At 40.2% G+C, this 288,358-nt stretch overlaps 2 protein-coding genes across 3 annotated transcripts; one reads left to right on the forward strand and one right to left on the reverse strand.

The window, feature by feature from the left end:
• Positions 1 to 6,546: 6,546 nt before the first annotated feature.
• On the forward strand, positions 6,547 to 8,361 carry LOC118640764 (protein starmaker-like). Its single transcript, XM_036277772.1, has 2 exons — positions 6,547 to 7,185; positions 7,237 to 8,361. Exons 1-2 carry the CDS (start codon positions 6,547 to 6,549, stop codon positions 8,359 to 8,361), a joined length of 1,764 nt encoding a protein of 587 aa, XP_036133665.1.
• Positions 8,362 to 16,277: 7,916 nt separating this feature from the next.
• Positions 16,278 to 213,301, reverse strand: BRINP3 (BMP/retinoic acid inducible neural specific 3). Of its 2 annotated transcripts, XM_036277543.1 has the most exons (8): positions 212,877 to 213,301; positions 195,509 to 195,793; positions 122,199 to 122,389; positions 111,677 to 111,867; positions 91,686 to 91,791; positions 90,073 to 90,309; positions 60,537 to 60,759; positions 16,278 to 17,759 (listed from the first exon to the last, which is right to left on the reverse strand). In XM_036277543.1, exons 2-8 carry the CDS (start codon positions 195,742 to 195,744, stop codon positions 16,643 to 16,645), a joined length of 2,301 nt encoding a protein of 766 aa, XP_036133436.1. In that variant the 5' UTR covers positions 195,745 to 195,793; positions 212,877 to 213,301; the 3' UTR covers positions 16,278 to 16,642. The 2 variants fall into 2 exon arrangements, with proteins under 2 accessions (XP_036133436.1, XP_036133438.1); XM_036277545.1 differs by lacking the exons at positions 122,199 to 122,389; positions 212,877 to 213,301 and having other exon boundaries at positions 16,286 to 17,759; positions 195,509 to 195,796.
• Positions 213,302 to 288,358: the final 75,057 nt, after the last annotated feature.

The following is a 288,358-nucleotide window of genomic DNA, read 5'->3' on the forward strand; positions in this document are numbered from 1 at the left end:
CCTGCAAGCCAGAGACTCTTCATAGCAAGACGTTCATTCATCCCGGACTGGAAGGCAAGGAGGTGTCTCTGCAGGTAGGAGGGAGGAGAAGGGGGAGAGGTTGAGTTGCGGGTTCAAAAGCCATTGCCCAGGGTCTCCGTCTACTCAGCTTGTTCCAAGAATGGCTGCGACATTCTCCTGAGACCATAAATCCCCTCCTCCGATTTAGTCCTGGCTGAATCCTGAGGAGTCAGTGCAAGTGGGGAGAGAGGGCAGAGACAGAAAGCCCTTAGAATAGTCGCCGGGTCCTCTCCGCGACCAGTGTGTATTTTCCGTGAGAGACGGGGTGGTGGCAAGGGCCAAGGAGAAGGCCTGGTCAGTAAACAGCTGCGTTAAAGGAACATTGAGACTCGGAAAAAGAAAACAAAATGAGGACACATTCTTTAAACTAAAAATACTTTTACAACAAATATGAGTATTGTGAGAAGTTTAGATCAGAAACAACACTACCGGGAAAAGCACTGTGATATAAAAATATATAATTAACACCTAGAATTTAGAGGGGAAAAAGGTAAAGAGAAAAAAAAGCAACAGAAAAAACCAGGGAGATCACAGAAACAGGTGTGATAGATGGTGATGCAACAAACCATTATTCTGCAAACCATTGATTACAAAAAAAAAAAGACCAAGGAAAATGGCATTGAAGAGGTTTAAATAGAAAAAGAATCCTGAGCCCAGAAATACCATAGTGCATGAATTTAAATACGCTGTTGTCCACCAAGATAAATTAGGAAATAATCCAACACACACACACACACACACACACACACACAACCAAAAGATTTTGTTGTGTGAACGCTGACAGTTAAACTTTCTTTTTTTTTTAATATTATTTTTTTAATCCTCACCCGAAGATATTTTTTATTTATCTTCAGATAGAGTGGGAGAGGGAGAGAGAGAGAAACATCCAAGTCAGAGGGACACATCACACGACCCCGACCAGAGCTGGGGATGAACCGCAACCAAGGTACGTGCCCTTGACCACAATTGAACCTGCGACTCTTTGGTCCACAGGCTGATGCTCTAACCACTGAGCAAACCTGCCTGAGCATGCTTTCTTATCTGTAATGCAAAAGCTTGGGGTGCTGAGACATTCACCTCACAGGTGACCACCTCAAATATAAACACAACGACAGCCACACAGGACTAGACACAAAGCGGGGCCACCCCACCCTCACTGACCATTTGGACAGCTTCTTTTTTCTCTTCCCATACATTCAATTCCTGCTGTTAGGTTTAAATTCACCAACAGACATCCAGCACCTGCAACCCACCCTCCGCACCCGGAAAAGCAGAACTCCTCCACCCGGCGCCTCTCTCTACCTGAGACCTCTCTCTACCTGGCCCCAGGGTGCTTTGAGATCTCCAGGATTCGTACACAATAAATGTGGTCTCCGTCAAAGCTTCTGAGTGCTGAGGTGTGTCTTGCAATCAGAGGACCACGAGGGCCCGCCCAGCCACAGCGGTGGTTGTTGATAGGCTGAGAGCAGCATAAAACAGACATGTTTACGTTTCGTGGGCAGCCCTGCCTAAGCCCCAAATATCAGGTTTACTCTCAGATGATGCAGTTGCTCAGTGTGGAGCAGCCCGAGATGGCTGGCTTGGGGGTTCTCCTGTTGGTTAAGAAGGATGTACGCACACCTCCAAAATTCATCTGTTACACCCCCTATCACACCCCCAGCTAACTTAATAAAGCGTTGAATGACGTCACGCTTCTATCTACAAAAGACAGTTTTCTCAGACAAGAGGGAGCACACGCTGAATTAAGGGACCAGTTTACATCAGAGAAGAAAGAAGGGTAGAGAATCATGGTCCCGACACGTCACAAAGCAGTCATGTGTTCAGTGAGCTTGTAAATGTACCCAACCCTGTGAAATACAACACAAATGCATTTCTGTGTATCTCTACACACACCACCCCTGTTCTAGTACAGAGTAGCCTTCTCCTTATTAAAAGGGGAAACGCTACAGAGTTTTGACAGGTAAACTTCAATTTCTTTCTAACTATTCATTGTGATAAATGTATGTTCTGTTCACATCTTGCCCCATAGAACTTTTTCCTTTTTTTTTCTTTTTTTTTACGTGTAGCTGTGGTACGATCTTTATTATCTTCTGTTTCGCATTTTATCTTATTTTATTTTTCTTGACTGATTTTAAACAGAGAGGAAGGGAGAGGGAGAGAGGGATAGAAACATCGATGAGAGAGAACATAGATTGGCCGCCTCCTGCATGCCCCCCACTGGGGATCAGGCCCACAACCTGGGCATGTGCCCTGACCGGAAATCGAACCGGTGACCTCTTGATGCAGGGTCAATGCTCAACCACTGAGCCACACTGGCTGGGCTGTTTTGCATTTTAAAGGGCTTCATTAGGTTTGAAGCTTTTCATTAAGTTGTATTATTTGAGGACACATACAAGCTGGAGGCAGAGGAGACAGCGATGTTTCTAGGAGGGAGAATTACAGGCAGCCCCCAACCGCCGGGAAGGACAAGGAATAGAGTCTTCAAGACCCTCTGCAGGGCACCGGAGCCTGCCCGCCCCGATTCTGATTCCTCCTTCTGGCCCCGTGAAGTGCGAGCAAATACTTGCAAACCGCTTCCCACGCCGAATGGTGGGAATTGGTCACAGCGGCGGGAAGTGATCGTCGCTAACTCATGTGCATCGAGGCTGTGCTCTGAGCGCCACCGAAAGTCACGGAATGAATGAACAGACGGAGGAAAGGAGCCGGGAAGGCGGACATTAGGAACTAAGGACCCAAGTGACACGGTTAGTATCTCAGAGAGTAATTTAGTTGCAGTGTTAAGGATGTACTAGTTCACATGTGGTGAAAGAAGAATTAATTCCCAGGGTGTGTTTTTTTTTTGGTTAATCCTCACCTGAGGATATTTTTCCATTGATTTTTAGAGAGCATGGAAGGGAGGGAGGGAGGGAGAGAGAGAGAGAAACACCGATGTCAGAGACACATTCATCGGTGCCCCCCCCATGACCCCCCCTGGGCCGGGAATCAAACCTGCTGCGCGTGGGCATCTCAGGCCACAGGGCATTTGCTTCACCTGGAATGTCCTCTCATGCCCCTGCATGAGGCGCCTACTCAGATTTTAAAGCTCAGCTAGAGGCTTTAAAATCCCCTCTAAAATTAGGCAGCCACTCTGCCCCAAAGAAGGTTCTGTCCTTAGAATCAGTCTGCAGGTGACGTCACAGAAATGTTAACGCCGAGAGAGAAGGTAAAAGGAAGGTAGGCACATGTTTACCTGGGGGGGACTTGGGTTCCAGAGGATTTCAGTGATTTACTCATTTCAACAAGGTGCTGGGCACACAAAAAAAATAAAATAAAATAGATTTTCTGACTGCAATGTATCATTAAAATAGTCTTTTTTTCTGTAGTGTGTGTTTGCACGGTTGGGAGCGTTAGAGGTCCATGGGAATCAGTCAAGTGCCAGCAGAAACGTCTGTGGTCCTGCTAGAAGACGAGGCCTTAGCTTCCCACATGATACTTCAGTGTGATTTCAACCACAATCGAAATCGGTTTGATTTGTATTGATAATAGGGGTTTCAGTCAGAGGGAAACATCTTGTTTAAAAATGAACATAAACTAGAATAAAGTACCACATTGAAACTTTTTCTTTCCCATGTGTTCTTGCATTGTATTGATATCTATTTACCTGTCTGCCACTTACACAGGTAACCAACCATCCATCTATCTGCAGCTGACCCTTCAACAACTCAGGGGTTCGAGGCACCCACCCCTACAGTTGAAAATCTGCAAATAACTCTTGACTACCCCAAAAGTTAGTCATCCTTAGTACCTGTGGAGGATTGGATCCATTACCCGCACAAATATCAAACTCTGTGGGTGCTCAATTTCCTGTATAAGACGGGGTAGATCAATGCGTACAGTGGGCCCTCCGCACCCCAAGTGCAGATCAAAAAGAGTCCAGGTGTGTATTGAAAAAAATCCAGGTGTAAGAGGTCAAACCTGTGTAGTTCAAGGGTCAACTGTATACGAAATAGAGGCAAATAAAGATAATATTCCCCATCATGTGATTTTTTTTTTATCCTCACCCGAGGACATTTTTGCATTTTTCTTCAGATAGAGCAGAAGAGAGAGGGAGGGAGAGAGAGAGAAACATTGATGCGAGACAGACACCTCGACTGGTCGCCACCCACACGACCCCAACCGGGCCGGGTATGAACCACAACCCAGGGAACCAAACCCGGGACTCTCTGGTCCTGGGCTGACGCTCTAACCGCTGAGCCAAACCGGCCAGGGCTCGTCACATGATTTTGACGTCACTGCCCTCAAAGGGGCTGGCAATGCTTTCTGTCACCCACCAGCCACCCGCCTGGGTGTCACACTGCCCGGAACAGACGAGGTGACCGGCACAGTTTCCGACACTGGCTAACGAGAGTGGCGAAGTCAGCTGACGAGGCAAGAGCATGTAACATGTATATGTGTCCACAGTCTGACATAACTGACGTCAATCTCGATTAATGAAATTAATGATTCATTACTTCAGATACCAGAGAAACGTGTCTCTGTGAAGCAGGTGCAAGGCGCCCGGCTCATGCCTACTAAAGGGAGTTGAGGAGCGCTTCCATCGGTAACTTCCGCTCAGTCTCCCTCTTCCGCTGCCATTCCTATCCCCAGAAATCAAACATGATGATAATGAAAACTCAACCACGTGTGTATTGAAATAATATATTTTTATTCTGTTAAGGCAAATTTACAAGGTGGCCTTTCATAACGGAGAAAGAGGTCATTAGGCCAGGGATCCGGGGTCGCTGTCTCATTCCAATCACATGGCTGTTATCTCTGGATCGAGGGCTCTTCCAGGTCCTGAGATAATTGTCTTTGTCAGCCCAGCAAGTGAGGAAGGAAGAAAAGGACAAGCAAGGACAAGCTGCCGTGTCCCTCATAAGAACAGGCAGGGTCGCCCTGGCTGGTTTGGCTCAACGGTTGGAGCGTTGGCCTGCAGACCAGAGAGTCCCGGGTTTGGTTGCCACCAGGGGAATTTTCCAAAAAAAAAAAAAAAAAAAAAGGACAGGCAAGTTCAGCTTCATGAATGTGCCACCTCGGACGATTCTGAGGACCCCACACAGCAAAGGACTCATGCCTGGTTTAAAGTGCTACTGTCACCATCTGGAAATTCTTAACAAGGTCGGACATGTACATTTTCATTTTGCATTGAACCCTGCAAATCATGGGGTTGGCTCTGAGAAAATGGGCCACGCACACATCCCTTCTTCTTGCCTCCTGGTTGCCAGAATTTGGGCGGATGACTGCAACGGGTCACAAGACATGCTAAGGGATCAGCTATCTTTTGTCGTTGTTGTTAATCCTCACCCAAGGATATTTTCCCATTGATTTTTAGATAGAGTGGAAGGGAGAGAGAGATAGACAGACAGACATCGATGGGTTGCCTCCTGCACCCTTACTGGAGGCTGGAATTGAACTGGGGACCCTTTGGTCCTCCAGCCAATGATCTAACCATTGAACTAATCGACCAATGCAAGGTGCACTATCATTAAGGTAGAGAGTGCCAGCTAACACTCGGGGGTTCTAATAATGAAAGAGGTAAAGAGTCAATACGTATTATCCATATCAAATAAACTCAGCCACCCTGTGCTCATTTTCCATTGTTTTATCCTTGGAACCTAAGGCAACAGGCACATGTTTAGGGCTTGGTATGTTTTTTATGGAATAAATAAATATATGGTTCAATCACTGTATCAACAGAGCAAAAACAAAGTTAAGTCTTTTGATTTTCGGTAGATTCATATCCTGAAGGCAATGAAGAACATGAGACTGGCCCAATCTAGAAATAGTCAATATTCGCTACACGCTTTTCAGATCATTGGCCCACCATAAACAAAAGTGAGTCCTGTGGAGGTCTATTTTCATAACTCTAAATCCTGTTGGACCAAACTAGACGTTACAGAGGTGCACGAGCTCAGATCACTGCTGGGTGAAGTAGTCTCAATTGAGACACAGCTGGGTACCTTAACTTCCTTTCCATACCCACCTTAACCAAGAGCGATATATTCAAAAACCAAACAGCCTGACCAGTGTGGTTCAGTGGTTGAGCGTTGACACTGCACCAAGAGGTCACCAGTTCAATTCCCAGTCAGGGCACATGCCCAAGTTGTGGGCCCGATCACCAGTGGGGGCATGCAGGAGGCGGCCAATCGATGTTCTCTCTCATCGATGTTTCTTTCTCCCTCACCCTTCTTTTCTCTCTAAATTCAATAAAGAAAAAAATAAATAATAACAAAACAAAACAAAAAAACCTGTTAGAACAACTGTACGTAAGGCATAGACCCAAACGATAGGCTGCCACGTGTGAAAGTGGTGTAAACATCAGAATTATAGCAACACGGAGCCATCTAGTATTCAGGAAAGAAACTGCTGTCCCGAGAGAAGGACCATGTAGAGAAGAACCATGTAGGGAAGGACCATGTAGAGAAGAACCATGTAGAGAAGGACCATGTAGAGAAGAACCATGTAGAGATGGACCATGTAGAGAAGGACCATGCAGAGAAGGACCATGCAGAGAAGGACCATGCAGGGAAGGACCATGTAGAGAAGAACCATGTAGAGAAGGACCAGGCAGAGAAGGACCATGTAGAGAAGGACCATGTAGAGAAGGACCATGTAGGGAAGGACCATGTAGAGAAGGACCCTGTAGAGAAGGACCATGTAGGGAAGGACCATGTAGGGAAGGACCATGTAGAGAAGGACCATGTAGGGAAGGACCATGCAGAGAAGGACCGTGTAGGGAAGGACCATGTAGAGAAGGACCGTGTAGGGAAGGACCATGTAGAGAAGGACCGTGTAGAGAAGGACCGTGTAGAAAAGGACCGTGTAGAAAAGGACCGTGTAGAAAAGGACCATGTAGAGAAGGACCATGTAGAGAAGGACCATGTAGAGAAGGACCATGTAGGGAAGGACCATGCAGAGAAGGACCATGCAGAGAAGGACCATGTAGGGAAGGACCATGTAGAGAAGGACCATGTAGAAAAGGACCATGTAGAGAAGGACCGTGTAGAAAAGGACCATGTAGAGAAGGACCGTGTAGAAAAGGACCATGTAGAGAAGGACCATGTAGGGAAGGACCATGTAGAGAAGGACCATGTAGAGAAGAACCATGTAGAGAAGGACCATGTAGAGAAGAACCATGTAGAGATGGACCATGTATAGAAGGACCATGCAGAGAAGGACCATGCAGGGAAGGACCATGTAGAGAAGAACCATGTAGAGAAGGACCATGTAGAGAAGGACCATGTAGAGAAGGACCATGTAGGGAAGGACCATGTAGGGAAGGACCATGTAGGGAAGGACCATGTAGAGAAGGACCCTGTAGAGAAGGACCATGTAGGGAAGGACCATGTAGAGAAGGACCATGTAGGGAAGGACCATGCAGAGAAGGACCGTGTAGGGAAGGACCATGTAGAGAAGGACCGTGTAGGGAAGGACCATGTAGAGAAGGACCATGTAGAAAAGGACCGTGTAGAGAAGGACCATGTAGAAAAGGACCATGTAGGGAAGGACCGTGTAGAAAAGGACCATGTAGAGAAGGACCATGTAGAGAAGGACCATGTAGGGAAGGACCATGCAGAGAAGGACCATGCAGAGAAGGACCATGTAGGGAAGGACCATGTAGAGAAGGACCATGTAGAAAAGGACCATGTAGAGAAGGACCGTGCAGAGAAGGACCATGTAGGGAAGGACCATGTAGGGAACGACCATGTAGGGAAGGACCATGCAGAGAAGGACCATGTAGAGAAGGACCATGTAGGGAAGGACCATGCAGAGAAGGACCATGTAGGGAAGGACCATGTAGGGAAGGACCATGCAGAGAAGGACCATGTAGAGAAGGACCATGTAGGGAAGGACCATGCAGAGAAGGACCATGTAGGGAAGGACCATGTAGGGAAGGACCATGCAGAGAAGGACCATGCAGAGAAGGACCATGCAGAGAAGGACCATGCAGAGAAGGACCATGTAGGGAAGGACCATGTAGAGAAGGACCATGTAGGGAAGGACCATATAGAAAAGGACCATGTAGAGAAGGACCATGCAGAGAAGGACCATGTAGAGAAGGACCATGTAGAGAAGGACCATGTAGGGAAGGACCATGTTGGGAAGGACCATGCAGGGAAGGACCATGCAGAGAAGGACCATGTAGAGAAGGACCATGTAGAGAAGGACCATGTAGGGAAGGACCATGTTGGGAAGGACCATGTAGAGAAGGACCATGTAGAGAAGGACCATGCCTGGTACGTTATTGCAAGGGCATTGGGCCACACGGGGTCATTGTGCTGACCTCAGGCGTTTGTATGTGAAATTTCCAAAAGGTTCATCAACAGCATGTTACCCAAAACAGATTTAGGCCATAAAAGGGGTATAAGATTTCTATTTCTGGATAATATTCTTAAGAAAAAAAAGTTTAGTTCCTGCTAAGTTACTGAAGACATGTAGCGTTGCTGTGTTTTCTAAATTGTCGACATCCCATCCCTACAAAAGTGCATTAGCGGAGCCACGTGCGCGATCCGAGGTGGCCCTGCAGAGACACCTGCAGAGGCTGTGTTACTATCACAGATGAACCAGCATCTCAAAGGCCGTGAAATGCCAGGGCTGGAAGAGAGGTCCGTTTGTTTCTCTTGTACAACGTGCAGGATGGGTGTGTGGGAGCTGCTCAGAGTCTTCACTTCAGGAATAGCCTGGGCTCCTCCACCCTTGACACGCGATTTTCTGGGTGGCTCCTCTCGTGGCCGTTCACAGACAGGGCAGCAGGTGGGTGGTGGGAATTTAGACCCAGAGCCACACTTACCTCCAAGCGGGGGAAGGAAAAGTGATTTATCTGGGAAGCTTTGTACCTAGGGAGAAGGAGAACATGGACTTGAGGGAGTAAACAGGAAAATGTAACAGTTTTTCCCTGGATACATTTTGTAAAAGTTGAGCTGTTTGCTTGAAAGGATTTGTGCCTATGGAACTTCTAGTGATACACTGGGTATCCTAGGAATTATGAATTCTAAAACAGCTTTTATGGAGCTTGGATTTACATTTACAGAAAAATTATAAAGATAGGAAAGGGTTTCTATACCCCCTCCCAGTTTTTCTTGTTATTAACATCTCATATCATTGTGGTACCTTTGTCACAATTAATAAATACTGTAACATTATTATTAACTGAAATCTCAATCCAAATTCCTTAGTGTTTACCTATTGACTTTATTTTTTTCTAAATAATGTTTTTAAATTAATTTTTGCAGAGAGAGAAAAGGAGAGGGACAGAGAGAGGTAGAAACATCTGAGAAAGATACATCGATCGGCTGCCTCCCACATGCCCCCTACAGGGGGTAAAACCAGCAACCCCGGCAAGGGTCCTGACCGAAATCAAACCCATGACTTCTTGGTGCAGGGGCGACACACAATCCACTGAGCCACAGTGGCCACACCTAATGACTTTGCTTTATTGCTGGTGGTACTAAGGCAAATTGAATAGTAGAAACCTGTTGAATGTTTTTTCCAAAAAAATCCAATCTAATGTTCAATAATAACAAACACACAAAGCAATGTTTGAATTCATTTACTGGGGCGTCACTCTGCAATCCACTTCTTGCTATTCTTCTGCTTCATGTATGTTCATTTCCTGGTCAGACAATGTATTTGTGAGTTAGTATGTCCCATCTAGACTGTCGCTGTTTCCAAAGAAAGTATTGACTATGCTAATGAATGAGAACATGTTTATTAGAAAGAGGCATTTATTAAACTGTTTATGATTTCAGCATAAATGATAACAGACTACCTGGCAAAAAGTTTTGGGAGACAAAGAACATAAAATGAATTATTGAATGATAGACATTATGTCATGAATTATAAATTTTCAGCAATACAGTAGACTCACCAATTTGAAAACAAAACCAAAACCAAACCCTCCCCTTAGTAGCAAACTTTTGGAGACCATTCACGATTGTTTTATGCCCATAATAATGCAGGTTAGAGGGAGAAGCAAGTTAGAAATCTGGGGTGAGGTCACCATTTTACCTTGTAGCCCTACTGCATAGATATTTAATTTATCAAGCATTAGGTAGTATAGTTATTATGTGACAGTCACATTGTATAACCATAGAATGAAATAGTACTTTGGCCATAAAATGGTTACTTTGATTGCCAGAACACGAGATCATTTTAAATGTGGAATTTCTGCTTCAGATTGAATTGCATTTATATGTGCTAATTTATCTCATGTCCTCAGTATCAAATAATTTGACATGGATATTCTAATTCATAAGCCGTTCATCGTTCATTGAAATAGCTGATGTTGCCTTCATGTGTAAGAAATGGCGATGTAAGAATTTCCAGCTGTTATGCATTTACCAAATATTGAAATACTAAGTGGATTGATTATAGTTTATGTTTCTATCTCTAGAAGCCTGGAGGAGAGAAAAGTTGAATGTCAGCAGTAGAAGAGTAGACAGTAAGCAGGCAAAGTATCAACTCCCAGGTTTTAAAAATGCAGTCAATTGTACTATTATTGCCAAAGAATACCACACGCTTCACATCTGTGCCCCTGTGACTACCAGTTGTAAACGCTGTGCCTACGGCCAGAGGGCAGTGCAATTTTGCTAAAATATTATTCTGATTAAATGATCCAGGCACCGAATCAGGATGAGGTTGTTATCACAGTTTCTCCAAGCTTGATTTATTTAATGTTCTTTTCAATGGTCACATTGATTTGGGAGACCTATCCGTACCTTCTTAAAATAGCAAGACAAGTCTATTATTTAAAGTTGCATATTCTACTAGGTTTCCAGAATTCTCAACTTTCTTTCCAGTTGCATTTCTATTTTCCATAACTCCCACTTTAGCAAATGTATGTATAGTTTTATTTTGATTTCAAATTGTTTCAAATGTTTTTTTTTTTCTTGAAATGAATACATGTTTGGTCTGTTCAAACTGAAGGGACCTTCAATGTCCTTTATAAGAAAAGAAAAGGGGTCATTTACAAAAACAGACAAAAAAATCCTATATGGCTAGAGAGCAATATATGGTCTTGGTTCCTTCCAAAATATTTCTTCAATGTTGACAAGAATTAAAAAAATAATAACTTTTTTGCATTGTTTAAATGCAGTTAAAAAAGACCACCAGCTGTTGGGAAATTGGACAGATATATGCAAAAACAAAAACAAAAAAACTAGACCACCTTCTTACACCATATACAAGAATAAACTCAAAATGCATTAAAGACTTGAAGACTCAAAACTCTAAAACTCCTCAAAGAAAACTTAGGCAGTAAAATACATTTGTTTTAACAATATTCTTTTTCTGACATATCTAATTTAGACAATAGAAAAAATAAACAAACAGAACTACATCAAACTGAAAACGTTTTGTACAGCAAAGGAAATCATTAATAACATGAAAAGATAACCTACTGAATGAGGGAAAATATTCACTAATTATACACCCTCTAAGGGGTTAATATCCAAAATGTATAAAGAACTCAGACAACTCAACACCCCCCCACACACACAAAAAACACACACAAAAAAAATCAAATTCAGAAGTGGACAGAGGACCTGAATAGACACTCCTCCAAACAGGACATACAAATGACATATGAAAAAATGCTCAACATCACTAATCATCAGAGAAATGCAAATTAAAACAACAATGAAGTATCACTTCACATCTGTCAGAATGGCCGCCATCAACAAATCATCGACAACAAGTGTTGGCGAGGGTGTGGAGAAAAGGGGACTCTAGTGCATTGCTGGTGGGAATGCAGACTGGTGCAGCCACTATGGAAAACAATATGGTGCTACCTCAAAAAATTAAAAATTAAATTGCCATTTGACCCAGGGATCCCCCTTCTAGGAATATACCCTAAGAACCTTGAAACACCAATCAGAAAGAATATATGTACCCCTATGTTCATAGCAGCACTATTTACAATAGCTAAGATCTGGAAACAGCCCAAGTGTCCATCAGTACATGAATGGATAAAAAAGGTGTGGTATGCCCTGGCCAGTTTGGCTCAGCGGTTAGAGCACTGACCTGCCGTCCATAGAGACCTGGGTTCGGTTCCCGCTAAGGGCATGTACCTCGGTTGCAGTTTATCCCCGGCCCTGGTTGGTGGTGTGGGTGGCAGCCACTGGATGTGTCCTTTTCACGTCAATGTTTCTCTCTCTCTCTCTTCCTCTCTCTCCCTCCCACTCTGCCTAAATAAAGAATGGAAAAAAAGTCCTCCGTTGAGGACAGGAAAAAAAAAAAGCTGTGGTACATACACACAATGGAGTACTATGCAGCTGTAAGAAAGAAAGATCTCTTATCCTTTGAGACGACATGGAGGGACTTGGAGAGTATTATCCTAAGCGAAACAAGCCAAACAGAGAAAGACAAATATCACATTATCTCACTTATTTGTGGAATATAATGAACATAACAGTCTGAGGAACAGGATAGACCCAGAGACATGGAAGTGGGGTACAGACTGACAACCCTCAGAAGAGGGGAAGAAGGGGAGGGAAGAGATAAACCACAGAACTTATATGCATATAGGCATAACTGATGGACACGGACAACAAAGCTGGGAATGAGATGGGAGGATGGGGAGGAGGGTGTCAATGAGGAAAAAGGGGAAACATCTGTAACAAAAATAATTTTTAAAGAAGAATTTGAGGGAAAACAAATTTAAAAAATTAAAAATAAAAGTTTATTTCCCTCGCCAAAAAAAAAAAAAAAAAAAATCCTCAATGAGATATCACCTCACAACTGTCAGAATGGCCATCATCAATAAATCAACAAACAACCAGTGTGAGTGAGGATGTGGAGAAAAGGGCACCCTTGTGCACTGTCGGTGGGCTTGCAGGTTCCCACCAACAGTATCGAATTTCAGTAGAAAACAGTATGCAAGTCAACAGAAAACAGTATGGAGTTTCCACAAAAAACAAAAATGGAACTGCCTTGTGACCCAGTGATTCCACTTCTAGGTATATATCCAAAGAAACCTGAAACACTAATTCAAAAAAGGATATGCCCCCCTATGTTCATTGCAGCATTATATCCAATAGCCAAGGTTTGGAAGCAACCCAAGTGCCTATCAAAAGACTAATGGATGAACAAGTAGTGGTACATACATACAAAATAAAATACTACTCAACCATGAAAAAGAAAAGAAATCTTACCATTTGTAATATCATGGATGGACCTAGAGAATATTATGCTAAGTGAAATAAATCAGGGAAAGAAAAACATACCATATGATTTCACTTATATGTGGAATCTAAAAGGCAAAGCAAATGAACAACAGAAAAATAGAAACGGACTCATAGATGCAAGGAACTGACCAACAGTCGCTAGAGGGGAAGGGGTTGAGGGGCCAAGTGAAAAGGTAAAGGGGTTAAGAAGTACTAGTTGGCCCCTGGCTGGTTTGGCTCAGCGGTTAGAGCATTGGCCTAAGGGCCAATTGGACTGAAGGGTCTCAGGTTTGATTCCGGTCAAGGGCACATACCTGGGTTGCATGTTTGATTCCTGGCTCTGGTCAGGGCCCTTTGAGAGGCAACCAGTCAATGTGTCCTGCTCACATCAATGTTTCTATTTCTCTCCCTCCTTTCCACTCTATCTAAAAAAAAATTTAAAAAAAAATTCAATGGAAAAATATCCTCAAGTGAGGATTAACAAAAACTTTAAAAATAAACTTTAAAAAAGAAGTACTAATTGGTAGTTAAGAAATAGTCACGGGAATATACAGTACAACATAGGGGATATCATCAGCAATGTTGCAATAGCTAGGTTTGGTGCCAGGTGGGTACTGGAAATCACTGTATAAAGTGTATGATTGTCTAACATCTAAGCTGAACACCTGAAATTAATATAAAGGAGTGTTGACTGTAAACTGTAATTGACAAATAAAGTAAAATTAAAACAAGACCAACAGCTATTTCAACATTTTCTCTTGAGCTGACAGTGATCATTTGAATACCGCTTTAACTTGCTAAAAATCTACTTGAGATTCTGGTGGTAGGAAGTAAAGTCAGGATAACCATCAAAACAGCTAAAGCAGGATGAAAATGTCCTTGGAGAAAAGGTTTCCTAAATATATTCTTTATTTTCAGAATTCCAAGTTTCACTGAATGTATTAATTCCAATCAATTCCAAATTAATGACCTAACTGAGGACTATCAGAAAAAAAAACTCAAATGCCCTGTCTTTTAAATTTTGATTTTACAAATGCATCTCTCAATCTTTGGCTCTAAATCAGATTTTCACAGTAAAGTTGTTTTTATTAATAAAGATCAAATTCCGAAAGCAAGAATGAACAAAATGTTTGCATATAGCCCAACTAAGGAAAAACGAAATGCTTTTCCCCCATACATCAGCAAACATATGTTGTATTGGGTAAGATTATACTGTCTGTTGCTCAGTGGATGCTATTTCATGCCTGGTCATATACGAGAAACAAATATAAAAATATGTGTTGATCATTTACCCTTTAAGCCTGTATAGCACTTTAGAATTTGCTTAGTATGTTGACATACACTGGATTCATTCAGAGAAAAGCACTCATAATACTTCTCTGTTTCAAGGGGAAAGTAAAGGCAGATATAAAAGTTACAATGACACTGTTAACAGGACAGTTGAGCCTGAGATAATCTGATCCTGTCCAATGGCACCTCTGTGCCAACACGTGCCAGGCACAAGAAGTCCCGGGATACAAGCCTAGTTAAGTAATTTCTTACCTGCAGCCGAAGGGTCTTCTCTCCCTAAGCCAGGCTGGACAGAGGGAGCTGCGCATTGCTGACAATTTTCTCGAGTTCCAGGGAGTGACTGCCCGTCAGTGTCCATTGGTGACGATGCCTGTTTCTGGGCCTCAAAGGCTCTGGTCACAAGGCCTCCAAGACTCTTCTGGAAAGAGTCCTAGTGGAAATTCAGACTTTTCCAGAAAAACCTGCATTGCAATCTTGTTCTTGCAACTTCTTGAATTGTGATCTCTGGGAATTTGACAAACCACTCTGAACCTGTTTGTCTTTCTCCAAGACAATGGGAATAATAATCCATAACCTAGTGAACCTAGTGTTGCTCTTAGAATTAAATGAGGAGAGTATCTGACATAACACCAGAAAGATGGTGTGTACTATTGTGTATATTTTCTGTTGAATTACCTACAAGCTACCCCAATCAATGGGAGAACAGTGCTTTGCTTAAGGTAGGTTGAATAAGTATTTGTTGTCGGAATGTCTACTTGTTAAAATGCCTTGGAAATAAAAACAAACATCTCAAGAATCCAGCATGCCTGTGTAATGTCTTTGTCATCAGTCTTATTATTTTCATTTATTCATGGATTCCTTTCTCCGTGCCCTGAAAAATGACCTGATGACTTCAGCAGGAAGGCTGGGCCGGTCGGTGCATTTGTTTAAATAGCAAGAAATGCTTATAAAGTATTTAGACAAGAGCTGAGTGATAAATATCATAACTACATGTGACAGATACATCCATACAGCTAAACAAAAATGTATCTTAAATCCACAGGAACAAAGTACTAATGATGTATCTAATATTAAAGAATGGGTAAGATGGGAACTCAATTTAAATTTCAAAGCAAAAGTTCATAGTAAAATTAGTTTCATATTGAAAGAGGTTTCTTTTCAAAATATATTTGAGTAATAGTTCCTTCAAGAGAAAAAAAAGTGTAACATTTATTTACATGTTATTTGATTATTTATTTTATACCAACACATTACTGTTGTGAGTTCTAGATGTTAAGTAATTGACATTGATAAAATGCTGGAATAACTAGGTTTTCAGTACATGAAAGAAAAATGATTGTGGAGTGTACTGATTATTATTAGAACTTAGAAAGTGAATGACTAAGCAAGTTGCTGACAAAAAAATTAAGGGTTTGCTTTTTCTATGACATGCTTATAATCACATTTTTTTTTTTTTTTTGGTATGTTTCCTAAATGGTTCTGATATTTAGTTGGGAAGCAGTTTACCTGCTTATTATAATAATGATGGTGTCTCTTAGACTGGTTTGGAAGTATGGGTAATACCGTACCAACTGCTTACTGAGCATTGTACCTAGTTGGGTTTTCCCGAAAGACTACTGCAAGGGACCTTCAAATATTTCCATTTAAAAAAATCTTGGTTAATTTTCCCCAGGTTCTAACAAGCAATGTATCAAAATAGAACTCATTTCATGAAAAAAAAAAAGAAAAAAAAGAATCCCACAGTACTTCTTTTTAATAACTGTTCAGCTACAAAATTTTATTGGTATCTTTTTTTATGTTCCCTCTAGAGGATGTAATAATGCACAAAAGCATCGCCACGGAACATATAAAATTACAAATGAAATTTATTGTAAAAAGTAGAATGTCTTCTAGACGGGTGTCAGTATTTATTCCATTCACCAACCAATACTGCAGGATAATATATTCATTGTCAGCAAGTTCACCTGTGTAAGTTGCCAGCCAGCGTTATTGACGGATATGAGACAGAGACTGAAAAGACAATTGTAATGTACTCTTCCAAACAGAAACTGGTCCACAAAAGCACTGTAAAAACTCCTTCAGGATTGTGGGTTTGTGCTTGACATTAATGGTTAACTACATAATTTGGTCGTGTCGTAATCCACGGTGTTCGGCAGTTTGGCGTTGAAGGCCTGGAGGGCGGACTGGATCCTCAGCACCTCGCTGGTGGACAGCTTGAGCCTGTGGCGGAGCAGACAGGAGAAAAGTTCCAGGCGGCGCTGCCCGGGCGGGGAGAGCTTATTCACACGGTCTCTGATCTCCAGAAGCTGCAACAGGGCCGAGTCCTGAGATCCCTGAGTGTAGGGGTAGTCCAGCTGCAGGATCAGGTCCCGGATGGCCTCGGGGTCGAAGTGCATGCTGTAGCCAAACACTTGGATGTGGTTGATCTTCATGTAGCCCAGGTTCCGGGAGGGGTCGATGAACTCCAGGGGTTCGTAGTAAATGCTCTCGTTGCCGTTGGGCCCGTTGGACTTGATGCGGCTCCGCAGGTAGATGTGAACGGTCTCGAAAAACGTCTTCCACTTGTTGCCCAGCGTCAGGGACCAGTTGTAGCACTGCAGGGGCAGGTCCAGCCTAGTCCGCTCCCAGTCGGGGAAGCTGTTCTCACTCACGGGCATGAACCAGCTCTCCGAGTGGCTGCCTCCGAACGGGTTCACGTACACCGCCAGCACCGGCTCCAGCGTGCTGTTCTTCGTCAGACAGATCTGCAGCGACAGCCCCAAGATCATGTGCACCAGGCTGGACTTGTACTTGTTGCTCTTCAAGGTGAGAAGCATCCGCTTGCGCCAGGACGGGTCGAACCAGCTGTTGAGGCGCATGTCGTTGCTGATGAAGATGGCGTGGACTTCGATCCGCCTGTCGGTCTTCTGCAGCAGGTACCGCAGCTCCAGGTCTTGCAGGTCGGTCTCGAAGCCGATGTAGTGGTCCGTGGACTCGGCCACCTCCGGCTTGCAGAGCCCCTGGCTCAGCATGTAGCCCGTGTTGCAGGTGCCGCAGCGGGTGCGGTTGTCGGGCGCGCAGGACAGGCAGGCGGCCGCGTCGCCCACCGTGCAGGGCAGGGGCGCGGTGCACGCCACCTGGTCGTTGGGGCACGTGCAGGAGTGCGTCTCCTCCGAGAAGCTGCCCAGCAGTCCGTTCTCGTTGCAGTACAGGAAGGACTGGATGCGGGTGAGCCAGTAGGTGGAGGTTCTAGAAAGACAGAACAGAGGGGGTCTCGATCAATACAGACACGCTGTGGGTCCCGCGACCAAGCGACACTCTGCTCTGGAAACCTGGCTGGCATTTCTGCAGGTCGTGTCCAGCCCGTCACTTAACTGCGACAGATCCATGGCGTTCATCACCGAGAAAATATCAGTGTAGAGTTGTATAATAGACTTGTTACAAGTTATACAACATATACAATGTATAAATAGACAGCATGCATCAGTATATAATTATGTTACACAGTATATATTTTATAATATATGACATGTAGTATGTACTATGTATTTAGTATATAGTTCTCTTTCATCCCAGCACAAGCTCAGCTGTAGTACTTCCTTCTGACGAGGTGAGGTGTGTCCCTAGAAAACGTGGAAACTGACTGTGATATATTGGGTCACTTATTGTATGGAAAGATATCCAACAAGAGAAAATAAAAGTGGTTTTGGCCCTGGCCAGTCAGGCTCAGTGGTTAGAGCGTCGCCCTGCGGACCAGAGAGTCCCCTGTTCCGTTCCCACTAAGGGCATGTACCTCGGTTGCAGTTTGTCCCCGGTCCCGGTTGGGGTCCTGTGGGTGGCAGCCACTCGATGTGTCTCTCTCACATCGATGTTTCTCTCTCTCTCCCTCCCTCTCTACCTGAAGATAAATGCAAAAATGTCCCCTAGTGAGGATAATAAATAAATAAATAAAAGTGGTTTTATCTAAAGGAGAATTAGATCATATAAATGATTACTGTTCATTCACCCCTAGCTCCCCTCAGGTTCCAGAAAGCCCTAAATAGAAAATGAAAGAAAAGCAAAAGAAAAATAAACAACTCAGAACTGTCAATCGATGGATGTAAATCCTAGGGTTTTTATTAACATGGAAAGAACAAGTACCTACTGAGAGGAAAAATATTATTAAAACATGTTTGATTTTATACTTACAGGGTGCTCAAGGAAATTGTTGAAAATATCTCGTTAAAACCAACTACAAGTTCTTTTAATAAGGGTTAAGTGTGTTAGTTTAATGTGATTGATTTGAATCATTAACAGTTTTTTTTTTCTTATTTCTTCCCAGAAATCAGGCTAATCCTGATGCAAATTTAAGAAGTTATTTTCCTGTTTCCCCATATTATCCAGACTCTCTTGGTGTGCTCACAACCCCAGTAAAATAACGAAGGGACGTGTGCGGCTGTGGATTCAGAGAATTCTTTGTTTTCCTCATGATGTTTTCTCATACTAGCTGTACAGGTGTGCAAAAGTAGGACAGGTTCTGTAACCCACTTTCTCTCATGTGAAAAATGGGACTAGTAATATCTCCTGTACTGTGTTCTTGGGAGCGTCATTCGGTCGACTCTAGGCATGGCTGAGAATACTGCCACACGTATGCCTCAGACACAAAATCCTATCTACTTTCGGTGTTCTTACGTCTTTTCAGTGTTCCTTGTGTAGTACATAGGATATTTTCTGCAAAATGTACTCAATATTGGACTCAATCTTTTGGACATGACACTGCTACCATTTTAAAGGATTTGTATATACTGAATACTGGTAGAATAGAGGTCTTAATCTGTGTCAGTAATCAATAAAAACCATTTAATATATATGCATATGCATATATATATACACACACACACACACACACACACACACAACCCTTTAGTTCCAGTTCATCCATCCCTTGCAACATTAGCACTTTTTTTTTAAGTAAGCTCTTCTCTGTTTCTCCAAATTAAATAAATTGAACAAGTCCTTTATTCCTGCTGATACATTTACTTACTTTACTTCATAGTGCCTTTTTCCGCTTACAGTTTTATATTGTTGTGTACTTCCTTGTATACACTCCATTTATCCCATTAAATAGAACATACAGCTTGTCAGACCCAGTAAGTTTTGTGTACGGCTATAGATCCAGTGCCGAGTAGGATGTCCAGAGATTGCTGCCCTTCAGTATTTACTGAGTATTGAATCAAGTGCATAGATGAATTAAAGGACCATATAATCAATATGTATATTTTTAAGTGAAATTTACAGCCTAATATACACATTTAATACGGTTGTGAAGACCTAGCTCCCAAGTTCCTTCCTTCCTTCCTTCCTTCCTTCCTTCCTTCCTTCCTTCCTTCCTTCCTTCCTCCCTCCCTCCCTCCCTCCCTCCCTTCCTCCCTCTCTCCCTTCCTTCCCCTACACCCTCCTTTCCCTCTTTCTTTCTCCAGTTCTATTTATGTCCACCTAATAGAAAGACTATAAAATATACATCCTGTCTGGATGGAAAATTGTATTTTCTTCTCTGAAACCAAAGCATACATTTCTGAGCCAATGCATCCCTCACTGTAAGCTCTAATCATGAGGACAAACAAACAATGGAATAAACAGACCTGGGAAGAAAGGCTGAGCTCACAAACTAGGGCGCCACAGAAAGGGAGAGCACTTTGGACACTGTTCGGAAAAGCAGTGGCTTCTCCAGCTCTGTCTCCCCCTCCCTTGCAGGGCCTTGCAGATGCCTCCCTGGAGGGATGCGTTTCGGCCTCGTGCACCTGGGCTTGTCCCTTGTGAACGCTGAGGACCCTGTGCTGTCTCGTCCCCGGACCTCCGACGCGGGAAGCCAGCCTGCGGATTTCCTTCCCTGCTGCCTCTTGTTTTTGACTATTTTGCTGTCTTTCACAAGGAGGGAACAGATTTTTTCAAGGAACAAGAAATACAATACACAGTCTTAACTCCTTGTAAAAATTGCATCCAAAATAGAAGACGGAGCAGATGTCGAGATGCCATGTAGATTTCTCATGTACCCAAAAGATCACGAAGTCATTTTCTTTTCCATGAAAGTAAAATTTAGCTTTTTCTAAATTTTAAAACAGCAAGACATGTTCAGAGAAATAGCTTCGAAATTAAAAGAGAACTAACTTCCAAACTGAAGAGAAATAGCTTCAAAATTAAGTTGTATCTAGTATTGGCCTGGGGGTGGGTGGGAATGGGGTGAAGGGGGTCAGAGAGAGGAAATGGGGGGACATCTGTAATACTTTCAAAATAAAGATACATTTTTCAGAAATGTTTCCTTTTATACCTAAATAAAATACTACACTTTTCTTCTCATTTACAAATTTTATTGACACAAACAAATGATAAAAAGTTGGGGCTCCTGGGTGACAACGGTGGGCATGGCTCCCTTTTGGGAAGCCAAACCATCCACTTTGAATCTGGTTTCACTTGCCTCATTATGTAAAACAGAAATTAAATATAGGTTGTTGTAAGAATTAAAGCACAGTTGGAGGAAAAAACATTGAAAAGAGTCCCCATGCACAGACTAAACATGAAATAAATGTAAAGACTTCTTATTACCACCATTACTAATACTGTTATCTTTGAAAGGGATATCACGGTATGCAGTTTCGTGACGACAAATGCTTTTTCTCTGTCTACAAAATGGAAAATTTCTCTTTAGAAATTCACAGTCTATATTTAAAACTCCATGCATGGCCTCTTTGTGATAACCTTGAAAGTCAAAAATCTGCAAAATAAAAAAAAAATTGCTCAAGTTCAGGACATGTATTCTGACATGTAATGGTTTGCACTGGGGTATGTTGATACAAAAACAATGACTTCTTCTGCTGGTTAAATCCTCTCTGAGCACAAATAATCTGATTTTAAAGGCCTCTTATTCCAACTCTCTCATCTTTTATTGTTCTCCGAAGCTGTGCAAGGTGTATCTCAATTGTAAAACCTAAACAATATAATTTTAATATCTTTAAAAAAATTAAATACTATTCTTTTTGGGCACAGCATTTCATGTCAGCCTTTGTAGATTTCCTCTTCTCAGACCCTAATACTTTAAATAAATATGAATTTGAGATTAAGCACCCACAGTCATTTTAAAGAAAAAGCTGATCATTAGCTCAGTCACAGACGGATGATACCAAATACTATTCTATTCCTCCCCCCGTTCCGACTGTGTGGTTCTGGCCATCTCAGCCTGGACAGTGTGGCCTGGGCTCGTGGTGACCGTCCTGATACACAGCAGCCTCACGACTGGAAATAACTTTACACCCTGAGAAAAAGAATGTCATTGTCAGATGTCACTTGACAGTAAGTCTCCCAAAGAAGTGTATATATATATGTGATATATATATATGTATATATATGTGTGTATATATATATATATATATATATATATATATATATATATCACATGTGCTTGGAGATACATAGCTACAGACCTACAGACACACACACACACACACACACACACAGTTTCATCCATCACCCCACACTCAAGTGTCTACTAATTATTGGAACTTATAGAAGGACAATGGGAACATGAGTGAAGCTGTTGAAGATGCAGGTGATATTTTAGAGATAACAAACATTAGCTGATGAGAACATTCTCTGGGGTTTTATCATGCTCATGGTCCTTTTCTTTAAAATATATTTTATTGATTTTTCTTAGAGAGAGAGGAAGAGAGAGAGAGAGAGAGAGAGAGAGAGAGAGATTGGAGAATGTTCCTTGAGGTATTATCATGCTCATAGTACTTTTCTTTAAAATATATTTTATAGATTTTTTTTTTTTTTTAGAGTGAGAGATAGAAACATTGATGTGAGAGGAAAACATCGATTGGCTGCCTCCTGCATGACCCCACTGGAGATCAAACCCACAACTGGGCATGTGCCCTGACTGGGAGTCGAACTGGGACCTTTCAGTCCATGGGGTGATGCTCAATTCACTGAGCCACACCAGCCAGGCTGTTAGTACTTTTATGAGCAATCTATCATTAGTCTTCACAATTCTAACTACTCCCCGAGTAAGGACGCTTGTTACTCCAATTTGTAGGTAAGGGCATGAGTTGTAAAAAAGTTAAGTAACTTTAACTTTTTGAAGGTCAAACAGCTGGTAAATGATAGAATAAAAAGTTCCCCCTGGTCTTTCTTACTATCAGCAATTTTTTAGATATGACAGCAAACACACAAGGAAAAAAAGCAAAAAATGAGTAAGTGGGACCACATCAAACTTAAAAGCTTGTTATGGTCCAATCAATTAACACTTTATTTGGTTTGAGTGGTGGATGCAGAAAAACCTATTTTTGAAATATCGTGTCCATATCTGTACTGCATTTGTATCATGGTTCAAGAAAAATCAATGTATCCTTCTTCTATATATGACACAAATTATGAAGAGAAACAGGTCAACATTCAGGGTGTGAAATGTGAGACACACGAAAATGACCACCATTACTTTACTGGGAGCAAAAAGAAGATACATTTTTTAAAAATTCCCAACTAGAGTCCACATGTATTTTTTTTTTTTTTAATCCTCACCTGAGGACATTTTTTCCATTTTTTGTTCAGATAGAGTGGGAGGGAGAGAGAGAGAGAGAGAAACATCGACGTGAAAGGGACACATCGAGTGGCTGCCACCCACATGACCAACCAGAGCCGGGGACAAACTGCGACCGAGGTACATGCCCTTAGCAGGAACCGAACCCAGGTCTCTCTGGACCACAGGCCGATGCTCTAACAGCTGAGCCAAACTGGCCAGGGCCACGTGTATTTTTATTTATTTATTTTTCATATATGTATTCATTATTAATTTAGAGAGAGGAAGGGAAAGGAAAAGAGAGATAGAAACATGAATGAGAGAGAAACATCAACGTCAATCAGCTGCCTCCTGCACGCCCCCTGTTGGGGATGGAGCCTGCAACCCGGGCATGTGCCCTGACCAAAAATCAAACCAGTAACCTCTTGGTGCCTGGGTCGATGCTCAACTACTGAGCAACACCGCCTGGTGAGAGTCCACATTTAATTTCCCTCTAAAGATGAACAAAAGTTGAAATATTTTGCCCCTTAAATCACATTAACTATTGAATTAAATAGTAGGCACGTGTGTGAGTGCTAAGTGGTTAGTGTAATTCGTGAATATTGACACAAATGTAAGTATTTGCAAATATGGGTGAATTCTGCCTGTCCTATGTGCTTCCGTGATGTCCTGGTTTCCACCCACGTGCATTCAGTACACCAAGTCGTTACTGCTCAATCATCTGAATCTCTCATTCATTATGCATGCAGTGAGGAAAAGATACATTTCTTTCCTTCGCCATTTTATTATCATAACTTACCTGAATTTTTTTTACCGTGCTTATGCTTAAATTCCCCCATTAAAACCTTCTAAGCCTTTATTGATCTTAAAATCTGTGCATTATGGATCCAATTTTGAAAACTAAATGATATAATTTAGAATTAAAAAAAAATAAAATATTTACTGGGACCATTTCGTTTCATCCTTCACAGATCTAGTTACCTCTGGCCCTATTATTTCAAACGAAGTACAAATTAGACATGAACTAGTATATTAATTAAAAACAAAGAAAATAAGCTGAAAAAGCAAATTCAAGACTAAACTGGAAATGCCCCCCGCCCTTTTTCCTTTTCTTTTTCTGGAAACCAACTATGTGCCTTTCTCCCCAATCCCTGCAAACAAAATTGCTAAATCAAAATCGAAGTATGGACTTATGTTCATGGAAAACTGTCAGAGGCAATACTCTTAAAAACTACTCAACACAAAGTGCTGAATAATTCCAGCAATAAAATTTTTAAAAACTTACTCAGAGGCCGAACTTGGTGCACATGAATGTATCGGATATCAAAAGGCAACGCTCATGGGAAAGAATGCCAATCAATGAAAACGCTATTACTCCTATTTAATGATAAGAATTTGGATTCACATAAAAGTATCCTACAGAAGCAAATCTAACTGACCAAATTCGATAAGTATTATATAGGTCAGGCAATAGCTAAGTCACCCAATAACCACATGACATTCTGGGCTGGATGTTATTTTTTAGGAATATGGTTCCCTGGACTGTAGTCCCCAAACTGGTCGTTTTTGAGGTGCTAACGTAATGGAGATCCTGAAGCCTTATAGTTGTTAGAAACTGGACTATTGTGGGTGGGGGGTGGGGTGGGGAACACCAAGAAAGACCACCCTGCAGGAGTCCTGCTTAGGTGACCTTCATTCATAAAAACAGCCTCTGAAGTCACATGCTCAATGCAATGACTTTCTATGACTATTACCTAGTGTTGGGGATAGAGTCTCATATTCTTCATCATAAATGTGGATAGTGTTTATGTCATGAAATCACCCGAAAAGAATGGGTGCTCCAAGCCCTCAAAAATGTCACCTTTTATGGGAATAATCAAAATACTGTGTGCGTGTGTGTTAAATGTTGCAAAATGTGTACAACGGTTGAAGGAATAACAAGTCACCCCTTTAAACGTTGCCCGACTAGGCGTGCTGATACAGTAGTGACGTGTGGCCCTATTTCACACGACTTTGCTCATGAGGATGAAGAAGAACACAAATATTGCCACAGACTGAGTGTTTGTATCCACTTAACTTTCATGTTGCAATTCTGCTTCCCAGTGTGACAGAGTTAGGAGCTCAGGCCTCTGGGAAGTCACTGGGAATGAGGGTGGAGCCCTCATGGATGGGATTAGTGCCCTTATAATAAGCAAAGCACCCCCTTTCCATCATGTGAGGACACTGGGAAGGTGGCCATCTATGAACCACTCCAGACACCAAATCTTTGGGTGCCGTGACCTGTCTTCCAGCCCCCAGAACTGTGAGAACTAAACCTTTGTTGTTTGAACGCCCCTTTCTATGGCACCTTTGTTAGAGCGGACTGGATTCACTAAGGTAGCTGTTATCTCCTCATCTTCCTACCGATCCAATACGACATTCAAGTCTGTGAGGAATAAAATGAGAATGTTCCCAATGACTGTGTAGAACACAGAAGCAATCCGCCTTCTCTGGCCTCCGTATGTTCCCGGTGAGGTGACAGACACTGATGAATTAGCTTTGGTGGCTGTTTCACATCCGCTCTGGAAACCAACAGGGGAGCCAGCACTTCGGTCCTTGGTTCTCAGCAGACGTACGTAGTGAACATCTTACTTCTCAGCGCACAAGGCTTTCCATGAACCAAAATATCATCTGAGTGGGGGAAAAATGAGTCACTCTGGATGACATCAGCAGTGACAGAAATCCAGTGGGTATTCAAAATGTCCAGCTACTTTTCCCTCGCTGTGCAAACCCGCCAAAACCAATGAGGGTTTCTTAGCAGTTGGCAGGAAGATAGAAAAACGTGTGTCACTTCGAGAACTCGATCGTCTGTTGGCAAGGGGGACATTCCCCAAGTTTGCCCACAGTGTCGCCAGCTTAGACCTAATTTTCAAATCATTGTATAAGCAGGTATTATGGTTTTTGGCTTACAAATGTACTTGAAGTTGTATCTGTTTTTAATTCATGTATTATCTTTGCGTTTATTACCTTGTTATAATAAGGTAATTTCATGTAGGATAAAAGGAAAAGATACATTATTTGCAAATAACCACTGAAACAAGGATATGAAAAGATTAGATGATTCATTTCTTTCATGTGTATCATATGTAAAATATGATAATACCTGGAGTAAGAATTCTAATACAAACAAAGTTTGACCTTAGAAAATCTTAGGTAATTTGCAAGCCAAGGGTTAACAGAGGTCATTCAGGAGCGAATTCATCAGATCCACAGGATGTATCTACTTGAGGTCAAAACCACATTCTCTCTCGTCCTCAGAGCCGCCGAAATAATCACACACCCCTCACATGCACCATTAATAATCACAAACACGCAAAGAACAGTTCCTATGCCCAGGAAATATTAAAATGTTTTACATATATGAACACCTACTTAGTCCCCTCACCAGTAAATGGGGATAATGTTGCAAGGACTAAGTTTCACAGGGTGCCCCTGATGTGGTAACACAGATGGTCCATAAAAACGAGCCATGGCTTACATTCTTCACCATGGCCACTATATATCGGTGATGCTGCTGGCCCAAGAGAGACACAGAAAATTTCAAAAAAAAAATGTAAAGAAAAGACATTTTCCTAGGTGATTATAATTTCAGTCTACCTTCTAAGGTGACAGTGACCTGAAATGTTTTGGCAGCTCGGATACATTGCAGGGAAAAAAAAAAAATGTGAGCTACTAAACTGTTTCTGGATGATCCAATACCACATGACACGAGGGTGGAACTCAGACAGGCATCTTAATAGCATGATGACATTTAATAATCTCTACAGTTTCAGCGCAGGACACGCTACCCATGTTTCATAAATTAGGTGACAGTCAGGTGGCTTGTATAAGTGGGATTCTGAAGTGACTTCCATTAGGCCATTTTAATTTATTTCGGTGAAGAAAGAGTGGACCCAATTCTTCTATGTCTGGAACCATAGTAGATTTTTAGGTCACTTGTGTTATCCATGAACGTGTGAAAATTAGTAAACAGAAACCTCATTTAAAACGGAGTTGGAAGGCTAGAAGAGAGAACTCTCATGCCCCCAGCACTCAATGCACACTACTGCCCCCACCAGGAAGAGACGTGCCTTGCATCTCCAATAGGAGGCAATACCCCATGAGACCTCAGCAGCAGGAAAAAAAAGACGACTCCTTGCACAGTAACAGCCCAGCCAATGGGAGACTGTCACTTAGCCAATGAAAAGTCACTATGCCTCACACTTTTCAATGCTTGTTTAAAATAAAACCCAGAGGCATGTTTTGTTTTGTTTTCTAAAAGCCTTTTAAAAAATTAATATACACGTTTTTAAGCCCCGGTTGGCCATATGCCATTAACGCAATTGTTTTTGAAATTATGTTAAATTAATGTTGAGAGTATATGCTATTTTCTTGGGTCACGAGGATGTCTTTGAATTTCAAATAATAATAGGTCATTAACTGAGCTGATACTGAAATCGCTGAGTATTAGCGTATTATGAATTCCTTAACTGTCAGATCACACCAACTAGAACAGCCTATATATTTCACAATGCCTTTTGTTTTTGCACTGAAAAGTTTAGAGAATCCATTTGCGAAAAGTCAGACAACCAACAAATACACACTGAATTTTTAATCTGATGCCTGCTTTCCCGCTGCCAATGAATTGAAAGTCTCTTTTTTCAGTGTCTTCTAACAGTATTTGGACTTTTATAAGAAATGTCATTTCTCACTTCAGTTTATTCCCACATCTATCACTCCTGCAAATGGTCTGGAGCACAGCCTCTTTGTATTCCTGTAAATTGAAAATATGTCAATGCCTTATTTTTGGTGAGAATTATGCTGATGGACGCATTGCCTTGTGCAAGGAAGGCCCAAGGATACAATCAAACCCACAGCTTTCGTTTCAGAATTCAAAGCATAGTTTTTCATGTTAAAAGAAAACAACATAGTATGTTTTCTTCATAAAAGTAGTCTAAAAAAATGATGACAAATCCTTCTATTTCTCCCAGTCTAGTCATCATTTCATTCCCTCATCTTTTTTTTTTTTTTCCTTAAACCATCTCTGAATACATAGGCAAAGTGCTTGAGGTTATACTGTTCTTACTTAGGGATCATATAGGCTGAGTTGGCACAGAGTGTGTGTAGGAATATTAGGTTCCCCAACAACCAATTCTTTCCATTGCCGAACAGCCGGTCCGTTTAAATTATATGTAGAAAAGAAAGAAAATAAGGCCAATCTCTCGCCCAGAACTGTGTTCATTAATTAAATCAACAAAAGAGTCTTACTTTTAAGGACTCACATTTAGTAAGTTTTGCTAGAGAAATGGATGATCAGACATCTGGAATGCCAGCAAAACATTCTTCCCCTTTGCTCTGAACCCTAGGTTCTGTGCTTCGATGATCAGAAATGCCAATCGGTTTTCTTTTACAAGCCTGGGATATTTGAAATAAAAACACCGCTTGGGAGCTGTTGTAGAATCAAGCAAAGGGCAAAGAGAAGGGCCGGTTTTTTATTATATTTATCACCTATCACTTGACAAATGTTTCTAGATCCCTGCTTCTCAGAACATGCTCTGGATAGCACCCACAGCCTCGCCCCTGAAAAGTGCCCGAGTGTTCCTTTCTCCCACCCAATACTGAAAAATCTCGTTCAGTCATCAGTATCTGAGTTCATCATTCTCCAGTCCCTTATAAAATAGGAAGACATGTGAAAGCAATTTCTATGCTTCTGCATGATGTGAGCAGTAGAAATCGAGGTTGAACTCTTCAAACAAGAATAACGTAGGAGCCCCACATGCCGTGCTCAGTGCCTTCTGGACAGAGTAATGGGCTCTGGGACCGAGAGGGGCATCCCACCGGTCTCAACAGCCAGCCACCAACAGATGTCTTCTTGTAGCTCTGCTGTATCATTTAAGAATATTTTGAGAAGGAGAGAAAGAGAAATGATAAACAGTTCTGTTTCCTGTCTCTACACATCAAATACAGTCGATGAAATGGAACATCTTCCATGGAGTTTTCTATTCAGCCTCCTTCCACATGCACAGCAGAATGAGATTGGACGAACCGTCTGGGAAACAAAGCAGCTGTGTTACCTCAAAAAGCCGAGACAGTGAGGGAGTCGTGTGATGCTTTTTTGTGGCTGTTGCATTCACTCTGTCCTTACCCTGTTCAATGCATGCCGGTAAGGAAACCCAGAAGTCATGCCCTCCCGTATGCTGTGAGGTCAGTGGGAAAATGAAGTTGTCCCTAAAACTGCATACATGGTTGCCTACACGTGCTCATTTTCACCTACGTGCTACCTTAAATTTCTGGCAGCCTTCAACTTCTCTTCTGAGTAAAGGTCATGTTGCTCCCGAAAAAAAAAAAAAAATCTAATTAAAAGTATCCGCCTTTCAACGCAGTAGGTAAAAGCTAGCGTTAATAGCTGAAAATCGATTGGAGTGGACAGCGTCTGCTTTCAGGACGAAAGGCCCCCACAAGCAACGTGTTCTCCAAGCAAATGGAAATACGCACACTTCAGCTCTGCTGTGGCATGTCACACACACAAGAAAATTAGCTCTCAAAGCGCTGTGTCAACATTCATTTTCATAGTTGTGTAACACCTCTAATCATAACCAATGGGGTTAGACAAAAACACCTGCTGTCTCTTCGGTAATTTGTGTGACCAATTAAAGGTAGCAGGACAGCCATATAACTGGATACCTACCCTGGGGTAAGTCTCATCAAGCCTTCCTGTAATGTCAGCTGTCAGAGCACACGCAACCTTCTAAAGGGACGAGGCACAATTTCAAATGAACACATTTCCATTACCATCCTTAATAGATTTTCTGATTCAAATATTGAGTGAGATAAATATGAGTTTGCATTTATAGAGTAGTGACCTGAAGAGACATTGAAGGGGTGAGTTGCAGCTACTTAAAGTCTGTGGTTCTTTGCACAAGTAATGTCTGGGATTCCATCATGTTCAATGAATGTGCATGTGTGTTTCCTGAACACACAAATTTTTCTGCACACAAATTTTTCTACGGGACTGTAAAACACAAGGCTTTGGGTATCGGAACACCATCATCCTCAGTAAGTCTCCAACTTTAAAAGGTTATTACTTTTTGCTTGGGATGAATAAAATAGACCCAGAGACAAAAATAAATAAATAAAAAGTACTGTTCAGACTGACAGAACTCAGAGAGGGGGGATGGGGGAGGATGGATGAAATAAACCAAAGAACTTATGTGCATGTAAGCATAACCAATGGACACAGACAACAATGCTGGGGGTGGGGGGATGGGGAGAAAGGTGTTTATGAAGGGAAAAGGAGAAACATTTGTAACAAAAATAAATTAATAAAAATTGGAAAAAAAAAGGTTACTACATTTTTAAATCAAGTTGTAGTTGGCAAAAAGCGAGTTATTGCCACTACTAGGAGTATTTAAACGCCTACTCTATGCAAGATGTACTTGAGATTCTCAACCTAATTCCTGTACAGCACCGAAAGGTTTAAATTTTTTTGTAATCTGATTATGAGAAAAAAACTGTCTCCTTGTTTTCGGGGCAAACTAATCTGAGAAGAAACATCTTGCTAGGGATTTTATAGTTGCAGTATCAACCTTTAATTATTTACATTTTACAAATTTCTACCAAGAATCTCATGGTACTGAAACTAAAACTCACATATAACCATATATGTGATTAAATACGTGTGAATGAACTTCCTACTCTATAAATAATTGTTTAAAGACATAGTAGCTAACCTTAGAGAGCTTACATTCAATTTTTTACTAATTTGTAATGTTTGTGACATTTTCAAATGCCACCTGAAGTCTCAGATATTCCTTAGCCAGCCTCAACTCAGATCGCTTGTACACATGTCTATATGCATCTCAAACATTAAAATGTGAGAAGGACATTAACTTACATGATCACAAGAGCCATGATCACATAATGAAATTAACTATAATCTATTGACAGCGATAGACTCCCAGGCCAATTTACCTGAAAATCTTAAAATAATTCTTTTTAATTTTTAAAATTCAAAATCCAAAGACAGTCTACTGATTGCATTGGGTAGTTATGTCTCTGAAGTCTTTTTCAGCCTTTTCTTCTTGGCTTATTCCATGCTGTTGACTTTTTTTAGAAAATGAGACCCGTTTTGTAAAATATCCCGCTCTCTGGATTTGACTGACGGAGTCCTTATGGTGTCATTTGACTTGCTCAGCTCTTCCTCATTAACTACCCAGAGATAGAAGTTGACGTCAAAGGTCAAAGGTAGGATTAGATCCAGGTGTGTTGTGTTTGGGAGAAGACAGTTCTGAGAAAACACTAGAAGTTGACGTCAAAGGTGGGATTAGATCCAGGTGTGTTGTGTTTGGTTCTGAGAAAACACTAGAAGTTGACGTCAAAGGTGGGATTAGATCCAGGTGTGTTGTGTTTGGTTCTGAGAAAACACTAGAAGTTGACGTCAAAGGTGGGATTAGATCCAGGTGTGTTGTGTTTGGAAGAAGACGGTTCTGAGAAAACACTAGAAGTTGACGTCAAAGGTGGGATTAGATCCAGGTGTGTTGTGTTTGGAAGAAGACGGTTCTGAGAAAACACTAGAAGTTGACGTCAAAGGTGGGATTAGATCCAGGTGTGTTGTGTTTGGGAGAAGACGGTTCTGAGAAAACACCAGAAGTTGACGTCAAAGGTGGGATTAGATGCGGGGCATTGTGTTTTATAGAAGAAGATGCAGAGAAAGCTCACAAGTGATTCCAAAACATTACTACTTTTTATATTTAAGTTCATCACCTGACCTCAAATCATAAAAACACACACAATCACAGTTTATAAGGAACTCTGATTTCAGACCACAGTCTATGACTGCCTAAAAAATATTCATAAAAACATAGTCTGCACAGTGCAATTAAGCCAGATACCAGGCCGGTCTGTCTATCTAAACCTACACTTCTGTTTCCTCCTGTGCAAATAGGAAATAAAAGGGAAGAACAGAACGGAAACCAGGTTAGGAGAGGGGTGTGGTGTGACACCCAGACCCGCACCCAGGCCCCAGGGGAGCCGAGAAATATAGTAACAGCTATTCCACAGCTATTTTAGGCCCTTTACCTAACGCAGTCATTGAATTCTCACTTCTCCAAGGTGAATACTATTAATACCGTTTTTTTCCCCTACAGAGCAGATCGCTGAGACTCAGGGAGTTTGGGTCACTCTCCTGAGGTCATGTAGATAATGGGTAAGTGGCGACTTAGGGATGAGAGCCAAGAATTTTCTACTCCTGAAGCTTAACCTTGGAAGTAGATCCATGAGCACAATTATAGAAAACACCCCAGCCCCAATGGCTGCTTCCTGCTTATAATCTTCCCATTATAAAACAAAGTCCCTCGCATCCAGAAAGAAATAGTCTGTGCTTCAAATGAGGTAGTTATTTAAAAATATGGTACCAAGACTGCCTGTTATAATTGAAAGTGTTTGGTTATATTACCAGCCTGACTACAAACTAATGCTCAGTTTTCCTTTAATTTGAGCCTTACAGTAATTACTTTGTGTAGAAACAAGGATGCTTATTTATTTATTAACTGGTGTTTATATTTTAATTTTGTAATAGAGAAATATCTTTATGAGAACTTAATTTTATCATAGCAGCCAAAATTGATGATGTTTTAGGTATTTTCTAAATACCTCCCTTTTATTAAGTCATTTAAGGCTTAACATGAACCCGAGACAGGTACTAATATCTTCACCATTTTGCAGATGAGTAAGTGAATTGCAGCGTAGAGTGATTTTGAACATGAACCCTGGAATGGATGAACTGGGATTTAAATTGGCAGTATGATATTCTGATGTGCTTCTTAATACTGCATTCCCATAAAACTAGCTGCTTTTTAAAGGCACAATAAAGGGTAATGGTATTTCCTCCAGGTAATTAAAACTCCAGTCGTTTCCGAAAGACCCATTTGTACAAAAAAGTGCCAAGAACGTGTGTCAGTACCAAGAGGAGATGGAGAGAAAAACAGAATTTAATAGGGAGATCGACAAACCTTAAATGATCCGTTCATTTGTCCATTCAGAAAATACTTCCTGAGCGGAGAGTTTTAAATTTTATTTCTGTCCTATTAATCACTTCGGTTTCTAAATTTCTAAGGTATCACAGTAGACTAAACGTGTGTTGGTCCTTCCCTTGATCGTTTTAAGAAGCATCGACTAACCACGAAGTTGACTCACACTGAATGCAGATGTCTACATTTTAGCGAACTTTCTTGTGTTTTCTTAAGACATGTTCCTGGACAAAATTATGGGAAGTGCGGGAGAGTGTCCGTGGCAAGATTTAGCTATACTTTATTTTGATGGAGTAACTTATCAGATCTTCTAGATGGAAGGAAGCCCAGGACATGGGATTAGTCAGCAGCATTGGAGATGGAGAACCATGTGCTGCTCGCGGACCACTCAGCGGGGCCCCCTGCAGGCCACTCCGGGGTATTGCTGTGATCAAGACGACGCCCTTACACTGGTGTCCACTGGGCCTCACAGGGCAGCTGTTTGCTGGCCTCATCACTTTGCACTAAACTCGTGAGTGAGTGTGCGACTCCATCAAATCTAGTGAGTCAACATCTCACCGCTGCATGTCCTTCTCTTTGCCCTTCAAACTGCTAGATCGGAGTTATTTTTCATTTACTTTTCTCTGGCCATTACAAAAGGTATACTAAAAAACAAACCAACCCAGAGGCTAGTGATAAGACGCTAGGGAGTCTGAATTCTGACAACACAGAAAGCTGGAAAGGACTTTCTCCTCAGCCCTTTCTCAGCATTATCTTCCCTCCACTGCAACGTTGCTTCATTGCAGTCAACGCCAGATGAAGTATTTGGTGATACGATGTCACCATTCCATGAAAACGGACAAGAAAATAACTTGTTGTATGGGACACATGCATTAGAAAACACAACATATGAAAAAGAAGACATTTAGCACATTCTTTGACTAAATATTGATTTTCTTTTCTTTTTTTTTTTTTTTTTTAATCCTCAACCGAGGACACTTTTCCATTTTTTGTACAGATAGAGTGGGAGGGAGAGAGAGGAAGAGAGAGAGAGAGAGAAACATCGATGTGAAAGGGACACATCGAGTGGCTGCCACCCGCACGACCAACCAGGGCCGGGGACAAACTGCAACCGAAGTACGTGCCCTTAGCTGGAACTGAACCTGGGTCTCTCCGGACAGCAGACCGACGCTTTAACCGCTGAGCCAAACTGGCCAGGGCTAAATATTGATTTTCTAATTGATGGCAAGCATTTCCATACAATTTCCCAAACCTTGTGCAGAATTTGCCTAAAACTGATTGTATTAAAAAGATTGTAGCTTTTAAAAATAGCATTTGAATTAAGTACATACAGTATTCACAATAATGCATCTCTTGGTGTGTAAATTCCCCCCTCTCCCCCAAAAAAGCATAACACTGTGACATTTCACCCAGGGTTGAAATTAAACTAGGAAAATGCAAACAAGAGACCATTTAATACAGCACACCATGTTGTCCACCAAGGTGAAAATGCCTTGAAATGAAATTAAATATGGAATGACGACTAGATCAGATGAATTTGCAGAGTTGAAAAAAAAAAGTCTTGAAAGATGACCTCCTTCCTCCTGGCTCGGACACACACTGTGTTGGGTTGGAATTATCCTTTGCTTGGTTAAGGTCTGACTGTGCCTGTCATAACCTCCAAGAACACAGCCAAATCAGTTTCACTGTTTGAGGATAAGATGATGAAAATGGTCTATGAATATTAAAGATAAAACAAAAATGGTAAAAATCAAAGCCAATGGATAGCCACTGTTGTTTAAAAGCTATTTGCACAGAAAATGCTACTGAAATATGTCTTTTCATACACTTATTTCTAAAAACCAAGAATATTTCTATAAATAAATGCTAAAAATGTTACTACCTTATCCCCCTACTTTGAAATATGTTAAAATTCAGACAAAAGAAAACCCGAATGAGTCTACTCATGGGAAGCTTGCATCAGCATGAATATGAAAAGTGTAGTCAGTAAATACTTATTAAGTTCTAATTATACATCTAGCATGATTTTAGATAATATGATGTGAGGAGAGTGGGAAAGTGAGGATTAAAGAAACAGGAAGTTTTCTTTGTGAATTCCAAGTGCATGACACTAGAAATGCATAAATATATGTAATAAACATATAATCTAAAGGAAAAGTAAATTATAGATATGCTGGCATACATTGATGTAGGAGGAATTTTAAATTACAAGGGTAGAAAGAGTTTTAAAAATACAAATCATAGCCCAGCTGGTATGGCTCAGTGGTTGAGCATCGACCCCTGCACCAAGAGGTCGCCAGTTTGATTCCTGGTCAGGCACATGCCCAGATTGTGGGCTAAATCCCCAGTGGGGGGCATGCAGGAGGCAGCCAATCAATGTTCTCTCTCATTGATGTTTCTCTCTCTCTATCCCTCTCCATTCCTCTCTCTCTCTAAAATCAATAAAGAAAAATAAATAGAGAAATAAATAAAAATACAAATCATAGGAGTAGACTAAGCACAAAGAGATGGTACCCGAGTGGAGGCTGGCTCAGTGGATATAGTATGGGTTAAGTGGAGGGGAACAGACATGAGGGTGACGTTATGAGGAGAGTGGTGTGTGACAAGGATGAGTACACCATGGTATGGCTACACTCACGTTTTGTCCAGCTGCCTGGGGGCCCTCTCTACCGTAAGCCCCATTATCAAGCTAGTTTGAATTCTCCTGTTTTTTTTTTTTTTTTTTTTAATATTTAATATTTTTCTGTCATTGGATCCATTGTTCATCCAATGACATGGTCTTGAATCCCTTCAGTTGTTCATTGGCTCAATCCTGGGTTGATTCACTTGTATATTCACTGACTAGAGATAGATGTAGGTGTTCAACAGTGTCCCCAAAATTCCACCTGGAACTTCAGGGTGTGACCTTATTTGGAAACAGGGTCTTTGCAAGGCTGGATAAGGGTGGCCTCTAAATCCAAACACTGGCGTCCTCAGAAGAAGAGGAAATGACACAGAGACCGTCCAGTCCAGGGAAGAAGGTCCTGTGACAATGGGGACAGAGATTGGAGGGATGCAGCTCCCAGCCAGGGGATGCCGAGAAATGTAGGCAACCCCCAGACGCTAGCAAGAGCAAGAAGGGGTTCTTCCCTGGAGCCTACAGAGGGAGTAAGGTCCTCTTCACACCTTGATTTTGCAGCTCTAGCTTCCTCAACACTGAGAGAATAAATGTGTTTTTTTTTTTTTTTTAAGCCACCCTGAGAAAACTCAGAGAGATATAGATATACACAGAGATAACGATAGATCATGCTTAGTCTGGACAGGCCACTGAGATTTTAAATATGGTTTTATAAATTTTTTTAGAGAGAGGAACATCGATGTGAAAGAGAAATATTGATCAGCTGCCTCCTGCACGCCCCCTACTGGGGATCGAGCCGGCAGCCCGGGCATGTGCCCTGACATGGAATCGAACCGGGACCTCTCAGTCCATGGGACGATGCTCCACCCACTGAGCCACACTGGCCAGGCAGCCTTGAGAGTTTAAAGATGATGGAGTCTGAGGCCGTGCTCTTTGGAGGCTGTCCAGTTTGGAAAATCTGGGCATCGGCTTGGAATTCTCCTTCTGTGAGGACGGTCACCATGGATCTTCGACTTGATGGCACACTCTTGCCGAGTGAGGCAGATGGCAAGGCTGCTCTGTCTCCAGACACTGGGCAGTTCCTGTCGCTGGTCACATAGGCGGCTAAGTAGGTCAAGGCTATGCCGGCCTGATGGTGACTACTGTGGTCACCCCCAGGGGGCGTGGCTTGTTTACTGACTGTCACAACGCTTGTTGTTTTTGCTCCACAGTGTCGGACATTTGGTGCTGGGTTTCGCTGCTCTGATGGAAACCTACCACCTGGAGGCCTCCAGCGGCCCTGACATTGTCCCCGTTGTGCTCAGGAAGCAACAGGACCCGATGCTGATGTTGACACGGCTGTGCTGCCCCTGAGCGGTGACTCTTCGTCTCTGACTCAGGAGTCTCGTGCCTTCTGTCAACCTCCATGCAAGGCGACAGGCTAACATAGTTGTCTGCAGGTAGGGTCAAGTCTCAGAACCCCGCAGCACTGCGACCCTTCCTCCCTGTGCAATCTCCTGAACTACATCGTTTCACCATTTTAACTGTCGCTCAGCCCTCCCCACACCGTCACCAAATCTATTCTGTGGTTTATGAAAAAAAAAAATATTGAAAAATTCGTTTCTAAATGAACATCCACCTCATTCAACAGGCAGGGGAAAATGAGTCCCCATTGCAATGCGCCACTCCAGGTCCTTATTGGCTGACGCCAGGGAGGACCTGCAATGAGTATTTTACTGCCCATCTTGAGCATTCTCTTCAAACCGGGCCGGTTTGGCTCAGCAGTTGGAGCATCGGCCTGCAAACCAGTGAGTCCTGGGTTTGGTTCCTGCTAGGGACACATACAACAAACAAACAAACAAACAAAGTGTTAGCTAAATGCACTCACTCCTACCTCTTTGTTTAAGTAGTTTCTCTCGTTTACATAGCTGCGTCCAACCTTGCCTAAGTCCTGCTCTTATATTTATGGACAAACCCGGGAGAGATTTTTCCAAATCATCTTCAGCTCCCCTACCCCCTCGTGATCTGAAGTCATCTAAAGTAGCTCTATATCGTATATGCCCTTGCTAAGCCCCTACAGGATCCTAAGCTGGTGAAGACTGGCTGACGTCTGATGTTTTCATTCTTGGAGTCCAGCAAAACGGGCAACATGTAGAAGCTGCTCAATAAATACTTACCTGCGGTTTAAAGAAGAAGGGGATACGCGAAAAGGATACCTGACGCTATTTAAAGAAATCCTTTTGATTTAAACAGCTTGCAAACTATTCTAGAAAGCTCGCGTGTTTGTACTCTGTATTTAAGAAACAGCTCTGAACACGAAGCATTGTGGGGATTAAAATGAATTCGACACCCTTACATGGCTTCTCAGGAGGGAGAGACGTTCCCCATCGACGTAGGAAGAACAAGAGGGACAGGGGTGTCCCGTGCAGTCAGTGTACGTGATCATAAAGTCGTCTGTGTGCCTTTCAGGAAGCCCAACTACGGTGTACACGTAACTGAAATCTTTGCAGCCACACGAGTCCTCTTCTTGAAATTCATGGAATTCACGTATTCCGTTGAGTCTTTGTGAAGGTGACGAAGAAAATTAATTAGACCAGCATTCACAATGTACCCTGAGTAAGAGGATCCTGGATATTAGAGTGGAGGGGCGCCTTGGAGATCACCTTGTCCAACACCTTCGTTTGGCAGATGAGGAGATTGAAACTCGATGGGTAAGGATAATTTCCCAAGGTCGCGCAGATAATTAGTAGCGGAACAAGGTCTTGAACAGAACCACTCAAGCTCCTAACGAGGGCCCTTCCCTCTGAATAAAGGTCACGCTGTTCCAGAGCATTACAAAGTGAGACAGAATCAAGGGATTCCCTATCAAGCACATTCTAATGAAGTAAAAGTGAATATAGGTAATTATATAAGAAACATACGAAACGCAGAGATGTGCAAAATATTATAGATAGATATGTAGACAGACACATATATCTTTGCTCTCTGCAAAAAATTCCTTAAAGTCTATCTTAGTTCTTTTAGATACGGTGTTGGACATCTCACATGAATAACCCTTAACATAAGGCCCTTGTTGATAATGATAAAGACATAAGCCGGGAGAAAGAGAGAGCTAGTCAGAATACGTAATCGCTTTTCTGCACAGTTCATCTGATTATATTTTATGGAAGTTGCTCCATTTCCAAAAATGAATCTAACACTTGAAAATTAAAATCGCGATGGGACGGGATGGCAGACACTCCCCCTTGTTTCTTAATATTTAGTCGTCCTTCCTTTGCATAGTTCATCACTCTTCGGCTGAGCCGTAGCCTCTCCGTCCAAGGCTGCGTTTCCTAAGCTTCCTTGCGGCAAAACCGACCTAAGAAGAACTTCTGGCCACTGGGTTGTAACTGGGATGATGGAGTCGATGTTCTGGCTGTGGCTTCAAAGGGAGGAAGTGTGCACTCTGTTATATTTCGCCCTCATAGCTGCTGGAATGGAGTTACCATGGTGATGGCTCAACCATAGCAACCCCTGGTACCCTAAGACGAAAGCATGTGTAAGGAACATGGCCAGGCCACAGCTAGAAAGAACCTAGCTCCCTGACACGATGAAGCCATCAAACCAGCCCTAAGAGCCCTACCCAGTTATTTGAACAGAGAGAAAGACACACGCAGACTACATCAACTAGCGTCTGGGTCTTCGTCCTCACAGCAGCTGACCACCGACACCCTGCCTACTACGAAGGAGACCGATTTGGCTGGGGGATTTAAGAGTTTACATTCATAGACAACTTAATGTGCAGACAAAATAGGACAAAAACAACAAAAAAAGGTCTTTTGCTTGACTAAATACTGAGAGTAATTCTTCCAACCTAACAATTTGAAAACCTAATCACATTAAATGACTCATTGCACTGAAACATTGATTGTTTTTCAAACAAATGAATTATTCTGTTAGAGTGTATTTCTATACTTTCCATGTGCTCGCCTTGGATGGACACGTCTGGCTGCTGTGTTGGGGAGAAGTCAAACCCCCCCCCCCCGCGCTCCCCTACGGCCCTGGTGATACATCTCCTCTGTGGGACTTACCAGCTGGTATGATACTTGATCATGTACTTGCCTTTACTTTCCATTAAAGGTAGCATGCCTCAGTCTTACATGTTTTAATTCCCAGCTTACAGATGATGAGCCCTTTCTTTTGTTATTATTATTATTATTTTTAATCCAGATCTACATACCCAAGCTCTCACTCATCCTTCATGTCTTGGCTCAAATCACACATCATCAGGGAGACTCTCCTATGTAAAATGGTACTCACCTGCCCTCTCTATCATAATCATATCCACCTGTCCATTTTCTTCAACAATGTAAAAAAAATTTTTAATTGATTTTAGAGAGAGAGGAAGGGAGAGAGAGATCGAAACATCGATGAGAGAGGACATCGACTGGCCACCTGCATGCCCCCACTGGGGATCGGGCCCACAACCTGGGCATGTGCCCTGACCGGGAATTGAACCAGTGACCTCTTGGTGCATGGGTTGACACTCAACCACTGAACTACACCGGCCGGACTCCTCAAAGATTTTAATCTTATCTAAATTATCTTATGTCTTTAATTGTTGATGGTTTATCACCTGTGCTCACTTTGCTGTCTGTTAGAATGAGCATTACGTAAGGAAGGGATTCAGCAAACTCGAACCTGGACACTTTTCTGTCATTGCTGGAGTTACAGCACAGTGAAGAAAGTAAATGTTTAATAAATCATTACTAAAGAAATCACAAAGAGGGCCAGGTGGGTCTTATAAAAACACAGTATTGAATTCAGTCAGAATTAGCTCTCATCCATCTCTTAAAAGTTTAAGTCATAAGCTCATTGAATCTCAGCATCATGCATAATATGGAATAAAACTGAGAATATTCATAAATCAGTAACTTCCAGTATGATGAGTTTTTTCTAATAAACTATAACTTAAATGGATACATTCCATATCTTTTTATATGAATGTATTTTTATTTCTCAACTAATCTATTTGAATAGCTATTCCAAATCTTGCTCTTGAAACTAGACTACAATTAATTCATTTTATGTGTATCTATTTAAGTAAAGAATACCTAATGAAAATACATATGTGCTCAATAATTTAATTCTAAACATTAAAGTATTTTAAAATATTTTTATGCACTCATATAAAATGCAAAAGTTTGAGCTATTTAAAACGTTTTGTAAAATAAGATCAGTCCTTCTCTAGGTTAATAGTCGAATGGCAGGTCTACCCACATGCATTTTCTTTTTGAAGTATCTTCTTTTCTTTTACACAGATGTCCTAACGATGATACAACGGTGTTTTTGCTGCTCTGCAATTGTTTGATGGAATAACTAGATGCTGTAACAGAGCCAGGCTGATGTAAAACCGTCCATCTCGGGGGCCAAGTGAATTCCCTTATCCATGAATTAAACATAAAGGTGACGGGTGTCACTCCGGAAAGGCCTAAACACCAGCGCATGGCTTTGTTTTATCTTCTGCCCGAGCAATCGTGGAAGCTTGTTTTGGGAAGCGTGGCTGTCCACCTGGGGACCCGAGTAAGCTCGAGGACAGAGCCCCCGCTGACTCCTTGTTCAAGTAGCATGAGGAACACTCCGATGTTCTATCATGGACATTTAGGGTTTATTTCTTACAGCAGCATAACCTAGCCGATCATCCCAACAGAAGGAATGGAAGCAGTAACTAGCGCTCTACACCCTTAACCAACAGCTGGATCTCGGCCGTTCTCTCTTTTTTTAATGTTTTTTTCTTTCTTTCTTTTTAGAGAGAGGAAGGGAAAGAAAGAGATAGAAACATCAATGAGAGAGAACATGGATGAGAGAGAACATCAATTGGCTGCCTCCTGCATACCCCCCACTGGGGATTGAGCCCATGACCTGGGCATGTGCCCTGACCGGGAATTGAACTGGCGACCTCTTGGTGCAGGGTCGACACTCAACCACTGAACCACACCGGCCGGGCTGGCCAATCACTCTTGTTCCTATTACTGGCTGCATGTACATGTCTAGTTAACCTTGGAAGTCACTGATTGAAAAAGCAAAGCCCCTCAAATCAGGACCCCTGAGCGCCTGTGTGGGGCAAAGGCAAAGCTCCCCCAGCATGAAATCCTGCTCCAAGTCTGCTGCCAAACTAGAACCAACCTGGGTTCTTCTAATGAGGGGGAAAGATCCCCACTGTGTTTGTTTATTATACATTATGATACAAAGAGGTCGTCCTATCAGGGAACTGAGACCTCCTTCCCATGCACATGTCAGTGACATTCTGGGAGTATCGCCTCTAGCCCAGCCAAGCCTTTGGATGACTACAACCTACCCGTCAACTTCATGAGTGACTCTGATTAAAAAGAACAAACACCCAACTCAACACTCCCCAAATCCAGACTCACAGAAATTATGCTATAATACATATTAATTGTTCAAATGACTAAATTGTAGAATAGCTTGCTATGCAGCCACTGATGAACTCTATCGGACAGTCTATAGTAAGACTCCAAGCTTATATCCTCCAAGAACTTGTGATATTTTGTGTATGGGGGATTTATACTTATAACAAAAATATACTGTAAAATCGTTTATTATATAATGCTAAAATAATGAATTCTATAAATATGTATTAAACAACTGTTAGGTCTAATTGAATAGTATGTATATGTATTGTGGCTTCGGAATTCTCCTCCTGAGTGTGTGCGTGTGTGTGTGTGTGTAACAAAGGAATTTGTCACACAGATCAGAGGCTGAACATGGACCTGTATGCTCACATATATGGTGGTGGTGCGGGGGGGAGGGGTGTTAGAGAGAGTTTGGGTGCCAATCACTAAGGAATGCATGGCAACTATGGTGGATGCAAATTAGAATACATGCTGCAACAATTAGAACCCACAAAAAAGTAAGGAAGAAAACAATGCAATTAATGCAAATGAAATATGATATTTGCACATCATTACTGCACGTTTTATAATGGCACGTCCACATTTAAAGACGTCTACCAAGCCCCATAGAGTGGGCACCCATCAGAACGGGCATGGGGGTAAAGAACCAAGAAGTCTGCAATTCATGCACACAGACACTGAGATAAGAAAGAAATTAGCACCGAAAGAAAATTATATCTATGAGCTTTATGTATGCTTAGCTCACGTCTTTATACCTAAGGTCTCATAAAAACCAAATCCAACAAAAACAAAATACATTTTTTGAAAGAAAAACACCCACCCACGCTGTGGTTTTTGTTTTTCAGGTTTTTTTTTTCTCTTTGTATTTTGGGATTAAGACTAAAACAGTAAAAAAGAGGCACCGTCCGAGTGTGGCTTGAATCCGCAATGAGCATGTGAAACAGTAAGCAGACAGGAAGTGTTAACCATGCAGAAGAGCTATAGACAAGACGGAGCTCAAATGTGATGGGGAACAATGCCCGGGGGCCGGGGCAGCTGCTCCCGGAGGCCGCTTTGAACCGAGAGCCAAGGGGGTAGCATCTGCTGTCTTTGCTGAGTGGGGCAAAGCCGCCAGCAGAAGCTTGGCGATGGCCTGAGAGACCAAGAGCAGTGTGGCTGCCGCCCCATGCATTTGGGGACAGTGACACCGCAGGGCCAGCTCCAGCAGGGTTCTGTCAGCCCCAGGACGCAGGCGTGCACTCTAGACTTCGTGTGATGGAAAGCAAGGAAGAGGAACAAACAGGGGTTACCAGAGGCGCACCCCGTCTGCTGTGGGAGGCTGCAGAGGGCAGGGCGGAGTGGAATGACGGAGAGGTTGGCATGCGACAGCTTCACTATCATCTCGGGAGCCTGGAATGTAGTGTAGGCCGTGGAGTGCCCTGAGAAAGACCCAGGACCACGGATGATGGATACTTAGATGCAAAGCGAACAGGGCTTGTTGCTGGATGACGATGTACGACGACGGAGAGGGAGAAGGCAAGGGCGACTCGTGTTTCCTATTTGAGCAACGAGGCGGATGGAGATGCTGCTGTGTGGTGGGTGATATTATGTTACGTACGGTTTGGTTTAAACAATCTGCTGAGTATTCAATCACTTATCTTTTTTAAAATTTTTTTTCCCTTTATTGATTTTAGAGAGAAGAAGCGAGAGAGAAAGAGATAGAAACATGGATGAGAGAGAACATCGATTGGCCGCCTCCTGCATGCCCCTCACTGGGGATCTGGCCCACAATCTGGGCATGTTTCCTGACTGGGAATCGAACCAGCAATCTCTTGGTGCAGGGGTCAATGCTCAACCACTGAGCCACACCAGCCGGGCCCATTGGTATTTTGATAGGGGCTGCACCGAATCTGTAGGTTGCTTTGGGAAGTACGGACATTTTAACAATATTAATTCTTCCTTGAGCATAGTGAATTCTTCCATCTACTTGTATCTTCTTCAGTTTTTCTGTAGCGTCTTAGAGTTTCCAGAATACAGTTCTTTCACCTCCTCAGTTAAATTTATCCTGGGGTGGTCTGTTCTCTTTGATTCAATTTAAATGGGATTTTCTTAGTTGATTTGTACTCTAAAGTGTATTTGTATTTATTAGTCTAAAGATAAAGATTCTTATGTGAAGATACAAAAATCTATTTTTACGTGTGATACTGTTGTCAATATTATATGTCTGTTGTTGGCAAAAGAGGTCATCTGCCTTGAATAAGTAATTTTCACTACACTACATGAATAAAAATGTGCCACACACAGGACTCAGCTTATGCATATAATGGATTATTAACTACTAATCCTATTGCAAAACCTAAACATTAGTTTTAGATTAAACGAGGGATTCGTTTTATCTACTCCAACTTGAAACTGCAGGATGCAGATGTAACTTAATTTTGGTATCTTTCTCAACCTCACAGCACTCCCTCTGCGAAATTAAAATTCCAAAATGTTCAAGCCAAAGGGCATGCTTTCAAACTCGGGGCGATGAAGCGCACTGTATTTCTAAGCAACCAGGGACGAGGGCGCGCCTTCTATGAGTCCATTCATCAGAAGGGACTCGCTGCCTGGTTCCCCCTTACTCTAAAGCTGTTCCGAAATCCCAGGAGGCTGAAGGTCGCCAAGATTCACAGGTGTCTCCGCACAGAAAGCTGTCACAGTCTGCCCCTGCCCCTCGAAAGAGAAAACTCTCTATTCACGAGGGAGAGAAACTTACCAACAGAGAGGCCTTTTTTTTTTTTTTTCAAAATCTTTGAAGCCAATTCAACGTGGAGCTTGAGCAGTGGGACCCCCTCTTAACAGGTGCACAGCGATACACTGGCACCCTTAGAAACATCTTTGAAAGAACCTCTTCGCTTCAGCATTTTAATGCCCTGGCTCTGTACATGAGGCCACTCTTCATGGGACGCCTCATTCACATGCATCAGCAACTCCAAACTGTCCGCGCTTCTCATTGACTTTCCCAATGGAAACATAAAAGGCCAATTGGTTCGTGTCTCGTGCAAATTTTGGCATTAAGATGTATTTATAGATCTGACGTGTTCATTTATAGGTTATATAGATATTTATAGATTTGCTATTTCTTACATTTAAAACATCCCGTTTCTTTATCTATGCTAATTTTGATTTCTAGTGATGCTATTCTGCTATCATCATTCTTCTTTAACAGATTATTTACTACTTTAGCTTGCTTGCTTTTTTTCTAGGATAAGTTTCAGTTAATGTTGCATTAAATTGGGTAATACGAATTAGAGGGAAAATAATGTCTTTTTAAGGTATTTTCCAGTCAGAATCCTGGCTTAAGTCTTCATTTATTCAAAATTTCTCTTAATTTCCTAGATAGTTTTGTTTTGGCTTATTTCCTCACTTATATTATATATTTTGACATTCTTGTGAATATTGACTTCTTTTCTATTCTATTTCCTTACTGGTTTTTACTCATTTGTTATCATGTTGTTACTAGTTATTTTAAAACCAATAACTTCACTCATTTGTTTAAGTATTTTTTTAGGTTGTTTTCTGTTCTCTATTCCAGTTAATTCTCTGGATCCTTTTCAGCTAAATAAGCAAGGCATGCAACTAATAATCACAATAATATTTAAACTTTTAAATATATTAATTCCATATTAATAATTCCATAGTCCAGTTTTATTTTACCAGTGGAAGTTCCTAAGCAAGAATAAATAAAGAACCAGCGAGTTTCTTCTCTTGGTCCTACATCTGGTTAGAATAGTTTTTTTTTTTTTTTTCATCTCAAGAAAACATTTATATACCTTCTTAAATTACTTATTTTATTACCCTCTTGATGGAATAAGTCATATTGCAGAAGGACTAATAGAGATGATAACCTCCAAGGCCCTCTGTGTAAGAACGTCCTGAGGTCTTCCCTTCTCGTGGAAATCACCTGAACTGTGCACACAATTCTTGACTCACTAATTTTCCTCTCAAAGCACTGTTAATTGATGGGCCAAACGTTAGAGTATTTTTTTTTTACTTTTTTTTTTTATCATCACCTGAGGACATTTTTGCATTTATTGTCAGATAGAGCAGGAGGGACAGAGGGAGGAAGAGAGAGAGAAAAACATCAATGTGAGAGAAACACATCGAGAGGTCGTCACCCACACAACCACACAACCCCAGCCGGGGCCAGGGACAAACTGCAATCGAGGTACGTGCCCTGAGCGGGAACCGAACCCAGGACTCTCCGGTCTGTGGGCCGACGCTCTAACCACTGAGCCAAACCGGCCAGGGCACATTATAGTATTTAGCGTTGTACATCAATGTCTGTTTTCATGGTTACATTTGGTTACATTTCACTTGGTTACATTTCCGTTGAGTGGGGGTGGGGAGACGCTCTCACCGTCACCGTCTGGGAAAGTGAGACCTCCCTCCCCGGTCCCCGATGGCATGGCTGCATGTGGCCTCGTACCTGTGTGCTGCGTGTGCCCTGTCCAGCTGCTCGTTCCTCGGGGTCTCCCCAGGGGAACACAGGTAGGAAGTCAAGGAGCCACGCTGTGGTCCAGAAGAGCCACCGTGTCTGTCCCCGTTACCCCAGCCAGAGATGATGCCGCCTGGATCTATGATGGACGCATGTCCTCATCGTCAACCTTGGGGCTAGGCATGTGAGATGCCACAGGGCCCACTTTTCGCCTTTTCCTGTGTCCACGCACACAACACGTTGGCTTTTCAGATGTCCCAAATTGTTCACCTCTCTGGTGAACTAGAAAAAATACTGGAATGGTTCCTTCAACTCAGAAACCACCTGATGAGACAATCCTTCAGCGGATTGGTTTTGAGTGCGCTCCATCTCTTTCCATGTGGATTCGAGATTTACAGGTTTTCTCTCTCCCATTGATTGTCTCAGTCAAACATCAGCCTGCTCTTGGGGAAACTCCATTAGCACCCCCCCGCCTTTCACCCTTCCACGGGTGTCTCTATCCCCGCCTCCCCTAAGTGACACCTCCCCATTCTTGACTAATGATACTTGAATTATTCTTAAGCTTTTCTTCAAATAAACCAGTTTTCTCTAACAGTCCACTGCCTATATTTCAGTTTTAAAATTTAGTGATCATATTCTTAATCTTCCCAGACCTTTCTTGTTTGCTGGTTATTCCATCTCAGGACTTCACACTTTGTCTTGGTTCAAGTTCTCATGACATTCCGTGGGGTCGAGGGCTGAGCGGCAGCTGGGATCCCTATTCTATTTTTTTTTTTCCTAATTATTATTTTTTCTTTTATTGATTTTAGAGAGAGAAGAAGTGACAGGGAGAGAAAGAGAAACATCAATGAGAGAAAACATTGACTGGCCAGCTCTTGCACGCCCCCCACTGGGGATCGGGCCCACAACCCAGGCATGTGTCCTGACCGGGAATCGAACCAATGACCTCCTGGTGCAGGGTCGACGCTCAACCACTGAGCCACACCGCCCGGACCGGGATCCCCATTCTTAACAAACACATCAAACCTGGGAAGCACTGTGGGGGAGTGGTTGAGCACCCAAGCTCTGCCTAAGGACTTGAGTTCGGATCTTAGCTCTGCCGCCACTTGTTGGGGAATCTTAGGGGAAAAACACCAACTACCTTGTAACACTATATTTAGGGAGCAAACACAGGTACGTAATTAAAGGAGTCTGACTATAGTGTGTGCTTAATACATGTTAGCTAGTAACTAGGTAACTATGGATGGTTCTCATTAGCAAGTCAGCCCCAGGGCCATCATCCTTTATTGTGGTGTCTGCAGCTCAGAATGAAGGCTGTTGGTGGGTCCCCCTGGAGGGCTCTTCTGTTGGCTGTGCAGGTGACTATTTCATGTGGGTGTGGTCAAGGGGGGGTTGGTCAGCTGGGTCCTCTTTCCTGTTTGTTTCCTGCACCAACTCTTTCCAAAAATCTCCCCACATTCCCGCACGTGGATCAAACAATTTTATAACATTTGGTCATGATATAATTTATTTCATTTCAAGAGGAATTTAGATGAGGTTATGAAACAAAGAAAAATATCTGTGTTGATCATAATCATGCCTTGTCCTCCGTATGTTTCTGACTCATAGTTGAAGGTGTGTGTTTGTGTGTGTGTGTGTGTGTGTACTCAGGATAATATTAAGGACGTTATTTTATAACTAAAAATCTACCCTATCATTAGTAGGCTTTCCTTATATCCTTAATACTTTGTGTTTAGATTGTTTATGGCGAACTTCCCTGCTTGTCTGAATTAATTTTATTGCAGCTCAATAAAAGGTACTGTCTGCGACTTGACCTGTTGAGTCTCCTTTGAGAAACCTACATGGAGGCTTCCTGCTGGTTTAATAAAACTAGAACAGCACACTGACCTTCATTTTCCCCTGTCCCTTCGTCATATCGACGGCCTTTTGCTCAGTTCTGGTCGCCGCTGCCTGAAATACGTCGAGATTGTGAGAAAGGGGATTTTGATTTCAATTGGCATTGATTCTTGAAATGCATTCACTGACTTTATCACTTGTAGTGGTTGCCTCAAATGAACTCCTTCAAAGTTGTTGTTGTTTCAGTAGTATAGAGATTTGAGCTGGCACCTGTCTTGGTAACCTTTAGTTTTTCCCTTCTTGATTTATAAAGCCAATTGGTTTTAGGAAATGTTATCTTTGTTTAACGCTCAAGAAGAAAAACTCTGGATTTCAGCCATGCACCATTTTTAATGACTTGGTGCACATGAGATACCTTCCATGTGTTTACATACACACAACACATACAATAAATGTGAGCAAGGCATGGAAGGAAAAAATAATTTTGAAAGGAGGTGAAAGAGGTTTTTTATTTGTCCTCAGCATGAAAAATATTATACATACTATGAAGATTAAAGATTTCACATTATCTTTACATGGTGCTATCAAATTAAGCATTCGATGCAATGCATCATGAAACAGCCCTAAGGAGAGTTCCCCCCACCGAATGGAGAAGAATTAGTTGGATAAAGGCCGTGTCTGTAAGATTTACCTGATTTTCAGTCTTTAGTGCAACATCAAGTTTATTTATTTTATTAGTGCCACTATTTAGAATGAAAAAGAGTTTAGAAAAAATACTATCTTATCAATATATTTACTAGTGACAGTTTTGACATGACCAATTTTGTCTACACACATTGAAGACAATTCTCCAATGTCACTTGTGTGAAAGCTGACAGAAATGACTTTCATATAGTATGAGAAAGCCCTTTTTTAATATTTCTCTTTTATGTATATACTGCAATATTTTTTACAGAATAAAATTCTAGTCAACTCTAAGTTAATCAGATCACCATTACATCGTGGTATTTACCTCTGGCTACAATGTTTTGTTGAGATGTATTCAGGGGCAAAAGTTCATGAATAACATAATAATTCTGTTTTATAAGATGAGCTTCTGTTTTGAGATAATAAAACCATCACACTGTCCCCATAGTGGGTGATGTATCTATTTTGGCAAGTAAACATGTATCCATTTCTTCCATAATATAAGTAAAATTGTTTAGAAGTGATTCAAACAGAAAGGAAACTGACTCAAAGCCCAGATTTAAATCTATTTAAAAATTGAAAGTGCATCTATTCTAAGAATATTATTGTCAATAACATTATAAGATTTGGAGAAATGTTAGTGTCTTGGGATTTATATTGATTCTTACTTTATGGTCGACATGCAAACCACCGATGGTTAATATAATAGCAACAAAGAATCAGTTTATTCCCTATCACTCCATAACATTTTTCTCTCTACAATGTAACTTCCTGTACCAATTAACCATAGCAGGGATGTATACATTTCAATCTTCCATCTCCAGCAAAATTTTGGGATGAAAATCTCAGAGCTCTGATTATAAAAAAGAAATGGGACAAAATATATGTTTGTAAACACATGAGCATTTAATGTGTAGGATGGACCACGTCAAGTTAGACCTTTATAGAGATGAGGTATTGTAATCCTCGTTTTTCTTATTTGGTGCTTAAAATAATTACCAAGCTTGGGTACCTAGCACCCAGAAACCATTTGAAGTTGAGAAAATAAAGGTCTTCTGAAATCATTTCAGCTCTAGGTAATAACCAAATATTTTATGGTGATTGAGGTGACTATATTACAATGGAGGACAATTCTAGAATCTGTAAAAGTATTAAAAATGGTGGTACAGTTTTATTCAAGTGCATACTCTGCAAAGTTAATAGGAGTTTTAGGAATTAATTTTTTTTTGTTCTTGAAAATTCTTGTATAAATAAATCTATTTTTTTTTCTAACTGTGGGACATTATGGGGTATTCTGCATGAATATACACATTGTAGATTTCTAAGAGGAGCTTATAAAAATCATAATCTCCAAATTTGCTTAACCATGGCTCCTTTAAAAAACTATATATGTTTATGTATTTTTTCAGAAAACAAACATTAATATCTCATAAGAGGCAAGTTATTTCATGAGACACAATGAGGGCTTATCATCAATTCCTTGGTGAAGAGAAAAGGAAGCTGAATTCTGTTCCATAATCCTGAGGTGGGCGAAAAATAAGACATTGATTCCATTGTTTAAGCAAAGTGATACTCCAAATAATGCAGGGAAAGGGGGTTCTTATTCTTGGATATTGTAGGCTTCAAGACCTTATTGCCAAGATTTTTCTGATAGGACTCTTTTTTTTTTTTTTTAAGCGAGTTAGCATGAGTGTTTAGAGAGTTCTCTGAACTATGTTACTACTGGTCTCAAGTCTAATTATTTTAGCCAGTAACTCCATCGAGTTACCAGGGGGTAAAAAGTGTTTTGGTAATGATACTCTTCATCTTTCCTAGAAGACAGTTTTAATGTCACAGAGATGCGGGAGGTGGTACTTAAAAGACATTAGCCCAAAGAATGGTAGAAAAAGCTTCTCTTACTGGGAATGTGTCCCATTCAAAACCACCGCCCTTCACCTCCTATGGGAAAACAAACAAATGTAAAAGGAGAATAAGACAACACACTACAAGGTTTTTCCTGAAGAAATAATGAGCTGTTGCAGGGTCCTCACAGACATACTAATATACACATACACTGAAGTCCACAGAATTTCCAAAAGTAGCAAAGCCTTTTTGGTCTGATACTGTTACTAAAAGTAGCAATCTAAGACCAGTGCCTCTAGAATTTGAATTGTGACCTCTTTCCGGAAGGATCCCTGGATGCAGACAAAGTTTTCGCAACAAAATGTCAAAGAAACTAGCTCTTTGATGGTCTCACAGGATTTTTATCCAGGAGAGGAAAAGAAGATTCACGATATCATAATTGTACAGATTTTTTTTTTTCATTTTACTATTGTTATTTTGGCTCTGCCTAAAATGCCTGCAATTGGGTACTTGGCTAGCAAGTGATGTAAAAAGCACAAACATTTTTTTAAAAAACTAGGTATGCATTAGCTTTGAAATCATTATTTTCAGCTAACATCTATCAGGATCTAATACATTGAAAGATCATGAAATGACTTCTGAGATGAAGGTTGATGCAGGAATGTTGCCGTGGAAAGATAAGAAGAGCCCGGCTGGTGTGGCTCAGTGGACTGAGCGTCGCCCCATGGACTGAGAGGTCACCAGTTCGATTCCCGGTCAGGGCACATGTCCTGGTTTCAGTTCAGTCCCCACCCAGTAGGGGGCGTGCAGGAGGCAGTCGTTTGATGTTTCTCTCTCACATCAATGTTTCTCTCTCTCCCTTCCTCTCTCTCTGGAAAATCAATAAAAACATATTTTTTAAAAAAGATAAGAACAACTTAGAGTCAGAAGAGTGGAGGACCAGGACAGATTGCCTACTTTGAAATTTGTTTACAGGTGGTCCTGTACCGAGAAGAGGGGGGCATATCCACCTTCTTTGTTTTCTTTTTCCTCCTAAAAATGTATCTTCCTGGCTCCCTTGATTGAGAATCCAAGCTGCTGTGTATTATTCTAGACTCTACTGTGTTACTCTAAACACAATACTGTGTTTCTTATCACATTGATGTTATTATCTTTAAGACAAACTTTATTTTGACTCTGAAACACCTGAAAACACATTTTGCAGAAATTTCATGAATACATATTAGAAACCATAAGAAACAGTGTTTCTTGTTTTGGAAATATTTAATAATTATTATTGAAGTACCTTCCAGTTGGTGGATCCTTGATAATTGCTAGTATTTCAGATTTCTCAAGAACACTGAACATACCTAAACATTAACCTCTTTGAATGTACTGCCTCATTATCACAAACAGGCAAGTTACCAGAAAGTGGCCAAAGAGAAAAATAATAATACTATTTTTTTGTAGCATAGAACTACAAGAAAAATTAATATCCTGACTTTTCCCTACATTTTCATGTAAAATTGCTCTCAGCAAAAGTTTCCTGTATTAATTCTATAAATGCCATTTTTAATTAAATCACACATCCTGCGATTTTAAAGGATTTGGAGGCCATTCAGTGAGGTCCTTTGATTAGTGAGGGTGAAGTTGGCGGCACTAACATGAGCCGAGTAATATTGGCTTAGAAGAGAAAAAGCGATTTTCTTCCTCTCTTCAACAGGCCAGAGCTGATGTGACAACTTCAGAGGTGGCCCTTGACTATTACTCACAAGTATCTTCATGTCGTGATTTTTCCTTCTGGAATCACATTCTCCTTTCAGCCAGTGGGAGGAAGGGAAGGTAGGGGCAGGTGTTCCTCATTCTCTAAGGACCAAGCCTTTCCTCTTGCACCCCTGAGGAATTCTCCATCTCGGGTTCAGGCAGGCTGGGCTCAGCTAAAACCAGCAGTTCTATTACTCAGGGAAGTCACCCCCATTCCAGCATCGCAACCTGACTCCCGGTCTCCTAGGTCCTTCAGAGCAGATGCAGTTGCTCTGGGCAGCGTCCTCAGAGTGTCCACAGAGCCTGGTGTGGGTGAGTGCGCAGGAGGAAGGACTGGCGAACTCCGATCCGAGGACGCATGGGAGGAAAACCGTTGTGCAGAAGCACTGAGACATTATCTTCCTTTGCATTTGGTTGTCATCTGCATCGATGGTGCCAAAAGCCACAGCGGGCAAACTACTGCAGGAGACTTGGCATGACACAGAGCCTGGAAGCAAGCTGTTGCTCTAACTGGCACATGTTACTTCCTGCCGCGTGTTCGTAAAACCAAAGGACAGCCCAGCCGGTGTGGCTCAGTGGCTGAATGTCGACCCTGCACCAAGAGGTCGCTGGTTCGATTCCCGGTCAGGGCACATGCCCAGGCTGTGGGCCCGATCCCCAGTGGGGGGCGTGCAGGAGGCGGCCAATCGATGTTTCCTGTCATCGATGTTTCTCTCTCTCTCCCTCTCCCTTCTTCTCTCTCCACAAATCAACAGAACCAAAGGAAAGCAAGTTTCACTTAGGTTCTTGGGGAAGTGGTCAAAGAAAGTTACTATATCTCCATTTTCAATGCAAACCTATTTGTCAAAGGGAACCTGGCACATGATTCAAGTCCCTGTGCTGCCCACTGACCTGACGGCTGCCTTCGGACAAAGCTCTGGGCAATGGTGTCTGGAGGCGGGGGTGGGGGGGACAAGTGCTTCTTTGTGGGCAACTGTTGTCAGTTGGAAGAATGAAGGACAGGCAGACGATGGTGTGTTTGACTTGGCTATTTGGCAGGCCTGTTATCGAAACTGAAAGAAATGAAGCTATTACCTGGGATGTATTGACATATTTAATGTCAAGACAACCGACAAATTTAAAATCAATGGGAAAACTCTAGCGTTCAAGTGAAAATTAGACCTTTGGAACACCTGTGTCTGCCCCCGGATGCTTGGCAGGTTTCCAAGACGTAAGACTTTTCTCACAAACCCAACGAGGACGTTATGGGATGAAACGTTTTTGTTATTTTAGAAGGAATGATGTGTGTCAACATTTAGATCTTCGTAACGAAGTGAACCAGTATTTTCCAAATGACCTGTAGCCGGGTCTGTCTGCGAGGGTAGAAAGTCCATTTAAAGTTCCAGACAGACCAAAGGATTTAATGTAGGAGATTTCACACTGTTAATCGCATGGTTTTTAAATCCCCATTACAACTAAATTTTAAAACTGTTCCACTTATTGAATTTTGATGTAGTATAAAAGACTAATATGCATAAGTTTCTGAAAAAGCTATTACAATAGTCACTGCTCCAGTAATTCTGGGTGAGGCTGCAAAACTACAATTCGCAACGAGCTAGAAGCGCCAGGAGCTACGAGAATCTAGCTTTCGTCTCGCAAACCAACTACAAGGAACACTCGCAAAAGTCTTTCCATTTAAACGTTACGCACACTAACGTGAAATGAGCTCTCTTGTTGTTCTTTAATTGTATGAATAAATACGTGTTTTAAAATCTGTTTTAATTTTTAGTATGGTAAATATAGATACAGACCTGTGTGTATAAATACACACACACACACACACACACGTATATGTATATACATGTATATATGTATATTTATATAAATATGTATATATACATACTTATATGGATATAGATACATACACAGATTTTTATCTCTCAAACACAAAAGCTCTTTGGACTTCTTCAGAATTTTTAAGAGTTTGAAGAGTATAAAGGGGTCTTGAGACCGAAACGTTTACATCTGCTGGAGGATTTGCACTAAGATACCAGAAAGTGCCCCAGGGCATAGTAAGCAGCAGAATGGTGTGTGAACACGTCATCGGCACTCTGTCACCCAACACTGCTTTTCTTCTCTCGAGGATAAAGAAAGAATACTGACAGAAAAATTATAAATCCCCCTAATTCTGATTTCCACTCTGTTTTAAGCATTATTAACCTGGGGGGTGGGGGGGGGCATTATTTATACCAGTGCACTGGTACATTAGGTAGCTAAAGTTGCCATATTTTAATTTTTGCAAAGATGTGGTTGATGTTTGTTCATATTGTCACAATGTTGTAGATACTCAAAAATTAACCACGAGTAGTTGACCAGTGTAAAGGTTTGTATTATGAAATATGCTGAGCGCTGGCCGGTCTGTCTCAGCGGTTAGAGCGTCAGGCCGCGGACCAGAGTCCCGGGTTCGGTGCCCACTAAGGGTACTTACCTCTGTTGCAGTTTGTCCCCGGCCCCAGTTGGGGTCATGTGGGTGGCAGCCAGTCAATGTGTCTCTCTCACATCGATGTTTCTCTCTCTCTCTTCCTCCCTTTCTCCCTCCCACTCTATCTGAAGATAAATGCAAAAAAAATGTCCTTGGGTGAGGATTAAAAAAAAATGTGTTGATCCTTTGACACCAAATAATTCTTGCCCTCCCATGCCAGGTTTAGATGCCTAATCTGAAGTCATGGCTTCGCTGTATAGTTGAAGCCACCCAGCCACACCTGAATGAATACATTTACAAGAACTTTGTCCCGGTCGATTACGATCTATGACAACAACAAAGATAAAAACTAAGTCGTTGTGACCCCGATTTTAAAATAATTATAATGCACAGTAATACATAGAAAATTATTTTTTGATTGGATACCATTTTAAAACAGAATTTTGTTAGTCTTCTATCAAGGAATTACACCTTAATTTCGGGTCACGGCAGACTGTGGGGAGTCAGCGGTCACGCTTTGAGCTTGTCCTGCAGCTGAGCAGACAGTCTGAGCAGGTGTCCGCCGGGGAGCAGGGGCTGAGGGTGCAGAGGACACCATGGCTGGAATTCGAGCTCCAACAGCCACAAAAATGGGGTGAGTCAGGGATGATAAATGGGAGGAGCTTTTTTAAAATATATGCTTTTATTGATTTCCGAGAGAAGAGGAAGGGACAGGGAGATAGAAACATTGATGTGGGAGAGCAGCATTGATGGCCTGCCCCCTGCACGCCCCCCACTGGGGATCGAGCCCGAATCTGGGCCTGTGCCCTGACGGGAAAGGAACCAGGACCGCTCAGAGCGCCCGGGCTGAGCCACACTGGCCGGGGCAGGAGTCATGAGCTCTCAAAACCGCCTCTCCCAAACACGATGGGATTTTCTTAATTCATTGTGCAGTGCGATTCTTCAAGGCTAAAGTGAAATGTCATTAAAATGGGCTGGTTTACATACACCCCACCCCAACCTTTCTGTTTCCCATCAGGATATATACCTGTAACCTGTAATTATTCTTGCCCAAGGTGGAAACGGTCTAAAATATGCTTTTATGCCTTTCCTCAACAGGTTCAATCTATGCTTTCTAGAAATAAATACTGGTAATATCATATATGAATTATTCTATCTAACCAAAATTCCTCTCTATTTGTTATTAAAGAAACAGCAAAGTAAATCATTTTTGTTGGCCAAAATTACATAATTTTTAAATACAAAATGAGAATTATAGTCCTTGATCGCTTTTATCAAATGCCTGAAAACTACGTATAAAAATGCCCTGATAGTACATTTAAATTTGTTCCATTTCTATCTGCCTATTGTTTATAAAACAGAAAATTGCAATTCATCTTCACAGATTTCCATTTTGTTCACGTGCCAAGTAAAATGGGACTTTTTCCCAACGTTTAATAGCTATATTTACCTTATATTGTTGCATTAATGTCGTGCATTTACATTTCCTTACTGGTTTACATAATGCACCATTAAGACTTGGCAACTACTTGTGCATCATCACGGTCCCCGTCCTTAGCCAGTATTCTTCCAAGCTACCTTCCTCAACATGGTGCAATAATGGTGCATTGGATGATCATCTATATGCTCTAAGAACACATGAACTTTGACAAAATTAACTATCAAAGCTAACAGCCAAAATAAAAAAAGCAAACATTTACTGTACTAGACTTGGAGCATCCTTCTCTAACTCTAAAAAACCTATGCAAGGTGGAAGACATGGATCAGCACAGGCCAATCACATTTTCATGCTTGATTTTTACTGCTTCCAGGACATATTAAAAAATGGATTCCGATTTTTAAGAGATTGTATCTCTACTAGAAAGTGGTCTTAGTTTTGTAAATGAAGAAAACCCAACCTGAATTAGCGGATGCTATCAGAAAGAATTATTGGAAGGATAATTAGATATGCTTCATGGATTTGGAAGTGTAAAGAAATATTGAAAGAGAATAATATTCTGTTACTTGTGATTCTTTAATGCATTAAAAAGAAATTCGAGCCAAGGTGGGGAGGCACTGTTTTGCTGGAGATTAGTGAAAGTGTAACAGAATATCTCTGTATTAAAAACACTTTTAGAAAGATTGCAGTGACCGGGGGGTATATTAAGGAGATCAGGGTCAGTAAAGACAGAAGGTTAAAATAAAAAATATCTAGATATTCAGCAAAGGAGAGGGGGGGGGGACTAGGCTGAAAGGGAATGAAAAGGAACTAAGGAGAAAAAACAAATATCATTAAAAGGATTTGCACATTATCACATTATCCCTGTAGGTCAGGTGTAAATATCATTCTCAAAGAGTTCTCCTCATGAAAACGTTAACATTCCCCGCTCTCTGCTCATTTGCAGTATCCATTTTTCCACTCACCCTTCAAATATACCCTCAGTTTCTCTCTACAGATTTTTTGTGATACTCTATTCAGATCTTGTGGTTTCACGAGCACTGATGGTCACCTTCCTGCTTGCTCACATCTCCCCGGAGGTTCAGATGTAAAAATCCCACTTTCTCCGCACTGGTCAAGGAGAACTAAGTCAGCGTGTTTATAACCAAACCCACCAATTTCCTTTGGGAGCCTATTTTGTTTGATGGGTAGAACCATCAACATGGCTGATTTACAAACTGTATTGAATCCAAACACAAAGCATACCGTTCATTATACCTGAATAACAATGTCTCCCCCCAGCCAGGATTCTCTTTTTGGGAATGTTCCCTGGGCGTATGCAGGCAGATACACATAAAACAATCTTATGGGCAGAAGAAATAAGAAATTTTAAGAAATCGTAAAATAACAAACGCGCAGTAGCGCTCAAAGAACAACAACAAAACATGATAGCTGTGAATGTTTATTTTTAAAAAAGATGAAAATTCTTAAATCATAACCTACCGCCCAGGCTGGTTTGGCTCAGCAGTTAGAGCGTCGGCCTGCGGTCCAGAGAGACCCGGGTTCGGTTCCCGCTAAGGGCACGTGCCTCGGTTGCAGTTTGTCCCCGGCCCTGGTAGGGTTGTGCGGATGGCAACCACTCGATGTGTCCCTTTCACGTCGATGTTTCTGTCTCTCTCTCTCCCTCCCACTTTATCTGAACAAAAATTGGAAAAATGTCCTCGGGTGAGGATAAAAAAAGAAAAAAAAAAATCATAACCTACCTTTTCTCTCTATGAAACTGAAAAAAAGATCACAATAAACCAGACGAACAGAAGGAAGGAAATAAGGATTACAGTGCAAAAATTAATCAAAGAGGAAAAAATAAGAATATGAAGAAAACCAAAAGTTAATCATTTTAGCGAAACTAAAGAGAGAAGACAGAGCAGGAAAGTGAAAACAACATCTCAGAGAATGGAAGGAGATATCTGTATATCATGTAGCTGATAAGAGACTGGCATCCAAATATATAACTTACTCTTACAACTCAACAAAAATGAAAACAAGTTAAAAATGGGTGAAGAGTTTGAATAGACATTTCTCCAGAGAAGATGGCCAACGAACGCCCAGCACATGAAAAGGGGCTGGGCATCGTTAGTCACTGGGGAATACAACTGAAAACCACCAGAAAATCCACCGCACATCCTCCAGGGTGACTACGTCCAAGGACAGAGGACACCGAGGTCGGTGAGGGGGGAGGCAACTGGAGCTGTCTCTCGTGGCTGGTGGAAATATAAAATGCTGTAGCTGCTCTAGAAACCGATTTAGCTTCTCCTCCAAATGTTACCTATCATTCCCTTGACTCATCAATGTCACCCTCAGGTATATTCCCCAGGACATTGAAAACATAGGTCCACGTTAAAAAACATACATGAATGTTGGTAGCAGCATTATTTATACTGGTCCAACAGCGGAATCAACCTAAATGCCCATCAAATGATTAATGGACAAACAAAATGTGAGAGATCCAAACTACTGAGCCGTGCCACATGGACGGCCTGAACGCACCATGGTAACTGAAAGAAGCCAGTCGCTAGAGACACATATTGTACACGTTCATTTATATGAAATGTCCAAACCAGGCAAAGCTGTAGGGACAAACAGTAGTTTCGACCTGTTTCTAGAGACAAATAGCCTAGGGCTGGGTGTGTCAGTGTGGGGAGTTACTGCTAATTGGTACTGGATTTGTTTTGGGGACAATAAAAATGTTCTCAGCTTAGATTGTAGTGATGGTTACATTAATTTTGAATATCCTAAAATCCAGTGAATTGAAAGAAATGTCAAAAATTTATTTTGAAATTGAATTTTTAAAAATGTAGAGTTTTAGTTTTTTGCTTTTTTTTTCCAGGGGGAAAAAATCTATAATTATAGATTTCTCCTCTTAATGATTTAAGCATCAAGTCAAAATCCAAGGATTTTATAACAGAGATGGTGCAAGTGCATATTTTTGGTGATATCATTCTATATTTTCTGTTAGCTTTTTATTTTGATGTATTTTTAATCTGACTTTGAAAAAATAAATACAATTTTTATTGCACTGACTGGTCAATACATCTTAAAGTAGCCAATCTAAAAACTGTGCTTCTCAAAATTAGTTCAGACACAGTATTTTAATAGTCTGTCATCATTCACATAAATTGTTAGTAACTGCCCCAGCAGTTTTCCGAGATTCATGTTGAAGAAAATAAACTTTAAATTCTTGTCACTGGAAATCACATACTAAGAAATTTCCCTCTGTGGTCCAACTGATTCTCTGTGCTTCCAATACAGCCTTAAGGCTCAGTGTTTTTCTATTCACTGGGTCCACTTATTGGTTGACTAGCACACATCACAAATTAGAACGACTTCTCCATTTTAATAATGAAAGAAAAGACCTGGAAAGTATTATCCTGAGTATCCTGAGCGAAACAAGCCAAGCAGAAGAAGACAAATACCACATGATCTCACTTATTTGTGGAATATAATGAACATAACAGTCTGAGGAATAGGGTAGACCCAGAGACGTGGAAGTAGGGTACAGACTGACAACCCTCATAAGAGGGGGTGGGAGGGAGGGAAGAGATAAACCACAGAACTTATATGCATGTACGCATAGCCAATGGACATGGACAACAAAGCCGGGGATGGGGTGAGGGAGATGGGGAGGAGGGTGTCAATGGGGAGAAAAAGGAGAAACATCTGTAACAAAAATAAAATAATACAAAAAGAAAGAAAGAAAAGAAAAAATTAGGAAGCCTTAGGTTGATGCATTCCTCATGCCATTACGTTGGAAGATAATGACAAGTTATTACTTTGAGACTTGAGAGAAGAGGGTGTTTTCAAATCACTTCCTATAAAGTGAGAACACCGCACTGTGGTTATGACCACACCCGCGTTCAGAATGAACAGGTCCCTGGGAAAACAATGTCGTGCGTCTGCAGGGCCACAGTGTTTTACCTTTGCCTCGGCAGGCTGATGAGCGGTTGCTTGTGGCATCTCTTGCTGAGGCTAAAGAGCTTATGCACAATTTTCTGCGCTTTCAGGAAAAGCTGTTTCATGCTGTTCTCCAGTTGTTCATAGCGACGCTGGAAATTGGAATCCATCGTCCACAAGTGCATGATGGTGGATGTGTTGAGGAAATAATTCATGGGCAGCCTTTTCATATAGAGCTTGAATTCATCTGGGGAAAAAGTGTCAACATCCAAGATTATTATAAACAATTATCTTCCTTTTCCTCCAAAACACATTTCACATGTTACTATCAAAAATATATACATACACACATACATGCAAACAATCTATTATTTGTGAGTAGCAAATTAATAGAAAGATTTTTAAGGCCTTAATAATATTTTCTTTTGTGTTCCCCTTAAAATAGAACTTTCAAGAAAGAGGATAATTAAAATAATTTGTGCTGAAGTAATGGTTTGAGCAGAAAATTTCATCTGAACCTGTTCTTTTTCATGTTTTTCTTCTGATGATCTTTGAATGAACTTTCTCCATAGGTAGCGGTCATTCATTCACCCTTCATCCAAATGTTTTATGTCAAAGAAATAGTTCTAGAAAATTTTATTAATATAGTATAGAATATATATAGTATTATGAAATACATTTATTAATGTTTAAAGAAAGGGTACATTTTTTTAAAGAAAATTATAAAATTCGACTCTACTCTGATTATTCCCTTTAATTAACCATTTACAATTTATGATAACATAATAGTTTAAAAGATAAATGTATACTAAAGAGAAAAAATTAAAAAATGTAAAGCTCCAATACTGACTTCTTGTTATATTAATTATCATGCCTGAAATCGCCTCACTTTGAGATGATTAACCCACAGGAGCAAAAGTTGATGCTACACAAAACCAAATGATAACCTAAAAGGTCTATCGATTATCCCCAAACAGGAGATAGCTGAGACTATACCCGAAAGACAGACACATTGCAACTGTCCATAAACATAAAGGAAGTTTCGGTACCTACAACACAACAAATGCACTTTTGTGCTAGCTACACTGAGCCAACACGGAAAGACAAATATGGTATGATTCCACCTATATAAAATACCTAGCATAGCTAAGTTCACTGAGACGGAAAATAAATGAGAATTTACCAGGGGAGGGTGTACTGGAAATGAGAAATTGTTGCCTAATAGCTACAGAATTTATGTTTGGGGGAAAAGAAAATGCATTGGTTGCCCAACATGAGAATGTAGATAATGTCACTAAACGGAACAGTTAAAATGATTAAAATGGCAAAGTTTATGTTATATATATTTCACCACATTAAAAAAAATTAAAATAAAAAAAAAAATAAATAAATAAAAAAAAAAATTAAAATATGATAGTTGAGCCTTCCCCTCATCTCTCTCTCTCTCTCTTTTTTTTATCCAAACTAAATACTATAAACTGAACTCAGAACATGAACTTTTTAGTGCTTTTAGTCCTTGTTGAAAATACTTATTTTGTTAAAAATATCATGTTGCATCCCATTTCCTTGTAGTACTTGTTGGTTAACCCCACAAACACACAACGTAGCTCAAGATCTGGGAAACACTGTCAGTGGCTGAAGAAGCAGTACTTGGCCAGTGAGGAAAACTATAGTTTAGTCCCTTGTCTACCCATAAACACGTTATATGGGATGCAGTAATCCTCAGCCTCTCTGTGCCTTGCTTTCCTCCTTTGTAAACAAGAGAGTAAATTCCAGATGGTAATCTGGCGTAACTTTAAAAATCTATGATGTATGAGCAGTTGTTTTTAACTCCCATTTAGTTAATTTTAAATAGTTTATTCAAAACAATTGTTTTCAAATGTCATTATGGCTATTACTATTACTATTATTATTATTCAACTGAATTTGGAGAAGGTGTATTAATTTTTATTCTTGTATGTAGGCACCATCTCTATTACAGTTTGATAAAACTACCATATTAGCATTAACACATCTTAAAATATGCCATTTCTCATCTAATAAATAGGCCACATTAATTCAGACAGATATTTAGAGCAACTGATTTATATTTATTTCATGTGTTAGGGCTATTCTGATGTTCAGATCCATGTTATTTCATCCATGCTAGAACCTGCAACTTTTTAACAACGTAACAGAAAAGTATATTGATGGATATTAGGGTTGTTATTTCTTCTACAACAAATAAATACAAAGCCCTGGCATCTTTTGGACACTGGGGGTGTCGACTTTGAGTAGGAGAAGGAAAAAGGAAACTAACAAACAAAATGACACTTTCTAGCAAACAATTAGGAGGAAAGATGTTTCAGGATACATCCATTTGATATGCTTCAAGTCGTTTTTTTTTTTTTTTTTTTTTAAGTAAGCAGGGTATAAATAAGAAATACATTTTAGAATTTCAATTTCACAGTACCCTCCGTTGTGTTTGGTCCCATATGTCTCTTTTGAGAGTTTCCCTCCTTTGAATAAAGGCGCCGATGCATGGAACCAGGAAAGCATCCCTGGGATTATTCTCAGAACAGATGCCACCACTTTGAAAACTAATAATTCATTTCATTGCCATCTTTGACTGGAACACTTCTGCTAAGTATGCATTGTCTCATGGGTATGCATATTTTAATTCTTTTCATTGTTTGTCATAATAGTATTCTGAAAGTCTCTAAATCCGTAAATTAAAATCGAGGTAAAGGGTAGCTCAACATAGAATTGAATTTTATCAAAGTGTACATAGATAATTGCGGCAGCTGAAAACCGTCACTCTGTCATTTCTAAGAAACAGTTTTAACATAACACTTGAATAATTACCTCATGATAAAGTCATTAAGAATCAACACTGATTGTCACCCACGACATTTATTGGACTCGTGTTATACACAGAACAAACAGATGTTTCAGTCTATCAAAGTGAATATGGATAAGCCTTTCACCTTATTTTTTTAAAAGGACATGAAATATTTTTAAGTGTTAGAATAGCATCTTCAGTGTCTGAAATTCATTCTGTTTCGAAGTCGGCAGAATCCCCTGAATGATTCCTGTGAAGATTTTTTTCCTCTCATGCTCGGCAATTGGTAAAATTCATATTTGTAGGATATAAAAATGAAATATATATGACACATTAGAATTATTATATAAGTTTAGTGATTTACTAAGCTACAAAGAGGGGTACCAGAAAACATATTGTCCAAAAATCATTTCCAAAGTCACGTACAAGATAAAGGATTATTGCTCCCCCTTCCCTTTTTTTCTTAATCTACTATCACTTTTCAAATGGAAAATAAACAGGCTCTCGCGATAGTTTGTGGGGAGAACATAATTATACAAGAAAACAAAGTTATCTCACATAATCTGGAAAGATCTGTTTAAGTGTGTATCTACTGAATAGCTTTGCCCTGTATGCTCTTGAGGATTATAGAGAAAATCACACCAACCACAATAATAATAATAGTAATAAACACCCTCTGTGTTGGAGGAAATTTATAGTCACTTAGTCTTCTTAGCAAAACTAATCCACACGAAGCCAAGAATAATGCAAAGGGAAATGCATGATATTAATGGATTCTGTGTGGATTCTGTGAAGGCAAAAAAAAAAAAAAAAAAAAAATCAGGCCAGGTGACGTTTCTGATAAGTTATAGAAGACTAGCTAGGCAGCATGTTGACTGTCCCAACTGCTACTACTTTTCCATTAAAAGTAAAGTATTTTTAGCCTGGCCGCTATGGCTCAGTGGTTGAGCATCGACCCTGCACCAAGAGGTCGCCGGTTTGATTCCCGGTCAAAGCACATGCCCAGGTCGTGGGCCTGATCCCCAGTGGGGGGCATGCAGGGGGCGGCCAATTGATGTTCTCTCTCATCGATGTTTCTATCTCATCAATGTTTCTATCTCTCTCTCCCTAAAATCAATAAAGAAAACAACAACAACAAAAAAAAACACATTTTAAAATAAATAAATAAATAAACAATTTTTTAAAGTAACATAACCAGATCTGTTGTTTTTTCCCTCTACCCCCGATAGAAACTCTAATTAACACTTGCTGTCTAATTAGCTAATTTTAAATTAATGATCTGTCTCTCTCTATTAATGTGAGTTCTTACTTTGGGCAGGGACTCTTTTAAGTGTTTTAAATATTAATTTAATTCCCCCGATAACCCTTCGTGTAAATTTTATTGGAGTAGTTTTGTGTGTAGAACTCAAATTATCTTTACTTTCATAACTCTGATGTCAGCAAAAATCTTACTAACACTAATCTATGTAGATATTGAGCCCATGTAATTGTAGATCATTTATGCTCTTTATGCTCACTTTCATAGGTGAATTAAACAGGTAAGAATGGGGGAGTGAACATCTTCAGGGTGTAAGGGAACCAGCATAAACATACATCCTGGCTGGTGTCTACCTGCTTTGATGACTTGGGAACATGGACCAATTCAGGTGATTACCTATTTTCACGTATTCAGACTCTTCCGAGCTGCTTTCGAATGTATTTTCAAAGATGTTCTGACACATTCTAAACCTTTGAAAGCATGTCATTTACTTCCTCAAAAGTATAAAAAGCAGGTACTTTTTTTTATTGTTTAGAAATAATTGAAGTGATAAGTCCATGAAAATAATTCAACAGAGAAGCTGCTCCCTGTAGAACATGCACCACGAACAGAAAGACCTGAGATGGAAATCGGTGCTTGTACGGCCTTTAATAATTTATATAAATGTGCTCTTGCATTAAAATGCAAATAAATAGCGTGAATCCTAATGCACACGTAGTCAAAACATACTCTTGAATTGTCAATACACAATATACGTATCTTAGGTTTTAAAAATATTGAACAAATTTAAATAGATATTTAAATAGGATAATATTCTAGATGCTCCTGTACTTATGATGGGGTGACATACCAATAAACCCATCTTGAAAATGCATGTAGTACACCTAAACCACCAAAAATCACAGCCTCACCTTGCCTACCTTGAACAAGCTCAAAACTCTTACATTAGCCTACACCTGGGCAGCTTCTTGAACATCCTCCCCAGAGCAAATACCTTCCTCTTCTCACCAGAAGCAGGAGACACAGACGGGCATTTCATACACACGATGGGATGTGAAACACAAAATATCCAACAAACACTGTCAACACAGGACACTGTAGAGGGTCAGTTGTTCACCGTCCTGATGGCTGGCACACAGTCGATTTTTTCCTCCAACCAATGAACATATTCACACAATCAAAGTACCTTTCCAACAAAAATGACACGGCAACATGGATGATCATTTTAATTATGATGAAAGCATAGTCTTCCTACAATAACAGAAGATTGTGCGATATCTAGAAAAACGTGGAAAGAAGGTGGACACAGGGCATCTGAAAATGAAAGGTGACAGGCAAAAAAATGAGTGCCCGATATATCTGAAGAATCCGTGCAGACGACTGTGTTCAAGCAGAGAGGACCATCATTTCTGATAAAGCGATGCTCCCGATCTAAGGCCTTCAGACATATTTTCCCCTTACCTTTGTGAACGCAAGTTTTCTGAAATAACACACATTAATAACGGCACTCTAGCGACACGAAGTTTCTGTAAGCAATAGCTAATGGAACAGATATCGCTTCCTTAAGACTGAAGTACTGTGGCCCTACCTATCAATAATGCATGGCAAATATCGTCTGTTTCTACAGCCACATTTTTATTCCTTTGTTGGCTTGTTTGTTTATTTAGTCTATAGTAAGTTTATACCTGTACTAAAGTACCTCCAAAGCTGACAGATGGACATCAAACTGTATCTCCCTCTGACCTTCAAAGTTATTGCCCCCTAATAAAGTCCTTTCTCATTTCCCGAGAGCCACATTTGCCCAGAAGAGGGTATGGATTCTGCTATATTCTTCTGGTTTTCAACAGCCAAGATTTGCCTACAAAATAAGCAAACCTTGGCCTTGATACGAAATCAGATTGATAAGCAAGAGGGACATGAATGGGAAGGGTTGACGGGTAGAAAAGTTGTGACAGAAAATTCTGTCCTGAAGGGTCTGCCCTTCAAATAAGTAAAGGCTGAAATGAACCTCGAATCCTCAAGGAATTGCAAGCAACATCCAAAACATTTTTTTAAAAATATTTTGATTGATTTTTAGAGAAGAAAGGAGGAAACTCCCATGAGTGAGAAACTGCCTCCTGTGCGCCCCCTACTGGGGATCGAGCCCAACATGCAAATGTTGACCCAGTCCATAATCCTGGTTAGAACTGGTTAATTTTTACTTTTACAAAGATTTTTTTTTTTCCTCTCCAGATATTTGCAAGGGATCATTTAAATGATTTATGTCAGTTGAGAATTTTCTCAACTTCTCCATTAAATCATTGATACGACTTGAGGGCAACATATCAATGCAAGTCTATTTAAACCATTCTATAAGGCACGCATGTAGAGTTTATCCCGATATTGACAAAATACTATAATGTTGCATAAAGTAAATGGCAAGCCTGTTCAATCACTTGTGAACTGGCTGATTTTATAAGGCTGCCAAGTGATGGGTACCCACGGGCATAAATCAGAAACCAATCCTAATTCCTTAGCAGCTGCCTAGAAATAAGTTGTGTTTTTTCTGGGCTGTTTTCTTTTTCTCTGAAAGATACATCACATTTTTTTATATTAAAATACCTTAATATGGTAAGCCAATTAATCTGTCCTTCATTCTCTGGCCTTATTGATGAATCTCCCTTCAAGTGGTTTGAAAAATTACCCCAACAGAGCTTAATCTCGGAGTATAAAATCTGCAATTCAGATTTATACTTCCCTCTCCCAGTGCCCTTGCAGGGTAGATGCCTCGTGTGCCCATCCAGAGCCCGAATCTTAAGCTGTTGATGCAAAAACAAAGGCCATGCCTTTAGCCGTGTCTTAGGAGGAGATAATTAGAGTAGTAAATGGTGGTGTTTAGTGCAATCTAGTGTTCATTGCCGTTAGCAGTAATGATCTCATTAAATAAATCTTGTGCCGAAGTTTGACTTTGTCCAGACTGTGGAACACAAGAGTAGTCTCTCTGTGTGTTCTCCGACGCCCTCACATGCATTTCTTACTGCTGAAGGCAGTGGTAATGGCATCAGGTGTTCGACCGGTGGGTCAGATTGGACCTGGGTTCAGCTACCTCGGTACTTGAGTTCTGGGTCAGAAAGGATTCAGAGCCGAGACTCCAACTATAAAAGAATATTTATTTGGAAAATAATAAAAGTAGAAGAAATGTGCTTGGGAAATAAGTTAAAGAGGTAAAGGAAAGGCCTTTGGAGCTTAGAAGTGAGGCAGGTGCTGGTCACGTGCCTGGCAGGATGGAGTGGGCGAGGGGCGTGCTCCCCTGGGGGACAGCAAGCTGGGTCCTCTATCTTAAGGGGGGAGAGCTTAGGGGAGGTCCCAGGTGTGTCCTATCAGGGGCTAGGCCTCCACTGATTGACTGGCCGGTACCAGGGCAGGGAGTCATTGGTCAATGCAGCTGGTCCTGAGGTCAGCCATGGGGTCACTGGTCTGGTTTTACTGCTTTTCCGGACCTGGAGTTGAAATACAACTGATGCCCAAATGTTTCCTCCAGGCGGGAAGGGTTGGCGCCCAAACCACATACCCGTTGATATGCTACGGGAGGAAAATCTCCCTGGGGGCGAGGTCCCACCCTACGTGACCTTTGCTAGGCACCCCGGCCTTTCTGCCCTGGCGACCTTCTGAAACTGACCCAATGTCCTTGCTCTGCTCACGTCTGCTAACTGCCCCCCACATGATGAGATCAGACAGAGCCTGACTTTCCCCTTGCAGCAAAGGACCGAGGCTTGTAGGGTACTGATGTCAGAAGGAGTTTGGCAACAGTCTCTGTGGACAGCGGAGAATATGTACTTGGTTTTCTGGACTAGTTAGGGGTGGGAGGGGGGCTTTTTAAATCGACACAGTATTAAGGGTGGAACTTAGGACCACGGAAATACCACCTCATCTAGAACGAAGAGTTTGTTGTAGAAACAGCGTTTGGGGCTGCGCCTACACAGAATGAAGACCATGGAAAATCCAAAGACCCGGGGGGCCCTGGTCACTGCAAACAGAGACGGCTGGCTTCGAGAGCTCGCATGCCCACACTTGCTTCTCAACGCGCAGACGAAGGCCGGAAACTTTCTAGACGGTGCTAAAGAAATAATTTCCTTCCCCTGGTCCCAGGGCGTCCACACAAACTTGGATCCCAAGGTCACATTCAAATTCCTCCCAGATGTGGTTAGGGAAAAGCACGGAGTCGGCAGGAAGACAGGGGAACCTGGGACCTGGAGGGCCGATGGGAGGACCGGGGTGAACTCGCTGGGATCCCGAGCATGAGTGATGCTCCCTTGCCCTGCCCTCAAGGAGTGGAAACGTCCGCCCCGTCTGATGGACGAACCCTGTCTTGCTTTCAGCCTCGGTAATGGTCTTCACGGACAGAATGACCTTCATTGAGAATCCCGTTTATTACAGCCACGTCCATCACCCATCATTCCCAAGGGGAGTTTGTTGAAAATATTCTAAGCTAAGGCTATTTTTTTTTTTTTTCAATAGGCTTTTAAGGATTCACTAATTGTTGCTGGAGAAAGAACATAAAATGCTTTGGTACAAGCAGAGTGCCTGCCAGCATCTCCGACGGGCACCACATTGGTTGTTTCTGTACCAGAGGGAGAACACCTGTCGGTGTGGAGAGCGGTGTGAGACCAGGTGAGCTCTTTGACTTCCACGAGGTGCAATTACTCCTCTGTGACTGAGGTGAGTAGAGCTATTACCTACTAACCGGTGAGGCACAGTGGACCGACATATTGTCCTAGACAGCAGGCGCGGTGAGCTACTTAGGTGGTCTAACCTGAAGAAATGGTGGTATATTCATCACATCATGGTCCCCAGGCACTCACATATATAGGATTCATTCCCTGAAGTCCTATTTAATTTATATAATTTAAAATGGGAGGGGAGAGGGAGTCTGGCAACAGTGCCTGGCTTGAGTCATCCTGAGAGAACAATGTTATTCTGTCAAATTCTGAATCATTTCAAAGACTCAGAACCCGGGCACCACAGCTTAAGTAGGGTAAATCATTATTTTGCATTGTAAATTAATTCCTAGGGCTCCGGAATGCCACAATATTCCATTAATCAGAGTGCGATGGTATAGAAACAAGAGAAAATTAGGTTTTCTCTGAATGCCCCTCAAATGAGGACCACTGAGACCCTAACCCATGCCAGATTTATTTTCCCAGCTGCTGTCTAAAGACTTAAAATAGATCATTGGGTCCCTAACCTATTATGAAGCATGAGCTATTAAGGAAAGAAGAAAAAAATGAAGCATCCCCTTCCAACCCAAAAACTAAATCCAAAGTCAGATTGCTTGTTTTTTGTTTGTTTGTTTATTTGTTTGTTTTTGTGCTTGAGACAGTTGCAGGCATTAGAGATCAATACCTAACATTGTAAGGACAGTATTCATATTCTGTCTCCAATGACCTCACCATGCTGGTTATAGCTTTATCAGAGAGTAACCCAATTAAATGACCATTATAGATGCGGACCCCCCAGCACCAGGGAAAAAAGCTTTTTCTGTAATACACATGGATTTCTCTCTCACTGTCAACAGAGAATACCGGAAGCTTGCTTTCTTAGGCATGAGACTTAAACATTCCAATTCCATCTCCGGCGTCATCATTTCTCAGCCTCTGTGCTACAATGTATTCCACAGGAATGTAGATCATTTTCCCACGCCGCACGACTGATTTTGTGAATGACATCATACTGACAAGACCTGAGAAACCCCGAGAGGCAGGTACCCTGGCTGCCGGCCCACACTGAGCCCGTACATCTTGTAGGCAGTGGAGCACTGATCCGTGAGTGGGGCTTCCGAGAGGTGGGTGGTCCAGAGTACACCCCATTATTCTCGTCAGTCTAAGCCTCGCGGTTGCTGCATGCTTTCGGTAATCTCCTCCCCTGTCATCAGAGATCATCTTGCAATTTCATGCAGTACAGAAACAACAATGAGACCGTTATTTGATTTTTCCTCCCTAAAATGGGCTGCCAAGTTTCAAAATTGGAGCATCGTATTTATTTGATTTGCTGCAGGGGTTAGCGACTGGGACCACAGCTCTGAAAATCGCCTTTGCTATTCTTGGAGGGAAACTAGAAGGCCAGTCATAAAAGATATAAATGATACTATATGGTCCGAGAGGCGGACGCTCTGAGAGTCCCGGCATTGTGTATAAGAAAAAGTGGCCTAATAATAAAATCGTGGCAATATTACTTCTTTCTCACAACAATATTTTCAATACTAATCTAAGCAATAAAAGTAATAGCCACTCCAACACCACTGGCAATATTAAATTGAAATAGCAAATGGCCAAGCTGGTGAAATTGTTATCAGAGGGATTGATCTACAATGGAACCAATATTTCAAGCTCCCAAATAAATGGTCAATAAAGTGATGCTACACTATTCTGCAAACATTATAATGGTGATTTACCAAAGATATATCACTTAAAAACATCTTGCCATCGTTCATATGCAGGGCCAAAACACAAAGCATGAAAATGAAAATGCACTTATTTTTATGTTCCAATGGACTTTGGTAGTGTACAACCCATTACTTAACTCATCCTAAAACAAACAAGCAAAAAAAAAAGAAAAAGAAAAACTAAACTCAATTTCAAGGAATGTTTGCTTTATTGGAACCCATGGAAACATTAGACCTTACCCAGAAATGTTGCTTCTCTGTACAAATGTAGTCAATATAGTTAAGAAAGATTTAGGAACAATTCTTCACATATTAGAGACGAACTACTGTTTTCTCGGGTTCTATGGTATATTAGAAAACATATAAAAGATTACTTTTACAGGACGCTGAAAACAGAAATCTATCTCTGTAATTATTTACCATCAATATCTATCACTTATCTTTCTATTGTCTATCATCTATATTTCTATCTATCTATCTATCTATCATCTATCTTTCTATAATCTATCTTTCTATCATCTATATATCTTTCTATCATCTATCTTTCTATTACCTCTCTATCTATTTATCTATCTATCATCTATCTATCTATCTATCTATCTATCTATCTATCTATCTATCTATCATCTATCTATCTATTATCTATCTATCATCTATCTATCTATCTATCTATTATCTATCTATCTATCTATCTATCTATCTATCTATCTAATCTATCTATATATCTATCATCTATCTATCATCTATCTATCTATCTATCATCTATCTTTCTATAATCTATCTTTCTATCATCTATATATCTTTCTATCATGTATCTTTCTATTACCTCTCTATCTATTTATCTATCTATCATCTATCTCTCTCTCTCTCTCTCTCTCTCTCTCTATCATCTATCTTTCTATAATCTATCTTTTTATCATCTATATATCTTTCTATCATATATCTTTCTATTATCTATCTATCTATCTATCTATCTATCCATCTATCTATCATCTATCTATCTATATATCTATCTATCTACCATCTATCTTTCTCTTACATACTTTGTAACTGTCCAGAGAGGCTGCATTTTGCTGCTATAACAAATCATCCCCAAATCCTAGATGCTTCAAACAACAATGATCCATTTCTCACCCACATTTCTCACCCAGTGGATCACTAGTGGGCTCTGCAGGGTCCCAGGCTCACGCAGGCTCTGCCGTCTTATCACTACACACCCTGGATGCAAATAAGGCCTTCCTTCCTTCCCGGTCTTCAAAGTAGGGCGAGAGGGAGAGACTTGTGGTTCTGTTTTTATTATGATCTATTGATTGTACTGCCTTGGCTCATCAATGACACTTGACGGCACCTCCTTGTCAGAACTAGTCGCATCTCGCTATCTGATCACGAGAGGACGAGGGCAGGTAAGGGAGGGAATGAATACTTACTGAACGGTCTCACTCACGGTCTCTGCGGTCTGCCCTGCAGCTCACCAATTACTGCTGCAGCATACACTCCACCCTCCCCCAGGTAGCTGACCCAAAGGCCCCATTACTTTATCCAGGGCAAAGGTCATGTTGCCTGAGAAACAGGCCTAGTTTGTAAGCCAAATTCAGATATGGCTTCTACTGGTCTATAGGTCAACACACTAAATGGATGAATTCTTGCCTCTCGAGCCTAAAGTAAATGATGTAGGAGGGACACAATAAATACAACAAACACTATCATAGTCAGGAGTGTGACCAGTCGGTGTTTCTAGCTGTCCCGAAACCCTCCATGGCAGATGCTATATGGGCTCTTCAGCTTGGAGGTGGAGTGTGGTCCCTGATGAGGTCCTGGTTTTACTTTATAGGGGAGGACACTGCACCCACAGTTCTTTTCCAAAGAGAGTTCTTAGATGTGCTACCTTTCTGAACATGTATGCCTTCCTACCTCTTTCAGACTAAAAGGGGACTGACTACCTTAAAACAGGGAAGATGTTAAAGGAGGGCCTCATCCTCATTCTGAACTGTTAGGCTTTCTCTTAACTTTTTGATGCTTGCGGTCAAGAGAGACGTATTTTAAGTTTGGAGGCCTGATATTTCTGCTCCGTGTCCCCTTCATGGCCCCAAGAGAGCTCAGCTGTTTCTTTAACACGAAGCCAAATACATCTATGTGCAATGCCTCAGGAGGGCTTGGCTTTGCCACTTCTTTCTGCAGAACTACAAAGGCATATGGCCAGTGTTTCCCTGGCAAGTAATTGCAGATGCCAACATCACCAAAGATGGCATGGTTGGCATCTTCCCAAGTACCCAGCAGCGACCGCTTGGCCAATATCATCTTTGTTTGTTTGTCACGGAAGCGTGCCTCTTCCAAACTGCAAATTCGGCGGCCGTCAGGAGCGACAAGCTCACAGAGTGACAACAGGCCCCGGTACAGCATCATCTAAGTGTCTCTGTCATCATTTCGAGACTCAAGGCCAAACTGTTTTTAATAAAATAATCTGTAACTTTTTGATACATAATCTTAATGTAACAAATGGAAACAGGAAAAATAATCAACAAGGGTAGTACGAGCCACAAGCCCGTATCACAACACTAAAACCCAAGAAGCTCTAAGAACCCAAGGAAAGTGTGTGATTCACTTGAGAACCAGACCTAAGTTTGTTTGAAAACCAATCTTTTCTGAAGCAACACAGACCCAGATAAGTTGGGATGTTATGTAATGTGCAGTATTTGTATCATATGATCATTCTCAAACCTGAAATAGTATAAATTCAGTAACACATACACCCCAAAGGTGTTGCACAGGGTACCATGCACATGTGATTCCTAAATCACATACAACTACTTGTACATGACACATTAGCACACATTATGTCTCCCCATTTTTATTATATTTAGATTTGTAACGTTTCCCACATGCGACCTGTGTTTATTTTCTTTCTGAATACTAGTGGTCTTGCTGCCATTGTTAGTGTTAGAACCATCTGGATTCAATGGGTAATTATTTAGTGTAAGTGCCTTTCATATAAGCTATAATATCTCACTATGCAAGTACACATTTTTGTCAATCAAACATCCACTGTTACATTATTATGTATGGCATCCAGGAAAGAGTGGAGAACATATGTAAGGAATTCAGTTAAAATATTGATGCCAAAAAAAAATCACACCACTGATTTTGTATCTTCCTTGCTTTCTGATAAAGATCAATCATATCTCAGAACACCTACAATTGTTTTACGAGCACAGTGATAGAGACTGAATTTCATTTTCCTGACAGCCTGTACCTATTCCTGACATAGTATCTATAAACATACAGGGAACCACTACGAAGTTGAAAGAAAGCAGCTTTGCCAAAAATGAAATATTCAATGGGATAAGTTCAATGATCAAACAATATCTGAGTAATAATAAAAATTAAAAAAAGAGAAAAGTCAAGAGAACTTGAAGAACTATAAGGGAGGAGATACATTTAAATCCCGTAGATTTTACTTTGTACAAAATTATCTGAACTATTTCCATGAATGAAACTTGGTTATCAGCCCCGCAGTAATGATGAGATATCCTGAGCCAATGCAGACATCAATGGAATTAGATCATGCCTACCTCTCTCCTTCCTCTTATTCCAATGTCAGCATAATATTGAACACGTCTCCGCACACTCTCCCCTCCATAACTTTAATAAGTAGATTTGCCAGGTGCGATGCTGGCAGGAGGCACAGAATGTATTTAAGTTTGAAAATGAGGCAATTATGTTTCAAGGTTCTGATTGGCTCCCTTTTAATTCCGGGGCCCGGAGATGAACGGGCGTTCGGAGTCACCCCTCGCCCTTGCACCTGCTCGGTTTATTAAAGCAGGAGCACCTTGCCAGGGGGGAGAAACCGATCCTGGTCACAGAAGCCATGACAGCTCGGTCCCTTTGCTCTTCCTATTGATTACATTTCTTGATAGTCACATGGGAAGTTAATTACTAGTCGGCAATTAACACCCTTGCAGAAGAATGAAGAAAACATAATTATAGTGAGAACTCCCAGAGACTATTTGTCATCTTAAATGTGATATTCCCAGGGTTCTGCACGGCTGTGGCGACCCAAGCTTTGCCATCCCTTTTCGTCGACATGCCTCAACCCGGTCTCTGTCTCTTGCAATGAGCGGTGCACGTATTAATGATCTCTTTCCTCCTTTTAAATGATTAACAAAGAATCCCACGTTTTCATCAGTCCGATTAAATATTCCCCGTGGAATCGCCCAATAAAAACAAAATCGTGTCTGCCTTGCATATAACGTGAATCCTCTTTCTGGGAGAAGATAGATCTGCAGTGAGACTCAGGAGACCCAGTGTAAGATGAGTCTGGGATATTGTCGAAGGGAGTCTCTGCTTTCTCCCTTGCAGGGTAGGAGCTCAGCGAGGAGACTGTGGAGACAGACCGTGTAGGCTTCGGAGCCCACACTGCCGGCCGGAACCCACAGGACCTCGGCGAGGGTATTTCCCGTATCCATGGCTCAGCTTTCTGTTCTGTAAAATGGAGTCATGGGTTTTCAACATTCTTTTTTTTATTCATTTTAACCTCCATCGGCACCTCCCGCAGTCAGTGATACATAAGGCGGTAAATAAACAGCAACAAAGACCTAGGACTCACGGCGGAGCTGTCCCTCCCCTTCTGCGGTCCCCACCTGTCAGGAGTCCTCAGCATCTTGTGGTCTCACTTTCGCTTTACACATCACACGTGCAGAGTCTGGAGCTGAACTCTTGAGTTTGAGCAAGAGGAGTAGAGAAAAATGCCGCTACCCCCTTTAGTATTTTTCTTCACGATCACAAACCCATACTTAAAGGAAAAAGAAGTTGAAATCTCTGAGCTGTTACCTGATTTGTCCATTGTGCGTTGGTAGAAAGTCAGGTGATCCCTGTAGCCGGGAGGTTACAATTACAGAGATTACAAGGACGCCAAATGAATAAAAATGATGGGCCCATAACTGTCTCCTAGATTTGTTCTTACTGTCTTGAATTTCTATTATGCCATCTATGAGATGATAATAGTCAGATTTAAGGATCTGGACCCAAAAATGCAATTGTACCAAACATAAGTGAATAATGGCTTTAATTAGGGATGGGCAGTGTCTGGTCTCCAGGTGAAAGAAATACCATTGAGAAACATATTTGAAAGTAAAAACATTCAAATACATTTGTGGGACACCTACTCTTTCCCCAGACCCAAGCCAAAAAAAAAAAAAAATTGCTGCCCTGGCTGGTTTGGCTCAGCGGTTAGAGCGTCAGCCTGCGGTCCTGAGAGACCCGGGTTCGGTTCCCACTAAGGGCACGTACCTCGGTTGCAGTTTGTCCCCGGCCCTGGTGGGTCGTGCGGGTGGCAGCCACTCGGTGTGTTCCTTTCACATCGATGTTTCTCTCTCTATATCTGTTCCTCTCTCTCCTTCCCACTCTACCTGAACGAAAAATGGAAAAATGTCCTCTCCTCAGGTGAGGATAAAAAAAAAAAAACAAATTGCTGTGACAACACAGTGTGGTGACTAAGGCCACGGGGGTGGATGTTGAACCGCTGAGACCGTGGGCCCTCAGGAACCATGAGTGGTTCTGAATGTTATCTTAACTGGAAAACACATCTGTGTAGAGAAGATTGAGTTAGAAGTCTTGGCATTGACCAGGATGACCTTCATACTGCCTTCAGCTAGACCAAGCTTTAGACCGGTTTCTTTTGGAATATAGGTCCCTGATAGGATCTGAATGCATCGCCCCCAAATTCATATGTTGAAATGCTAACCTCCAAAGTGAGGGTACCTCCAAGGTGGGGTTGCTTATGTAACAAATATCTAGGAGTGAGGAGGAGGTCCCTCGCCAGACCCGCATCTGCTGGTGCCGGAACGTGGAATTCTCACCCCCCACAACTCTGAGAAATGAACTTGGGGTGCTTCTAAGCCGCACTCCCCATGCTGTCCTTGCTATGCAGTCTCCATGGATGAAGACAGCCCCTGACCTCTCTTCACTTAGAGCATTTACTTTGGAAAACTTGCCATTGTAAATTCTTTCTCTGCCCTGTTGAGATGTAAATCTCATGCCAGCGTCTGGGCAGGTTTACAAGGCAGGAATGTCTTTCTCAAGGACCCGGGAGCCATCCCTTTGAAATACCGCCATCAGAAAGACAAAGCGCCCATCTCTCATCCCCTGTGGGAAGAAGGGAGTCTAACTAATCACCAATTAGCAAGCACAGGTGACCTGGTAACATTGGCTGACCTCCCCCGGCTTGTCTTCTGCTCCGTCTCCTCCACCACACCCCCGTGTTTGAAGTGCCTTCCACCTTTTGCTGAAGCAGAGTGGAGGTCCATCTCTCTCTTGCGTGTTAATAGTCTTAAATAAAACTTTCCGTTGATCTGTAGCAAGGTTTTCTTTCTCAACAAGGGGTGATTCATCTGGTTTATTGGAAGAGTCTCTGAAGAGATCTTATAATGGAAAGGTGGAGGGAGGTTACATACAGAAGAGAAGGAGGACGAGGAACAGAGTCCGAGATCAGAGTGATGGGGTCAGGAGTCAAGAAAGACAGGCAGTGAACAGAAGCCAGAAAAGGCAAGAAGGTTCTCTCCCCTAGAACACCCAGAGGGGGGCAGGTCCAGCTGACACCTGACTCCCCACCTTTCTGCGGTGAGCCACCAAGTCTGCGGTATTTGTGACAGCAACCCTACGGCATTCAGAGTGGTCTGAAATCATTTCCATTTCCGTGTGTCATTTTAAAAGGATAATAATTAAACTATGGTAAAAATGTGAATTCCGCTTACAGCAGTTTAGAGCGAGACCGCTCTTTGATTAAGGTAACGCCATGCAAGGGCCATATGTCGATAACTGCTTGTTGTTTTCATAACAAAAAGTAGTAGTGAGTGAAGGTAGTCATAGCCTCTTGTTCCGGAGAAAGTCTGCTCTGTGTGTGTGTGTGTGTGTGTGTGTGTGTGTGTGTGTGTTTCTTCTTAGCACTATTGTTAAAAAGATGGAGTCGCGATAAGCCACTTAAGCACCTGTTTTTAAGGAGAATGCTATATAAATAGATTAATTCAGCTCAAGCCCTGGAGAGACGAATGAAATTCACCAGTTTAGGATAAACAGCTTCTGTATGGATTTTTGATAACAAAACAGCTGCTCATCTAGGAGTAGTGATAGCTGAAGTCAGAAGGCCATGAGATTTGTCTGTTCTAGAAGATATGATATGCAAGGAACAGATGGTTAGCATAAATAATTCAAAACAGCTCTCCAGTCGCTTCTTTGGGTAAAAACAAGGAGTTGAACTATGTTTACAAGGTTCCTTGGAACCTGTGGCATACCAATGATTTCTGTGTCCTCTCCATGCCCCTTTCCATATGTAATTTTATAACAAAGCAAACGCTTTTATTATTGATGTGTTAGTTCTCTAAAATCAACACAGGCAACAACATCACATACATCCTGTAACAACAGCCTTATAGGAGCAATCGCAGTAGGTCTAGGTCTCCAGTGTAAAATTTTTTGAGGCTGAAATGACATTCACTGATGGGTTCGATTACACCCAGAGATAATATCTATATTTACAGCAATCAAAGTGAAATCAATAAAACTAACTTTGGCATAGCATTGTATGGTTTACAAATATTTTTCGACATACGCTGTCTCATTTGGTATTATTTTATATATAGACTATCGGAAGCCCCTCCGTCAATTAAAAAAATATATAATGCCCGTGCTAGAGTTTTACATTCTTACTGAATGTTTACATTTTATGGTGAAGTTTTTGTATAGCCCTTGCTAATTACTCTGATTTTTCTTCTCGTCTTGAAAAATTGACACTTTTTTTTCTTTTACTTCCAATTTTTTTTCTTTTAATTCAAATTATCCAATGTACCACATGCATGAGGGTTTTTTAAAATCCTGTCCAATAGAAAGATATATACATGTACCTTTGTCTGTGCTCATCAGTGGCCACGGGCCCTTATGATTCCTAGTGCCCCACCCTGCCCCCTTGTTAATTGATGTTCGCTTCTCCATCTTTCATTCCCTTTGGTGTGGCAATAGGTCTTGAGACTTTTCTAATCAAGTGATGTTTAGCAGAATCTGTTTTTCCTCAATGTACCACATTAAGGTTCTTCTTCTTTCCATAATTAAAGTTCTTCAACAACTGTATTTCTTGTTTCCACTCAAGTATGCTTAAGCTCATGTCCAGCTACACATCACGGACGACTTTGCGTTTGTCACGTGTCCTCAGTCCTAAGCTCATGTCGAGTAACAGGTGCTGGCAGTTGCCAAGAAGGAGAGTTTTCCGCTCCGTGTCCTCAGGGGCTTTGCATCTCTCCTCTGGCAACTCCTCTGTGTCGCTCTCCAGCCCAGACCTTTAAGTGTTACAGATTCCAACCCGATAAAGAAGAAACCGTTGTCTATCTCTGATGTGTTACTCCGACTCTGGCTTCCAGACTGCAGGCATGCTTGTTGGAGGACAGATTCTGTTCCTTCCGGCTACCAAACAAAATAGAGACAGACTCACGGAGAACAGACTGACAGCTGTCAGTCACGAGGGGAGCTGCGGGGCTCGGTGAAAAGGTAAAGGGATTAAACAAACAAACAAAAGAACACCACCACCAAGGAAAACCCTCGCAGACACAGACAACAGTGTGGTGGTCACCAGAGGAAAAGGGGGTTGGGGTGGGAGGTAGAAGAGGGTAAAGGGGGGTAAGTGGTGATGGAAGGGACTTGACTTGGGGTGGTGAACACACAATACGATATACAGATGATATATTATAGAATCATACACCTGAATCCTATATAACTTTACTAACCAACGTCACCTCAGTAAATTCAATAAACAAGAAAAATAAATCTACATGAGACAGATTAACAAGACAACAAAACAAAAAAAGACCCATGATTTTTCTCACCTACCAATTGCACCTTGTTCCCTATTGTCCCTGTGCTATTATTACTCGGGTGTGTCACCAGCGGAGGCACAGAGATTTAGCTCGTGTGCTATAAATCAAATTGTCAAACGGTTTGCCCAACAACAGATAGCTGTTGGGCTATGATGAGATTTAGTAACTCTCTGGATATTTCATACAAGCTTTCACAGGGACCTTGCAACAACAGTGTATCCCTGTCCTCCAGAAATGTTTAAATGTGTCTTTGTATCCCACAGTCAAGTTACAGTAACACTTCCCTGAACCAGAAATCCACCAGAGAAGCACACACCTAGGCACTGCCTTTGAGGAGGGTCTGGACAAACATAATCCGGGGCTCGGGTACGTCAGTTAGGATTGCTTTAGGTTCCCACGGTGGTTGGTCAAATTAAAAGATAATATTATTTTTGCTTGTTTCTGTTCTAGAGGTGTCTGGGAATTTCAGGAGCTATTCCAGGAAGACATGTACACATTGTATTTCAAAAACAGTCATTGAATTTTAGCATCAGTCTTCTTAGAGCTGTACGTGACCAAGAGAGAAGGTCATCCCACGAGTGAAATCTCATCACTAGGAAGATGTCACGGGGATACTTCCCTCTGCAGTTGCTTTTTCAAATAAATACAAGCAGGATCAGGCCCCAAACAACCCATGGTTATAATAAACAGGACTCTGCATTTTGTTATCAAACAGGCATCTGATTGTCCCTGCTAGATCACCATTTTCTTCTCTCTCATCCCATTACCCCAGAAGGTATACGAAGCTGAAAATAACCCTGAAATGTTACATCGTCCACCACGAGCCTGAGGCCAAGGAAGAGGGGAAACAAGTACCATTGGGCTGGTCAACCAGAACATTTCACCCCTACCAACCTCAGCCCCCTTGACTATAGTGAATCGTTCAAAATGTACACAAGTCCAAACCAAAATTATAAGCCTTCAATCTATTGCTTCTTCTGTGATATTTTGGGGAACATATTCTTTATCTCTTAGGCTAAGCTGATAGGAAATCATTCTAATGCTGCTGGTAGCTACCTTTGTTAAAAAGAAAAAAAAGGGAGAAAACAGGCCAAAATGAAAGTCAAAACAAAGAAGTGATAATTCACAGCAGAGGTTCCTGATGACTGAAACTTGCTCTTCTGATCAAAGCACATGGTCTAAACTAAAAATCTAGCCATATTCCGTGTTTCCTTTTTTTTACTTCTAATTGACTAAGTATGAACGAAATATTTTTAATACGGGGGAAAAATGCTTTCAATCCATGACAAAAAAAGCTGAATGACCAGTTTTCTTTTCTACCATTTTTTTCTCTCTGTTTCCTTATCCTGCAGGCCCTGACCAGGACAGGAGTTGGTTGGCCTGGCCAGTGCCTACTTACCTGCCCAGGTGTCACAGAAGTGTTCACTCCCCAACATTTCTCACCACTGCTCATCAACACGCTTGGCTTTGTTTTTCTTCCTCGGACCAACTCATTCATGCTGGCGTCAGCTGTGCAAATCTGCCCTCCCGACAACCTTTGAGTTTCTTAAGGGTGTAACTTCATCGCATCATCTCCTCCGCCTACTCAGTTCCGATGTCTCAACGGCTACTGTTGGTGGCTCTTGCCAAAGTCCCCTGGAGCCTTCTGCTGGTTCCAAACACTATCCATTTCATCTCGAGATGATTTTAGAATCCTCAGTTCATCTGGAGCTGAATGGAGAATCTCACTCGCACAGACTCTACGGAACATGAACTCGGACATCACAGGGCTCGTAGTTGAGTCTCTACCCACACAGAGCACAGCGGGCAAGTAGGGGGTCGGTTTTGAATCACCTCCCTGGGCCTGGAGACATTCAGGAAACATTTGCTTTTAGAGATGGGACTCAGCTAAGTCTGCTGAAACACTGGCATAGTCCCAAAGCCTAAATACCTACTGATTCTGATCAAATAGTCATCAGATATTGGAAGAAGAGGGCAACTATGAGGGCAACTTGCTCAGCAAGCAGTACTACTTATAAAATGTGTGAACAGATCCACCACACTGAGGCATTGTGAGGATACGCAGGGCACAGGCAGTTGTAATTTTCACAGGTCACCACCCTGCGGGTTTCACGAGATCTGGAAAACGTGTTACTGTATCAACCCTGTTCACTCTTCTTCACTTCTGTAACAAGAGGATCTCCGTGGAATTCCATTACTCACATTGATGTATCATCGTCTCCCCCCAAGAGTATCACTAGACGTGCCTGGGCTTTATTGTTGATGAGAGACGAAGTTATCATGGCTGTGTTTTATAGGGAGAGAACACTTTTTAAAGCAGTGAGATTCACTAAGAATATATATACATTGAAGGATGTTTTGTTTTGTTGTAAATCTCTCTTTGATTCTTTAAGGAACGATGGGATGGAAAAAGAACAAAGGACATTTTTAAGAGACACAAACGTATTTCTCTCCCTCTCTCTCTTTTGTTTTAAATCAGTTTCTTACAATTTCAAGTAACTCGATTCCTCTACTGCTCCCCAGCCCCCTGGGAAGGATTTTCACGTCCTCGAATGTTATCATCAAAGCTGACACGGAATTTAAAAATGCTGCGAAGTTCAAGCATTGTTTTCAAGATTGCTGAACAGATGTGCTTTCTCCCAGGAGACCTTCTTGATGGTAGATACCTTGTATTTGGCGTAAGAAGTTCAAAACACAAGTATGCATTTGAACAGAAAGTAAGCTATCAGGAAAGAAAAAACATGAGCAAGCAGAGAAACTCAGGACATGTTGGTGTTTTATCTGTGGCTGCTCCTGTGCTCTTCATGACACATTTCAGATGGAAACACTGGTGAACATTTTGCACAGAAATAAGATTATCCCATCAGAAGTAGCATATTATATTGCAGATTGGCATTTATATTATACCCTGGGCTTGAGGGCATTTTCTTAGAATTGCTCATTACATGATTTGATAATAATCTTTTTTTTTGAAAGAAGTAAAATGGAAAAATGCTTGGGTGTGCAGATATCGTTCTAGTTTGGTATTAATTAGAAAGAAAATGTGACTTGAATGAAACAAATCGAAATGAAATAAAACTAGCTGACTTGTGCATTCACGAAAGACATCTTGTTGAGACTTAAACCGTCAGATAAGATCCGAGCTGGGTTTTGTTATTCTGTGTAGAGGAGTTTATACCAGGTGTCAATAAAACAAACTTTAAGAGGCAAATTGAAAACGGGTATGGAGCAGGACACCGCAGAGGACACCGCAGAAATTCGAAGCCATCTATTGGAAAGGATAACAAGGATTACGTAGCCTGTAAAAAGAAGACTCCGTGGTAGTAGTAATTATTTCACATCCAATACTTTAAAGGTGAAATGGGACTCATTCATTCGGTATAGCCCCAGAGGTCAGAACTAACGTGAGTGGGTAGAGACCCGGGGGCTGTACATTAGTAGAATTTAAGGGGAAAATGTAAGATTATTTAAAAATGGAAGTGGTTGTTAGCAGTGAGCGTGAGTAACCGGGTCACTTTTATTTTATTCTGAAATATTCTTTCTATTAGAGAGAGGGAGAGAGAAACATCGATGGAGAGAGAAACAATGATCAGCTGCCTCCTGCACGCCCCCTACTGGTGATTGAGCTGCCGGGGAATCAAACCAGGACCTCTCAGTCCGAGGGACGACGTCCAATCCACTGAGCCACATGGCCAATCTGGTCACCTTGAGAAGCTCAGCCGTCAGTGCTCCGTGTTGGGAGCAATGCTCACACCGAAGGGATAGGTCATCTGTGTGATTCTACGTATTTACCTAACATTGGAAAATCGTGATACTTTCAGGAGATTTCAGAGTCTGTCCACCAATTATCCCCCTGTACCATCCACCTCACAGCCTGGGTTTTTCCTGGCATTAATCTAAATAATCTCAACCTCAGTACTTAGAGATCCCTGGGAACAAGAAGCAACTTCCCTTAAAAATAACAAGAATGAGGACAATGTTTAAGAATGATCAGTTGCCCATCTGGTGTGGCTGAGTGGATGGAGAGTCACCCCATGGACTGGGAGGTTCCGGTTTGATTCCCCTTCAGGGCAAATGCCCGGGTTTCAGGATCGATCCCCTGTAGGGGGGGCGTGCAGGAGGCAGCTGATCGATGTTTCTGTTTCACATCAATGTTTCTATCTCTCTCTCTCCCTTTCTCGCTCTCTAAAAAAATCAATAAAGCCCTGGCCAGTTTGGCTCAGCGTCAGCCTGCAGTCCAGGGAGTCCTGGGTTCGGTTCCCGCTAAGGGCACGTACCTTGGTTGCAGTTTGTCCCCGGCCCCGTGTGGGGTTGTGTGGGTGGCGACCGCTCCATGTGTCTCTCTCACATCGATGTTTCTCTCTCTCTCTCTCATCCTCCCTCTCTCCCTCCCACTCTATCTCGAGATAAATGCAAAAATGTCTTCAGGTGAGGATAGAGAAAGAAAAATCAATAAAAAACATATTTTAAGAGAGAACGATCAGCTATTAGATAGTAACACGGACTGGTTCCTGCAGGTGTCTTCTCAAAGCTCACAGGAACCGTGCTGGGCTTAACGTGTGCTCACCCATAGTCACTGTCCTTCCCTAGGGGTGAAGCATGCATCCCCACCCTGTTAACTGCAGGACCGGCCTGGGAGCTTCCCCTGGCCGACAACATGTGAGACCCCACGAGGCGACACTGCTGAGCCGCACTCTGGATGCGCAGTCCCCGGGGTCTCTTTCGTCTCCTGGGACTGTGGGGAATGTTCCCACGTCAAGAGAGAGACGGTTCCACCAGCCTGGGTCTGTGTGACGAAGACGCAGGGGACAGCGGACTCTCAGCGCATGCCCGCTGCCAAGGAGACACAGGGCGACTCTGCAGGCTCTGAGCCCCTGAGGTCATTTGTTACTTTGCCTGATCTGCCTGATAGGAAAACTGAAGCCGAGTAGGAGATGATTCTGGGCATGATGCATTTTCAGAAGCAGGTGATGGCCCCGGGTGGGGACAAAAGTGACGGAATCAAAGCGGGGGTACTGGTCACATGTGAACCTTAAGGAACATTATATAATCAACACTACCCTCTAGAGAGCAGAGGGTTCTCCACCAGCAGAAGATTTTACCAACTGGACACTCAAGCCGCTGTTTGTTTTCAGGAGTAAGGTGCGTCTTTATGCTTCCGTGGTGCTTGGGGACATTTATCACATTATTCTGTGTGTTATCTTGCGTAGCCCGGGCAACAAATTTGGTCAACCTGCCTAGGATGAGACATGTTCCGAGTTCACACAACAAAGCTCCCGGACAATCTGACATAACACCACACCTCTGGTTAGCTGCCAATTAACTTCAAGATCTTCCCACTAACACTCGGTCAACCCCTTAAAGGTAGCGCCGACTTTTGCCAACAGAAGGGTTATTTCTTCTCCACAGCAAGCTGTTAAGTCATACTAGCAAGATAACACAAATTAAATGAGAGTCTCAGTGACAGGCCGTGTAGCCATATGGCGGATGTCATAGGGTATCACTATGAGGATGGACGAGGCTGAGGGGACGATATCTTTCGAAAACAGAGAAAATAACTGTCACGCGGCGTCTGAGAATGCTCCCCCTACTTGCAATTATCAACATGCATACACGCTCGAGTCGTTGTAACAGTAATGAACAGAAATGTTTTCAAGAAAAAGTCAGAGATATAAAAATCCTATGATTATAATTCCCGTTACAGCCCAGATTCCCACCTTTCTAAGTGACTAAAGTCTTGCTGCAGTGTAGACAGACAATATTAATAGCGACTGAGGCACCCTCTATGCAGTGCAACTCGTTCTAAATAAAAATAGTGTCCTTTTTTTAGCTCTGGAGTTTTTCATCACTCCATATTAAAATAAGCAATGCTGACATACATAACTTGCTGTCAGCACCTAGGAGAATTTAATCATGCAGAATTACTTGTCAACATCACATCCATATAAACACACACACACAATGACAATGCTGTTTCAGGTGTCTATCTCTGGTCATTGTCTACACGTGTTCAGTTTGGATTATTAGGGGCTGATCACAACCTCTAGACCATAACAAGCCACCCTCTAGGTTAATATATGTAGAGATAATATGAGCTAGGACATTCAGGTGAGGACTCCTATGCAGTAGTAGCCCTCGCTCACAGAAGAGCTGGGCATGGATAAGATCCATGCACGTTGGCTGAGCTGGAGCTTTTGCTTTGCCCCATATTCGATGTGTTGAACAAGTCACATGCCCTGTGTTAGCTCTGGCTTTCTTATTTTCAGAGTGAAAACAAAAGACAGTCATGTTAGTACTTTGCAAGATTCAAGAGTCAAGGGCATAAACCCTAAAGCGTGCCTAAATGGCCCATGTACTTTCCATTAAAACCACTAAAGAATACGTTTGGAAACTATATCAAACATTTACCAGGACTTCTAAGAGAAAGGGATCACACTAAAAGTCTTAGAATGCTACTTATCCATCTAGATGAATCACCAGTCTGCTTTTTTCACTCAGGGTGAAATAGCATAATCTTCTTATGTGCAAGTCAGCCCAGGCTGTTGTTCCAACATAACAAGCATCACCAAAATATTGCTAGGCGTCCACAAACAACAGGGATTTATTTCATGCTCATATCACATAGCCACCTCAAGGTGGCCGGAATCCACTGCCCACTGTTCTCCTTTAGAGGACAAGCTGTCTGAGACCTCACCATCTGGGACATCGTTAGGCTTCACCTGACAAAGAGACCTAACAAATCCTGCCTGGTTCTGAAAGGCGTCCTCCAGAGAATGACACGTGTTGTCTCCTCTCATGGTTCCTTCATCAAAACAAGACACACAGCCATATCTAACTCCAAGGTCCTTCAAGGTCAGTTTTTCTCATGTGCCCAGGAACAGTCACTGAAGAGCATGAACAAGTCCATATTATGGGTCCATTTCAACTTAGCCACCTGGGAATTTGTGCAATACGCTTTCAATGCCTAATTTTAAACATATGTTGACCCAATGCAAATGTCATGGGCTGTTTACCTTGATTTTCTGTTCATTTCTAATGCTCTCCTATCAGATTGTGTACATGTACCCCAAGGTCAAGGTTCGAATTCCATATAGTGCTGTCTTCATGGATCAGTGAAGTACTGCCCAAGCAGTTCATGTTGGAAAACGTCAGCATCCACTGTACACCCATTTAAAGAGCTCACTCGTTTGTTTTCAATTAAATTTAAAAATAGAGGACATTCTCTGAAAATGAATTGAGTACAACTACTCGTTAGTTTGTCATAAGGGAATGCTGCCTAAAAATTAAATGCGTACACTAATACCACAGTCAAACACAGCACAGAAGTACTGCAGAGATCTTCACAAGACTACGTGACATGATCAGATCACTGTGGCGGGAAGGAATTTTTCCAGGGCTCCGTGGACTTCATGGTTGACATGAATGACCATTTGTATCAAAATGACCCAAGTGGTACCATGAAGTGCACACAGCCTGGAAAAGTCATCACATACAGTATTTTTTGTAAATAGCGACAAACCTTATTTTTTCATTGTAAAATTGCATTGAAAAAAATTTTATTGGATTTATTGGGGCGACATCATGTAATAAAAGCATATAGGTTCCAAGTGTGGAACTCAACAAAACACCGTCTGCGTAGTGCATCGTGTGCTCACCACCCAGAGTCAAGTCTCTTTCCGACCCATGTATCTCCCCCAATGCCCACTGCCACCTGCCCCACCACCTCTCCCTCTGGCTATCACCATAGTGTTGCTTGTGTTTATGTATCATGTATGTACATGTATTCTTATAAAACTGAACATACAGTAGCGAGTAAAAATGCTCTGGCCCTGGCCACTGTGGCTCAATTGGTTGGGCATCATCCCATGTACCCAAAGGTTGAAGGTTCAATTCCTAGTCAAGGCACATGCCAAGATTTCAGGCTTGATCCCCAGAAGGGGGTGAGCAGGAGGCAGCTGGTCAATGTTTCGCTCTCACATTGATGTTTCTCTCTCCCTCTCCCTTCCTCTCTCTATAGAAAAAAAATATATATATATCTATATATATCTATATATAATACTGTTTTTCATTCTCTGAATATACAGTATTATTTATTAATCTTCCTTCACTATAGTCCATGTCTACATAAAAAAAATCTAACATTAAAACACTTAATCCAGTACCCATCTGTGTTATTTTGATGAGTACTGAATCAAGGTGTTGAATGATTTGTTTCAGACTAACCTGGATAGTTGACAAAATTATGAATTCTAATAAATACAGACTGTGATTGCATTGGCACAGACGTATATGCGCAGAGATAACTTTTCACAATGAATACATTTGAACTCATGGAAAAAGCACTGTGTCTTTGTGTTTTGTTGCATCTGATAATCTATCACCTTACTGGTCATACTCTTACTCAGATCTGAGTGATAGAAAAAAAACAGACCCTCACAATCCCTAGGTAAAAACAAAGCAAAACAAAACACAGATGTAAACTGTTTTTGGTTCTTAGCATTGTTTCTTTGAACATGCCTATTGGAAAGATCAATTACAGCTGCTGTAGTATCCCAAGAGGCAGTGAATGAAGGAGATTAAATCAAAGCCCAGGCACACCTGGACATACACATATTTTATTTCATTCATCTATCAATCAACATATATTGTGATGTACAATGTGTCTACTAAATAAAGCACCATTTCCTAGTTTTTATGTAATGATAAAAAGAAAGGTGCTATTCCCTGTGTTCCAGAAAACGTCCAACCCTTTTCAGACAGTTGGGACAGGGCCTCGATCTAGGGACCGAAATACATCAGGCAGAAGAAGCAGGTAGACAGTGTTTGACAGAAAGCCTTTGGGGACGAAATCAGGACCCCTTGAGTAAAACACCTGGTTGACACCCTGCAGCAATCTTCTTTCAGATATTAGAAAATTAATTGAAGGACAGGATAAAATGTGGTAACGGCAAAGGTGATATTCATAATATATTACATATGATACAGCCAGGCGTTGATGGATCGGGGCAAGCAGCAGCGAAAAGCAAATTGGTTTTGAAATATTAGTATGGAAGTGGAGCATTGTCTCGTGCTCGGGTTATCCATAAATTACAGTAGCGCCGATGAGCAGATTATCGCCGTGAATTAAAACATACGTAGCTATCGTGAGAATCATCATTGGAGATTTGACAGTATGAAAGCTTATTTTCTTTTTCTTATTACTATATGCTAATCACCAATCCCCATAAAACAGTTCTAACTATAAGCACACGACTACCAGAGAGCTGTACCCGAGAGAACGCAATATTTATATGCGACAGTTAATTTCGAAAGAGAATTTTATACCCGTCCCTCTAATCTAAATAAGGTAAATGACAAATGAGACAGCAGACGTTTAAAGGGGTTAAATGACTTGCTAATGATCAGAGGGCTTGTTGCTGATAAAGTCTGTCCCACTGATGTTCAACTACGTGGTTTGGACACAGTGATGGGTAGTGTGGACCGAACGTGTCAAAGTTCACATAAAAACATATACATCTCCTTTCCCATTAAAGAACTTCAGATAACAAAAAATAGAAACCAGAAGCACTATCAAATCAAAACCGCTCTAAATCAGATGTAAAAATAAGTGGTTAAGTGAAGGCGCCCAGGCAACGTAAAGAAGACACAGAACCACCACCCGCTGCGTTTTGTCTCAAAGGTGAAACCCAGGGGCGGCGGGAAACATCCAGCGAGGGTTGGAGGCCACGTGTCAGTTCCGGCGCTGAGAACAGCCAAGCATGACAATACATCAGCTCACGAGCAGGCTCAGCTCCGATGCATACACAAAGCGCCAAGAGGCTTTCTGTGCAATGCCCAACAACCATTACGAAAGGCAATCCGAGTGTCCATGGGAAAGAATGATAATAAAAAGTTAAACAAAATCCCTTCCGAGAATGTAATAGTTCTTCCAAATGGGCAAAATGGTCTTCTCAATAGAGTCCTTCATTTGGCAAAATTGAAATGTTGTAACAAACCCCAGAGGAGAGGGGGGTAGGAAGAGATACGTCAAAGAACTCAGATCCACATACGCGTAGCCAATGGACACAGACGACAGTGCCACGAAGGTGGGGGGGGGGGCAGGCGTGGGAAGGAGGGGGTCGAAGGGGGGAAAGGAAAGAAGGGTCATCTGTAATACTTTCAACAATAAAGATACATTTCAGAAAAAACAACCCCTGTCTTACCCGACTCCTCGAAGTCGCTGTTGTAGGCTTTCCAGGTCTCAGTTACCCGAAGAAGGTTCTCTTCCATGGCTTGGATGTCCATGGAGGGGCAGTTGCATTCGGGGAATCTGGGGCCACACTGACACCAGCAGTCATTGTCCTTGCAGATAAACTCTCCCTCCGAGTTGCAGGCAATGTAGCTCAAGGCTGCCTGCACAAAGCGCTCCTGAAGGTAGTCCGGGAGGAGGATTTGCAGGCCTGAAAGAACACAAACAGCAGACAGGTTTGTTTAGTAAAGAAAAAGGGCATTTTATACACACACGCACACACACAACAGTCAGAAAAGGTAAAAAAACTCAGTATATCAAGTTATGGATTGATGCACATGGAACATGATCACTAGAAAATTATTATCTAACTACCAAAATGGCAAACAATTTATGATTCTTTTCTTTGTTTTTTTCTTTTATTGATTTGAGAGAGAGAGGAAGTGAGAGAGAGAGAGCAACATTGATGAGAGAGAACATCGTTTGGCCGCCTCCTGCATGCTCCACACTGGAGATCAGGCCCACAACCTGGACATGTGTCCTGACCGGGAACTGAACCGGCGACCTCTTGGTGCCTGGGTGGACACTCAGCCACTGAGCCACACCAGGCAGACAATTTGATTCTTTTCACCACATGCTGACTTGTGCACTACACAAGAATTTTAGAAATTATAGATGTGTTTAATCTCCCAACTATTTGAACTTATTCAAACTACTACATGTCTATATATAACACTTCCCTGCCTGTATGAATGAAAATATGCATATACATAAGCATTTTGGAAATAGTATATATTTGTTAAAATGTATTATTCTAAAAAGCCTCTATGAAATTATGTCAAATAGAAAGAGATGGTAAATTACTAACATTATCACATAATCTATCTTCACAGTGGAAATAATATAAATATCAAATATAAATATTAGTATATTTTCAAATACATTTCTATCCGTCAGAAGACAAATGTAGCCTCAACAACCATATATGTTTATATTTAAAAGGTCAATAGTTTGTGTTACACTATGAATATGTGTGGTTCCAACTTTTACCGGAATCCACAAGGCAAAATTCATAGCTCAGGCGGGCCTATGAGGAATCTACTCCTTGCCCCGCTGGTATGGCTCAGTGGTTGAGCGTCGATCCATGCCCCAAGAGGTCGCCAGTTCAATTCCTGGTCAGGGCACATGCCCAGGTTGTGGGCCCGATCCCTAGCGGGGGGCATGCAGGAGGCAGCCAGTCAATATTCTCTCTCATTGATGTTTCTACCTCTCCCTCTTCCTTCTTCTCCCTCTAAAAGTCAATAAAATATATTAAAACAACAACAGCTGCTCCTTACTGAGACAGTCATTACTGTAGTAAAATACTAGCATGATACATTTTCAATTGCCATAGCTTATTTAATTTAAGAAATGAAGTGAATGTTGATATTTTCTTCATCTGGTCTCGAATGCTCATATCAGTTAAAAACTTCGGAAATCAGAAGAATTTTCACAGCCGAGGACTGCATATGGCTGCTCACAAAAAGAAGAAGAAAGCAATCACAACGGAGAGGTTCACAGAGAATTAATGAAGATTGACCTACATACCTTGCAACTGGATCTTATTCTCAGGACTTTGAACCAGAACGGAGCTGACAGAGTCTAGGTTGTCATAGTTACTGCAGCCAAGAGGACCCGTCCGTGTTTCTGTTACCTGCCCAAAAGAAACACCCACTTGACTGTATAAATCAGTCTTGACCAAGCTCTCTGGGTTCAGTGTAGCTGTCTCTTGGTGACAGTATGTGCTTGGCAGTGAACATCACTGAAGGGTCTAGGACCTGATCCATAGCAACCCACACACCGGCACTCGGACCAGGAAAGCTACTGCCTTTATCTTTCAAGCCATTTTCTTCCCTCGGACCTACATCCCTCTCTGGTCCAAAGCATCACTCAGAGAAGGTCACTGATTTTACCTGGGTCATGACAAGGGCATGCTCCTTTCTATACAGGGCACATTTTCAGTCACACAAGAATTATCTTCTGTTGGTTCATTTTTCCTCAATGAATCAGAATGGTCTACCAGGCTACAGTCTAAACACTGATTTCAGTATTATAGGGATTGCGATTCATGTAGCCAACACATGGCTCGTACCCAGACCATAGAAAGAAATTCTAGTGACTTTCTGGTTTCTCGTTCCTCATGGAAGGAGTTTGGAAGTTGCGCTCAGGCCTAGCAAGTAAAACCTGAAGAGACTGAAGATCAACGAGTCTTCTTGAATCCATAAGGGAAGGAAGGACACAGGCCCCCACTGCCCCCAACACTGCAGAGGCAGCTGGGAGAACCCTGGACGTACGCTCCTCCCGGGGCAGAGACTCAAGAGCAGAAAACACCTGGGAGCCAGCAACCTGATGTACACAACCTGATGTACACAACCTGATGTACACAACCTGATGTACACAGCCTGATGCACACAACCTGATGCACACAGCCTGATGCACACAACCTGATGCACACAGCCTGATGCACACAACCTGATGCACACAACCTGATGCACACAGCCTGATGTACACAGCCTGATGTACACAACCTGATGTACACAGCCTGATGTACACAGCCTGATGTACACAGCCTGATGCACACAGCCTGATGTACACAACCTGATGTACACAGCCTGATGTACACAGCCTGATGTACACAACCTGATGTACACAACCTGATGTACACAGCCTGATGACTAGCCCTCCGGACCCCACGGACCCAGTCCAGAGAGGCTCCCCACAATAGTCTGAGAATTTCTTCCAGGTCCCCACAGTAAATACTGAAGAAAAATCCCCTCTTACTTCTCACAGGGGAAGAAGAGAAAAAAAAATTTAAAAAAATAAAAATAAACACCACAGAGTACTCTGTTCTTATCAATGCCTGGCTGCCCTCAGGGGAAACTTGGTGACCAGACCCTAATTTCTGGGGCATTATCAGAGTGTAACTGACCGGAAGAAATACCCAGCTGTAGCCATCCTGTCCAACCCAGGCTGGGAGAACAAATACTCAGATTCACACGAGTAAACATAGGCACCTGTTACGAGCCAGCAAATGTACTAAGAATTAGGAGGTTAAAACCCTCATGATATTCTAAAATCTTACTCATGCATCTTACCATAAGGTTTTCTTTATCTTTTATTATGGCAGCTGTAAAGTTACTTTACAACCGTCTATTTACATCAACTACTTATTTACTGTAAACTCCCTATGCAGAATCACCCCTGGTACCGGCCCTGGAAGGAATTCAAGAACATTGAACCAAATCGATGGATGAAGATTAACTTTTAGTTAGAAATCTTTACTACAAAAGAACACTCAAGTTTATGTATTAAACTTTTTTTTCAAGAACCCCTTGAAGAAAATGCAGCAGGGCCAGCCTATATAAATTTCTAAAAATCATCTAGCTTCCCCATCTCATTGTGCCAACGAGGCACCAGGAGCCCAGGGGGACTGTCCAGCTGGCGTGGTATCACATCAGGGAAATCAGAGCTGCAACTAGGACTCGTAAATCAAATACTGATTCAAAAGTCATACCCGCTCTCCGTCTCTACACTCCAGTTTATGAAACGTTGCCTTGATCAATCTAGTTCATGCCCATTCATTCTGTCTCTGTCTCTCGCACGCAATACAGTTACAATAAAGTGCAATTTAATTAGTCTAGATTGATGTACAAGTCAATTAGAATGTTGCAGTATCTTGGGTCATTGTCATGAACAATAAATATTGCTATAAATGTGCTTGTTACTATACTTTGATTGAAGTCCAAATGAACTGGCTTTTATTCCAAGTATTAATTTATTAGTGCTTTGAAATAGATATTCCCACACTTTCGTATATTACTCTACACTAGGCTTCTGAAAAGTGAAATATAAGTGTAGGTTAGTTTCTATTATGTCCTAATACATTGTTTCTGTTCCTATACATATAGGATCTTTTACACTTGCATATGCTTAAAGCTATCCAATTAATTAAAATATTTAGAAAACATTAATATATATATGTGTGTGTGTGTATAATTTATACACAATCATATATATTATTCATATATTACATAATATGTATATTAAAATTAAGTATATATAATTATATCATATGATATCAATTGATACATAATTATATATAACTATAAATTAGATTTAATAATTAGAAATGTTATAATTATATAATCTGAGTTTAGAGATATTCTTACAATTGTTTTTCCTCTGCCAGTCATTAATTGTTATTTTAGCATTTCACTAAGTACTTAATGTCAAACTGAAATTTTAATGTATTCCTAGTTCTATATCCTGCAATATTTGTGGGATTTAATATTGAATTTAGAAATTAATTTGCAAACACATTGTTAATATAAGAAGCATTTAAAAATAAAATGGCCACATTGATATAAATCTATTTCAGTAACAAAGACTTCCTTAGTTTTTAAAGTTGCTTTATTACTTTTAGTAAGTTTTGTGAGAAAAGTGCAAATTCACCTAAAACTGCTATGTGTCCTCAAGTAAAAGATACCAGAGTCTATGGATGCTGAATTCCTTGCATCTCCTCACAATGATACACACTGTACTTGGTGCCTTATACACAATTAATATCATGATTTAAAATATAGTTGACATTGTTAGTGCTTCTTGAACCTTCTCCAACCAGTTAATGGAAGTTTAAAATAGTTCATGATATATCATCAATGCCAAGATGACTCATATTTTTACATCAAAAGTACAAAAACAAATCCAGTACTAATTCCCAATGCAGAGCAGAGTTGTTGAATTATTTATCTATGCAAATGACTTTATGCTGAAACCTATTGTCCTTAGTTTCATTCCCCATAACTTAACTATTAGAATCTTTTATCCTAGGGTTGCATTTTTAAAGCTATCAGGAGGAACAGAGACCCTTGAAACATGAGGATAAAGCGTATGATTCTAAACAATATCAAGTTAGGCAGATCCATGAAACATGTACAAAATAAACAATGTAACTATGAAAGGTAAACTATAAGAAATGAGAAACATTGTTGATCAGCGTAAGTCAAGTGAGCTGCTAAGGTAGAAGGAGAGTGAAAACAGAGCTCACATTGGATTTGGGGACAAAGCTGAGCATGACTTCTTGGAGAGCAATTGCTTCGGTGCGGTTTTCCCTTGTACCTGCCACCGTGCGTCCAGGCATGGTCACAATGACTGACCTATTTCTTCCACACCCCGTAAATTACCCTCCATTAAAAGAACACACAGGTACACCACCCACAAACAGCCCCAGGTAATCCTATTGAGACAGTATGTGTGCTCTTTGAACACCCATTAAAATATAAAAGCACATGTGGGCCCAGAAAAGAGAAGTTTTCTCAGATTATTAAAGCTCTATTCAGTGTGATATGGAACAGGGTAAACTGGACACAGTTTTGTCACAACACAGTTGCTGAATCACATCAGGGCCCCTTTGTGCGTACACCATGGTTACCACGGCATTTAAATGCATGGCCCTTGATTGGTCTTGAAGAGGTCAAATCTCTAAAGTTGCTCCTGCAGATGCTATTTTGATTTCTGTTTTAAATAACACAGCTGCAAATCACAGCCGCCACAAGAAACCCTGTGGCCATAAAGAAAGCAAATCTTTCCTTAGGTTCGTGACTGCATGTATATACATGTAGAAAACCAACAACTTTATAAAAGCGTCATGTGTGAGGCCTAGAACGGATGATGTTACGGAAATGGTAACATAGTAACCACGTCCTTCCTGAGACAGAACCTACAGGATCTTGTTGTTACACTAGAGTGGGTGAAGGGTTTTCTGATGCATCGCAGATTAATCGTGGAACTAGTACAGCTTCCCTGCCACAGAGTATTACAGACAACAAGTGCAGGTTGTAACCCGGGTCCGGGCTGGGGCGTGCTGTCTGCATCCTGACGACAGTTGTCACACAGCCGCTTCTCTTGTTAACACCACGGTGGGCCAGACACCCCCTCCCCGGGACCAGGAATTGCATTTTCAGGAACTCGGGAGCCTCGGGTTCTCGTCTGTTGCTTCACATAAAAATAAATAAATGCTATGCAGGGTAGCATGTACTCCGTTTACTTTAGAAATGAAAGTGAACGGAAGCTGAACATTCAGAGTACTTTTGTGGTGTTTTTTTCTTTATTGTTTACTCTATGAATCGCAATGACACTGCCTTTTAGTTATGGAGTCAACTTAAAAGGACCTCGAACTTAAAATTTTTTTCTTTATTGATTTTTTTTTTTTTTTTTTTTAGAGAGAGAGGAAGGGAGAGGGAGAGAGAGATAGAAACATCGATGAGAGAGAACATCAATTGGCCGCCTCCTGCATGCCCCCCACTGGGGATTTGGCCCACAACCTGGGCATGTGCCCTGACTGGGAATCAAACCAGCGACCTCTGGGTGCAGGGTCCACGCTCAGCCACTGAGCCACACCAGCCAGGCCAAGGACCTCGAACTTTAAAAGGCAATGGCGAAAATTACTTCTAGATCCAAGTCCAGAATACAAATACTATTTTTTTTTTTTTTTTGGAGCTCATGTAAATAGGTAATCGTATAGAACTAACAGTGTTTCATAATCATTTTCGACGACGATTTTGGCAGCTACCCCATATCAATGAACGTGGAAAAGTGGGAGTTGCATGAGAGGCTAAATGTAATATAATGAAGTCATTGAAGACGTGGGACTAGGGGGGTGTCCTCAGCACCTCCCACATTTCCTTGGAGGTAGCGACCACTAACTGCAGAGGAACATGCGCTTGACTTTCTTATTTCCCCCCCAAACCAGTTCTGTCCCTCTAGGTCCAACCACTCCGTCATCCCTCAGGCTGGGTGCATTTTCTCTGCTTTGATGGAATAAGCCAGGAAACAGCGGACCGAACACACCAAGGACTTTAAAGTCTGGCCGACCACGGAGCTGTAGGGACTGAGTTCCCACACCAGGTCTGTTGCCAGGGTGACTGAGCAAAGGGTTACCCCAAACCAGAGCCACCGACTTCATTGACGGTGGTTGTAGACCGTATTTCATCCATATATGCCTACATCTTCACATGCTGCCCAGCTGGTGGTCACCTGGAGTCCGGGTGGAGCTGCTGACCGTGAGCGGATGATCCTATCCACCGATCATCTACTTCGCCTCCTCTTGACAAAGGAGCTGGAGTTAAAGGACCTATCACTGTGCTGAGGACAAGAGCAGAGAACCAGAGTCCCGCCAATCCATCAGGGCCAGCAGCTGCCCCAAGGCACACCCGGACCATCTGTCACTGTCCACATGCCAGCCACACAAGGCTCTCCCACACTGGAACACCTGGTTAAACACAGCCTCTTTTGTGTTGAAAATTTAGTAAAACTACTGCATTATTGATATTTAAAAATGCTTGCTTTTGCCCTGGCCGGTTTGGCTCAGTGGTTAGAGCATCGGCCTGCGGTCCAGAGAAACCCAGGTTCAGTTCCCGCTAAGGACACATAGCTTGGTTGCAATTGGCCCCTAGCCCTGGTTGGGTCGTGTGGGTGGCAACCACTCGATGTGTCCCTTTCATGTCAATGTCTCTCTCTTTCTTTCTCCCTCCCACTCTATCTGAATAAAAAATGGAAAAATCTCCTCAGGTGAGGATAAAAAAAAAAAATGCTTGCTTTAATTTAGAGTCAGTAAGGTTTGCTACGACATTCCCCCAGTGCCTGCCTACTCTTGTATTTCCAAAATAAATAAATGAATGAACAAACACTTTTATCAAAATTCTGTCTCGCTCTTCTGAAATTTTCTATATAACTCTTCTGAACTATTGATTAAAGCATTTCTTATTGCTTATGATTAAAAATGTACAACTTTTAACTCGCCTTTTGAAGTTTCCTAAGTGTGGACTATTTCTGAGTCCCACGAGCATATCCAAAGCTTCTGACTTCAGTTATCTCTTTATAAGGAGACAACCAAGACCCGTGCACAGACTAGCTACACTGTCATACTGGGGCTGTCGTGTTCTTTCATTTGTCTCCCCAAAAGAAGTGATAAGCACACCACACGACAGACTCGGGTATAATTGGAGTGACAGGTGACTTCTTGTATCAATTGGCCACCACCGAAACTCTTTAACTGTCCTTTCCTTCTGTTACACCCCCAAAATAAGTTAGCTTTAGTCTCTCACACACACAAAATCAAGATACAGTCAAATTCCTTAGCAACTGGTAATCATTAAAGTCAGCACTCTGATGACTTCAAGTGAACAAACTAATTATATAAGGGAAAGAGAAACCTTCCAGTCAACATGAGTTATCTTTGTACTAATAAAATTCGAAGAGCCAAGAAAAAAAGCAATAAACTGGGCAAATTGCTCAACAATGCTGCAATCAAATGACAGATTTTTTTTTGTTGAAATGGAGCCTGAGAACTATAACTAAGATAATACTTTTTTTTTTTTATCCTCACCCGAGGATATTTTTCCATTTTTTGTACAGATAGAGTGGGAGGGAGAGAGAGGAAGGGAGAGAGAGAGAGAAACATCGACGTGAAGGGACACATCGAGTGGCTGCCACCCTCACGACCAACCAGGGCCGGGGACAAACTGCAACCAAAGTACGTGCCCTTAGCGGGAACCGAACCCAGGTCTCTCCGGACCGCAGGCCGACGCTCTAACCGCTGAGCCAAACTGGCCAGGGCAAGATAATACTTTTTAATAAACAATTCATGGAGACAAAACAAAATGGAAAGGAGAAGTTTGGTAATGTTTAAAGTATGCATTTGTGTGTGTGTGTGTGTGTGTGTGTGTGTGTGTGTGTGTGTGTGGTATGTGCCCCTAGCGGGAACCGAACCCGGGACTCCCTGGTCCACAGGCCGACGCTCAAGCGCTGAGCCAAGCTGGCCAGGGCTTAATTTAGAATCTTGAAATGTGGAAACAAAAGAATAAAAATCCAATGTGGACTGTCACTACATTCTTGACTTCGTCTTGTTTTATTATCCCCTCGAATCTTCCCTCCTTTGTATTACTTCTTCCTATTTATTCCCTCCAGAGACCAGGGTGTCGCAGGGATTGTGCGTCTCCATGGGACCTCTGGGACCTCATGGAGCTCTGCTGAATGAGCATTTGTCCAGAGTGCAGCCAAAGCCCTGAGCCCTGGGGTCACAGGGGTTATAGACTCAAGTGTATTCACTTTGAGTCTCTGGAGATGCCCCCTGACCATACAACCAGGTGATTCTTAGCCACACTAAACGCTAACCCACACCAAATTATTTTAAAAAACTTGAAGATTCCACAGTGGGTATATTATTTTGATGTACGTTTCCCCCTTTTCTGTGAAAGGCTGCAAAGAAAATCCCTCGTCATTCATATCTTGTCAACATCCCATTGTTAGGGAGAAACTTTTAAGGACGTGATCGTCCTAACACAACCTTGACTCTATTTCTCAAACAATTGTTGTCTCGATTACTTTCTATGAAAGATTTTAAAAAAGAAAAAGTTAATCTAACCTTTTAAAATAAATTCTTATTTCATCTTTTCTTGGCTCAGTTAATGTACATGTAGTCTTTACCTGGTAACATGTTGAGTGTATGGGAATTTGGTCAAGTATTTATGAGACCTGAGGAAAGATTATGAGGTGTGATATTAGTGGTTTTTAGGTTGGTTGCCCCTTCCCCTACATTAGTATAAATTTAATTTCACTTTTGATATGACAAGTGTCCTTCCCACTAATACAATGGTCTCTCCGGAAGTCTCTTGCTCATCAGGAAGTCTGGTAAGCAAGCTGGGTAGTTTTGTTACTGAATAATTTCATAGCAATATAATCTTAGTTGAAGAAGTAGTTTTCCTTCTGTAGATTATACATTTCATTCACTGTTTATTTTTATTGAGTGCTTTTTTCTGTTTATAAAACTTCTAAATATTCCGATGCTATCTCTGTGGGATACATCAGCTACCTTCAATCCTAACTTCAGTGTTTGAAATTTTCCTTTCATTCCATTCTCGTAGTGTAGAGATATTAATGTTCTATTAATGTTCTACTTGTAACAATTCTCCATTATCTCTCTCCCCCTTCTTCTCTCTCTCTAAAATCAATAAAGGGGAAAAAATATGTTTATTGACCAAGTCCCATGACCAAGGCCAATGGTAAAGGCACAGAAAAACATTGCCCGGATATCAGAGAAACCACACCCCCTTTGGCCAAGGAGACGCTGAAGGCATGAGGGGAACTGGGGAAACCTGAAGACCTGGGGACAAAGAACTCAATTTATGTCACTGTCACCTCGGTAAACACTTCATGTGAGTCACAGACACACTGAAATGCTCTGCGTTTTCTCACATGCCGTGCTTTGGCCTTTTGTCTGGATTTTTTCTGTCCGGGCTACTCCCCGACTTTCTCCTTCAAGATCCCGATCAAATATTTCCAAGTGTTCTTACCAATTCTCTCAGACAAGGATCAGTTAGTGTCTTAGCCGTCAAGTTATTTTTGCCATATTGGCTTTTTCTCTAGGCATCTGCCTGACCGGATGCATACTTCCAGGCTAACTAAGATCACAGCATTTTCCTTTATAAAGGCCTAACCCTTCCCCCACCCCCCGGGCTGGCCACGTCACAGATACGAAATGAACAGAGTCAGCGCATTAATTGGAAAATTTCTAAACGTTTGGTCATCTCTGCACTGAACATTTGATTGCATCTAACAGTTGCAGGTTCACCTACTACGTATGCATTTGTTTGAATTGCCAGTTTTATGACATCAACTACGAGTAATTAAATGGCTTTGCTCATCTTCCTCAAATAAAAATCTGATCATTAGATGCTTCAAATTTAAAAATGGGCAACGTATTTCTATCAAAATGAGCATCAAGAACAATAAAATGTTTTCCATGAAGTAGAAATAGTATATAATTGGTGGTGGGGGGCAATTTTTAAATTCATATCTCCTTTTGGGGTTATCCCTTTCTCTGGGCGGGATACCCTGTTGGGTCAGATTTTTCAGACTTTCACTTTGACCAAAGGTGAACGTGTTGTAGAGATTGAACTAAATTGCTTTTGCCGTGTCTGAGTTATGTGAAGGTGAGGATCCATTTCTCATGCACCTAACCAAAACAGGCCCCAGCCTCTGCCTACATAAGTCACACATGACTAATGCTCTATATTTCCAACCTGACGGGATTATTATAGTTCTCAGAGATACCTCTAAATTTAAAAAGAAAATATCTAATCGTTTTCAAAATGACACAATTTCCCATTTATGAGCCCACAAATTGCCAAAGAGGGCTGTAGTTCAAAAGCAAAGAAAATACAATTAAGGCCAACCCCGATCTCTGCCTAGGTTAGATAGAAAAAAGATATCAGGCAAATATTAAATTAGTGTATCATTTCGGGGCAGGGATGTTAGCAAGTTAATGCACTTTGAAGTGCACTTTAGAATGTAAAAGTAATTTAACCTCTACCTTTTACGATCCAGCTGGAGAGAAAAGCAACCATTGGAAAGAGAAATCTTGTGCCCAGTGCATCGTCAGTTTTGATCACTGACACATCAAACTCTTCTTAAGCAGTGTGGTGGGGAAAATAATCATTATCGAGGGGCACAACATAAATTCGGTGTTATATATCACACCACAAATTACTTCTTAAACCCAGTCTTCTTTAATTCCTTTGACAAAAAAGTGCTCATACTTTAAGATGTAGGAATAATATATTAAAGGCTTAGCCTGTTCAAGAAGAAAAAAAAAGTATCTTTTTTTTTTTTTTTAACTTTGCATTAATATTAACAACATATCCTATCTTTACATTCATTCGTACCCCGGCTTACTGAGATGGTTTTGTGTCTCCATCGACTTTCTTTCTAGTGCCCGAGCATTTGATAACCCTGTCCTTTATACCACGACTCAAGTCAGTGTTGAAATGGTTGAAGAGGGAATGGTCCAAGGCATTGCATCGTTCAGTTCCAGGGAGTATTATCTACAGAGCATTAGATATAACAGGAAATAAGAAACCTTCCAAGTGCCGGGCAAGTTTGTAGTGTGGTTCAAGAAAGTATTGTAGCCCAGCCAGAGTGGCTCAGCGGATTGAGCATCGTCCCAGGGACTGAGAGGTCCCGGTTTGATTCCTGGTCAGGGCACATGCCTGGGTTTGTGGGCTCCATCCCCAGTGGGAGGACGTGCAGGAGGTAGCTGATTGATGTTTCTCTCTCACCTTGATGTTTCTATCTCTCTCTGTCCCTCTCTCTAAAATATCAATAAGAACATATTTTTAAAAATAAGTATTATAGAGTATTTTTCTTGGGACAGTATGTGGCCTGCATTTGAAAGGTGTTAAAGGGATAATGGCCAGGCAGTTCTATAATGAGAAATGCCTGATCTAGTTCCTATTAGGAACCGAGAGGAAGGGGAAGGGACCAGGGAATCTACAGAACCCACTGACTGATGAGGTATTGAGAAGAACCGCAGAGAATGACATACAAAGACTTTATCTAGCCACTTAGGATTTGATAAAAATGTGATAAGGAGAAGAAAACATTTTAGGTCACTAGAAAAATTAGAGGGAAACTCGGGTTTGAGGATGGCAATAGACATGCATATTCAGGAATTTTGAAGATAATGATGACAGTTGATAATCGACGTAAGTTCTTATACGTCAATATTTCTAGGAATAAAAATGATCCCCAATTCACAATTGTTTATTAGCAATGCCCCCCCCCCACCGCCTTTACTAAGTTAAACTGACAGTAACTGGTTTAGATGTTATTTGTTTCTTTTATTTTTATTTTTATTTCTTTTTCCCTTTATTGATTTTAGAGAGAGAGGAATGTGAAGGAGAGAGAGAGAGAGACATTGATGAGAAAGAACATCGACTGGCCGCCTCCTGCATCCCCCCCACTAAAGATTTGACCCACAACCTGGGCATGTGTCCTGACCAGGAATCGAACTGGCGATCTCTTGGGGCAAGGTTCGACGCTCAACCAACCACTGAGCCACACAAGCCGGACATTAGTTGTTTCTTTATACCATACACACCTCATACCACCCCCCCCCAAAAACTGTAAACTCAATGAGAAGTTTATTTTGAAGATGACCTTTCCTAGGGGTTTCCTTGTTCAGCCAATGAGTTAAAAATTGCTATAACTTAGGAAGGGAGAGTCCAGACTGTCTCTCACCTCCTTGAGTCATAAAAAATGAGAGCTTTGCTAAAAAGATAAAAGGCGATATGTTTGATACAAGACAATATCTTAAGAACACCTCGATCTAATCATTTCAGTATCCATCATGAATAATAACAATCTAGGAGAAAAGAGAAACTGACCACTCATAAAGAAAAGGCTGTCTATGTTTGAGATCCCCCAAATCGTTTTTATTTCCTGAAATTTGGAAAGAATTTTGGAATGTTGTCCAAACCACTCTTCCCACAAAACCCTCCAGTGATTATGGGCAGAAATAGATAAACTCACCAGAAAGTGAAACTTCATGTCAGATGCAGTGAGTTCTCATAAATCCTCACGAATGGATTATTATATTGTAGTTTAGTTCGAAGGTGTAGTCTCCCCTTATGTAACCTTGATTTGATTCCCTTTTTAACAACCAACTTCTGTCGAAGAGGATATGGGGATCCTGACTTATTTCGACTCTCTTTGAAATTGTTTCACTGTCTTAGTCCTTGCTCCTGAGTTCTCTGTTTATCTGTCTCATCTTGTTCTCGTAATTGTGGGCTAATTAATGAAGTTGATATTGGTGTAGCACTTAATACGTGCTAGGCACCATTCTTAGCACCTTGAGTATATTAAATCTTTCAACATTCACCATGGCCATATAACCTGAGTGATATTACTGTCTTCCTTTTATAGATGGTTAAATGGATAGAGAGCATAGTTCATTTGAGCAACATCATGCAGTCAGTAGGGTCATGAACTGGGGTGTCGGTGGCCTGGGGCCCCGGGGCAGATAGCTCTACAGTCAGACCTCTATACTGTTCTGGTCTCCTGCCCTTTTCTGACATAATGTGACATGCTGAAACAGGAAGCAGGTACAGATATGTAGAGAACAGGGAAGTAGGAGGGCATTTCTCTATCAAGAATATAACTCTACCCCTGGGAATGCAATTGGAAATGGAGAAAAACATGAAAATCTCATGATGGCTGGTCACCATCTGTTGCCAGGGAGATGAACCAATTTTAGAACAACATGGGGAGGGTACAATATATATTTTATTTCTTTACTGAACTTAATATAATATTTAACAGCATTCATTGAACAAAGATGAAGATAGTAACAAGATCAGTGGTTGTGGGGGGAGGAGGAAGAAGAGGGGGAGGAAGAGGCAGAGCCCACATTTTTAGGGCTCTCCAAATGCTCTGAAGAATTCCCCAGGGATTAATATGTGCCGATATGCTTTTGTTCAAACCAGAGAATGTACAAACCAAGAGTGAATCAAATGTAAACTGTGGACTTTGGGTCATTACAATGTTTCAACGTAGGTTCATCGATTGTAAGGAAGGTGCCATTCTGATGGGAGATGATGATGGGGGAGGCTATGAATGGGCAGAAAGAGGAGACATATGGGAAATCTCTGTATTTTCCTGTCAATTTTATTTTACACCTAAGCCTGTTCTAAAAAGTAAATTCCTAATTCAAAACAAAATCCAGGTACCTCATAAACCATGCACATTTTTCAATCCCAGTTAAAAGTTTCTTACTTCACTTCCCAAAGCTGTTATAAATGTGAGAAAACCAATTCAATATTTTTTTTCTTTGAGCCCAGACACTGAAGAGTCATAAAAAGATATTTTTGGGGAAAAAAAATTCCTATTTATTACTCTATAATGGAGAACACCCTTTCTCTACAGAGGGTTGTCAGATACAGTGGAAAACGAATTCAACAGATAGCAGATCTGTACATAGTTTAAGAAGGAAATTTCCCCTTCTAATAATACCAGCAGCTGCTATTTCACAAATTCAACAAAATACATTCAACACTACGCACTGAATGTCACCATTTCCAATAGAGCGTGCAGGCTTTTCAAAGATGAGGAGATTCTGCCAAGGAGATTTATTTACATGGTAGCTACACTGATGGGCTGGTCTAGTTCTGCCGTGTGGGAAACTTGATGCTTGAGAGAGCAGTAAGTGCAATCTACAGAATAATTACAGAATCAAAGAGCAACTGTGCATTCTTACGAAAAATAAGCTATTTCCAAAAGAGGGTTCTGTGATGTCTTCCTGCATGTTTGGAGAGCTGCTATTCTGCTACTCGGAGGCAGAGGGGACGTGAGGATGCTGGAGATAAAAATCTTTTGAGGATTCCTGCGAAAGTTTGCGAAGCCATTCAGCATCCCGGCCCCAGCTGCACGGCCTTACCAAATTTTAGGTAAAGGGTTGCCGCAGTTCCTGGTGGCTGTAACCCCATCAACCCTGCCATGCTGAGTTAGGTGCGTTTCATTTCATTAGTATTTACTGAGTTTCTATCTTGTACTGAGCCGTGGATGGAGCGACTGGGAGATGAACCAGTTATTTCTTGGAATACAATAAGCACTTTCTAACTACATATCAAATACATCGAGCTGACCCTTTATAGCACTTTTTATGATGAACACTGCTCTAAGAGTTTTTCACATATTAACTCGTTTGGGCCTCCTAACAGATTGATATGGCATTCTCTCTACAGGTGGTGGGCCTCAGTCAAAGAGAAGTTTAATGTTTTCATTTTTCCAGGTGTCATGAGTAGAGATCATGGGACTTGCTCAAGTATTCCGACTCTAGAATTCAAGCTGTTATTCAAATAAAGAAGTGCCTGAGTGGTTAATGAGGGATTGTAAACATTTTTTAAATGAATAAGGGAAAGATACAGAAGAGGGAGACTTTGGAGACATGAGTAAAATGTCATTAGTTTAAGATCGTCGTTGGGAAGGCCGGTAAGAAAGAACAAAAATTAGCAGTGGAATTGGCTCTGCGGCCATAAGAATTCACGAAAAAACATCTTGGTGGGTCATGGAAAACAAAACAAAAAGAACCCAGCCAAACCAACAACACAACAATTCCAATCAGGTTTTGGGTTTTGTCTATACTTTCTAAGGTCAGTATACTTCTGAAGAGATATGGAACTATATTCCTTTTAGGCTTGAATTGGTGAGTGCTAAAATCAGAAACTTTTCTGATGGTTCATTAGTTAAATCCTTCTATACATGATACTCCTAGATAATCCCCTCCCCCCATTCTGGCACCATGATTATCTCAACCTAGATGCTTAGCATTTACGCATATATAATAACAAAAGGGTATATGGTTCTGTTCAATTAAAATTGCATTATAGCGTGAATATTAGTCTACCTGCTTTCTGATGTTTTCTCCAAATTATGAATAATTTAAAATTCCAGATAACATATAGTATACATTTGTATTTGTTCCTTACTACCTAATAAAGACATTCTCAATACAGTATTTTATAAAGACATCGATACATTTTTTTTCCCTCTTTCTTTCTTTTCTTTCTTCTGTTACTTCTTTCCTAACTGTTGTTTTACTGATGTTGCTTGAAAAGTTCTAGATTTTGCCCTACACTGTAGACCTATAAAAATGTGTCCATATATGTGTGTGTGTGTTTTGTTTTGTTTTTTTACTGGTGGTATCAATTGACATTTGTTCCTTTTGTAGATAGTCCTTTGGAAACTGCAAGTGTAATTTATACATGAGAAGAAATAGAGTTCAGGATTTTACTGATTTGAACTATTGGTCCTGAGAGTCTTTGTCCCAAATCATTGTTTCTAATAAACCAACTCAAGGTCCTGGAGTAAGGCATGACATCTGACAAAACAAAAGCTAAACAAAGGTTAAATGACAAAGATTTGCATAAATTTGGTGATCTAATATTGATAGCTGTATGAAAAAAAAAAAAAATCAAAACACCCTTGTTTTTCTGGTTGAAGGCCAGGTGATGTCAATGAACTTTTATATTTTTTTAATGTCATCTAATCGTTTTTCGTGGAAGAGATAATGTACAAATGTATTTCCAATAATGTTGGAAAATACTTCTAAACATAATTTTAAAAATCAATCTGATATGTTTTTCTATATTAGAAAATTGCCAAAAATACAGTATACATTATCATTTGTTTGAGGAAAAGAATAATTTAATCCTTTTAAATTTCTGACAGCATTGGATAAGATAATTTACTTTTACTCCCTGCAAGTAATGTAATGATTAAAACAAAGGATTTGGAAAGTTTTCAAAAAATGCATATGGTGATAGATTAAATTTTCCCTAAAACGTACCATCTATTTTGATTTTCTCAGCTTGGTCAACCATAGAATATTAAAGTTTATTAGACTAATTCAAAATAAACCTTAAGCATATGTTAGTTTGATCTTTTAGATAACAGAGTCACTGGAATTGAATCTTTGAAAACAGTGGCCAATTCTAGCTACTATTCTTGACATATTATTGTACTAAAAATAATATCGAGAAATGATATTTTTTATGAATGCCATTAATTGGGATAATGTAGCAGCTAATTAAGCTATACAGGCATCTGAGCCCATCTTTTATTTATTTGCGGATGTATTAGTGAACTGCTTCCTACATGGACATTCATACTTACAAGATATAAAAACAACAAATGGTTCTATCCCATCTTTCAGAAACCGGCTCATACTTAGCACTATTGGTCCAATCTTTTGAGTTTTCGTAGGAATCAGCATGCTATAAGCAGGCATGATTTTTCAGATTTCATCACATTTTTGCTGTTTTCTGATCATGATCATATTTGGCTTTACCTTGTAACAAGATTCTCCTAAATTCTGCAAATTTGCTCAAGAAATTAAATGCTTACTATGTGGTACTTAAAACATAAGATATATTACCTAATTTTTAAAAAATGTGAATCTTTCTACACTTCGTTTGAATCTTTAAAACATAACAGCAAGTCATCGATCCTGTAGGGACTTAGTAAAAGAGTTAAGCTCTTGATTTTAAATATTTTATAAAGGCACTTTGCATGGACTTATTTATTCGCATGTAAAGGATTTCAGTAATTGAATGCATTGGATTCCGAGCACAAATCTCCTACCCTCACCGACTGAGTCCCTCTTACCATGTCAACTTACGTCTAAGCAATTAGAATCTCATAATTGAAGAGAGACACCGGTTATCTGTGTAGGGACACATTTGATAACTAATGAAAATGAAGGACACGCTCCCCAGGAAAAAGCACAAGCCCACGAGCGTGTGCCTGCCGCCCAGCAGTCCTCCTTAAATGCACACACACGGCACACATTTCAGCACAGAACATTTCCCTGGAGCTCCCACGACCCTCCCGGCGACAGCCCACCCTGGACCAGAAAATCACCAGTCATTGGAAATTGCAGCGAACTCAAAAGAGAACCCCATTCAGTTTTAAGTTGAACCCTTGAAGCCTGGTTGCCCTCCCTCTTTTTTGCGCTCTGGACAGACTTCTGCGACCCTATTCTTAGCCATGTGGCTGCTAGTGATACAGCCTTCACTTTCTTTTTTCTTAGTTATAGCACAAGAGATGTGAACATCCATGCTCCACTTAAGAATGGGGATACAGCCTGGCCGGCGTGGCTCAGTGGCTGAGCATCGACCCTGAGCCAAGAGGTCACCGGTTCAATTCCTGGTCAGGGCACATGCTCAGGTTGTGGGCCCAATCCCCAGTGAGGGGCATGCAGGAGGCAGCCCATCAATGTTCTCTCTCATCCATGTTTCTATCTCTCTCTCCCTTCCTCTTTCTCTCAAATCACTAAAGAAGAAAACAAACAAACATACAAAAAACCAATGGGGATGCATTCTGAGAAATGCATCCTTAGGCAATTTTGTCCTGAGATCCTAGAGTCACTTACACAAACCTAGACGGTGTCGCCCACTCCTGGAATCGCACATGCTCAACATCCGTCTGTCTGCAGCTCAGTAGGTTTGCTCACGTCAGCATCACCGCAAACCCAGGAGTGATGTGTTGGGCTGAGACTTGACGATGCCACGCACCACTGGGCCATGGAAAGGTTGCTCCGTGACAACCTTCCAGGACCACCGCCATGCACAAATTCCCTTTGACCGAAACACGGTCACACGTGACTGTACTTGTCTTTACAATCCATCTCGGGATTGAAAGGGTTAATAATGTTCTAAAGGGTAAAGGTCAAAGTTTGCAAAAGGAGGAAACTCTGGCAATTGTGTTGCTTGCATGACCTTTGCTCAGCCTTCTGTGGAGTATGGATGAGGATTATCTGGACTATCTTCAAGACAATGGATCACCCAGCAGATGCTGGACAAGATACCAGACTCCCTACTGCAAAGTGAACAATGGGCCAAAGTACCTCAGCAGGAACTGAGGGAAGCTGAAAGTAGAATATAAACCAACACCCCAACCCTGCTTCGAGGCGGAACCCTTCCCGGCTCAGCCCGCCTGCACCCAGGCGCCTGCAATAAAGCCATTTTGCTCCACACTGGCCTTGTGTTCTGGATGTGAGCAGACCCTTTAGGGATCATTTCCATACCCTTCTCTGTTGCCTCTCCCTGATCTGAATGCATTTCTCCCATCCCCATCCACCGGGTACACACACACGTTCAAACATTTCCGTTATGTTGCTCGAGAACTCTTCTTCCTGGTTCGTGGGCAGCGAGCAGCCCTTGAGAGGTGAGCTGTTGACTCTCCGCAGTGTGGGTCACCCCTTTCTCTGCCCTGGAGGTGTTCTTAGATGACTCATAAAAGCCACCTTCCTTTGAGTCTCATTGCTACTATCCAGCTAAGTTATCAGCTTCTCGAAGACTTATCATCCTCAGTAACATCACCAGGGCCTAAAAATAATGCCTATGTATATAGTTTCCACCATTAAAACATGTGCCTTTTTGTGATCCAAATTCCCTTGAGGGAGAAGAGAGTATTTACTACCATCCATTAAGTCTTCGCATGAACTGTGAATGAATATTTCTTTCTCAGGGTGCATACAAAAACCTCTACTGTATAATTCCACTTGGTGCTGAGCAAAAAAAATCAATAGCCATATAATAAACACACTTACAACAATGATGTCTTCTATTAGAAAATACACTTTAAGTTCTTGTTTATATCATTGAAATTGATTTCTGAAAAAAAAAATCTATTTCTCCTCAGCAACCTCAAGCTAAATATCCCAACAATATCCTACCTTACAATACTTTTAAATTAACTAAACCATCTTTCATGCCCGCTACATTTTAATCTATACAACATAACTACTATTTATATACTTGTTTGCTCAAAATAACTTAAGTCCTATAATCAGAAATAAACTAACAATAACTGCCTAATTTCCACTTAGAGAACTCTTTTTTTCAACTTCAACTACTAGCAGTATCACAGATGGGTAGTATTCCTTGTGTAAACCTTAAGCTAAAGATATTCCTATATCACCTTTACTCACTCCTGTATATTATCAAAAAAGATATTTCTTGCTTGGCCAGTGTGGCTCAGTGGTTGAGTATCGACCCATGCACCAAGAAGTCACCGGTATGATTCCTGGTCAGGGCACATGACCAGGTTGTGGGCCCGATCCCCAGTGGCCAATCGATGTTCTCTCTCATCGATGTTTCTATCTCTCTCTCCCTCTCCCTTCCTCTCTCTCTAAAAATCAATAAAGAAAAAAAATTTTTTGTAAAGATATTTCTTGGACTGATTTCACCTAGCATTCCCAGGTATTAAAGTTCTAACTTTTTAATTAACTGATAAAAAAAAATACATACATAAATTTTAACCGCATAAAGCAATGAAATATAGTTAATGACTGCCTTCTACAATAATTATGAGATGCTGCAGTTGGAACACAAAGACAGGCTCTCTGTATTTTATTTCCCTCTCGTTAGTCCAGCGTTACACTGGCACACCGTGCCAATTCTTTGGTCTGTTCGTTTTGCTATGGCTCTCGGCCAAAACAATACATGTTGACCTAAATTGCCAGAGAAATATGTCCAAAAGTCTATTGTTTTGGAAACCACAATCTCTCTCTCTCTTAAAAAAAAAAAGAACATCATTCTCCCTTTCACTCAGCTCTGCTAAAGTCAACCATCATACAAGAAAAGGGCGCATGGAGTTCATCTGGTAATTCTAGATCATGGTGTTATCTTGAATTCTAGAACATTGTAGCCAAACACTTGCACTTAATTTTAAAAGCATTTGGGGGAAAATGCTGCTTCACACAAGAGTTCCTAATGACTTCGACATCACTGATCACTTTGAGTGTACTAAAGCTCCTTCTGAGGATAACTTTCTTAAATGCATAAAATAAAATAGGAAGATCTACCAAAAAAAAAAAATCAATGTTATTAAAACAGTATTTTATCTGCATAGACTTTGTGAGGGAGTCTGCGTAGCCTGGCGTAGACTTACAAAATTCAAGAACACGTCAAGTAAGATTTTGTCATGAAGAACCTTGACCCAATTATCAAGTTAAAGAAATGACATCCAGACACACACAATTTTATGTTAAATATATGACGTGACTCACGACAAGAGGGAATGTTAACATAGATTTAGAACGTGATTGTTTACATCCGCGGAACGTGCGGACGACTGGGGGTGGATTGTTGGGATAGGAACAAGCGTGGTCTGACGGGAGCTGAGGGGACACTCACTCGTACCTTGATGGCAGTGGACGCGATTTGGATGTGGTGGAGCCTCCGCAGGGTGCTGTCCCTGTCGATGAAGTAGGAGGCGGCCAGCTGGTGCAGCGTCTCCAGGGTGACTGAAGAGCTGTTGGTGCTGAAATCGCTTCCTTCTGATCCTTTGCTCAGCTTCCGCTTGTCCACAAAAATTGTGAGTGACTCCTCTCCTGCATTGAATATATGGAGCGTCAGTCCATGGTCCGCTTAAAACCCAACGCTTCCCGTTCCTGCAGGTGCAGAGATGACAGCTACAATGACGCAAAAGAGTGATAAAGAACAAAAGGGCAAGGACGTATATATTTTCTTTCATTATTTTTGTTAATTCTAACCCAAGGTCATTTTTCCATCATTTTTAGATAGAGTAGGAGGGAGAGAGGGGCAGAGAGAGAGAGAGAGAGAGAGAGAGAGAGAGAAACATTGATGTGAGAGAAAAACATAGATTGATTGTCTCCAGCATGACCCCGACCAGGGCCAGGGATTGAACCTGAAACCCAGGTATGTGCCCTTGACTGGGAATCAAACCTGTGACCCTGCAATCTATGGCCCAGTTCTCCAACCACTGAGCCAAACCGGCCAAGGCAAGAACTTCTGCTCTTCTGTTGTCTGTTAGCATTCCTCTTGTGCCTAGAAAAGCATTTGGGATCTCAATGGCTGTAAATCCATATTTAGTCGCTGTTGAATAGCTAGCTTTTGTGGAACAATGTGCCGAGATTTTATTGAATTTCTGACATAGTTTGGCTTACCTAACACTCATAGGGCCCAAAAGTTAATTAAGAAAATATGTACAATGAACTTATGTGTGTGGGGGGGGGCATAATATAAGACTATAATTATGCAGCAATGTTTACCACAGATCAGCATGACCAATATAAACATGACCAAGCATATTAATAAGCCTTAGCAGTTTTCAATTCTACCTTTAAATGCAGAGAAAACATATAAATGCTTCTACAGTTAGGGAAACATACATGCGAAATTCAGAGGGTGCCTACATGTGGCGTCTGTTGAAACACCGTGTGTAAGCTCTGTGGCAATCACCAACCTCCACGGAAGCTTTGGGTACCAACAACAAATTCTCAAAGGTCCACTTCAACATGTGTTATAACTAAGCGGCAATTTTCAGTGTTCCAATGTTGACCCGAAACAAATCAACGCCAATTACCTTTAGCGTTAAGAACCAGCCATGCCCAGGCTGCCAACGTCTCGAATAAGCACCCAGCACCTGATTGTCAGCCCCCACACTTGTTCTGCCCCCTTCGGGAATCCATCTGTTTGGGTGGCATCGTGCCCACTTACAAACTCACACGCCAGTTTTAGTGAATACCCAACAAGCTTTCCTAGTAGAATAGTCTGCATTTCTTCTCCAGGTTAAAATAATAACAAGTTTACAATGACATAGCTTAGGTGACTGGCCAATGCCAAGTACCAGCTTCTGCTTTTCTGCAAGAAAACAGGTCCATTGCTATCAGAAATCAGATGCCAACCACGTTGCTTCCGGAAGGTCACATCCTAGTTTGTATCTGGACCCCAACATGCCTACTGAAAATCAAGTAGACGCTAGGATAGCTGGAAAGAAACTGTTTTAACTGTTTCAAAAATACGAATGAGTGGGTCAAATTATTAACAACATAAGGTTATGTGCATACTGAATAGCATTTGAGGAGAACACCTAAAAACAACAAAGCAGGGGGGGAGTATATAGGTAAATTACCATGCATTGTTAAATATCTAAGACACATAGACAAGGCCGTTCCATCTAATAGGAAACTTGAACATACTTATTTTCTCTAAGAGATCTGTTGTTTTTTAAAAATATGTTTTTATGGATTTTTTTAGAGAGAGAGAGATAGACACATCGATGTGAGAGAGAAACATCCATCGACTGCCTCCTGCACGCCCCCTACTGGGGATTGAGCCTGCAACCCAGGTATGTGGCTTGACTGGGAATCGAACCAGGACCTCTCAGTCCATGGGATGATGCTCAATCTACTGATCCATACTCCCGGGGCAAGAGATCTGTTGTTGTTTTTTTTTTAAATCATAACAACTATTATGCTTTTGTGATATTCACAGTCTGCATGCAGATTCTTTGAGAGTTAACAGTCAGTCATAAAGAAAGAAGAATGCATTCTCAACTTTAATTGTAAATCTCTCTCAATTATTCAATTACAAAAATATATTAGAATTCTATGTAAATAGCACACTATTCAGATTTGAAAACTGAGAGATTAATCAACTGAAAATTTAGGGTTCAAATGTCATTGTTGTTCATATTTTTAAGTCAGTTGTTTCAAAACCATGACATGAGTTCCAAAGGTTACCTACATGTTTTGGCAAAACTAAATGTGATTCTAAAAACTAGTCCACATTTTTTTGTCTTCTAGAACGTGAAAGGGATGAATGGCTGGATATAAAAATATGTGATCATTTCACATAGAAATCATGCAGCTGTGTCTTTTACAACTAAAATACTGTGGTAGTTTATGGACAGTAGACTCACATATTAAAGGATGCTTTCAGACAGAATGAGAAATGGCAAAAACATCACACCTTTAATATTACCCTATGATCAATTCATTGGAAGGGATTCAGTGCATTTGATATTCTGTGGACCTCACAATTAAGTATTTTTCTGTCCCACATTTCAAGTTATTAAGACACCAGAATAGCTGGAAAAAAATTGTTTTACTCCCTCAAAAATACGAATTAGTGGGTCAAATGATTAACAACACCTGAAATTAAAGGACTTTCATACCATTATCCTTTTACTTGGATTTTCTCAACTTACATTGCTATGTATATAGTTATTGATGAGAGAGGTAGTGTCCTCCAAAAAGTGAGGATAAAAAACCAATGGATAAGAGAAGGAGTAAAATAATTCTCGTAGGGGGGAATCAATGACAAGGCAGATTGTATTATTCTTTGCAATTATTTTCTGCACCAGCATGGCTGCAAACGTGAGCACATGGATCAAAGGTCCATTGCAGAGAAGAACTATGAGATGACCAGGAGCGATTTCCTTCAGCCGGGGTATTAGGAAGGAAGATGCTTAGGTCAGGGGGATACAGGCAAACCGGATACGCCATGATCTAGGGCAAATTCTGAGGCCATGGCAACATTACAATGATTCTTTCTCTTTTCTCTTCTGCCAGGAAGACAGCATGATCCAAAGAGGAGGCAGCAGAGAGAATCAGAGAGGACCCACAGTCAAACTACGTAACACCAGGAATACACAGCTGCTATCGCAGTTACAATCCGCAGAGATTTTTTTAATGGTCATGAAGCTAACTGGTATAGGTTTGGTCGTATTTTATTTATTTCATGTATCCTGCTACTGACCGTGGGTTAGGCTATCATTCCACCCAGAAAAAGAAAAAAGAAAAGAAAAGTGCATTTATGACAGATGTCTCCCTGGTCGTTCAACTTCCTCCCACTTGAGGATCTCACTGTGAGGATCTGTTTTGCTTTCGTGTGAGCCTTCCTTACAGAGGACTGCTCTTTGAGTAGAAATACTTCCTACAGAAATAACCACTGCAAACATCGCTAAATCTAATTGCAGGTTTTACTTTTGAAATGTCCTTTTAGTTTAAAAATGTTATTCTATTTCTGGTACGGGCAGATCACATTATCCCTTGAATTAAAGTCTTGGGTTATTTTGGGTATTACTGTCCTTCTGAAATTGTATTTCAGTTCTCACGGTGTTTGCTTTCCTCTTATAACTCAGCCTTTTTTAGCGTAATATGTTCAAAGGTCCTCATCCAGTTAATATCTACCTTTCCACTGATATAGTTTTGTAGAAAATAAGACTGTTTTAACAACAAATAGACATAATGCAGGGGAAAACAATCTTAGAAAAATAGGCTTCTCACAAGAAGCAGAGACCAATATATAAAGACAGCAAAAACCAGACATGTTTGGCTTAATACCAATTGGCATCTGTGAGATATTATGGGAAGGAAATAGCTAACCTCCCACAGCTTTGAAAAAAGAAACATAATATGTTTAGCAAAACATTCTAAAGCAAAACTGACCTTATGATCACGAACAGTAGCCTTCTAAATGCATCCAAAAATTTCTAAACAAAACTGCCCAGATACCATTACTCTCTATGAAACAATAACATTGGGGGAGAAAAAAGAGAGAGAGAGAGAAATTGGAAATAAATGGTTCCAAGGTTAGATTAAATGAATCTACCCTGAGTGAAATATAATTAACATACTTCTATTTGGGAACTGTTTATAAACAATGCTATAGTGAACACTTTTGTTATGTATAGTTAATAGATTCCTGCTATTATTTTGGTAAGATTAATTCTCAGAAGGGAGATTTCTGGAACTCTTGAGAGCACTCTAAATTTATAGAGACACTCAAAACAGTGCCGTTCAAACATAATGTGCATATAAATCACCTGGAGATGTAGGTGACAGGTAGATTCTGACTCATTAATCTGAGATGGTATCTGAGATTCTGCATTCCTAACGAGCTCCAAGGTGATGCTGCCACCGTGGGACCATGGACCACACTTGAGTAATGAGGTTCTAAATCACAGGGAAATTTATTACCAGCTTAAATGTCTGTCTTTATCAGTGACCTGTGTGTTCCTTTAAGAAAGGTCTTGGGTGTTTGGCCCATTACAGGTAACTCAGCACATACTTGTCAAACAAGTGGGCAGGACATTTATCTACCTTAGCTAAGTGCTATGAAGAAGAATTTTAAAAAATATGCAATCAAATTTATAACATCCTAAAACTGAACATTTATCTTTTGACTCTAGTTGTCAGGAATCTCATTGCTGAGATCAAGGGACATAGCCATTTTAATCTCATTTCCTTCTTTGTTATCTGATTATTCTTCACAGAAATGGTTTCAAGTCCTTTTATTCCATAACTTTTTTTACAAGCAATTAACAATTAATTAACAGTATTGCCTTAATTTCAAACGTTTCTTCTTGTTTGCCAGATAAATATGAGAGAGAAGAGAGGGAGACAGAGACAGACAGACAGACAGAAGAAATGATGTAATTAATCTTAAGTAGGATGAGTTAATATTCGTTATAAACACTAGGCATTGCAGTCTCCACCCCCCCCCCCTACAGTGCCATTATTTTAATGATTCCCTGGGATATGAAGCTTCAGACAAGGTTTGTTTGTTTTTTTTCTTTTCTTTTAGTTTTTTTTTTTCTTACAACAGACTATGCATCCTAATAGAGAAACTTGTGCCACACATTTGAAATAAGTTTTCACATTTGCTTAAGAAACAAAGTGCATATATTTTGGACAGATTTGCTTCCTTAATTGAGTTACACTTACACTAAAAGCAAAGAAATGTGTACTTGCTAAGAAGGGCCAAGTGCAAATGAGACAGGCAGACATTAGTGGACTTCGAAAGAAGGTGGTATATGATATGAAATTAAAATCTGTGGACACTTTTGCAGAATGTAATTCACACAGAGTTAAGTGAGAACTGAGTCTTTCTGAAATCAAATGAGAATATTTACATTTCTTAAACTTTTGGGAATGCAACAAAATGGAAAACAATGTAACTGATATTCAATCTATATGGTACCTACTTCCTGACTCCTGATCTCTGCTCTTTCTCTGAAGAAGACACACACACCCACCATATATAGTAATACTGCCAGACTAAATAAACTACTGTGCAGGCTTACTTAGTTATACACTATGCTGTCATTGACATTGTAGCTGCTATTTTAAATAACCAGTCTAGTAAGTTCATACTACTCTGATTACCAGTCATGCTTTTTTTTTTCATTGTATCAGTGAAGAAAATATGACCTATATTCAAACAAAACGGAATATCTGATGCGATGCTAAAGTTGAGCAGTATGGTAACCACAAGCTATAGTCTCCTAAGAAACATTTTAAAAAAAAATTTCAAAACACTCATCTGTAAAGAAAAGTATACTTATTTTCTCTAGACATTTAATTATGGCTTTTAAAACTCTGGACATTCAAAGCCAGTGGTCCAAATGGACATATCTTTATGTTACTCAAAATGAAAAATATTTTTGAAAGTTGTAAATGAACAAATCAATATATTATCTATCAGCTCCTAGAGGAAATTGTGGTCCAGTTTTTAAAAATATTCCCAGGGAAGGTATTCCACCCAAACCATCCCTTCATCCCTGACAGCCCAGAGGTGCAGGGGGTCCAGGCAGGTGGGGCGGGGGCGAGACTGGCCAGAGCAGCCCACCTCTCCCTCCTCTTCCTCTTTAGGACCTGTCGTTAGAAGAGACCACGCACTGGAACTTGCTCCTCACTGCCTCAGGCTCCAGACCCAGGCTTCACAGAGGACTCACACCTGGGCTCCTGGGAAGGGGTAGCTCAAGACTATGAGGGTTAGATTAGTCTCCGTCATTCTGGAGATGAGGACCAGGTCACATTTTAAATAATTACAAATAGTTATTATAACATTTTTACAAAATTGTACATGCATTTTTTGGTCTCCGTCTTCCTCAGTCCTTTGTCATTTCCAAATAGTGCTTTTCAGTAGATGCCCTGTCTCCCAAGTAAGCCCCACAATTTCAAATCCTCTTCATTCCTATTAACTTTTTTCTTTCTTCTTCTTCGTCTTTTTTTTTTTTTTTTTTTGGTATGTCTATTATATTCAGTACACAGATACACTTTTATTTCCATATTTGTCATATATTTAAGATAATAAAATTTATTATAGAAACAGTCATGGAATATATTCCTTAGCTAGAAATCAATATATCCCAGGAGTCCAATCTTTCTCAAGATTGATTTTGCAAATTGAGTAGCTTATTTTAGATATTTAAGCAGTGATGGAGTTTAGACATCATTATCCAAAGAGAAGCAGGCTGAATTCTATATTGATAAATAGTCTGGAAGCTATAAGATGAAATAAATGGAGAAAATGATATATATTGAAGATGGTGTTTTATAATTTATTTGTCCCTATAGGAAGATAATTTAATCACTGGCTTTATCTATCATAAAATATTCCATCTAAGGCTTCAAATCTGCTACCCAAAGTTTATGTCTAAGTCAATAATACGATGTACTAAATAACTATTTATTCATATTTTTATTTATTTCCTTTTCATTACTCTAATACTGATAAGTGATGATTTTATACTCGACTTGTTTTTAAAAATGTTTAAATTTAGTTGAAAGTCTAGTTACTTAGGACGCCCCTAGTTATAAAATAACCAGCATTTTGTTTAAACGTTTGCTATATACGTGACATTAATAAGTTGTTTCTTAGTATTAGTTAGTTAAGGAGTGTCAGAGAGAATTAGCTCAAGTTAAATACCACCAATCTGGATTTTTTTTTTTTTTTAAATGGAGTAATACAATTTCATGTTCATTCAGGTAAAACATATAAGGCTAAAATATACTTAGAGCAACAGAAAAGCTCTAATGTAATTACAACAGCAATAATTTTAAAACTGCCTGGAATCAACCTGGTACACATTTCAATTGCTAATAGTTGGTATCCTTAAGCTACTGAAATAATTTTATGTATTGTAGCTAAATTATTAACATCACCCCACAGACTCCTGAAGAGAAATGTGAGTAACATTTAGAGAAGAAAAAGACCTCCAGTGGAAAATACCAGGAACACAAAATCATTGCAATACTCAGAGATTGGCAGGTGAGCATGGTGGTGTTTCTTCCCAACCCCTTGAAAAAAGGCTTGAACAAGATTTTTTAAAAAATAATTAAAGCAATTTTGAGACAGCATATTGTGATCATAAGAAGAGTCAACCTGAAGAAGCGATCCAATCCCACACAGAACCTACCAAACAAAAGCTAATCTTAAATCGAAAACGTGGTATCCATGATGCCAAAACAATGCAACAAATCAAAAAGTCACCGTAATTTCACAACCAGAGAACAAAAGATGTTCATGAGAACCCTCTACTTTGTGCTCTCTCTGTCTTCCCTCTGTCTTTTCCTTTCTCATTGGGAGAATGCATTTTATGTCCCAAAATTCTTCTGGGCCCCCGACGTGGCTGATAGTGGTAGTGAAACCTTACATGTGTTTGGAAACCACTGGGCATTTTTCAACGAAACGTTATGGGAATAATTTTCTCCAGTGACTTCAGCTTCTGTTGCATTAAGCCCAATAGATACAGCTTTCCCAGACTCTGTTTTCCTAGTTATTAGCATATTTGGTAATTTTTTTTGTTTGTTTACCCACACTGCTATGATAATAATAACATAAATAATGCAACATCAATGTATCACATGTTTCAACTACGCCACACAGTGACCCTGTCATGTGACTGTTACTGTCCCCCTTTCTCCTAAAAGAGAAGTTACTTAACCATTTTGAAAGTCCCACAATTCGTTAAAAAAAAAAAAGAATGGGGATCAGGAGGGTCAGAAAGCAACGCCAGGTTTGTCTGATCTGTTTGTCTTACTGTTTTCGTGTTATTTGCGGAGGGAGGTAACGGAGGGGGTGGGCACCACGCTCGCCTCTGGGCCTGCCCCACCTGCGCCCTTCACTGTTATTTCCCTCGGTCACATGCAGACTTATGCTTCGGCACCTGCCCATGCCCTGCACACCTGCTCTCGCTTGTGTGGTTCTCTCCAATCCTGAATCTGTGTCTGTTTAGGCACTTAAACCTGCTTCTTTTATTCAGTCTCCTTCCTCAAGTGAATCTCAGTGACCTTCTGCATCTATCATACTTCTGGTATTTATTTAGTGACCTGGCCAACCTTGGCCTCCCAGCGAAGTGGAGTTTCGCGTATCTATTCATGTAACAAATAGCGAATGAGAACCAATCATGTGCCAGACGCTGTGCTAAGTGTGGGGTTCAAGTGCTGACAAGTGACAGGCAAGGTGTTGTTTGCAAGACCATCTGCAAACATGGCAGATTACAAATGAGGAATCGAATAAGTGAAATATTTTCACATGCTCCTAAGTACAATGAAGAATGCAAAGTACGATCATAGAACCGTAGAGAGTAGCAGTGGTCTGCCAGGCACTACTGATGTTAGAATGGTCAGAAAAGGTCTTTTCATAAAGTCAGGTTTGAGCAGAAAAACCACCGTGGCTGAAAAACCAAGCAGGAGAGGATGGAGTCCAAGAGGAAGGCCCCCGTCAAATCATTCATGCCAAGCCTCGGACACCACAGCGGGACAGGATTCGAGGTCTGAAAAGATGAGATGGAGGAGGGACCCTGGGGGTATCCTGGGAGACCCACGATGGTGACCTGGTCTGGGGATGTCGGCGTAGAAGTCAGGAAAGAGTCTGAGGTGGGATATTCTGGAGGAACTAATGGACCTCACTTGCTAACTCACTGGACTGGCAGAAGAGAAGACACATCATCTAAGACTGGGAAAACCAACAACAGGTGATCTTGCTGTTGGTGTTGTTAATCCTCACCTGAGAACATTTTTCCATTGATTTTTTTTTTTTTTTTTTTTTAGATAGAATCAAAGGGAGGGAGGGAGGGAAAGAGAGAAACGTCGGTGTGAGAGAGAGAGAGAGAGATTGGCTGCCTCCTGCATGTGCCCCCCGGGGGCTGGGGATAGAACCTGTGATCCAGGTAGTGCCGCTGACCAGGAATCAAATCTGCGACCCTTTGGTCCATGGACCAGCACTCTAACCACTGAGCACACTGTCCAGGGCAAGGACTGGTGATCTTCCGTGTCACCTCCCATGAGTGAGAATCAGCCGGCCCGAGTTCCGGAAACTTACTGAAAAACCCACACTGTCCCAGGGGTTTTCTATCCATTTCTACTCAATACCTCTTGTTCTAGGAAAGAATAATTCCATTTCCCAGTGGGACGGTTGGACATTATAATCGCACACGAAATAAAATATATGGAATTCTGGGATATTTTTAAGTTTTAGGCATCTGTCATGTTTTTCGATTAGAAGTTACCTCCCCAAATATCACTTAAGGGTGCTAAAAATGCTGAATTATACATCTCCATAACACAATACATATCTCAGGATATTAAACGTTAGCTTTCTGAATGTGTGCAAATGGATAAACTGGTTGAGGAAGAAGTTACATTGTTAAGTCCTACTTTCACATACGATCATAATGGAAATTTATCATTCTTTCCCTGCCGTATACCAACTGTAATCAGAAATCCTAAAATAGCACAAAAAATGTGATTTCAGATCTTCAACATTGCCCCAGAAAGCCTCCCCTGCTGTCTACAACCGCAGGTGACAACTCGGTCTGTGATTTCACTGCTTATCACTCATTTTTCAAACACAACTTGGTATATCACCTGGTAGTATGGCGTGTAATAACTATGCCCATATTTAAATGTACACTATTAACTTATGCATGGCCCCCAGGCAGAAACACACACTCCCGTCGCGAATGCCAGGCAAGGCATTAGCTCAATGAATGTGTCGCATGAGCTAATGAATGAATTCCAGAATTATTCACCAACTGCAGCTCTCTGGATTCATCGACACTTTTCCTCGACTCGTACAGTTTTATGCACAAGAACACACAGGCACAAGTATTTTCAAAGAGTCGTACCTCCCAAAGTAGCAGATAGCAAGAAATGGGTCCCATATTTCTTGATAAGGTTTTCTGTGATTTGCTGAAGGGTAGGTCGGCGTCCCAAAAGTCTTATGTTGCGGAAGAATTCGGGGGCAAGTGGCAGTGGGGCACCAAGGAAGTTTCTTCTCTCAACTGCCAGGTTATTTACTTTCCAGCGGCCAAACTCCCTGAAAAGCAAATTTATTTTTATTCATAAATACATCATCTAGCTGAATGTTTTCATTTGAAAAGTTCACTTGGTAGTGTAGCCGGGGTCCCTACATGACAGTATTTCTCTTGTCATCATACGTCAGGTGTTACGAGTAGGAGAAGCAACATAGCAACATTTATCATTTATTTAATTGGAGTAAATATTCTAAAAGCAAGTCAGGTAAAGGATAAAATAAGCCACTTAAAGTAACCAGTTTCCACTGATTCTCCCCCCACCCCCAAGAAAAGATGGACTCAGGAAAAAAAAGATTTCATTATGCATCGCATTTGAGTATAGAGTTATTAAGAGGGAAAAACTAAGGCAATATGTTTTCATTTTCTAAGGAAGTTAAAAAACAGAGAATGAATTTATTTTCATCACCCTAATGATTCCTTTGTCGATTCAGTTCAGAGTGAAACTTATAAAACCTCAAGGATATTCCGGAGCTGTGGAAGAATTTTAAAAACATGATCAAATGAGAAACTGGGCTGTTTGTTTTTGTTTTGTTTTGTTTTGTTTTACAATAATTATTGTTGACAACATATTTTGAAACCCAAATTCAACCCGATTAGCAATTTCTCTAGATCCAGGATGACTTTTAAGGGTGAGTGGCCAAATGAGAGAAACAGCAGGTTTGGTTATCAACAGTCTTAACAAATTTGTCATTTTCTGAAATCAGTTAATAACACTAATTTAATAAAAAAAATTATTACCGGTTTACTCTTTACTGTCTATAATGATCAGAAATCTTGCTAGTAATATAGATGAATTTAAGAAAACCTCTGACCTCCAGGGTTCAAAGATGATACGAAGCAAGATAAAATGGGGGATGAATTCATTGCAATGTGAAGGCTTTGAAATATTTTTACGTGCAATAGCTTATTTAGCACAACTCCTCTGGCCAATGTAGCACTGTTTGGGGGTATAAATGTTACTAATCTCACTCACTTGAAATATGTTTTCTCTCCCCTTACATTCACAGACCTTGTAAGGCTACGGAGAGCCTACGGCTGGACAAGCTTCCAAGGACTCTTCAGCTCTTAGGTACCTGTTGGTGCCTCAGTCTGTTCACCTGGATGGTGTCTACAGTCTCAATTTACCACGAACCTTTTAGTTGGAGAAAACACTTTGCTGTGCCGCCAACTGATTCCCTGTCATGCAACAACCCGATCTACAAAGGAAACTCCTTGGGAGTCTAACCAACAAGACGGAAGCTAATTAATCAATCCACCTAACTAAAAGCATTCATCGAAACCAGTGTTGCTAGTCACTGTAGAAAACTGTCATCTTCCTGACAAGAGGGAATGGCTAATCTGAAATTCTTCTCTTGGCCGGTTTTTAATATTTTCATATAAAGAATGAAGTAAAATATTTTGCTTTCTATCATGTATATCCAACAAGGGTGATTTGTATAGAAAACACAGATGTGGATTTGAGACCCGGGATGTGTCATTTCCACTCACCACACATGGCTTGTATGATAACATGTGATCATTGTTACAATCTCCATACATTTTTGGTGAAAACCCAGAGAGAAAACACCCACTTAATCCTGAAAAGTGGTGATAAGTACACTTTAAATGAAAGAAGTCATCTTTGCACAGTTAAGTACCATGTTGTAAGTAGTAGTAATTAGATATGAATAAAAATACTCTGTGTATCTTTTTGGAGGGCCACAGGGTACGGTGGCATTTATTGGTGTCCTATTAGTGGCATTTCTTTGTATGTCCATGTGGCTTACTTTGACCAATAAACGATGAGCATGTTTGGTTAGCCTGGTCCACCACCCACCCCCCACCTACAACTTGCTGGGATGAACGCATGCCTGAGCTAAAAAGAAATCTTGTCACCTAAAGCTACCAAGATTCTGCAGTTACTCGTTGATTTGTTTGCTGGCTTTCTCGCAATAAATCTAGTACGTTATGACTGTGGGCAACATTTTGACCTTGGAGTAACGCGAGAAAACAACAAAGAACCAATGGTTACGCATACATCACAGACTTATGGGTGCAGTTTTTTCCTTCTGGAAGACAAGGTTCACCGCTGCTGCAACTCGACCAGGCATGCATTAAATTTCGGAAAAAGAAAGCAATGGAGTGTTGGACTGAAAACATGCTGTCATGTATAGTTATCATGAGAGCCTTTTACCTAAAGGCATCGACCGTGTCTTCCCAGCAGACACACTGTGCTTCTATTAAATAAGAACACTGTTGTCTCTGGACAGCGCTGTGTTTTACCTGAAGCCTTCACAGGACATAAATGTCTTCCCATCATAACTTTGGCCATCTCAAATGCAATAGGCACAATCATTAGAGTTTAATGTAACTTGGCCCTTTCGAAGCACCGCTATTTTGTAGAGCACACAAATGGGCCATAACCAGCTCAGCCAGAACATTACTTTGAAAATGTTTTCGTTGGCACTAAGGAGCCTCTATTAGTTGATTAGGGTTGTATGTTTGCCTGCTCAAAATTCTGACTTGCAAGCATTTATTATTCTGTGTGTCCATGTAATGTTTATTTTTCTACCACAATATGTATTCATGTTCATCCTAACTCATCTCATGAAAAGATCTAACGGCAAGAATGGTATCAACACATTTTATCTCAACAGAGCTTACATCATTGCCACATGGCCATTGCTCTTTTCAATTAGTATTCAAATTATATGTAAATACACAACTGTACTCATTGTGGTTAAGATATATCCACTACCATGATTACTTTCTTTTTTTCATCCTCACCTGAGGACATTTTTTTTTTTTTTTTTTTTGCATTTATCTTCAGATGGAGCAGGAGGGAGAGAAGGGGGAAGAGAGAGAGAGAGAGAAACATACGTGAGAGAGACACATCGAGTGGCTGCCACCCCATGACCCCAACCAGGGAACCAGGGCCGGGGACAAACCGCGACCCAGGTACGTACCCTTAGTGGGAACCGAACCCGGGTCTCTCTGTCCCGGGGGTCAACACTAACTGCTGAGCCAAACCAGCCAGGGCTACCATGATTTCTTTAAAATCATACATAGCTATTTGGTTCCCCCAACACATAGACGCTACCACTGTTGACATTAGATACGTTCGACTCACTGTCGAAGAAAAAGCAGCACAAAAATTAGATGGAGCAGTTGTTGAAGTGACTAATCTTTATCCGTTAATTTTCACCAGATAAAGTGGCTTGTCTAAGCCCTCAAGGCTATTATTACATCACCTTTCACAGTACTACACTGGTCGGCTTATCATTTTAATTCTGTCCGTTTTCACCGAAATCTGCAGGCACACGAGAATATTCAAACCAAACAGAACACCCAGGCAGGACCCTACCACGGACAAAGCCAGCGTGAGCATCAGAAACCGACCTGCCAGTCTGCAGGAGCAATAACCTGATTACATGTGTAAAAGCCCACGGATCGAAGAAAGGCCACTAATAATCAATGCTAGCTTTTCTCTGCTTTGATTACGTGTCACTGTGAGAAATAAAACGGGCGCCCGCACCTCACCCACGATGCTGCCTTCCTTCCACTTGGCCAGGAGAAAGGGAATCCTGCCCCGGGTTCGGACGCCAGTGGCTCCAAAGTGAGTGTTTTCAGAGCAGCTCAATGCTAAGCACTTGGCAGGGCAGAGGGGCCCCTTGCTTGCCCTCCTGACACTTGATGCACCAATAGCACATGTTTTAGCATTTAACAGCGCTGTGGGTTTGAAAGCTTGGAAGGTACTTTTGGATGAGGCCGGGCGTTTAGCGGTGTAAATCTAAGCGCATAAAAGCACAAGGACAAGCACGAGTTATGTAAAATGTGCACATGCGGGACTTCTGAGAAGCACCGTCCATGACGGGTGTATTTCAGGGAGGCTGCCAAACGCAGAGTAGAAAACACAAATGAGCGTGTTGCACAGAAGAGGGCCCCTGGCCGCAAAGCCACAAGAACACATTGTAGCTCCGGCCTCTTGGTTGCAGACGCGTAGGCAGCCTGGGCAGAGGTGGGAAGGTGGGCCAGGTATAGAAACGCAGCAGGGCAGAGAGCCCCAGATGCCCAGCAAGGGGCGAACCTGGGAAAACAAGAGCCTGGAGGAAGGGGAACCTGCTCTCCCCAGCATATCCAGAGTCATGTGGGTCAGACCCCCTGACTTTTCACATCCCTAGTCTTGTTGTTTGAAAGCCCTGACTTTACCTCCCTGAAGATAGCATCAAGGCTTCAGTTGTATTTTAGCTCGAGGCCCAGAAAAGCTGCAACAACAGATACATGATGCTCTTGGGTGCCTGGGGACCAGCTGCATCGATGGATGGCCCTCTGCCCTGGTGCTGAGAAATCAGTGGAGGCCAGGACCCCGCAGAAGCACACCTGGAAAGCTGATGAATATTCTATTGAGCCCCTCCCCTAAGGTCTCCCCTTGATTGCCACCTGCAAGTGAGAGATACATACCCTCAACACGCAGCACCCAGTGTGTGGTCTCCCCCAGGCAAGGACAGACATGCTCTGCCCTTCCCCCTTCTTCCCTCTAAGGGACCCCAGAGACTTGCAACCAGGGGAGCAATGGGCAGCGGCAGCTCGTCCCAGGCTGACCCCCTGAACCTGTCTCCAAGGCCCCTTTTCTCTGACCACCCACTGAGCCAAAGCAGCCCCGCCCAGGTCCCCTGTGGCTTCTTCTCTTTCACTGTCCTGAGTGTGTTTTTGCTGCGACCAATAAGTTCTTGCTGGTTTTGCTGCACTTTGTCTCGACTGAAATCTTTCCTTCAAGAAGACAAGAACCGAGTTCTCTCAGTGTCACTGGTCACATCTGGACGATTGCATTAAATTAAATTAAATGGACGGGGGCTTACAGAGAATGTTTAAATCATGGTCCGGTGTGGCTAGGGATATATACTTATAGCTCCTAAAATATGTTAAATCTTTAGGGCTATAAAACCACTGAAAGTTATTTAATTTTCTCTTATATTGTTTTAAGTCATATTTGGTAGTATAATAGATAGGGTTTTATTTACATTTTAATAAAAAAAAATACAGAATTCAATGACGATAGTCACTGCTATGATTCCCAAAGTTAATTCATTTAATAGGAATATAAAGGTACCACATGTTCGTACCATTCCAGATATAAATAACATAACAACTTATATTATCTATGTGTTAGTTGAAACAATAGTTTGAACAGATGTTAGCAAATTTTGATGTGAAAAATATACATCCAATCTAAGTGAAAGAGAGAGAGGAATAGGTGACAAGCACACTCAATTCCTTCTAAATTTTGGAGTATAGTGTAATATCTGTTACTATTTATCACAATTATTCATCAGTCGTATACATGTAATTATACAGATTTGGTAATTATTGATCAGTGTTGAGAAGCCAAGGACAGATATACTAAGCTAAAATAAATACCCAGGCTGGTTCTCTCTACAAAAATAAATAAATATAAGGTCTGTATATTTTAAAAATATGTTTTTATTGCCCTGGCCGGTTTGGCTCAGCAGTTAGAGCGTCCGCCTGTGGTCCGGAGAGACCCGGGTTCGGTTCCCGCTAAGGGCATGTACCTCGGTTGCAGTTTGTCCCCGGCCCTGGTTGGTCGTGCGGGTGGCGGCCACTCGATGTGTCCCTTCACATCGATGTTTCCCTCTCTCTCTCTTCCTCTCTCTCCCTCCCACTCTATCTGTACAAAAAAATGGAAAGGTGTCCTCGGGTGAGGATAAAAAAAATATATATATGTTTTTATTGATTTTTTTAGAGAGAGAGGAAGGGAGAGAGAGATAGAAACACCCCTAGGCTGCTCCCCACATGCCCCGTACTGGGGATCGAGCCCACAACCCGGGCATGTGCCTTAACTGAGAATCGAACCGGGACCTCTCAGTCCCTGGGACAACGCTCCATCCACTGAGCCACACCAGCAGGGTTAAGGTCTCTATTTTTTATATTTCTAACTCAACAAGTAAATCTTTATCTTAATAAATAAGGGGAAAATATTTGCATTTCACATAGGAATTTAAATATTTTGGGGAGGTAAAGTGTTACAAAGGACAGTGGGTTGCCTGGCTGGTGTGACTCAGTGGTTGAGCATTGACCCTGCACCAAGAGGTTGCTGGTTCAATTCCCAGTCAGAGCACATGCCCAGGTTGTGGGCCAGATCACCAATTAGGGGCATGCAGGAGGCGGCCAATCGATGTTCTCTCTCATCAATGTTTCTATCTCTCTCCCTCTCTCTTCTTATCTTTCTAAAATCAATAAAGAGAAACATTAAAAAAATAAAATAAAAGACAATGGGCTTAGTGGTCAGATATCTGAAGTTTCAAATCCCATCCTCACCAGTTCAATTCACAAAATTCAGAGCTCTGTGTCTGTTAGCAAGTTATTAACGTACGTTAAAATACTTCTGAATGTATAGATTTTTAACCGTGTTTTCTGATGCATTGACTGGAGGGAAACATACATTAAAAATGGTAACTTCCAAAATGAATCATCACATCACCGTCGAAATGAGGAGAGCACATTCCGAGGCATGATTTTATGGTGGAAGATATCGTGAGAACTCTAACAAGTAGACACCGTATTTTAATATTCCAAGTTTGAGCATTAGGGGCAGATGCAAGTTCACTTTTTGTTAACTTTAATAGTGAGGTCATGCCACCTATTAAAGAAGATCCCCAGTGAATAATTTAATTTAATACTTTTTCTTTCTTTTTTTAAGATTGGGGACATTGGTTAATACAATTATATAGCTTTCAGGTGTACAATGCTATAATGCATTATTTGTATATTGTATTGTGAGTCCACTACCCCTAGGCAAGTCTTCTTCCATCACTATTTACCCTTTTCTACCCCCTCCTCTTCCCTCTAGTAAGCACCATGCTGTTATCTATGAGTTGTTTTAATTTATTTATTTATTTATCTTTTTTGCTTAATCCCAGTCCCCCAACCCCACTACCTTCTGACAACTCTCTGTTCCCTGTACCTATGAGTCTGATTCTATTTTGTTTGTAAGTTTATTTAGTTCATTAGGTCCACATAAAAGTGAAACCGTATGGTACTTGTAGAAACAATATTTGATGTCCCCATAAACATGGTTAAATGATGTGACGACGCTCCCGATGACAATTTCATTACACTGTTCACAAGACAGAAATATTTCACGTGGGGTCAGGGTGGCTGACAGCTTAAAGTAATTTTTTAAAATTATTATTTAAAAAATTGATATATTCTACTTAAAAGGCTGCAACTAGGTAAAACAAAAGAAAAGAAAAGTCAATAAATACTGAAAAGGAAGGAGTGAGAAAATATAAGTTAAATGCGAAGAAATTGGGCTACATTTTTATGTCATTATTTCACAGACACAGAATAAAAATGAGCTTGTGGTATCAGAAGCCAGTCATCTGCCCCGTGTATTCATTTTAGACTAAAACAGCAGTGAAGTATTCTAACAAGTGGCCTCACTCGTTCTGGTTTGAGCTTGAATAGCCATTTTATAAAGTAGGTTCTGGCATTTTTCAGAAAGAAGGAGGTCGATTCAAAGGTAGCAAATCCAGAAGTCCAGATGGTACGGAATTCACCCAACTCAAATGAACTACCCTGGACTTGGCTCATCCCCATTGTTCGGTTATTCATGTGATATATGTGAAAATCTGGCAAATTGGAAAATTGCCGGTAATTTGCCCAGTCAATGGAAGATGACTCAGTTCTTCTAATTACAAACCTAGACACAATAAGTACCTTCTCTTTCCCCCCAGGTATTTTAAAAAGCAACTAACTCTATAATAAAAACATTAACAATCAAAAGGAAATCACAGATAATTTAAATTTTTCCCCATGAGTTGGTAATTCAAATAGTCATTCATATAAAAGTTAGGAAGTACATAGTCATCTCATAGAGAGGTAACATTGTGTATAAAATAAACTGATTTTTAAAAAGTTCAAAAAAAAAGGGGGAAACCTGTACAGAGGAAGGATTGTATATTCACATATTTTGCACTAAATTTACTTAATGACCTTGAATAAATTACTTTGTCACCTAGATTTTTAATGTTCTATGCTATAAAATCAAGTACATTTACTTAAAAATAATGTGTCATTTTTTTCTTTCTGATTTCCCCTTTTAAATTTATATAATTGTGTAAGAAAAAAGCACACCTTAACCTTCTCAAGATTAAGAAATCTCCAGATATCTTGTGTGATTTTGACAAGGACTTACACGTTAAACATCACCTGTACATCATATCTCACGTATGTACTTGAACAATGAAACATCGTTTGCTTTGCAATAGTCAACGGATACTCAGAAAACAGGATCCCAACAGTAAATCATAACTTTAGATCTGTTTTCTCATGGATGACTTGCAATAACACTGGAAGGCACTTGTAATTGTGACCGCTAGTTTACAGATGACGCAATAAGGCGGAGTTGAGATACCTGCGCACTCTGGAACAGGTGACAAACCAGCGAGGCCCAAATGAAGTCCTCTGTGGACCACACATGCTGCCGATGGGGGGAGGGGGACAGGGTCAGGAGGGAAGGGAAGGGAAGGATGTTGTTGGAAAGTGGAATCTGAATTTAAATTAGCCATTCTGGAGGCTACTGAAACATTCTGGTTGTGAGTCAAGTGTGGCCAAAGATTGTGAAAAAAACAAACAAAAAAGTACAATTAATTTTTATATATGACCTTGTGAAATACATCTATGATCTCTTCAAGGTGATACATGCTTTTGGAATGAAAGCTAAAGCGGGGGGTGGGGGGAAGGGGCAGTATTTTAGGGAAAATGGTCTTGACCTTGATCTTATGGATCAATGTAATGTAGCAACCCTCTCTGCCGTCTATCCAGGTAGATCTGTTTTGTTTTTTACATTTTTTTTTGTGCTAGAGCTCACTTATCTTTGCACAGATAATCCAGATTCATGGCACAACAGTCACAGTCAGAGTCAGCATGACGTAAAGGGACCAGATCGGGATAAATGGTTGACATAAATGTTGTATCTCAAAAGTAGATGGGCTAATTCCTATGCCTAAAATTCATAAAATATTTTTACGACATTCAGATAAAAAGTACGATTATAAAATAATATATTACGTCAGTCTTTATCACTGCTCAATTTTTATAGCCTTGCTTCACCGTGAAAATTACAACGGACAGTACTAATTTCTCAAATAATAAATCATCTCTCTGAAAAATGTATGGACCTGAGGAGCAAGGCCTCTCTGAATCCTCGAGTCTCTACCGAGTGCAAAATACTGTGGCGTGTGTAGTACGTGGTCACTTTACAGGTTCGGAAACCAAACTTAGTGAGGCGTCCCTACATGATATTGCAAAACTCTGACTGACAGTTAAGAATACAAGTGAAATGTTAAAACATATAATTTATATCAAAACATGCTTAGTGTTTTATTTTATGTGAATGCACTATGATGAACTGAACCTCCTATTAAAGACATCTTTAAATAGTCCCTAAAAATGAGAAAACATTATTAGTCAAATGTAGGAGGGAATGTCTAGACGGCCGCAGAATTATTGTGTTATGCGCCCATCTCTCTCTGTCCCCACAAATAGCCTTGTGCATAGATGCACTTATACGTGATCATAGATAGAAAGAAATGCCATGTATTTATTGAAACTTGCGATTATCATAGTATGATGATATTTACTCCTTTCATTCAAATTCAAATTTTTCTTTCTGTAATTAAAATGTTTTTCAAGGGTAGGTTATACTCATCAATAATGCTAAGTATGGCTCCTTTCTGAAGAAAAGCTTCTGTGGGTAAAACTAGTTTCTTTTTTTCTTCTTTCTTATATCTGGCCTTTGAAATAGTAACAAAATAAATAATGAAAGACAATGAACAAAGTTTCTATTTATAGCAAAATGGTGAAATGTCTCTATCATGGAAATAACTAAATACGTTGAACTAAAATAAATCTTTTTTAAATATGCTGAACTGGCAAGAAAATGAAAATTCTTCAGAAGCAAAAATGTGAAAAAGCTAGAACACGGGAACATAAGGAAATAAATACAAGGAAACACTTAGGACTGAACAAGGGTTGCTAGGTATCAGCAACTCTTGGATAATCTAAAGTCATTCCAAGCATGACAGTTGTAAAGCTTACATTAGAACCCCCCCAAAAAATGTTAAAAAAGAGTGAAAAGTAGTTATACATGCACCTGTCATTGAAAAGAAATAAAGATAAAACGAAAGCAAGCAAGAAAAAGACAAAAAGAGAGAAACAAGGAATAACATGGAAAAATACAATTGAGAGAATCAACAGACAGAAGTTGGTTCTTGGGTACAAGTCGGTTTTTAACCCTAGAGCCCACTCGAAAGCCCCTGTGTCTCTCTGCAGACACTTGGCTTTTCCTACCTTCTGCGCTTTGCTCTGGGTTTGAGGCTGCAGGCGGAATTCTAGTAAGAGGACCAATGAACTTAATCGGTAAGTACCAAGACTCGTGTGTTAGTATTTAATATAATTTTTGTTTGGTTTGAGAAAGTAGGACATTTATTTTAATTACCAAGGAAGGCTTCATGAAAGACTTAGAAGTTAAACTCTGCTTTGAAGACTGGTGAGGATTTTTATAGAGGACCAATGTGGAAAAGTCATTCGAGGCTAAAGAAAGATCTGAACATGAAAATGGATAAATAAAAGTGCACTGGATATTGACGGACACGATTAATTCTAGGTTACTGAAAGGCAGACATGATAAAAAGGAATATGATAAAATTAGGGGAAAAAACAACAACAATAACACACAGCACAGTGGCTACCAGCAGAGTATAATTGATTAAGAATTTGCGAGTTAGAACAATAAGAATAAAATAGAAATAATAATAATAATACTCCTTTTGAGGATTCAAAGAGTAATGTTCATAATGAGTTAATCACAGCGTCTGGCACATATCACTATTAATAATACTGTTATCTTGAGTAGATATAGAATAGAGATTGCTTTTCCTGTGAGAAAGTTTAAGTCATCATAGTTTTATTTAAAATAAACTTTCTTATATGAAGTGATGCTGGTTTGATTTTTAGGTAAAATAAAAACACAGACAACTGGTGACATTATATAGATAACACTGAGAGAGAGGGAAAGAAAGTAAAGAGATAAAAAAAAAAAGTCAATGTCATTCCCACAGATCAAAAAGAGTTTGTAAAGATTGAAAATGGCAAAATGGGTGAGGATAGTACCCGTTGAATGAACGCTTCAGGGGTTAGGGCAGTGATTTTCAAACCTTTTCATCCCGTGGCACACATGAACTGCTTGCTCAAATTCTGCAGCACACCAAAAAATTCGTATTGTTGCCGAAATGACAAAAAAAAAATTGGTATAATTTTTATTCATTCACACCGGATTGTTGTGCTGGCTATCATTTGACAATCTAAGGGACAGTGCTGCTGACGAAATGGTCAGGCATTATTACATGTTTTAAAAACCCTTGTGGCACAACGGTTGACAATCACCGGCTGAGGGGCATGGTGATTCTAATTTCTGAATATAAATTCAAACGATATGATCTCTTAATCAGACAGAATATTCATTTATTCATTTATTTGGTACGTGCCCCTAGCAGGAACCGAACCTGGGCCTCTCCAGACAAAATATTTAAAATCAAGACTAACCAGGAAAATCCAGGATGTATGATAATTATCTCTTAGGTCACCTTGTGGATGAAAACACTTAATAATAAAAGGATTTTTATGTTTAAGTAACTAACCACCTTTGAAATGATGCCAAGAATTAATAGCAAATCGTGATCTTTTATAAATCGTGGTATTGCAAAAGTCAACATAATAATTATTCCAAAGAATTCCTGCACCGTTGAAAAGGGGCTATAATGTAAAGATATTGTAAAAGGGATATATGTGTATTTCAGAGGGCTCAAATAAACCTGCGAATGACATCAAAATGGACAAATGTCAAAATGTAGAATTTGTAACACTACATTTACAGATTCCCAAGAGGTATTCGAAAACAAATTAGTTTAAGTTTCTCAGTGATCTTTTAAATCTATCTATGTTACTGCCTTTTTGTTCAAAATACCTTAGTGGTGGGTCCAATTCCATCATAAGTTGTCCTCCCATCCCCAGATAGGAAATGAAATAGACCTAAAGATGTGGATTCAATATTGTCAGGTTTCCTTCCGAAAAGATTTTTCCCAGAGTCACAGTGAGCTTTCAACTGTGAGAGGAACAAAGGTTTTGAAAAGTAGAATGAGATAAAATTTCTTAAATTAAAGCTCTGAAATGCTGACCCCACATCTTAAATTAAATCTCATTTTGTATCATCAGATAATGAGAGAGCTGAGCATGGGTGATATTTGGGGGGAAATGTCACATCACATGCGAAGGGTTATGTCTTTCATAGTCTCTAACATTTAATTGGAAATCTATGCCAACCACTGCATATAATACCTTATTCTGGGAATCTGTGGCTTATTGCTTTAGCAAGTTGCTCATGTTATTTAATTTGAGTCTAAAACATTTACTTCAAATTCACCCAGGTATCCCTGCAACAATTGCTATTGTTATCAACTGCAAACTTTACTTTGCATGTTGATTGTACTTTACGAATTACCTTCAGCATATACAGTGTGATGTGAAGATGACCACAGGTTACAAGTAATTGATCACAACTGGAAAGTACAAAGAAGGGAAAGTATAATTGGTTGGACCTATTTGAGAGCAGTGTAATTCAATATGATGGGAAAATTGGTTGTCTAGTTAATTAAGTAGGGAGAATTGGTACCATCCAGGGTTTTCTGTCTCCCTCAAGGGTAGCTGGCGAGATACAGTAATAAATCAGACCAACACGATCCAGAAGGGACTTACTTTGATGCATGCATATCAAGCCAGCAGGTATGATGAAAGTGTAAGAAAGAGGTACCAGGTAGCATGGATGAATCCAAAGTCAAGGTACAGGGTGCTGAAGGCAACGTGAATGGAAGAAAATGGCAAAATACGATGCACCAAAAACAATAATGTGAATTTAATCATTTTTATTAAAGAGGGAAGGCTCGCCCGACCAGTGTGGCTCAGTGGTTGAGCGTCGACCCTGCACCAAGAGGTTGCCAGTTTGATTCCCAGTCAGGGCACATGCCCAGGTTGCAGACCTGATCCCCAGTGGGGGGCACGCAGGAGGCGGCCAATCCATGTTCTCTCTCATTGATGTTTCTATCTCTTTCTCCCTCTCCCTTCCTCTCTCTCTAAAAGTAATAAAGAAAAAATAAGAAGAAATAGGGAAGGCCCTCTAAGTGGAAAAAAAAAAAAAAAAAAACTACAAAGGAAAACTCTGCAAACTGGGGGACATGTACAAGAAGCACAGTGCATTGTTTTGCATGTACAACTTCCTCCTGTAATAATATCATCCACGATCATTTCAATGAGATCTAAGTGTGACCCAGGCACTCTGATAAATGCTTTCTATGTTTCAGCTCATTTTATTCTCATAACAGTTCTTGAGGCAGCTTCTCGGACTCTCCCTCGATGATGAATGAGGAAATGAAGATTTAAGGAAGTAAATGACAGGCACGCGTACAGAAAGGCAGGATTCTAGTCCGCTTCACCTGACCTTCACGGCTGCTTATTGCTGGGCTTCCTGCTGGTTATGTGGACACTTTGTGCACTAAATATATAACACTTGTCGAGTCTTACTACGAAATTCAGAAAAACTACAGCTAAGTACTTTAATGTCTTGGCTGACCTTTCTCTGTCAAATGAAATTCGATAACATAAAATATAGCTGAAAGAGATCTGAAGAGTCACCCAGCTCACACACCTGTGTTTTCCACCTAAATTATCCAACTTATTTTCAACCTCAATAACTTGGGACTTGTGTATACAGAGCACCGTGCTGGGCATTTTGATATTTAAAAAGAACATTTTTAAACCTGAATCTCAATCAGGGAAAAAACTGCTTCCAAAACGTATACTTGAGCATGGAGAATAAAATACCTGAAAAACATACACACTGAGATGTTGTGGGAATGTAGAGAAAGGTATAATTAATGGTAACCAAAGAAATAAAGTTTTAAGAAAAAAGTTTATGCCCGGTCGGTGTGGCTCAGTGATTGAGCGTCAACCCTGCACCAAGAGGTCGCTGGTTCGATTCCTGGTCAAGGCACAGGCCCAGGTTGTGGGCCCGATCCCCAGTGCGGGGCATGCAGGAGGCGGCCAATCGATGTTCTCTCTCATCGATGTTTCCATCTCTCTTTCCTCTCCCTTCCTCTCTCTCTAAAATCAATAAAGAAAAAAAAATTTTAAAATATATTTTTTAAAGGTTATTTATGAGGTTTTTTTTTTATTATTATTACTGATGAAAGAAAATCTACATCTTTTTAAGTATTTTCTAAAAGAGATACCACATGAATGTTTCTGATCCCACCACAGTTTTGGGGTTTTACTCTATTTTACAGATGACTTTTTGGGTGGGAATAGGGCCAGGGTGTATTTCCTCTTATTCACTGAAGGTGTGTGGATCGTAGGATTAATGTCGAAGCCCATACACCTGTGTGGTAAGTTTCTAGATATGCAGAGGAAAAGCCAGGATTCACCTCAAACCTGCCACGCACCCCTACTTCTATCCAAGAGAAAGGAATTAAACTAAACTGGGTGGTACCTTCCAGCTCCCTACGCCTGTCAACTTAGGTTTTGTTGACTTTGCATTTGGACACCGATTGGGATCCAATCAAAGGCCATGCTCAGATTTTTAAAAATAATGATAGCATCTACTTCTGGTCACACTGCCATGAAAAACAGGTTCTGGCATGTAAAACAGTGTTGGCCTACTTTTGAGCTCATCTCTTCGATTCTGTCTTGATAGCTCCAGGTAGGGTCACTCCATGTTGTCTACAGCATAACCCCCCGGTCCAAGAATTCCAAGAGAAGTAACTGCGAGACATGTGATCTGATGTTCTTGAAAACTATAGTAATTTAAGTTTCACAGTGACTTAAGCAATTAAGGCTACATCCAAGGAGCTGATGTCAACTTCCTTTGCTTGGTATGCGAGGTTTGTAGACAACTGAGCAATGGTAGACTGTTCTCACATCCGCTCTGCAAGTGATGGGTTGTTTTCGTGAGCTTTAGAAAGGGTTCAAGATTACTAGAGGGATTGAAGGATTTCATATCTGGGTATGGAGAGCAAAGTGCATTTTATGTCCATGCAATTGACTGAACGTTTGAGGAGGCAAACTTTAAGTATATGGAAAGCGACTGCCTACTTATCCCTTCAATATCCAAGAGAGAGAAGAATGTATTTACACCGGCATTGCAACCGAATGGGATAACATGCACAGAAATCTTGTTAACGCCAATTGTCAGGACTGGACTATGTGAAAGGTGCATATCAAAACATAAGACATCTTTAATTGAAAGAAGCTGAACAACTTTTCAACGCATGCTTATTTTTATCTATCAGTTTATAGCACATTTGCAGGAGTGTTATTTCTTCCTGGTGAGCTCTGTCTTGCTTACTTGTCTTATATTACAGATATTCTCCAAGAACACTGTGGAAATAATGACAGAGCATCCATTTTAAATGCAGGGTAATGTAATTTTAGACTTAGACATGGTTGGTAAGGAGCTTTAACTAAGAAGAATGACACCGCATAGCCACCTTCATTGCATGAAGGGCTCAAACATGGCAACATATTCTTGCCTCGAAAGGGCTGGTTCTTGCTCATAGTTTCAAGGTGTGACAGCTGATTAAAGCAAGCGCATTATTTTTGTGGAAACACATATACTGTAGGCGTCATGATATTTTTTCCATATATGTTCATTTCATAAGGCAGAGCATAGCTGATCCTGAACGAAAATATATACAAAAAAGACAGGTTTTCTTTAGCTGTCGGTGCAGAAATTAGGCAGCACGCCTCGAACCTAGGAAGAATGCTTGGCCACCAACCAATCTGCCGCTCCCTCTTTGGGACAGTGACCCTTCCAAAGCTTCACAGAAATGGTTAATCTGCTTTGTCCAAGTTTCTTTAAAAAAATCTTCATCTTTGCTGCACTGCAGATAACCTTACAGTGTCATTAAAATGGAGGACATCTCCGGAAAAGGACTGTCACTCTAGACTAAAAAAAAAAAAAAATTGAATTCTTCCTGAGACCACTGACGACTCTCACTCATCTTTCAATAATATTTGCACCCCAATCACATCTTGGTTCGCTGTGCCAGTGACCTGTGAGAAAATGAGAAGGTAGCTCAGGCACCAACTCTGGAAGGTAAAATAAAAGGTCAGGCAAAGAAATGGATGATATTAAAGAGTGAATAAAAGTCTGTGAAAAATGGCCCCTGTTTTTTCCCTTCCAAACGGTGCCGATGATGGAGAGGTTCTGGGTGTGATGATTTCATTCAGAGCGGGTTGTTTCTGGGCCAGGTGCTCAAGTCGATCCTGTCTGACACCCTCTGTGCAAAAAGGGTGTGGACTTCACCCCGTAGGGGTGGGAGAGCCACTGTATGTCTTTGAACAGAACTGTGCTCTTTAACTGTGTTTCAGGGGGGGAATCTATCATCGATCACAGGATGTCGTGTTAGGATGAACAGGCCCATGTGTCGGTTACTGACGGATTAAAGTGACAGAGAAAACTGGGGGCTGTAAATATCAATCACAAAGATTTGAGTGTCCACTACTGCTATGATCTGAATATCTGTGCCCTGCCCCCCACACACTTCAAGTTCATTTGTTGACGCCGGATGCCCACTGTGATGGTGTTGGGAGGTGGGGGCTTTTGGGGGTGATTAGGCTATAAAGAATGAGCTCTCAGGAATGGAATCCATGTTCTTATTAAAAAGGACTCAGATAACCAGCCGGTGTGGCTCACTGGTTGAGTATTGACCCCTGCACCAAGAGGTGGCCGGTTCAATTCCTGGTCAGGGCACGTGCCCAAGTTGTGGGCCAAATCCCAGTAGGGGACATGCAGTAAGAATCGATGTTCTCTCTACTGATGTTTCTATCTCTTGCTCCCTTCCTCTCTCTCTAAAATCAATAAAGAAAAAATTTTTTAATCTTATTTATTTTTTTATTTATTTTTTTATCCTCACCCGAGGACATTTTTCCATTTTTTGTTCAGGTAGAGTGGGAGGGAGAGAGAGGAACAGAGAGAGAGAGAGAAACATCGACGTGAAGGGACACATCGAGTGGCTGCCACCCGCACGACCGACCAGGGCCGGGGATAAACTGCAACCGAGGTACGTGCCCTTAGCGGGAACCGAACCCGGGTCTCTCAGGACCGCAGGCCGATGCTCTAACCACTGAGCCAAACCGGCCAGGGCATAATCTTTTTAAAAGTTTCCTTAAAAAAAAAAAAAAAAGACTCAGAGATATCCCTCACTGCTTTGCAATGTGACATACAATGAAAAGTCTACAAGCTGGACAAGGACCCTCACCCAACCATCCTGGCCCCCGATCACAGATGTCCAGCCTCCATAAGAGTGAGAAATTAATTTCTGTTGTTTATGACCCACTCAAGCTGCAGCATTTTGTTGTAGCAGCCCAAATAGACTTAGACGACGCCTATCTTCACTTCGTGTTTTTCTTTAACTCAGTTTTTTTTTTTTTTTTACTTATTAGTAAGAAATGAAATTCAGCATTCACAGTCCTAGCCACTTACTCAAAAGGTCTAAAACACAAGTCCATGCAAATACCTGCACAACAGGTGTTTACAACAGCTGTATCCGTGTCAACACTTGGAAGCAACCAAGATATCATTCCATAGGCGAGTGGATAAGTAGACCGTGACTTTTAGACAATGAACTACCATTCAGTGCCAAGAAGAAATGAGCCGCCAAGTCTTGGAAGGACATGGAGGAAACTTCGATGTGCGTTACTAAGTGACAAAAGCCAGTCTGAACGGGCTGCACACTGTACGATCCCAGTTGTATGATATTCTGGAAAAGGCAAAACTGTGGAGACAATAAAAAGATCACGAGGAATGGAGATGGTGGGAACTAACAAGGCAGGTCACAGAGAATTTTCGAACAGTGAAATTACTCTCTTTGACATGTAATGATGGACATATGTCATTAGACATTTGCCCAAATTCATAGAATGAACAGCACTAACAGTGACCCTGAGGAAAACTATGGTCTTTGGGTGGTTACAATGTATCCGTGTGGGTTCATCCTTGCCATTAAAAAAAAATGGTGCCATTCTGGTGAGTGACTGATAATGGGGGACATTATGCGTATATGGGAAATCTCTGTAACTTCCTCTTAATTTTATTGAGAAAACTGCTGTGAAAAATAAAGTCTGAAACAATTAATATAATCATCATGAAATTCTTCAAGAACACTAAGCACACTTTTTTTTTTATATAACCCTGATTTCCTCTCCCACTCATCTTGAAAAATTAGTTGAGAATCAGACCACAAAGGAAAGAATACGTACAATAAAGAATGTTCACTGATGATCAATCAGATACGAGCCTTTTAGCTAAGAGTAGTAGGAAAGTTTAACATAATAAATAGTCCAGCTCAATAATGATAGTAATTGGCAGGGTATTAAATTATTACTAGTCGTAAGACAAAGTTCAAATATTTGAACAATTTAGCATTATTTTAACCTAGATGTCATCAATGACCTTATGGGAGTAGAAATTCAAAAGAGACTATCATGACAGGGTGATAAAGGACACCAATTTAACACGGAAGCAGCGAACACTGTGAGAGTTACATAATTTGTTTTAATATAATTGTATTGAATATATACTACCTACATGGTCATAAAAATTGTCACAAAAGATTAATAATTTTCTAAATCATGGTATGAATTTTAGATCATTTACGAAGTCCATTAGCCGACACAGTATTTTAGTCATCATCTTTGTTCATAAAGAACGCCCCTCAGAGAATAAAATGTTTTGAGAGAGAGAGAGTTTTACATTTCCATTACTCATCAAATTTCAGATATTCAGACCAAGACATTGGCCTCAGCAGACCTAGCGATTTACACCAGAAACACTGCCAACAGACTAAACCATTATGGCAGTTATGTTGCTTAAAACATGAACATACTTGTAATTTCTGCAATCATTGATCTATTCTACCAAAGGATATTGTCAATAGTCTAGGAAGAACTCATAAATTCACGGGAATGAAATTCTGACAAAATAGCATTTGGAAGAGAAGTAACTTCTGATGCAAAGGCACTTGGTGGCATTTATAAAATACACATATATGACACACTAGTAAAATATACTATCTGGCTGAAAAAATGCCGATTGTGAAGAAAAATATAACTTTTGCTTTATAGAAAATAGTAATGCTATTTTAGGCTCTTCAACCTGTTACCCATCTATTAAAAAAAAAAAAAAAAAAAAACAAGACAAGAGAAATAAGCTCTCCATTAATTTCTAGCTACTGTATACCACCATACATTCACACAGATGGGATAAAGAATTTTAAAAAGGATCAATAATTTATGATATGGATATGAACTTGACAAGAATACTCTTTAAGGTGCATTTTTTGGATCAATTCTTTCAGTGATCCAATTTTCATTATTGCTTAGATAAGTGTATCAGTGCAAGCAAATTATATGGTGAAAAAATCAAACAAAATTATCTTTAATATGTTGATATGGTTAAAAGTTTCCTACAAAGACTAATTTGAATATACTTTAAATAAGCTAGATGTCAAGGTTTATAAACCTTTTATATTTTTCTCAAGAAAATTCTTTTCTTTTTACATGCTAAATATAAAACTTTACTTTTCTGCCAACATAAAGCATTTCTATAATATGATATATGTATCATTTGGCGAAAAAAAATTTCATTTAGACCTTTTAATATAAAAACTCTGCCCTGAGTATTCAGTAAACCTTAATATGTTTGGGAGATCCTATTCCACTGGGGGGGAGGGGTTAGAAATTCATGAGCACTTTTTTGTATTGAATGTGCAAGAGTCAATTCCAGAGGTCTATTGATATTAAATAACTTTCAATGAGAAAGGATAGTATGTAACAAAGAAATGTCTTCTCATAAAATAGCCACAATGTCCCTGCTGAGAAAACTGTGATATAGCTGTTACATATAATGAGAAAAGATATATTCAATGATTTAAAAATATATATGTACATATATTTATATATGTGTAGCAAAGCTTTTACTCAAAGGAAATTCACTATCAATGCCACTATTTGAGGGAAAAGAAAGGCAGTATAAAAGTTTTGTAAGTAGTCTCGCCAGTATGGCTCAGTGGTTGAGCATTGACCCCTGCACCAAGAGGTTGCCGGTTCGATTCTCAGTCAGGGCACATCCCCAGGTTGTGGGTTCGACTCCCAGTGGGGGGCACACAGGAGGTGGCCAATTGATGTTCTCTCTCATCGATGTTTCTCTCCCTCTCACTTTCTCTCTCTCTAAAATCAATAAAAGAAAAAATGAAAATAAAAAGTTTTGTAAGTAAATGCAAAAATACATTTTCATGCGATATCTCAAAGCTTTTTATTGTAATGTATACTCTGCATTCCAGTTAACACACCACTGTCTCATCTTATCTTACTCCAAAATCTTTCTGAACCACACTCACCACCTCACAAACCTATAAACCTGTAGCCTTCATTACACTCCTGCTAGGAAATAAATATTATCATGATTTTCTCTCAGGGGTAATTATACTGTAACAGATATTCTCTACCTATATGTCTGTCTATCTATCTATCTATCTATCTATCATCTATCTATCTATCTATCCATCTACCTATCTATCTACCTATCTATCTATCATCTCTTTATCTCTCTGTCTCTCTCAAACTAAGAAAGTTAGAACTGTATATAGGACATTTCTGTGACATCCAGGCTTTAGAGCCGACAGATGGATGAATCTTATTCAAAAAAGATGCATTATCTTGGCTGTCCATGAACAACCAAAGTAAAAAAATAAAAATCTTCATTTCGTAACCATTTTAATTAAAATGATATATGCAGCCTCTCACCAGAGATCATGTTTTGTTTGGAATTTAAGCCATGCTTCACGTATTACTGGGCTTTTTAGAATAAGGTGCATTGCTGCTTTTCAAGCTGGAGAACGCGAGCATAAAATCTGCTTGTAATTAGTCATACAAAATGCAGCAAATGAAGAGTCAAAGGTGGCCCCCGCTTAGTATTCCTCAGCATATGTAAAACGTGGCCGTGATAATATTGTGAGCCAAAAAAAAAAAAAAAACAATTGCATCACGGACGCCACCTGATTAGTGGCTAAGGAAAGCTGTAAAAATGGTGGTTTTGCAAGTGAGCTGGGACTGGAGTGTGTCAGCAGCATCACCTCGCATTAACAGATACAATTTGGTTTGGATAAAATGGGAGCGTTCCTGGCACCGAAAATGATCACGGTGACTTACTCCGAATTAAACTCTTTTGATTGTCAGCAGCTCTAACTGAAACATGAACACTGCAGGAAGAATTCAAACAAAATTGGCTATTAGCATTTTTTATTCTCCTGGTTTGATACTTAGTTGGGTACTTATGTGTGGGTGTGTGTCTGCACATAATTATATTGTGTTCTATTTTTAAAAAAAGAAGAGTGGATTACACGCCACCCCACAATCTCCCTATCCAAAAACCTCAACATGTGCTCAGTCTCCACCACCTGTCTTTTGTCACCACCCCATAGTGACTGTCTCTCAACTGTACCTCAGTTCCCCATCTCAACCGACACTAGCTTAACGGGGTCAAATCTCTCCACTTGAACATCCTCTTGTCTTTGGTGTTTTTATGAGCTTGTCCTCCTGTTCGTAGCTGTGTTTTCTAGACACAGATCTGCCCCCTCCAGAAACTCTCCAAGGGCCCCTCGCTGCCTTCACAAGAAAATCACAGAAAGACGTGGTCCTGCCCTCCTGGGCTGCCTGCATGTCCCTGTCCCCGGGGGGCTAAGTAAGTCCCCATCCTCTGGAAACCTGCTTCCTCTTTGGCTAAGCTGTAGACTTTATATGTTTCCATCACTAACCTACAGTTTTCTATGCATTTGTCTCTCCTAAGGTGCTCCTAAAGGTGTGGTTCCCCCTGGGGTGATTCTGCCTCCAGAGGACCCTTAACAAACTCATGTCAGGGGCAGTTTATGTCTTAACAATACGACATAATCAGCGATACTCATCCAGCCCTTGGAAAGTGTCGTCCTTCAAAGTTCTGTGGGACACTCTGCTTAAACCTCCCATGTTTCCCTGTATTCTTATTTTCCAAACCAGAATACTTTCGACGTCGAAAGGAAATACTGTGCATGAAGAACAGCAGTAACGCGGGCTGGGAGGAGGAACTCTGTCAATGAAGGACCATCCACGGTCACTGAAGCTCTAGCCGGCTTTGGAACCGATTTGCCTGCGAACCTCTGTTTAGACACAACCAAAACCGAACGCGATTGAGGGAGATCAAGGTAAGCCTTACAAAAGCACATCGGACATTGAACCTCAAGTTGGAAAAATGAGGTCCATAGGGATTCTTTCCTTGCCTTGCACTGCGAATGGCTCATACACGTTGATGTTTAAAAGTATGAGTTTATTAATCCCATTTGTCACATGTAACAAGAATATATTCCCCGGTGACCATCTTCAGGGGGGAGAGTCAAAAGGCAACTGCACTGGCCCGGCCGGTGTGGCTCAGTGGTGGAGCATTGACCCTGCATCAGGAGGTCGCCGGTTCGATTCCTGGTCAGGGCACATGCCCAGGTTGTGGGCTGATCCCCAGTGGGGGGCATGCAGGAGGCGGCCAATAGATGTTCTCTCTCATCCATGTTTCCATCTCTCTCTCCCTCTTCCTTCCTCTCTCTCTAAAATCAATAAAGAAAAAATATTTAAAAAAAAAAAAAAAAAAAAGCGATTGCACTGATTTCTTTCTCGGCTCCATCACTGCCTGGGTTGCAGCCTGTGACTTCTCGGGCTCGAGTCTGTGCCCCGCTGCACATTCTGTTTTCACAAGCAGCCTGCGGCGCGCACGCTGTGGTGACAAAGGAAGGGACTGTGTGGTTTGCGCGGGGAGCTTGCAGTCCGGGGAAAGAGACGGAGAAGTAAACAAATCATTATGATTTAATGCGGTAAATGTCCTGGATCTCCACAAGATTCGGGGGGCATGAAGGAAGGCCTAAGCAGCTCCGGGCACGCAGGCAGAGGACGCACCGCAGGAGACACGCGGCAGACCTGTGCTGCGGCGGCAGGATCGCGGATGTTTAAGGACGAGGGGAATGAATGGACGTCTTGGGAACTGGGGAGGACAGCGTTGGTCAGGGGCAAATGAGCAGGCCCATTTGACTGGAGGGAGAGACGGGGGTTGGGAGGTCGAGGCTTGGAAGAACCATCAGAGAATTGCAGTCAGGAGACCACATTCACCAAACAGAATATCCATGAAAGAACCCTGACATGATTGCAAAAGAAGGGAGCTGTCGTGGCCAAGCACCACTGGCGGATGTCATGTGGGCACGTCAGATGGACACACGGCTGGGAAAAGGGAAGGACCAGACCTGAGACTGCTCGGAGGTGGGATTAACAGGCCTCCCGGGCCTCGGCTGGTGTGTGTCATCTAAGCACCGCCGCGCACCAAGGGGAGACGGCAGAATTTTTAAATTTCTTATGTTTTTTGCGCATGAAAGTAAGTTATTTTGTTTAAAAACATCAACAAACTTGCGATTTGTTTGATATGTTTTGAGTGGCATATGATGATGTCTGATAGAAAGAAATCAAAGACCGGGACTTAGGAAAGAGAGAGTTTTGTGAACATAGATGACGTTTAGGAGTATTTCAGTCATGCCAATGGGCAAATACAAACATGCACAGACACATGGAGTGCCACACACACACACACACACACACACACACACTTAACCTTGGGACAAGATAAGTACATTCCCATTCAATCACTTATTATTACTTCTGTTCTTGTTGTAGGTCCTGCTGAGAGAATTTTCACAAGAAATTACTCTTCACGTCAAAGGATAGTGGTGTAAGTAAATCCATGGGGTCCACAGTGGGAAAATAAATAGCCTCTTTGGCTGGGAAAAAGAAAAACATAAGGGCAATACACTCCACAGCCAACCCATAAATAATCTCAGGGCTGTAATAATTCACTCACACTAACTGAACTGTGAGAGCAGGTTTCCAAGGGACTGTACACCTGCAGGTGTGTGCAGAGGCCTGTGAGGACACATTTAGGTTCTGTCGCGTCCACATAAATCCCAAGTAAGGAAAATGGTCAAAGAGTTTTAAAAAGCAATAAATTTGGCCCATTTCATAAAATTGCGATACTATTATAACCACACCAGGTAGAGAAATGTCTTAAAATAAGAAAAGTGCCTGTTCTTATATGGAGCACAGAAAATAGTTGAATTTCTTCCATTTCCAAAAATGGATTCCTTTTTATAATTCCATTGATAGTTTTAATCTTGCTGAAAGCTTTATGAGAAACATTTTACCTTTACTGTTACACACTAATATGGCAGTGTGTTGTGTATCTTTGGATTACTACAAGTATTTTCACCTTTCTATCTCTTTCATTTAGTTTCAACCAGTTTAGTTGAAGCAATAAGCACTTTTCAGTGTTTACTGTTTTCCAACAATCTGTTAAGTTCCAGGGATATAATGGTAAATGAAACACAGGCTTAGACACAGAGTGTGAGGGGGTCATGGGCTTAGATAGGAAAACAAATAATACAATAAAAATCTATTGTTTCTTTCAATCAACTTTTTACTGAACATGCCAGCATGATTATTATCTGAGACTGTTATTTTCTACAGGATCGATTCAATGAATACATGGTTTTCCGTTGTAAATACGGAATTAGCATGACCAATCCCATATAATAGAACATTTGTGTCTTTCTATTTTGGGGTGTTAATCTTTAACGTTGCAATGAAAAGAAACATGCTTCGCTCAGCGTTTCTGGATCTGTCTGGATCTGGGGAGCAAGATCAAGTTAAAGCCCCACAGGACGGTAGAAGCGAGGATAGAAGTACAACCATGGACACAGACTCTATGTACAGGGGTGAACAAAACAGGGCTACAGTTGGGAATACACCAGACACTGTTTTATTCTTATAAAACCACGTCAACATAACGTGTATCTCTTTTTCTATACGAACAACTGTCAACCTACTTTGGGAGGTTTATATACGTGTGTGTGTAAAGTTTACTATTTTTTTGTCTCCCCTCATGAGCTTACAGTTATAGTTATAGGAAACTATACAACATTATACAAATCCATGTGAAAACTAAAATGCGGATAATTTTTTAGGAAAATCTATTATAACATAACTGAGTCCAGAGGGAGATATCCTTCCAAACAAGCCAAAAAAAGCAGAGAACTTTGAGGAGGGAGAGAGCTGTCCCGATAAAACCCATGATGGCGAATTCAGATGAATGACCAGTACATGCAGCTCTTTCTAGGTTTGTCTGTTTTGGTTTTTTTAAGTCCTTCCCAACCAAAATTGTGTTTAAAAAAAGCCACTAGGCTTCTCGGGAGGACAGAGAAGAGGAAGTTTGGGGGCCGCGGAAGAGCTGGCCGGGCAGAGGGCCTGACCCTGAGGGCCAGCAGCTGGCCCCGACCTTGCCAGCTACCCTGACCCCGAGAGCCACAGTCAAGCCCAAGGGGCCTGGGCTTCGAGGCCCCGCTCCCAGCCCCAGAGGCTGCTCGCGCACCCCACCTCGGAAGCATGTCTTGGCACCCCTGGTACCCATGTCTGGCATCCGCGGCGACATAGTGAGCGTCGGGCCGTCCCCCCCAGACCCCACCAGGCAGGCAGATGCCCCAGGCTGGAGGCTTGGCTCCTGCTCCCCTCCCTGCTGTTCGCCACGTGACTATGACCAGGCTTTCAGGAGCCGCCAGTCCCATCAGAAGCCACTTCTCTGAGGCACAGTGGACAGAGGTGAATGCCTGCAGCTCTGGGGGGCTCAGAGAGGACACCCCAGCGGTCCAGACCCAGGAGCTATTCAGAGCTCACTGCACATGAGAGCTGAGGGGGTCGGAGGCCGGTGTGCCCCTGCAGCCCCTCTGAGTTCGTACTGCCTGGTTGGGGACAGAAAGGGCAATTTTGGGAGACGGAAGCCATCACCCCAGCTTGAGTCTGGAAAGCCTCAAGGTCAAGACCTGCACCAGCTGGGACGCAAAGAAGCGAGGGCCCTGGGTACCAGAGGGGTTCGCAGGCATCCGTGTTAATACTCTTGCCTTCAGCTGCTGTTATTTAGGGTTTTATGCCCAAGGTACACAAGAGAGACTGTGACAAGCGCATTATACTGTCATAATCTCCCTATCCACTAATTGTTTACGAGGTAGTTTTGGTTCCTAGATCATGAATTACCTGACAAAACAGACTGCTGTAAGGAGCAGATCATTTTACCTGTCATCGAAACTCCTCCAGAGAATAGATTTCCGTCCAAATATGTTTTCATGAAGCAAGCGGAAATCAATAAAAACAAAACAAATATTGCATAAATAGTTCACATACTAAACTCTGTTGTACTATCAAGGAAAAATCTAAATAAGTCCAGTTGTTGTGGCTCAGTGGATGGAACCTTGTCCCATGGACTGAGAGGTCCCATTTGGATTCCTGGTCAGGGCACGTGCCCCGGTTGTGGGCTCGATCCCCAGTAGGGGGCGTGCAGGAGGCGGCTGATCGATGTTTCTCTCTCACATCAATGTTTCTCTCTCTCTCCCTCTTCCTCTCTCTCTATAAAAAAATCAATAAAAACATATTTAGACACTAAAATCAAAATCAAAATAAAACATGAGAAAATAAACTCCTTGTAAAACACATTATTAAAAAACCAAATACAGTGATACCTCGGTTCTCGAACGCCTCGAATTTCGACCAAATCGGTATTCGACCAGGAGATTCGAGAAACTTTTGTCTCGGAATCCGAACAAATATTTGGAACTCGAACTTCCGAGATGAGCCGAGTTGAGCCGAATGGCGTTCATTCGGCCCAGCGCGCCTTGCTTGCGTCGTCAGTGTGAGTGCAGAGAGAGAGTCACGCTTTGTGGAGAGAGTCACGCTTTACACTGAATTTAACCCTTAGACATACTGTACACTTTTATTTCTTGTTGAGACTTATGTTTTTCTACATATTATATACAAATTAGGCCAGTAAATAGGCATTTTCTGGGGCTTGGAACGAATTAATCCAGTTTCCATTATTTCCTATTGGGTTTCATTGCTTCGGTTCTCGAACAATTTGGTTCTCGACCGTCCTCCTGGAACGAATTATGTTCGAGAACCGAGGTATCACTGTAAATACATGGAGAAGTACACTAACAACATCAATGCAGCTTGAGATCAGTGCCGTGAAGGGGGAAACAAGGGAAAAGCAAGTGGGACTCCCATGTGGAGACAGCAGCTAAGAAATGTTTTTCTGACCGGTTGGCCTCAAGTGCTGACCTGAAAACTAGGTACGAGGCGGACTGGGAATGAGAGGAAGCAGCCAAGGGGCTTGGAGGACGAGCTGGGAGAGTCCGGCAGCGACACGGGAGAGGGTGTGTAAGACAAATACAGGGACACGGGAGGGACCAGGTCATCGAGAAACGTGTGGCGCAGGGGACTTTGAATTAGTGCCAAGAGCAACAAGAAAAATATCCCTGAATATTTGTAGTCAGAGGCTCGATGTGATCTAGTTGACATTCCTGAGAAGTCGCTCGGGCTCCTTGGAGCGAATTCACCGAGTGCCGTTGGAATGTCTACGACAATGGCCCGGCTCAAAGGGTGGGTCTGGGATCAGGGCCCGGGGTTGGGGTGCAGCGCGGATGAACTGGAGACGTCAGAGTGTCTGTCCATGGATCGCATGGGGTTGACGCGGGAGAGGGGACACTGGGAACAGCCCACAGGTTTTCAAGTTCAGCAAGTAGCTGAGTGATGATTAATGTGAGGAAGCAGAACTTTTGGAAGGCTGTCAAGAGCTTCATTTTCAACATCTTAAGTTTGAGATCGCCATTTAATAATGCCCAAAAGAAGATGTTATAAACGTATATGGACATTAGAATCAGGGCAGCCTTCTGGAGACAGATCCGGACTAACCAAAACACGTTTTATATTATCTACATCAGTAAATGCTTGTCTCTAACACTTAGGGTGAGATAGTAGGATCCCTTAGAAAGACACTTCAGTTTCAGAAAACGCAGGACTGAGGTTCGAGTCCAGGGAACATTTAAACAAGAAGTGTCAGATCAGTTATGCTCAATAAAAATATCTCTCCAATGCAAACTAAATTAAGAAGGAAACGTAGTAAGTAACATACAGGTAAATCTAGAGGTCGGGTGGGCTACACAGTTTGTGGGTTCACCACTTGCGTGGTGATGACCCTTCAAGGTAGTTGGTACGGTTTACCTCCTTTAGACACAACATAGCATCATGGACAGGGACCAACCTGCTCGAGATTACAAAGATGTGGAGGAGCAAGGCAGTCCAGACCAGCTTATCTCTCTCACACCATCCTATCTCTCATTAAAAATAAATGTTTAATGTCCCTCATCATGATATTACAAACTTATGAAGATAGGATGGTAAGCTCAAGTTATCCCCATTTTTTTTAAATCTACAAAAAAGTGAGTCTCCAAAATATTTCTGATGATCTGTGCAGGATCACAGAGCTCAGCGGTAGAACCATGGCTAGAGGTCAAGTCTCAGTACACGAATCCTCCCTTCTGCCCACCCCATGAAAACAGGCTGCCTCGCAATAATCCAATTATGACAGAAGTTTTGCATTTCCTTGTTTGTCTGTTTTGTTACATTTATTTTTTAAAAACACCTTAAGTGTGTTGGTCCTGGGGTCACATGTTGCCAATTCTTTGCTTCCTTGACCTTTTCCTCCACCAAAAAAGCCGTGGTAATAGGCACAGCGTTCTCGGTGTCTGTGGGAGGCTGGGTTTTCAGTGACCACTAACCCCTGGATGGTTCTATACAATTATGTGCTGGTCATCCTTGGGGTGCAGGAGTGGTACCCATATTGTTTTTATAATGGGATACGATTCTCGTTTACTGTTTCAAAAGGAAATCAAGGTGAAGGAGATGTAAGCATGCATCTGAGGCTTATTCCTATTTCACACATTGCTATCTTTCACGTTTTAATTGGTCACATGCCTATCTACCAACGACCTTGAGTGTTCCTCTTAGCTATCTTTCCTTTTAGCCTAAATCATATCAAAGTATTCATCAACTTCTGCCAGAGATTCATTAAGGATCAAATAATAATAGTGGAAAAGAATGGCACATTTTTCATTAACTCCATCAGCCAATTCTCATTTATGTCCCAACCCAATTTCATTCAACACACGCTGAGATCTTGCAGATCATAGGTATATGGATCAGTACTTATTTCCAAGATGATTTCAATGTTCTGTTCCTTTTCATACAGATAATTTGTGAAAATTAACTTCTTCAGATTTGAAATGGCAACTTCCATTTTAGAAAGTTTTATATTAAGCTGAAATCCTCCGGGTGAGGCTTGAAGATGCATATGCATATATTTTTGAAGTAAAAAGGCACAAACTACCCATAGTGGCAGGAAATTATATGTACATACAAACCATAGACACATGTGTTGCATAAAACTTCATTCCTGGCAGAGAACATGAGTGACAATTCATTTTCTCTTCTGTGTTAACTCATTTCTTTTTAAAAAAAAAATCTACTCTGCTTCTATTCAGGAAGTCTAGACATTTGCATTACAACGAACCATCCAATTACCTTTGCTCTTTTCACTGAAGTAAAAAATCAGAAGGAAAGAAACAAAATAAAGACAAGATGCCTGAACATACTCGTAAGGAATCTTGAGTTGTTCTCTTTTTAATCCTCTCCACTTTCCCTCCTAATTACTTCATGCTTAGAAATCCTGTCACATCTTCCCTTGTCTCCACAACCAGGATTTACGCTCTCCCTCCTAAAACACCATCACAAATGAAAACATTGTTTTTTGGTTCAAAGGGCACATTCAATGGCTGCCGAGCAACTTGGAAAAGGACACTCACTTCATCGGTCTCAACAAACTCGTACTTCAACCTAGGAGAGTAATTGGTTTAAAAAAATCCCAAACTCTACGTGTATGCATGAGACCACACTGAGCCAAGATTTAATTTTTTTTTTTTTTTTTTTTTTATCCTCACCCGAGGACATTTTTCCATTTTTTGCACAGATAGAGTGGGAGGGAGAGAGAGGAAGAGGGAGAGAAAGAGAAACATCGACGTGAAAGGAACACATCAAGTGGCTGCCACCCGCACGACCAACCAGGGCCGGGGACAAACTGCAACCGAGGTACGTGCCCTTAGCGGGAACCGAACCCTGGTCTCTCCTGACCGCAGGCCGATGCTCTAACCGCTGAGCCAAACTGGCTAGGGCAAGATTTAATTTTTTTAAAGAAGAGGGGCAGTGAGGCATTCAGTCCTCAGTTTTCCTGAGCAAAACACAGTCTACTTTGGCCAACACTGAAGCCAAGTATATAGTCCTTGAACTTTGTCTCCTAAAACACGCCGCTCAAAGTCGTCCTTTATCTGACAACACAAATGCCAATCCAGTGAATTTCATCTGCTTTCAAATATTAAACATTTCCGATCATTACATGTGTTCCTTTCACAAAATTAGCAGCCACTCAAATTGGTCAAAGCGCAGTTCTAGTAGGTCTGCCTAGGTGGATCCTTCTGGTGGGCCTCTGTACGGACCTCGGGGTTCAAGCCGTGTGAACAGCTTACACCGACCCAATCCCGTTAGAGAGAATCCTGCAATTCTTCCAGCTCACGCAGTCATGTAGACCCAGGCACAGTCTCAATTTTCTCGAGTGCTTTCACTACTTCGGTTTGGCAAACTGACAGCCCAGAATAGATCCAGTATTGATCTGTGTCTGCTCAGGGGTGCAGGTGGAGGAACATGTGAAAGGGCCCCTTGAAGTGGGCACACTGGCACGCATCCATCCCTGGGGTGTATTTTCTCTCTCTCTATTGATCTCATTTTGACCAGAAAAATAGCTAACTGGGTGCTTTGTATGATGTCATTCACAGAGTAATGCCCTTGTATGTGCGTGTGTGAGTGTGTGTGTGTGTTTTCAATTTAGGGGGCCGCTAGAATCAGAACCCAAATTTCTTGTTCTCGTATCAAAACAACAACAATAAAACTTGACTTTTGATCCACTGAAGACATTATTGATCGCCTTGAGATTGCAATGAGATGGCTTTGGACAATTATTATGATTAAGTCCCAACAGTACAGTGTCCTTGGAAAAGCATAGTGATCCATTCAACCATCTCCCACTCAGCAAGAACTACTGTGTAAATGCCAGATATTCCGGTAAACTGTGTATCAATTTTACAAGATGCATCTCCGTTGGTACTTTCAGCAGGTCATGTATAGTATTAGAGAGTAAAATCATCTTTTTGTTGGTAAGAAAAATAAAGCGTGAAAAGTGACATAAATTTAAATCATAAACCCTGGGAATAAACTCAATCTCTGCCATTTTACAATCTACTTAAGCTGAAAAAGTTACTCAACATCTGGAAACCTTATTTTTCTACACATATATAGTAATTTCTTTTTTCAATAATTTAACTTTATTGTTGAGAGTATTACAGATGCCCCCCATTTTCCCCAATGTGCCCCCCTCCAGTCACCTGCCACCCCACCACAGTCCTTCACCTATCTATGTGTCCATGGTTTCGAAGAACAATAATTTCAGAGGATTATGTGACATACTAATAATTATGAACTGTATTTGCCAAAGGATTGAACAGATATTAATTATTATTGATTCTTATAAGCAAGTGTTTTAACAAAGTAAATAGATTCATAAAATAATAAATGCTATGGATTAAGTATTAGGTGCTAGTCATTATGAGCACTTTACATGTATTACCTCACTCATTCATTACAATAACCTCATGAGGTTACTGAGGCACAGGAAAGTTGAGGAACATCACCCATCTAATAAGTAATGGGTCCAAGATTTAAATCTCAGGCAATCTATGTCCAGAGTATGTATTAATCTAATCATTGCCTTTCAATGCCTTTTCGTTATATAATAATTTTTAAAACAAAATTACTTTCTTAAAACAAAAATGTTTTTTGCATTGCTTCTCTTCTATATTTAAAAGGAAATAACAACAACAAAATAAACTAAACCTAAGACCGAGGCCCTGTGTTATTTAGTCATTTTGAGGCTCCAAGCAGTACTGAAATTAAAATTAGATTTTCGGGCATAGAATCCTGTTATTATGAAAAACAAGAAATTCATTTTTTAAAGTATGGTTGTGATGTATGAAGTAAAATATGAACGTTTCACAAAGCAAATATTGATTACATTTATGGGCTGATAATTAAACAACATTCTGGCGGAAGTTTGAGACAAAAAAAGAAACAAAATGTATACGGTCTACATTCATTTTTGTGTGTGGGAAGCTCTTTATTTCACTTTCTGTTTTGAAATGACAGCCTTGCTGGATAGAGTAGTCTTGGATTCAGATCCTTGTTTTTCATGACCTTGATTACCTCATGCCATTCCCTTCTGGCCTGTAGTGTTTCTGTTGAGAAGTCAGCTAGAAGCCTATGGGGGTTCCTTTGTAGGTAACCTGTTGCTTATCTTTTGCTGCCTTTAGGATTCTCTTTGTCTTTAATTTTTGGCATTTTAATCATGATGTGTCTTGGTGTGGTCCTTTTTGGTTTTTTTTTTTTTTTTTTTTGAGGCTCTCTGTTCTTCCTGAACTTATATGCCCTTTCTTTCACCAAGTTAGGGAAGTTTTCTGCCACTAGTTCTTCAAATATATTCTGTAACCCTTGTCCATTTTCTTCTTCTGGAACTCCTATGATGTGAATGTTGTTATGTATCATGTTGTCTTAAGCTGTCTTCCTATTTTTTAATTGTTCTTTTTTCTTTTGGGTTCTCTGATTGGGTGGTTTTTTTCTACCCTGTCTTCTAATTTACTTATCTGATCCTTGGCTTACTCTAATCTGCTGGTTATTCCTTCTAATGTGTTCTTTATTTCTGCTATGTCACCTTTCATTTCTGCTTGGTGGTTTTTCATTTCCAATTGGTTGGTTTTCATTGTTTCTATACCTTTACTCAGGCTGTTGAGCTTCCTCAAAGTCATTACTCTGAACTCTACCTCTGATAACGTGCTCAATTCCATTTCATTTATACCTTCCTCTGTGGAATTCTCTTGTTCTTTCATTTGGAATTTGTTTCTTTGTTTCACCATTTTGGCTGTCTCAGCAGGTTTTGGAGCCTGTCAAATTTTCCCTGTTGGTGTCAGTGTTTTGCTGATTGTGGCTCCCTGTACTGGGTTTGGATAAGTATGGAAGGGACCAATGTCTAGTCTTACTTTTCTGGGTAGAGTTGCAGACCAAGCAAAGATTCAATTATCCCAGAGCTTTTGCCTATAGGCTGACTATTAGTTTCTATTACTTAATAAGCATCAGTTTGTAGCCCTGAACTGAGTGGAAAATTGATCAGGTGGATAGGGTAAGAGGACTTCCAGTGGGTGGGGCAATCGACTCCCCCTGAGTTAAAGTTGCTTTGATGAGAAAGTGGTTTCTGCAGTGGGGGTTACTGACGTAGCACAGGGACGCAGGCCTCATCTTTGACAGCTCAGTCCAGGACACCCAACAGTGAGGGTCAGGCCCAAGGCTCAAAGCCTTCAGAATCTTGGCTTGCTGGTAGTCTTTGGCTGTTAATGAGCTTCAGGTTGCACTTGTCCCAGCCGGGTGGTTAAATTCCCAATGGAGGAGCAGTTGCTTCTCACCCAAGCTAAAGCCACTCTGATGGGGCTACTTGACAGAGATGGCTACTGAAGCATGAGAGAGTGGCTCAGCATAGGAACTCGGGCCTCAGCCTTCACAACTTAGTCCCCAGAGCCATGACTCCCAACACTGACAGCCAGGTTCAAAGCTCAAAGCTTTCAGAGGCTCTTTTCTGCTACGGGCTGCACTAGTCTCTGGCTGTTAAAGAGCCCCAGGCTGCACTGCTCTAGGCTGAGTGGTGTTCAATTCCCAAGAGAGGAACAGTGCTTTTATCCCTGGCTACAGCTACTCTGAGAAGGGGCACTTGGAGCACGATGGCTCCTGTCCTGTGGGGGATGACTCAGCATAGAGCTCCTGATGGCCTTCTTCCCAGCTCTTTCCCTGGTGCCACGAGACCCTGACTCTCCTCACACAGTTCCAGCCCAGTCCGCCCCCCACCACTGGGGCCCAAGGTGCATGGCTGTAGCTGATTTAGTGCACTGCCTTTCAGGGAAATGCTGGTGTTTCCTGAGCCTCTCTCTGCAGAACAGAACCTGTGCTCTGGGGTTTTCTCAGCCGGGTGCTCTGTGGGCACCTTTCCCTGTTCTACCACTCTGTGCTGGGGAGCCAGCTTGGGCGTTTAGCCCCTGACTTCCCAGAGGGAACTGCTCAAGCTAAGACAGCCTTCAGCTGCGTCCCGTGGGCACCGAGCCACCCCTCTTGCACCTCTGCAGCTCCTCCCAGTCTCAATTTGGGGTCCTCTTTACATCCCTGGTGATAAGGGTTTTCTCCAGACGCTCTCCAGGTGGTTTTCCTAGATGGTTTTTCTTTATTTTAGTTGTAATTCCAGTTTGGTCCTGGGAGAGAGTTTGTGTAGCTTCCATTCACTCCCCTGCCAGTTGGGGTCTAATCCCCTGGCCATTTATACTGAGTGGGAGCAGATATTCACCAACGATACATCGGATAAGGGAATAATATTCAAAATATATAAGGAGCTTATACAACTCCACACCAAAAACAAACAAATAAGTCCATCAAAAAATGGGCAGAGGACGTGAATAGACATTGCTTCAAAGAGAACACACAGATGGCCAATAGACATATAAAAAGATGCTCCACATCACTAGTCATCAGAGAAATACAAATTAAAACCACATGAGAAACCACCTCACACCTGTCAGATGGGACTATCATCAGGGACTCTTTTTAACATATGTAGCCACTTCAGTGCTAAAATGGTCACATCAGTTACCTGGAAAGTGGTGATATCATGTCATTCCTCATTATTTTACTTATGAGGAACTCTTGATTTAAAATTTCTTTTTCATTCCTTTCCCATTCCTTTCTTTCCTCAACTTCTTTTTTTGAGATTTTATTAGTATAGGGTCGTGTACATGTAGCCATCAAAATTGGATCTAAAAAAATTTATTCAGTTTAATATGAAATAAAAGGAAGAAAACTTCATTTTTGCCCAAGGAAATCCTACGACATAAGTGGGTTACATATCTCTTCTAGGAAAATCAACCTTGCAATGTCATTTCCAATTTAAGTCATGATGACTGAAAAGTGCAACCCATATCCATGCAATCAAATGTGTTGTGTGTGCTATTGTAAGTTTTAGAAAAGCCCTAGAAAAGTATTTCTGAGGATAAATTTTGCACATATATCATGGTGCAGAAAATTATAAATATTTTATGTTCTCTAAATTTTTCTTTCAGGTATTTGGTGTATAAAACACTTGTCTTGCCCTGGCCGGTTTGGCTCAGCGGTTGGAGCGTCGGCCTGCGGTACAGAGAGACCCGGGTTCAGTTCCCGCTAAGGGCACGTACCTCGGTTGCAGTTTGTCCCCGGCCCTGGTTGGTCGTGCTGGTGGCAGCCACTCGATGTGTCCCTTCACATTGATGTTTCTCTCTCTCTCTTCCTCTCTCTCCCTCCTGCTCTATCTGAACAAAAAAGGGAAAAATGTCCTCGGGTGAGGATAAAAAAAAACAAAACAAAACAAAAAAACACTTGTCTTTATCAGACTGAATTATTTCACTGAACATAATACCTTCTAGGTCGAGAAGTGAAAACACTAAGACGGACAGATTGGTACTTAGAAAATAGTCATGGGGACATCGTGTACAACATAGAGAATACAGTCAATGACATGACAACCATGTATGGGAGTTGGATACTGAAAATACTGGGGGGAACACTTTGTAAAGTATATGACTGTCTAACCACTATGCTGTACACCTGAAACCAATAAAAAATAATATTGAAACTGTAATTGAAAATAAAAATACACACAAAGAGATACTGAGATAATTTGCACAAATGTAAGTGCAAAAATAATAGCTCATAATTTTTCAGGTACCATTGAAAGCTTTATTTGGCGTTCTTTTTCTTTCCCGACACCTCAACTCTATGAAGCTGATACATTTATCACATCCTTTAACATAACCAGCCTGAAGCTTACAGAAACTAAATAATTCATCCATGACCATGCCACTACCCCATGCAGCTCCCTGTGATTCCAAACCACTGTGTTATCATGACTATCGTTTTATAGTGCATATTTTTTTTATCATCCTTGTTTAAAATATTTTTTAAGCCCTGGCTGGTTTGGCTCAGTGGTTAGAGTGTCAGCCCTTGGACCAAAGCTTGTCTAGTTTGATTCGGGCCAAGGGTACATACCTGGGTTGCAGGATCGATCCCTGGCCTGGGTCAGGGTCATGCAGGAAGCAACCAATCAGTGTGTCTCTCTCACATCAATGTCTCTCTCTCTCTAAAAATTAATGGAAAAATATCCTCGGGTGAGGTTTAACCCCCTCCCCAAATTTTTTTAAATTAAAAACAAAGTTAGGGGATAGAAAAATGATTACATAGTGGCTCATCTTTAAGTATAAGCCACGTGACCACTATAACTAATGTTGTAGGTCTGTACTCTGACATGGGAATGGGTTCAATGTATGTTTTTAAGTAAAAAAAAAAAAAAAAAAGTCAGGTTTTAAAGTGCTTATATAGTAAGAATTAATTTTTTTATATTTCTAAATACATGTATATTCAAAAATGTAAAAATATAACAGTTGAAAATATTTGTAGTAATTCTATCTGGTGGTGAGACCCCTTGTTGCAGATTTACACAGATCTGCTCAGAGAGGCAGATTTTATAAGGAGCCAGTGTAACCTACTGAGTAAGTGTCCAAGCTCTGCAGTCAGATACCTGGTGTGATATATTGACCATCTTTTGAGTTTTGATAACTAAAGAGATGCTATACCAACTTCTCTAAATCTTGGCTTTCTTTTCTTGTAAAATGAAAACGTTAATAATATGTAGTTTATAGAGTTTCAGTAAGGATTAAAGGACTATTCTAGTAAAGAGCTTAAAACTCTTATCAGCCAATAACTGCAAGATATTTCTTAACTATGCTACAGAGAGAAAATGTTTGTATTTACTCTCTAATTATACCATTGTAAACATTCTTAATCTTTTAAAGTGAGACTAAAATCAGGACTTATAATTTTGATTTGAGAAATGCTTTGCAAATACCAGCACCACTAACAAGAAATACTATCTCTTAACAACGGCATGAAGACTCAATATTATTCTGCCTTTAGATTTCTAATAGGTGACCACAAACCTCATCTCTTCTGATCATGATCGTCGATGAACGGGAGAAGGCATTTAAATGCATGCTTATCAGGTTCCAATGACATCTGGTTAAAAATCATAACTATTTTACTTGCTTGCTGACTCAAGAATCAGAATAAATGTGAACGGCAACATCAGCGGGAAACAAATGATGACATTTAATAAGAATAAATGCAAATTTCTAGATATAATTTCCCCAAATCAATACTAAAAGTTAAAGGATGGAGGAACCTTGGCTTGAAAACAGTTCATGTGCCAAAGACCTGGGACATCCAGTTAATCAAAGCAAATAACATGACAAGCGAGCAGAAGCTAATTTAATCCTGGGCAGCATTAATAGAGTTACAGTGTGCGTATCATAGGGATTGATAAGCACATGATACTCTGCCCTGTCAGAATGAACCGGGGACGATGTTTAATTGTGTCTGCTAAAATCCAGAGGGCAACGCACATCGGAAACCAGCCAGGAAGGTTAAAGAGGAATACAGGTCTGCAGGGCCACCTGCTCGGACATTCTTGACGGCGTTGGGTGTGTTTAGAGGGAGCTTGAGTGGGAAGACATGGTATTCTCCTGGTTATCCTACAGTTCTGGCTGCTTTTATTTCTTTAATTAATTTATTTATTCTGTTGTTGAAAGTATTACAGATGTCCCCCTTTTTTCCCATTGACTCCCTCCTTCCTGCTCCCAACCCCCTTCTGCCTTCCCCAACCTAATGTTTGTTTTTTTTGTTTGTTTGTTTTTATCCTCACCGGAGGACATTTTTCCATTTTTTGTACAGACAGAGTGGGAGGGAGAGAGAGGAAGAGAGAGAGAGAAACATCGACGTGAAAAGGACACATCGAGTGGCTGCCACCCGCACGACCAACCAGGGCCAGGGACACACTGCAACCAAGGTACATGCCCTTAGCGGGAACCGAACCCGGGTCTCTCCGGACCGCAGGCTGACGCTCTAACCGCTGAGCCAAACCGGCCAGGGCCCAACCTAATGTTTGTGTCCACTGATTGTGCATAGATGCACATAAGTTCTTTGGTTTATCTCTTCTCACCCCTCCCACCCCCGTCCTCTGAGGTTTGTCAGTCTGTTCCCTGCGTCCATGACGCTGGATCTCCTTGGGTGACAGCTTTGGGTTCAGCCTCACAATCTCTAAGCCCCGGAGCGCTTCAAGGCTGAGTCTGGGCCTCTATTCTCCTCGACTGACATGAACTTCTTTGATGACCTCATCTAGCCTTTGGGCTTTAAATACCACCTTTACCATAATAATGCCCAAGTGTCTGTCTTCAGCCTGGGTTTCTCCCCTGAACGTTATGCTGCAATATCAACCAGCTTCTGGGTATCTCTACTTGGAAATCTAATAAGTTTTCAACTCAATAAATCCAAAATCAAATTCTTGATTGCCTTCCCCAAAACATAGTTATTCTAAATTCTTCCTCTTCTGAAGTGAGCTTATCACTGCTGTTGTTTAAACAAAGCATCTAAGTGCTACATTGGCAATACTGTCTTTCTCCCTTTTTATCAACATCTACAAAGATGTTGATGAAAAGTGAGAATAAATTTTGATAAGCAGATGCCATTATATCCATCTATATCTATATCTATATAAAGTTATATCCACCATTATAACTAAGGCTAACTAACTGATGGACAATACGTCCAAATGTCTATTATCAGGGAAAACCACACAGGGCATAATTTTATCCAGTCATATTGATGTTAAAAACTCTATTGCATGAATAGGAAGAGACATTTTTAGCTCTTCCGGTAAAATAAAATCATAAGCTTAAGTCATATCATACGGCATATTTGGTAATTTTCTTTTCTTTTTCATAAATAAGTCTTCAATAAATGGAAATAGACATTATTAGAACTGAAATGAATCAACTGACCATTGATTTTAACAACATGGAAACTCTTAGAGATCTTTATAAGAACAGGCTCAACAGTGTGGGCAGGCTGACCCAAACCCAAATTAAGCACAAAAAAATTTAAAAAATGGAAAGAGAAGAATGAAAAATAAAGTGCAGGTTAATGTTTCATGAGGTTGATTGTATGGAAGTAAAATGAAATGGGCAGTTGTGGGCCAATGGAGTCTTCTCTTGCTTTGTTCATTGATAGGAGGAACAACAGCTTGTTTATACGCTGATGAAAATATTTCTATAGAGATGGAAAAAATCCTTATTTGATCAGATTGTGAAAAAAAAAAGAGGATTTGGAGTATTCATTTCTAGGACTTGGTAGCACCTCACAGTAGTGCCTAATAGCAGGTCCCTGGTAAAATATATGTGGGATCCCATTTGCTGATATACAAATGCTAGTCTATCCTCAGTATGATTAGCATCTGAATTCGAATGAAAAAGAGCAACAATGTCCATTTGCTGTGATAGCGACTTGTCATCATGGTAGAGGGCTAGTCTGGGATTGACAACGAGAACACAAACAAAAATTATATTCCCTATTGAATGAAAGATTTTAAAATAGCTCTTTCGAAATAGAATCTTGAAAAGATCAAACGGACATTGTTCACCCCTTATAGGTTTCTCAGGGAGTGAAAGACACAGAAATGTGCTTTCGATCACCTTTTCTCCAGGACTGGAGCCCCTGCGGTGCTCTGCAGGTGGGAAATGATTGAGTGGTAACCATGCTGCAAGTAAAATGGAACATGCTGAGGCTACAGAGCACACTTGGCCGGATTATTAAGGTCAATGGCAAAACATGCCTGTCTTCATCACTACTCTGAGCCTACAAGACAGTGAACTTCCTACTTGACCCTCAATACCTGCAGTAGAACAGAAGCTATTCATTAGTTTTCAGAAACCATCTCTTTGGTTCTACAGTATTTTCCTGGGAATGGTAATGTGTGCATAACCCTAATTTCCAATGCATGGCCATCTTACTTGGTTAGCATAGTAGACGGCATGACATTAAAAGTGAACAAGGGGTTACCTTGATCAAATACCCCAAACTTTGTCATTAAACTGACTCTTCCAGAGATTAACTTCAAAAATGTTTTGGTGCCAGATAATTAATACTGCTCTTAAAAGAGGCTTTAAAATTATACTGTGATCTGCATACTCTATCACATAATATAAATAAGAGATTAAAGTAATAACGTCTTGAGTAGTAATGTCTACATGGACTACTGCAGCCCTAATAATGGTAATAGCATCAATATTAATAATCATTTTAGATAACATGTTCAGTCTCTTACGACAGCCAGGAACTAAGAGCTGACACCATTGAATGCTCACGACAAATCTTCGAGGTAGATACTGTGACTGTTCTCAGTTCCCAGCTGGAAAAGAACAGAGACTAAATCAAGTGGGATAACTTGACCAAGGCTGTCCAGCTCAAATATGGCATGAATGGAATTCTCCAGATGCATTATGTTGCAGTGTAGACAAGGGTGTTACATGCTTAAAAGAATTTTTCTGAAAAGGACATTATTGATCCTTCCAAAAAGTGTCTTAAAAAAAAAAAAGTAAGATAACCCCAACTTGTAATAATTCACATTTTCATTCCATTTTCACATGTTCTGTATTTTTTGTCAGTCAGAGCCAAATGAAAAATTGGAAACTTCCATCCCCAGTAGAGCCATACCCGGCTCCGCTCCATTCTATAAATACCTGGGTACATCGCAGGAAAAGAACCCTCAATTCTCAATGCAGAAACAAAACAAAACACACACAGATCACAGAAAAATAACTCGGGAATCAGAGAAGGGAATTCAGACCTTTTTCAAACCTAAATTTTGATTTTTAAATGCTAGAGTCTTTGAAAGGCTTTTAATGTCATAAAATGTTTGTGTCAGATTTAATTAGTTTCAGTTTCTTGCTATATTCTTACTAATTGGACTTCCTTTGTAGTTATGACTAGGCTTAAATCACAAGATTGGCGATGGGACCTGTCTGAATCAAAACCTACTCGTATGAAGAGTGTTTTGTCAAGGATCTAAGTAGACTTTTCAATACATTAAGCTAAAATTATATTTAGTGCATGATTCCAATTTTGTTCCATTTGTAATATTTACCTGAACATTAACTGAGGGACTCTAGGACACATTACACATGTGCATGAAATGTTAAGTGTGTTTCTATGTGTGTGTGTGTGTATCCATTTAAATACATAGTCACATGGATAAAGTATGTATATTCACATATTTAGGCCAATGAACCTAATAAAATTACAAGATTATCTTAAGATCTGAGTAGCAACAAGTATTACTTATGCCGACTCAACTTGCTGATCGTGGCCTTGTGACAATTTTAAGAGGGATATTAAGGTGAGGGAAGATCTGATGGGAAAGAAAGCTCTCCATGAAGAGAGACATCCTAATAAGCATGACATTGGCATCTTGTGAACTTCTGCACAAATCCTTGTTGATGTATCCTTTTCATCCAATACCCCAACAACATCTATGATATAGAGTCTATACAAAATTCACTTCTACAATTCATTTAAGGAAGATAAATGCAAAGCAGCAAGTTCTTGATATAGACCTATCTTTTTTTAAAACAAAGCAGTAGAAATTAGAAAACTTAGGACACACACACACACAAATCATATCTTTCTGTATTCCCTTCTAATTACCTAGTAAAATCAGGTACTTAAAGGAGAAATTCAAAATAGACTTAGATTCATTTTTTTATATATATATATCTAGCTCACATCTTAGAATTATTAAATCTAAAAGCATGTTGAAAAACCTTGAGTGCATGCATTACTCCGGAAATGGTTGCTAAACTTTGCATTTGATTATGCTAAACCTGGTGTTATGGCTGGTTTTGTGCCCACACTGGAGAATTTCAGTATTAGGAAATGTTTTAATGTACCCACATGCCCACGAGCTAAGCCAAGGGAATAGGAATGAAATAGAGGGGACCTACTTTAAGCATTTTATTTGAAATTTTCCCTCTCAAGGAAGACTACTCTTTTGCTCTAGAAATTACTAAATAGCAAGTATTTCATTCTTTTCGACAGAGTTAATCCATATGAGATATTTAACATCAATTCTGCTATATCGTGAATTTATCAATTAGGAGACTGAAGTATTGTAGGTAAATTGCTTATCATAAGTAGTTTGGAGCTTGATTCAAAGAAACCAATCAGACCAGGGAACATGTACTTGATTATAAAAGTGTCAAGCATTTCAATTCTGTAACATTTTACAATACGTTAAAATATTTCCCTCTCTCTTTACTTCCCATTATTTAGCCTCATTATTATGGAGTGTTTAATGAGTCCTCAGAACAAATATAATTTCCTTTTTTTAATAAAAATGGAATTATTAAACAGCAGGGCAATTAAAATGCCATTATTTCCAATAACACTGATTTCAGCTGGCAACGTGTTTCCTGTACCCTTTTTCAAATGACATCCTCTTCTGTACAGAGAATGTGCATGTGTGTACGTGAAAATAAGCAAAGTCTCCAAATTCATGTTATTGGGAACTAGGCTGGATTCTCCAGTCAGCATATTTTAATCAGTCATCCCAGGAGCCCTATTCTTTTCTTAAATTAAGTAGTGAAAATACAGGTCTTTTACTATAGAGGAATACTAAAACTCATACATAGCAAAAAAAGATTCAGAAATAATTTAATTAAAGGTAAGAAGAAACTGTATTTTGCTATCCAGATTTCTTCTTTCAAATACTATATTCTGTGCTCAGTATTAATGTGTACAGTTTCCATGTACATTTTCTTTCTTTAATATTTCTTGTATACCAAGACTCACATATTCAGGAAATGTACTGTATGACTCTCTCCTGAATTGTAGGATTCTCCTGAATACTTCAGCCTGGCCCTGAAATATTACTTGCCTTCTGAGAAGAGAAAGACTCCTAAATCCTTGCACTTCGTCCTTGGGATGGACAGAGATGGGATCTTGGAGGCGAAACCCCTCATGTTACATGTTCGATAAAGTTCCCACGAAACCCCGGCCTCCTGGGGGGGCATCAGGACATTCCTTCTTCACCGCACCCCAAGAACTCCACCGATAACAACGCTAGATACATGTCAATCCAGATGGTCCCCGTGATACCGTTCATTCAAAACACACCCTCACCGGAAAAATAAGTATCCGGACCTCTAGATAAATGATAAACAAAAAACACCCACAGTGCTCTGAGAAAGGAAAGGAAACTATTTCAGGATTTTTTAATGAGTTGCTAAGGCCCCTGATTAAAAATAGACTCTCTTCTCAGGGGAACCAATTTGTGACCCTAGGTGTCTCTTCATCAAGTTACAATGGCCTGAAGCTACAAATGAAAGTGGCAGTGTGTGGGCATGGAATTGAGGTACATCTTCACATCATACAATAAATAGTTCTCATTTAGAATTTCCCAGGGGTTTCAAGACAGCAAAATTTTAATAGGCACATAGTACTCTTCTGTGCATAACCAGTCACTTGGCAGGTTGAACAGAAAATGAAGTGTGTATCACGTGACATTTTCTTATGTTGGGTATCGTGTACTGATATTAGTGCAGAGAGTGGCCCTTACTGGGTGTCAGATTCTTAGACTCTCTGACTATAACTCCTCCCCGCTCCCCTTCCTGGTCTGTCTACATAATCTGAAATTATTCTAGTAGACATTGGGATCAAGAACAAAAGCCACAGTTTGGGTCATTCACTTCTCCAACTGTAAAGCATATCTGAGGTCATTAATAGTCTCCTGCTCCCCGTCTTACAGATGAACATACTGAGCCTCAAATTTATTTATTTATTCAATTTTTAATATTTTTTTCTTTATTGATTCTAGAGAGAGAGGAAGGGAGAGGGAGAGAGAGATAGAAACATCGATGACAGAGAACATTGACTGGCTGCCTCCTGCCTGCCCCCCACTGGGGATCAGGCCCACAACCTGGGCATGTGCCCTGACCAGGAATCAAACTGGCGACCTCTTGGTGCAGGGGTCGATGCTCAACCACTGAGCCACACCAGTTGGGAGAGCCTCAAATTTATTTAAACAGAGAGCATAAATACATGCCTCCTCAAAATAACAATAATCGACTGCTGATATACCCACTATTCTTTTGCTTTCTCTTCGCCATCACCACTGACTCAGATAACACGCGTGTATCGATTTCCCAACACTACCGACATCTAAATTCTGAAAGGTTTGCATTAACATGAATAATTTATAAATGTAAAATTTTATTTTAAAAATATTTTGACAACTAGATGCATATATATAATTGTGCTTTTGGTTCAATAGTACTGATTGGTCTTTTTTATTAGTGCGGGTTCATTTAATTATACCTGCAACTATTATTATTCATTTTATTTATTTTTTGAATTAATGTTTTTTTTGGTTTTGTTTTGTTTTGGCGAGCCAGCCAGGAGGATTAATGCAGACCTTTTTGAAATCACAATTTTAAATTGTTATTCATCCATATTTTTAATCCATAAACATTACTCCTTTTCACTGAGAAAAAAGAAATTTACCATATATATGTCGTTAAATCACAGTAGGTATAAAATAATAAGCAATGGATTGGTCTCTGCCCCTGGTACCAAGCGTACAACTCCTGAGGACCCTTGGATTCTCCTGAGTGAAAGGGGTTCTGGGAACATCTTTTGTTCTAATATTTGGTCTTTGACTCCAGTTGCTGACACAGAGCTCTTGAAATTCATATCCTTCCCTGAGTAATAGAGCATTTGACAGAGAGCTCCTAAATCCCTTGGAATTTCCTGGATGATAGGAGCATCTTTGGCTCTCATGAAGTGACTGTGTGTGTTGTGGAAGGGGGTTTTGTCACCAGAAAGATGAAGTCATGATTAGAAGGCTGCAACTTCTGGCCCTACCCCATCCTCTAGAGAGGAGAGAGGGGTTGGTGATTGAACTAATCTTTTTTTTTTTTTTTTTTTGGTATGTGCCTCTAGTGGGAACCAAACCTGGGACTCTCTGATCCACAGGCTGACACCCCAACCGCTGAGCCAAACCAACCGGGGCTGAACTAATAATCGATCAAGCCTACATTATAAAGCTCTCGTAAAAATCCATAAACTACAGGGTTCAGAGAGCTTTGCAATTGGTGACCACATCCCTCTATGAGGAGGATGGTGTACCCATCTCCACAAGCACAGAAGCTCCTAGGCTTGGACCCTCTGGGACCCTGCCCTGTTCTGGCTGTTCATCCATATCCTTTATCATATCCTTTATAGCAAATATGTAGACATAAATAACTGTTTCCCAGAGTTCTGAGAGCCACTAGAGCACATTATTGAACCAGAGAGGGAAATATGGAAACACAATTTTTATCCAAGTGAACACAAGTGTGGGGAACCTGGGGGTCCGCTACTTGCACGTGGCACCTGAAATGGGACATTGTCTTGTGGGACTGAGCCCGTAGCGATGGGGTCTGAGCTAACTCCAATACTGAGCTGTAGGATGCCACCTGGTGTCCTGAGAGAATTCGTTGGTGTGGGAAGAACACATATTTGGCATCAGAAGTGTTAAGGTGTGATTACAGGAAAAAGAAACAATAGTTTACTTTGAGTAGGCATGATTGTTGTATACTAATCCAACATGCGCACCGTAAATCTAGTGGTTAATAGAAAACATAGATTATTTTCATTATCATTAGAAGAATAACAATCTTAAGAATAAATGTACATGAAAACTGATATCCTATATATAGGTGTGTCTTATTTTCTGTATGACAGTAAAGCTTAATTTCTATGGAATATTTTTTTCCTCAAAAAGAAATTGAAGGAATATATTTTTATATTTAAAAATTACATAGTCAGTTATAGTTCCATTTGTGAAATTATAGGCCATTTAAAAAATTATAGAAATACCTGCAATTAATATATTCATATATTCAACTGGAAGACTTTTTAGACAGATGAACATTGAAATGTTAATGGTCTGTAATGACTCCTTCTTATTGTAAATTAAAATTAGTTACATCATCTTTATACTTAATAGCAACTATTCATTTTAGTAAATCGAATTTACTTTTTAAAAAATCCTTTCAGATTCTATGTTAAAATCTCTTTGACATTGTCTCCAGCAGAAGATGCTTTAGTGTTAAAACTATGCAGGGTGTTCACAAGACAGATGAACAAAGCTTAGGCTCCAATACGGAGGCTGGACTTAGCAGAAAATCAGAATCAGCTTGATATGCAACAGAACATATGTTGAAAGCTCAAGTCTGACCAGTTTATAAATCAGGTGAAAAGCAAAATTTTGAAGCCTCTATAATAACAATAATAATAAAATAATAATAATAATATAAAGGCTCTATATTCACAGTGATACAGTAAACTTACTTGCCATGATTTCTTTAAAAATGAGTTACATTTAATAGTTTTAAAAGATTAGATAGTTTCTCTATTATTGAAACATTTTCATACTGTCCTGTAAACATTATCTTCTAACCCAGAAACTAGTTTAATATCGAATTGGCCTAAGGAAAGATAGACATGAAGAAATGAACAGCCTGTAATGGAACTTGATGTGAGTCAGATTAGGGTACCCTGGATAAATAGGAAAAGTTTATTAGATTTGTATTCAGTGAACCCATTGTGTTCTTCTGGGTGAGTCATTGGAATTCTAAAGGCAAAGCCATAGAAACGTTGTAGCCCCAGGACTGACAGGGTGTAAACACAACATTGGACAAAACCTGGCTGGAGACAGACAGGAGAAGCCAACATCATCAGATCAAATAAAGATGCAGGAGCCAATTGATCCCATTCTTCCTTCACTGCCTAACAGAGAGCGAAGGATGGACAGACTTTCACTGACTATCTATCACCTGCTACATGAGTGATTTACTGATTGCATGAGGAAATAACCAACGTATAAATGCATCAGAGTAGGAATAAGAGATGCACTTTCTAAAGGAGACTGAGACCCAAAGGTGGCCTCTGTAGATAGAGTAAAAAGTATTGAGCTTCTCCCACATTTTGGAGCTCACTTTTCTTAAATTCTCTGGATATTTGATACTAACTCCTTTTAGCATACCCTGCTCATCACTTCGTATACTGAGTTTGAATTATGTTTCCATCCCTTTAGATAATTCAATAAATATTTCCATGCCAAAGGGAAAATTGAGGGCAGAAGTTGTTGGCCCTGAGAGTATTGTGTATTTTAAGCAAAGCTTCTTAAGAGAATGCAGGAGAATGCATCTGAATGCATTTGGAATCTAAAATGTGCCGGATAATTTACCTACCAAATCTCATTTCTTCCTTCCCCAAAGCTCTAAGAGACGGTGGTAATTGCTCCATGTAATTTTACAAAGGGCCAAGTCTGAGCAGAAGAAAAGTAAACAAATTAAAAGTGGGCCCTTGACTCTCAACCCCATAATCCATACTCTTTAAATCAAATTGCTGGCTGTTTGGCATTCTGTCTCCAATTTTATTATTTGCAAATAATTATTCTAATGGAAGACATTTTAGTCCATAGCAAGTGAAAAGGAAAAGCAGTATTGCGCATAGCACAACCTGATACATTTGAAAAGTTACAGCTGGAGGAGGAAAAATAAATCAACTGAGTAAGTCCAGTGGCCCAGGGCTGAAATTCAGTCAAAAGATATATTATACTTCAAGAATCATTTTGTGTGATGAAGCAACAGAACCACGCTAAAGAAATGTGGTTGTTATTTTCTTAATAATGTCACAGGTGCTCATGACTTCATGAGACATGTTATTTACTAACATGTTATTTGTTCACACTTATTGCTTGGAGAAGAATGGTCACTGCTAAAAATGCCTTCATACGTGCGGCTACAAAGACAATATAGTTAACCAAGGAAGAAGATGTGATCTCTAGTAAGGAATGGTTAATATTCTCACCTTAAAACCCATAAAACACTCCACAGTTTCCAAGGCTGTTTCAGACACATTATGTCATTTAGCCCTTCAAAAGCCCTGTGAGGTTGCCAAGAAAGATATATTATTAACCCAATTTTATGGGTGAGCAACTGAAGGCTGGGAAAGATGAACTGTCTCACCTAATAATGCGTGGAGTTTTTATGGTGGCATTTATATATTATTAAAGCCACATTTATTTCTCTCTGAATTTTCTGCTGGTTTTCCCTCAACAGCAATGCCTTTTTACTAATTAAGATAGGAGTTTGACAAACCCCACCCCTCAAGTTTTCAAAATGGTTGTAAGCTAAAAATTACCAATGGATGGTGGTCATGACATCACAATCATAGAGCCCCTTAAAGTCCTTTTAAAATATTGCATAGCCCTGGCCAGTTTGACTCAGTGGTTAGAGCATTGGCCCGTGGGCCAGAGAGTCCCGGGTTCGGTTCCCGCTAAGGGCACGTACCTCGGTTGCAATTTGTCCCTGGCCCCTGTTGGGGTCGTGTGGGTGGCAGCCAGTCAATCAATGTGTCTCTCTCACATCAATGTTTCTCTCTCTCTCTCTCTCTCTCTCTTTCTCATCCTCCCATTCTCCCTCCCATTCTGTCTGAAGATAAATGCAAAAATGTCCTCGGGTGAGGAAAAAAAATAAAAATTAAAAATAAAATAAAATCCTGCACAGCCCTGGCCAGTTTGGCTCAGCATTTAGAGTGTTGGCCTGCAGACCCAAGGGTCGCGGGTTGGATTCCCTGTCAAGGGCACATACCTGGGTTGCAGGTTCGATCCCCGGCCAGGTCGGGTCACAAGGGAGGCAACCAGTCCCTGTGTCTCTCTCACGTCGATGTTTCTCTCTCTTCCTCCCTCCCTTCCACTCTCTCTCAAAATCAATGGGAAAAAACATATCTTCGGGGGGAGATTCACAACAACAAAAATCCTTCCCAGAAATGACTTAGTATATGTCCAGTACAGAAAACCAAACATGTAAACAAATGAACCAAAACAGGGCGCCCTTGTTCTTCAACGTATCACGGTGGATGGAAAGGACACAGCCGCGGCCTGCGCGCCTCTCCTGGATTTCAGGCTGAACAACAGCACCTGTTCCTAGGGCGCAGGAATGAGAAACACCTTCCGAGGACCTCAGACGCCCGTCCCTGTGCAGCGTGAGTGCCGACCAGCCTGTGGGCTGCGATCATGCTGCTGGATGACAGAGAAGGCGGCGGGGAGGCGACCATGTAAACTAGAGCCAGGCCCCAGGACCTTCCAAACACAACCAGAGAAATGAACGCGCGGTGAGGGGACCGGGCTCGGGTGGAAAACTCCGAGAGGAAGCGGTGCGCGCGCTAGAAACTGGCTCGTTCGCCCCTCCACGCGTCCCCCATTTCCAACGTGGATTTGGGGGTTCCGTTTGCCATCAGCCTGCGGTAACTGTGAGAAGTGCAAACGTGTAGCAAAATGAACCCGAATATATTCAGGTTGTAAGACTAAAGACGAGCTGGGGGATCCATGTGTCCTTGTCATCACGCTGCTGAGGGGTTCGGGGCGCCGGGTGACTCGGGGCAGCCTGACTTTGCCCATTTCTTTGTCTGTTTTAAATCTGAGGTCCGTTTCCCTCTGCTCAAGAAAGAGCCAACCACTCCTTCAGTCTAAGCCTATAAGAGTCCCCCAGGGTCTGATGAAGGAGAAGCTCTCAGTACTGTGACATTGCGCGTTGTTAGTACAGAGTCAGAAGTACAAATGGTTACAGAAGCGACTTGATGCAACTCAGCTTCTACCACCAACCCTGTGCCACCAGCTCTTAGCCCCGGAGGCCCTGCTGGCGACTCTCATCTAACTCAGAAATCAGGAAGAATAACACGGAAGGTGTCACAGGATCATCTATGCACCGTCATCTTTTAATATGCGGGGCACCGTGTTTCATCAGCTTAACATGAATCACATCGCGCTGCCGCTTGAGCGAAGCCTGCGTGTGCGTCGCGCGGCGAGAGTCGGAGAAGGATGCGGACCAGGCTCCTGACAGAGCAGATTCCAATCTCAGGTCGTATCAGATAAAATGCGCTTTCGTGGGGCTTTGCCCTCACTTATTTTTCAAGAACCAGAAGCAGTTTTGAGATGAACTGGCATCCAGGCCGCCCTGCTGGGATAAACATCCAAGCTAATTTAAAATCGGCAAGCATCCTGTATGCTAAACACTCGCTTTTATCATCCTGAACCAGTAGAGTCCTCAAAAAAGCCTTTGATTCTATTGTCTGGTTTCTGTTACACACACACACACACACACACACTCACACGTCTACCAAAACTAAAAGAATTCACTCTGGCTGATGCTTTCTAAGAGTCAAATGAACATTATAAAACAGTTCCATCTAGTAATGAATTTAGTTGCCCTTTATAGCTAATTCAGCTTAAATGAAGCTTTGATAGAGAAGAGAGACGAGATCAAAATCAAAGGTTTCGCAGGAGCACGACAGAGGGTCTTCTTTGGTCAAATTAGATGCCGGATTACAATTGATCTTAAAATATTCCAGTCTAAAGTATTACTCATGTCCCTTGCTCAGAACCTTTTTGATCATAAGAGAACATGTTTTTTTGTTGTTGTTTTGTTTTGTTTTTTTAGCAACAGCAGAGTAATTTATTGAGGACAAAATTATATAGTACTTGAATTTTGCCAGCAACGTAGAGGGCCCCATCCAGAGATGAGGGAGATTCTTCCAGTTGAAGATCAATGCAGTTCTGGCTTATCATGTCACCTAATAGTTCACCAAACCCACCTACAGTTCTTTGGAAATTCAAGACCCTGGAATAACCATATAGTCAATAAATGGTATTAGCATGTCAAGCTCTCTCCAGAAAATTCAAACCTGATGGCATGGCTTATTATTTAGTTCTTGGGTAAATCCTGGCAGAAAAAAAAAAAAAAGTGAAATTCAAGGAAAAAGATTTATGGGCTATGCAATTTATTTCTTTAAAACCTTTAAACTCTAAGTTATATAGGGTTTTAAACATAGCCCTAGAAACATAGTAACATCATTCACTTTTTGACAAAACAAGCAATGTTTGTTTGAAATGTTATGCCTTTGTTTTTTATTGAAAATAGTTGTGCATAACAAAATAAAATAAAAATTTGATACGTGTAACAAATCCTTCCTTCCTTCCTTCCTTCCTTCCTTCCTTCCTTCCTTCCTTCCTTCCTTCCTTCCTTCTTTCTTTCTTTCATTTTTCCTTCTAGATTTCTCTGGTTGTTAACAAGAGAATATTCTGAAGAAGCAAAAGTGATGATCACCCACAGTAGGTTACAATGTTGGAAATTGAAAACAAAAAGTGGCCGCATGCAGAATATACCACAAAGGTGAAGCTCCTAAGATCTGCTGGCGGGCCGGACGAGGGTCAAGGGAGAGCATGCCTTCAAGATCGCTGAACAACTGAACAACGGTGTTGGCTTCGCTAAGATGTGCAGACAAAGGCAAGTTCTGTCTTAAAATTTCTGCTTTTTCTGCTGGGCGGGGGGGGATCAAGCATTCTTTTTTTGAACATGTTAAATTTAGGGTGTTTAGGGTGACTCAGTGGTTGAACATTGACCCATGCACCAAGAGGTCACCAGTTTGATTCCCGGTCAGGACACATGCCCAGGTTGTGGGCCTGATCCCCAGAGGGGGGCATGCAGGAGGTGGCCAGTCAATGTTCTCTCTCATCCATGTTTCTCTCTCTCTCTCTCTCTCTCTCTCTCTCTCGTCGATGTTTCTCTCTCTCTCTCTCTGTCCTTTCTTCTCTCTCTAAAAATTAATAAAGAAAAGATATTTTAAAATAAATAAATAAATTGAAGGTGTTTGTTACACAGAGATACAAAAAATATTTGGGACTCATGGGAAGGTTCAAGGTTCCGTTATAAATGCCACGTCATCAGGTCCTAGGCGCATACAGGTAGTATTGACATCGGATTAATCTCCTATGAAGAATACAAAGATACGAAAGGGGGATAAACAGAGGGCAGAACTCTAGAACATTCCAAGCCTTTGGGGTCATGAAACGGTGAAGGGAGCAGAAAAGGGGAAGGACAGGAACAGCCAGTTTCAGAAGCGAAGCCGACAGGACCCGTCGTCCTTACGGAAAAGTGAAACAATGTTTCGACAAAGGTCTGGTGACAAGGTCTGATGCTGTGGAGGTGGCGTCTGTATGGAGCGAGGAGAAAACAACCATTGGACGCAGTGAAAGATTTAGTGATGATTTTAACAAGATTCATTTCCGTCAAGTGCCTGGGGCAAAAGTCCGATGAGAGTGGTTATAAAAAAGAAAAAAAGAAAAAATAATGAAGACTTTTGGAAACATGATCTATTAAACAAACGTCTGTTTTCCTCCTTACCAAAGGTTTGCTAAAATGACAGTAGGAATTCTTAAAAGGTGTACATTCAACGAGATGGGAGACCAAAGACTAATAGTAACATGACAGCGGGTCAGACACTGAACCCCGTTTTGGAATTCGGGAAGCAGGGTAGGAAGCCCAGGCTAGAAGTGGAGACAGCAACAGCCTGCATCCTTGATGGGATGAATGTAGGTGAGAAACAGAGCTGGAAGTTGATACATTGTTTCTACCTCCTTCGGATTCCTTCTTTCCTACCACAATCGCCCCACACTAGTGACTATTTTGACCTAAATATAATTGCTACTTTTTAATTTAAAAGACTACTCAACAGATGTGAGCATAACATCCACGTGAATCTAAGTGATTCAGTATCAAAAAAAAAAGACCTCCAATACTCTTTTTCACATATATCATCTGTGTTTACTTTACATTTTATTCTTCTGTGTCTCAGTCATATTCAATTTGTTCCCAAACTCACACCCAATTTTGTTCCCCTTTGTCTCTTAAATGGATGTTTATAGCAAGCACACAGTATTAAATCTGATTAAGTAATGATCAATTCAATACAAATATTGATTAGGCTGCCTCAAGAACTGTGAACCTCTTCGAAGACGTATCTCTATGTATGTGTTGGTTTATATTTCTCCCGCCTTGTGCTAGGCGAATATTTATATCAATGTACACACCTAAGACATAGCTCTTAGCTCTGCTGTGAATACACACACGTTGCTTTATTTGTACTTTTAAGTTGCCCAGTTTTCAATCTGTTACCTAATTAATAAACACCCAGTGTACACGAAGACTGATATATGCTCAACATAACAGCTACCCTATGAGAACAACAACTGGCACATTGTATGTGCTTGAGAAATAGCCTGGAGTTCATTTGAACTGAATTCCAAATCAGAAGGACAATGCAGACATATACGAGCATAGGATCAGAAACATTCGGAGTGGGGGAAACGTTCCCAGATCTTCACAAAACCCATAGCCTGTTAGAGGTCTCGGATATGAATGAATTTTCTGAATCTAATGGCAGTTCTATTTTTAGTTTTCTTTGAGAAAGCCTCCTGCTGTTTTTCATATCCGCTTCCCCATTTTACATCCCCACCAACAGTACACAAGGCTGCTAACGTCTCTACATCCTCACTAACACTTGTTACCTTTTTTTATTTAATGATGAGTTATCCTAATAAGTATGAAGTCAGACCTCACTGTCATTTTAAACTGCATTTTACTAATAATGAATCATGGTGAGTATCTCTTCCTGTACTCCTTTGAAGGAAACTAGTCAATTTTTAAAATCTTTATTGTTGAGAGTATTACAGATGTGCCCCCTCTTTTTTCCTCCATTGTTCCCCTCAACTCAGTCCCCAGGCCTTCACCACCTGATCATTTGTGTCCATGGGCAATGAATTAATTTTTATTTTTTTAATCTTCACCCGAGGACATTTTTGCATTTATCATCAGATCGAGTGGGAGGGAGAGAAGAGGGATGAGAGAGAGAGAAACATTGATGTGAGAGAGACACATCAAGTGGCTGCCACCCACACGACCCCAACCGGGATAGGAGACAAACCGCAACCGAGGTACATGCCCTTAGCGGGAACCGAACCCGAGTCTCTCTGGTCCGCAGGCAGATGCTCTAACCGCTGAGCCAAACCAGCTAGGGCAATGAATCAATTTTTAAACTTTGAAAAATAAATCCTTTTAGGCATATTTTTTCCTAAAATTAAGTAAATCCCTGGTTTTGTTTTGCTTTTACACAAAAATCTACAGAACAAATAAAAAATATCACAAAAAGCTGAGCTTGTGGACGGGTTACAGGATGCTCTGTACACCTCTGTCCCGAGCCCGTTGGGGAGGAGCTGGCCCAGGTGCGGAGACTGTCAAGAAGAGTCAAGGCCCAGCCTAAGGCCCTCAGAGGCTCACATCTGCTGTCGATGTGCTCGCCTAGCTCTGTGCTGATTTAGCTGGTGGGTCCCAGCCCAGTGCAAGGGTGAGCTCCCCGGGCACCTCCGCATCCTAGGGCTGCACAGCTCAGCAATGAGTTTGTCTGATACGGTGCCCTTGACCTACTCATCAGGTGCAGCCAAGCCCAGACCAATGCTGACGGACCCTTATTAAAAAGGAACCTCACAGAGCTCATTTTTCTCCAGGGAAAATTCAACCATACAAATTCTTTTGTGATACAAATCACATTATAAATTATTCACACGTCTGATTTAAGGAATGTTCATGGAAAATATAGAATTGTTTGATTTTTTTTTTCCATGTAAGTACCCATTTGTAAGCTCAAGGCTCTTTGCTTGTCTAAGAGACAAAGCAAATCTTAAAATCAATATTCATCTCTTAGTTAACCTTCAAATATTAGAAAATTCTAATTACATGAGTTCCTTTGTAGTAATCACAAGGGGAAATATATATTTTTTAAAACCCTGAATGTTTTGACAGCGTTACATTTAGACAACTTAAAATGAAGCTCAGAACTCTAAAACCAATTTTCAAAAACAAATGTTTCATCATTGCATCCTCACCAATCTTTTATTGGATTAATGGAGTTAAGAAAACTAAGTTCAGTATGTCTCTTTGGGTTCTTTTTGTTCCATGGGGACCAAATACAAAATTGTATGACTTTTAAGTTTTAATCGTTGGTCATAATTACAAAAAAAAAATCCCTTCTGTAATATTTATAATTGAGTTTGAAGATGAATAATACAAGTACTCATCCAATGAGTGTTCCATCTAAACTTAGTTCTAAAAGTATTTTTATTATAATGAATGGATATTTGAAATAATACTATATGCAGAAGTAGTTTATACTAAGATTTGTTATCTGATGCTAAGTAAACAAAGATGGCAAATAACCCCCAGCCCCCCACTTTTCATGTATTTTCTCTGTGCGGTTTCTACTCTTAAAGGCTACGTGTACACATACATTTCTACACACACACACACACACACACACATTTTAAGTTCTTAAGAAACTAGAACAAGAACATTGGTCACAAAACAAACAAACAAACCCAGTAAGTTAATGCAAAATTCCAGTGCATGGGCCAACACTAACCACAAGAGAAAAAAGTTCCCTACTTAGAAAAAAACATTTCCAGGTCAATATGCAAATATCACTTGAAAGCAATCTTTCTTTTAAAATAAGTTGTTTCTCAAGAGTTTTTGCAAATATCAGCTGTGTTGGTATAATGTTTGTAAGCAAACCAAATTTGGGGGCCAAAGTAGATTTTTATAATGAATCTATATATGAATCTTAACTAAGATTCAAAAGCACACAGATGGTTTTGCAGGTGGTAATGACTTCACAACCAAAGCCATTCAAGAAGAGGCATTGGTAGTGTCTTGAAGTAACAATGGACACACAGCTGCTCTAAGAATTCTCCAGTCCCTCGAGGTGACATCTTCTGTCAATAATTTGGTCAATATAGCCTCAACATGTCACACTCACACAGTGGTCCTTGGGTTGCCATCCCTGAATGTATATGCTGAACAAGTATGTTAAGACGTGTGTGGAAAATGATGTAGGTTGTCAGATCTTGGAAAAATGCAGTAACTGACTAACCAAAGGGGAAAAACAAAGCTTTGGTAATACATGCAATTAGATCAGCCTTATCCCCTTCATCATGAGGGCAAGCAAAAATCAAATGTTTAACAATCATTTCATTTGTAACTCCGGACTAACCATAAAAACCAATTCCTTTATCTCTAAAAAATTTCCCATTTTCTAGATAGGGTCATAGTCTCAGCAGTTGATATTTCTAATTAACATATAAATTGTCCACATATCGTCAGTAAAGTGTTAGGTTTTGACAAATTTCTGTTTCGAAAAAGAGCAAACTTGAGTCCTCCAATTATAGAATATGTCATCAAACCATCATCCTGGGCAAAAATCTTTATTATTCTCTAAAAATCTTTTTATTTTTTAATGTCCTGTTGCTTATTCAGGTAACAGCAGCTACCTCATTCAAAGGTCCAGCAAAAATAGAGATTTTAACCCGGCTGGTGTGGCTCAGTGGTTGAACGTCAACCCATGCACCAAGAGGTCACTGGTTCAATTCCTGGTCAGGGCACATGCTCAGGTTGTGGGCCTGATCCCCAGTGTGGCGCATGCAAGAGGTGGCCAATCAATGTTCTCTCTCATTGACGTTTCTATCTCTTTCTCCCTCTCCCTTCCTCTCTCTCTAAAATCAATTAAAGAAAAAAAATTTTTTAAATAGAGATTTTATAGATTGCCAAGCTTGGTCAATATGGTAGCAAAAGATGGTGCTTCTCGTGAGATTTTAGCCCTTTACCACCTAAAGATTGCTGTCTTATAGTTACCCCCAAAGAGGTCAGAACAGCTTGTTCGGTGAAACCTCTTGAGAGCAGAGGTGTTGGTTTCCTGCCCTTATGACTTTAGCAAGTATAACAGTTGCCTGATTCTCACTTAGTCTGAAAAGAACAACACAAATATCTTCTCAGTACTAGCTATTCGACTGATGACTGCACTAACCCTTCACCAAAGGCTAACTGTAATTAGAAATAAAGTGATTCAAGCTGTAATCCAATAAATTGCTAATTGCTAATAACTCAATTTTTGATATGCATTCCCAACACTTAATTGTCCTATCTTTTAAAATGACAAATGTCCCATTCTGTGTACTAGAGGCAATTGAAATATAACAATAACGAGTATCCTTTTCATGAAAAACAGCAGAGGGCTTTTAAACAAGATGTTTTTCTTATCGCTACTGAAAGTGATATAAAGGGCGAGTTGGAGTCTAGCAGATTCTTTAGTCCATCTAGGACCAAAGGACTGTTGAAGATGTAATCTTTTAAAAATGATCTTGAAAATGAACCTATACAATATTTTGTTCAATTTGTTTGTACAAATGTATCACTATATATATGTCAAACTAAAGGAGATTGTATGGCCACGGTAAAGCATGTTAATGAGATGTTTATGCAAAGTCACTGATTCTCTCTGCTATTATAAATCTTGGCTCCGTATTTTGAAATTAGTTACATATGTGATTATGTAAATAGACATCAATGTGGTTCTGTTTAGCCTTCATACAACAAAAAGGGCATGCCTGAATTATTAATATTTCATGATACCTGGAATCACTGTGCCCATATTCTGTAATCTTTGTAAAAATGTTTATCTCCAAAAGTTCTAATATTCTCAACTGATCCTCCCTAAAATGTTCTGCGTTCGCTTTATGAATCTCAGAGGCTGTTCTATTCCATTGGATGTATCCATGCTTTATGACAATCACAACTCCAGGCAACGGTTCCATAATTTAAAAAATGTGATGGGGTAATGTTTAAAATCTTATTTTCAAAATCCATATGCAAAATTACTGGAGTTTTCATGTTTTCTTGAGGTGGTTGTTCACAAGCAAACAATGGACCCCATCGTCGGCCAACGATTTATGACAATGCCGTGGCGGGAAGGGGTTTCTGAGCTGCACCCTGATATTTAGAATGAGCGTAAGACATGGAGAGTCAAGCTCGGCTGGACCCAAAGGGCGGGCCGTGTGAGCCCAAACACACTTGGATGAGGAACGGGCAGAAGGGTGTGAGCATCCCAGGTAAGGCGCTATTTTCACTTTGTATAGACCAGTGTGTGTTGCTGGGTTAATAAAAGTGATTTTCAGAAAGTTCTGAGTCTCTGTGACCCTCGGGAAAAAAGAAACATTAGAAAATTAGATCCTATATTATTACTTAAGCCTTCAAGAAATTATAAAAGGAGCTGTCAATGGAAAACAAGGTAGAGGATGTCAACATGAGAAATGACATTCAGGATTCGTTGTAAATATTCTCCGATGAGAAAAGCGACCAGAAACTTACTATAACCAGAGCAGCCATAGAATTTCTAACTGATTTATTCCCCCCGTAAACACAGATCTGAAGCCCGGTTCCCAGAAATGAGCGCTGGGGTCCAGTTGCTGGGCAGTGGGATGGGGGAGGGGAGGGGCACGTTGAAAACCTTGCACCTCATTGAAAAACTAAACAGGATGTTGAGTATTTTTAGTGGTACACATTTATTTTAGGTTTGCAATTTTTTTGGCTGTATTAAAGTAGCTTTTCTATATTAAATAATCTTCCTTTGACATAATATCTTTTGTAGACACTAGTAACTGTTAGAAAAGTAAAATGTTCTGGTATTATTGCCCTGATTTAACTTATGCTTTTTATTATTATTATTATTATTATTATTATTATTATTAAAAACAATTTTTGACCCAGCCAGTGTGGCTCAGTGGTTGAGCGTGGACCCATGCACCAAGAGGTCACAGGTTCGATTCCCAGTCAGGGCACGTGCCCAGGTTGTGGGCCAAATCCCCAGTGGGGGGCATGCAGGAGGCGGCCAGTCGATGTTCTCTCTCATTGATGTTTCTGTCTCTCTCTCCCTCTCCCTTCCTCTCTCTCTAAAACCAATAAAGAATAAAAAACCAATCTTTTGAAATATTAGGTTTCTTTCTTTCATCCGATTTTTGAAAGGTGACCAACTGTCTTTTGAGGCTCAGGCAGGCAGGAAACTTGCATTTGAAGGGAAGCAATCATGCGAGACTCTTGTCTCCAACACCAGTTCTTCTCATGACCAGTTATTGATGCTTTGGTCTGTTCCAGCTCCTTGTAGGGCAGGCTCTGAGGCATAGAGGTCCTTTCTGGGGTGACATTAAGCCACCCAAGGTAGGCAGGAAGTGGTAAACATGGTTCCACACTCTGGTATGGGAGTTACCTCTTCATTTCTGAAAGCTGAACATTTCCCTCTCATGTCCTATGTTTCATTTCACAGACAACAACCAAATCTGAACCCACATTTCTGTCCTTCACGAGTGGAACAGGGTCTTTCAAAGGCAGCCCAATCCACTCTACTGACTCAATCTCTGTTTATTTATTTAGCATAAAGCCAGAGAAAGGGTATTGACCATTATACATATTTGAAATGGATTCATACAATAGTATAAATCTTTCCCTCCATAAATATCGTGAACGGCAGCAGATAGATCAATTACTCTTACCATGCGAAGAATTATCGTACTTTTACATACTTGGCAATTTGACAAAAAAAAATTGCTGATCCTTTTAAGTTTTACTTATACTTTATACCATATTTATTTATCCAATGTAGTGCATTTAGGCCATTTTCAAGATTAAATCATTGCAAGAGATTGACATATAGTCTTTTGATTTTTTTTATTCACAAATGAATTAGTCAAACTTTTGACTTTATCCTCCCCCCCCCCCCAGCTTTTCCACCCCTGGGGGAGAGGGGAACACACAAATGTGCATGCAGACCTCTGTCATTGGTGCTAGACATGGGTTTTATTTTTTATTATTATTATGGCAGCTTTTGTGTGTGTGTCTGGGAGAATTTTACATTTTATATCACTGTAACCCAGTTTTAAACAATGTGAAGGAAGTTCATGTGAACCTACCTTCATGTTGCTCAGTCTGTTCTTTTACAGATACTGCACCCTGGACGTTACATTTTATTTAATTTCTCAGTTGGTGAGAGTTCCACACATAGAATTCCTTTTTTTTTATTTTTTAGTGGGTACATGTGTGATCTATTTTGGAGTTGATTTCAACTTATTACAGATTTTAAAATATATTTCCCCTGCCTCTCTCCATGTAAGATAACGTGTGTATGTACACAATTCTTGAGTTTGAACCTTTATCCTGAGTCCTACTGGCTCCCTTCACTCTCTTCCTCAATGTGTTGTGACACAGCCCAAGTACGAGGCCAGCGCAAACTGTGCTAACAGCCACTGCAGTGAGGTCTCAGAGTCACACGCTCTGTCTCATCCCAGTTTCTTTACATCCATCCGAAGACATCAAGTCTCAGAAAAAAAACCTGATTTGGTAGAGGGGCATTTTAAAATGAGAGCTGAGTGGGGGGTGAATGTTGTTAGAATTATATCACTATAGGGATTTTAGGGATGCATACAAAGTTTTAATTCAGATTACCAAGGAACCATGTGTTGGCTTAGTATGAAACCCCTCCACACCACTGAGAAATGCATGACATAGATGCCAAAGTCTAGACATTCTGTCCAACACAGGACCTTCCTGCTGATCATCCCAGAAAGCAAGGGCACCTGTGAACACAGGGGAATAAGCATGAGCAGTCTTTGGAGACCTAAAGACTCGGTCATGTGAAAACAACCATGGAGGGAGCTCTAGAAGACAAGGCAGGTCAAGGGAAGCAAAAGCTAGGTGTCTCAGGGACGTCGATTTCAGAAAGTCGTCTTCAGAGAGGAGATTCCTCTCTGACATCAGAAGGAAATTTCAGAACAGCTCGGATAGTATGAAGAGAAGTAGGAAAGATGACAGGCTTCTTTCTAAGAACACACCCAGGAGGTGAGGGGCCAGAAAGAGAAAACATGCCATTGAAGGGATGATGATGAGATACGGGAGGACTTTGGGGGAACCAGATTGCAATAATAGGCCCTGGCCAGGTAGCTCAGTTGTTTAGAACGTCCTCCCAACACGCCAATGTTGCAGTTCAATCCCCAGTCAGGGCACATACATGAACCAACCACTGAATGCAAGAATCAGCCACTGAATGCAAGAATCAGCCTATGGCTGCAGGAATCAGCCAATGAATGCAAGAATCAGCCAATGAATGCAAGAACCAGCCAATGAATGCAAGAATCAGCCAATGGCTGCAGGAATCAGCCAATGAATGCAAGAATCAGCCAATGAATGCAAGAATCAGCCAATGAATGCAAGAATCAGCCAATGAATGCAAGAACCAGCCAATGAATGCAAGAATCAGCCAATGGCTGCAAGAATCAGCCAATGGCTGCAAGAATCAGCCAATGGCTGCAAGAATCAGCCAATGGCTGCAAGAATCAGCCAATGAATGCAAGAATCAGCCAATGAATGCAAGAATCAGCCAATGAATGCAAGAATCAGCCAATGAATGCAAGAATCAGCCAATGACTGCATACATACATGGAACAACAAATCTCTCTCTCTCTCTCCACTCCCTCTCAGATCAGTTAAAAAAAGACCTGTGATAATACAAAGCAGATTACAGGCAGCAACAAACGGAACTGACACCCAAATAACTGTAGCAAGACGTGGAGGAAAATAATGAAAGGTCTCTTAGAAAGGAAAAGAAAAAATGTTTAAAATAATGAAAGCAGGGGGTGGCTTGAAGAACAGCACACGATCAGGAAACATGAATTACAGGTGCTAGAGAAGAACTTACATACATAGAAAATCATTAAAAACGCAGGTGAAAAAAGTCTTAGAGGAGTAGAAAAGAGATCTATGCTTCCAGGCTGAAATGACTTAGTAATTTCCAAGTGATACCAAGGACTTAAAACCTAACAAAACAAATGCTGGCAAGTACACAGAGACTGCCTTAAAATAAGCTTTTAATGCAGCTCCTAAAATAAATGAACAATGCTTTTAGGTCTTCCATCGCCAGTGACCAATTTATTTCAACAATGAAGAAAGTTGGCAGAGCGCCCACACTAAGAAAGTGAGTGGCAAACTACTTGGTTAGAAGACATTTAAAATTTTAACTTGCTGTATCCAGCCCTTCTATTATGAGGCAGCAGCATCCTCCTCACCAAAGCAGCAGTGCATGTTATGAAGAAGGGCTAACGTTTCACCCTCATACTGGAAATGTGAACTGAAAGCCAAGTAAGAGAAAATAGATCCTGTGAAATGGGGCTTCGGCAACATGTAATGATGTACAACAGCTAAGTTGGCAAAACCTTGGTTTGACCTTAAAGAACTATACTTGCTAGAATTATTTCCAAATCAATAACCATTAGACCCAAACAATGTTGATTTGTGCCTTTCTGAAAGGTAAATGGCTCAAACAAAATCATTGCAATAAAATCTTCCTCTCTAACAGTATCCATTTCAACAGGAAGCCAATAAACCTGACTTTCATGAAAAGCCAATAAATAATGAAAAGCCCAGCATTTTATTTTTAATCAGCAAAAATTTAAATGCAATGTCAGTACTGCAAAGAAGTTCTGCACTTATCAGTATATATAATGTGTAGTTTCAAAAAGGAAGCATGCATTTATTTCTTCAATATTATCATCTGAGGATTCTGAATCTACATGTATTCTTTTTTTTTAAATGTTTTATTGATTTATTTTTAGAGAGACAGACACATCAATGTTATAAACATCGATCAGCTGCCTCCTGAACGCCACGCCCCCTACTGGGGACAAGCCTGCAACCTGGACATGTGTCATGACCAGGAATTGAATTGGGACCTCTCAGTCCATGGGATGACGCTTAATCCATTGAGCCACACCAGCGGGGCTACATGTAATCTTTAGTGTGCAAATATGTAATGAAAATATATATCTGAACCCAGAGGATAATATTCACAATTATTAAATATGTTTATAAGGATTTCTTCAAATTATCATCAAAATGTCAACAGAAAGTAGAAATTTTGTGCAATTTCGATGACGCCTATAATAAATTTGTAGAATTCTAAATGAGACAGCTTGATCTGTTCCAACTTCCCCAGAAAACTGCTTTCTAGAGAGATGAACTAGCCTCATACAAATTCATACATCTTTTCATTGCCATAATCCACACCTGGAATTCTCAGTTCTAAACTGGTGTTCTTTTTTGCACAATACATTTCTGGATTTTAATTGTGGGGATAGTTCACAGAAGGGTCTCGCAATCAATTTACTGGAAATGAAGAACTGTTGAAGATTTTAGTCAGCGTGACAACAAGATCAGAACTGTAAGACACCTTCATCTCAACTCTAATATGACAGCCCCCAAAACAGTAACACTCATTAAAAATATGACAGAAGAGGGTTAGGCAAAGAGCAGCATAGGATACGCTGATAAGATTGTTATAATAATCATAATTACAGGAACATGACTTCCTTATGTCAGGCACTCGGCTAAGTGCTTAGGTGGCATGCATTATTTACTTAAATCCTCACATAAAACTTGTAAATACTATCATTATCTCCATTTTACAGAGGATGATACAGATAATTAGTGAGTTGAAGCGACTTGCTCAAGGTTATGAGTTATTGAAGTGGCTAGACCATAATTCAGACCTAGGCTATGCTTTTTAATGACCGTGCTGTTTAGCTCCATCCATACTATCACAAAAGGGAGAAGAGGTCATTGGTTTGGGTCATGAGAGATCACTTTTGAATTAAAGACAGTAGACTGTGTCATGAGAGAATAAAATATCAAATCCTCTCTAAGCATTTTCTTTAAAACACTTCTTTTCACAATTTTTATCATATATAAAATTTTTTGAAATACTACCTTTAGTTTCACAAGATCACCGTCATTTATCAAAACATGAAAGTTGTCCAAAGATAAAGAAAAGAATAAAAAATCATGAACAGACAGTTTTCAGGAAGAGACTATATTAGAATATATTCATAATGTAGGTATATATAATATAATTATGAATACACTATAATATTCATCAGAATATAATTATATATAATGATGAATATATTATAATAGTCATCAGCTCTCGCATAATGAAGATGAACAAATTTAAGCAGTAAGGTACCACCCTAAGGCCACTGGAAGCAGCATCAAGGTTTTAAATGCATATAACTTTTCATTTAACATTTAGTATTATATGTGAGTTTCTCTTATCAAGACTTTGCTACTTCAACCATTATAAGGGATAATTCCCAATTCTCAATGACATTTAAAGAGAATCAGATACAAAAGTAGTGATGACATACCACATTGTCTTCCTGGTGGAGAATGTTAAAGTAATGACAAAAAGCCATCAGTTAGCTTTAGAAAGCAAGGAATTTCTTTGATTGGTTGTTGCTATTGAAACCAATCCATAAAATGAAACAGTTCAACCCCACTTTATAATTTATACAAAAATCAAATTAATGGTGCTATAAACTACTCAAATATGTTTATCCTGTTCAGATGACAACCTTACAACATTTTTTTTCTCATTAAACATATTCCTGAGTAATATGCCTGATAGAACTACAGGATAATGTGGTCATTACTAAAATGTCTCAGGAAATTGAGAATTTATGACATATTATGGATCATTCTTCAGGCTAGAATGTTAGTTTGAGTGGCCATTTCCAAGAGGACAGTACATTCATATATTCTCATGAAATTATTAACCTTGAATAAAAATATTTCTGGAATTTTAATGGAAATTTTGTTTAAATAATATACTTAGTGTGGCTGCTGTTTAATTAATTGTTTTTAAACACATTTGATATTCTATGTGCATGGGTAAGCACCAAACAGTTATGTGCAAGTTTAAGAGATCATTTCATATAAAAATTCTATTTTGGAAACTTTATTACTTCTTCTTAAAAATAATTATTTTAACAAATTATTAAACTGAAAAAGATGATTTCATTTTCAAAGAGAAAAAAATCTTAAAGAAAAATGAATTCATTCATATGCATAAACTTTCATGTAAACCATTTTCTTTCAAGAATCTCTTCCTGCATAACTATATTTGTGTTTCTGTCTAATGCAAATTAAATGAATATTAATCTATGATATTATGCATTTTATTCTAAAATGTCACTCAAAAGCATATCTGCATTACCTAAAGAATTGAAAAATAATAATTTGCACATAAACCCATGAGCCCAACTGGATTTATTTTTAGTATAAAATAAGAACCAAATCATGCTATTAAAAGAGATATTCTGAAGGTAAGAGAGGAACCCAAGAACAACCCATGTTCATTCATACCCAAATACACACACACAAGTGGAAAGAGTAATGCATTGAAAATAATCAAAAATTCAAATAACAAATGCATAAATCTCAACAGAGTTCTGTAAAAGAGAACCTTCCTATCCACACCTTGTCACACTCTCATCCACACACACGTCAGACTGGGCCTCACTAAACATAGCCTTAACACTTCAAGTCCAGAAATGACCTCTTAAACACAATGTGAAAGTCATGGAATTTCACTGCAAGTAGAAACAATGGAATAGCCTGTTGCCACCCTGAAATACACTTCTCCAATTTCCAGAGTAAGTTGCTTTAAGAACCATAATATGCAGCTGAAAGTTTGTAAATTGAAAACAGTCTGCTCACCCTTCTGGGTCTTTCCAAAATTGGTGATCATCCACAAAAAGTGAAAACTTTGGTTTTAATGTATTACACATTGACCAAGAATCCATCAGAAGCTCCCATCTTTCTGTGCCTGCAGTCTGAAGGAGCTGGGGGTTTAGGGCTGACACCTGCTCAACAAAATAAGAACTATCTGCCTCTCCTTGCAATTCTACTGCCTGTTGTCAGGGGGTTTGTCAAATGGGCCCAAAACATTTTTCCATTACATTTAATGAGATATGGACACACATGCAGTGTTCTCTGCATATGAAGAGTCAAAAATTGCCATGCAGAGAGCCTGGGGTAGAACTGAAATACGATTTCTATGAAATAGAGGATGAAGGGGAATGAGTGGTATGATGTCAGTGAACAATGAACAGATCAGTGGAACAGCTGCTGGTAGACACAAGCTTATATGTTCTAGCTCTTCACAAAGGTGTTCCCAATGGTCCTTTTTGCATACACATGGATTCAGTTATCTCGGGATGGGGGGAGTTCTCGATCACTTGAAATATTTAAAGAAAGGGTTGATGATCTCATGGCAGTGATATCCAAAATGGGAATTAGATAGCATGACTCAAATATCTATAATTTGCGTAAATGAATCTTAGGGTATTTTACATTAAATCCTTGGAATCTTTGATTTTATGCCCCCAAAAAGTCCCACTTCTAAAATAATAATTGCATTGAAAGCTATCATCCCTTTGCTTTTTATAATGAACACAGAACGTAGTCTTACGTGGGGGTGAATTTAGTGATGACTGCAAAAAGTTACTTTTCACACAATGGCTAATCTTTGAGCGATTACCTTTTGTGAACAAACACCCAATACATTTTCATTGGGGGTGTTTGTTTAAATCTCATCTTCCATTACATTTCGGGATGATAGCCATGCGTTTCTTTAAGATAAGACAGTCAGCACACAAGGCTACAGCCACACGGAGGCTTGGCTAATCTGAGGCCAACAGGAGAGAGAGTTTAATTAGTCAGCTATTTAGTGAGCAGCCAGGAGAAGGTCTGCCAGAAATGAGGACGCAAATCCATGGCGAATCCATTCTCTTTGCCCTGCACTGTCGCAGAGGATGGAAACAGGTCGCTCGCCCACGAGTAGAAGAGGAAGAATGATGACTTAAACAAGGAGAGGCAGACAGAAAATAGTCACATGTCAGCAGGACACCTGTACACATGGGTACTGGTACCTTAACAATCAACTAGCACATAAGTGAACTCCTTTCAAATATTGGGAAACCCTCTGTTTCTTGACTGTCGCTGAAATATTCCAAGAGCAAAGAGTTAAAATGTGTCCCCTTTGCCTATAATCAAAGCCATTAGTTTTTATACTTACACTAAAATAGTTCATTAGTATTCTCCTAAGTTTGTTGATTTGATAAATAGCCTACTATTTATATTGCCTTTGTTTGCTGTAATATTTAGAGAAATAGATGAAAGGAAGATTAAAAATATATGAACATCCTTTGTGTAATTTATTTATTTTTTCCCAAGCAACATTTGTTGAACATCTATGTATTACCATTGATCACTTCAATTTGAGAGGCAAATTCCATGGATAAATATTACGAATTAATTCCTAAGACTCTTCCCTAAGCCATCCTAAGGTAGATTATGGAATTATGATTCTGATTTGAAATAATGGGGAAAAAATCAGTAATTTATAGAAAAATAATCTAAAAAAATATTTAACCTTGCTACTTTTATAAAAAATGGTCTAATAGGTATTAAATAAATAAAATCTATTACGAAACATAAATACAAAGTATAAATTTTAGCTTTACCTTCGGAAAGTTCAATTTGAAGGTGAGGGTCTAACCTTTTACTATATTCACATTATATGGTTATTGAAAGAGCTAATATCTTAATCTTAATCTTATGACTCATTATTTTAAAAGTTGGAAATTCTAAGTATTTCAATTACATAGCAATTACTTTATTTTATATTAAGGCACAAAGAACATAATAAATGCCCTTTGGAACCTTTTCTTACAACAAGAGATATACTGCAAATTACTATTTTTCCCATGAAAGTCCACTTAAATCTGCACAATACACACATAAGAAAAAGCCAAACCCACACACACATACACATTAGCAACTCGGAAGACCCAGAACAGTGATAACAAAGGGAAACAATGCTGATAATTTTGGTAATTGTATTTGGAAGAAGACCACAGAGATAATGACAGAGAAGAATTAAAATGCTTCGTAAGATGGAACCACAGAGAGAGAAATAATCAAATAAATTATTTGTTTGAACGCCAAAATATCATAATTGTTATTTTCTCTTCTGTAAATAATTGTGTGGACTAGCAGATCTGTTCATTTTCTCATTTTAATAGCAGAAAACATGAGTTCACTGTTAGACTAAAAATTATCCCTTACAAATTCTATTAATTGTTGCAAAGCATGACTTTTTTGTAATCATGAGATTATATACAATCCTCATTAAGAACTGGCTTTTCTGAAAGTTGATTATAATGTCTAAACCCTTGAAGTAATATTTCTATTGTATTCATGACTGAATTTTTTTTTTCAATGTCAACCAAAGGACATTTAAAGTATGAATGCAAAGATATGTTTGATTGTGAATTAAAACTAAATAAAAGGTTAGTCCTGGCCAGTGTGGCTCAGTTGGTTGGAGTATCATCCTAAGCACTGAAAGGCTGCACTTTTCACTCTTGGTCAGGGCACATGCCTGGGTTTCGGGTTCAATTTGTGGTCAGGGTGCATATGGGAGGCAACCCATTGATGTTTCTCTCTTACACTGATGATTCTCTCTCTCTCTTCCTCTTCCTTCCACTCTAAAATTTATGGAAACATGTCCTTGGGTGAGGATTAAAAAAATAATAAAAATTAAATCAAATTAAATTTTACACTTATTAAATGGTTTAATTTCAAAATTAGAGATAGAACTAAATGGAATTGTTGAAGAAATTTATTTAATTAAAATTTCAGTTGTATATACAGAAAAGCACTTCCTAGAACACTTCCTTATTTATCAACACAATGTGAAGTGTGATGGCAAGTGCAGGGAATGATTTATTCAGAATCAACCAAAGAGGGAAAATAACCTCCTTCTCACTATAGACACTTCACACATAGGAAATAAGAAAGAACCTGGCCAGGTAGCTCAGTTGGTTGGAGTATTGTCCTGATATGACAAGGTTGTGGGTTCAATCCCTAGTTAGGGAACATACAAGAATATAAGAATCAACCAATTAATGCATAAATAAGTGGAACAACAAATTGATGTTTCTGTCTTTCTTTCTCTCTCTTTGCACCCCCATCCATAAAAACATGGGGGGGTCTTTGTAAACAACAACCAACAAGCAAAAAATGTGTGTTTGTACATAAATTAATGTATAGAGACTAAAATATAATGAGGCACCTATTGCTTATATAATTGAACATTTCTATGAAACTTAAGAGGGCTTTATAAACTTTAACAGTGAATATTGAGTTTGGGAATAATTCAAAAGGACAAATTAATCTAATTTCAGAACTCCTTTTAAGTCAAAGCTGACATGCTATTACCTTACTTTTTAAATTGTTTATACTGTGAAATATAAAATCTTTATGTATAATTGTGTAAAATGTATACTCAGCGTCTAAAGAATGCCAGTGAGCCCATGGAACAAGGACTAGTTTAAGAAACTGAGTACTGTCATCACCATAAAAATCACCTATTTTCTCTTCTAAAAATCCCATCTTTCTCCACTCCTGGTAGAGTTATCTTATCTCTTGTTTTAGTCATCTCTGCGATTTTTTAAAAAAGCTTTTACAACCATCTTTAGTTGTATATTTCTAAACAATATAATTCAGTTGCCCCTATTCTGTGAAGTTTGTGTGAAAGAATCATGCTGTGTACACGTTGGTCCTGTACGGTGTGTGTTCCTTTCCTTGAATATTCTGTCTCGGCGTTTCATCCACTCTGTTACTGGTGGTTATATTCCTCTTAATGTTAATAAACTGAACTGACCAGTAGTTTTCTTCTTTTTTATATTTAATGCATTTTCAGAAATTCTTCCATATCCCAATATCATGAAAGTATTTTCCTCTGTTTTCTTCTAGAAGCTTCATATTTTCCCTTTCTTCTTCAGGTCCTCATTCCACATCAAGCATTTTTTGCAGATGGCATGAGGAAGTAATCCTATTTCTGCTTTCTTCATACAGATCCCCGAATCGCAGAACCATGTACCCAGAAGTCCCCCCTTTCCCAGACACTGTCTGCCCCTGTAATATACGAAGTGTCCACAGCTCTGTTTGTCTTTACTGGACTGTCTTGTCCCTCAGGGCATCTTGTAAGTACCATGTTTTCAGGGAAGAGGGCTACAAAGCCAACAAAGCACTGTTCTCACTCAAACTTCACTTTGAAAAGTTGCTGAGGAGGTAAAGTACGTTGCGTTGATATGACATATCAGTATTTTGAAAGATGGCAGAAAAAAAAAAAAGTATTATCATTTTCCTCGTGACCCATTTGTACTTGTAGTTAAGCAAAACATGTTAGAAGTCAATGCAAAAAAAAAAATGACCTTCATTTTATATTATTGTATCCGAAGATTTGCCTATGTGAAATGTCTCTTTTATGGGAAGAACAATACCACCCTACGACCTTAGAATTCACACCCGCGGTTGGAGAGAGCTTTGTGTAAATTTGCGCTACGAAAAGTAAGTCCCTTGTCCGGAGCTCCTGTAAGTTATGAAAAAGGTGAGGACTTCCGTGGCCTGGAAGGAATGATGCATTTGCTGGTGAGCACACTGCCCAAGGGTGTTTCTGAAACATAATAACCACAATCACTACTCTGCAATTTATTAAGGGGTCAAGTGCACTCCCGGTCTGCCCTTCTGAGTGGACCTGACTCCTCCAGGCCTAGTCTGTTTCCTGAGAGTGAGAACATGCGCTTACAATGCCCATGCTGAGGGTCTAGTTTCAATCTTTAGCCAAGAGAGGTAGACGGCTGACAACCCAACCTTGAATATTGAGCCCAATCACCAGTTAAATGCTAGCAAGCTCATTATAGATTCTTCAGTGCAATGATCTACTCGTCAGATCATCCCCTCTTCTGTCATAATGTAGTTTCAGACCAAAATCTATAAAACATTCCGTAGTACATCTTCATCGGAAACTAAAAAGAAAAGGCTTACTAACTGGCAAAAATGCACCTTGTAAAAAACATGACATTTCTTTTTCTTTAAGCCCTGACTCTGATCTTACTAATGTTCACTTGTTATGATCTTGCTGTTCTATATGTGGAGTGAAAAGGACAATGTGATTTTGGAGAAGGAGCTAGATGAAGACCGACAATTGAAAGAGATTTGACCTAATTATTTTAACAGGCTCAGTATGTTTTACATTCATAACTAATGTCTTTCAGAAACGATGTCAGCGCAATACCCTGCATGAAGTAGCTTATGGCAGTCATAATAGACATTAGTGGAATTTTCCTGATCACTTTTGGAAGTTATTTGGTCTTTAAAAATGATAAATCTAGTGATTAAAATGGATGCATATCTCTTTTCCATCTATGCGTCTCAATTACAAATTCTGTGTTTGAGGGCAAACATTTGTTAAAGATAAAGTCTCTCAATTATTTTTGAAGACAAAAATGAAACACAAAACTAGCAACAACAAAGAAACAAACAGCTGTTCTAATCCTTGGATTTGAGATTGTCTTTTATGTCAAAAATAAAGGTTAACTTCTCCAGGAAGAATTCAGATCCATTATATTGGATGGAGTTAGACAAATAAAATATCTCACTGTGGCAGACGAAAGGAATCTTCATGAATATGTTGTTCATTTCATAGCAACCACCAATGAGCATAGCATCGTCAGGCAACGTTTCAAAAGACACATAAGAAATTAAAGTCCGGTTCAGGCAGGGGGATAAAGAAACCTCATGCCATTGTTTACAAACAGACAACTTCCACATATGTTTATTCAAAGCACAAAGGTCAAGACTTTGGAAAGTTGAGATGCATAGGACCAATGGAGGTCCAGAGAAAGAGAGTCCCATTCATTTTGAAGGAAATAATAGGCCTTGCAAACAAACTCCAAGGCGTTGTCTTTCATTACCTTCCACTTGGCAACCCAGATCATTTTGATGCCTCTCCTTCAGCCTAGAACCTCTAAAAAACATGCCAAACCATGTTTGTAACTCACAACCAATCAACCGATGAACCAAACCTCAACAATCACACACCACACAACACCTCAGACCTCCCAAGAGAGGTGCCAATACATCATGAAAACATGCACCAGTTTGACTGACACACTCTTAAAAACCCTCTGCACAATGCCGACCTATAAGCTATTCTCACCACCTTAAATTCAAGTTGCCTCACACAATCTGTGAAGGAAAGTAGGCAAAACCAACAAACACATGAAAAGGAATTGCGGCTGGACTCATGAGGAACCCTTTCCTATTGCATTGCAGAAGGAAAGTCTTTAGTATTTGTTATTTCATTAAAAAAAAATTAGAGTAAGTTTTTTTTTTGTAGACTTGTAACCGTGCTCTGGCTGCCTGGGCTAAGGGATTTCTTATTAAAACACACACACACACACACACACACACACACACACACACACACCAGTAATTCTGTGATGCTTCACAGAACCCGTTCAGAACCCTCCGTCTCTTCCATAAAACAGATGCTGATGGAATCGCTACAGACACATTTCTCTCAACTCTGTATAGAAGACGACACACAGACCGCAAGCACAGTGCCTTCTGGTGCACATATACAACATGAAATAAAACATGTACATCACAGCATTTACACACAGACACGCAAATGCAATGCTATGTTCCCCGTGAGTGTGAACCAATCACCGGGAACTGTGAGCTTCTATCTCAAAGAAATAAGCCAAACAAGACTTTCATCAAACGTTGTCTATGGCAAGAATTCAGGCAGCTACTTGTACAAGGCTCTATTTAGTGGGTTCACTGGGCTTGGGGGGCTGGCAGTCAACGGGATTTAACAGATGACTCCTTTTGTATAACTTATTTAGAAATAAAGATAGCAGAGCAGTAAAAGGTAAAGACCATATATCTCAATCCCCTGTCCTTTCTTGACCTTTGCCATTGCGTCCTATTTATCCATTTCTTTTCATTCCATTTCTGCCAGTGTCTGAATGCCCCTATTAGGTAACAACATTCTGAATGGACTCAACTTCTCAGTGGCTGGTCCAGATGCCATTCCCATTTAAAACAGGTAAAAACGCAGCAGGGTCTACAGTAGAAAGGAAACACCATTTGAGAACATTCACTGGACAGTTTTTGCTGTTCACAATGATGGACTCAGCCTCAAAGTTCATTGGCATTGACTCAAAGACAGAGTAGCATTCCAGAATTTGAAAGGGACATACAAGCGGTCACGTTCTCCTAGAATACGGTCCGTCTACGAGAAACACGTTAGAATAACATGAAAACATTACGGAGGTGCGTGGTCAATAACAAACCCTCCTGATAACAGCCCTTTTCCCCTCTGAAACTTTCCCTTAGAGAAACTTATTGACACACAACCTCCAAGGCAGATCCCTCTGCAACGGCTCTCCCTTTGCTTCATACCTGTATATCTTGTATCTTGTGCTAAATCCCTGCCGGCTTCTGTCCACAAAATCTGTGTATTCCTGTGAGCGATGGAAGGGTCCCTTATCAGACAGGAGCCAGTCGAAGGGGCCTGTGGCATGCTGGTCCGAGACAGCAGCAACCGCTAAAACCCAGCAATGAAGACTCAGGGCTATCCACTCCCATAGAGCCATCAGAGAGAACGCTTCAGCAGCAGCTCCGCTCCGCCATAGCATGCTTCCTCTGGGCACTGACAGCCTTCATCTCTTAGCTTTCCCTCAACACCTAGACAAAATACACAGGCCATTAGTCAGCGCCCACAAGATGCTTTCTCCAAATGAAGGTGTCGAGGTGGCCGATCCCCCTTTTATGTATGGTGACTTATTTTTTTTTTTTTTTAACTCTAAATATTATTTTTCGGTTTGACAATAGCAACATGAACAAGGACACCAAAAGGACTTCTGTGGGTCAGAGCTGCATCCCTGTTACACGGGTGTCTTCTTGAAGGGACAGGGGGAGAAAGTCACGGGCGCCCAGGGCTCATGACAGCATCGTACAGCAGAACGTGCAAACCCCTGAAGCAACGATCAGAAGTTCTGACGGACGATTCTTTTTTCTTTTTTATTTCCTGCTAAAATGTTTTATACCACAAAACACTTCCTAAGTAAACAGTGACTGTTTCGTTCTGGGATAAATCACGTTGGGCCTTTGAATACGAAGTGTATTTTATTGTTTAGCTATATTTAGAAAAATGCTTGAGAAGGAGTTAAACATATTCAGGTAGTTATTTTCATAACACAGATAAACTTGGATGAAATAAAGCTATGGGTTAAGAATGCATAAATAGCCCAACCAGTGTGGCTCACTGGTTGAGCATCGACCCTGCACCAGGAGGTCACCGGTTCGATTCCAGGTCAGGGCACATGCCCAGGTTTTGAGCCCGATCCCCAGTGGGGGGCCTGCAGGAGGCAGCCAATCAATGTTCTCTCTCATCGATGTTTCTCTCTCTCTCCCTCTCCCTTCCTCTCTCTCTAAAATTAATAAAGAAAAAAAGAATATAGAAATAAGTAAATAATAGTTTACATATGTGAGTCTCTGTGTGTCTATCTATCGCTCTGATAGATGAAAGAACGGATGGATGTGGATTTGTGGGGGCTCAGTGAGAACAGAGGCATGTGTTTGCTCAGTTTTTCCCCTCATTATCCTGTTAGAAAAAACTTTCCTGATTATTTAAACAGAATCACCGTTATTTCTAGGATCTTCAAAAGATTTCAATGTGCCTCTGTGTATCATTCCTGAGATAAGGAGGCATCCTTACAGAATTCATATACACACAGAAACTGAGACAATGCAGATTATTCATAAATGATAAAACCGTATATATTGATTTTCATGAGCACTCAAAAAGAAAGGAAGGAGAGGTGCAACCCCAGGGTGGCAGAGTAGAGCGAATTTACACAAAGCAGCTGATGCCACACGGAGACGCCACACAACAAAATCCTGCAAATATTTGAATTCAACTCTATTTTCTTCCCCAATGTTTCCAAGAATATTCTCTGTAGCACATAGAACTAAGCAGCATATAAATTCTACTAATGAGAAAGTTTGGGTTGTGAAAGCTTTTAGTCAGCAAAACCTTTTTAGAAAGCAATCAAAGTGCACAATATTAGGTAAATATTTTCATTAGAGCAGTAGTCAGATTTCCCTGGTGTTTGGATAAAGCAATTGATAGCTTTAATTTGCTTTCGAGTTATAAGCCTATCATTCATAATTTAATCCTAAACTATTTATATGGGAGAGGTATACAGCAATGATTTTGCAACTATAAAGTATGTCAAAACATGGATACAATGTGATTGATGTAGCCTAACAGGTTCATGCTCTTACCCATTGCACAACCGAGAGGACGAATACCCACACACTATATGACTTGCCCCAATCGTATGAGTTACTTTATTTCACCGTGGTGATTAAAGAATGTCATCTTTGTAAACAGCCCAGAGAGTCTTCCAAGGGAATACATTTTAAAAATGGTTTATCACAGGAAAGGATAACAATAATAGAAACAGTTTGAAAAGGGGTTGGGAGATGCCGGGTCTCCATCAATTACTTGTACAAATGGAACACTGTCAAATGATTCAAATCCTGATTTCCAATTCGGATGCAAAAAAACACAGATATTTTCTACGTATTGTTTTTCTTATGTGGGAACTCGATCATTTTCCTTAAAGTTAATATATTTCACTCACATTCATAAAGTAAGAGTTATTATTATGCAAAATGGTGTCGTATAATCCCCGTGTGACTAACAAATATTTCTTATCTTTGTTAAACACACATTTTCATTCCATTGATCAAATATATTCAAATTTGCAACGTTTAATCATTGTTACAAAAATGTGATATTTTCCTACATTTTCCTACTTCAAGCAGCGGAATGGAGCCTCACATGTGGTCGGGACATGACGGATGTTTCAAAGCATATTTCCTGCTGGTGCGAAATCATGTAATTATATACCTAACTCCAATTTAAAATCATAAAATAAAACCTAACTGCTCAAATGCATGAGCTTGTGAGACAGAGAGCATCGTAGAGAAGGTAGGCAGCACAGACCCAGAGAGTAGGCAAGTCCTATTCTCAAACTGTGAAATTTTTCACCTTGTAATCACCCAGACCACGGTTCCCTTCTTTGCTTCACCTAATTTGTTAAAGAGGTTTGATGGTCCTCATTCCCTAATCTTAACATATAGGAAGATGGCCTGGCTGGTGTGGCTCCGTGGTTGACCCATGCATCAAGAGGTCACTGGTTCTATTCCGGGTCAGGGCACATGCCCAGGTGGTGGGCTCGATCCCCAGTGGGAACATGCAGGAGGTGGCCCATCGATGTTCTCTCTCGTCGATGTTTCTCTCTCTCTCTCCCTTCCTCTCTTTCTAAAAGTCAATAAAGAAAAAGATTTTTTTTTAATCAATAAATAACATATAGAAAGATGGACCGATTATATTCAATAGTGTGTAGGGGAACCATCTAAAATGTTAGTAGTAGGCATGCAATTACTTAGGTCCTATTTATTTATCTATTAATTTTTATGGAATGTATAGGGGTGACATTGGTTCAAACTTAGATAGGTTTCAGGTGTACAGTTCTAGAGCACATCATCTGTACACTGCATTGTGTGTTCACTGCCCACAGCAAGGCAAGTCTCTTTCCATCACTGTGTAATTCTGCCTTTGCCCCTCCTACGTCCTCCCACCCCCCCCTTCCTCTGGTAATCACCATACTGTTGTCTGTGTCTACGAGGTTTTTGTCTTTTTTTTTTTTCTTGCTTAATACCTTCACCTTTCCCACCCAGCACTCCAATGCCCCTCCCCTCTGACAGCTGTCTGTGTGGTCTCTGTATCTCTGAATCTGTTTCTATTTTGTGTGTTAGTTTATTTTGTTCATTAGATTCTACATATACATGAGATCATATGGTCTTTATCTTTCTCTGATTGCCTTCTTTCACTTAGCATAATGCTCTCCAGGTCCAAGGAGTAAGGAGTACTCAAAGGGTAAGAGTTCCTTCTTGTTTAGAGCTGAGTAGTATTCCATTGTGTAAATGTAGCACAGCATTTTTATCCACTCATTAACTGATGGACACTTGGGCCGCTTCCAAATCTTGGCTATTGTAAATAACGCTGCTATGAACACAGGGGTGTATATATTCGTTCAAGTTAGTGTACTGGGTTTCTTTGGATATTTTCCCAGAAGTGGAATTGCTGGGTCATAAGGCAGCTCCATTTTTAATATTTTGAGATAACTCTTCACTGCTTCCCACAGTGACTACACCAGTCTGCATGCCCATCAGCAGTGCACAAGAGCCCCCTTTTCTCCACACCCTCACCAGCACTTGTTTGATGATTTATTGATGGCAGCCATTCTGGCAGGTGTGAGGTGATACCTCATAGTCCTTGTAATTTGCATCTCTCTGATGTTTAGAGATGTTGAGCATGTTTTTCATAAGTCTCCTGCCCATTTGTATGTCCTGTTTGGAGAAATGTTTATTCAGGTCCTCTGCCCATTTTTTAATTGGGTTGTTTGTTTTTTGGTGGTGAGTTTTATAAGTATTTTATAAATTTTGGATATTAACCCCTCATCAGAGGTATCACTGGCCAATATGTTCTCCCGTTCAGTGGGTAGTCTTTGTTGATTGTTTCCTTAGCTGTGCAAAACCTTTTTGTTTGATGTAATCCCATTTGTTTATTTTTTTTCTTTTGTTTCATCTGCCTGAGGAGATATATCAGAAAAAAAAATATATTGCTATGAGAAATGTCCAAAATATTACTGTTCATATATTCCTTCGTATTTTTATGGTTTTGAGGCTAACATTTAAGTCTTTAATCCATTTGAAGTTGATTCTTGTGTGTGGTGAAGGTGGTCTAGTTTAATTGTTTGCACATATCTGTCCAGTTTCCTCAACTGCGTTGCTTTAATTATTTCTGTCTCTTCTACTTCTGATTTGGGTACATGTCCCCACTTCTGCTCAGAAATCAGTTTCTCTGAAGAACAGTTTATTACCCCATGAAACTATATATCCTGACTAAATGTAAATACATGTTAAGGCTCTTGAAATTATCATATTTATTGGGTCTTTTTGAGAGAAGTACAATAACTAAATTATGATACCTGAACATTCTACGGAAACCATCTTTGGAAAAGTGCCTTGAAGTTACCAGACAGGAAGAGAAGCATTGTGGGGATATCTTAAGCAAGGGTGTAGGTGCCCAGAGATCCAAGGACACGTGGCCACTAGACGCAACACTCAGTAACAAAAGGACCTCGTTCATCTACTTTGTCACAAGAGCAGGTAAATGTGCATTTGAATAACCTTTGCATAGGTGAGTACTCATTTTTAATTTTTATTAAATGCCCTAAGTGTCTTCCTTTATTTGGTTTGGGTTAATAACTCCATCTACCCTTGCGTGAAAGATGACTTTATAATATCGATTGCCAATGACAACGGTAGAGACTAGAGTTCTTGGAAGGACATTTGGAGGTCACTACTGAAGTAAGGAGCTAAACTTAGACGTAATGAAAATGAAGGAAAATCGTGAGAGCCAATGAAAGAAAATTAAAATGATTAAACTCATAAGTGAATTCATCAATTTTGCTTCTGGAGTGGGGACATGGATCTCTTCCTGATGTTGCTTATACTAGAATTAAAGGAATTATTACATTATTACAGGAATTATAACATTATTACAGGAATTATTAAATGATTAAAAGAATTATTATCCTTTGGATTAAATTCAGAAGGTAAATTTAGGAATTAACTGACAACATTTCTAACCATAGACTCCTAGTTTTAAAAAGTTTGAACATTTTCATTTTCAGAGAAATGGATAAAAAGAATCTGAAGACTCTTATTTTGAAATTTCAAAAGTTTTTCCTAAATAACCAGGACCTTTTCAAAACAACAACAAAAAAATCTTTTGAATAATTTTAATGAACTTTGTGTGAAAGTTTCTTAAGTGTAATGTTGCCTTTGTGGACGACTCTGAAGACACCCTCCTCTCTTTCTCCGTATGGTAACTTCTGATTGAACAGTTCACTCCACCTTCTGGTTCTGGTTAACTCCAAGGTCAGCTTTGGTCCAATTATAGGTCAAAAGATGTATTGTCTATTTTTTTTACCAACTTCCAAGGTTTCTCAACCTCATCCGTCTATTGGTCTTGTCCTTAGAACACAGTAGAATGCCTTTATTTACAGCAGAAAGGCCTTTGCTGAACCACCAGGTAGCCTTATACTTTCCCTGTTTACCCGGGATCATCACAACAATTTTGACAACGCATTTCTAAAGCCCTGAAACATGTTAACTGAGGACACTGTGTAAAGGCAAAGGTCTATGATCCTTGTCCTTGTCTGGACTTGCAGAGTGTGCTTTATAAAGTAATGGTTTCTGCAAATCCCCTTTGAATTTGCATGTAAGTGACAAAATTCTGTTCCTGGCAATGTTACATCCTCCTCACAAACCACAACGACCTGTGATCGAACTGTAACAAACAGCTGAACTGTATTTCCATTTCCAGTCACGTTAGTCAATCCTGATGTCTGTCATCAAGACTTTCATCCCGTTCCTGTACGTAGATTATTTTCTTTATTTCAAACTGTCTGTCTTCTGTTTCACTCCTTTGGTAATAAGAGGCAGTCAAGACTAGCAGTGCCTGGCTATCAGTACATTTTCTGAAGCACCCCGATATTTTGCTCTCTGATTAGACTTTATAACCTCAATATACTGTGCGGAATATCCTGCACCCCAACATTATCCTTCAGTCTCCAACTATTTTTCTTCTGAACTGGAAACAAGTACAATTTGGATCTTACCAAGATACCTTGTTATCTGATCCCGTATGTTGAAATACTGATATAATTTATATTTAAAGTATAAAGAGAACCCAGGTGACCCACTGTGGAGACTGAAGAACAGTCTTTCTGACGTGCTGGGCAGAATTGAAGAGAAAGCTCTCCTTCTCTTCATTGTTTTCTAATCAGTTCTACCGTTTAACTTCCTCTTTATTGGTAGGACAAGATTGTATTGACAGGATCAAGCCAGAGATTAGTGCTCTCTGCAGTATACACTCCTTAGAGGAATAAGAAACCGTCATTAAGATGGAAAACACTTAGGATGTAATGCAGAGGCTCTGTATCACCCAATCAGCTAAAATAAACAACACAGAAGACCATCTGGAACACAGGTTGAGCAGTCAAATGACTAGAACGATTCACTTCCAAGACCCATCTTATCCTAGAGAATGGAATTTAAAACAAGGAAGCTCTCAGTTCTATTAAAAAAAAGAAGAAGAAGAAGAGAAGTGAGAAGGTACCACGGTAATTCATTACTAACAGATTAATATAATATAATGATGAGCTCTTGCTAGTGTAAGCAGATGAAAGGAAACAGCCCATAAAGTTAAAAACAACAACAACAACAACAACAACTTAGATTCAGTGCGTGTCCCGTAACTTGACGGTGTACATGACAGTGTGTTAACCATCACAGGGGTTACAGAAACATAACCCCTGCCAGCAAACCCTTCATAATTTGGTCAAACAAAGGTGTTCGAGAGGGTAATCGTAGCCTATCGTGAAACTTTAGAAGATTCACGAATGGAAAACCATATGGTCTATGGTTATTTTACTATTTTACACACTACCATATTCCAAAGGATTTAAAGTAGTTATTAACCCACAGGAACTAGACATGGCAAAGAAAGCTGATCTACAACAGGTAAACCAATCCAAGGTCAAGTAGGGAAGTCTTTATCTGCCATTCTTCAATGCTCTGTGCACCACCACCTAATGAAGACGGCAGAACTTGCGTGTTTCTAACTGGAGAAAGACTCTTTAGCAATGAACCCTAGAACATCGTACTCAGTTGCCTGAGGTGCTGCAATGGCCTGTCTTTCCACCTGGTAGTTACCCTTACACTGACTGGTGTTGGTAATACTCCAGCCTGTCTAAACTTCTTTCTGTCAATAAGCACCCGATCCCCCCATTCTTTACCGACATACAATTTTGAAAACACTTGATGTTTTCACTATATTACTTTAGAAGTGATATTACGTAATTGAACTTCTTAAATAGCTCACACTGTCTTCCAACTCAGAATGTTATAAAGAACTTAAGTTATAAAGAACTAAATTTCAAAAGCAAAGTAAACCTATATGAAAAAAATAGTCTACACCCTTGAAGAGTGTTTTTTATCTAAAAAGAACCAGCTAGATTTTGAAGGATATTATAAGAATAAATGGGACGTCACCATGTCTGACTTATGGAGACTATTTAATATTAGCTGTACCCAGCATATCATGTACACACTAATGGTAATTTTTAAAATCCTGGGGTCTAAACTTGTCAGAAATTACCTTCTAAGCAATAATAGCAGGAATTGGGATTACAGGACTTATCGGAGACCTAAATTTGGTGATAGATACATTTTCAGTGAACAGTTGATAATTGTGTAGTTTCAAACATTGAGCAAATGCATTGCCGCTTTCAACTTAGACCTCTGCAAATCAGTATCTAAAAGATAGTAAAGGATGTCCAATTGTTATCACTTTTGTGATGAAAGAGTCATGTGAAGACAGATCCAACGTTTGTTTACCTTACTGACTCCACATCATTGATGAGGAAGAAATACTTTTTAGTAGTTAGTACCTGAGGTTTCTATTGGAGTTGCTGATTCTTACTCCACATCAGAGATGATTTTCTTACATAACATCTACCAAGAATGGGTTTGAAAAATAATAATGACATGAGTGATCTTTATTCACTTTGGCCTATCTCCGTATGATTGTAATTTGTTGTTTTGTCTTTGAAATTAGTTAAACAAGAGCTGTGTTAACATATCTACGTTCCACGGATGGGTTGAAGGCACAAAAGAAGACCTACTAGAGTTCACTCTAAGAGGAAACTTGGATGCTGGGAGTTCTATTCCCCACCGTTCTGCCCCTATTCAAACATAATTAGCTTGAGCCCAAACATAAAGACAGCTGCGCATTGGACGTGTCAGTAACCTGCCTTGGATCTAAAAGTTCTCAAATAAGGAGTGACGTCTTGCAAAAAATGTGGTTTGTAAGTCCACAACCTATGTGCCCACTCAAAGATGCTTAAGACAAGTACTTTAGTTTAAAAAAAAATGTTTTAAGATCAATTTTTGAAAGCATGTAGGGTGTCCCTTAAGAAATTGCTCAGTGTTCCCTTTTCCTTAGCTATTAACTTTAAGTTTCAGTTCCCAGAGATGACTGAATTCTCTTTTCTTAGTCCCCATTTGAGAAACAAAAAGTGCTGTGTTGGGGTGATTGTGAATGACAGGTTGAAACGTTCAGTAGGTAGAAAAGAGTATGTCTTATACATCCAGAAAACTCGGATTCCATCCTAATTGCTTATCGAAGAAAATTTTTGAATTAAAATTCACAAGTTTTTTTTTTTGTTTTTGTTTTTTGTTTTTTTTACAGCTCTATTTATAGTGAAATTTGTCACAGGGAACAAAAAATATACTTTCCACTTGCCGTGGTTCATTGATAACTTGGAAGTCCTTTCAATTCTTTTAGAAACTCTAGCCTTCTTCTATATTATTCCATGGCATAGTCTAAGAAATATGACATCACATTTATACAATGCACTATAACTTTGCCATTGTATACTACTGACTGGTCTAAATGGAGAGTTAGAAAGTCTATTATTATAAACTCAGGTAGAGCCATTCAATATAAATGTTTTGAACAAGGCAGACTTGATCGACATGTTAACACATTTGGCATTATACAATACAAGGTTGAGAAAAGCATAGGTTAATTATCTTAAGAAAACATTGTTTTCACAACCTTACTCCATGATTTATTCAATGTTTAATGATGTTCTTCTAAAAATGTAGACTGAGTTTATTATGATTTCAGGTGTTCACTTCTGGCAAAGACTGTTCTACCATCTCTATGCATATACTACGGGGCTGATTTCTCAAACCATCAGAAAGGTCACCACACTGAAAGACACAAAGGCCACTGGAATGTTTTGTCTATCCCAGGAACTCCCTGATTGAATTCACTCTTCTTCTCTATTTACTTCAGCTAAGACAGAAGCAGCATCTGCACACAATGATAAATTGCATGTAGAAAAGCATTCACACAAACTGGAATCTTCAAAATATATGCATGTCAAAGATACTACCAACTGTGAAGCACACATCCCTTACAAGCAATCTGCAAATGTGGTTTTCTGATATGATGCTCAGGTGAACTCATGATTCAGGTTTGAAATTCATTCTATAATTTGCTATAATCACTTTCTGCCAAACTGGCTTGTGGTCATCACTTGATGTATTTAATTTTTTTAAAAAATTTTTAATTTATTGGGGTGACATCAGTTAATAAAATTATATAGGTTTCAGGTGTGAAATTTCATAATAAATCATCCGCATATTGTATTGTGTTGACCTCACTCATATGTGGAATCTAATGAACAAAATAACAAACAACAAAGAAACAGACTCATAGAGAACAGACTAACAGCTGTCATGGAAAAGGGTGGTTTGGGGCTAGGGAAAACAGGTGAAGAAATTAAGGAAAAAAACTCACTTGATATATTTTAAAGAAAATAATTTTTGGTTGTGAATGGGTGGGTATTTAATAAGTCTATAGAGTATCAGTGTGTTTATATTCTGACCACTATTTGACATTGAAAATCTGATATGTATGTTTACTCAACTCTGGTCTTCTCAAGGCTAGATTGGATTGTTTTGGGGTAGTGCAATAGTTTGGAGATAGCTTTTAAAATTAGCAAAATGCAAGACTCTAGAAAAGTTCATAAAAAACAGCTCAATCCTGATGAGGATGGCTAATATTCACAGAAATCAGAAAGAATAAGTCTATCTATGAGGTATTCTTTCACAATAAATCTATAATGGAATTTAAATGGAACACAGAATTATGAGACAATAATTCTTATAGAGCAGAGAGCTACAATACATTTGAAGGTAATTTTAACAAATTTATTAATTTAATCAATAAATGTATATTTTATAGATTTAATTTTCTGGGACTGTAAAACGGTAGTTTCTTTTTTAGCTATTAAAAGAAACGTGTGATGCTTTGGGTACTGTTAAAAGCATCCACATATCAGTAAATTAGGGTTTAGGCATTAAAACAAATACTCTTAAAATTAATTATAATAAAAAGTAGGTCACTCTGAGGATAAATTGTATTGTTAACTCTAAATTTAGTAAAAATTAAAATTTTTTAAAAATTATGAATTATATTTAAAAATAGTAATGAATATAGGATGAGAACCTATGAGATTTCTTAATTTATTATATTGCATGTCATTTTTCCACATCTGAATTTATACTTCTTGGTTAAAAATAAAAAATTTTTAAATCAACAAAACTATGTATTCCATGGTAAAATACCTAGTAATTCACTCAGTTCATTGAAAATATGTTAGTCATATCTTTCAATCTTGGGGGGAAAGTGGTTAGAAAGTCATCACTGGGTTTAATCCAATTATTAGAGTATCGAGTAGTTATTCATAACTTGTTACATTGAATGCAAAGTTGAGAAATATCTCAGAGTTGTTTGCATGAACACATTATTTCAAACATTAATCACAGAAGTGTGGATTCATAGTTTGTGAAATAATTCTCTTTGGAGACACTGTAACCGGATTGGTTTGCCAATGAGTAATTGGATATAAATATTCCTAAGGACTCATCGAATCATGCATTGAAATGGTAGTGATAAAAAAACTTTAAATATTGTTGATGAGAATATTTGATGACCAATATAAATGGTTAGAGTGGTTATTTGATATCACTAAGAAAAAATGAAGAAGGAAAAAGGAAAATGTTAGGCCAGATACTTCCAGATACATTTTCACCAGAAAGACCATCAGAGTTCATGATGAAATTTCATCTTCCGGAACCATTTCTAGATTCTAGAACAGAATGAACATTACTAAACTATCCCTTTCTTTTAAGAGTCAAGATCATCCATTAGCAACCAACAATATTAAAACAAAATCATTTTTTGGTCTTGTTCTCCTTTGGAACTTAGAAAATGGAAACATTAAAATCATAAAAGCATATAGGAATGTGTATAGAAAATGGTCAAAATTACACTCCTAAGTTTCTCAATGAAGTTACCCAAGTAGTTGATAAATAAAAACAACAACGATGCCAGATGTCACCTAATTAACTCTGGTAAGCTGAACATACCTTATAAAACAAGTCAGGAATTAATGGCCTTTTTTTTTGAGTTTAGCATTATTGAAAGTTGTTACCTAAGACTATTTTGATCTTGCTATCAATTAAACTGATAGAGATCATTAGGTCAACAATTTAATTCTGCTAAGAAATCAGACTTTCCTTTTACTGAATGATACTGAGAAGTCAAGCAATTAATTAAGAGCAATTAATTCTGTGAGAGTGACTATTCTCCCAGAATTGCATTAACCAAGGTAAATATAATATAAATAAGAACTAATGTGCCTTAAAGAGTGTATTTTTTAATATTTTATTTTCAGCTGCACAATATCAAAACAAAAGGAATATTATTTAAACTCATTAGACACCATGACACCATAAACTAAGAATATTTTATACTAATATTCAATGAAAAATAAGTTGAGTCAACATTACTTTTTGCACAGAAAGAGAACTTTGTTCCAAAAGAAAGAAATACATCAAACATAAATACCTTTTTCAGAATATATTTTGTTTTCATAATGTTTGCCTTTTTAAAGCATTCTCATCTCATGTCATTTTATCTACAAGAATACTGTAAAGTAGATATTGTTTCCCCCAAGTGGGAGATGAGGCAAATAAATAGAAAGTGGTCAAGAACTCTCACTAGGATCGCATTAATGAGGTAGACCTAGAAATGAAATTGGGAAGGGGATCCCAGATCCTTCTCGCTCTGCTTTTCACAATAACCAGTATGAGGAGGTGACGAGAAACATGTCACCGATCTTCTAGAAGTGCCTCATTAATCATGTCATAATCATATTTTGCAATATCTTTAGATAAAAGATAAATCAGCGCTACACCTGCAGAATGGTGTGACGTTTCTGTTTGTGTATGGACTTTCAATACTAATGTCCAATTTTTGACATGACTAAAATTTTAGACACTCTTGTCACAGGAAATATAAGATGCTGAAGTATAGTTTCATAACAAAGCATCAAAGTTTTGAAATCCTACCAGTTGAGTTCTTTGCACGTCTAGAGGTAAGGCCAATATTATGTATGCATGTGTGTAGATAATACACACACGTGCGTGTGCTCCACACACACTCTCATAGAGTGTCAACGGTTTCTTCCAACTTAAGTTTGATTCACTTAACTAAAATACACCAATCATTTTGCATAAAGAATATCAAGATGGACTATATTTTATTAAAATGTACAATGCCATTATAGTGTTGAGTTTATTAAAAGAAAATATCTCATGAGAGCCTAGAATCACGTTATCTGATTCAATGATAAATAAAATCAATCATATGTGGTACCATGTCTATTTCACTTGGAAAACATTATTATTAATGCATCATAGGTTTAAAATAAATACTTCCTCTCTCCACCCAAAAATGGAGATACACACACACACACACACACACACACACACACATGCACACACACAAGCTCACACATACAATGAGCAAGTTCACTACAACAAAACCCTAGAAGGTAAAATGCAAAGGAACTGAAGAATTGGACTTTATTGATAAATTGCTTTCTCCGGGGGAAGTAGAAACTACTTCTTGCATCAAACTTTAAAGAAAGAACTAAAACTTTGCAATTTTATGACCCAAAGTTGCAATTATCTTTCATATTTCCTCAAGATATTATCAGTGAGCCTTCAAGCAGAAAAATTATTGATCAGGCACCTATGTCAATAAATGTAAGCACTAAACATATTTCCAGAGAAAATCTTAAAGAATACAATTTCTTAGAGAAGAGAAAATGTTAGAAATAAAATAAATAGTTTTAGGATAGTGTCTTATTAATATTTTTGACTTCAGTGTGTGGGGCCCCAGAGTCCTTCAACAGGTAAGTACAACAAAAATAATATTCATAATAATAACAAATTTTGTTTTGTCACTTTAATTGACTTTTTTGTTAAATCTGATAATAAAAGATATCTATTGGCTGCTAAAATTATACATCTACAAAAAACTTGGAATTTCGAAAAGCTTTATTTATAGGAGATTTGCCATTATTTTAAAAATGTGTTCAGATTTTATTTTTCAGTTTCCAAATGGGGTCACATATAAAATTGCCTTAGGGCAAACTCTGATCATACTATTTGACAAACCAATCAACTCCCCACTCTGAGGATTTTTTAATTAAAAAAAATAATAACACAAAATATCCATACCTATGAAGGAGTCAGAATTAACCTACTAGTTCAAGATGCCCTTAATTGTTCTCCACATGTCCTTTATATATTAAGGTCTGTGACCTTAAGAACAAGCATTGGTTTAAGGCATTTCTGGTGCTATCATCTTAAATACTTCAGTGGGGTTATGCATCCCTCCCTCTAACTCTCTCCTCCCCCCTCCCCATTTTCCCCTCTCACCTTGGCCCACTTTATGATTTTTGCAACATTGTTAAACATTTAAATCAATGCAAGTTAAACCTTTAAATGACTGCATGCATGTTAAAGATGTAAATGGAATTAAAACGGTCCACGAATGTGAATATGACGAAGTTATGCATCAAAGCAGAACCATCTGAAAATACATATATTCCATCGCTTGAAACAGAAAAGAAAAAAAAAAGATCACCGGATGGGTCAAACACAGGTGATACGATTGTCAGTCAAGGGTAGGCAATCAGTCCTTACCTGCTTAACTGCTTGATGACAGACACCTCTAAAAGGCACACCAAGAAAAAGTCCCCCACACCTGAATCATCCGCCTTCCAAGCTGCGGTGACAGTTTTATACCCTGGCGCTGTTTTCTTTGCTTACACGCATTTGAAAGGCTAGAACAGTTGTCAGCAATCCCAGGCTTATTGAGCAGCCCTGGCCACCCCCTTTCTCCTCTGCAGCCCCGGGTGGGCGGCTCACGCAGCTGGAAACAGGCATCTCATCTCCGGAGAGAGCCTCCCCAGCCGGGTTCCCTCCCATCCGAAGGAGGTCCCTGCTCTACAGAGCTCCCCACGTTCTCCACCTGGTGCAAAGTAAAATGGTCACTGGTTCAACTCTCGGGGACTAGGAGAACAGCCATCGGGACTGTGCCACTGCTTGGGGGCGACCCAGAAGTACCCGGCGGCCAGGCAGCACCCCCGCTCCCGGTGGAAGCCGAGGACAGGGCCCCGGTCCCAAACGCTCCGACCTCCCACCCCACCCCCAGGAAAGGGGATCCAGAAAAATAAAAGCCCAACTGGAAAGCGGGTATCATAGAAGCTCAAGGGCTCCCCACCTTCACTCTTGGTGTTGAACTTCAACCTTATCGTCCAAACTGCAGCTCCAAGTTGCAATCAGCTCCCCCAGCCCGCCGCCCTCCAGATCCCTGCCCGTTGGGGGAGGAGGGCGGGAGGGAGGGGTGGTCAGCAACACTTTAACCTGGAGCCTGAGAAGTCAGTTCAGCATCCGAAACCCAACTCAGCAAGTCGGAGGAAGACGGCGGGTCGGGTTCTCCCAAGCAGGCTGAAGAGCCCTCATTGATTAGTCTTGGAGGAGAGCTCATTAAAAATTAATTAATTAACACAAACGCAGAAGGGCGTTGATAAGCGGTGCTCTGGCTCCCAAGTCTGTCCTCTGGCACAGTTCAGAGGGTTTTGCTCAAGTGCGGCCAGAGGAAGGCTGGAAATGGAGCCTTCAGCAGGGACGAACCCCCCTGGCGCGCCCCGCGCCCCGGGCTGCCAGTGCCCTCGGCGGGCAGCGGTTCGCCGCAGGGCTGAGAGCGGAGCCTGTCCCTGCCCGCGAGGGTCACTCCCACACCCGGCGCCGAGCCCGCGGCCAGCCAGTCGGCCGGGCGCCTGGTCCCCCGCGCTCCGTGCGACCGGGGGGCTTAGGCGTTGCCAGGAGCTGCGGAGACCCAGGCACAGGCGCCTGTTGCTAGTCCTCTGGCTGCAGCGTCTTAGGCTGCAGGAGCCTCTGGGATGAGCATTTCCCCCTCCCCAAGCCCGGCAGGGAGGTGATAATCCAACCCAACGCACTTACCCCAGGCCACGCTGGTGCCTTTCTGGAGAAGACTAGCTGAAGAAGAGATCTCACTGCACCGAAAGTTGGTCCCCCCTCCCTCCACCCCTGCGCAACAGCGGCAGCCCTCCGAGGGGAGGTTGGAGTTGGTGAATTACGCTAAACCCTGGTTTCTTCAGCTGAAGTCACGGACGCTGATGGCACTTGTCAGACAGGACGACCAGACAGGGACAGAGGCTGGGGAGAAACTAGTGACGGGTGCGGGGCGCCTGGGTGGACCACACCGTCAGCCCTGTTCTCGGGGTGGGAGCCAAGAGGGAAAACCCTTGGATCCCCAGACTGGGGGATGGGCCAGGCTGCAGCTGGAACCCTGAGGTCTGGAAGCTAAAGGGGCTTTTGAATTGAAGAAGCGCTGCTCGGGTTGGGTTGTGGAGTCAGGAGTCAGCCATCAATGACGACGGGAATAGTTCTTTCCGAGAATTTTTTGGGTTTTTTTTTTGGGGGGGGGGTGTTTATGTTCTAAGCAAAAGGAAGAAAGAAGGAAAGAAAAAAAGCTTGAACAATAGGCTCTCACCTCCATCCATCTCAATAAAGAGAAATGTTGTTGAAACCAGAACCTTGTTCTGGGGGGGGGGAGCCCTAAACCTCAGTATTCATTAGATTGCTGATACTGGCAGGCTTGGCATTTAATGAATACCATGTCTTTATCAATGTACAAAGTAAAAGCTAAGATTTGAATGTTTCCCAACACACCTATACTTAAAGGGGAAGTGATCATCATAACTGTCAGTTAAGCACCCCCCCCCCCCAGACACACACAAATGACATAAATGCAAAAAAGAAAAAACAAAACAAAACCCTGACATTAACATACTTACTAAAAATTGAGTCTGGGGTTGAACAAGTGTGGAGTGAGAAAATTACATTTTTCATATAAAGTCTGTCCCTGAATTTCAATTTATTAGAACGGAGATAATCAATGCTTTCTTCAGGCTCCCTTCCTCTGAAATGAGCACATCGTGTCCAATGAACTGTCCACCAGATAAATTCACAAAATCAGAAATGCACTCCCACATATGATTCTTGGATGGAAATACAGTGCCCAAAATAATGTGTTTGTGTGTGATGTAAGAAAATCACAAATGGTGCACTGGAAACTCACACCCCTTACCATACAGGGGCGCTTAGTGTCCTGCTAAAGCCATAAAAATACACTTTACACAAGTCCTCCCTCGGTCGTGTAATTGCTGGCAATGAACAAACCCTGACCTAAGCACCCTTCTGCTGACCAGAGACTAGTGAGCTCTCCCAGACCCTGGAGTGGTCAGAAGGTCTCTTTTAAGCTCACTCTTAGATAAGCATAAAATTTGACCTTTCAAATGGTATAGGAATGGGTGCCAAGAAGCACTAATGGGAGGTGGGGAGGGATGGCTAATGTGTCCTATGGCCTGTAATAGAAATGAGGACTGAAATAAATATGAAATGTAAAGGATGATGGGGTGATTCATTACATGGGCTGGATCTCAGCACAAGTGCAACTGACATACTAATTAAACATGGTCGCATAGATCTTTGAGTTCTGAAAGTCACAAAAAATGTTTTTAAAAAATGGCACTTTTAAAACAAACATAGCTTAGTAAAAATAACAGCAGCAATACGTCTCTAAGAACGTGTAAAGAGGATAACTTACCAGAGGAAATTTCGGGAAGCAAGATGACAGTGAGCAAATATATATCCAGAATTCAAATAGATACTCCATGATCTCCCAAATCAAGGTAGAGGGATGAGCTGCAGGCTGGCGGAACTTTGAAATAACCAGCAGTTCCTGGTGGCATGTAACCGAGTGAAAACCAGTTACTCGGGGAGCCAAGAACCCCCAAGGAAGGGAAACTAAATGGGCAGGAGGTGGGTTTTATTGGGAGGTGGGTGGGAGGGGGCTTATGTGTAATGATCCTCAGGCAGACAGCATGAAAAATCACGGAGTCTACATCCCCAGCAGAGTTGGAGGAGAGCGGAAGCCCCGTCACCCCAGAGAACAGGAGGTGGGATACGGATACATCTGCAAAGAGGAGTAGAAGGATGTGTTGAAGACAAGGAGATGAAGAGAGAACTAGTGAGCAGGGCTGTAGGCATCCGGACAGATAGCGCAGCAAGAATGATTGAGGCTGCTGGGGAGGATCCAATGAGAATTCAAGAGGGTACTAGCTCGGAAATCCTGCTCTCTCTGCACACTCGCAGTGCTTTCGGAGTTACCTGCGTCGGGAACAGCATGATTAGGATTAATAGTATTCCATCAGTGCGTTTCACTAGGGTTTCCCTTAAACCCTCTCGGCCCCTGCAGCTGGGGGAGGCGCAGTCAAGGAGCCCAGCACAGCCCGTCTTCCCCCTCCCCCTGCCCCCGTGAACCACAGTGGTCACTTTAGGATGACCAGATCGTCAGCATTTGGGGGAGGGGGGCTCGGAGGGCGGAAGATGCGGCTGCGGCCGAGTCGCGGTCGGGGGCGCTGCGCCCGAGGCTCCGGCGAGGGGACCCGGCGCCGCGGTTAGAAGCGCAGCTGCCGCAGCGGGAGCTCTCCCGGGTGCTGATTTCTCGAGAAGCCCGCGGCCCGAGGCTCAAGGCAACCGCCTTCCCTCAGATACCTCGGCTGCAAATGCAGAAGCTAGAGCTTTGGAGGCGGTGGGGACCGTCCCTGGGGGAGCAGGTGGAAGGCCGGGAGGCTCCTGCGTCCCCTCCGAGTCCCGCTCAGCTCCCCAGGGACGCGCTGGAAATGGCTTTGCTGCAGAAGCGTTCTTTCCCGCTTTCGCTTCCCGCCACCGCACAGACGACGGCCTGTCTGATCGATCCGGTAAGATCGCCATTCCTTCCCCCTTCCCACTCCACGGTCCCATCCCTGCTCCACGCCCAAATTCCAAACCCAAAGTCCCATTCCTGCTGCAAGACCAAACCCCAAACCCCGATTCTCTCTCCCTCTCTCTTTCCACTCGGGACCTTCCCTTTCCTCTTTCAAACCGAGGTCCCCTGCGGAATTGCTTGTGTGACTGAGAGGCTGGCGAGTCTCCTGGATGATTTATATTGGGGCTGTCAAGTGGATCCCACTGGGTACCCCGGGACCCTCCTTAGGGGGCACCCCTCCTTCCTGGGCTCACCCCGGAGCGGCGATCAGGATGAGGAGCGCTGTGGGAGTCTTGCCCTCCACTCTGTCTACCTCAGGACCCTGAAGCTTATGGATTACCCCCCCCCCCCCGAAAGAAGAGAGAAAGGTTGAGTGCAAATTGATTATTTGCACAGACTGAGGCGGCGAATGATAGAGGGAATAAACATTTGCCCGGGATAAAAGTGATCTCGGTAATGAATCTTGTTTTCTGCGGTTGGAAAGGAACCGCAGTGCTGCTCAGGGCCCCATCCCCCGCTTCATTCATTTCTGGGCTCTCGGTATGTAAATCACGAGCCCGGTCAGCGGAAATGTTTCTTTTCCTACTTCCGAGGACAACAGTCGTTTGTAAGGGTGAACTGGAAGTAGGGGGCTTGAAGGAGGAGACCTCCTTTCCTACAGTGGAAACCTAAACCTGCTTGCTGGCTAAGGAATGTTTAAATATACCCCCTTATTTCTTACTAATTCTCTCTCCTTTCTGAAAATAGCTTCCGGTAGTCACTCCATGTCTGTTTTTTTGGTATACCTTGGAACTGAAGTAATATTGTATTTTCTTTCAGTTCCAGAAATGAGGAAAATAGATATAAGTTTTCCGAGTAAGTTGAAGCTGTAGCAACCTCCTATTAATGCGTGCATCTTGGTTCAAATTCTTGCACAAATTCGTAGCCTCCAAAATAGTGATGTGCAAGTGTGATGAGACCTGCAGTTCATAAGGCCTTCCAGTTTCCACGAGTCTTCCACACCCCCAGCCTGTGCACGCCCATCATGTGAAGCATGGATTGGTGTACACGTGGGAAGAAGCCAAACAGCTCTTCATGGTGCTTACACATGTGGCATGAAGTGCAGAATAACAAATCTTGCCAAGTGAGTGACTTTGGTGTTCAAGTATAAGCGGACCATTCTGGATGTGAACAACGAAAGGAGATTTGCTCTATGAGAAATCTTTGCAGTTCTGCCTTATGGAATATATTTAACAGGTGACATATTCATATTGAAATGTTTCCTCTAGTATGGTCAACCCCTCCACCATAAACCCTCTAGCCCCAAAATGTAATGATGAAAGAAAAGCTAACTGGCCCACAATTTATTCCTGATGTTCAAACAAGATGGCCCTGAGACCTCACTGGAAAGAACGGGTTTTAAAATTCATTGATTAGAATAGACTTCAGTCCGAATCACCAATATTCTAGAAATCGTAGTATAAAATTCCAGGAACTAGCTAAGTGGCATATTACAACAGCAACGCAACTGTATATATGTGCAAGTATCCACAGTCATCATCACTATCAAAATTACTTTGTATAATTTTTTCTTTCTCCCCTTAGGCTATATACCAGCCCAAATGATGTCATGAAGCAGAAGTTTTTCTTCAGTCATCTCATTTTACCAAAAGGATTGATTTCTGTGTGTGTCTTTGTGTTTTACAGAGACTGTTTTGCTGGAGGACCAGAGGTCCTCAAGAGGAAGAGGAATATCCTAAATTACACCCATTACAAATACAACATAACAGTTGCAATATAGAGAGAACATACTTTTCATATAAGACCTCACAGTGCTGCCTAAACCTACTTGCCTAATTTGTTATTCAAAAAGACACAATTTTTAAAATCTTTTTAAGACTTAATTTTTTTTTATTAATTTATTTTTGTTACAGATGTTTCTCCTTTTTGGTTGTCATAAATTGCAAAATGTAAGAGTAGATTTTTAAAAAAATTATAGCAAATAAATGGGAGAAAAAATAAGGTACAGAATATAAAAATCATTTTGTGCCCCATTGTTTCTTAACTTTAAAATAGTTTCTAACACTGAAAGCTTATTAGATACTTTAAGTGTTTGACCATCATGTTAGCTCACATGGTTCCATTTGATGGACCTCAAAATGGAGCCATGGGCTTCATATCTCCTGGCTGGCTCTTACCTTATGTACAAATCTGGTTGGTGCTTAGAACTTTCTCAGAAACTACGCATTTTTATTTTATGTGGGTTACCTCAGTGCATATCTGCAATTGATATTTTAGCACATTTTGTATTATTGGTGATATTCGTCTTTGCTACCTTGGCTGTTTATTCTTTTAAGTGTAAGCATACCAGGTAATGTATTTCTTACCAATGAATCCACCAAAATTTCTAATCTAAGCAACATTCAAGATATATATTGTATTAGACAAATCGTGAGGCAATTTGCTGCTGAACCAAGATGTCAATATGCTTTAGAGTATTTTAACCTTAAATCAAATGTACAGCAAAAAATGTGTTACAGTAAGGGTGCATATATTCAAGCTGTCCCTAGCATACAGAAGAGAGTCATACATGGCATACGTGTGTATGCATATATAACTATCCTCATTCAAAGAGTTCTATGTATTTATTTTAGCCTCTTTGCTCTGTTTTTATTTTTGTTTTAGAACTTCCTCTTTGAAAGTGCCTAAGTTTCCACATACAAGTAAAAATAAATTTTAAAAAGAACATACGCCTACCTCATGGACAGGACGGTAGTGTGGGGAAGGCCCAGGGAGGGGGAGGCGAAGGTGGGTGGAGGTGGGCAAAGAGGGGTGAAATGGGGACATTGGCACTAATGCCAACATTAAAGTTTTAAATAAAAACATATGTGACAAAAATAAAAAGAAAGTGCCTAAAGTTTCTTAAATACCTGAATATTCAAGCATCTTCACACCTTACTCCATAAGATCAACACACTGCTAAATAAAATGAGCCAGTATATTTCATCTCAAGGAAGGAATGTTGGAACTCAAAGGGCGTTTAAACAACCTTTAGTCTAACTCCTTCATTACGGGATTGATTAGTGAAATCATACACTAAGTAGTAACTCAAGGAACTTTCAAAGTAGTTTCCCTAACTTCTTAGCTAATATTCTTTCTCAATAAATTAAATTCTATTACTAGCTGCTAAAACAGGTATTGTTAGAGGCTGGGAATGTGAACAATGAAAGAGCAGTTAGTATGAAGATGTATAAAATGTAGTCAGTCCTCTTGGAGTTCATTCTGTTGATGATTATTACTCTTTACTGCAGAAAGTTTTTATTTCTCTGCCATGTTTTATTAGCTGCAGCTCCCTCCACCACACCCTCAATGATTGGGGAACATTTCATGACATCATTATAGTTTCTCATAAAAGAGTCCTTTATTTTTATTTTTTTGCGTGTGCATTGGGTTGTTCCTTGGACTACTTCCTCCCCACCGCTGAGAAAACAACCGTAAACTAGATCATTCCAACCACCCGCCGTCTCATAGTCCTGCATGTCACCCCACTGTTCTGCTTTTTAAATTCTCTACCAATATAAAAACTGGGATTATAGCAAGAAGAAAGCCATCATCTCAAAATAATTTGATTAATTACACCCTGACTTACATGTGAAACCACACACACACACTATGAAGTAAATGCAGAGATGAAAACACTGCATAGTGATGAAAACATGCAAAAAAAAAAAATCCATGTTCCATTAAAAAAGGGCTTTCTTAATTAAGAGAAAAGCTATAAGACTTCAAACACTGGGAATGTTCAATTTTCAGAAGTGGTTGAAGCCATATCAGCCTCTTCATTCTCTCAGATGCATCAATATTTGAGTAATAGATGCAAGCTATTTTTTTTTTAATGGAAAGCCTAAAAGACAAATGTCAATACCACAATTTATTGGCAGTTATCACGACTACCCGGATTTAAAAAGACAAGAATGCAATCTACATATGTTTATAAAGCCTACAATATGCTCTTCTAAAATTAAAATTTTGTAGTCATATGAAATAAGGCAAAAGATGGAATGCCTCTAGGAATTTATATTAGTTATTTTACATTTTAAGGGTTGAGAACAAAACCCGCATTTATTCAAAGCCTATTTATTCATCAATACAAATATCTAGTTATTAAAGAGAAAGATTCATAGAATTGTTTAAGAGCTGATATAGGCTTGCTTCGTTCAATAGATTGCCTCAGTACCAACTGTGCCATTTGGTTACACACATTTCATGTATGAAATAGTCCTGTTGTAGAGAGCCTGCAAGAACAGTGATGACACCACAACTGAATTAGAACAAATAGCAACGTTTATTCACCAGGGGGCTGCAGGGGCAGACATTACCCAAATCAACAGCCCCGAGCATTCTTGCAGTCAGCTTATAAAGACGAAAACCACAGCCCCCTTTGGCACCATTATGGGGAGACTGATACAATAGCAGTTGCAAAAGCAGCTGTTACAGAAGCTAAGGTAAGCATTAGCCACTGGGCTCATGATTTTCAGTTGCTGTTACTCAGAAACCGTCAGGGTGAGTTTATGCAAGATACATTCTGTTACGTAGGTCAGCCATAACCTCAGGCAAACTTTCTTTACTTCTAGGGGTAATCAACCTACTATTGGAAAAATACCGAGGAAGGTCGACTGCCAATAAAAATGGAGTCACTTAGTCGCCTTCGCTAAGGGGCCTCGCTCAGTCTCGAATAGCTCACTTCATTTTCCAAAAGCCACAGGTTAAGTAGAAGATTCAGACACGGTCATTAGTTTTTATGACTCCAAAGTCTGGGTGGGTTCTCATTACACCCTTCTATCACATAAAATACTGGGCCAAGAGAAGCATCCTGGAGACTTTTGTTGAGTACCTTTCATATGGCTGCATGTGTTTTTGTAGGATCGATTATTTCTTGACCTGCATATCATGGAATTCAGTTCCTAACCTATTTCAAAACATATGCCTCTGATTATGAGCTTTGTAATGGAGGGAACATGTTCATGGGTTTTAATAGTATTTATTCTCAGTTCCCTTTTTATCTCCACCACCGAATACAAGACTCTACATAGAGAAGGAGATCAATAAGAATTTACTTGATGGACGAAATTAGATACTTCACCACACATTCCCTCTTTCACGTTCTTACACTTATTGCATTTAATTTTTACACATTTAGAAATGTTGTTATTACATGACAGCATTCTTTAAAATATTTTCATAATATTTGACATGTGTCTGGCTTAGTAAACCATGTTAAAGATGATGACCCTTTGCTTTATGTCTTTATAAATGACTTATTATCCACCATACTGATTTCATCCTCCACCCACTTTGTGTATTGGAAAATGAGAGAAATAAAGTATGAGGACCCCGAGGCACCATTGCTCATTACTAAAAAAAAATAATTGAGTTTTGTTACTGTGTTTTCTAATTTGTTGGAGGAAGGAAGATATATATAAAAATATCAAATTATTTGTTAATTTTACTAACAACTTATTCATGTAAATGTAAAGTCCTTATCTGTCAACTTTGCAAGTAAATTGTGACACAGAACAGTGAAATGTTTCTAATATTATGAGATAAATTATAAAACTGTCAACTTACATGACATTTTGGAGTTTTCAGATTTAAGATTTTTGACATTAATGATAATGATTATCTTCTAAATTACTTGTACTACCAAAATCTATTTATGAGTATAGTGACTAGAATATGTTCTCTAGCATAATGGTTATAGGAATCAACGTATTATCAATTGACATGCATAAACATACAAGCTTTGAAGTAACCTACAAAAATAACAATTTTGAAATGTTCAAAGAAATGATCAAACACGTTTCCTCGTAATCCTTCTTTCTCTGGATTTTAATGATTATTCAATGTGGTGGAAGCTCGCACAGCCCCCAAAATGTCCACATTCTAATTCCCTGAACATGTGACGGGATTACCTTGTATGGCAAAAGAGACTACAAATTTCATAAAGTTAAGGACCTTGAGGTACAGGGAGCGGCCTAGGTGAGCCCTAGCGAGACTCTTGGTTCACCCCAAAATGTCCTTGATAATTTGATTCTATTCAAAACATCCGTTCTTAGAAAACATCCCTGGTTTCAAAAAGCCCATAATGCCTATTTCTACTTCTGGTTTACAGGAATTATACCTATAAAGTACTGTCGTGTGTCATTGTCCCCATAACTGCATTGTGGCTGCATTGCGAGTAGTAACCTCTTTGCCTTAGAAGCCCAGCAGGTCAAGGCACATGGGGTGAGGTAGATTGGTCAGCATGGACCAAAGGTCTCTGTTTTGGACAGGACCAAATGTCCACTAATCAGGTTAGCTGTGTCTGCCTAATGCCATCATGAAAGTCCTACAAGAGGAAAAGATAGACTCGGAGAAAGATGTGGTGACAGAAGAAGGTGGAGGGACAGGGGACCATTAGCCAAGGAAAGCAGGCAGGTCACCCTTTAGAAGCTGGAAAAAATAAGGAAACCGATTCTTCCCTAAAACTCCCAGAAGAAATAAAGCCCAGCTGACCCATGTTAGACTTTTGACCTCCAGAACTTAATTAAGTTAATAAATGTGTGTTGTTCTAAGACCCTGGGTATTTACGATAATATATAACAGCAACAATAGGAAACGAATAAAACCAACCATGCAGAGAGCTCAGAAATCAGTAGTATGCTGTTTCCTCTCTAGAAACTTTATGATTTAACAGCAAACTCTTGCTTCATGCTCATTCCCTTTCTCCAGGTATTTCCATCAAGACGAAAGTTAATTTCATCAAGAACCAAGCTGATTCTTCTAACTGGGTTGCATAGGGAATGGATAGGAACTGGGGTTGGGAGGATAGCTAAGCATAGCACTAGTGTCCAGAAATAAACAAACGGACTTAAAATATTGCAATGAGACTGTATTACTGAGCATAGAGTTTCACACGTATTAGCACCCAATCTATGCTGATTTGGTTACAACAAATATCGATTTAACTCTAAGGAAGTGAAAAATGCTCATTACATTTAAGATTATATAAGAAAATATGGTATGAAGAGAAGACACTAAGTGCAATAAGATTAAGCATTGAAGTCAGTAGAGATTAGAAAAATATTAAAAAGAAATTTGAGATCTAAATGAGACCACACGAGAAAGACTTGACAAGGAATGAGAAGACATTTATTTTTATGGTAAGATTGGTATAAAGCAATTTGATCACTTTCTCCTTGCAGTTTGTACAGCACTGCAATCAACAAAAGAGGCTGAACATTTACTTAATTAGGTGGTATCATTAATTTTAGTGTCTCATGAACATCTAAGACCTTTTGTCCCTCTTAATGGAAATAAAAAGAAACTGAGTTACTTGATTGCCAATTCTCTTGGTATTGCTAAATCTCTCTAAATCTCTCGTACTTCCCATTCTGAAGAAATGAATACATTGTACGAGGATGGAAAACAATCCCTCGCATTGATCACGGACTTTGCCTCTAAGGACAAAATATGACTTTACAAACGAAAGCAATTTTAAAAGACCATATAAAATTAATTCATTTTATATTTATGAAAGGAGACCAGGCCTAAAAGTCAATGCAACAAATATTTATTGAGCATTTACTCAACAATCATTGATTGATAGTATTGCGTATAAGAAGCAAGGTGGTGAGTGTTATAAGAATATAAAAATAAGTAAGTTGCAGTTTTTAATGCCTCAGTAAAGAGGGTAAGGGAAGTATATCGATAAATACACAGGTCTTCTCGAGTCCATCCTACACTCTATTCGCATCATCAATCATTCTTTTATTAGGAAGAAAAACAAATATATTGATTGTCATCTATGGGCCAAGCACTTCTGAAGATAAGCTATCGAATGACATAACCACATGAACCTCAAGGATCTTACAACAAAGACAATAATAAGCCCAGAGTTGAATAATTGCTGGTGTCTCCACCAAGGCCTAGGGTCTCTTCAGTAATACAGCCAGCGTGGTGCTTTACTTGTTGGTTTTAGGTACTAGCTTCTGGGAGCAGGTGGACGTGTCCCCTCTCACCTGCACTGTGGGCAGGAGGCGTCTGCTCAGCCTTTCAGAGGGAACAGTGGAGAGTCCTTGAGCTTATTAAAACCTTCCCAGGGAACTCACACATCTGCTGAAATGATCTGCTGTTGCTTCCTTTTGGAAAAATTAAATTTATTGGGGTGACATTGGCTACTAAGATTATATAGATTGCCATTTCTAGCTAGTTGCAAATAGGATGCCCATAAGTAAGTACTAGACACTGCAACTGTGTGTCCGTTCTGAGCCCCTGACGGGTGGAACCGCTCACATGGCATCTCCTGTTGGATATCACACAGCGGTCTAAACCAATACATTCGAAACAGAACCCACTGTCTACTTTCCTCAAACCCTACCCTCTTCCCAGTGAATGGTACCCTGTCTCAGTGAAGGGTCCCCACCATCCATCCAACTGTCATTCTTGAACTGCCTTCTTTTTCTTCCTCCATATTCAATCATCAGCAAATACCTACGACATCGTCAATAACTCTATTCTGATCAATTCTGATCAATTTTCCCACCCCAATCCTTGCCTATACATCATTATTTCTCACTTGGACTACTGAAAGCACCTCCTAACTGCATCTACTGCGGACTTCTACAATACCGTCTAATCTGGACATCTACAACATCGTCGGAGATATACTTCCTACACTCATAGAACTGCATCATGCCTCGCACCCAAGGATGCTTCTTTGTCCTTAGCATGGTTCCCACTGGTCCCCAGTGTGGCGTATTAGCCACATGGCCTGGCCTCAACCAAATTCTACAATTTCAAGTTGTACAAAACTCTTCTTTGTCCTCTTCAATCAGGACACAAGGTTATTCCGTTCTCCCCTACCTGCCATGCTCCTGTGTGGAATACATCCATTCCCTATGCCTCACGTTCTTTATACTTTCTATCCGTCTGCCTGGAACAAGTTCTCTTCATCTATCCTGGCTCGATGTCTGCTCAACTGTCATATCACAGACCTGCTGCCATTCTCCGGTGGCATCTGACATCTGTGACTCAGCAACACCGCTACTATAGGCCTAACATTTGTAGGTAGGTAGTCATGGTTGCATAAAGTGATCACTAATAATTGTATAAGAACATGAAGTAGGTTTACAACTCAATGTATGCCAATAATTACTTAGCTGCCCTTATACATTGATTCTCTAATATTAAACACCAGTGAACCCATGGTAAAGCATAATATCATCAGATAAATCTTGTCAACCTTCCTTATTTTTAAAAATAAAATACCCTGATATGCCCGGCTGGTGTGGTTCAGTGGTTGAGCATTAACCCATGCAGCAAGAGGTCACTGGTTTGATTCCTAGTCAAGGGCACATGCCCAGGTTGTGGGCCAAGTCTCCAGCAGGGGACATGCCGGAGGCGGCCAATCGATGCTCTCTCTCATCAATGTTTCTATCTCTCTCTCCCTCTCCCTTCCTCTCTCTCTAAAATCAATACAAAAAAATTTAAAAATAAAATACCCTGTTATGAAGTAAGAATGAAATGTCCTTTAAATATCTATAAATATGGAGAAGAAAAGAAATAGCAAGGCACAATATGAAATTGCTGTTCTGTCAATTATAAGTAAACAGATTCACCTAAAAACAACAACACAAACTCTTGTTTTCTTCGAGAATATGAGGTGTTCGTTCTTACCCTCGGCAGGGGAACTGGCTGTTGTAGAGAGGCAAAGAGCTAAACGCACAAACGCCAGGCCGCTGGACGAGCAGTCAGGGGAAAACGCACAGAGATAAGAGCAGGAGCCGGTGTGCTTGGCCACACCTGCCTAGCATGCACCCAGAAACCTAACAAAAAATGGTGTCACACTCCAGTAGAGGGATACTGATCCTGGGGCCACATGACCCTCTAAGCTGCTTGGGTGATAAGAGCCCCTCTTAGCAGGATCGGGGTCAAGACCCAAGCGCCATAGAACAGGGCAGGATCCTGGCCCCGGTCCTATCCTGCCCGTCCAGTATTTGTGGATGGACAAGCACAGTCTCTCTTTGGCAGCATCAAGGCCCATCTCTGAGTCCTGCCCTTGACCAGAGTGATTGCTTACGCACCAGACTGTGACTGCTTTTGGGGGGGCTCTGCCTGAGCCAACGTCTTTTCTGGGATGCCAGCTTCTAGGAGATCAGTTTTGGTTAAGTAAACACTAACCTGTCCCTGAAATAATTAAAATGAAACAGTTGGAAGTAATTCTAATTACTGTAGTAATCCTTAAGCATTTTCAATGTGATTTATGATGTTAAAGGACCCGACGGAGTAATGGTTTCTCTCAGGCCCTCCCCCCCCACCACCACCACCCCAGTCTCTTCATGCCCGGCCTTTACTATTATTCCATATTCTTGAATCAAAGATCTGGATACAGTTTAAATTTCTCCCCAACCTTTATTTTCAAAGGGATTTGGCCCCTATCTGTTGTCTTAGAATCAGACATTTTGAATGTATAAATTATGCATCTTTACAATTGCCCTGGGGATATAAAGATCACATTACCATTTGTCTAAAGAAATACGTGCATTGTTTTCTTCTGGATTGGGGATTTGGGGAAATATATAAAGATCTTGATTTTTATTAATGCTCTGAACTTCGAAAGAAAATTCTTACTCTAGTTGTAGATATTTATATACCATATACATTATTTTTCAATAATGTGTTATGTACATTTTTCTCTCGAGTATTATAACGAGGGTTATAATACTTAAATGCATAAATCTCAGCCTTTTGGTGCATAATACCACATTCCCATTAAATCACAGGTAGAAAATAGCATAAAACTTAAAATTCTCCATTGTACCTGATCAAGATTGGAAGCAAATTTGCATGAATAAATGAATGGCTTGGAGATGCTGTTCTTTGGAAATTGATAGAAGACAAAGTTCATGTAAGTGTAAAAATTTATTAAGAACTATTACAATTATAAGAAATACTGAACTTTGGCAGACAAATAACATAGATGCAGGCCATTAAGTGATTCTAATATAAATTTTCTGTATTTCACATAAATGTAAAATAACACTTGAAGTTTATTTGATCCATAAATTTGTAAAATGTTTGTTTAAACAAAAAAGGTGTCCATAGAGATTTCAGAGTCTAAAAAAATAATTGTCTGTTATTATGAACTGTTGGGTGCCACATCTGGAAATTTTCCTCTACAACTATTTAGAATCACAACATAATTAAAGCTATGCTTGTGATTTTATTCTACTTGTCTCTTTTTAAAAGCATCATTATTAACTCTATTTTTAAAATGTGCTGGTCATTTTTTATTTAAAAACTTAGTTGAAGATTCAGATTTATTTCCACACCTCATATACAGTTATCTGCGGATACTGACTTTATATTTTTTGTTATGATCATAAAATTCTTCCTGTTATTGACATATATATATATATATATATATATATTTTTTTTTGTATTTGTCTCTTAAAGCTATAGGAAGCTTAATTCCAAAGTACTCCAAAAATATGTTTCTTTCCACCCCACAGCACCTCTCAATTTTTTTCTGTATGTGTCATAAAATATATTTTGATGCGTGCACATGTAACAAAATAGAACTTGCTGGTGGCCAACGCCAGAGTTCTCTGTCGGTCTTGATTCTGCTCAATTTAACAATGGCCTGGATCACAGTCTATCACAGTGTTCTTACCACTTGCCTTCGCGGCGTAGCTGTGATTTCTCCTCGTGCCTCTTGTCTTTCCAATCATCTCTTTCAGCCCATGTAGCAAAGACACTTCCTAAGATTCCACAGAGGATACAATTAACGGCGAGGATGACCAGCGCCCCCTGCAGACCGTCTGCAGCGGGTCACACAGAAATAGATGCACCGGGAGCATTATCTGGGGAAAGAAGGCATCATCGAACCACAGTGTGCCCGCTGCTCCGGAAATGTGCCGTGTTCAGTATCCTGGAGTTCTGTTCTTAAAGTAGGATTGGTTCCTAGTGCAGGATCTGGTTTATATTTTAAAAGACTCGGCTTTCCTTCAACTGGTACCGCTTTTAGGATAAATCTATGCTGGCTACGGTTAAATCTAGTAGAATAAGTACATCACTGCCATATAAGACTAGGTGATGCAGGTTAGACTGAGGATGAGTTAGGAAAAAAAGTGCCTGTGAGAAACCCAAAGCACGCTGGATCAGAAAAAAAATCCATTGTAAGATCCTGGATATTTCCTTCCTTAATAAAATATATCCTATAGCCCTGGCCGGTTTGGCTCAGCCATTGGAGCGTCGGTCTGCGGACCAGAGAGTCCTGGGTTCGGTTCCCACTAGGCTCTAGTGGCTAGCGGCAGGTACCAAAAAATAAATAAAATAAAATATATAGCATATTTCTATATACACATGCACTGTCCTATTAGCAAATTGACTTTTCAGCGGAAATATGTAAGCCAACATTAGTAGCTCAGTTTTATTCCCCCCATTTCTCACAGTTTGCCTAGACAGTTTATATAAAACGTTACAATGAATATCATTTGTAACCAATCAATTACATAATTAAAGGCCCCGAGATAATTGGGTTTATGAGGGCTGCAAAGTCATCAGAGAATGAAAAGGGTGATATTGAAATTTCCTCTTTTCTGTTTGCTCAACTTCCCTTATCAATTCCATCAGGTCTCCTAAGGCACTGAGCTTATTGACTTCTCCAGCACAGCTTATTTTAAAAGATTAAAGGGGAAGAACTTAATGTGCGGCTGCTCCGGCATTTAGGAAGCAGAAAGAACAGGGTGTAGCGATCCGAAGAATCCGGTTGGAAAGACAGTTCTCCATTCCCCAGCTGTGGCACCTGGTCGCAGACGCTCAGCAAGGGATGTAGAGTGATGTATGGGCAGAGCGGATCTTCCGAAGGCTGGTGTGCGGCTGACTGTGAAAACCATGTGGAGTGTCCCGGCAGAGCAGGTTGTCGAAGACATTCTCCTGCGCCACAACACGAGACCAGGACTGGGCGTCACTTTCCGGACCTGAGGCAGTGGCAGAGGTCTCTCGGGAGCTACGTCCTGGGACAGGGGAGTCGGGTCTCAAGGATCAGGATTTGGGCTTTAGTGGCTGGACACTGAGAGCTGCCTAAGGCGCTGGGTTAAGAAAGTGGGAAGAAAGACCCACGCGGGGGCAGCAGAGGATGGGAGGGTGAGCATTCTGAGGGGCAGGAAATACACTGCAGGACTGATGTCCCTGGGACGCGAGTGACTGAGATTTTCGGGTTTGAAGCACTAACGTCAATGCTGTGAGCCTGAGAGTCCCCCCGAGGCCTGCCCGCTCCTAGTGGGGAGCCCATCCTGACGCCTAGAAGTAAGGGAAGCTCCCCTTTCTGATGGGCTCCATCCACCTTCTCGAAGAAAAGCATCAGATCGTGCTGCTGCCTGTGCCTACTGCGTACCGGCGAGATCATCGCAGGCTCTGCTTCTGTGAAAGTACATGCTGTATGTGTGAACACGTGTGGTAGAGAACATGCCCCACCGTTAACAAAGCTCCCTGAGCAAATTCAAATCCTTTCCACCAGGCGCTGATTTCCACTGCCTGCTCACATTGTGACGTGCATCATTATTCCTGCTCCTTACTCTGGATTTCTGCTCATCTCCAAGCCGCTTCAAAAAAGTGCTGGAGCTCTGCCCGGTTTGGCCCAGTGGTTAGAGTGTTGCCCGCAGGCTGGAGAGACCCGGGTTCGGTTCCCGCTAAGGGCATGTACCTCGGTTGCAGTTTGTCTCCCGCCCCAGTTGGGGTCGTGTGGGTGGCAGCCACTCCATGTGTCTCTCTCACGTCGATGTTTCTCTCTCTCTCTTCCCCCTTCTCTCCCTCCTGCTCTATCTGAAGATGAAGGAGAAGGAGAAGGAGAAGGAGGAGGAGGAGGAGGAGGAGGAGGAGGAGGAGGAGGAGGAGGAGGGGGAGGGGGAGGAGGAGGAGGAGGAGGAGGAGGAGGAGAAGGAGAAGGAGAAGGAGAAGGAGAAGGAGAAGAAGAAGAAGAAGAAGAAGAAGAAGAAGAAGAAGAAGAAGAAGAAGAAGAAGAAGAAGAAAAAGAAGAAGAAGAAGAAGAAGAAGAAAGCACTGGTGATTCTGCCCGGGACACACCTTGGCAAGGACCCAATCATGACGTCGCTCCCCTGGATGTTTGCGTCCTCCCGTGGTACCTGCAAGGTTCCAGTCACCCCCGGACGTGCTCAGGTGATGTCTGGGGTCTGCTGGTCCCCGTGCTGTGGCCTCCGCTGCTCTATGTGAGCCCTGACATGGGGCACGTCACCCCACGACACCGCAGAAACTGCCCCCCTGCTGGTCCCCTGGAGTGCGATGTGACAGCCTCTGAAATTGTATCCACAATGCAGATGCTCATATTTTAGTTTTTAAAAAAATATATGTTTCTATTGATTTTTTTTTTTCAGAGAGAGAGGAAGGGAGACAGAGAAAAATATGGATGTGAGAAACATCCATCAGCTGCCTCCTGACCGCCCCCTACTGGGTATGGAGCCCGCCACCCAGCCATGTGCCCTGACTGGGAATGGAACCCGGACCGCTCAGTCTAGGGGACCCTCAATCCACTGAGCCACACCTCCGGGCAGCGGGCTTCTCAACAGCACTGATTTTAGGGTTCATGGGTTCCTAAATCTGTCTGCTTCCCTCTTCCTCACCTCATTTCAGGCATGCCTCCTTGAAGCCCTGCATTTTAATTTATATGACAGTTAGAAGTAAGTCACTTCCTGCCCCTGCAGGAGTAACTTTAAACCATTCCACTGGTGTTTGGATCCCCCCCTCCCACCAAACAAACAAAAACAAACAAAAAACAAATCAGGTCTCAATACCACTTAGACATATTTATAAATAAAATGTAGGCACCCGTTTTGTTATAAAACACAGTATTTGTAGCTCCCTGCCAACAACCATATTTGAAGTGGCATCATTCGGATCCACACTGTGACCACCCCTCCAATCATGACCAGTGGGATTGGACCGCAGGCTTTGTCTGTTTTTAGCCCCATCGGAGCAGCGACAGCGGCTGGTTGTGCAAACACTGGTCTCTGACCACCTGCCACTCGCTTCTTCGACATGTGACGAGGGGAAGCTGCTGGGATTCGCAGATCCCACCCCGTCCACCCCTTTTCACGTCTGCACCCTCAGACCCAGGTGCTGGCTTCCACCTTGGCATCGATGCTTCTGAAGCAGCAGGGTGACCCCCACCACTCAGAGGAACAGACACCCCGGGAGCCGACTGTGGAGCGTGTGTGCGTATGTCCGGCGAGGAGGTTTTCTGGGATTCTGCCTTCTCCCAGGACGACAGAGCCTCATTGCTTCTCGGTGTTTCCTTCAAGTCGTTTAAACCCAGAATTGCAGGGATGCTTGGTGATGTTGAAAAAAAAAATGTATAAAAAGAGAAACACACAGCACCTTGGTTTTCTTTGCTCTCTGAACCGTGGGGAATGTGAGGAGCGAGGACGGGGACCAGACTGGAGCTTCCAACGTGAATTCTGACAGCACAGACTGGTCCATCTAAGGTCAGTGGTTTTCCTGACTTGCCCTTCTTCTCTGACCATCGGCACAGCTCTGTGGCTATGGAGCATTCAAAGAAACCGACCTTGTAATTTGATCACTTCTCGTTTGAAATCTGCAGGAATAATAAGGGTTTGAAGGAGTGTTTTTTGTTTTTTTTTTTTTAAACAACAACAACAAAGTAGCACAAATCATGAGGTATATGACAAGCCAGCTCCCACGCTGCTTCTAAGTGGTGAGGTTTTCATTCCTCTGGGAAAAATAAGGGAAAATAAGCCAATTATATTTCCTTTACTTCTGTATCTCAGGGTTATTTGGGTAACTTAAGAAATGGGAGAGTAAATCAATGGATTATTGGAAATGTCCTGGCAGGGCTGGTGTGCCCGGCGGGGGCTCCATTGCACAGTAACACACGTGTGAAAATAGCCCACGTTAGGGAGATCACAGGAAATGAGGGACGAGTGGGTTTAAATGAATGTTAAATCGCTCTTTATGGGAGTGAAATGAAGCCATCAGACTATGTCTGAAACAACAGAGAGGTGGGGAAGGAGGACAACTGTGACCTGCCTGACAGGGAGGACGGTGACATGCACAAGAGGAAGGAAGCTGGGGACACAGGCTGAGCACCTGGGCACCTGGGCACGGGCGAGGGGGACGCTGAAGGAAGCCGCTCGTGTCTTGCTGTGAACTTCCGCAGATGGGGGGCTGTCGCCAGTCATGAATGCGCTTCTCCTGATGACAAAGAACCGAATTCCGGGGCTGCAGGCTGTGGCTGGATCTGGGCCTACAGGGTTCCAGTCTAAGCGACTCTTCAGTAGATTTTTACAGCCTGACATTGCTTTGGTTTGTTTTTTTTAATCCTCACCTGAGGACATTTCTGCGTTTATCTTTAGATAGAGCAAGAGGGAAGTAGAGAGAGAGAGAAACATCGATGTGAGAGAGATGCATTGACTGGCTGCCACCCACACGACCAACCAGGGCCGGGGACAAACTGCAGCCAAAGTACATGCCCTTAGCAGGAACCAAACTCGTGTCTCTCTGGTCTGCAGGCCGACGCTCTAACTGCTGAGCCAAACCGGCCAGGGTGCCTGACGCTGCTTTGAAAACACTACCCAACCCAGTATCCCCGAGGTTTTCTAATGAAAAGAAGGTATAACCGTAGAGCTCATTAAAATCTATGAAACCCTGCACAACAACTCCCTAAATAACAGGTCCTATTTTGTTCGCAAATCATCACAATGGCCATCTACATGCAATGTCATGTGGCGACATCCAGATATTTTCTAATTTATATACTAGTTACTTTTGTTTTCGATTATAAGATTTTAACAATCAGTGTCCATACAACCTACAATTAACATAAAAAACAGATGTGCCTTCTCGCATCTGACGTTATATGCCAGTGTAGTCTACACTGTAGACCGGGACTGTATCAACAGATGCTGTGTTTGTAAATAATGGGCTGTAGAACCATGGCCTGCATGAGAAGATGAAGAATTACAGCCGTGTGTTGCTTAATCACAGAAGTGTGTTCTGAGAAATGCATCACCGGGTGAGTTTTGTCTTTGTATGGACATCACAGAGCATCCTTATATAAGCCTACATGATACAGCTACTCCACACCTAGTTACATGGCCCAGCCCACCTGCTCCCCAGCTACTAATCTGTACAGCTGGTTACTATGCTGAACACTGTTTCCAACTGTACCACAGTGGTAAGTAACTGTGTATCTAAACATATCTAAACATAAACATAGAAAGGGTACAGTAAAGATACAGGATAAAAGCCCAGCCAGTGTAGCTCAGTGGTTGAGCATCAACCCCTGCACCAGGAGGTCGCTGGTTTGATTCCCGGTCAGGGCACATGCCCAGGTTGTGGGCGGAATCCCCAGTGGGGGGCCTGCAGGAGGCGGTCAATCGACCTTCTCTCTTACTGATGTTTCAATCTCTCTCTCCTTCTCTCTTCCTCTCTCTCTAAAAATCAATGAAGAAAAAAGATACAGGGTAAAAGGTAAAGTAGGGAACGACCGGAAAGGATATTTACCGTGAACGGAACCAGTGGGACCGGCGGTTGCCCTGGGCGAGCGGTGAGTGAGTGGGGAGCGGGCAGGAAGACCCAGGACAGCATCGCTCACGACTGTGGACGGTACAAACACTGAGCACTCACTACCCTCCATTTACAAAAACATCCTTTCTTTTATCATACAATTAACTTAGATTACATCGTAACGTTTTTACTTCATAAACTTTTTAATGTTTCAACTCATAATAACAGCTTAAAACACACATTGGAGAGCTGCCTACAAAGAATTGATCTTGTTTATATCCTTATTCTATAACTTTTCTCTATTTTAATTTTTTTTTAAACTCTTTTATTAAAAACTGAGAAACAAACACACACTTGCCCAGGACGACACAGGGTCAGGACCATCAACATCATGGTCTCTCCCTCCACACCCGAGCCACTGGGAGGTCTCCAGGGGCAACCACACACGGAGCTGTCATCCTACCACGATGCCCCTTTCTGGACCAGCCCCTGAAGGACCTGCCTGAGGCTCTTCTCGAGGAGGTGACACTCTTTTCAGAAACCTGTCCATGGTCCTTTGCTTTCTGTGTTTCTCCTTTCATCAGACTTGCTTGTACGCAGATAGCCCTCCAGTGCCGAGAGGGTGCAATGTCACTATGCCATCGGACTTGTTTGGCTCCGTTCTAACCTTAAGGGACCACTGTCGTGCACCCGTGGTTGTTGACTAAAGAAAGCATTGTTATGTGGTGCATTATTTTTTTATCTATTTACTGTGCGTTGTCCAAGGAAGGTATATCGTGTACCAAAGGTATTAATAGTAGCTCTATAAATGTCACTAAACAAATCCAATACTGCAACAGGACATGAGCAGATACTCTCATAGATACACACACTACATGTACGTGCACTTTGTTAATTTTACGATAAACTGGTGGATTGAAGGATCCTCAGAATCCATGTCCCTTCTTCAACATGGTCAATTGCGAGCCTCAGAAACCCAGATGGACATGACAGAACATGTGCTGCTTTGAACATCAGAGCTGTGTCAAGGGGGAGAGCAGACATGGTGTGGGTGTTAACCACCATGGAGTTCTATTAAATCCCTGTCATTTTAAGAAAAAAGTCCCAAAGCATCTTCAATCGGAATTGTTGACATTCATGCACTGTTACTTTCAACTTAAATGCATGTATCATACATTGGACCCCATTTTCTTAAATAACATGGGGATCACAGGATAGTGTATCTATCATTATTTTTACAGCTTTTGTAATATTCTTTCCAAATTTTACACAGCCTCTTGTCATTAATGTAGACTAGAATACTGTTCAAAAGCCACCACCTAAAAAACAATGCCCGGGACAGACTTAATATATTATCTATATTCAAATGAGTATAGGAGTGAATGAGGATTTTGGGGGGGGGGGGGCATGATTATCACTGGGAATGGAGATAGGGTTTCTATCTCAATTAAAGCTTGAAGATTTTATCTGAAGTATCTCTATAGTAAGATAATGAATAAATGCATTATATTAAATGATGGATTTTAAAAATATATGATTTTATTAATTTTTTAGAAAGAGAGGAAGGGAGAGAGAGAGAGAGAGAGAGAGAAACATCGACATGAGAGAAAAGCACCAAACAGTTGCCTCCTGTAAGCACCCTGATCAGGGACCAAACATGCAACCTGGGCATGTACCAGGAATTGAACTGGTGACCCTTTGGTGCATGGGACGATACTCAACCAACTGAGCCACACCAGCAAGGGTCAAATGATAGCTTTAAGATTCACAGATTTTTTTTTTTTTTTTTTCAAATCCTTTGAAATGATCTGATCATGCTTCTGTAGGCATTATGCTAAAGCAATGTTTATTAGACAGAATAAATTAATCACTGGAGAAATTATTTAAGGTACTTGAGATCTGATTGCATGGTATTCTGGGGAGATGGTATGAGATTGGGTGACATGTAGTAAAAGGACTTGTTATTTAGTGAGATAATTTCAAAGGAAACTATTTTAGGCTCAGTGTGCTAAAGACTGCAGCTATTTCAGTGGCTTGATGATTTGAAATGTTGATTGCCAGCCAAGTAATAGATTAAGAACTTTAGGAACACAGATGAGTCAGTAGTGCGGCAATAAGCATAATACTTAGCACTTTTAATCTCCAAAACATTTTGTAAACATGATCTAATCAATCTTTATATCAATCCCATGAGACAGATGAATATCATTCTCATTTTACTGATGATAGAACAAAGAACATTATGTGTGAATGTCAAGTCACAGAGCACAAAATGTTGGTTTTGTACCAATGATCTCAGAATCTCCAGACTTTTACACTAATTGAAAGTTTTAATTTCTAAGTATGATACAAATTGATTTTTAGAGACTGAGTATATACTTCCTAAAAGGTGGTATAGTACTATACTTAGCATTATATAAATACTTAAAATATAAATCTAATTGTTTATCTCTTAGTTGTAGAAGTTACTTCACTATATTATTCTTTCAAATTAATTATTCTAAATTAATTATTATTTTTTAACATTCTGTGTTTTCCTGTAGTTTTTGTTCGATTATGATTATGACTGATCCTATTTTTCACATGGCACTGCTAAGTCCGACTCTGTCTCCATCTCCCACTTCCCATCCTTCTCAGCAGCTCCCAGGACGCTGGTCACCTTGGAAGTCACCAAGTGTGGGGACATGTCAGCACCTTCAGTTCTTGTATTGATAGTTCTCTGCATGAAGGATTCACTCACTCACAGGTAACTACTTGACCTTTTTATTTTTATTTTTAGCAACCTCAATTACAATGATGATGAATTCGTCCTACAAAAAAACAAATAACCATGCCTCTGTCTTGGCAAAAGCAAGACACATATGGCCTTTTCCTGAAGGAATGTTGTTTAAACACACTGAATATGCAGGGTGTGGGTGAAGCTACTAATTTTTTTTTTTTGGTACGTGCCCCTAGTGGGAACTGAACCCGGGACTCTCTGGTCTGCAGGCCGACACTCCAACTGCTGAACCAAACCGGCCAGGGTGATAGTGATTTTTTAAAACTAATAAGACAGAAGACTATATGTACATTCTAGAAGCAAGGAAGACCTTCCAATGTCCCAGTCGACAAAAGAAAATATAGGTATATTTTACCATATTAAAAACTAAAACATTTTGCCCTGCTAAGTTGGCTCAGCCATTAAACTATTGGCCCGAGGACCGAAGGGTTAGGTAGGAGGCAGCCAATCAATGCGTCTCTCTCACATCGATGTTCCTCTCAATGTTCACAGGCTGACGTCATCTTTAACGGAGGGGATGGAGTCTGCAAACTTCATGTCTTCTCTTCTCAGTAGGTTGTCATGAGTGGCGAGCCTGGAATTAAAATGTGTCACTACAACTGCTGACCTGAAGAGGCCCTTTCTGACCAACTCATCGAAAACAAAGCATAGTTCTCTTCTCGCCCCATCACCACAGACTTACGGTGACTCATTCCTCATTTAAGCACTGGTCCAAAACTGATAGGTAGTAATTGCTGATTTGTTTATTATCTTGAAGCATTGATCCTCTCAATACTGACCAATGAATGAGTGTAGCTATTTGCAAACTTTACATTCCAATGGCTGCTAATAGATTGGAGGTTATGTTCACACAGGTATTGCCAATACATTTTTGTTTATTTTTTTTCCTGTAAATTTTTATATCCTTTGCCCAGTTTTCAAAATGCTTTTGTTTTAGTTTTAAGATTTTCAGTTTATAAATATGAGCTCTTTGTCTATGATCTCAGTTGAATTTGTTCCTTACTTTTAGTCATACAATTTTTCAATTTTTTCTGTTGTTGTTAAGCCTCACCCGAGGGTATTTTTCCATTGATTTTTAGATAGAGTGAAAGGGAGGGGGGGAGAAGACAGAGGGAGGGAGGGAGAGAGAGGAGGGGGGGGAGGGAGAAAGGGAGGAACATCAATGTCAGAGAGACACATTGATTGGTTGCCTCCTTCACAACCCCTTGGTCCTCAGGCCAATACTCGAACAGCTGAGCCCACCCAGCAGGGCAAAATGTTTTAATTTTTAATATGGTAAAACATACCTATATTTTCCTTGTCGACTATGACATAGGAAGATCTTCTTTACTCCCAAAATGTACATGTAGTCTCCTGTCTTATAAGTTTTAAAAAATCAGTATCTTAAGTCATTTTGGGATTTATTTAAAATTGAACTGTAACATACAGTCTGCCTTCAGCAATACCATCACATTTATCAACTGAAACAGCTTTTCATTCCACTTAAATGTTTCACCTTTTTATTACACACATTTAAATCTGCTGATGTATATATTCCTAGATTATTAATATTTCTTACCTCTGAAGTAAAACAATATAATAATGAATTGATTACCAAGGTTTGTATCATATTTGATATCAGGTTGTGTAAGTCTACTTGTGTATTTACTAGCTATCTTTGGGTATTAAATTATCTACATTGTTAAATTTAAAAAACAAAGTTTGGGGTTATGAATATAAGTGCATTAAATTATCTTGATCAATTTTTTTTCTTTTTTTTTTTAATCTCTGGTGATTAAAACTTGAATTCTCTACATAACAGAGACTGAAAAAGGAACCAAATGGATACTTTAGTTAGGAGGTGCAGAGATAAGGTCATAATAGGTGTGGGGTGAAAAGGCGAGGTGCACTCAGGACTTCTCCCAAAGAACTTCAAAAACAAATTTTTTAGCACAATCCAAAATGAGAGGAAGAAGGTTGATTCCACACGCAACTAATTGCTCTGTTGTCTCGGTGGTTTTATCTAGCCTGTACTACCGTGTGACGCTGCATCCAAGTCTTCGGTGACAGACCAGACATCAGCTCCAGGCAAACAACTGCTTGGTCCAACTTTGAATGGGTGGCACTTGCACCCCAAGGGAGGTATCCTATGGTTAAGAATGTAGATAAAACACAGTGGGAAAACCATCTATATTCAGTGTCTTTTACAATAGATTCCTCACTTCTATCATGCTTTATATTCCTCCTTGTCAATACATATCTTTATGTATCTTTATGAAGAGACCATTCATTTCCTGAGCACTTACACACTGGTTCCCAGACATTCCAAGCACTGTCTTCTGACAATCATGTTAATCTCTTCTGTACTGATTTATATGTCTTATTTCTCAGCCCAGCACTTCCCCTGTGATTTCCTTCATTCTGTTTTTAAGATTACAACAGCTTTTGCCTATGTCACTGTTCTTTCCAAAAAGAATGAGTTTTTAGATTACTTGCTTTTGATTTTCTGTTTATTTTCTCTATTATTAATCTTGGTTTTATTAACATTTTAGCTTGTTTTTATATTGAAATTATATATGATAATAATTATATATAGTCTTATTTAAAGACAATGAGTTGGATACAATAAATCTTAACACTCTTTTTATAATAAACTTAAATTTTTATGAGTTGCCAGTCTAAAATAATGTTATAACAACCTGAGAAATGACTGCAGATGATTACATTAACAGTAAAAATTTAATTTACTCTCAGACATTGGAGAAATTTCACTGAAAGATTTGTGTTCATTTTGAAAGTTAGGATGTAACTTAATCAGCATATATTAAAATGCTTAATCAATCTTTGTGTTTGAAGGAAAAATAATAGGTAGATATTTTCCAAGATTTTAACTCACCGATCTATCAGTATTTCTAGTAGTACTTGTCAAAACAGTCTTTGCTAGAATAATTTCCTAATAATATTGAATCAAATGTACAATATGACAATGGAGATGATCAGAGGATTTATAGTACCGATGCGGTATTTATTGAAAACTATTAAATATATTTAAATAGTAGATTTCCAAAATGCAGTTCTGTGTAGGATTCTGTTCACCCCGGGTTCTTCCATAAGGGTTGCTTACATCACCTGAGCTCTATGACTGTACATGAACTTCCTCAGGCATTTTAATTTGATTTTCTGATTTTAGTTTGTATGTCCTTCATAAATATTACCTCTATTGTGGTAAATCAAGTGGTACCATTATTATAGTTTTCCTAGTCAACTGGCTCAAATCTTCACTTCATTTCAGCCATGGACTGGAATGACTATATCTTTGACCTTTTAATCAGTTCAAATCTCAAAATCTTAGTATCCTCTGATGCAAATCTGTTTATTTCTACATCTCTCATTCACTCCCTCCTACAGACTTTTGCATGATCATTTTTTTTTTCCTTGATGCTCCCAGACTTTCCAAATCTATTGAATTCTTAGTCAATTCTATGCCAATAGTCAACTATATTACCACCAGTTTACTTTCCTCTTCCATATGTATGATGCTGAATGTTGTGGGAGAAATAAGTGACGTTATGCCACACACTATATATATATCGAACCATGATGCTATGTACCTTAAACTAACACAATGTTATATGACAATTATATATCAATAAAGTTGGGGGAAAACAGGAATTTGTTCAGGTCTTTCAAACAAAAAACATGCCAATGACCTTTGTCATCCTCTAGGTTGGGTTTATATTTCTCTTTTACTAAAAAAAATTTCTAAAATCTACCTGTCATCCTTATAATTCATTGAAATTATTGATTATCTTAAGTCAGGAGTAACCTAGATGATATTTATATCATATTTTCTTAACTGTAATTACCTTATTTTCTTTTCAGGTTTGGATCACATTTAATGTATAGCTCTTATTCTTAAAAACAGGAGCTTTCTGTACAGGAAATGATGCTTCCTTGATGGGATTACTATTATATACATTCTTTATTGTGTATATTTTATACCATATTTTATATCTATATTTTATGCTGGTATCTCTCCTACTGCGCTTTCAATAAAGTATCACCCTGTTCATCCTTTTTCTCTTGATGAGAATATTATTAATTTTCCAAACAGCAGTTTCATCCTCCATATGGATAGAGAACTTGTCCAGATTACTTGAAAGCCCAAAATCAGAACAGTTGGGTTCCATCGCTTGGATATACACATATAACCTTTGAAGACGGAAGTGAGAGGTAGGGTTATGTTCTGTTTAACCATGATGTACATCCCTCCTTCCCTGCTTTTGCTTTCCTTTTCTTTGTGTCTTGGTTTTTTGTTTGTTTGTTTGTTTTTTCTTTCTTAATATTTGTAAGCAAGCAATGTTGCAGAAAGATAAGGGCTACTGTGCCGCCAGTTCACGGTCTACGCTTCAGCCCAGGGCGTGGCCAGGCAGTGTGGCAGAGACCGGCTGGTAGAAGCATCTTCCAAACCTGAAACGCAGGTGTGTTCTGGGTCACAGGTCTCATGTCATCCTGCCCTGCAGAGCGCTCGCTTGGACCATTCTGTTTTCCTGCCGGTCACTTCTGAACGTCCAGCCCAGACCTCATTTGTTCGGACTTGAGGATACTTTTGTAAGCACTTATTTCTCTCGATCACTCTTTTACCAACTCAAAAGTGACTTTGTTTACTGGCAAGAGTTGAATTTTTGCCTCTTTAGCAGATGACTCAAGAAATCTACATATTTCAAACCATCGGAACTAGAAATAGGTTAAGGATTGGTTCTGTCAGTTACTATCTCTGACAGTTTAGGAAAAAATAAAAACAAAACCAATGACTACTTTGAGTTACATGCACACTTATTATTTCACAATTATTTTAGGGTTTCCATATATATTTTTAAAAATTTTGTAAGTCACTTCAAGTGCATTTTGAATTACGTGATAGAATAAATATAAGTATACCTGTGAAAAAAAGTCCCTGGAAACTCACCAACATTTATATTTCTCTTCTGGCAGAGAGAACTGAAGATATCTTTAAATATATATGTCTAATTTTTTTTAACTTTGACTTATACATTTTTTATTCTGAATTTTTTTTTTCTTTCAGCATCTTCTCTCCAGAGTCCCCTTTCTCTTAAATTATCTATTTGAGCCCATGCTGTACCCCCGAGGAAAACCTCTCACACCTCAATCTCAGTGTGTCCCCGACTGGACTGAACACATGGAAATGAAGACGCATTTTGATTTCCGATCCTCTTAGCCGTGTTAACATGTCCCAGTCCCGATCTTTATTTCCCTAATACTCTTCTGTAATCTTTGCCACGGGCTGTGTGCTCACTGAGGAGGTGTCCGCAACGAAATGACAGGTGACAGGAGAAGAAGACAGAGGAGGGAGGTGAGTGAGGAGCCAGCTTCAGAAACGTCTCGAGGAAACAGCCATTCACAGCGTCAACAAGGACGTGCCACAGTCAGCGAGGACCTTTGAGGACGCGGAAATTCAAGCAGTCATCCTAAGGAAACGAAAGGGAAATGGGCAGAAACGCATCCGGATTTGTGAAGGGAACAGGACTGCGAACACTTTCTTACACAGACACCAACTTCGTTCCAGGGAGGGCCCAAGGCTGCACACGATGAGCTCCCTTTGGGCAGGGTAATGAGGAGACAGATTTGCAAGAAAGCTACGATGGGCGGAGCTCGTCCAAGCACCTTTGTCTCAAATACGAAGTATGACGGACTTTGGGGAAATGTTCACGAAAGGAAGCTGCCAGGAAGATGTTTGAGGAGAGGTGAGCCCATTCCCACGGTGGGGGTGATCCCTTTTCTGCCATTTCTAAGTACAGAAAATAACTTCCTTCAAAAGGAGTTTCCAACTCCTCTGTGTTGACAAGCAGAAGGCAAACTATGGGCAGTACAGAGGTGTCTGGGCAGCAAGGCAGAGGCTCGGCATGTTCTGTAACGAAGCTGAAGAAATATGATGTGCTTGGGAGTCAACCTGCAACGGATAAGCAGGCAGAAGACATCGGTGCAATAATGCTGACGGAGACACATCCTCACAGAACGCAAGCAGACACTCTGTACTCAAACACAGTACGCCAAGCAAGTAGATAAGCCAAGATCCAAGACTCTGACTCAGTGATGAAGGTGCCTTCCGGGAGAAGCAGACATCAGCATGAGGACCCAGACAAATAGCTTTAGAGGAAAAGGTGGAGTTTCAATGAAAAGTCTACCCTGTGCCCTTGCAGACCCTGGAGGTGAGTGATGCACCAACCCTAGGGGAGGTTGAATTGGGATTTAGCCAACAGCCAGTGCGTATACATCATAAATTGTTATCTATCATTCTCGGGGTCCCCAACATGCAATCAGAGACGCAGATGGCTGTGTGTGTGTGACTTACAAAGAGGTGATCTTAGGAAAAACTGTGAAGGGTGTAGGAAAAGAGGGACAAAAAGAGGAAGAAGCCACTCAAGGGTCTGACTTCAAGCCAAGGTCCCTTACCTTGCAGGAGAATTCTGAAAATGAAGGGAGGCTTATCAGAAAGACTGCCCCAGGGAAACAGCAATCCCCAGGCACTGTGGTGACCAAGGGCAGCCTCTGAGGATGAGACGTATTGGCCACTAGAAGCAAAAGCACCACAAAGCAGAGGAAGAAGGGCCCCAAGATGTAAAGGGGGTTGGAGAGGACCTGGGTGGAGAAATAACAATGTCTGTCACTGTGATTTACAATGATTCGTGTAGCCGATAGTCACTCTATGTTATGCTGAATTCTCTTAATGACCATAAAAATGGGGTGGGGGTGAAATATTTTTTCACATTGTAGGGTCAATCATTTTCAGGAAATACTGCTGTCATTTTTGCGAAGTCCTGGGTTCTGGATTTCAGGTTCTAAGAACCCCCAAATATTGTGAAATACAGATCGTTGCTTACATGTAGAGCATCAGCTTCAAAGAGGCCGATCGACGTAAGCATCGTTGCAGAATCATCGAGCTTAACAAGGAGTACTCTCTGTCTGAATACATTCCAGGCCGTACTCTGCAAATTCATTAGAGACTGATTACTAAAATTTGGATGACCTTTATGTTAGTCTATTAGAGACGGGGAGTGAAATTATTATTACTATTAGGTTTGCGTCTAATTGGAATCGAGGAGTGTGACCTTAGTTTGTACTTCCCTTCACCTTCTGCATGTAGAGAGGACCCTGGGTGAGGAGTAAGGGAAACATCACTTTGATGGTGAAAATGCAATGTACAGACGATGTGTTGTGGAGTTGGACCCCTGGGGCCTAGATGATTTTGTTGGCAATGTCACCCCAATGAATTTAATAAAAAAAATAAAAGAAAGAGTATATGGTTTATGAAGATTAAATAACTTAACTTTGGAGAACTCTTTGTTACATTGGAATAGTCCTACGATGAATATAAGGAACTTGGAAAAGCTGCCTCATTACATCCAAGTCTGTATGGTCAATGTGACTATGGCTAGTGGAGGTCTTAGACCTCAGACCCCTGCAGCTTTGGGAAAAGGACTTAAATATACGACCAGAATGGTCTATTTTTCTTTGATCATTTCAACTGTTTAGGAAGTTTTACCTGCTCCTGTAGCCCTCTGACTGCCTAGATTCCTCCCCTGTAGTATCTGTAGTAAGAACCATTCATTCCTGAACTTTCTCTGACTTTTTCTTCCTCTCCTTCCAAATAAAAAAAAAAAAAAGTTTTTGGTATGGGTTTGTTGGGTTGACATTGGTTGGTGATTTGTGTAGGTTTCAGGTGTGTTTTCTATGTATGGTGCATCATCCATATATTGTGTTGTGTGTCTATCACCCGAAGCCAACTTTTTCATAAAATGTATTAATCTGGTTTCCCATTCATAGGAGTCTGAGTAAGATGAGATAGGACAATCAGATAACCAAATTTACTTTACCAATAGCCAGTAAAGTCTTAACATAGGTCTTTGTACAATATCTCAAATGCTAGAAAAGGTAATAATAAAAATATCATAAACTCTAGGTGGTGGCACATTTTTGCAAACACATGGGTTCATATATACACTGTATGGGATATTCAAACCAGGTTGATAAAACTCAAATTAGTCTAGTGTTAGTTGGCCTCCCTCATCTGTGAAAATGACATAATGGTCATCTCTCTCTCTCTTAGGTTTGCCATAACATTAAAAATAATATAAGAAAATAACATACATAGATAGATAGATAGATAGATAGATAGATAGATAGATAGATAGATATAAATGATATATGAAAAGTGCTTAGTTTGGTGGCTGTGCCATATTAAATAGTCAATAAACATTAAAAGATAAAATGAAGCAATAGAAGAAAACATCCACACGATAGCCTCAGTAGATGTAGAAAACAGCATTTGATAAAACTCAACGTGCATTCATGTCTTTAAAAATGTCAACATCTAGGATGTATCAACAGCCTAGTACAACTGACATCATGCTTGGTGGCGATGGTCTGAATACTTTCCCCTCAGATTGGAAAAAGAGGAAGGATGTTCCCTCAGGCTACTTCTAGCCAACGTTTCCCTGCAGGCTCTAGCCAGCACTCTACGGACAGAGCAGAAATTCAAGACACACACGTGGGAAAGAATGAAGTACTAGCCTTTTTAGTCAATGATGACATGATCCCACATGGAGAGATTCCGAAGGAAAGATCATATATCACCCTCCTACAACCAATAAGCAAACTTAACAAGGTCACGGGACAGAGGATCATTAGTACAAATATCAATTGTAAGTCTATATACTATTTTCAGTCTCCTCAAGTGGAACAAAAACAAAAACAAAAACGCAATTTCTTTCACGATACTATCAAAATGAACAAAACACTAAGGAATATGTAACACATTTAACAAAAGCTTTAGCAAAAGAAATAAAATTATTTTATTTTTTAAAATTTTTTTCTTTATTGATTTAGAGAGAGAGGAAGTGTGAGGGAGAGAGAGATAGAAACATCGATGAGAGAGAACATCGATTGGCCGCCTCCTGCACGCCCCCCACTGGGGATCGGGCCCACAACCCGGGCATGTGTCCTGACCAGGAATCAAACCAGCGACCTCTTGGTTCATGGGTCTACGCTCAACCACTGAGCCACGCCAGCCGGACAAGAAATAAAATTCTTATACACTGAAAACTGTAAAACATTGTTGAAATAAAATAGAATGCTAATTCTCAAGATAAAGGGACACACTACACATGAAACAAGGTGAACAGACCTCAAGTAGAGGCCAGACATGAAGACTACATATTGTGTGACCCCATCAACGTGGAATTTCATGAGAAAGCAAAATTATAAAAACAAAATTGGCTCCGTGGTGGTGTGGGGCTGGGGACGATGAGAATTCATTTACGAGGAAAGGGAATGATCTAAAATTGGATCGTGGTGATGGCTACACAACTGTATACATTTATGGAAGTTCTCTGGAATGAACGGTTAAAACGCGCGACTTTTGTGAAATGTTCATTTTGCCACAACAAAGTTATTTTAAAAAGAGAAAACTAGTATGGAATATTCTCAGACACAAACACACGGCTGACAGAAAACAGAGAGAATGAGCGTGAAGATTTTCCAAATGAGACATTTATTGGAAATGTTGAAACAAGCAAACTAAAGCCTGTGATGTTTCATTTAGAATCCAGTCTGAAAATCATAGGTTGATAGATTTGAGCAAATAGAGTAATGAGATTATTTAAAAATTAAATACAATGTTCAGAGTGTGCGGACTTTATCTTGATAAGCCTTTTATACAAAATGTCTTCCAGGGTCCAAAGCACAGTGTGAGGTCAATAAATAAATGTTGAGAGAATAAATGAATAAAAAAAGGTTTCTACTTCTATTTAAAGTCTCTAGTGATTTAATTTGAATTTTCATCTAAATTATTATTATACATTTGCATACATTTGTTATAAATATGAGGCAACTTGGAATACAACAGTGATATCAGCATCAATCACAGATTCAAGCGCAAAGATATTTGTTTGTTCTTATGTTTTCATTACATCTGAAGTGGATTAATAAATAGAATCCAAATAATTGCTTCCCTCACTTCCATGAAATGATATTATTCTCTAGAAAAACCACTTCAGCTGTGAATAAGAACTACTTAATTTAAGCATTACGCATTAGGTGATATTTATTGCCAGTTAAATAAAAAAGAAATGTTACATTATTTTATATTAAATCTTTTACTTTCCTTAAAACTGTAGGTATCCCGTTCAATTATTTAATTGAAGTTTTTATTAGAAAAACATATTCTGTCTGGGTTTTGATTTAAAAAAAAAAGAACTTCTCAGAAGTTGGACAACATTCGTATTATTTGCATCCAAAAAACCACCATTTTATACTTTAGTTGATTCAAATACACACATAACCCCGAATCATACTTGCCCTTTGTAAACCAAAAAGCATTGAAATGTTGCCTTGAGACACTTTCATTGAAAATAATATATGAAAAGATAACCTTCCTCTCCCTGCCGTTGCAGAGTTTCAGGTTCATCGATCATCGATCTGAGATTGGTGTCTCACTCCCCATTTAGGGTAAACACGATTAACCATTCTCTTTTGACAGTTCAGGGAGACAGGTTTCTGATCCGAGTGCCTATGGGCTAAGCCTCCGGTCTCTGGGCCTCGAAAAGATCAAAGCTCCTGATTCCAGAGTAAGGACTTTGAAACTTGGTGCTTCCCATGGAAAGACTCTTCTACCTTCTGCGAGTTTTGCATCTTATTAGACCACTTTCACCGCATCCTGAAAAAGGATTACCAGCTAATGACAATGAAATGGGTTTTCAATGAAGAAATTCTTCTTGAAAGTGTAGTTCAATAGTTCTTTGTCCTCTCTCGAATTTGGGGTGTGAAAAGAGTATTGATAAACTTTTATGTTACTGGTTATCATTCTAAAATTATAGTCAAAATTAAATGGCACTTTTTATATCACAATTTGCAGTCAGCAACATTAGCATTTCCTCACATCATCAGTTTAACTCCCTAATATCTAAGTACAATAATCCGCTATAAGTGACCTTGGAATTAATCTAATTTTTTATTTCATTCAGTGAGTCATGCTCTATATTTAATAATTTTATATATATGTATATATATACTTTTTCTACTATGAGCTAGAAATTACTATATCATTAAAATACTTTTTGTTGACAGATCACTATGTAACAAGTCGAGTGACATACTATAGTAAAACATCTCCCTTTCTATATACATATTTATGTGAGCAAGGGAATACATATATTTCTTCAAAACATGATAATCATGATAATAGCTTAATCATTTTCTCAATATTCCACAAGTTCAAAATCTTGAAGAAACCTAACATCGCTCACTGCGATAGTCTGAACTGAGTACTGTACGTGAGCATTGTGATTAAGAGTTGAAACATACAGTGTTGAAACTTACACATTCCCTACCCCATGTCCCATCCAGTTATCTATGAACACTTACATCACTCACAAAGTACTTCCACTGGACTCTGTTTTAAATACTTTTTGTTTCTGTGTTGTGTGTGTGTGTGTATGTGTATACACACACACACACACATATATCTGTGTGATTTTAGCATAGCTATTGCATGAATAGTATAATTACCAACTACCAAAGCCCACGCTTTTCTGGAGAACATTGACTTTGATAGAAAAAAGGCTTAGCGCTATTTTAACTAACCTTTTTAGAGACGATTTTATGCTTCTAGTGGTGAAGGGTATTGCAAACCCTCTCCCGGAGCTGTGCAATACATGGAGCCTGAGATCTTTGTCACTGACCCTCATCGCTTCCTCCTCATGTCACCTCTTACTCTCCTATTCAATAAGACACTCATTTAACAGGCACGCCCCCAATATAATGATTACATAATTGTATAACCATCAACTGAAAATGAAATGCATTTGACCAGGTAAACATTTTAAGCGTACATTGCCAAACGCCTATTCCGAACAGTAGAAATGAGTCATTTTCAACGTGGATGCTCGACATCCCACAGACTTAGGTTTTTATACCGGGAACCTAACTGCCTAGGGCTCCAACTTATCTAATATGCAAAAAGGTTTTGAACTGTATAAATGTCTTTGTGATGTTTCTCAGGGGAACAAAAAATGACACAAGCATATTCAACAACAGAATTTTTTTTAAATACCTGTCCTACTATGCATTTAACATAAATTACATTCCTTGTAATTTTACTTGTTAAACAAATGTAAATTTCATAGACTCTCCCTAAAAATACTTGACCTCTTTAAATTCACTTTCTGTTCTCCACTTGGGCTTATTTTTATTCCCTGGGACAGGGCAGCTCAGCTTTATAGCACCTGTCAGCCGTGCGGGTGATAGGTTCCCCTCAGTATATTTAGATGGTAGTTCGAGGAGCAGTTGGTAGGTGATATCCCTGCATTGTATAGCCCGTCATCCTTTTGCTCAGAAACTTACTAAATCCTTTTTATAACACACTTCATCATTCCCATCCACAGGCTGCATCTCTCGAGTCTGTCGCACTGAAATGGTAGCGTTTAGCTCTTCGAGCAGCCTTTATCCCAAATGGAACTAATAACATTCAGTGGAAGATAGCTCTGCAATAAAAGCTATAGGTCCTCATAGTACCTATTGGAATGTTGCGTGTGTTTTCAATGAGTTTGTGTACATAATGTACGTGTACACATCTATAATGTGTCTGTGTGTGTCTCTGTGTGTGTGTGCGTGTGTGTGTATTTCAGTGGCACTTATGATGGGGAGTTTAAAATTACCAGGTCTTTTTCAAGTATGACATATTTACATATACCTTTTTTTAATTATTATTTATCTTCAGATAGAGCAGGAGGGAGAGAAGGAGGAAGAGAGAGAGAGAGAAACATTGATGTGAGAGAGACACATCGAGTGGTTGTCAGCCACACGACCCAACCGGGACCGGCAACAAACTGCAACCGAGGTACGTGCCCTTAGCGGGAACGGAATCCAGGTCTCTCTGGACCACGGGCCGATGCTCTAACCACTGAGCAAAACCGGCCAGGGCTACATCCTTTTACATCGAATAAAAACACATGAAAAACTAAAGAAAACGTACAGCAAACTTGAATGCATACACGTGGACATATGCGCATGTGTGTGTGTATGAATGTATGTAGGTTCATTGCTTTGAACGGTGACTTGCAACAGAGTTTTGTTTTTTGTTTTTGTGCTTTTAAAAAAATTAAAGGTATTGGGGTGACATTGGCTAATGCAGCAGAGTTCTGAAGGTCCCAGAAGATGGAAGGGGCACAGTGAATGAAGAAGGGGTAACTCTGGGCTGCAGATAAAAGGTATTTGTGAGCAGAGCCGTAAAAATGAACACAACAAAAATGATAATAACATGCCAATTTATTTTGGCAAGATGAGAAACCCAATTTAATTAGTTCAAGGCCAGCTGGGGTGAGACTGAGAAAGGGGGATGGTGACGTGTTCCCATGATTAGGATACTTTGGGGTGAGTACCTCCTCACCTCAAAATGAGAGAGGAGGAAGTCAGAAAGACCCACATATGGGGAGTTCTGGCCCAGCGCCCAAGCAGCCTGCATTTACTGAGCAACTGGTAAAAGTCCAGCATCCGTACCCCGAATGCCAAAGGGATACTCGTGGTTACGGAAAAGAAGGGCGGATTTCCCAAAGAAGCGAGGAGCCGGGCGCATTTGCACCTGTTCCAAGATTTGAACTTGGACTGAGACACCTCAATGAAAAGGATCCGTGGCGTAAGATATGGCCCACTTCCCCTCAGTTGAAACTAATTTCTGAGGCTGTTATAAGTAAAAAAAAAAAAAAAAAGGGCAGCTCATTTTTCAGTCACTGAAGAATTGCTGAAGATTTCCCCTCACTGAAAGGAACCCCAGAAGAACACAATAAATGACACGAAAGAAGGCTGTTACCCAGAAGGGGAAACCGAGACCATGTACAGACCTGACATCTTGGCTGTCAGAGAGAGGACATGGCTCATGTAAACTATTATGATCCTGGTGTGGAAAATCGTCCACTATGCACGAGGAATCAACGTGGGGATATAACCAAATAGTTCAACTAGAGATGTTTTAAGAAGAACGTCTCTAACATTCATTTCGGAGAAATAATTTATACATCGTGACACTTGCTAAGACGGCAAACATTTTACGGGTAGAAGAGGAAGGCAAGGTGGAGAGAAAATGATGTTCCTAAGAAGAAGAAAAAAATACATACTGAATTGCATTTAAAGCGGTACTGTCATTGATGGGCAGATTCTCACCCCCTTCATTAAGGGTATAATTATGTTCCTGGTGGAACAAGGTATATTAGGCATTTAGATAATAGAGGAAAAGTCCAGGAGTGGTTTATATGTAAGAGATCTAAAGACAGAGAATTAATGTATCAGAGAAATAAGACAACAAACCATGTAGGTAGTTCTGCCTCTGGGTGTCACTGAAATGAGAGTGGTGGTTAAAGACCAAGACCTCGGGGAGGACATGAGTTGAGAGAGAAACCACCAAGAACAGAAGGCAGGAGGGAACTTTGGTGGGGGCTGGTGCACATGAATACTCAGGCTTACTCGAAGGGGCTAGAACCCTTGAGAATATTAGTTCAACTCACAAAAATGATGAAAGCCAATTTGGAATAGTCGCTGGTAGGGCACGACCCAGGGCGGCTCTGCCTCCCACTCAGGGTTCACGGACTGTGACCAAACACGATCCGAGGCCACCGTTTCAAAGTGTTACACTGACTGGTAGACTTAGTTTGGGATAATCCTGGGGCGATAAACAGAGATTGCCCAGTTGGCCCAAATGACCACGTGATGCTAAATGACATGCTGTATCAGCATGGACCAAAATGTCTCGGTCTGAGATTCTTTGATAATGCAGAGAAGCCTCCAAATGATACAATACACGATCTAATACTTACCGCATGGATGCATTGTGCCAGGCAATGACCTAGTAATAAAACATGAACTTCATTTGAAATGGTAATCGATCTGATTTTAAATTCAGGAGGATGTCGATTTTTTTCCATTTTGGTTCATTATGTCATCAGAGTTAACGGGTCTACAAACACATTTGAGAGGACATAAAGCTCATTTAAAGGAATTTCTGAGTAATTCAATTAAATACAAATATTAAAATCATATAAAAAAGATGTAAATGAAAAATGTAAGTAGAAACATAAGACTAAAACAAATGAACTACAAATAAATAGTTAACTTTATAAAATGTAAACGTCAAGAGCAAAAATTGAAATGTGTCCAGTAGGAATTTTGGAAGAGGAAGCGATTTCCACTGGGGGCGGATTGAACAAGAAGATCCCATGAAAAGAAGAAAAGACGTACTGATGCAACAAGGGAGTTTATGGAAACTCTACTATTTTGGCAACTTTTTTACAAATTAAAATTGATTCTAAAAAGCTTGATTAGAAGTGTCTTCCAAAGAATACAAATTTAATGTACAGGTTGAATAAAATAATTATATAATATAGACCATTAAAAAGACGATTAGTTAGCCCTGGCCTGTTTGGCTTAGCAGTTGCAATGTCGACCTGTGGACCAAAGTGTCATGGGTTCGAGTCTGATCACGGGCACCTGCCTCAGTTGAGGTTCAGTCCCTGGCCCTGGTCGGGGTTGTGAGAGAGGCAGCCAGTCAATGTCTCTCTCTCTCTCTCTCTCTCTCTATCTGAAGATAAATGAAAAAATATCCTCCGGTAAGAATTTAAAAAAAAAGATTAGTTAAAATATAAATAATATAAATTTAAAGATAGATGTAGAGGACTTCCAACAGACAGAGATGGAAAATAGAAAACACAATATGGGGAGCCATAACATTATTTAAATTAATTTTATTTACGCTAAAAGTATTCTTGCAGCTAACTCTATTTTCTGCATTTTAATAAGCCTATAGAATATGAATTTGAAAAATAAGTCTTCTCTTCTACAAGCTCACTCTAAAATATTATAAAACTGGAATGGAAATACTAAATACATTTCATAAAATATTTTTAAAAAATAACATGTATTTGTGTGATAAATTTTAACTGAAACATTTTTAAAAACATAACGGAAGATGTTCTAGTTGATCTAATGCCCTTAGTACATTGAGTGCCAGATCTAATTATATAGATTGCTCATTTTTTAAAAGATATATTGTCTTTGTCTCAAAATTTATTTTAGAAAATGATCCTAATGGCTTGATTAACTTAATACAGCTCATTTTCAGACATCGATAATTGATTGTCATCTCACTGACTGGCTAGAGTTCATTAAATTCTATTGATTCTATGGTATAATTGTATATAGGATGATTAATACATTAAGTTCAATAATCAGTTATTAAACAAAGACACTGTCATACATGTATTCCATAATTAAGAGATTACTCTAGTACATAATGTAGGTTTAAGAGATGAGAATAACCAGGTAATTGAGAGTACACTATTATTAGAAAGTGTCCATAATAGAAAGTTAATAATTCAGAGAATGATAGGTTCCAACTATACTCTTATTTCGACTTTGCTTGACTCTTGCAAGCTGATCTAAGTGTGTGCTAATTAACTTGAAAGGATGGTTTATTTGGAATTAGCTTCACAAGGCATGGAAGGAAGAGAGACAGACAGTGGAAACAATTAACGTGGTCGTGTAGAATACCTAACACAAAATGCTACCTAATGAGAAATCTTTCTTTTTTCATGGATGTGCGCACACACACACACACACACACACACCACAGAAAAATGAGAAATTTGAAGATAGAGCATTTCCCATCATAAAAAAAGAATGTGTTGTTTGTTACTCTTATAAAAATTTAATCAAATAAAGTGTTGATAAGAAAATGGTCTCATTCAAAAACAATGTCTTTGCACTGCTTTTTCTGTATCTCCACATTCTAACTATAAAGTATTCAATGCGGAGCTGAAAAGTCACATTATTTTTGTATCCTTGTAACTTAAGAAAAGGTACCTTTAACAAAGTGGTCAACATCAATTTGAGGATGAATAAATGGATGGCGTATGAATGATATGTTGAGGCTTGAAAGAATAAACTGTAATAGGTTTAGAGTCATGGAAGGATTTGTTCTACAAGGCAATGTTCTTTCAAAATAGATTCAATATGAGAAAAGTCAAGTTTCCCAACCTGAAGTAACAATCACATCAATAAGAGCGAACACGCATCGCTTGCTTTCTCTGTCCCAGTTACCCTTCTAAAGGCTACGCACAAACAGATTTAATACTGAATGTGAATCTGTACATAAAGTGCTAATTCAGTTTAGACTTAGGCTATTATTAAAATGTGTAGATTCTTCATAGACACCTCTAGGTTTGTATATGCCCCTTTCCCCTTTAATAGAATTAAGTTACTCTACTAATAAAAGTCATTAATAGACATCTAGTACCCAATTTCTATGCCCTAGTCATATTTGTGGATATTGTAAAAATATTAAAACAGAGAGAACCACTACCATCCACCAGACATGCTTACCAACAAAGCTTTATTTTAAGCTGAAATGTTTGGGCAAAGAAATAGTTTTGCTGTAGATATTAAGATTCTAGTAAGAGCTTATATTTCCGTCGGTTCCTCCCTCCTTCACTCCCAGTCTTCCTCCTTTTTTTTTTTTTTGAAAAGCTGATACTTAAGCAAAATGAAGATATACATATCAGGGTTTTTCAACTGCAAAGACTCTCTAAATAGCCTTACATCTATTGGAACGATTGTATGTTTGACCTGAATTCATTCTGAGCAATTCATTTTACTTTGTGGACATTTCTTTCCATTTGCGCAGAATAGCCTGGTCTTTGCTCAACACATGACCCTTCTGAGAGTCTTTCTTTGGGAAAGTGATAGAATTAATTCATTCTCTATGTTAGAAGACGCGTGTTCTAGTTGCCGTGATTATATAATCTTGGTTTAGCTCATAAAAGGAAAAGCTCGTTTTAGTCTGTGTTTGGGGAATATTCTTTACAGAATATTCCGCTCACATTAGAAAAGAAAGCATACCACACTGTTCACTGTTTAGGAAGCAAATAGGCAGTGGTATAAAATTGCAATGAAAAGTTAGGAGTTTTTACTGCGTAGAATGTTCTTTCAGAGAAATACTGTCTTTTCTGGTATTGCCAATTCTTCTTCCCAGGTCAGATCAGGCTATGATTTCATTAACGTTTCTTCATAAAATTATCATTTATTTTAATTGATCACTTTTGTCTACATTTTGAAATGCTTCTTATCTTTTTATTTTTTACTTTCTCCTTTTCTTCTTTCTAGTTTTCTCTATTCGAGACACTGTTTTCTTTTTCTCTGTCTGTCTTTATTACTATACAATTCCGGGTTTACCGGATCCTTTTACGTCATTGCTGATTTCCTCTCTAGCAGCTGGATCTATTGTGCTGTGAACTCAAGAATCCTCAGGATTCAAGCCAATCTTTAAAGTAGTAGTTTATGCTAAATGCATTTCTTTAACATCCTATTTGCATTAGAGAAATTAATACATCTTCCCCTCTCACCTCAGATTCTTTATCATTTAAGGTCCCCACAATGTCTTTTCGTATGCGTGGGAGCAGGTTGCATACCTGTTCTCTGATATTTATATCTATCTTCATCTGTCTTCTTTGCCTTTTACCAGCTCTAGAAAATGCAATTCACATGTTGACCTGTGGCCAACATTTTCCCGTATTTTCGCTCCCTGTTAAAGACATCAGCCTTTTCCTTTGCTTTGACGGACGTCTAACCTGAACGCGGAAACAAAGCAGTGTTTTCAACTTGAGGACATTGAGAAGAAATACGTGGACAGAGAGACAGTAAGAGGCTGACAGCTATGTAGGCTCAGCTGCACAGGTGCTACTAGAACTGAGCTGTGCTACTTAGATACCTTCTTCTTCTTCTTTTTTATAGCAGATCTTAAGTAGTAGTGCTTTATGAACATCAGCTGAAGATCCCATGCTGCTTCTACTTCATCCATGGGAAAGACGCGAGTCTGACAAAACAAATAAATACAGGCTTCCATTTTTCAAAGAAAGCAAGAGGCCTGACATGCAGCTTAGCGATGGCTTTGGAATCACTTTCTCTCTTCACTCAGTGGTTTGTAGTCAGCAATGAAAGCAGGTGGACAGGTCGGTCTGTACTATTTTTTTTTCTTTTATTTAATTAATTCACTTTTGTTACAGATGTTTCTCCTTTTCCCCCACTGATTCCCCCCTCCCCCTCTCTCCCCACCCTGTCCCCAGCCTTGTTGTCCATGACCTTTGTTCATGCACGCATGCATATAAATTCTGTGGTTTATCTCTCCCCTGCCACCCCCTCTTCTGGGGATTGTCAGTCTGTACCCCACTTCCACGTCTCTGGGACTGCCCCATTCCTCAGACTGTTATATTCCACAAATAAGTGAGATCATATGATACTTGTCTTTCTCTGTTTGGCTTGTTTCGCTTAGGATAATACTTTGCAGCTCCCTCCATGTCATCTCAAAAGATAAGAGATCTTTCTTTATTACAGCTGCATAGTACTCCATTGTGTGTATGTACCACAGCTTTTTTATCCATTCGTCTACTGATGGACACTTGGGCTGTTTCCAGATCTCACTACGGAAAACAATATGGTGTTGCCTCAAAAAGTGAAAAATTGAACTGCCATTTGACCCAGTAATCCCACTTCTAGGAATATACCCTAAGAAGACTGAAACACCAATCAGAAAGAATATATGTACCCCCATGTTCATAGCAGCACTATTTACAATCGCTAAGATCTGGAAACAGCCTGTACTATTAATACCAACAGCTAAATGTATTTGCAGGGCCATGTTTACTTGATATTAACGAAGAGGTCACACCAAGCAAATGATAGTAATCAAGTTAAATATTTATATGTATGTTCTTCAGAGAGAAAAGATAAAAATAGCAACTCAGATTTATAACTACTATTTCATTTTGGGTGCTACTGTAATTAGTACTGCTTCTTAAAATTTTGAATGCCAGTCAGTCAATGCTAATATACAGAAATACAATTGATTTTGTTTGGAGACTGTACCCTGCAATCCTACTAAACGCATTTATTAGTTCTAGGAAATTTTTAATAAATTCTTTATTTTATTTATTTATTTATTTATTTATTTATTTATTTATTTATTTACTTATTTATTGATGTGTATGTTTTTCCAGGATAAATCTGCTTATTTTGTCTTTGTTCCTCTTTGTACATTTTTTTTTTTTTTTCATCCTCACCCGAGGAAATTTTTCCATTTTTTGTTCAGGTAGAGTGGGAGGGAGAGAGAGGAACAGAGAGAGAGAGAGAGAGAGAGAAACATCGACGTGAAAGGGACACATCGAGTGGCTGCCACCTGCATGACCGACCAGGGCCGGGTACAAACTGCAACCGACGTACGCGCCCTTAGTGGGAACCGAACCCGGGTCTCTCAGGACTGCAGGCCGACGCTCTAACCGCTGAGCCAAACCGGCCAGGGCCCTCTTTGTACATTTACTTCCTGGCCGCCTTGACCATTTCTCTTTGTCCTTTTTGTTTTTTCCCCAGTAGTTTGAGTACAATTTGCCCAGGTGTGCGTGTTTGTGTGCTTGGGATTATCTTGCGTGGTGATGATCCCAGCCCCTCAGATCTGGAATTTTGTGTCTGTCATTCATTTGGGAACATTCTAGGTCATTATTCTTTCTGCTAACTTCCTCTTCTCATTCAGCAGCCGCCGTTGTTTGATGTCATGGTTTCACAGCAAGTGCAGACAAGGTGACAGCATGAAGGGGGACCCCTCTCCCTCACGAGAGCAGGCAAAGGTCCTCACCCTGTGATGCAGTCTTCTGTTTCTGTCCTCGACACGGGTCTTGGCGACTGCACGCGAGGAGTGGGCAGAGATATGCCCAGGCATTAGGCTGGAAGGAAGGTGCCTTCTGCTCATTTGGCGAGATGTGCCTGACTCTCTTCAGATCTTCATCACTCCACCAAATAAGTGACCCGACGTGCCACCCTAGTCAGGAGGCGGTCGCCATGGGCTGTCGCTCAGCATCTCTTGGCTCCGGTTTTCCCTTTGCTGGACTGATGGGAGTCACTGGGGACATTAGGGGCCCTCCACTTTGTCCTTCAGGCTAGGTGACAATTGCTTTTCACAGTGGCTCACCCAGGGGCTCGGTGGCCGCTTTGATAGTTCATCATACCTAAAACCAGCCTTTTTAGAGATTTCTTTCAGCAAAGCCCTTGGGAGCATGCTGTCTGATTCCTGCCAGGACCCTACTGACAGGGTCAGGGCGGGGACTTGAACCCTCGCTGGGAGGATCCCGCCCTGATCTCTAAGGGTAGACTCGCAGGAGGGGAAAGGACCACCGCTTTAACGCGAGGCCCTTTTGACTCGGTGTCTCGTGTGTATCAGTCTGAATGTGTTCGTCGCTTTAATGGCTCATCACGTGGTCCCTCGGGGGTTATTACAGCCTGCGTGCTGTGTTCCACCTGAGTGCCATTCACTGAAGGTCACTGGGGCATCTCACGTCCGCAGGCTGGGGCTGCGCCACCTCCAGGCCAGCTCGTCCTGTGATGCGGGGCCGTGATCAATGTCCTCTGAGCGCTAGAACCCATTTCCTCCTTGGAATATCCCTGGGAATGGTTTCCCATCAGACCCGGGTAACGGTGCTTCACCTTCTTCTCATCCATGGCTTCTCCAGTGCGTGGCCAGTAGGCCCGTCACCGTGAACAGCTTGACACACCTGTTCTCTGTCCAGCAGGTAGATTTGGAGCGCTCTGCCCACCGCTGGGAAGACGAGTGAAAAGTCTCCATGAGAATCCCTGGTGGTAAACTTGAGCGCCCTAAACGTCCTACGGCACCCCTGGTGTCCATGTCACCGTGATGTGTATGGCCTGGCCTTCCAAGGCACTGATGACTGAAGGGGTCTCTGGACTCTTTTGCCAGGAAATATGTTTAAAGAGATAAAATGTGTTGAAAAGTAGAAATACAAACTATATGAAATGTAAAAAGATATTTATGATCTAGACTCTACTGTCATCAAACATTTTAATTCTGTACATAGGTGTGCATATGTCAGTCTGTTTTGAAAACTGGCAAAAGAGCCAACCAATATAATCAGGTTTAAAAAAATACATTTAAGCCTGGCCGGTGTGGCTCAGTGGTGGAGCGTTGACCCATGTACTCAAAGGTCACCGGTTCTATACCCGGTCAGGGCACATGCCCAGGTTGTGGGCCCAATCCCCAGTGGGGGACATGCAGGAGGCAGCTCATCAATGTTCTCTCTCATCGATGTTTCTATATCTCTCCTCCTCTCACTTTCTCTCTCTCTAAACTCAATAAAGGAAAATAAAATAAGATAAAAAACAACTCTTAGAAAAAAAATTTTTCTTCTTAATTCAGATAATAAGAAACTGAATGTTACACAAGAATATTTGGGTTGTTTAATATAATTTCAATAAAAATGTTCCAGTTAGTATTTCTCTACTTTAAAAAAGCAGTCCAATTAAATGAAGTGTGGTCTAAGAACTAGGCCATAGCCCATTTTTATTCTTGCTGTATAGGATTTAATTTATTGATAATAAGTTTGAGCGGGATTTTGAATTAGAGCTTAATTTGAATAATTTCACATTGCTTTCTATGTGTATTTAGAAAATGCCATGTTACGTTTCCTGAAAAACCCAACTGAATTGGACTTGCATATAAAAAGTTTCTCCGTAATTTAGAAGATCTCATTTCATAAACATATCTCCCAATATTGCTGTCTGAAATTTTAAAATCTGAAGCACTTCTGATTTTTCTGTTTCCAGGCTAGAGTTAGTGTAATCAAAGAAAATACTTGTTCTGGCAAAATAACACTTAACCATTTTTGAGATTTAAGATGTATTTATAAGTTCTGCCACAAAGCTGAATCTAAGTTTGGGATTTTTTTTTTCCTGGCTCAGAGAAAGCGTTATGATCAGATGCACAGAATGATGACCTGGGATTACATATGTGTGTGTGTTTGTGGAGAAAGGCAGAGGGCATGGGGGAGGAATAGAGAATGAGAGAGAGAGCTTCCTAGGGAAATGATGAAGATAAGACAAGCTGGTGGACCAAACATGAATCCACAATAGTTTCTGCAGTCTCATCAGGTAAAAAGAATGAAAAAGGGGTCCATGACAGATAAAAGCACTTTGACTAGCCCTTGTCATATTTGACAATTACTAAAAAAAAAATAATAATCAGCTTCACAAAAAGAGTATTTGTGAAAGAAATTTCTCCATGCACTGACTCCTGTTGGAATTAAAAGCAGATGGAAAACAAATCCTATTGACTCGCTTTAAGACCTATCACACTCTCACCCTGGGGTTTTCTACATCATTGTTGTTCTGGTTTTGCTGAGTACGACTTCTTTCCCTACCTGCTGGTCACTGCCACGCTGATCCTTGAGTAGAAGTATCCACTCTGGAGTGACTCAGCTTAATTCGGTGGTGCATCTAGGACATTTTTTTTCCCCCCAAAAATGGAATTGACTCTTTTGGATCCTTATTAGTGCAACGGCATGGGTATTTCCTCACCCACGGCACTGTTTTACTGAGACTATTGCTGAACGGTGGTGGATGAGCAAAGATTCGCTGCTAAGATGACGTGTTTCCTCAAGTTCATCCGCGTGAAAAGGGCGTGATACTTCCGTAAGATGTCAACAGCACAGAATACAAACTAATGTAAACCTTATTCATATATATCATTGTAAAATGGGAATATAGTCATCAAATCTATAATCTAGAAACGTATCTTACTGCACCTATAACTAGAACTGAAAATCAAACCCACACATATAACTAAGCAATCACTTTAAATAGATATAAATCCTTTAGTAATATTTTGTTCAAGGGAAATGAAATTGTTACATTGGACGCTATGTATGTTGATCCTCATTAGTTTGTCTACTTTGTCAATGATGTACCTGGTTTAAATTGGAAAGCTTCCAAAGTTGTCATTTAGTGAAATGTATGTGCAAACCACCTTAAGAATACATTTAAACTGGTTTCAAAACGCTAAATCAAATGGGTAAATGGAGCAAGACCAAAGTAAGTACAATGACCCCAGTAACAAAGGAGGGTGAACAGATGATATTTCCTTGGGCTTGGATGACAGTCATTTCTTAGTGTATTTTAAATCCTTATCAGATGACTATATAGAACCCATATTTTTTTATGGGGGGAAAACAATAATGCTGTGTGTCTTTTAAAAAGAAAAACAGTTTTATCCTAAAAATGTAAACATTGCATTTATTTTACTAAAATAGGCTTGTCACCTTTGAAGAGGCAACTTTCCACAGGAGAAAGACTCCAAAGTTTATTAGCAAAGGAAGGAATGATTTGAGAGAAGGAGGAGGAGGAGGAGGAGATGGAGGAGGAGGAGGAGGAGGAGGAAAGAAGGAGGAGGAGGAGGAGGAGGAGGAGGAGGAGGACAAGAAGGAGGAGGAGGAGGAGGAGAAGAAGAAGAAGGAGGAGGAGGAGGAGGAGGAGGAGGAGAAGGAGAAGGAGAAGGAGAAGGAGAAGGAGAAGGAGAAGGAGAAGGACGACTACAAGGACAAGAAGAAGGAGGAGGAGGAGAGATTATACTATAAAAAAGGATACAAAAGATTTGAGAATCTGAGTTCAGTTTGTGATTCTAGGTGAATCACCTACAGGTCAAGTTTTCATCACCTGTAAATGAAGGAGTTGAAGTCGGCGCCTCTATGTCTTTCCAGCCTGCACTTTCGGTAACTCCTAGGACACGGTGAGGCTCTTTGCCACTCACACATCCAGGGGTGATGGACTACAACAGGGGAGGTGTGCTGGGGGGTAAAGATTGGCAAGTACGCTCAATCAGGGGCAGCACCCTCGTCTGGAATCGGCCTCCCTTACTCACAAAGCGGGGCTGGGGCCCCTGTAGAATGATCCAGATGTTAGTGTCTGGGAAACCGTAACCCGCTATACAAATGCAGATTAATAGCAGAGCACTTGGTCATCTTTGGCATCTAAAAGCATTTTTTTTTTCAGTTCTTAAAATGATGTTAAAACGACCCTTTCAGTGTTATTGAGCCGTCTAGGATATTAGCAGCCCTTGGGAAAGTCAGAGAATTTAAAGTAGAAATGAGTCACCAAGCTAGGAAGAGATGAGTAAAAACAATGGGAGTTCAAGGGCTGATTCCGGCGATCCTTAACGATAACATCTTGAGCCCTCAGTGTGCCTGCTGTAAAGTGGGGATTAAAATGCCACATTGCAGAGGAACCGGGAAATTCACAGGAGACTGTGTACCCGAAAACACCCAGCAGAAGTCTTCCCGGCGGATGTTTCTTAAATTGCATTGAATTCTCAACTCCTCTCTCCTCCCCACCCTGTCTATTTGTCACAGAGAACTGTTAAATCTCCTTCATAAATACCTCACAAGTGTCGCCTTCCTCTCCATTCGCCCCGCCAATCGTTAGCTCGAGCCTTCATTATCTGTTTTATGAACTGATAAAATGAACTCCTAACATTTTCCCTTCAGTCTTTTCATCTCGTAATATATTCTCAACTCTGCTGTCAAAAGTACCTTTCAAAACTGAATATATCATTATTCCACTCCTCTGCTGAAGGAATGTGAGATTCTGGGCAAAAATAGAATTCTGATTTCCCCTCTTCATCCCTTTATTCCCTCTTCAGACAGACTTCTCCTTAGCTCATCTATCAGTTAAATGCATCATCTTCAGCCGTGTTGAGGTTTTGCATGTTTGGCCAGAGACTATCATTCTAACCTGTGTATTTTCTACTTTAATTTCCACTCAATGCATGCTTGATGAGCACACTCTGCTCCTTCTTACAAACATACGTCTCCATCTACCACTACTTCTGGTGACTCTCCCCCCATGTGCCCTTTATGGCTCACCCCTTTGATTCCATCAGGAATATTCCTTCATTGTATTACCTCCATTACAGAACCTTTGTTAAAATGCCAAGGATAATTATATGCACTTACACAAGCTAATATGCTGCTTTTGGTACTTATATTACACTGCATTTTTTTTTTATTTTCATGTTTCTCTTTCCCGGGGGGGGGGGTGTCTATGACCTTCTGAGAGTGATGGCAATTTGATTTACTTCAGTACACCCCACGCAGTGCCCATGCCCATTGCTGTACTGTGCTACTCAGGTCTGAAGTATTTTTTAAAGTAAATGAATTAATTCTATGAAAATTGTTTATAGCATATGGTTTCTTATTCCAATGAAGAAATTTTTAAATAAGGAATTTGAGATTCTAATGGGGGAGAGGGGAAGTCATTTCAAATCTGACTGAGGAATATCAGTTAATGAGCTGAGGACAGATTGCAAAGTGGAAAATTCAGAAGAACATAGAATAATGCTTGGTTGACTTCACTCAACAAAATAAAATGAAAAAGCAAAACCAGGACATCTGAAAACCTCTTTCAAAACCACAGACAACCACACCGCCACTTCATAACCCTTCTCCTCAAGGCCTTCCCACCCATGACTCAAACCTGCTGTCCACATCCTGCCGTCAACTCACCACATCACAGCAGTAATGTCCATGCACGTAAGACCCGGATGCTTCCATCCTCACCCTTGACAATGGACTACGTTCACTGGGTCAAAGATGCCCTTCACTTGCCTTTTCTGACATCACACTCTCCTGCATTTCTTTCCATCTCTCTGGTCAACACTCCCCAAATCCTTTGCTTCTATATGTTGACCTGAACAAGAGCTCAAGTAGGGCACTGTTTTTTAAAAAATCTGCAGAAGTGATGAGCGTTTCACATCTTTACATACCATCTCTAGGCAGGGTCTGGGGAGCAGGAATGGAATTGGACCGCAGGTAGGGCTGTGAGTCACGGCACTGAAATCTACACACCGGAGACCAGGGAGTTGCTGTTGAAGCCAGAACTGAGCTGTACAAAACATCTGCCTCACAGCTGCTGTGCACACGGCTGGAGCAGGGACCGGAGGCTGGCGCATCTCTGCCAGGACCCACGTTGGCCAGAACCCCGTGGCTCCGCTGCAGCCGGAAGGGGAATCGCATCTCGGAGTCAGATTCCCAAACTCTTGTAAGCACATCTCACCGGCAGACTGTAAATAACATCCAAACCTCGGGAGGAACCCAATGGACTGCGTCCAACCAGCAAGCACCAACCAGCAAAATGTCAACACGCCTCAGAGAAGTCAGAGTTTGAGGATGTGTTTCTGTGTTATGGATCTAGCACTTCAGCCATTGGTGATTCAAGCCAGAACAACTCCAGTAGATAGATGGGGGGGTGGGCATCAAGAGGGAGCTGGGGGTGACAGAGACCTCCATGAGAAGATGACCATTTCGAGAGAGTGTGCCCTGATGGGAGAGTGGGTAGAAAATAGTTTGAACAGGTCTTTCTACTGAGGAACGGTTTGGGGAGCGTGTCCCTGTCCTTTCCCTTCCCATCATGGGTTGGAAGAACATTCACGACATTTATAAGGAGGTGAAGGAGCCAGGAAAGAAGAGGAGTGGGAGAACTCTGCAGGGAAGGGACAGGTGATGGAGAAAGTCTCGGGAATTCAGAAGGCCGACATCGAACCGTGAGGCGCGCCTGTTCTCCTGAGGAGGGTGGCTCATCTCTGCCACTTTCTTCTGCTGTCAGGGTCGCTCAGTCTGTCTTGAGTTCTCTTCGTGGGGACAGTTCTGGCTCACTTTGCCTTTGGGCAACACAGAACGATTTTCAGGTTAAGCTTCTTTTAAAGAAAAAGCCTTGCTCGGCCAGTGTGGCTCAGCGGCTGAGCATCGACCCTGCACCAAGAGGTTGCTGGTTCGATTCCCATCAGGACGCATGCCCAGGTTGTGGCCAAATCCCCAGTGGGGGGCATGCAGGAGGTGACCAGTCGATGTTCTCTCTCATCGATGTTTCTGTCTTTCCCTTCCTCTCTCTCTCTAAAAATCAATAAAGGAAAAAAGAAAAGAAAAAGCCTTTTTACGTGAGCATATTATGTCTTTCTTTATTAATCTTCCCACTTGTCTCTACGGTTCATTTAGAAGAAATTTTTGTTTACTTATTTTGTGTCTAGTATTGTGCAGATTAGAATAATATTCTAGTTCTAGGCAACTGCTACTATAAACACTATATTATTTCATAAATATACTTCCTTTTTCAATCAATACCTGGATTCCAATCCCTTTCATTTAGGTTTTCCTTATAGGTTTTCTACACCTACTAAAAACAGATGAATCAAATAATTTGTAAGTTTGCTTATATAATTATATAGAAGAGAGTGTCTGAAACCAATCTTTTTCTTCCCCTTCTAAGAAAAACACAAAGGTATGTTTTCATACTTTCAAATTACTGGCAAAATTAAAAAGGTGAAATGAATCAACCAAAAAAAAAAATGTGTCGTAACACTCTGCAAACATGACTTGCCATCTAAAATAGATGTAGGCAGCATGAATGCATTATGTATTCTTCTGATGAATAGTTACCAGATAAGAACTTTCAGATCACCTTCCCGTATTCGATATCTAGATGGGATTAATAAACATTCAGAGGAATGTGAGTTGCTTTAAAATATGGCAACAGCTCAGTGACTTACCGAGACCTCTGAGAAAACCAAGCAGAAAATATAGGATAAAGTGAAGAAGGATAAACTTCACCGCAAGGAAAGCATCGTGAGAATTTGGTCAGATAGAGTGATTGCTGATTCTTCAGAAGAGGATGAATTAAAGTGTGTAATTGTTCATAGAAGTGAAAATAAATCACCTACTTTACCTTCTTTGTGACATCGGGGAAGTTGGACAGAATCTCCCCTGTTCTTCCGACCCTGGAAAAGATAATGTTTTCTTAATGACTTAAATAATAATTGACACAAAAGCTAAATCTGTAATGTTAACTAGGGTTCAGGAGTCTTACAACATTTTTTTGTATCTATATTTACTTTTTTCCTTTCTTAAAAGGTAAAAGAGGAGGCTGGAAAGTTTATAACCTTGAGTTTGAAATTTACCTTAACCATTTAAAAAGAGTATTGATAGGATCAAAGAAGATCCTGTATGTGAACTTTCTTTGAAATAAGTAGAGTGTTGTTTAAAGTTATGAAACTTTGAGGAAACCTTATCTGGTAATTGTAGTATAGGTAGTTCTTGATTTTGTATTATCTAATTATATATTATTGGGGGTTAAACCATGTATCTGTAAGAAAACTAAATGCTCAGAGAAATTATTGCTCTACCATTGTCTTGATTTTATCTTGAAAAACAGGATCTAGTTTTTAAAATAGTTTTGTAAAAAAATTATCTATTTCATTAACATTTTTCTTGTTGTTAATCGTCACCATAGGATATTTTTTCCATTGATTTTTATTTTTAGAGAGAGTAGAAAGGAGGGAGAGAAGGAGAGAGAGAAATATCGATGTGAGAGAGACACATCGATGGGTTGCCTCCTGCATTTGCCCCGACCAGGGCCAGGAATCACACCTGCAGCCCAGGTATGTGCCCTAGGCCGGGAATCGAACCCTTGACCCTTCAGTGCATGAGCCGATGCTCTAACTGCTGAGCAACCTGGCAGGGCCATGAAAGCATTTCTTATTTATTTATTTTTTAAAATTAAAATTTTATTGTTTTATTGTTGAAAGTATTACAGATGTTCCCCTTTATAAAAGTATTTTTGAATGACTACTGAAATCAAGAACAGCTAAGGTTTTCTTAGCTAGAATTATTGACAACATGCCATGCATTTGCCTAAAAATTTAGGGACTCCTGTGTGAGTTATAGCTATAGACCATCAGAAGCAACCTGACCTCCCTGTAACTCATCTAGTTCATCTTGGAATGGTTATAAAATGACTATGTGTTTTCCAATATATCATTTTACTAACAGCACTACTACTAATATCATAATAAATAATGTACTTTTCACAGTGGAAGTTTCAAAACACACCAAGCATTTACTGGGCTAAGATTACTTATAATGGGGTCAAAGCTTCTGCCTCATTATCACATTAAATGCCTTTAAATGAAGAGAGAAGACTTCCCCAAATGGACAATTATGGTATTTTATTTTTGATCAAATCGCCATAGTTATTTTACCTTGAAACCAATTTCAGCTATAAAAGAACAATATTATGTTTCTAGCCACCTTAATCAAAACAGTTTGATGAACTATTTTACCTTAATGCATGCCACGTCATGCCCTAGGGTGTCTCAAGTTAGGTCCATCGCTGGGCACGTGATGTATGGAGGGTCGTCGGAAGCAAAGAAGGGGAACTGTGTGCTGAGCCTCGGGCGGGGCAGACCTGGGGACCTGTCACTCGCTTACAACTTGTCATCTCTGTGATCCTGACATAGTAACTGAAGGGTAAAGTGTTGGGGGGGGGGGGCATCTGTAATACTCACAACCATAAAGGTTTAAAAAAAGGGAATACAAATTTAATTTTCCTACATGAATAGGAGGACTAGATGAAGAAATTAAGTCAAAGCTTACCATTGCTGAAGAAATGCCATTTGCATCCCTCAAAACGACAAACACCAACCCGAGAGGGAAAAACGTTTGAAAGTCTCTTGCAGTACAGGTGGTAGAAGCTCTTCCACGTGACAGCGCTCTGTGTCCCCCATCCCGTGAAGCCATCTCCCCAGGTGATCAGATGGCTTCCGACTTTTCATCGCCAAGCTGATACTTAACTATCACTGCTCTTTAGAGTCCTTTCCTGAACTATTTTCAAGGTCTGGTCCATTCTCTGGTTCACCATCTTCTTCCACTTTCTTCCTAGAATTTATCACCACGTGAATCGATTTACTTGGTGAGTATTCCTCGTCTGCTTCCTTTACGGGCAAAGAGTTCTTATTTATTTGCTGAATGTTCAGGGCCTGTAACACAGATGAGCAGATAGCCCCTCTACCGGTATTTGAGAACAAGCAAATGAACAATTAATGATCACAGTTGTTATCAGAAGTATAAACATGCATCTGTATATGTTGATGCAATTAATTTCTCACCAAAACAGCTTTTTAAAAATTCTTTGCGCGCCAAATTTGATTATAACGAGCCCAACATTACACGAAATTGTCATTTTTAACTTAAGGCATAATATTTTCATAAGTTTGGGGTACAAGATGGTCTTAGTCTCAATAACACCATTAACAAAATACCATAGACCGAAGGGCTTAAACAGAGTTCTTTTTTTTTCTTTTAAGATTTTAAAATGTCATTTTATTTGTTCCTTTATTGATTTGAGAGAGAGAGGAAGTGAGAGATGAAAACATCGATGAGAGAGAAGATCAATTGGCCACCTTCTCTAGGCCCCCCACTGGGGATCAGGCCCACAACCTGGGCATGTGTCCTGACTGGGAATCGAACCGGCGACCTCTCGGTGCCTGGGTTCACGCTCAATCACTGAGCCACACCTGCCAGACTAAACAGAGTTCTAAAAGCCGGGAAGTGGAAGATCAAGGTGCCTCTGAGTTTTTCCTGGTGAGCGCTCTCTTTCTGGCTTGCACACAGTAACTCTGTTATCGGTGAGGAGCTTGCTGTGCCCCACCAGCAACACGAGGGCGGTGGACACCAATAACACCTTCTCCCAACTCCTCACATCCTCTTGTGGCCGGTCCAGAGCTCGGGTGCTGAGAGAGACATAAAACTCTTCCTCTTTTCGAAACCACTAACCTCATTACGAGACCCATTCTTAATTCCCCAACCAACTCCAATGACCTCCCAAAGGCCAAATCCGCGGTACCATTCCATTAGCGACAGGGCTCCAACGTGGACATTGGAATGGGGGGGGCAGAAACATTCAATTCATAGCAAAGGTTAAAGTATTTTCACAGTTTTTTTGTAATGAAATTAAAAAAAAAAAAAAAAAAAACCTTCACAGTTTTTTTTGTGTAAAACCTCAGCAACCAGCATATACTGTAAATTATTGCTTTTAATTTCTGCCATCATATATTACATTTTTTCAATGACCGTGATTTTGCCAACTATTAATTCACAGGTTTTAATTGAAGGTACATTTAAAACATTAAAATAATTAAAATTTTATTTTTACTGTATTGGCATTTCCTGGATGGTAAGAGTTTTATGTTTTAAAATTTGGGAGGAACTATTTATTATCGAGCTGACAGTGCACAGGTGGGTAATTCACAAGAATTATAAAAGACTAGACTCCTTGATTTATTTAATTCTTAAACACTTAATCAGACTTTCATAACCAGAATAAACTGCTAAGGAAAATTAAACTCCATTAATTTTTTCAAGGCCAATTTAGTGATCACTCTTACAAAAGAATTATCCCAGGAACATACGAAAAATTCAGATAAGCATACTTCAAGTTTTCTATTAAGTTGATCTAGAGATCAATATCTTTCAAAATAGAAAATCAACAACACAATTTATATACTGAATGCATAAAATGAAAGTCTATATACTACCAGTAAAAAGCCCATTTATTTGAATGAAGAATTATTATCTTTCACAATATTCTGTTAGCCTGAAATGCCATGTGTTCCTATCATTCCAGATGTGCTCAAATCCTTAAAGAAATTAAATTGCAATTTCAAAGACTACACCACTTCAATGACAAAATTGTACAATGGGAAATGTACTGAAAATATGAAGTAAATCACACAACTTCACAACATTAAACAACTGAGATCCATGATCATTTTCAAGATATAATCTTCCAAAAGAGTACATTTTAGTTTTATATTTAAAATGTAATTAAACATACTCTGGCCAGCTTGGCTAAGTGGTTAGAGTGTTGACCTGCAGACCAAAGAATCATGGGTTCAGTTCTGGTCAAGGGCATGTACCTTGGTTGTGGTTCCAATCCCTGGCTCTGTCCCCAACCCTGGTCAGGGTCATGCAGGAGACAACCAATCAATGTGTTTCTCTCACATCAATGTCTCTCTCTCCTCCCCCTCCCCCTCCCCCTCCCCCTCCCCCTCCTCCTCCTCCTCTTCCTCCTCCTCCTTCTCTCCCTTTCTCCCTCCCACTCTATCTGAAAACCAGTGGAAAAATATTCTCAGGTGAGGATTAAAAAAATAAATAAATAAAATGTAATTAAACAGAAATCAAGATATTCATTTATTATCTAAAATGATTAGAAGCAAACATTAGTACATATACAGAATTGTTGAATGAGTGAGAAAAAGAAAGTGAATGTTGAAATATGTTTCTCTTAAAGACACTTGATCTATCATGGAGTCTAACATGCTCATTCAGAGTAGAGGTCTTAAGAGCAAAAATGCCTCAGAGTCACGACTTCATGCCCATCTTTTAATTCAGCTTCTCAGAAAAAATCTCAAGTGAGCTACGAAAAAGTAATTTCAGTTCTCTAGACCTAATGTTCTGTTCTGTGAAATGTGACCGTGGGTATAGACCTTTTTCAACTTCACCTTCATAAATAACTAGAGTCCCTTCACAAACATGAGGGCTCTGTCATCATTTGTATTTGTTAGCTGATAACAAAGTATGACGGAAATTAGCACTAATGTACACGTTTGTTCTTTAAACACAGTGACTTGAAATAGATGGAAACTTCTTTAATAATTATGCTTAATCGCATATTTTGTTTGTCGACACTCAGTTCCTTGCGTAAGATGATCCCATCATGGACTCATGCCATGTTGCCTGCACAGATTTTAAGGGGTGTTATTGAAAGACATTATTACTTAGATATTGGAATTCAAAATACTAGTGTCATTTTAGTCTTTTTTCCCCTTTTTAAAAGTATTTTATTTATTTGAGTTTTTACTTTTATTGATTTTGGAGAAAGGGAGGAAGGCGAAGAGAGAAATGCATTGATCAGCTGCCTCCTGCACGCCCCCTACTGGGGATCGAGTCCACAACCTGGGCACCTGCCCTGCTTGACTGGGAACCGAGTCAAGTCCATGGGACACGCTACATCCCCCGGGCCACAGCGGCTGGGCTAAATGTAGTTTAACTGTATCATGGGAAGGGGACTCAGTAACAGACCACTTACGCTGTTACGTTAACTTCAACCAATACGTATCTCACTTTATTTAGGGTTTATAAAAAGTACTATATCCACGGAAATATTTCATGACAAAAACATTTATGGAACAGCAGCCTGACTTGTTGAAAGGGAGCAAGGGCTGCTGTCGACGTCCCCAGGACTCCCAGGGGCAGAGTCTGGAGACCACTCCTGGAGGCGGTGTTATTTCGCCCATCCCCCAGCGAGCGTGATCTCACCAACACAAACCACTTGGAAGCTGAACTTCTGCTCAACGATTTGTTGTGTCAACTCTCGACACAGTCCGGAAACAGCTGATGTTGTCATTTTCACTTTCACTAACTGAAATGACGTCGTCCCGCGCGGCACAGGCTGTGTGCGTAGTTTGTAATGATCAATTCTAGAAATGTATGTAAACTCAGCTTCAACACCAAGATGCGTTGACTCTGGATATCACAGAGAACTCAGAGTCCTCCCCACCCCTCCTTGGAGAAGGATGGGGGGCAGTGCGTGGACACCCGATCCTTCAGGCTTCATTCCTGCACTGCAGACTGCTCAAAAGGTCCCTATGAGAATCCAGAAAGTCTCCTTCGAGGCCAGGAGATTTCCCTGAGCTCTGAGCTCTGAACAGCTTTTCACAAATAGACATGGCAGAGAGGCCAGTCCAGGGAAAAGGAGGGTCCAGAAGAAAAAGGGGTACAGCCCTGGCCCGTTTGGCTCAGCTGTTGGAGCGTCGGCCTGCGGTCCGGAGAGACCCGGGTTCGGTTCCCGCTAAGGGCACGTAGCTCGGTTGCAGTTTGTCCCCGGCCCTGGTTGGTCGTGCAGGTGGCAGCCACTCGATGTGTCCCTTCACGTCGATGTTTCCCTCTCTCTCTCTCTTCCTCTCTCTCCCTCCCGCTCTATCTGAACAAAAAATGGAAAAACCAAGGATTTAAAAAAAAAGAAAAAGAAAAAGGGGTGCAGATGGGGAGGCAAAGAAAGGATGTGGGGACACGTGTTACTAATGTCCCTGCATCTGGGGGTCTGTGTGGAGCAGCAGAGTTGAGTGGCTAAACATTTGGAAAGACAGAGGTCAGACTGCGGATGAATTAAATGCAGGGCTGACTTTGAAACACGGTGAGTAAATGAAGATCTAAATAATTTAAAAAAAATTTTTTTTCTTTATTGATTTTAGAGAGAGAGAATGGGAGAGAGAGAGAGATAGAAACATCGATGAGAGAGAACATCGACTGGCCGCCTCCTGCACGCCCCCCACTGGGGATGGGCCCACAACCTGGGCATGTGCCCTGACCGGGAATCGAACCAATGACCTCTTGGTGCAGGGTTGATGCTCAACCACTGAGCCACACCAGCCAGGCTCGTAATTTCATTCAAGGACAGGAATGGTCCAGGCGGTGTTTTATTTCTGTTATTTCAATAGCAGCCTATAGAGCCGGTAGAAAAGGGAAAGTGTGAAATTACGAAGAACGTGAAAATGACTGTTGGATGCAAACACTGTGTGTGGGACACTGAATTCCCCCGAATGACACAAGCCTCCTGGACACTCTCATCTCTCCAATCTCTGCTCGGCAGCATCCCTGCGGTCCCCCACCGTCACCTCTGCTTTAAGAGACACCTGGCTGAATGAACTCCGTGTTCTCTATTCACTTCCGTCTCACCTGTTATCAGTAAAACCGGGGCAATTTTCCTCTTGCCGAGTTGCCCAAGGTTTGAATGAAACAGCAGCTGCCCTGGTCTAAGATGAGGCGTGGACTGAAGACTCTTCTCCTCTGTTTTTGATGAAATCCATCCACAGGGTTTCATCCACATTGTGGAGCAGAATTTTGGTGCCTGGGGCTTCCTTAGAAAGGGCGACACACGGAGGAGAAAGAGAGTCAGTGTGGGCTCAAAATGACATTGAGTTTTCTATTTGCTTAGCATCATTTTGCATGTTTATTGCCACTCATTATTGTATGACAGTTATACCAAGAGAAAAGGGCGTTTTGCCTGCCTTGTCTCACCGTGTAGCCTCATAAAATACAGGGGGGTACTGCAAACCTCCAGACTACGTTCAGCGTTGACTTTTCCAGCTAGTCACAGATTGTGTTGGCTCTTGGCCTTATTTCCCTCATTATGGCTCCCTTTCTTTTCACCTAATGAAGAATAATTTTGTCATTAGGGTCCGTCCAGCACGATATCAACCAGGGTGAATCCCAAACAATGAAACGGCTCACCTACACAGTGACAGTGGCTTCAAGGAGAGAAAATATTTAACTTGGGGGGAAAAAATCAGCAACAAATGTCTACTAATTTTCATTGAAATGTAATTTTTTTACTGACATGTCGTGCAGTTTTCTTTAATAGAGATCCCAGGAGCAAAGTAGCCAATGAGGGAAGGTACTTTATTTCATCATAGATGAATCTTTGTAAACTTTGATGTATCTGAAAAATATACCAATTGCCCTGGCTGGGTAGCTCAGTTGGTTTGAGCATCATCCTGATACATCAAGGTTGGGGGTTCAATCCCCAGTCAGGGCACATACAAGAATTAACCAATGAATGTGTAAATAAGTGGAATAACAAATCTCTTTCTCTCTCTCTCTCTCTCTCTCTCTCAAATAAATCAATCAATAAAAAGAACTTAAAAAGAACTCGCCAATTTATATACTTTGCTTTTACCTAACTCGTCATTATTTTTGACAGTTAACGTTAGGATCTGCTAGTTTTTGTTTTTTTTCCTTAATTGTGAATGCTCCTGTTTTTTAAACTTATATGTAAGAAAGAAAAGTAAAACGTGCTGATCCTGGCCATTATGTGTGAAAATATTGAACACCTTGACTCCATGTTTGACATACAAGGAGAACCAAAAGAAATTCAACATCTTACTTTTTTTTAACTGTTTTTCCCTGAAATTAGTCCCGTTAATGGAATTAAAAAGAAAAGAAAATTTATCTTATAATAGTCTTACAGTAGCTCCTCTCAAATAAACAATAGGAAATACAATCGAAGCCTATACAAGGAGATATTTATGTGCATGCAAGAAAACCTTTCAAGCAAAATAAAATCATGTAAAAGCGAAAGTCCAACATTTGTTTCCATTCATTCTGTAATGAAAATGGACTACCACAAAATGCTGAGCCTGCGCTGTAAATTATAGTCCTAATCTATAACAACTTATAAGGCCTAGGTCATCTATGATACCATTTTAGAAATTTCCAAAGCACCAGTAGACGTTTAGAAAGTATTTGTGTGACCACTTGGATGCTGTCTGCGTTGGCTGAGTTACATCTTCTCTTCGCTCTGACTCGACAGAGAGAAGCAAATCCACTCCTTGCAAAAACCATTCAGTCCTTGGAGCTTCATTGCGATGGGGAGGTGACTAAGCGTGGTGTTCACACTTCTGGCCAGGTGCACACCTAAAAGCTTGTACTTCCCACCTGCGTGACAGTTTCCGTCAACAATGTCACCAAGCTGCCCTCATGACCTTGCGCTCCTGTCCTGTCCAGGCCTGGGCCACTCTAGAGCAGGAGGTAGGTGCCACACAGAGCCCACTACGGCCAAGACACTGCGTTGGTGCAGTGATGACCTTCAAGGTTTTCCACGACCCCCCACACCACGCCTCTCTCCCCCATCGACTGAGCTTAATACAAAACTTTTAGGGAACTTGTAGCCTCCGTGCATAGATAATTTTATGTAAATCAATTATACTTTGTTTAGAATGGTGAATCCATTTCACCCTTTGACGAGCTAAAATCAAATGTATTAAAATACTTCGAATCCTTAAAATTCTCTGAGATGTTTATCCACCATTATCTCTATTATCAGCTACATCTAACTTATGGTGTATTAGGAAATCATTTTTTAAAGACTACCCTAACATGCTACGACTTGAATTAATGTCTTTGCATAAGAATACAGATTATTAAGTATTTGCATTCTATTGCAATTACTAATAAATATTTGCAAACAGATTCTAAAAGGTGGGGGGGGGGACAAATAAACAGGCAATGACTTTATGAGAAAATAAATGTTTAAATGATTGTCTTCAGATTTGTGCCCATGAAGAACAAAACTAAATTGGGCATGTTTACCGGAGTCAGTTATCATTTGCACAAAAGGCAATTTGGAAAAACACCTCATTTGTCAGTGCTAAAACATGTTTTTATACTTTAATAACAAATTCAATGAAAAGTTCTCCATGTCAGCTATGAAACAGCCTGAGAGTTTATAGTATCCCTTTAGTTCTTTTTCATTTTGTTTTTATTTTTATTTTTTGGCATCTAAAAATTATGTGTCTGTATCTTTGACTCAACATGTGGTTCTCTGCCTTGATTTGCTGCTCTCCTTGGGATTCTAGATGCTGAATGTCCAGCTTTCAAAACAAAACTCCTGCTGAAAACTATATATTGATCCCTGGCCGGTTTAACTCAGTGGTTAGAGCGTCGGCCCTCAGTCCAGAGAGACCTGGGTTCAGTTCCCACTAAGGGCACATACCTTGGTTGCAGTTTGTCCCCAGGCCCCCTGGTTGGGTTTTGCGGGTGGCAACCACTCAATGTGTCCCTTTCACATCGATGTTTTTCTCTCTCTCTCTCTCTCTCTCTCTCTCTCTCTCTCTCTCTTGCTCTCCCTCCTGCTCTATCTGAACAAAAAATGGAAAAATGTTCTCTGGTGAGGATAAAAAAAACCCTACAATTTAGAAGTTATTTGGCTACTTTATTTTGCATCCCATGTAATTCTCCTCCCAAACAGATAAAAAATTGTTTTTGCTTAAATTAGAAGCTGTAATTGAAGGCATACTTATTATTACAAAGTCTAGAAATATCTGAGAAATTAATAATTGTTTTGATTAAAGTATATCCATGTAGACGAATAAATGAATAATTTCACAGCTAGTCAACCCACACAGAACACGATTATAATAAAACTTTCAAGTCTCACATGCCATAAACGATTTCTAGAAAGAAAAGAAAGAGAAGAGATTGAAATAGTTCGACATCCATTTATGAAGTGGGACTGATAGGAACTGATTATGGATAAGATACTGTTGTAACTGTTCGACAGATGGAAGTGATTGTGTTGTCTCACGACATCCTAATGGAGAGAAAAAGCAGTCCTCTGTTTTTGTGTATTTCACACAGACGCTATTGATTTTCATCTGATGTTTCTTTTCATGTCTGATATCTCAATTAGGTCACTTAACATTGACATCTGAAGACTATACTCACATTTTGTTTTATTTGCCTTTCTTCAAAGAAGTGTGTCTAATCCTGAAATAGATACCACAGATTTAACCCCCTAGTCCTGCCCTTCCTGTCTCGATAAGCAAACACTTTCTCCTTTTTTTGTGATGGGCATTTTCAGGATCTACTCTCTTAGCAACTTGCAAATACACCGCACAGCAGAGATCACCGTAGTCATCACGTTGTGTACGCCCGACGCCTATGTCTGCGCCTCTCTGAGTTGTACCTTTTCACATCTTCCTCCGACCCCCCAATCCCTGTTTCTACTAACCACAAATCTGATCTCATGTTTTAATGGTTTTGTTCATTTGTTTGTTTTTTAGATTCCACATATCAGTGAGATCATGCAGCATTTGTCTTTCTCTGTCTGATCTATTTCACTTAGCACAATGCCCTCAAAAAGATTTATTATTATTAACAGCTATTCCTATGTGTTTTGAGAGAAGCATCTCTACCCTCCTCACCTCCCACCCTCCAGGAAAAAAATGCAGAAAAAATTTGGTGCCACGTTATATAAAGAAAAGAGTATTATGACTTTTAAATATAAATATCAATCATTTCCATACTTATACAGGGCAGGGGAAAGCAAGTTTACAGTGGTGAGTGTGGGAAACACTGAGTTCATTCCTGTATTATTATTTATTAATTATTGTGTTAGTTTCCATACAAACAACTATAAACCTGCTTTCGCCCCCTACACACACACACACACACACACACACACATCAGCAATTACACAAAAGCTCCAAATAATATGTAATTATTTAAAACTTAAATGATACACTTATACGTCAAGATGAAAACAATATGAAATGATATGCTTGATTCTTTACCTTTCTGTTTGTTTTCATTATTGCATTCCCCTTACTATTGTTTAAAAACAATCAAAACTGGTTTGTACCACATTTCATGTTGTGCATTTTAGAGAGAAAAAAAATCAATAAGTACAAAATAGATAAAAGTATCTCAATGACAATTCTTAACACTAATACCCCAAAGTTTTCAGCTTCCAATATTTTACAAAGATTTACTACTTGAACTGAATTGTATGTTTCTCTGTTGGCCTCCTAGAAATACTGTTTTCTTTGAAAAAAGAAAATATCCCAAGGCTATGGGTATTTCCATAATTATACTAATAAAGCTGGGTTCCCTGATGCATTCAATCATATAATCAGTTCCTGATGACTAGTTGCCTTCACATGAGAAGCTGGTTTTCATAACTACAGGGCAATTCAGACAAAAATAAAAAATAATAATAATAACATCTATAGGATCTGGCCAAATTTAAGTTGTATATAAAACTTTCTAATTGTATATATTTGCCACTGCTCTCTGGAAAATCTCTGTTTACATACAAACAAGAAAAAGTTGGGGATTCTGTCCACCAGAACACATCAGAAAAAAAGACCACATTTTCTTTTTCTTCTTTCCCTGTGTAGGTCGACTCATGTTCATTTTGTGTTTCTATTCAGCACGGTCTACTTTGTGTTTCTATTCAGCATGGCTCTTTCTTTTTTTGTTTTTCTTCTGTTATGCAAGTTAAATTCAGGATCTACTGCCAGGGTTAGAAGCACAATGTGAACAGCTAAGACAAATAGGTGGCAAGTGTCCTGCTAGGCAGCCAGGACCTCATAGATAGAACAAATTTTCTTATTTGCAAATGGGAAAATGAGCATTGTTAAAACAACAGCATTCCTGATTGCTACAATGACAAAGCAACACAGTTGCTGTGACTAATTTAAATGCAACAGTATCAAAAGTTGTCAATTTATGTGTTATATAACCAAAGAACTCATATGTACACATACATTGCCTTGGGCATAGACAATAGGGGGATGAAGGACCGGTGAGGGGCAGGAGCTGGGTGGAGGGGGACAATTGAGGGATAAAAAAGGGGGGGCATCTGTAATACTCTGAACAATCATGGTAATAAAAAAGAAACTAAAACATTATTGAGTAAACACAAACCTATGCAAAATAAATAATGAATATATGGGTAGATGACTGTAGGAAGTACTTTCTTGCACTTGACTACATGTCTGTAATTCGACTGCAAGGGCTTTCTGATATCATCTCACAAGAATGTTCTTTCATGGACTGGGCTTTTGATGCATTTGCAAATGATCACCAATCCCAAGATCCCACAGTTTTCCTTCTGTGGTTTCCTTGGGAAGTTTTATAGTCTTTCACTTGATATTTAGGTCTCGAGTCCACTTGGAGTGATGTTTGTGTAAGATAAAAGGGGCGTGTCTAGATTCTGTGGGTATATGACATCCAGCTGAATTGTCCCAGAACTATTTATGAAAAGACCGTCTTTCCTTCGTCAAATGTCCTATGTACCTTTGTTAGAGGTCAGATGGCGATATTTGTGTTTATGTTTCTGATTTTAATACCCTAGAAATGTCTACTCCGATTGCAGTATTGAATAGCATATTAGCCCTGGCCAGTTTGGCTCAGCGGTTGAAGTGTCAGCCTGCGGACCAGAGAGTCCTGGGTTCGGTTCCCTCTAGGGGCACGTACCAAAAAAAAAAAAAGAAGGAAAGGGAAAAGGAAAGCACATTAGAGCAGGACACTGAAGGCAAATTGCATTCAATCTTTTGAAATAAAAGCCTAACCGCTTCAGAAAATTACATTAAAACTATTAATTATGTTAAAAATCAAGTCCACAGATGCGCAGTAATAAAACTAACAAACGTGTATTAATTCAGATGTAATTAACTCACGATGTAATTCAGATGCACCAAGAGTTGCTGTGTGTCTTATCTCATGGAAACTTATTGATAATCCTGTGACTTTGGGGCTTTAATTAACTCCATGTTAGAGAGGAGGCATCTAGATCTCCATGGTAGAATTAACTTGCTTAAAATCATAAAGCCAACGAGAGATTGGGCCGTGATTCACACTCAAGAACTATGATTCAACAACCCACATTTTAACCACTGCTTCCTACCGCTGCCCAATATTTTTTTTAAATGTCCCCTTGGAAACATATATACAAGAGGAGCACACAGCGTGGTATTTGGCCGGTCAGTTTTATGGAGAATTTTGTGCATGTTTTAGTACGCTGACACCCTCAGGAGCTATTATGCCTTCTAGAACCATTTGTCTCCATATTAAATGGATTCTATTATCTGTGGAATATGTAACTAACCCCCTGTCCTTTGTTTTGTTTTTTGGTTTTTTTTTCAGAGCTTCCTAAGACTTTGTTGGAATACATTTCTTACTTAGTATTTAGAATAGTGACCCCAAAGAAATGTTCTGTGGTAACTAATGATAATTATTATTCCATCACATGGAGTAATAAGTATAGGTTTTAACATACATTTTACAATAATATGTAAATATGCTCTAACTTTCTTCTATGTATTTTGCTAAATTTTTACTTTTGTCTAATTTCTAAAGAGAATGTAAACTGTATCCTACATACCACAGGTACAAGAGGACTCACCTCCCGAAATAGGTCAGGCCTGCTGTGTACCTCTCCTGACTTCAGTCTTCTATGTGCAGCAGAGGTAACCACTAATCCGAATGTGTTCTTTATAATTCCCATGCATTTCTCATATTATCTATGTATGTGTTTTTAAACAATATATACTAGTGTTTTTCATGACTTTTGTATGATGTTCTTGAAATAAGGCTGATTATATTATTCTGTGACTTTTTAGACCTCTCTGTAACACTTCTGAGACCATCCACTTGAGTGGACACATAGACAATGAAATGTTTGTCTGCATATTTTTAGAGGACAGTATTCCTGTGTAGATGTGTCAAGTCATACGAATATCCTCAAATGAATGGGTATGTGTTTCAGCTCCATTTTTCATTGTTCAAAACAATGTTGTCTTAAACATTTCTGTACAATATTTTTGACAAGTGCAAACATTTCTCTTTATTTATATTCGTAAGAGTCAGACCACACATCACCTACTTTACTTTAATTGCATTTAATTGCAAAAATGTCTCCTCAGAATGTTTGTAGCAATTTGAGGGAAACTCATCACACCCTTAGCCTCTCTCCACCCCATGTCTCTGCTTTTCTTGGCAAGGAGTTATCCACCAGTCCAGAGAGGACACAATCACAGGTCTGATTTCAACCACGGAGTCAGTCAGTATTCAAGATTCCATGATGGGATGAGGAAGTGTTCTAACTTACGTCGTTTGTGTTGAGGGAGCCATGGGCCTCTTTGGCCAACATGGTCTTTCTTTTCCTGCTGCCAATATTTGGATCCCCATTTAATATATTCCTTTAATTTTAATATTCAAATTACTTAGGGAAAGGGAGCTTTTTTCAAAGGCAAATTCAAACTTCACTCACTGTCCACAACAGTGTATGCGACTTCCATTTGTTCTAGATCTAACTCTTTTATATGTCAAGCATTTTAATTTCTGTCCATTTATGGGTGAAGAAAGGCATCTAACTGTGGATCTAATTAGCAATTCCCATGTTACTTGTAAGTTTGAACTCTCCTTTATATTTTTATCACATATAAATGCTTCTCCCTTTTTTTTTTTTTTTTTTTACTTATCCATATATTTTGTTCATTTTTACTGGGCTATATATTTTGAATGCTAATTCAGACAGAAATCAATGATTTCCTGAGGAGCTCAGGTCCCTTTCAGAGGGGATAATATTAGAAATAAAAATCTAAATGTTAGGGATAAATATCAGTATAATTGGGTGTCAAGGCTTCCAAGTGACTATAATAAATAGAGCTAGAAAGATATAAAAAGTAATGATATTTTCTTGTTTTTCTTCAATACTAGATTTTAATGCCTATTTCTTTTCTCATCCACTGTGTAACTCCACAAAGTAGTCATAACAGTCTATCAATCTAACAAGTACACATTAATAAATCTACCCAATTAATAACAAGATTCAACGGTGGATGTGACTCTTGGTTATAGGAGCAACATGATCAATGTTGGGTTAGGGAACACATGCTTGCAGATCTCTGAAATAGAACTTTACTGAGCCTTAAAATGAAGTAGTTCCCGCACTTTTACTTCTGCTGAGCCAATCAGATAGCACCTCTCTCACACCTACCTTGTTACCAACTGAATATAACTAGTATAGTCATTCATAAAAAAATGTGCTTCAATTACAAATGTTTAAAGCTTTTAAACCTAGTTTTTTTTTAAAAAAATTTTTTTTAAATTTATTTTTGTAACAGATGTTTTTCCTTTTTCCCCCACTGACACTCTCCTCCTAATCCCCTGCCCCCACCCCCAGCTTTCTTGTCTATGTCCATGGTTACCCATACGTGCATATAAGTTCTGTGGTGAATCTCCCCCCACCCCCCGCATCCACCTCTTCTGAGGTTTGTCAGTCTGTACCCCACTTCCATATCTCTGGGTCTATTTTGTTCATCAGTTTGTTTTATCCATTGTAGTCCACAAACTTCTCATACCAGAGAAAAGATTGAGTGTTTCAATGAAACAGTGGAAATATATAACACACATGTATTTGAAAAACAGTGTCGTGTTTATCCTCTAGAGACCCAGATTTCAGATACATGGAAGTAATTGAAATTAAAAAAACAAATTTTTAATTGATTTTAGAGAGAAAGGGAGAGAGAGATAGAAACATGGATGAGAGAGAACATCAATTGGCCGCCTCCTGCATGCCCCCCACTAGGGATCGGGCCCACAACCTGGGCATGTGTCCTGACTGGGAATCGAACCAGCAACCACTGAGCCACACTGGCAAGGCATTAATTGAAATTTTAAAATGATCAGTTCTTTCTAGAAGTTATGATATAAAATGGTTTTGTTTTCCTGGTTATTTCAGAGTATTTTCACCTCTACATTTTATTAGTTGAAGTCCAAAATTCATATGGAGGTGTCAAGAAATACGAGGTATGTACAGATTCACATAAAGCTATAACAAAATGAACGTTAACATCAATAATTTAAGAAGCTATTAAATGTTTGAAAACAAAACTGCAAAAAGTCTAAGGGAAATCATGTTATAAGTTCACATAATAAGAAACATTCTGAATTTTGTAACAATCCACTTATGGATGCTGTCACTTAATTAAGTTAATTCTATGGCAAATGTCTGCTTATAATTAAATGCCCTTAAATGTGTTTTCAGTAAATACTAACATGATTTTTCAAAGATATAAAAATATATACAATTTTATTGATCTGGGCTTTTTGGGGGCCTCAAATCTGACTTTGTCTTTTTATGATCTCCCCAAGTCTGTCTTTGTGGCAAATGTTGTTATCAGCTAAGCACAATATTTGATGGCCTTCCAATACTATAACATTTCAGCTTGTCGATTTTGTTTTGTTTCAACAATAATTCAGTTTAAAATCTATTTTATTGATTTATCGGAGAGATAAATAAAATCTATCTTTTTCACCACATTACTTCGCAATATATTAATAATTGTTTCTTTTTTTTATCTTACTCTGCTTACCCCTTTCTCCCCCTTCTTTTATTAATAATGCCTATTGTCCAATAGATGTACCAATTACTACTCACAAATACACTGTATTTATTTATTTATTTGGTACGTGCCCCTAGCGGGAACCGAACCCAGGACTCTCTGGTCCACAGGCCAACGCTCCAACCACTGAGCCAAACCGGCCAGGGCTACAATGTGTTTAAATACATCTCTTACTTGGAAGGCTAAGAGAGTTTTCAACTTTTTCTTTCCTGCCGGACACCTTACAAGATAAAAATGGTGATCTTTCCATCCCTTTGATTTAGGCCTCTGTTGCTGACATGATGTCGCCTCGGGTGTCTTGCGTTTCTTTGTTATCCCTGTAGCTCAGCAGGGCCGTCAGCAGCTCCCACCTAAATTAGCTGCCTCCCACTTCTCCCCCATCAGAGACGAATAAAGAGGAGAAAAGAGTCTCCTGCTGGGAACATAATTTTGATTCAAAACATAGTTTAAATATAAAAATTCGTTTTTCATACAAACATAATTATATACATGTATTATCTTTTGGGTTAGTTGCTTTAGACCTCAATAAAAATGTTTTAATTTTCAACACAGGGGTTATCTTTTCCATGTAAAAGATTATTTTAAGGTTTAATGATCTGAACACTAATATCTTGAATTCTGTTACTAAGCCGTGCTAATTACACAGTTTAAATGTACAGAATTCTGAAGAATGTCGTTCTAATTTAAAAGAGCATAAAAGTCATATCACTGCTGCTGTTAGACAGCATATGCGTAGCTGGGTTATTTTACTGCTGAAAAGTCTAGAAAGGTACTTAAGAGCTTTGCCACGCAGAATAGCAAAATTAATTTTCCTTTTCGGGGTGCAACCTTAAATGAAACTGAAATCCATTGTCTAATTTTAGTAAATAGTCTTTATGAGGAACAAGACAAAAGTGAGAAAACGAACTTGACATTTTTAGCAAGTGCTATGCAAGCAGTCTGTTTCACCATTCACTCTAATTCTTTTGGATGATTTTTTATCTCTTTTTCCCCCAGCTTTACTGAAGTAGGCTTGACACACCTGGTTGGGTGAATTTACTGTGATCTTTTGGTATATGTATATATTGTGAAATATTATCACAAGAACGTAGTCAACTCATCCATTTCCTCAGTTACTAGTGTGTGTGTGTGTGTGTGTGTGTGTGTTGACAACTAAAATCTACTCTCAGCCATTTAAAATATAAAGTTCCCTTTTCTATTGAAAAGATTTCACTCTCTTAAAACAAGCATGTCTCAAAAGGTACTTCACTGCTCACTTCTACCCGAATTCTCTCTCATATCCATGAAAAGCACACACTTCTCAGTCCAATCGCACTATTACAATCCTCTAGCTTCACTAAAAAACTATTTGAAACATATTCAAATTCCTTGTGGAAAAATATGATTTCCTGTTGTTACTTCCATCCATAATGATTCTTTTATACATATCTAAGTTTCAGCAACACCTGTACATGGTTTTAATAGCATGGCTTCTAAGCTCAATAAATATTCATCCCAAATTTGCCTTAATCCCTAGTTATAAAACCGAAAGAATTCTTTCCTGTTCTCCACGGTGCAGTCACCTAATATTTTAAAATATTATTAAATGTTGCATAGATACCAGAAAATTATCTAGACAGAAGCACAATCCTTTTTATTATTTCATTATTTTAAAAGTTTGCTTATATTAACTACTTCTCTCCCTTCTCATATAAAAGCACTGTGCAGAATTTTGTATGTATGGTTCTCCCATTTATTTAAAAATATGTTTACCGTGTTTGCATCATTATACATTGTATGTTGTTCAGCTTTTTTATGTTTAGGTGTTCTTCACATCTAAAGAGAATTTTACTTTCTGTCTTCTCCATGACTTTATTATTTCAACAGAACATTTCTGAGACACTGAAATGTGACCACTAACTGTTACTCATTCCTCTTTGCTTGTGGATTGCAAGTGGCATAGAATATATAGCATGGAAAATACAGAAGGGTAAACCAGAAAATATTCTTCTACCCTATTTGTATATCTATGTGTGACTAACATTAGGAAAGCTACTGGGGTCCTACCTGGTGTGGCCCTGCTGGTTGAGTGTCCTCCATGCATCAAAAGGTTGTAGCTCGGGTCCTGGTCAGGGCACTTGCCCAGGTTGCTGGCTCAGTCCCCAGTAGGGGGCATGCAGGAGGCGGCTGATCAATGTTCCGTGCTCACATTGATGTTTCTCTCTCTCCCTTCCCTTTTCTCTAAAAATCAATAAAATATATATTTTTGAAAGAGCTACTGGGATTAATTCCTACACATATTTCCCAGTGCACACATCCAGGAGGCTTTCTAGATTTTATACCCAGGTGTGAAATTTCTACTTCGTGTATGCACATTTTCATCTTTAGTAGGTAATACCATCTTTTTTTCTAGTAATGTGGAGATATTATGGTTTTTCTATATCTTGTTGGTATTTTAAATGTTTTCTTTTTTAACAATTTGGAGATATTGTGAAATTGTACCCATCATTTCTAGGCACTTCATATTTATATATCTCTCTAGGCACTGGGCTGTAATGAATTTAATCATTCTCTTTATATTTTCTTTCCTTTTGTGTTTGCTGCTGGCATATATAAGGATGATTGGTTTTGAACACTGACTTTAAATCTAGAAAACTTACAAGACTTACTTATTAATCTCAAGAATGCACCTATGGACTATTTGGGATTTTCTAGATAGAGATTTACATATTTTATAAATACTTTTTTCTTTCTATTCATCCACTGTTAAATATGACTTATTGAACTGAGACTGAGAGAACAATTGTTTAAACATATTTTGAATAAAGATTTGGATAATATATTTACATATGACAAAATTAGAATCACAAAGATAAAAAGGTTTTAAAAATTGGAAAAAGAAGATAAATATGGTCAATTTCACTAAGTAAAATTGGAAAAGACTAGGTACTTGAATGAAATTCCTCCAATGGAGCTCATTCTTTAGGCATTAGAGGTCAAAATTAGATCAATTTCAACTTGGCTAAGTACTAATTTTTAAATTGCATGCAATTGTCCACATTTAAAGAAATGGTGATGGTCCAAGGATAGTGATAAATGGAGCTGGACTGATATAAAACTTAATCACCCTTTGATAAATTGAAAATTTCTTTTCTATGCCTTCGTTACAAGTAGTCTTTTTGTATAATGGCTTGAAAGCTGAATGAGACCTAATTGACTGAGGATTGCTTCAACATAACTGCTTTTCAGATGTGAGCAGGCCATAATAATATTTTATTGTTCTTGATTCACTTTACAAATGAAAGCTGAAACCTCGTCACAATGTTTTCAAATGAAAGGTTTTAATTGTAGTAATTTTAGTCTTTTCTTCATACATTTCCATGTATTTGCATGTGAACAAGCTTAAAAAATGGTAAAATTTATGTCCATAGGTTTATCTATTCGTATGTGGAATATTTAATTTTGCCAGAGAAAACAGAAGGTGATAATTCAGCTTGCAGTTTATACTGACTCCATAAACTATAAGAACATAGTAAAAAGCATAATGGATATTAAAATTCAAGGAAACAATGTTGCAATCTACAGTCCAGTATCTGATTTATAGATCAAAAAGTTTCACTAGTAATTCTGGATTATCATGCAGAAGTGCCTGCCTAATAACACTTATGAGTTTTATTCTTTCTGTTTCTAATTACCTGATGAAATTTATTACTAGTTCATTGCATATTAAAGAGCTTCACAGCAGGTAAATCTTTTGATTTAATTTTCAAAAGATGCAAACTTGATAAGATTTTGTATGAAATCATAGCTCTGTCTTTTCTCACTGGCTACAGATCATATAACTAATTCATCAGAGAGGTAACTCTTTGGCTATTGATCTGTATATGGTTTATTGATCTGTGTCCTGATGTATATTGTAGCTGCTTTTGATTATACAGGCTGAGCTGACTTACCCTGCTGTTGTTGTTTTTTTTTAAAGTCCCATCAGCATATTTATTTCAATGGCCCTCACGGACATTGTAGTTAGTTGTTATCTTCTTATAAAACAGAATTATACTGAAAGGGTAAGTACAACTGCAAGAGACTAATATTATAATGTTCTCTGTGTGCATTTCTTTAGTAATAATGTTGACTTTGGAGGTAAGATTATGTCAATAGCTGTAACATTATAAGTTACTTTGAAACATTTTTCTTAGCGCTGCTTATAAGGTATCATTCCACGCAGGTGTTCATATCCTTGTATCATCTGAGAAGTGATGAGGCTGCACTTGGCGATGTTAAGTAACTTTTCTTGCAAGTCAGGCCCCCCCAGAGCAGCCTTTTCTGCACATCCCCCTACTATCTCCTAAAACACTCGATACCTCTGCATTGTCTGCTTTAGACAGAAATCCCTTTATCTGAAGGGGATGCATTCCAAGACCCCCGCTGGACACCTGAACTGTGGACAGTACCAAACCGATAAATACCATCTTTCTTCCCTATACACACATACCTACGATGACACTAAACTTAAAAATCAGGCAATTTCATGAACAGAAGATTCATTCTTACTGTAAATCTAGAAACCTGGGCATGCAACTTTCATTCTATTTCCTTATTAAGTGGAGAAATTTCACCTTTACACTGGCAGGAAGCACTCCGGGGCTTCTCTGTGGCATAACCAAATTGGCAACACCACTACTTTAACGTAGTGAAATAGAGGTGACTTGAACATCAGCACCGTGATGTCTTGGCCGCAGATCTGACAGTCTGGACATCTGCTCGTGACTGGGGTTCGGAGAGTCAACGGCGTGAAGATGCAGGAGAAAGGCATGACTCCCGTCCTGGGCAGGGCCGGGCAGGACCCTGCAGAATTAAAAACTGATGAGGTGCTTATTCCAGAAACTTCAGTTTAATATTTCCGGACCACAGTGGACAGCAGGTCACTGAAACTGTGGAAAGCCTACTCACCGGTAAGGCAGGATTACTGTATAATTAAGTGCCACTCCAAAATAGGTAGCAGTAAACATATCATAGATTCCCCGATGAATGTTGAAAATATATCAAATTCTTTTTCTGGGAGAGGTTTCTCGCGGGGTCGAATGAATTAAGATACTAGAAAAAAATGAAACTGAGATCTTGTTTTCTTCTATCTTTTTCTATTTTTTCTTTTCTTTTTCTTTCTCTTCTCTTTTGTCCCCTATGTCTACCATTCTTTTTTTAAGAATTGTTTTAATTGATTTTGTTTTTAGAGAGAGAGGAAGGGAGAGGGAGAGAGATAGAAACATCAATGAGAAAGAACATCGATTGGCCGCCTCCTGCACGCCCCCCACTGGGAATAGGGCCCACAACCTGGGCATGTGCCCTGACCAGGAATCAAACCAGCGACCTTTTGGTGTATGGATTGATGCTCAACCACTGAGCCACACCGGCCAGGCTGTCCACCATTCTTCATAAAACCAACCTCCTCTCCAACAACTTGATAGGCAGTTGCTTTTCTACTAGAATCAAATCAAATAAAATAAAAAAAAATGTATCCGTCATTGTGCTAAAGCTTATTGGTATGAAAACATGAGTGTTATTGGTCCTGGCAGAGTTTGGTCAGGCCAAGCTGCCTCTGTTTAAGGTGTCACCATCCCCACCTAGCAACTCAGGTGGAGTCGTCTGTGCTGATATTGAGTAGAACAAAATTATAAAAGAGAGGGCTTGTTTCTTGAGAGGAAAAAGAGATACATAATTTCTCGGAAAATTATGTCAAGAATGTGCCCAATTTTTTTGCGCTGTCAAGACTGTGGATCTTGGTGTTAATACAAACTAGATTCACTGCCCAACTCTCTTTGAATGGGAAGCATGAAGGACCTTGAGCCAATTACTTATGCAGATTTAAACCTCATGATTTTCATATGTGAATTATAATGATAGTTCCTAGCATAGAGGAATAAGGTGAAGATTAACAATAAATTAATAATTCATATAGTTCAGCTAGCACACTATCTAACAGAGAAAGCTCTCTAAATACATCATTACATTTATGATCTATTTCTAATTGCCACTTTTGTCTATGAGGATGAGGACCTTGTGCCTGAATAACTCACCCATTGCAATAACTTACTCTTCTGAACAACAGAAATTTTAAAAGTATGACATTTCCAGCCCGGCTGGTGTGGCTCAGTGGTTGAGCATTGACCCTGCACCAAGAGGTCGCTGGTTTGATTCCTGGTCAGGGCACATGCCCAGGTTGTGGGCCTGATCCCCAGTGGGGGGCATGCAGGAGGCGGCCCATCGATGTTCTCTCTCATGGATGTTTCTATCTCTCTCTCCCCCTCTCCCTTCCTCTCTGTCTAAAGTCAATAAAGAAAAATAAATAAATAAATAAATAAATAAATAAATAAATAAATAAATGAAATGTATGGCATTTCCAGAATAGCTAAAGTGACTTAGCATAGTATGTGAGAACACAATGAGAATAGACAATTTAAAAAAAGCACAATTCCTCAAATAGGCTTTTGTTACCCTTATTTCTGCTGTGGAACAAAGTCACTTCAAAATTCATGGTCTCAAATAAAAAAACATCTAAAACTATTATCGGGGCCCCTGTTGCCCCCAAATTAGTTTATTTCACTTTTGCCTAAGGTCAGTCATGCCCCCCAAGTTCTCGGTTTGGGACGTGTTCATCTTCCTAGTGCTGTTTGATTCTCTCTGCCCTGCTATACAAGAAATGGAGACTTTAGAAACGACCGGACTTCAAGTCTTTGATCTAAAACCAGCTTCCTAGGTGACTTTGGGAAATGATACCCCCAGTCTCCGGTTTCTTCCACTGTGTAAAATTGCAAGAATAATACTATTTAAGAGGGTTGTTGCAGGAATTAGCGGCGTTAATGCATATGAAGTGCCCCGTAAAGAGGCCGGAGGCCCGTGGTCCCGCGTAGGCACTTGGTCAGTGTGAGCTACTGTCATCGCGGGTGAGCTCAGCTGGGGATAGGATGGGGAGGCTGAGCAGGAAATAAATGAGGATGAATTTGAGCTTCGCACTGAGAACACTCTCACCGTTAATTTAATTTACATCCTTTCCTGACCCGTGGCAGAGACCTAAAATGACGCGAGGCAAAATTACTTTCTTGATTTCTTTGTTTGTGGGAAGGTACATCAAAATGGAGTAGATTTCTGGTGAGTGCTTTAATGGAAAATGGGAGTCGGGGTTCCTGCTGGTGTCTGCCAAAGCTGGGGAAACACACCTGTGGCTGAGGAGACTTTGCTTTGGAGCCCAGTAGATTCCCGGAGAGTTTGTGGGAAAAGTGCAGTCCACTCGGAGCGGAAAGAACTTTTGGGGTGGGGTCTATGCCTCCTGTTTTCCTGCCTCTGCTCTTTACTCATTCATAAAATAGGCAGAAAACACTTCTCGCATAAACACAGAAACTACTTCTCAGATACAAGGATGGGACAAAAGAAGAGATGAAAAACATTCTTATGTACATATAATAAAAGTGTCACCCTAGACAACCTCAAACCAAACTCCATCAATCCGTAAATAAAAGCTGTTTGATCACAAGATGCTTTAGTGAAAAGCACAGTGAAAGGTACACATATTAAACAAGCAAACATTAACTTCGCATGCATCGGTAAATTCCAAGAAAAAAACAGAGGAAGGGGCCACATTTACCATGGGAACAAAATACAGTATACGCATTTCTAAAATAAAACAATACTACATAACTGAAGAAAAATAAAACAAAGCAGACAGGTTTCAAAGCCCAAGAGTTCATCAAAATATTTTAATGATTGGGAAGATGTATTCTCGTGTTAAAAAAAGAGAGAGCAGGGAAAGGGAAAAGACACCTGTCATATCAGCCAGTGTCTAGTGACAGGTGCACGAACGTATTGATTCCTTCTCACTAGTTACATAGGGGTGTCACTGGTCACTGGTGGGGAGAGGTCCTAGCTTACTGCAGTGGTACCAGGTGTTCACTTAGTGAAGTCATCAAGCTGGACAGTCATCATTTGGGAGGTCTCTGTAGATACAACTTTAACAGCAACACTGTGGCTGAGTCAAGGTTAAACCATAATAAAGTCCCTGGTACATATTGTTAAACTGCTTTCTAAAAAAAAATGTATGAGTTCCAACCAGCAAGATGGCATTATGTCTTTTCACAGGGCATGATTATTTATAAAAGTTACCCATTAAAAAAAATCAAAATGGAGCATTGTAAATTGCATGTCTGATTACTAAAGTGGAGGAAAAAGATGTTGTATGTTGTTTACCATTAAGGATTATATGCAATATTTCATTTCCTGATAAATGTGAGTGCACGTTTTATAAATGCATTTTCCCTCTTTTGGTCACTATGAAATATCAGTGATTGCTTTCCTATGAACTGGGAAAATTCATTGTCTGCAATATCTACGTACATTTACTCATTTCTGATGGAGCGACATCGTCGTCAATTGCTGTATTTAAATGCAGGCAGATTGTAT

The sequence above is a fragment of the Molossus molossus genome, unplaced genomic scaffold, assembly GCF_014108415.1.
Source record: "Molossus molossus isolate mMolMol1 unplaced genomic scaffold, mMolMol1.p scaffold_m16_p_23, whole genome shotgun sequence".
Lineage (NCBI taxonomy): Eukaryota > Metazoa > Chordata > Mammalia > Chiroptera > Molossidae > Molossus > Molossus molossus.

Excerpts from the sequence above, each read along its gene's own strand:
- LOC118640764 (XM_036277772.1), top strand. The coding sequence starts at position 6,547 with ATGGACCATGTAGAGAAGGACCATGCAGAGAAGGACCATGCAGAGAAG. Across the intron at positions 7,186-7,236 it reads ACCATGTAGAGAAGAACCAT|AAGGACCATGCAGAGAAGGA; the intron begins GTAGAGAAGGAC and ends GACCATGTATAG.
- BRINP3 (XM_036277543.1), bottom strand. The coding sequence starts at position 195,744 with ATGCTATGGCGGAGCGGAGCTGCTGCTGAAGCGTTCTCTCTGATGGCT. Across the intron at positions 90,310-91,685 it reads GAATAAGATCCAGTTGCAAG|GCCTGCAAATCCTCCTCCCG; the intron begins GTATGTAGGTCA and ends GTGTTCTTTCAG. Across the intron at positions 60,760-90,072 it reads CAGCGACTTCGAGGAGTCGG|ATGAATTCAAGCTCTATATG; the intron begins GTAAGACAGGGG and ends CTTTTTCCCCAG.